Source organism: Pseudonaja textilis, chromosome Z, assembly GCF_049901715.1.
Source record: "Pseudonaja textilis isolate UNSWEBS1 chromosome Z, rPseTex1.2, whole genome shotgun sequence".
NCBI classification, from domain to species: Eukaryota; Metazoa; Chordata; class Lepidosauria; order Squamata; family Elapidae; genus Pseudonaja; species Pseudonaja textilis.
Window position 1 is genome coordinate 126,806,313 of NC_142008.1, and position 238,246 is coordinate 127,044,558.

General features: G+C 44.9%; 8 protein-coding genes across 12 annotated transcripts; 5 read left to right on the top strand and 3 right to left on the bottom strand.

The window, feature by feature from the left end:
* The first annotated feature begins 266 nt into the window (after nucleotides 1–266).
* Nucleotides 267–51,401, top strand: LOC113448734 (myosin-7). The gene is given in 42 exon segments (XM_087918188.1): nucleotides 267–444; nucleotides 1,803–1,859; nucleotides 2,712–2,917; nucleotides 5,268–5,411; nucleotides 5,998–6,154; nucleotides 7,014–7,041; nucleotides 8,677–8,791; nucleotides 11,497–11,589; nucleotides 11,701–11,764; nucleotides 11,880–11,978; nucleotides 15,365–15,468; nucleotides 16,711–16,849; nucleotides 18,009–18,127; nucleotides 19,199–19,348; nucleotides 20,922–21,092; nucleotides 22,865–23,174; nucleotides 24,960–25,033; nucleotides 26,227–26,314; nucleotides 28,055–28,153; nucleotides 28,156–28,171; nucleotides 29,591–29,714; nucleotides 32,044–32,180; nucleotides 33,418–33,673; nucleotides 33,906–34,148; nucleotides 35,381–35,557; nucleotides 35,744–35,889; nucleotides 35,989–36,079; nucleotides 36,821–37,210; nucleotides 39,869–39,995; nucleotides 41,136–41,254; nucleotides 41,354–41,550; nucleotides 42,293–42,476; nucleotides 43,556–43,721; nucleotides 43,801–43,925; nucleotides 44,955–45,170; nucleotides 45,172–45,264; nucleotides 45,934–46,137; nucleotides 46,824–46,949; nucleotides 48,293–48,568; nucleotides 49,224–49,319; nucleotides 50,334–50,468; nucleotides 51,213–51,401. Coding segments are annotated over 40 exon segments (5,820 nt in total). The 5' UTR covers nucleotides 267–444; nucleotides 1,803–1,859; nucleotides 2,712–2,719; the 3' UTR covers nucleotides 51,237–51,401.
* A 12,544-nt stretch (nucleotides 51,402–63,945) lies between these two features.
* LOC113448748 (myosin-6) lies at nucleotides 63,946–129,049 on the top strand. The gene is given in 45 exon segments (XM_087918189.1): nucleotides 63,946–63,977; nucleotides 65,623–65,672; nucleotides 69,648–69,849; nucleotides 72,198–72,341; nucleotides 73,070–73,226; nucleotides 74,719–74,746; nucleotides 74,907–74,996; nucleotides 75,039–75,045; nucleotides 76,647–76,739; nucleotides 79,785–79,848; nucleotides 82,026–82,043; nucleotides 82,046–82,123; nucleotides 84,193–84,296; nucleotides 84,405–84,543; nucleotides 85,419–85,537; nucleotides 90,872–91,021; nucleotides 91,131–91,301; nucleotides 93,572–93,790; nucleotides 93,792–93,882; nucleotides 94,952–95,025; nucleotides 96,217–96,304; nucleotides 97,752–97,869; nucleotides 100,342–100,465; nucleotides 101,532–101,614; nucleotides 101,616–101,666; nucleotides 103,224–103,350; nucleotides 104,573–104,701; nucleotides 106,058–106,300; nucleotides 106,739–106,915; nucleotides 108,341–108,486; nucleotides 110,652–110,742; nucleotides 113,023–113,412; nucleotides 114,510–114,636; nucleotides 115,286–115,404; nucleotides 115,508–115,704; nucleotides 117,891–118,074; nucleotides 118,873–119,038; nucleotides 119,201–119,325; nucleotides 120,380–120,688; nucleotides 120,784–120,987; nucleotides 121,941–122,066; nucleotides 122,442–122,717; nucleotides 124,077–124,172; nucleotides 127,337–127,471; nucleotides 128,952–129,049. Coding segments are annotated over 43 exon segments (5,799 nt in total). The 5' UTR covers nucleotides 63,946–63,977; nucleotides 65,623–65,672; nucleotide 69,648; the 3' UTR covers nucleotides 128,973–129,049.
* Nucleotides 129,050–132,410: 3,361 nt separating this feature from the next.
* CMTM5 (CKLF like MARVEL transmembrane domain containing 5) lies at nucleotides 132,411–138,094 on the bottom strand. Of its 2 annotated transcripts, none has more exons than XM_026719560.2 (5): nucleotides 137,850–138,094; nucleotides 135,411–135,563; nucleotides 135,116–135,211; nucleotides 133,889–133,967; nucleotides 132,411–132,697 (listed from the first exon to the last, which is right to left on the bottom strand). In XM_026719560.2, the coding sequence occupies exons 1-5, from the start codon at nucleotides 137,946–137,948 to the stop codon at nucleotides 132,681–132,683; spliced, it is 444 nt and encodes a 147-aa protein (XP_026575345.1). In that variant the 5' UTR covers nucleotides 137,949–138,094; the 3' UTR covers nucleotides 132,411–132,680. The 2 variants fall into 2 exon arrangements, with proteins under 2 accessions (XP_026575345.1, XP_087774207.1); XM_087918081.1 differs by lacking the exon at nucleotides 137,850–138,094 and adding an exon at nucleotides 136,512–136,687.
* A 5,347-nt stretch (nucleotides 138,095–143,441) lies between these two features.
* On the bottom strand, nucleotides 143,442–151,399 carry IL25 (interleukin 25). Its single transcript, XM_026719526.1, has 3 exons — nucleotides 151,382–151,399; nucleotides 146,836–147,059; nucleotides 143,442–143,727 (listed from the first exon to the last, which is right to left on the bottom strand). Exons 1-3 carry the CDS (start codon nucleotides 151,397–151,399, stop codon nucleotides 143,442–143,444), a joined length of 528 nt encoding a protein of 175 aa, XP_026575311.1.
* Nucleotides 151,400–164,272: 12,873 nt separating this feature from the next.
* EFS (embryonal Fyn-associated substrate) lies at nucleotides 164,273–179,611 on the top strand. Of its 4 annotated transcripts, none has more exons than XM_026719514.2 (7): nucleotides 164,273–164,386; nucleotides 165,694–167,182; nucleotides 170,433–170,750; nucleotides 171,325–171,423; nucleotides 174,620–175,303; nucleotides 177,676–177,765; nucleotides 178,784–179,611. In XM_026719514.2, exons 2-7 carry the CDS (start codon nucleotides 167,171–167,173, stop codon nucleotides 179,195–179,197), a joined length of 1,617 nt encoding a protein of 538 aa, XP_026575299.1. In that variant the 5' UTR covers nucleotides 164,273–164,386; nucleotides 165,694–167,170; the 3' UTR covers nucleotides 179,198–179,611. The 4 variants fall into 4 exon arrangements, with proteins under 4 accessions (XP_026575299.1, XP_026575300.1, XP_087774317.1 ...); XM_026719515.2 differs by having other exon boundaries at nucleotides 164,275–164,386; nucleotides 165,697–167,182; XM_087918191.1 differs by lacking the exon at nucleotides 164,273–164,386 and adding an exon at nucleotides 164,413–164,771.
* A 2,514-nt stretch (nucleotides 179,612–182,125) lies between these two features.
* On the top strand, nucleotides 182,126–205,081 carry SLC22A17 (solute carrier family 22 member 17). The gene is made up of 10 exons (XM_087918193.1): nucleotides 182,126–182,551; nucleotides 184,017–184,364; nucleotides 186,591–186,694; nucleotides 187,555–187,709; nucleotides 192,586–192,751; nucleotides 196,022–196,155; nucleotides 196,657–196,762; nucleotides 198,880–199,103; nucleotides 200,232–200,340; nucleotides 201,965–205,081. The coding sequence occupies exons 2-10, from the start codon at nucleotides 184,026–184,028 to the stop codon at nucleotides 202,281–202,283; spliced, it is 1,656 nt and encodes a 551-aa protein (XP_087774319.1). The 5' UTR covers nucleotides 182,126–182,551; nucleotides 184,017–184,025; the 3' UTR covers nucleotides 202,284–205,081.
* Nucleotides 205,082–207,263: 2,182 nt separating this feature from the next.
* PABPN1 (poly(A) binding protein nuclear 1) lies at nucleotides 207,264–219,134 on the bottom strand. Its single transcript, XM_026719496.2, has 7 exons — nucleotides 218,726–219,134; nucleotides 215,656–215,770; nucleotides 212,040–212,107; nucleotides 211,836–211,942; nucleotides 210,759–210,846; nucleotides 209,670–209,824; nucleotides 207,264–207,317 (listed from the first exon to the last, which is right to left on the bottom strand). The coding sequence occupies exons 1-7, from the start codon at nucleotides 219,095–219,097 to the stop codon at nucleotides 207,278–207,280; spliced, it is 945 nt and encodes a 314-aa protein (XP_026575281.2). The 5' UTR covers nucleotides 219,098–219,134; the 3' UTR covers nucleotides 207,264–207,277.
* A 6,556-nt stretch (nucleotides 219,135–225,690) lies between these two features.
* Nucleotides 225,691–237,222, top strand: PPP1R3E (protein phosphatase 1 regulatory subunit 3E). Its single transcript, XM_026719494.2, has 2 exons — nucleotides 225,691–227,016; nucleotides 235,504–237,222. Exons 1-2 carry the CDS (start codon nucleotides 226,564–226,566, stop codon nucleotides 235,984–235,986), a joined length of 936 nt encoding a protein of 311 aa, XP_026575279.1. The 5' UTR covers nucleotides 225,691–226,563; the 3' UTR covers nucleotides 235,987–237,222.
* The last annotated feature ends 1,024 nt before the right edge of the window (nucleotides 237,223–238,246 follow it).

The window sequence follows — 238,246 nt, forward strand, 5'->3', positions numbered from 1 at the left end:
TAATTTAACGCTTAATTTTAACGCTACAATTTTGCATCGAGGTGGCATGCAAGGAGAGGATTCTGCAGCGAAGCCAATGAGCCAATGAGGGGGTAGCCACTGCGCAAATTCTCTCCCACTATATCTCCTTCTTGGGACCCCCCCCCTCTCCTTCTCCCCCTCCCTCTGGAATCTCAGCCCTGTTGTTCCAAGATATTTTGAAGTCTCTCTTTCCCCCTCCTCCTCCCTGAACCTGTTCCTATTCTTCATGCCACAACAATGATGACACTTCCAATTGTTCGGGGCCAGGCTGGAGATGTGGGGAGGGAGAGTGTGGGGATGAGATGGGTCTGCCTGTCCATATGAGGCCGGCCAAGAGGAGGGGGCGGGGGGATTGGGGGTTTATAACCAGGGTCCCGGCTAGGCACCCTGCTTAGAACCCCACCCCTTCCGTGCTGGTTTCAGGTAAGACCTCCCCGCCTCCCCCGTGGTAGCCTTCCAGCCCCCCAAAATGTGGGGCGAGAGGGAGTTCCCCATAGCGAATGCGTGCTTCAGGTGGGAACGGTGAGAGGGGCTTTTTTTTTTTTGGCGTTCAGAAATGATCAACACGGATCTTGCTGGGGTTGTGGGAATGGGACGCGTGTCGTGGAGGCCAAGGAGGGGAGGGGGCAATGCGAGGTTTACGTGCATCGCCCCATCCTGAATTTTTTGGGGGGGATGCGGGTAGGAGAAGGAAAACGAGATTTTAGGGGGTGAGCTGGTAGTAGTTATGTCCATTGGGCATCACTGGCGCCTGCTAGTGGTGGTGGGGATATTGCCACCTACAAGCCAGCGGCCTCCTTCCTGGCTCCAGCTGAAGCTCTCCCCCAGTTGGGGAACATGGGAGATGTAGTCCAGCTCAGCTGGAGGAGCCAGGCAAGGGAAGGATGAGCTGGCATCACACCTTCTGTAAAGAGGAAAATTCTTCCCTTGAAATAGTCTCATGTTTGGCCAAGAATATTCTACATTTTCACGCCCTAGTCTAGCTTTTAATTCAGAAATGTCCTTATCTTTCCTTTCCTTTTTCTTATTGCAATCTCCTTCCTTCCTTCCTCCTTTCTTTCCTTCCTCCCTCCCTCCTTCCCTCCTCATCTTTTAATAGAATCGTCAGAAAAGGCACTCTGAGACCTCTAGCTTTTCCTTCCTTCCTTCCTTCCTTCCTTCCTTCCTTCCTTCCTTCCTTCCTTTCTTTCTTTCTTTCCCTTCCCTCCCTACCTTCTTTCCTTTTCCTTCCTTTCTTTCCTCCACCCTCCTTCCCTCCCCTTTCTTCCTTCCTTCCTTCCTTCCTTCCTTCCTTCCTTCCTTCCTTCCTTCCTTCCTTCCTTCTCTACCTTCCATCCCTCCTTTCCTTTTCCTTCCTTCTTCCTCCCTCCCTCCTCACCCCTTTAATAAAATCATCAGAAAAGGCACTCCGAGACCCCTTCTTTTGCTTTCAAAGTAGTTGGGACTACAACTCCCATCACTGGCTGAAAAACATGGATTTTGTAATCCTCGCTGCCTTGAGAACACTTGGTTGCCATTCTCAGCGCGTCCGACTGAAAGAAAAATAAAAACCAACTTTTTGAGGTTTAGTTCTTTCCTTAATCATACACTGCGGAAATTTACCTCAGAATCCAATCTTTCACAAAATATATAAAAATCTATATATTGCAGGTTCTCTCCTCCCGATACTTTTTTTCCTCCTTAAATATATATCTGAATAATCCTGGCAGAATGGATACCTGGGTGGCTGGAGGAAAGGATTGCAGTGTATATTGTACTAACAAGTCTCTTTTCCACAACAGGTGTCTGGCCTGAGGTGTCCCCGGTTCTTCTCTTGTGAAATCCTCTAAAATCAAAGGGTAACTATCATGAGTAGCTATTTCTGACCCAGAGAACGAACTATTCCTAGTAGTATATCTATTCACACTCCTGTCACAGCTGTTCAGGCTTCAGCCCTGCCTAAAGCTGATTTCTAAAGCAGTGCAATTCTGCTAACAGCCAGCAGGGGACAGCATATTTGCAGTGGAAGGAGAGGGATTAAATGAGGTGCAGTTCCAGTGTTGTACACCTGAGGGGGGGAAGCAGAACTATTCAAATCTTGGCCTAGCTCAGAGTGCCCTCTAGTGGTTCTCTTGTGGATGACATATTGCAGATTGCATCTCTTAAGCATTCATAGTCCTGATGATGTTACCTAGTTGGGTCATGAAACGTCTGCAAGAAAACCATCAAGCTAAGAGAGCACCAATCAGTCATCCTCCCCCTCCCCTCCTCCTCTTCCTCCCCACCCCCTCTGAGCACTGATGATGTTACCTAATTGGGTCATGAAACATCTGCAAGAAAACTACCAAGCTCAGAGAACACCCAGGACCCTTCAGTCCTCCTCCTCTTCTTCCTCCTCCTTCTCTTCCTCCTCCTCCCCCCTCCTCTTCCTCCTTCGACTACTGAAGATGTTAGTTTGGTCATGAAACGTCCGCAAGGAAACCACCAAGCTCAGAGAGCACCAAGGACCCTTCAGTCATTCTCTTTCTCCTCCTCCGAGCACTGATGACATTCCCTAGTTGGGTCATGAAATGTCACCCAGCTCAGGGCTGGCGCCCAAGGCCGCTCATTCAAACTTATCCCCAAGGCTGGCAGGTGCGGATCCTACCACCTGCCCACCACGAGAGCATCACGGCCTGTAGATCCCATGATCCACCTGTTTTTATTCGCAGCTCCCACCATGGATGCCGAGATGTCTGATTTCGGGCCCGCCGCCCCGTTCCTGCGCATGCCAGAAAAGCTTCGCATCGAAACTCAGACTCGGCCGTTCGACTTGAAGAAGGACGTCTTCGTGCCGGATGACAAAGAGGAATTTGTGAAGGCCAAGATCGTTTCCAAAGAAGGTGGCAAAGTCACTGCGGAAACAGAAAGCGGGAAGGTAATAATCTCATCCTGCTCGATTGCTTTCTGGACCAAGTGCGAACATTCCAAATCTTTAGAATAACAGAGTGGGAAAGGGGCCTTTGAGGTCCTCTAGTCTAGTGTAGTGGTCGCCAACCAGTGGGCCGGGGATCACTGGTAGTCTGAGAGAAAATGTTGGTGGCCCGCAGAGAAATGTCATCCCCAAAGCAATTAATCCAAGGCTGCACTGCCCACATAACCTGTGGGAACACAAGGCTTGCGTCGCTTGCATTGCGAACAACACAAGATAGTGAGGGGAGCGGGGAAAGGGGGGAGGGGGGACTGCCCCACTCGCCCCACGCGCCTGGCCTGGCCTGGCCACCGGGCTGCTTCTTTCTGCTTCTTTCTTCTTCTGCTTTTGGCTGCACACAAGGAAAGCAGCAAAAGTCTTTCTTTCTCTCCCCCAAACTCCGCCAGAAATGAGTCTTTGGGACCCTGCAAGGCTGTGCCGGCAAAGACTCATTTCTCTCATTGGGGGGAGAGAAAGAAAGACTTCTGCTGCTTCTGCTGTTTTTCTTGCATGAAGCCAAAAGTCTCTCTTTCTTTCTCCCCCTAAGAACGGAGCTGGAGACGGTATCCTACAATCCCAAATAAAGAATGATCGATCGGTAGGAAAACGGGGTGGGGGATTTTCCTGCAGACTTTTTTGAAGGTTTTCCCAGGGTCTCTGCTGCTTCCTGTAGAGACCCTGGGAAAACATCAGCAAGCCACCGTCAGTTAAAATTCATATTAGTGGTCCGTGGGATTTTACAATTACGAGTTTGGTGGTCCCGGAGGTCCGAAAGGTTGGTGACCCCTATTCTAGTCCAACCTCCTATACTATTTTAGACAAATGACTGTAAGCCTCTTAGCCATTCCTTTGAATCCGAAGGAGTTGAATGGATTCTCCTTAATTATTGGCGTCTTCCATCCAGGTCGGCAGTGGGATCCTACCAGGACCACTACCGGTTTGGTGATTGCGCACGCACCTAATGCACACACACCTAAGGCACATGCGCAGCTTCCCACACACCAGCTGAGGCCTGCAGCGCCATCAAGAGGAGAAAGAAGAGAAAAGCGCCAGGGGCAGGTGGCAGGGCCGTTCTTGCGGTTTTCTCTTCTTTTTCCTCTCAGTGGATTGTTTTAACTACCGGTTCGGCTGAACCGGTCCAAACCAGTAACATGCCACCACTGATCCGGGTGTGCTGTAAAACAGGTCTTTGTAGTGCTGGCTGAGGATGATGGGGCTTAACATCCAAGCTATCTGGACGGTACCCCTCGGAGAAGCGTAGATAAACCGAGAAGAAATAATAGTAGAGGGCACAGGGTGGCTGGGGAATTCTGGGAGTTGAAGTCCACGCCTCTTAAAATGGCCGTGGTTGAGAAACACAAAATGGCTTTATGGACAGCAGGAACAGTTGCTACCAAAACAATGGTCAGATAAGAGGGGCTTCAACCCTGACCAAGAAAACAATATAAGAAACTATTCCAGAGAAGCCCCTCCCCAATTTGTATGGGGAGAAAGGTGGGGAAGGGGACATGTTTTAAAGCTTGTGGGACCATCACCATAGCTATTACAATATTACATTCCTATTATAATATTGTAATGCCGACTTAACATGGTGTAGTCTTCTTAATCTGATCTATTGAGCTGACAGTAATAAATCTTCCAGGGGATCAAGCAACGTTGTTCCCTTTTGTGTGTGTTGTGTGCTTGTTTGTGGGTGTGCGCTTTTGAGCCGGCGTGGACTCCTGGCAGCTTCTTGCAAAGATTTTTGAAGGGATGTAGCATTGCTGCTTCCTAGGGCCGAGAGAGTAGGACTGGCCCAAAATCACCTAGCTGGCTTTCACGCCTGAAGCAGGACTAGAACTCCCACATCTCCTGGTGATTGGCCCCAAGTCACCCAATCAACTTTCATGCCTAAGACAGGACACGAACTCCCCATCTCCTGATGATTGACCCAAAGTCACCCAGTCAGGAATTCTAGTCCAAGGCAGGACTAGAACTCCCACATCTCCTGGTGATTGGCCCCAAGTCACCCAATCAACTTTCATGCCTAAGACAGGACACGAACTCCCCATCTCCTGATGATTGACCCAAAGTCACCCAGTCAGGAATTCTAGTCCAAGGCAGGACTAGAACTCCCACATCTCCTGGTGATTGGCCCCAAGTCACCCAATCAACTTTCATGCCTAAGACAGGACACAAACTCCCCATCTCCTGATGATTGGCCCAAAGTCACCCAGTCAGGAATTTTAGTCTAAGGAAGGACTAGAACTCCCACATCTCCTGGTGATTGGCCCAAGATAATCCAAAACCTCAAGATCCAATTCCTTCTCATCGGCAGACGGTGACGGTCAAAGAAGACCAAATCATGCAGCAGAACCCGCCCAAATTCGACAAGATCGAGGACATGGCCATGCTGACCTTTCTGCACGAACCAGCCGTGCTCTACAATCTGAAGGATCGCTATGCCTCCTGGATGATCTACGTAAGCCAAGGAACAGGGAGGGGTGACTTTGCGTGGTGGTCCTTCTTCTACCCCGAAGGGATCTAGGGATGGTGAGCAAAACCCAGTGTCAACTCGTAAAGCATTCCTGGCCTGCTCTTGAGTTGCCGTAGGCAGAGCGGGGGAGGAGCTCGGTTGCTATGACCAGAAGCACATTCCACGTATACCTTTCTCCAGGTTGTATCCCAGGTTATTACAGAGCCATGTTTTCTACAGCCAGAGAAAGTGCTCCATTGGAGAATGTGATTTATGACACATCCTGGGAGGAGGGAGGAAACAGGGTCATAGGTGGACAGTAAATTACGTGGGGCAGAGCCAACTGCACTTGGGAAAGTACCAACATGTTGCTCCTAATAAATAGTTGGATTTCTGTTGAAACTTGGCTCGAAGCTCATGAATTAATTAGGGCGTCCGTCGGAACCCTGACACCCAGGTGGGTTGTGTGTTTAGAGGTGATCCCAGTTACATCAACAATGCAGCTAGTCCTCAACTTCCAACTATGCTCGGTTGGGGAATTCTGGGAGTTGAAGTCCAGAACTTCACTTCTCTTCCTCCTCTTTTTCTCCAGACCTACTCGGGGCTCTTCTGTGTGACGGTCAACCCCTATAAGTGGTTGCCCGTCTACAACGCAGAAGTGGTGGCTGCTTATCGAGGGAAGAAGCGGAGTGAAGCTCCCCCCCACATCTTCTCCATCTCCGACAATGCCTATCAGTACATGTTGACAGGTAAAAGAGGACAAGGGCGCCACAAGGGACGACTTGTTTGTCATCAGAGGAGAACGAAGGTTTCAGGAAGTCAAATGTTGCTCCTCCTTTTCCTCTTCCTCTTTTCCTCCCCTTCCTCTTTATCTTCTCCTCCTCTTCCTCCTCTTCCTGACTATCTTCTCCTTTTCCTCGTCTATCTTCTCCTCCTTCTTCTCTGTCTCTCTTCCTCCTTGTTTACCTCCTCCTTTTCTCCTCCTCTTCCTACTCCTCTTCTTCCTCCTTGTCTATTTTTTCCCTTCTTTTCCTCCTTTTATCTTTTAATTCCTTTCCTCCACTTCCTTGCCTATCTTCTCCTTCTCGTCTTCCTCTTCCACCTCTTCCTTCTTGTCTATCTCCTCTCCTTCCTCTTCCTCTTATCCTCCTCTTCCTCCTCTCTCCTCCTTCTCTTCTTGTTCTCCCTCCTTGTACTCTTTCTCCTCTTCCTTATCGCTTCTCTTCCTCTTTGTCCTTCCTCTCCTTCTCCTTCCCTTCCTTGTCCATCTCTTCCTCTTCTTGTCAATCTTCTCCTTTTCCTCTTCTTCCTCTTTATCTACCTTTTTCCTTCTTCTTTTCCTCCTCTTTTTCTATGTCCTCCTTCTTCCCTTCTCCCTTGTCTATTTTCTCCTCCTCCTCCTCTTCCTCCTTGTCTCTCCTTCTCTACCTTCCCTTCCTCCTTGTCTATCTTCTTCTTCCCTTCCTCCCTTTCTTCCTTGTCAATCTTCTTCCTCCCTTCCTCATCCGTTTTCTCCTTCTCTTCCTCCTTGTCTATCTCCTTCTGCTCTTCCTTCCTTGCTTTCGTGTCCCTCCCTTTCTTTTTAACCCTTTTTCTTCTCTTCCCTAGATCGGGAGAACCAGTCCATTCTTATCACGTAAGTCCCATCTCCTGCCTTGAGATCTTTCACAATGCTCTTTGGTTGTCTTACCATCCCATGGAACTTGGTTTCCGTTTTGATGGTGGGTCTCCTCACAATGAAATTAAAGTGGTTTTCTTCGGTCCTTGACCCAAGCAGGAAGCTATGTGGACATAACATTTGTTTTCTCATTGGGATCGCTAGACATTTTGCAAGGGCTGGGTTGGAAAATGGTGCTGGATTATTTAGGATTAAGATGGAATGGAATGGAATAGAATATAGAAAGAATAGAATAGAATAGAACAGAATAGAATAGAATGGAATGGAATGGAATGGAATGGAATGGAATGGAAAGGAAAGGAAAGGAAAGGAAAGGAAAGGAAAGGAAAGGAAAGGAAAGGAAAGGAAAGGAAAGGAAAGGAAAGGAATGGAATGGAATGGAATGGAATATAGAATATATGAAACAGAATGGAATGGAATAGAATAGAATATAGAATTTATGAAATGGATTGGAATAGAATAGAAAATATGGAATGGAATGGAATGGAATAGAATAGAATATAGAATATATGGAATGGAATAGAATAAGAATAAGAATAGAATAGAATAGAATAGAATAGAATAGAATAGAATAGAATAGAATTTGGAATGGAATGGAATGGAATGGAATAGAATAGAATAGAATAGAATAGAATAGAATTCTTTATTGGCCAAGTGTGATTGGACACACAAGTCTTCGGTGCGTAAGCTCACATTGTACATAAAAGCTATAAGTGATAAATCATGATCATAGTCATCATAAAAATACATTCATCATAAATCATAGAATACAATAGAATATAATATTAATATGCAATATAAAAGACAATAATTGATACGATTAGAATGGTCTCCCATCCAATTACCGGTAGTCCTCAACTTACATCCACAATTGAGCCCAAAATTTCTGTTGCTAAACGAGACCGTTATTAAAGAGAATTTTGTCTCATTTTGCAACCTTTCTTGCCACGTTTGTTAAGAGAATCACTGCAGTCGTTAAGTTAGGAGCACAGTCGTTAAGGAAATCTGACTTCCCCATGGACTGTACTTTTCAGAAGGTCGTAAAAGAGGATCATGTGACCCCGGGACACTGCGACTATCATAAATATGAGTCAGTTGCCAAACATCCGAATGTAAATCGCATGACCCTGGGGACACTGCGACGGTCATAAATTCAAAAAATGATTGTGTCATTTTTTTTTCAGAGGTGTTGCGACTTCGAATGGTCACTAAATGAACTGTTATAAGTCAAGAACTACCTGTACTGATCAGATTTGACCTAGCCTAGCTTTCTGATATCTCCTGGGTTGAATTAAATATTGCTTATGTACAGATGGTCCTCGACTTACGACCGCAGTGGGTACTTTCCGTACCTGAGCGAGACAGTGGTTTCCTGAGCCAACTCTTATTTTGCAACTTGTTTGCCACGGTTGCTAAGCGAAAAGCTGTGGTTGTTAAGTGGGTCACACGGTCGTTAAGCGAATCCCGGCCTTCCCCCATTGAGCTTGCTTGTCGGAAGCCGGCCCCGCCTGGTGATCTTACTTACCGCTCACATAAACACTGTCCCGTGAATTGGGCCTTAATGAAATTAGTGTTGTTTTTTCCTACCTGTAGGGGAGAATCCGGTGCCGGGAAAACAGTGAACACCAAGCGGGTCATCCAATATTTTGCGGTCATTGCTGCCATTGGGGACCGTAGCAAGAAAGACCAAGCAGCTGCAACGGGGAAGGTGAGGGTCCAATCAGGTGGCGTTTCTTCACCTTGGGAACTTTAAGACAGAGGGTACTTCAATTCCCAGAATTCCCTGTGCTTGAGGCCTACCTATACTCCCGTTCGATGTTTCTCAACCTTGGGAACTGTTCTGACCCAGCTCTCGAAACACGGCAAACCCTCTGAAGTGAACTCAGAGATTCCTTTAACTAGGGGCACCGGCAGCCCCGGTAAAAAATTTCTCTCTCACCGCAGGCTAACAAGTCCGTCCGTCCGGAAGATGAATAGTTGTCTGCCACATCTATTAGTTTCTGCCCCCCAGGGTTTCGCTAGCAGCAGTGGATTTTCCGTCCTAAGGACCGGCCTATAGATTTCCACTGCTCTCCTCTCCTCTGCCTTCTGCGCATCTGTGCGTCAGGCACTGGACTCAGTTCCTCCCCTTCCTCATCAGCCACCTCCAGACCTGGGGCTGATGGACTGCCCAGGCTCTGCCTCTGCCTCTGTCTCTGTCTCTCTCTACTCTCTCTCTCTCTCTGCCAGCTCCATTCCCTCTTCCCCCTCAGAAGCTCCCAGGGTGCCCTGATGCTGATCCTGACTCCTATGCCTCCTCCTCCTCCTCCTCCTCCTCCTCCTCCGATTCAGTTGCTGCAAGGGCCAGTGCCAAAAAATCACAACAGGAACTTAGAGGAATGGACTTCAACTCCCAGAATTCCCTATGCTTGAGGACTACCTATACTCCAGTTCAATGTTTTTCAACCTTGGGAACTTTAGGTAGATAAATTAACAGACTTGGAATGGACCTTGTAGGTCATCTAGTCCAAACGCCCACCCCCACCGCCCAAGCAGGAGACCCCCACACCATTTCTGACAAATGGCTGTCCAGTCTTTTCTTGAAAGCCTCCGGGGATGAAGCTCCCACAACTTCCAAAGGCAACTTCTGTTCTATCCGTTGATGGTTCTCACTGTCAGAAAGTTTCTCCTTATTTCCAGGTTGAATCTCTCCTTGTTCAGTTTCCATACTTTATTCCTTGTCTGTCCTTCAGGTGCCTTGGAAAATAGCTTAACCCCTTCCTCCTCTCTGGGGCAGCCCCTCAAATATTGGAAGATGGCTATCCTGTCTCCCCTGGTCCTTCTCTTCACTAGACTAGCCATGCCCAGTTCCTGCAAATGTTCACTGTATGTTTTAGTCTCCAGTTCCCTAATCATCCTGGTTGCTCTTTTCTGCACTCTTTCTAAGTTTCAACATCTTTTTAATAGTGTGGGGATCAAAACTGGCTGCAGTACTCTAAGTGTGGCCTTACTAAGGCTTTATAGATTGGTATTAGTACCTCCCTTGATCTGGATTGTATCCCTCCATTAATACAATTTAGGATTGCATTGGCTTGTTTGGCTTATAAATGCTCCAACACTGGAAGATTTTAAGAAGAGATTGGACAACCATTTGGACAAAATTCAAAATGAATTTTTTTTTTTTGGTTAGGCATAGTAGTTCTTAATGGGTCTAAGTCTACATGGAGGGAAGTAAGCAATGAGGTGCCACAAGGTTCCGTCTTAGGCCCAGGACTCTTCTATATCTTAACGACTTAGATGAGGGAATAGAAGGGGAACTTACCAAATCTGCAGATGATACTAAGCTGGCAGGAATAGCTAACACCCAAGAAGATAGGCTCAAGATCCAGATGGATCTCGACAGACTAGAACACTGGGCCGTATCTAACAAAATGAAATTTAATGTAGAGAAAAGTAAAGTCCTACATTTAGGCAAGAAAAACCAAAAGTACACATATAGACTGGGTGAAACCAGGCTCAACAGCAGTAACTGGGAGAGGGATCTTGGAGCCTTAGTGGACAACCAGCTAAATATGAGCCAGCCATGTGCAGCAGCAGCCCAAAAAGCCAATGCAATCCTAAATTGCGTTTACACAGGGATACAATCGAGATCAAGGGGGTACTAATACCACTCTATAAAGTCTTAGTAAGACCATTCCTAGAGTACTGCATTCAGTTTTGTTTACCACATTATCAAAAAGATGTTGAGACTCTAGAAAAAGTACAGAGAAGAGCAATCAGGATGATTAGGGATTGGAGGCTAAAACATACAATGAACGGTTGCAGGAACTGGGCTTGGCTAGTCTAGTGAAGAGAAGGACCAGGGGAGACAGGATAGCAGTCTTCCAATATTTGAGGGGCTGCCACAGAGAGAAGGAAGGGGTCAAGCTATTTTCTAAAATGTCTGTAGGCCAGACAAGGAACAATGGACGGAAACTGAACAAGGAGAGATTTAACCTGGAAACAAGGAGAAACTTTCTGACAGTGAGAGCCATCAACCAATGGAACAGAAGTTGCCCTCGGAAGTTGTGGGAGCGCCATCACTTGAGACTTTCAAGAAGAGATTGGACTGCCATCTGTCAGAAATGGTGTGGGGTCTCTCGCTTGGGGTTGGACTAGATGACCTACAAGGTCCCTTCCAACTCTGATTATCTGGATGATGGGCTGCACCAGCGCTGGCTATTTAAACTGTTCAAAGAAGGGAAAACATGCTGGAACACGTTTAGTTGCCTTGCTGGGTCTCCCTGCATTGTGTGAATAGACTCAGAAAGTCGTTGGGGTGTATTAATTTTCCCCCCAATGCAAAACATCTCCATGTAATAAACTTGGGTCCATTTTCCCTGATTTAACTTTTTGATATATCCTGTTCCACCCCTCACCCACCCCCATCTATAGGGCACCTTGGAAGATCAAATCATCCAGGCCAACCCAGCTCTGGAGGCCTTCGGTAACGCCAAGACCTTGAGGAATGACAACTCCTCCCGATTTGTAAGTTGGGCTGAAAGAAAAAGGTTTGGCCTCTTTGGGTTACCAAGACCATCGTGCTTAATTTTTGCAAACTTCTATATGTTCTCAATCCATTTTTCCTTTCTTCTTTAGGGTAAATTCATCCGAATTCACTTTGGAGCAACCGGAAAGCTGGCATCAGCCGACATAGAAACCTGTGAGTGTTGGCGTTCCAAAATTCTCAAACGTTCGATTGATTCTTGGAAAGTTCTTCTGCACGTTCACCATCTCGGTATCTTTTGTCGTTCTCCCCTTTTCCATCTTCACCTTAGATCTCCTGGAAAAATCCAGAGTAATCTTCCAGCTGAAGGCTGAGAGGAATTATCACATCTATTACCAAATCTTGTCCAACAAGAAGCCAGAGCTGTTGGGTGAGTCCTTCGTTCTCCCCGAATTTATAAAACCCTAGTGAAGGCCACACCTGGAATGCTGCAGCCAATTTTGGTCACCGTGCTACAAAAAAGATGTTGAGGCTGTAGAAAATGTTCAGAGAAGAGCAACTGAGATGATCAAAAACATATGAAGGATTTGGGGTTGGCTAGTAGTCTAAAGAAAATAAGAATTAGGGGGTGACACGATGGCCATGTTCCGAGAGTGGCATGGTGGCCTAGAGGTGGAGCTTCCTCTTCACAATCAGGAGGCTGTGAGTTCGATCCTAGGTAGCGGCAGATATTTTTCTCTCTTTGGAGGCAACGAGAATTTAACTGCTGAGCGAAACTCCGTATGGGTGACAGGAAGGGCATCCGGCCAATAAACACGTTCAGACTCCACCCCGTAAGGATCCTTAAAAGAAGATGATAATAGCACTATTCCAGTACTTGAGGGACTGCCACAATGAAGAGAGAGCCAAGCTATTCTCCAAAGCACCTGAAGGCAGGACAAGAAACAACGGTTGGAAACTAATTAAATTAAGGAGAAACTTCCTAATAGTGAGGACAATTAACCAGTGGAACTACTTGCCACCAGAAGTTGTGGGTGCTCCGTCACTGGATGTTTTTAAGAAGAGACTGAAAGTCACTTATCTTCAAATGATATGGTTTAGCTCCTATTCTATTCTATTCTATTCTATTCTATTCTATTCTATTCTATTCTAATTTCTATTCTAATTTCTATTTCTATATCCTATTCCATTCCCATTCTATTCTTCTATTATTTCACTGAAATTTCCTTTCAGGTAATCCCAGACTTTGGTCCGTTGTTTTTGAGGATCAGACGATTCTGTCCAAACTAGTTCGATAAACTACATCTCTTCCATCTTGACCTTGTACAGATCTGATGAGTTCACATATTTTTGAAGTCGGGAAGGCTTCCTTCAGGCTAGGTTGATGAGCCTTCGTCTCGCTGAGTTGAACACTCTCTTCTAAATGTCCATGGAGATCCTCAGTCATCCAGGTCAAGGTTGTACCAAAGGTGCTTTTTTTTTCAAGAGGCAACTGGACTTTCTGGTTTTTCTTTGAAGACATTTCGCTTCTCCTCCAAGAAGCTTCTTCAGCTCTGATTGACTCATTCCCCACCATCCAGTCAGAGCTGAAGAAGCTTTTGGAGGAGAAGCGAAATGTCTTCGAAAAAAAGCAGAAAGTCCAGTTCTTTCTTGAAAAAGCACCTTTGGGATTAATCTCTTCTGGTTACTTCTTGACTTAGGAGGAGTTGAATCGAGTCTCTCTTCACCCGTTCAAATTAGTTGTGGTGGAACACTTCCTTTTTTAATAATAAAGTTTTTTATTTTTATAACCAAAACAAAAACAAAAAAAAAATAAACCATCTTTCTGTTCAACAGTGTGTCAGTTAGGTACATATATTTTGTGCACATAATAACATTATCATACATATCTTACTTGTTTATGCTTATAATCATTCTAATCAGTATTTTATATCACATTTGTCAATTATTATATTATCATTAACATTGTAGTTATTGTCTTTCAAGGGTATATTTCACATTCATTTTCTTACTCTATCTAACTCAATCATTTACCAGTTATGGTATATTATACTATACTTACATATTTCAATTTCTTACTCTTCTATCCAGCCATTCATAAAATAAATTCCAAATTTCATAATAATCTCTTTCTTCCTGTTCTCTAATTGCCACTGTCAATCTATTCATTTCTGCACATTCCATTATTATGGTGGAACTTCATTAAGAACAAGACTTGTCTGGGCTGTTTGGTGCCTTGAGATAAGCTGTCCTCACCTTAGTCTTAAGTTCCTCTGTCTCCATCATTACATACCCCGGTTGGTAAGGGAGATTATCCTCTATATCACATGAATTGCAAGGTACCTGATCTTGTGGAGTCTTGGATGCTCTCTGAGCTTGGTTGTTGGAGAGCAAGCCCCCACTCCCTTCTAGCACTGATGATGTTACCCAGTTGGGTCATGAAACGTCTGCAAGGAAACAACCAAGCTCAGAGGACTCCACAATCATCTCCTCCTCCTCCACCACCACCTCTTCCTCCTCCTTCTCTTCCTCCCACTCCTCTCTTTTTCTCCTTCACTCCACAAACCCCACTCCCTTCTAGCACTGATGATGTCACCTAGTTGGGTCATGAAACGTCTGCAAGAAAACAACCAAGTTCAGAGGACTCCACAGTCCTCCTCCTCCTCCCCTCTTACTTGTCCTTCTCTTCCTCCCACTCCTCTCTTTTTCTCGACTCCACAAATCCCACTGCTTTCTAGTACTGATGGTGTCACCTAGTTGGGTCATGAAACATCTGCAAGAAAACCACCAAGCTCAGAGAGCATCAAGGACCCCACTGCCCCCGTTTCCTCCTCCTCCCTCCTCCTCCTCCTCCTCCTCCTCCTCCTCCTCCTCCTCCTCCTCCTCCTCCTCCTCCTCCTCCTCCTCCTCCTCTTCTATCAATACCTTGTCTTCTCTTTGGGGACACTTGTCCTCTAGAATGGTGTCACCTGTGAAATGCAGGGGGTGGCTATGATTGTCGAAGATCATGCTCCTCACCCAGACCTTCTCTCTTAAGAACGAAGGGCAGCTTGGTTGACTTCTTAGTTTCCATCCTCCTTTCTGCATCCTTGAAGTGTATTGTTTGCACGACAGGGTTTTTTCATTGTTTCGTTGGGACCTGTTCTGAGATTTACAGCAGTGGTGAAGCCTCCTGTTGAGGTAATTCCCTGTTAGGAGAATGAGTGCATACAGGGAGATGTATAGAGAATAGTGTTGGAATAATAGACACAGAGCACACAGATACACTGTACAGTAAATATAGGTTTTTACTTCCAGAAAGGTTTAAGCAAAGTCCAAAATAAGAAGTCCAAAAGTCATTCACAGGTAAATCAGTTAGTTTTTCAATCCAGGGATAATCGAAATATCAAATTCCAGTGTCAAAAAACAGTTCAGTATCAGATTTACATCAAATCCAGTAATATCAGTCAATTAGGAAAAATGGAGCAACGGCGATACTTTCCAACAGAAGATACTCAGATACAACAGAGATACTCAGACATACTCTCTTTTGAGACTCAGACTAAGACTAAAACAACCCAGGTTTCTGGCTCCATCTTATGGCCAACCACACCTAATTGCAGTTTTTAGCATGCTCTTAAAGAGACAGTATTAAAATGTCTATCCTGGTTTATATATTTCTAACTCAAATACCTGTTAGGTGACTTATATTCCTAACACCTCCTTTCCATTTCAGAACGGCCCTTGTCCTCTTCTGGTGATGGAATAAACCATTTAGGAAGAGAAGGTTGGCCATGTTGTGTAACCGCCCGACTTCTCCCATCCTTCTCTTTCCAGATATGCTGTTGGTCACCAACAATCCTTACGACTACGCCTTCATCTCCCAAGGAGAGACTACGGTACCTTCCATTGATGATGCTGAGGAACTGTTAGCAACTGACGTGAGTAATATTCTAAGTGTTTCTCCAACTTGGCTTCTAAGTCAGAGGTGTCCTACCTAGACAACTTGAAGACCTATGGACTTCAGCTCCCAGAATTCTCCATCCAGGGTGGCTAGCTGGGGAATTCTGGGAGTTGAAGAACACTGGACTTCAGGTTGCTCAGGTTGGATACTCCTTGTTCAAGAAGTTTCAGACTATTGGACTTTGAACCTCAACAACTTGAAGACTTAAGATTTGTGGATTTCAACTCCCAGAATTCTCCATCCAGGGTGCCTAGCTGGGGAATTCTGGGAGTTGAAGTTCACAGGTCTTCATGTTGTCCAGGTAGGTAGTTCAAGATGTTTAAACTTCGGTATTGCACCCTGAACTTTCCCCAAGCTCATGGGACTTGTAGTCCAACCTATATCTGAGAAATCCAAGTTTAGAGATCTATTTGTTGGAATTTGAATAGCTGGTTGGTTTTGTTTAATTTTTTTTATTTATATTTATTTTATTTGTCAAGCAAGTATTAAATAACAGGTATAAGTATAAACATGATTATGAATACATGAAATGGATACTAATAAAAAGGAACATTAGAACAGGGATGGTAGGCACATTGGTGTGCTTATGCATGCCCCTTGAAGACCTCTTAGGAATGGGATGCGGTCAGCAGTAGACGGTCTGAGGTTAAAGTTTTTGGGGTTTAAGGATATAACAACAGAGTCACGTAGTGTATTCTGGACATTGACCACTCTGTTGCTGAAGTTGTATTTCCTGCAATCGAGTTTGGTGTGGTTTACCTTCAGGTTGTATCTATTGTGTGCTCTTGCATTGTTGTGGTTGAAGCTGAAGTATTCCTTGACGGGTAGGACATTGCAATAGATAATTTTATGTACTATACTTAGATTCAGATCGAAGGTGGCATAGTTCTAGGTTGTCTAAGCCTAAAATCTCAAGTCTGGTGGCATAAGGTATTCTGCTACGAATAGAGGAGCGGAGAACTCTTTTCGTGAAATATTTCTGGACTTTCTCAACTGTGTTAATATCTGATATGTCGTGCAGGTTCCAGACAGATGAGCTGTACGTTTTGTATGCTCTAGTTAGCAGCGCGATATTACCGGAGTAAAAGCTACGCAGGATTAGGTTAACAACTCTTAATGCCTGTTTTGTCTATGTAGTTACAGCGAGCTCCTTTGGTTGAGCTTGGAGAAAAAAAAACTCATTCCGTTTTTTTCTCCCCCCCCTGCCCCCCAAACCCAGAATGCCTTTGACATCTTAGGGTTCACCCAAGAGGAGAAAAATTCCATCTACAAGCTGACGGGGGCCATCATGCACTACGGGAACATGAAATTCAAGCAGAAGCAACGAGAGGAACAGGCTGAGCCTGATGGGACTGAAGGTGAGGGGAAGACATCATCCCGGCCCCCAAATTACAACGACGAGAAATAATATATCAAGGTTTATCAATGCACCGTTAATGATAAAATTATTGAAAGGATACGGGTAATCCTCCAATTTCAGGTCGAATAATGTGCCAGTTTCGTCACTTCCAGTATTACAGGTAGTGACGAAAAGGCGTATTATTCGACCTGAAAAGCCTTGCAGAGGCTTTTTTTCAAACCTCTGGCAAGCCGAAAAAGGCCTCAAACCAGCCAAAAAAAAAATCAGCTGCGAGGCGCGCGCATGCGCAGTGAGGCACGTTTGCCTGCAGTTTGCATGCCGGCAGAAGTGGCTCTGTGTGCCGCTTGTGGCACGTATGCCATAGGTGCCATCATGGACCTAGGAGAACAAACCCATGAGGACTAGATTCATCATTCCATCTGCATTTAAAAGGCAAAGGGTGACCTGGATGGTGAGAATCTCCATAGACATTAAGGCATGCAGCTTAATGTTTCGGTTCTCCAAAACATGTATAAAAAAACAATACTCTGTTTTCCCCAAAATACAACCTACCTTGAAAGGAAGTCCTAGCTTGATTTTTACATGTGCACCCAATATAAGCCCTACCCCCAAAATAAGCCCCAATTAAGATCCCGCCCACTCCAGAGTAGACGGGTAAAAATTAAGCTAGGGTGGGGATGGGAGGATGGAACTGCCCTACTACTCACCTTTGGACAGTTGTAGCCAGGCCTCGCACACCCCGACACCTGCCTTACTGGCCCGTTTCTTCTGGAGCTCTGTTATTGGCTGCAGAGGCCTTCAGGAAAGACTTGCCGGCCGTAGAAGAAAAAGCTGACAGCGAAAAGCAGGCCAGGGGCGATGCGCGCCAATGAGATTAATCAGTGGATGACATCCCCTGAAAATAAGACCTAGTGCCCTTTTTGGTAGCCAAGAAATATATAATACAGGGTCTTATTTGGGGGGAAACATGGTAATAATAATAATAATAATAATAATAATAATAATAATAATAATAATAATAATAATAATTCAGCCTGCCCACTTAAAAGCATGTTTTATGGACTGGGTCTTGAACTACATCAAGTTGGCGTCGACCACTTGAGTTCTTTCCAACTTGTCCACCCCATCTCCTAACCCAACTTCCATGGCTCTTGCAGAAGCTGACAAGTCGGCATATCTGATGGCCCTGAACTCTGCAGACCTGCTCAAGGGGCTTTGCCACCCGAGGGTCAAAGTGGGGAACGAGTACGTCACCAAAGGGCAAAATGTCCAACAGGTAAGAATCCCACCTGCCTAGAGAGAAAAACCGACCCACAAAAGAAAAAAGAAATGAGGAGGACCCAGTTTTCACATTCAAACTCAAGGTGCACATATAATTTCTTTCTTTTTTAATGGGGTGAGATGTTTTTATGGCCACCTACCCAAGCAGAACTCAAGATTGTCTCCTTGTGGGTCTAATTCAAATTCCTTGGGTGTCTAATCACACTCGGCCAATAAAGTATTCTATTCTATTCTCTATTCTATTCTCTATTCTATTTTCTATTCTATTTTCTATTCTATTCTATTCTATTCTATTTTCTATTCCATTCCATTCACTGTCCTCTTTTCCCTTCCATATTTTCTTTTCCCCCCCATTTACTGTCTTCCCTCTATTCTATTCTATTCTATTCTATTCTATTCTATTCTATTCTATTCTATTCTATTCTATTCTATTCTATTCTATTCTATTCTATTCTATTCTATTCTCTATTCTATTCTATTTTCTATTCTATTTTCTATTCCATTCCATTCACTGTCCTCTTTTCCCTTCCATATTTTCTTCCCCCCCATTTACTGTCTTCCCTCTATTCTATTCTATTCTATTCTATTCTATTCTATTCTACTCACTCTACTCTACTCTACTCTACTCTACTCTACTCTATTCTATTCTATTCTGTTGTCTGTTCCATTCTATTTTCTATTCTATGCTATATTTTCTATTCCATTCTGTTCTATATTTTTTATTCTGGTCTAGTCTATTCTAATTATTCTATTCTATATTTTCTTTTCTGTTCTGTTCTGTTTTATATTTTCTATTCTATTCTACTCCATATACTATTCTATATTTTCAATTCTGTTCTATATTTTTTACTCTGGTCTAATCTTTTCTAGTCTATATTTCCCAGTCTATTCTAGTTATTCTATTCTACATTGTCTATTCTGTTTTATATTGTCAAGTCTAGTCTATATTTTCTTTTCTAATCTTCTCTAGTCTACATTCCAGTTTAGTCTAGTTCTCTTGAACTTTATCAGAGAATTTAGGACAGAAGGAAGCTTCCTCTCCCCATAATGTCCTTTTCCTAAACAGGTGTACTATTCCACGGGGGCGCTGGCCAAGGCTGTCTATGAGAGGATGTTTACCTGGATGGTCATGAGAATCAACAGCACTCTGGAAACCAAACTGCCCCGACAGTATTTCATTGGGGTGTTGGATATTGCTGGCTTCGAGATCTTTGATGTGAGTAATTCCTTCTTGAGTCACGGTCTTGGTTTGTTTATTGGATAGATCAATCTCCCCCAAGTTGCTTCTCCAATGTTTTGGGACTGCAGTTCTCAGAATTTGCCAGGCTACAACCGGGTACACTTGAAATGGGTGGATGGATGGATGGACGGATGGATGGAGGGACCACCCACCCACCTGCCCACCCATCTCTCTCTCTCTCTCTCTTTCTCTTTCCCACCCTTCCTTCCTTCTTCCATCCTTTCCATCCTTTCTCTCTTCTTTCCTCCTTCTATTCCTTCCTTCCACCCACCTATCCATCAATCCATTTTCCTATCTTCCTTCCTTTCATCCACCCACCCACCCACCCATTTTCCATCCATCTACCCACCCACCCACCCATCCTCCCTCCCTATGTCCCTCACTTCTACCCATCCATTCACCCACCTACCCATCCATTTTCCATCCACCCACCCTCTATCCATCCATCCATCCACCCACACTTCCTTCCTTCCCTCCCTTCCTCCCTTCTTTTCTTCTACCATTCCTTCCTCCCACCCACCTATCCACCTATCAATTTTTCTATCTTCCTCCCTTTAATCCATCCATCCATCCACATACTCACCCATCCACTCCTCTATCCATCTACCCATTCATCCACCCTTCCTTCCTTCCTTCCTTCCTTCCTTCCTTCCTTCCTTCCTTCCTTCCTTCCTTCCTTCCTTCCTTCCTTCCTTTCCTTTGTCCCCTTTTCCTTCTACCATTCCTTCCTCCCACCCACCTATCCACCTATCAATTTTTCTATCTTCCTCCCTTTAATCCATCCATCCATCCACATACTCACCCATCCACTCCTCTATCCATCTACCCATTCATCCACCCTTCCTTCCTTCCTTCCTTCCTTCCTTCCTTCCTTCCTTCCTTCCTTCCTTCCTTCCTTCCTTCCTTCCTTCCTTCCTTCCCTTTTCCTTCTACCATTCCTTCCTTCCACCTACCTATACACCTATCAATTTTTCTATCTTCCTTCCTTCCTTCCTTCCTTCCTTCCTTCCTTCCTTCCTTCCTTCCTTCCTTCCTTCCTTCCTTCCATCCATCCATCCACCCACCCTCTATCCATCCATCCATCTATCCACCCATCCACCTACTCTTCCTTCCTCCCTCCTTTCCTTCTACCATTCCTTCCTTCCACCCACCTATCAATTTTTCTATCTTCCTTCCTTCCATTCGTCCATCCGCCCATCCGTTTTCAATTCAACGTCCCTCCCTTTCACCCATCCATTCACCTATCCACCCGCCCAACCAGCCACTCCCTCTTCCTCCCTCCCACTTATCTACACACACACATCCATTTTTCCACCCATCTACCTCTCCAGCCACCCACCCACCCTCCTCCCTTCCTTCCACATCCACTCATCCATCCATCCATCCATCCATTCATCCACGCCCTATAAAAAGGTCGAAGTAATTTTTTGGAGCTTTGACTTAACTGATGGTGGTCTGTGCTGAAAAAGGCTAATCTTCCAGAAATAGGTCACCTCCAGGAAGGCTGATTTCTCTCCCCCCACCCGCCCTCCCCCATTTCCCCTCCCAGTTCAACAGTTTCGAGCAGCTCTGCATCAACTTCACCAACGAGAAGCTGCAGCAGTTCTTTAACCATCACATGTTTGTGCTGGAACAAGAGGAGTACAAGAAGGAGGGCATCGAATGGGTGTTCATTGACTTCGGCATGGACCTCCAGGCCTGCATTGACCTCATTGAGAAGGTACCTCACTCTTCTCCATGCAACTTCTTCTTTAAACTATCTATGTCCATCTTTCCTGATTCCAGCCAGAGGGTGGTGGACCCCTCTGGAGACCCAGGAGGAAATCTTATATGAGGAATGAATGGTTCTATATTGGACTTATAAGATGGATCAGAGGTTGGGCTAGTAGAACTCAACTTTTGGAAGTCCTCAAATGCCTTTAGGGCCAACATCAGCACCCTTGAACAGGATAGCAGAGTTGGAAGGGGCTTCAGAGGCTTTCTAGTCCAGCAGGAAACCTCAGACCATTTCACCCAAAGGTTGTTCAATCTCTTCTTAAAAAACCACCCACGTCTTCTGGAGACAAGCTGTTCTACTGATGAATTGTTCTCACGGTTAGGAAGTTAGTTCTAGATTGGTTCTCTCCTTGATGAGTTTCCACCTGTTGCTTCTTGTCCTGCCTTCTGGTGCTTTGGAGACTAGGTGGACCCGCCCTCTTCTTTGTGGCAACCCCTCAAATATTGGAAGACCGCTTTCATGTCACCCCAATCCTTCTTTTCCTTAAACTAGACATACCCAATTCCCGCAGCCGTTCTTCATATGTTTTGGCCTCCGGCCTCCTTATCATCTTCGTTGCTCTTCTCTGCACTCTTTCCAAAGTCTCAACATCTTTTTTGCAGCGTAATGACCAAAGCTGGATGCCACATTCCAAGCGCGGTCTTATCAAAGCATTATAAAATGGTGCTAACACTTCCAGTGAAATGTCCTAATGGTGAGAACAATTTATTTATTTGATTTGATTTGTCAGTCGCTTACAGGATGTTAGGTATAAGTATAAACATGAGTAAGGATACAGGAATTAGGTACGAATAAATGGGGACAATAGAACAGAGACAGGAGGCACAATGGTGCACTTATGCACGCCCCCTTACAGACCTTTTAGGAATGGGGTGAGGTCAAAAGTGGATAGTTTGAGGTTAAAGGAGTTGGGGTTTGAGGATGTAACTACAGAGTCAGGTAGTGCATTCCTTTCACCAGTGGAACAGTTTGCTTCTAGAAATTGTGGGTGCTTCATCCCTGTAGGCTTTTTAAGAAGAGATTGGACAGCCATTTGTCTGATATGGTGTAAGGTAAGGGTCTTCAACCTTGGCAAATTTAAGACTTGAGGACTTCAACTCCCAGAATTCCTGAGCTAAGATGATTGGAGGAGGAATTCTGGGAGTTGAAGTCCACAAGTCTTAAACTTGCCAAGGTTGGAGACCCTGGCATAAAGGATTGTCCAGTGGAATTGAAGCTCTTAAGCAAGGATCTTCAGCCTTGGCAAGTTTAAGACTCGAGGACTTCAACTCCCAGAATTCCTGAGCTAAGATGATTGGAGGAGGAATTCTGGGAGTTGAAGTCCACAAGTCTTAAACTTGCCAAGGTTGGAGACCCCTGGCATAAAGGATTGTCCAGTGGAATTGAAGCTTTAAGCAAGGATCTTCAGTTTTGGCAAGTTTAAGATTCGAGGACTTTCAACTCCCAGAATTCCTGAGCTAAGATGACTGGAAGAGGAATTCTGGGAGTTGAAGTCCACAAGTCTTAAACTTGCCAAGGTTGGAGACCCCTGGTATAAAGTCTCCTGCTTGAGCAGGGGGTTGGACTAGAAGACCTCCAGTGTCCCTTCCCGCTCTATTACGACAGACGTGGTCTTGATTCTATCCCTCTGTTAACGCCATTCGTGTTAACCCTCGGCGAGATCCTGAAGGACAGAGCTTCTCAGGTTGTAATACCTTGGTCTTCTTCTTCTTCAGCCCATGGGCATCATGTCCATCCTGGAAGAAGAATGCATGTTCCCCAAGGCCACCGACATGACCTTCAAGGCCAAGCTCTACGACAACCACCTGGGCAAATCGGCCAACTTCGGCAAAGCGCGGGTCATCAAGGGCAAACCCGAGGCCCACTTTGCCCTGAACCACTACGCGGGCACCGTGGACTACAACATCAACGGGTGGCTCCAGAAGAACAAGGACCCTCTCAACGAAACGGTGGTCGGCCTCTACCAGAAGTCAGCGTTGAAGCTCCTTGCCAACCTGTTTGCCAACTACGCCGGAGCGGACGCACGTAAGGAAAATGGGCACGTGGGCGGGGTGGGTGGGGAGGAGGAGATAAGAGAGGAGGCCCTGATGCCTTCAAACAACCCGGTCTATGAGATTGAAGGCTGTGAGCAGAAGGAGCCATAGCTCCTCAGCCCTCAGAGTAGGGAGGGTGTGTGACCGGTACGGGACGTGGGATGGGCGTAGAGTGAAGAGAGAGAGATAGGTTCGTGTTCTTCATAAACCACACTCGGTGCCCTTAGGATAGCAGCGTGGCCTACCTCACAGGGTTCTTATGAAGGTTATGGGAAGAGACGACTTCCAAAAGTGGTTTTTTTTTTTTCCAAAAGGCAGCTGGACTTTTCTTATATTCCCCCCACCCCCCGTAGAACAAGAAGCAACGGGTGGAAACTAATCAAGGACAGAAGAAACCTGGAACCAAGGAGAAATTTCCTGACAGTTAGAACAATTAATTAGTAGAACAGCTTTTGCCTCCAGAAGTTTTGGGTGCTCTGCTCCAACACTGGAAGTTTTTAAGAAGAGATTGTCTGAAGTGGTATATAGGGTTTCCTACCCAAGAAGGGGTTGGACTAGAAGACCTCCAAGGTCCCTTCCAAATTCTATTCTATTCTATTCTATTCTATTCTATTCTATTCTATTCTTCTATTCTATTCTATTCTCCATCTCTCTATTTTATTTTATTTTATCTTCTATTCTATTCTAATCTAATTTTACATTTTATTATTCATTCTATTCTGATTCTATATTTTATTATTCATTCTATTCTATTCTAATTCTATATTTTATTATTTATTCTATTCTGTTTTAATTGTATATTTTATTATTCATTCTGTTCTATTCTAATTCTATATTTTATTATTCATTCTATTCTAATTCTATATTTTATTTTTTATTCTATTCTATTTTAATTGTATATTCATTCTGTTCTATTCTAATTCTATATTTTATTATTCATTCTATTCTATTCTAAATTTCATTATTCTATTCTATTCTATTCTAATCTAATCTAATTCTATCTTTTATTATTCATTCTCTTCTCTTCTCTTTTCTTCTCTTCTCTTCTCTTCTATCATCCTTTTAAGCGTCCTCAAAACTTTGAACCATCACTAAATGAATGGTCATATGTTGAAAACTATCTCTATGTTTAAGTAAGTAGGCAGTTAATCTGGCCTAATATCACATAGTTGCTTATGGTTTATGAGACTAAAACATACGATGGATGGTTGTGGGAACCAGGCATGGCTAGTTCAGTGAAGAGAAGGACCAGGGGAGACAGGATAGCAGCTTTCTCCCCAGAGAGGAGGAAGGGGGTCAAGCTATTTTCCAAAGCACCTGAAGTCAAGGAATAATGGATAGAAACTGATCCAGGAAAGATTCAACCTGGAAATAAGGAGACATTTTCTGACAGTGAGAACAATCAACCCATGGAACAGAAGTTGCCTTTGGAAGTTGTGGGAGCTTCATCCTTGGAGGCTTTCAAGAAGAGACCGGACTGTCATCTGTCAGAAATGGTGTAGGGTCTCCTGCTTGGTGGGGGGTTGGACTAGATGACCTACAAGGTCCCTTCCAACTCTGTTCATCTGTATCTGTCTTCTTGATGAATCGATGGCTTTGATTTGATTTATCCCTAAAAATATAACTCCGCCTTCCCTCTCTCCAGATGGGTGGAATAATTCCACCCCACATCCTCCCCAGCCTTGGGATAGGATGGGAATTGTAGTGCAAGATAAAGCCAGAATCCACTGGATTGCTTTTCACGTTGGTTCCTCTTCTGTCTTTCTCTCCTCTGCAGCATTGGAGTCCAAGGGGAAGGGTACTCATAAGAAGAAGGGGTCTTCCTTCCAGACCGTGTCGGCCTTGCACAGGGTAAGGGGAATCCAAAAATCGGTGGGACTTTCAGGGGCTTTCTTTGCAAGGGTCACCTCGCTTGTACCGTTCCCTGTGCGCTCTGGACCATCCGCTTCCGTCCGAGGCATCGTCGGATCCCCAGTTCTGGTGCCTTCACCAGCCCCTTGCACCCGAGGAGAAAACAAAAAGGGCTGGAAGAAGGAGGCCCACCCCTGGAGCCGAGCAAAATCTAGGTGGCCGTTTCCCTGAAGGCTTTTGCCAAGGCCGGTTTCTCCTAAGTCTTGAGTTTGCCTTCAGTGGAGATTTTTGGAAAGGGTCACGCAAGGATTCTTTGTGATGCCCAGCTCGCTTTCTTTCTTTCTTTCTTTCTTTCTTTCTTTCTTTCTTTCTTTCTTTCTTTCTTTCTTTCTTTCTTTCTTTCTTTCTTTCTTTCTTTCTTTCTTTCTTTCTCTTTTAAATCCATTGGTCTTCTTCTCTTCATTTTCCTTGCTTGCTTCCATGGTTCTTTCCTTCCCTACCTCCATATCTCTCTCCTTCCTTCCTTCCTTCCTCTCTCCCCTCCCCTCCCCTCCTTTTTTCCTCCCTCCCTCCCTCCTACTCTCCCCTCTTCTTCTTCCTTCCTGTCTACTTTTCTTCCTCCCCTCCTCCCTTCCTTTCTCTTCTCCCTCCACCCTCCCACTCTCCCCTTTTCTCCTTTCTTCCTATCTATTCTCCTTCTTCCCCCTCTTCCTTCCTTCCTTTCTTCCTCTCCTCTCTTCTTCTCCCTCCCTCCTCCTTTACTCCTCTCTCTTCTTCTTCCTTCCTGTCTTTCCTCCCTCCCTCCCTCCTTTCCTCTTCTCCTTCTTCCTTCCTCTCTTTTCCTCCCTCCCTCCTTTCTTCTCCTCCTCCTTTCCTCTTCTCCTTCCTTCTGTACTTTCCTCCCTCCTTCCTTCCTTCCTTCCTTCCTTCCTTCCTTCCTTCCTCCCTCCCTCCCTCCCTCCCTCTCTCCTTCCCTTCCCTTATCCATCCATCCATCCTCTCTGTTTATCTCCTTTCTCTCTTGCCTAAGTGAAATCCTCCCCACCAATCTCTGAATCCCATCGGTCCATTTTTGCATTTCTCCCCTTCCCCGCTTTCTCCCTTCCCCCGCCCCTTCCACAGTTTTCCCCACCAGCCCATTAATCCTCCTTTCCAGCCAAACTTAAAACTCCCCATTTCCTTCTCTCCCCTAGGAGAACCTCAACAAACTGATGACCAACCTGCGCTCCACCCATCCTCACTTTGTCCGTTGCATTATCCCCAACGAGACCAAAACCCCAGGTGAGACCTCACCCCTCATCCCACCCTGGAGGGGGCATTTATTTACTAGGTCTTCGTGGCGAGCCGTCCACAGCCACCCGTTTTCACCTAACAACTCTGGGTGGCTAATGATACATAAATATAAAGCGAGACACTATCAATAAAGGGAATCCTCAGCTTTCGGCCAGAATTGAGTCCAAGAATGTATGTTGCTAAGTGAGAAAATGCACAGATACCGTATTTCCCCATGTATAAGCCACCCCTTTTTTCCAAAATTTTCAAGCCCAAAAGTAGAGGGTGGCATATACAAAGCAGGTACACTTTTATACGTGAAAAATGCATAAAATAATAAAGTAGGAATAAACTGGTTTTCCAGCAGCATGCTATACTTTTTGTAAAAATTGTACGTGATGATACGAGTGCGAGTACGCGATAGAAATGCATACGCTAGGCATCGGCCTGAATGCTTCGTTCCTACTCTCGTTCCGATGCGTAGATTGCTAGCGTCGCCCGCACCGCTTTCGGCGTCATGACCGAAGTTGTAGATCTAGACGTCAAATTTTGTTTCTTTGTAAATTTTCTTTCTTCATAACTTGTTTCTCTAATAAAATATTTTTTTCAAAACTTCACAGTCCAAAAATTGGGGGGGTGGCTTATACAAAGGGGGTGCTTATACATGGGGAAATACGGTAATAAGTAGTGTGTGTGTGTGTGTGTGTGTTTGTGCTTATGTGTGCGTGTTTTTGCATGTGTGTTTTTGTACATGTGGGTTAGTAAGAAGGATAACTCTAATTTTGTAGCAGATCCTGTGACCTGTAGAAATGCTGTGTGAATCTGAGTTTCCAGTTTGAAGTAAATATGTAATAATATATCTGCTGAATAAAACTCCGCACCTGCAACAGGAAGGGCATCAGGCCAGTAAACACTCAGCTCCATTCAGTAGCCCAGATTCCACTGCACAAGGGATTTATGGGGTCATTAAAAGAAAGAAGCTGGTTGCAGGAATTGGATACGTCAGGGGCGGTCACTCAATTTCATTAAGGGGCGCATCTGGGCTGTGGTTGATCTCAGGAGAGGCGGCAGTCAGTCATGGATGACTCTATCCTGTAAGGGATCATGGGATCATTTTTAAAAAAGATGATGTAATAATAACTACATGTAGTCCTCGGTTTATGACTTCGATTGAGCCCAAAACTTCCTTCGCTCAGTGAGACAACTATTCAGTGAGTTTTGCCCCATGGAGTGGAATAGAATAGAGTATAGAATGTAGAACAGAATAATAATAGAATAGAATGGAATGGAATGGAATGGAATAGAATAGAATAGAATAGAATAGAATAGAATAGAATAGAATAGAATAGAATAGAATAGAATAGAATAGAATAGAAAATATGGAATGGAATAGAACAGAAGAATAGACTAGTCTAGTCTAGACTAGACTAGACTAGACTAGACTAGACTAGACTAGACTAGAATAATAACTTTGAATGTACACTAATTGGCATACATTAAATTGAAATTTCATTGCATTCAGCTCTCGTGTCATCACCTCCAATATACACTACATAATATAACAGAATAAATAAATAAATCCAGAAGTATGCATATCCCCACATATATTAAACGCTGGTTATACTGAACCGGTAATCCTTACGGATGACATCCCGTTAGGAGAGGTCACCTCATCGTCTTCCGATACTTCCTCAGTGAGGACTGGCTTCTTACTTTTGCACATGCCGGCTTTTTCTCCTTCTTCCCCAGGGATGATAGACAATCCTTTGGTCATGCACCAACTGCGTTGTAACGGCGTGTTGGAAGGGATCCGTATCTGCCGGAAAGGATTCCCTAACCGGATCCTCTACGGGATTTCCGGCAAAGGTAGGGCGGGACTTCAGGAGTTTGGTGGGGGGGCTTTGGGGAAGGATTAAAGGAAGAAAAAACAACAACATCCCTGCCATGACTTTCATTTCTACTTGGAAACCGTTTCTGGATTTTGTGCTCAAGGTGGAGAAAAAAATGAAACTTTGATTTGGGGGGGTTACCGATTAGACAGGTTTGCTGTTACAGAAATGGCTATAGGTAGTCCTCAACTTGCGACCACAGTTGATGTGTTGCAAAGTGAGACATTTGTCAAGTGAATTTTGCCCCATTTTACGACCTTCCATGCCACAGTTGTTAAGCAAATCCCTGCAGCTGTTAAAGTAGGAACACAGTTGTTAAGCGAATCTGGTTTCCCCCCATTGACTTGTCTTGTCCGAAGGTCGCAAAAAAGGGATCAGGTGGCCCAGGGACACTGCAACAGTCATAAATGTGAGTGACTTGAATTTTGATCCCATGACCGTGGGGATGCCGCAACGGTCAAAGTGTGAAGAATGGTCATAAGTCACTTTTTTCAGTGCCACAGGAATTTAAAATGGTCACTAAATGGACTGTTGTAAGTCGAGGACTAGCTGTACTACGTAAAAGTGAAAAGGGGCACATTTCTTATTTACGCTGGCAGAAGTGCTTATTTCTAAAGAGTGATGCGGTGGCGTAGAGATGGAGCCCTCACCTCACAATCAGGAGGCTGTGAGTTCGATCCTAGGTAGAGGCAGATATTTCTGTCTCTGGAAGCAATGAGAATATATCTGCTGAACAAAACTCCGCCTTGGTGACAGGAAGGGCATCTGGCCCGTAAACACTCAGCACCGTTTAATAGCCCAGACTCCATCCCGCAAGGGATTATGGGGTTGTTAAAAGAGCACGATGATGATAAAATGCTTATTTCTTTTAAAAAAAAGTGTTTTCTGAATGAAAAATTCAATATGTTGGTTTGCCAATTATTTAAAAGACTTAAGCTGTCAAATTCAATCAGATCTTCAAGTAGTCCTCTACATATGGAACCAAAACTGTGCCCCAAACTTCCACTGCTAAGCAAAGCAGTTGGTAAGTCAGTTTTGCTTCATTTCACGATATTTTCTGCCACCGTTGTTAAATGAATCATGTGGTCATTAAGCGAATCCGGCTGTCCCCATTGGCTTTACTTTTCAGAAGCCCGTGGGGAAGGTCGCAAACGGTGATCACATGACCATCATAAATATGAATCGGCGGCCAAGTGCACAAATTTTGATCACGTGACCATGTGGATTGTAAGTGCGACCACGGTTGTAAGTGGGAAAATCGGCAGTAAGTCACTTTTTTTCAGGGCCGACGTAACTTTGAATGGTCACTAAATAAATGTTTGTAAGTCGAGTACTCCCTGTATTGGGCACTGGATGAGAAGAGGGACTTACGGCCCTTCCTTGTTTTCCTTTTGAGGTACCGCATCCTAAACCCAGCGGCCATTCCGGAGGGTCAGTTCATCGACAGCCGGAAGGGGGCTGAGAAACTTCTAAGCTCGCTGGACATCGACCATAGCCAGTACAAATTTGGACACACCAAGGTGAGTGGACAATTGAAAGACTCTGCAGCTTGGAAAAGGAGGATGGGCTTCATTCCATGAGCTCCCGTTGGGTGCTAGGAGACAATGGCAGCCATCTTAAGCAGAATCTGAAGAAGAAAATAAGACTTTAGAAAGAATGCCGAGAAGAGCAGCAAAGATAATTCAGGGGCTAGAGGCTAAAATGTACGAAGAAGAATTGCAGGAATTGGGTGAGTGGTGCGGTTTCCTAGAGGTGGAGCTCTCACCTCAAAATCAGGAGCCTGTGAGTTCGATCCTAGGTAGATATTTCCCAGACATTTCTCCCTCTGGGCACAATGAGAATATATCTGCTGGAAAAACAACAACAAAAACCTCCGCACCTGCAACAGGAAGGGCATCCGGCCAGTAAATACTCAGCGTGTGTGTGTGTGTGTGTGTTTGTGCTTATGTGTGCGTGTTTTTGCATGTGTGTTTTTGCACATGTGGGTTAGTAAGAAGGATAACTCTAATTTTGTAGCAGATCCTGTGACCTGTAGAAATGCTGTGTGAATCTGAATTTCCAGTTTGAAGTAAATATGTAATAATATATCTGCTGAATAAAACTCCGCACCTGCAACAGGAAGGGCATCAGGCCAGTAAACACTCAGCTCCATTCGGTTACCCAGATGCCACCGTGCAAGGGATTTATGGGGTCATTAAAAGAAAGAAGATGGCTGCAGGAATTGGATACGTCAGGAGTGGTCACTCAATTTCATTGAGGGCTGCATCTGGGCAGTGCTTGACCTCGGGTGCGGGCAGGCAGGCTTGGCTGACCGTGCGGGTGTGACCAATGCGGTGGGCATGGCCATCTTGACCCCACTCCAAACTGCTGGCATGTTTGCTCTTTGCACTGGGTAGACTGGGCCGAAGCCACGCTGGCCCGAAGTTTCCTTGAGTTTGACACCCCTGGGGTGCACCTCATTTAAGGAAGATGACATGGTAGAGTTACAACATCTGAGGGGCTGCCCCAAAATAAGAAGAGGGGGGTCAACCTGTTCCTGGAAGCCACAGAAGGACAAGAAGCAATGGATGGAAACTCAACAAGGAGAGAAGCAACCTGGAATTAAAAAGAAACTCTCTAACAGTGAGGACAGTGGAACTGCTTGCCACCAGAGGTTGTGGGTGCTCCATCACTGGATGTTTTTGAGAAGAGATTAGACAGCCATTTGTCTGACATGGTATAGGGCTTCCTGCTTGAGCAGGGGGGTTGGACTAGATGATCTCCAAGGTCCCTTCCAACCCCGTTATTCTGTTATTTCTCCTGCTTGGGTGGGAGGTTGGACCGGAGAACCTCCAGCATCCCTTGATTATTCTATTCTGTTGTTCTGTTGTTCTTTTTATTTAGCCATCTCATCACACCAGAAGAAAGTCCGGAATCATATAGGATCTCCTTGCCCTGAGTAGCAGGTTGAACCAGTAATAGGGACCTTAGAGGGTCCCTCTAAGGTCCCTATTACTCAATAGATAAATATCTATGGAGATTCTTCATCATCCAGGTCATGGTTGTTGCAAAGGTGCTTCTTTCAAGAAGCAACTGGACTTTCTGGATTTTTCCTTGAAGATGTTTCGCTTCTTAGCCCAGAAGCTTCATAGGCTCTGACTGGATGGCAGGGAATGGAAGGATCCAGTCAGAGCCGAAGAAGCTTCTTGGATGCAGAGCGAAACGTCTTCAAAGAAAAAACAGAAAGTCCAGTTCTTTCCAGTTGCCCCTTGAAAAAAAAAAGCCTACTAGTCAATGTTGTAAGTTGTATGTTCTTTTTTTAAAACTAAACTTTATTAAACATTAAAAAATATATACATAATACAAAACCTTTCATAAAATACGAAACCAAAAAGTTATACATAACCAATAAACGTAAAAACACAAGCATTTCTAATTGCTTAGACGGTGTGTTTTTAATCAAACAGCTTTCCAATACTTAGTTCCTATATCTGGTATATATTCCTATCATGACCTCTTCTTATTTTTTCCCTTGCCTATCTGTTTACCGACAGATTTCTATCCTTTATCCAATTATATCCGTTTTCCCAAACTGTAAAATATTTTGAGTCTTCCTTATCTTTTAAATTTTGGGTGAGTTTATCCATTTCCGCGCAGTCGTAGATCTTCTGGATTATGAAATTATCTGTTGCCATCTGATCTCCCTTCCAGCACTGAGCAACATTCCAACATCCTTGCTGTGGTTATTCTATGTAAAATTAAATATTTGATTTCTTTTGCAATTTCACCTCTTATTATTCCCAACACACAAAAAATTTCAGCCTTAGGTTCTAGTTGAATGTTCTGTGTTTCTAATCTGCTTCCCTCCAGGTGTTCTTCAAAGCTGGTCTCCTGGGACTGTTGGAGGAAATGAGAGATGAACGTCTCTCCCGGATCATCACTCGCATCCAAGCCCAATCCCGTGGTGTGCTGGCCAGGATAGAATTCAGGAAGATCATGGAACGGAAGTAAGTCCATCGGTGGTCCTTCCTGGTGTGGTTCTTTCCTCTGAAGGAGGTCCTTTTTGGGCGGTTAACTCTCCGCAAAGACCTCCTGTGACTATCCCTGGGTCCCCTCACTCCTCTTGGTTCAAACACAGATCCACTTCTGCTGTTGTGGGCTGGGTTCAGGGGTGGACTTCAAAAATGTTAGCAATCACGCCCAGCTGCTGGGTGGGCATGGCCATAGTGGGTGTGGCCTAATCAGCCTCCTGCACCACGAGGGGGGCATTTTCGCTCTCCCTGAGCTCCGGATGTTTTCCTCGAGCCACTGGGAGGGCGAAAACGGCCTCCCCAGACTCCGGAGGCTTCTAGAACATCTGAGAGGCCTGTTTTTCACCCTTCCAGGCTCCTTTGTGTTTTCTTGAGCCTCCGGGAGGGTGCAAAATGGCCTCCCCAGACTCCTGAGGCTTTCTGGCGGCCAGGCTGGCCTTCTGGAACTTCTCCTGTTTTTCACCCTTCCCGTCTCCATAGTGTTTTCTTGAGCCTTCAGGAGGGTGCAAAATGGCCTCCCCGGGCCCCAGAGGCCCCCTGGAGACTGGAAATGCGGCCATTTCCAGCCTTCTTGAACTTCCAGGAGGCCTGTTTTTTGCCCTCCCGGAGCCTCCATGCAGGCCCTGTACTTACCTGGGATCCAAAATGCGCTGGAGAGGTAGCATGGGCAGGGCCAACCAGGGGTGGGATTTGTCAGTTCGCCGAACCGGCCATAAAATTAGCTACCGGTTTGCCACCAGTTCACTAGAACCAGGGTGAACCAAATAGCAGCCCAGCCCTGCCTTAGTTCCTCATTGTGGTGGCTTCATCATGATTTGGAGAACGTGAATGGATGAAGGGAGGGCTTGGTCCACCAATTTCTGGCTCTTCCCAACTGAGGAGACACAAGGATAAGGAAGCTACTCCGTATTTTGAAGTAGCTTCCAGATTTATCAGAAGAAAGAGGTATATCCCAGATCTGAATGTATGAAATAGATTCTTGTCTGCCTCAATCAGACTTCCGTAATGTTTATGGAACAGAGAAGTTCTCCGACTTGAGAAGATCTGCAGCTCAGCTTGAATGATTGGGTTCTTGAGGTTCTCCAAACTTGGTTGTTTTCTTGCAGACGTCTCGTTACCACACTAGGTAACATCATGAGAGCGCGGGAAAGCCTATGAAACCGAGGTCCGTGATCCTTTAGCCTGATGGTTCTCTCCTCTACTTATTTTGCAGGGAATCTCTGCTGGTGATCCAGTACAACATCCGGGCTTTCATGGTGGTGAAGAACTGGCCCTGGATGAAGCTGTACTTCAAGATCAAACCTTTGCTGAAGAGCGCGGAGACAGAGAAAGAGTTGGTGGCTATGAAGGACGAGTTGGCCAAGTTGAAAGAGGCCTTGGAGAAGTCGGAAGCCCGTCGGAAGGAGCTGGAGGAGAAGATGGTGTCCTTACTGCAGGAGAAGAATGACCTACAGTTGCAAGTTCAGGCAGTAAGTAACTCCTCATGCCTAGGTTGGTCATGTTCAGTTAAGAACAATGTTGACTCCACATGACCATCAAAGCACTAAGGCAACGTTTCTCAACTTTAGCCACTTTGGTGGACTTCAACTCCCAGGATTCTCCAGCCAGCATAGAATTCCGCTCGTCTTAAAGTGGCCAAGGTTGAGAAATTCCATACTCAGGTGTGAGTCAATTGTCCATCTCTCTTTCTTCCCTCTTTAGGAGCAAGACAATCTTGCAGATGCTGAGGAACGTTGCGACCAGTTGATCAAGAACAAGATCCAATTGGAAGCCAAGGTGAAAGAGATGACCGAACGTCTTGAAGACGAAGAGGAGATGAACGCCGAACTGACTGCCAAGAAGCGGAAGCTGGAAGATGAATGTTCTGAACTCAAGAAAGATATTGATGACCTGGAGTTGACTTTGGCCAAGGTGGAGAAGGAGAAGCATGCCACGGAGAACAAGGTAAGAATGGATTTGACGTGGCATGGAATCTGAAATCTGTTAGGTAGCCAAGGGATATCAGAAATATTGGTTGGGGCCATCATTCATGGAAATATTGATCTTGGTGGGGAAGATGTGGAAGAAGAAGGAGGAGAGGAAGAGGAGGAATGTGGGGTCCTCGGTGCTCTCTGAGCTTGGTTCTTTTCCTTGTAGACGCTTCATTACCCAACTAGACAATTTCATCAGTGCTAGAAGGGAATGGGTTTGTGGAGAGGAGGAAGAGCTTGGTTATTTTCCTAATATTTTCTAAGCTTGCTTATTTTCCTCCAGACATTTCATGACCCAATTAGAGAACATCATCAGTGGTAGAAGGGAGGTAGCTTGCTCTCTTTATAAAGAGAGCAAACCCACCTCCCTTCTAGTGCTGATGATGTTACCTAGTTGGATCATGAAATGTCTGTGGGGAAAACAACCAAGCTTAGAGAGCACCAAAGATCCCACAATTAGGAATATCTGCAAGCGTGTGTGCACACACGTGCACAAATAGCTGCCCTACATCATGTTCGTCCATTAGTTGCCTGACACAGTATTATTTATTCCAGCTGATGAACAAAAGACACTTAACCAACTTTAACGCCTTGGATTTAAGCAGCAAAGTAACAAGGTTTCCTTCTTCCTTAAAGAGTTGTGGATTGTGAGAAACACAATCCACTGATCTGAAACCTCCACTGTTAGATGTGACTTGGGTAACTAAGTCGCCAGATCTTCAGGGGTCCGCCAAGGTTTGAATTTTGATAGCTACAGGCAGCTGATGACAGCTTACTGTCAGGATTCCAGAGATCGCCCTAATTAAATCATGAACCTCGAGCCAAACTTCAAAAAACGTCAAAGGATTTATTAAGAGCAGCATACTGTTATGACCTGTATGAAGCCTACTCTGAGATATGTAATTTATAATCACCTTTGACCCTGTTTCCCCCCACCCCTCTGGATTTATCAAAATTCAGATTGTCCAACAGAAACGTTCATGGCTCGGTGTCATCAATCATGCTCTCCAATAGAGGATTTTTGGGCCCAGAATAGCCGGTAGCCACAGTTACAATCTTTGTGAGATAAGCTTGGAATGTGCTTCTGAGTTCATTTCCCGTATGCTCCTTCAGGGTTTTTCCTCACCCCTCTTCTTTCTTATGGCAACTTGGAAACCTGCATAGGAATGTTTTACAAGTTGACCCTATATTATGATGTGACCACAGGTGAAGAACCTCACCGAAGAAATGGCTGGTTTGGATGAGATCATCGTCAAGCTAACCAAAGAGAAGAAGGCTCTTCAAGAGGCCCACCAGCAAGCTCTGGATGACCTTCAAGCTGAAGAAGACAAGGTCAACACGTTGACCAAAGCCAAGGTCAAACTGGAACAACAGGTGGATGATGTAAGTACACCAGACATGGGGTGCCAGAAATTTTGCCTGTTTCATGTTTTCCTGGAGAAAATTTCCTGGTGAGAGGATGCTAGAACGTAGAACATAGAACCACGGGGCTGGAAGGCTCGTCAAAGTTCTTCTAGTCCAATCCCTACAGAATTGACCTAGCTGATTTGGTTTTTCTTTGCCTGACAGCTGGAAGGCTCCTTGGAACAGGAGAAGAAGATCCGCATGGACCTTGAGAGGGCCAAGAGGAAGCTGGAAGGAGACTTGAAGTTGGCCCAAGAAAGCATCATGGATTTGGAGAACGACAAGCAACAACTTGATGAAAAGCTGAAAAAGTAGGTGCCTCATCCTTCTAATACCTAGTTATGGAGGTGCACGCTGCTGTCCACCTCTTTACCGCTGGATCCAACCTGGTTCTCCTTCCTGATCCACAGGAAAGATTTTGAGTTGAGTGCCTTGAATGCTAGAATCGAAGATGAGCAATCCTTAGCTGCCCAGTTACAGAAGAAACTCAAAGAGTTACAGGTACAAAGTCCAATTCTACGTTGGTGTGGTTTCTCAAAAAAAACCAAAAAAAGATCCAGATCAAAACTAGAAAACAGCATTTGTTGGACATGGTCTAGAATGTCCAACATGGTGTCTTTCCACAAGTACCAACATTCTCCCTGGTACCACTCTTGGTTTCACTAATCAATAGCCATGATACAAAATCCATAATGTTCTCATGGACTGAAATAGTTGAGAACATCGAATCTAGTTGGGTTCTACCTAAATCATTGGTCCTCCCAAGACATTTTTTTTGTGTGTTTCCAATGTCTTTCTCTAGAAACTTTTAGGATCTTGGGGTTGTGTTTGGCCATCTGGAGATGTCAGATTAATTAGGAATCTAAATTAGTTCAGATTAAGTCCACTTTTCGACCCATTCATGGCAGTGGTGCTATTCAGTTTTTTTTACTACTGGTTCTGTGGGTGTGGCTTAGTGGGCGTGATTTGGTGGGCATGGCAGGGGAAGGATACTGCAAAGTCCATCCCTCTCCACCTGACTAACCTGCTTTCCAGCTCCGTTCTCCTGGGTAGGGCAACAAAAGAAGACCGAGCCGATCAGCTTGGATTCAGGAAGCGGAGAATAGATGGGGGCAGGGCCAGTTAGAGGTGGTATTTGCCAGTTCCCCAAACTACTCAAAATTTCCGCTACCGGTTCTCCAGAACCGGCCCAAACTGGCTGAATGCCACCTCTGATTCGTGGCCTTCTTCTCCCTGACACAGGCACGGATCGAGGAACTGGAGGAAGAATTAGAAGCGGAGCGCACAGCCCGCGCCAAGGTGGAAAAACAGCGCTCGGACCTTTCACGAGAGCTGGAAGAGATCAGCGAGCGCCTGGAGGAGGCTGGAGGGGCCACCTCGGTGCAGATTGAGCTGAACAAGAAGCGCGAGGCCGAGTTCCAGAAGATGCGACGCGACTTGGAAGAGGCCACGCTGCAGCACGAGGCCACGGCGGCCACCTTGCGCAAGAAGCACGCGGATTCCGTGGCGGAGCTGGGCGAGCAGATCGACAACCTGCAGCGGGTGAAGCAGAAGCTAGAGAAGGAGAAGAGCGAGCTGAAGCTAGAAGTAGACGACATGGCTTCCAACATGGAGCAGCTCTTGAAGGCCAAGGTCCGACCTTAATGAAGAGATGGTGGGACCCTCATTGGAGCCGCCCCTTAGAAGTGGGTGGGTGGGTGAAATCCAGATTTGTGGACGAGGTTGGGCTCCCCAAGTTTGGGATGGGTGGATCAGGACTCACAGTAACAATTAATTTGGAAAGGGGGAAGGGCCCAAAAGATGAGGAGAACATGAATTGTTCCTACATCTGAATGGGATCTTCTTCTCAATTTTTTGGTTCTTAACCATTTGAACTTTATTCAGCCTTCCTTCTGTTTTCTATTTCCTTGAATTTGTGATTTCATTGTACTTCATTTATTTTTTTATATGTCATGGCATGTCATGGTGGTAACTTCCATCATCCTCAACCAGCACACCATGTTTGCAATGACGATAGGATATGTCAAGACAAAAAGATTTGTTTTTCCATCCACCCGTCCATCCATCCATCCATCCATCCTTCTTTCCTTCCTTCCTTCCTTCCTTCCTTCCTTCCTTCCTTCCTTCCTTCCTTCCTTCCTTCCATCCATCCATCCATCCAACCAACCAACCATTCATCCATCCTCTCATATATCTTTCTATCTATCCATCCATCCTTTCTTTCTTCCTTCCTTCCACCCACCCACCCACCCTTCCATCCATCCATCCATCCATCCATCCATCCTTCCTTCTTTCCTTCCATCCATCCATCCATCCATCCATCCATCCATCCATCCATCCAACCAACCATTCATCCATCCTCTCATATATCTTTCTATCTATCCATCCATCCTTTCTTTGTTCCTTCCTTCCTTCTATCCACCCACCCACCCTTCCTTCCATCCATCCATCCATCCATCCATCCAACCAACCATTCATCCATCCTCTCATATATCTTTCTATCTATCCATCCATCCTTTCTTTGTTCCTTCCTTCCTTCTATCCACCCACCCACCCACCCTTCCTTCCATCCATCCATCCATCAACCCATTCATCCATCTTTCCATCCATCTATCCACCCATCCATCCTTCCTTCTTTCCTTCCATCCATCCATCCATCCAACCAACCATTCATCCATCTCTCATATATCTTTCTATCTATCCATCCATCCTTTCTTTGTTCCTTCCTTCCTTCTATCCACCCACCCACCCACCCTTCCTTCCATCCATCCATCCATCCATCCATCCATCAACCCATTCATCCATCTTTCCATCCATCCATCCACCCATCCATCCTTCCTTCTTTCCATCCATCCATCCATCCATCCATCCATCCATCCATCCATCCAACCAACCATTCATCCATCCTCTCATATATCTTTCTATCTATCCATCCATCCTTTCTTTGTTCCTTCCTTCCTTCTATCCACCCACCCACCCACCCTTCCATCCATCCATCCATCCATCCATCCATCCATCCATCAACCCATTCATCCATCTTTCCATCCATCCATCCATCCATCCATCCATCCATCCTTCTTTCCTTCCATCCATCCATCCATCCATCCATCCATCCATCCATCCATCCATCCAACCAACCAACCATTCATCCATCCTCTCATATATCTTTCTATCTATCCATCCATCCTTTCTTTGTTCCTTCCTTCCTTCTATCCACCCACCCACCCTTCCTTCCATCCATCCATCCATCCAACCAACCAACCATTCATCCATCCTCTCATATATCTTTCTATCTATCCATCCATCCTTTCTTTGTTCCTTCCTTCCTTCTATCCACCCACCCACCCTTCCTTCCATCCATCCATCCATCAACCCATTCATCCATCTTTCCATCCATCCATCCACCCATCCATCCTTCCTTCTTTCCTTCCATCCATCCATCCATCCAACCAACCATTCATCCATCTCTCATATATCTTTCTATCTATCCTTCCATCCTTTCTTTGTTCCTTCCTTCCTTCTATCCACCCACCCACCCACCCTTCCTTCCATCCATCCATCCATCCATCCATCCATCCATCCATCCATCCATCAACCCATTCATCCATCTTTCCATCCATCCATCCACCCATCCATCCTTCCTTCTTTCCTTCCATCCATCCATCCATCCATCCATCCATCCATCCATCCATCCATCCATCCAACCAACCAACCATTCATCCATCCTCTCATATATCTTTCTATCTATCCATCCATCCTTTCTTTGTTCCTTCCTTCCTTCTATCCACCCACCCACCCTTCCTTCCATCCATCCATCCATCCATCCATCCATCCATCAACCCATTCATCCATCTTTCCATCCATCCATCCACCCATCCATCCAATCAATCTACCTATCATCTACCCATCCATCCCTTCTTCCTTCCTTCCTTCCTTCCTTCCTTCCTTCCTTCCTTCCTTCCTTCCTTCCTTCCTTCCTTCCTTCCTTCCTTCCTTCCTTCCTTCCCTTATTTAAATCTGTTTCTGCGTGGCGCAGTGGTTAGGGTTGAGTACTGCAGGCTACTGTTGACTGCCGCTGCCTGCAATTTGGCAGATCGAATCTCACCAGGCTCAAGGTTGGCTCGCCTTCCATCCTTCCGAGGTTGTTAAAATGAGGACCCAGGTTATTGGGGGCAAGAGGCTGACTCTGTAAACCGCTTAGAGAGGACTGTAAAGCACTGTGAAGCGTTGTATAAGTCTATTGCTATTTCTCTAGTTTTTTCACCATGTCTTCTCCTTCTGGAAATCTAGGGCAACCTGGAGAAGATGTGCCGGACTTTTGAAGACCAAATGAACGAGTACCGGGCCAAGTCTGAAGAGTCTCAGCGTATGGTCCATGACCTCACCACGCAGCGAGCCAAGCTCCAAACTGAGAATGGTAAGCAACGGGAGAACTCTACACCCTTCTCCTTAAGAAGTCCAATTGTTCTCTTGGTCTTCTTTTTCCAAAATTATCTACTTTGACCAACACATTTTCACGATCTCTTTTGAAGATACTAAACCTGAGGAATAACTTGTCTGAATACAGCTAGTACAGTTGTTTGGCAACCATTCAACGTTCTGAAAGACACCACCAACCTGGGTTTGAAGTTCTAATGGTCACTTTCACCCCGGTGGTCACTCAACAACCATGATCCATTTGCGGTCATTTTCACCACCCCACAATCCTGTGGGCATGTTTTATAACAATTTCCACCCAAACTTGGCATTTGCTTTCAGATTTTGGCGAAACCGTCTCATACCAAGCCATTGATCCACTTAATGACCATGAGGTTCGCTTAATGCCACGGATTCACTTAACGACCAGTGTTTCTCTTAACAACCGCTGCAAAAAAAAATCAAGTCAGCGATGAGACCAACCTGTCTTGTGATCATTACAAGTTTCCACCATGATAGATTATAGATTACAGTGATAATCTGTAATCTAGTTGTAAGGGACCTTGTTAGGTCATCTAATCCAACCCCCCGCCCAAACAGGAGACCCTGCAGAATTTCTGACAGATGGCAGGCAGCCCAGTCTCTTCTTGAAAGCCTCCAGGGATGAGGCTCCCATAACTTCCGAAGGCAACTTCTGTTCCATGGGTTGATTGTTCTCACTTTCAGAAAATGTCTCCTTATTTCCAGGTTGAATCTCTCCTGGATCAGCGTCCATCCATTATTCCTTGTCTGGCCTTCAGGTCCTTTGGAAAATAGCTTGACCCCTTCCTTCTCTCTGGGGCAGCCCCTCAAATATTGGAAGACAGCTATCCTGTCTCCCCTGGTCCTTCTCTTCACTAGACTAGCCAGGCCCAGTTCCTGCAACCGTTCTTCATGTGCCTTAGTCTCCAATCCCCTCATCCTCCTAGTTGCTCTTCTTTGCACTCTTTGCAGAGTCTCAACATCTTTTTATAGAGCAGTGACCAATGATAGGCAGGCTCCCTTATGGGCCTAACATGAGGACTACCTACCTGTAACCAACTTCCACCACTGACCAAATCTTCTGGTGAGACCTTCGATCATCCTTGTTTTTTTATTCCAGGTGAATTGTCCCGCCAGTTGGATGAGAAGGAAGCTTTGATCAGCCAGCTGACTCGAGGGAAGTTGACATATACCCAACAGTTAGAAGATCTGAAGAGGCAACTTGAGGAAGAAGCGAAGGCAGGGGACACACGGAGGCTGAGGGTCACGAGGGAGATGGAGCTAGCTAGGCCAAGGACAGGACACTGACATTGCATGTCCATTTTTCTCCACCTCTAGGCCAAGAATGCTTTGGCCCACGCGCTGCAGTCCGCCCGCCACGACTGTGACCTTCTGAGGGAACAGTATGAGGAAGAAACAGAGGCCAAAGCTGAGCTCCAGCGTTCACTCTCCAAGGCCAACTCTGAGGTGGCCCAGTGGAGAACCAAGTATGAAACCGATGCTATCCAGAGAACGGAGGAGCTGGAGGAGGCCAAGTGAGTGCCTCTATCACCTTCATCCATGTCCCCTGAGAAGAACCCTCACCTGAGTGGTCTTCTCCTCATCCTGATTTTCCTCCTCGTCCCTCTCCAACTCATTTTGTCCCTCTACATCCAAGATGGCTTCCTTCCACCCCATCCTTCCTTCCTCACTTTCACTTTCCCTCAGAAGCTGGTTAGTTTTGAGTTGACCCATACATGCTAAAACGGTGGAATTTGAATCCCAAGGGCGGGATTCAAAAATCCCAACAACCAGTTCTCGCCCCAGTTACTGGGTGGGCGTGGCCATAGTGGGTGTGGCCTACCAGAACTTCCAGGAGGGCTGTTTTTTCGCCTTCCTCGGTGTGGAGGCTTCCCTCGGGCCTCTGGGAGGGTGAAAATGGGCTCCTCTGGGCTCCGGAACAAGCCCGTTTCTGGACTTCCAGAACTTCCAATTCGGCTGTTTTTCGCCCTCCCAGAGTGTCCACGCAGACCTTGCACTTACCTTCATCCAAAACAGGCCGCGTGGAGATTCCTGGGAGAGTTGAGGCGGGGTGGGTGGGGCCAGCCGGTCGGTTCAACTACCAGTTCAGCAAACCAGATGTAAATTTAACACCCGGTTCGTCCGAACCAGCCCGAACGAGCTGAATCCTACCCCTGAACTTACCTCCCAGTTTAACCTGGGTGTCCCATCCCGGATGACGTCTTCATAGCTTTGAGGGTGGGGCCGACTCATTGGGACGTCTTCTCACCTAATCAGGAAGAAGCTGGCTCAGCGGCTGCAGGAGGCGGAGGAAGCCGTGGAGGCGGTAAACGCCAAGTGTTCGTCGCTGGAGAAGACCAAACACCGCCTGCAGAACGAGATTGAAGATCTGATGGTGGATGTGGAGCGCTCGAACGCGGCCGCAGCTGCCCTGGACAAGAAGCAAAGGAACTTTGACAAAGTATGTTGGGGAGCATGGGAGAAAAAGAGCAGAGCATTCTGGGTGGGGGAATCTTATGATGTGGGAATTCTCCAACTCTTCGGGGAGGAGACGGGACCACAGGTTGTCCTCGATGTACGACCACAATTGAAAACCACTTGCCAAGCATCTGAATTTTGGTCAAGGGATGCCACAACGTGAAAAACGTTCATCAGTCAATTTTTTCAGAGCTCTTGTTACTTCAAATGGTCCCTAAATGAACTGTTGTAAATCAAGGACTACCTGTATTCAGATGGTCCTCAACTTACGAATGGTCATTTAACAACTATTCAAAGTTACAACCAACCCCAGAAAAAGGACTTGCGACCCAGATCCGATGTTCCAATGATCCCTCCTCCAACCCCACCGTCACATGACTTTGGATAGTCCACTCTGGAATTTTTCACATTCTAATTGCATCCAAGTGACCACATGTGTCTCCAAGGTGTTTAGAACCTACAAATCTAGGACCATGGCTAGCAACTCTTCCAGGTATCACAACGATCAACTTAACTTACTTCTTCTTGTCCTCCTCCTCCTCCTCCTCCTCCTCTTGCTTCCTCTTCCTCCTCCTCCTTCTTTTCATTCTTCTGATTCTACTTCTTCCTTCCTCCTCCTCTTCTTTCTCCTCCTCCTCATTCTTTTTATTCTTCTTGTCCTCCTCCTCCTCCTCTTCCTCCTCCTTCCTCCTCTTTCTCCTTCTTTTCATTCTTCTGATTCTACTTCTTCCTTCCTTCCTCCTCCTCTTCTTTCTCTTCCTCCTCATTCTTTTTATTCTTCTGATCCTTCTCCTTCCTCCTCCTCCTCTCCATTTCATCCTCCTCCTTCTTTTCATTCTTCTGATTCTTCTTCTTCCTTCCTTCCTTCCTTCCTCCTCCTCTTCTTTCTTCTCCTCCTCATTCTTTTTATTCTTCTTGTCCTCCTCCTCCTTCTCCTCCTCCTTCCTCCTCCTTCTCCTCTTCTTCTCCTCCTCCTCCTCCTCCTTTTCATTCTTCTGATTCTACTTCTTCCTTCCTTTCTTCCTCCTCCTCTTCCTCCTCCTCCTCTTCTCTCCTCCCCAGATCTTGTCAGAGTGGAAGCAGAAGTATGAGGAGTCCCAAACCGAGCTGGAGTCATCTCAGAAAGAAGCCAGGTCTCTCAGCACGGAGCTCTTCAAGCTGAAGAACGCCTATGAGGAATCTCTGGAACATCTGGAGACCATCAAGAGGGAGAACAAGAACTTGCAAGGTGGGTTGGCGTCCTTCACGTTCAGAGCCCCCTTATTTCTAGGTTCTGCTTCCAACATTTTCTTCTCTTTTTCATACAGAGGAGATTTCAGATCTCACCGAGCAGCTCGGAAGCACCGGCAAAACCATCCATGAACTTGAGAAGGCACGGAAGAGTCTGGAGGCTGAGAAGATGGAGCTGCAGTCCGCTCTTGAAGAAGCTGAGGTGAGAAGTCCTCTTGGCTGTGAAAAACCAGCGCCCTCAACTCAGGTTCTCCACCATTTTGTTTTCTGTTGAGTTCCTCCCAGGCTTCAGGAGGACCTTCAGAATGTGGGTAAAGAACTCAACATGGCGGCCAAAACAACATGGTGCTTTCTAGATGCCATTTCTTCTTGCCTTCAGAAATAGGAAGTGACCTCCAAGGTCCCTTCCAGCTCTATCCTGATTGATCGATAGTCAAGGACTGGAAACTTAACCAGGATTAAACAATGGTGTTTATGTTATTAAAAAAATTACCATACCATAGATAGCTCCATCTGTGTGGGGACTGAGTTCCATTCATAGGATACAGGCAGTCCTCAAGTTATGGCCAAAATTGAGCCCAAAATTTATGTTGCTAAGTGAGCCCGTTGTTAAGTGAGTTTGACCCCATTTTACAATCTTTCTTGCCACAGTTGTTAAGTGAATCGCTACAGGTTGTTAAGTTAGCCACAAATCGCGAAGTAAACCTGGCTTCCCCATTGACTTTGGTTTGTGGAAGGTCGCTAAAGGGAGATCAGTCACGTGACCCTGGGATATTGCAATTGTCATAAATACAACTTAGTTGCCGAGTGTCTGAATTTTGATCGCGTGAAGATGGGGACGTTGCAACAGTCGTAAGTGTGAAAAACGGTCACGCTTCATTTTTTCCAGTGCTGTTGTAATTTGGAATGGTCACTAAATGAAATGTTGTAAGTGGAGGACTACTTGAATTTTAGTTTCTTCATTGGAAATAGGGGTGGCAATATTTGGGGGCACTGGAAACTTCGAGAACTTGGTCGATGGAGATAGAATTGCCGCTGTGATAGAATTGCCTTCTCACAAAATGGCAGCCACGATGATCCGGAAGAGACGGAGCTTTCTGGAGGCGACACATTGCTATCCCGAGTTTCTGTCGGTATCACGGTCACCATGTTGGCTACCCAGGATCTAAGGATTCTCTCTGCTGTCTTCTTCTCTCTCTCTCTCCTGTCCAACCTTTCCTGAAACCTAAAGGCCTCTCTGGAACACGAGGAAGGCAAGATCCTCCGAGCTCAGCTGGAGTTCAACCAGATCAAGGCCGAAATCGAGCGCAAGCTGGCCGAGAAGGACGAGGAGATGGAGCAGGCCAAGCGGAATCACCTGAGGACGGTGGACTCGCTCCAAGCTTCCCTGGATGCCGAGACCCGCAGCCGCAACGAGGCCCTGAGGGTCAAGAAGAAGATGGAGGGCTTACCTCAACGAGATGGAGATCCAGCTCAGCCATGCCAACCGCATAGCAGCCGAAGCCCAGAAGCAAGTGAAATCTTTGCAAGGCTACCTGAAGGTACAGCCTGGATGTTGGTCTGGAGGAGGACCTTCCTTCCTTCCTTCCTTCCTTCCTTCCTTCCTTCCTTCCTTCCTTCCTTCCTTCCTCTCCTTTCCTCCCTCACTTCTTTCCCCCCTTCCTCCCTCCTTCCTTCCTTCCTTTCCTTCCCTCCCTCACTTCCTTCCTTCCATCTTCCTTCCTTTTTTCTTCCCTCCCTCCCTCCTCTTTCCATCCATCCCTTCTTTTCCTTCTTTCTTTCTTTCCTTCCTCCCTCCCTTCTTTACTTTCTCCCTTGCATCACACAATGATTCTTTGTGATTCGCAGCTTTCTTGCTTTCTTTCCTATCTTCTCAGTTACTTCCTTCCTTTCCTCTTCTCCTTCCTTCCTCCTTTCCTTTTTTCCTCTCTTTCTCTCTCCTCTTCTCCTTCCTTCCTTCCTCTCTACTTTCCTCCCTCCCTTCCACCCTCCCCTCCTCCCATCTCTCTCCCTTCTTTTTTTCCCTTCCTTCCTTCCTTCCATCCATTCATCCACCTTCCTTCCATCCTTCCTTCCTTCCTTCCTTCCTTCCTTCCTTCCTTCCTTCCTTCCTTCCTTCCTTCCTTCCTTCCTTCCATTCATCCATCTCCAGCATGACTCCATTTCAGCTTTTCCTTTGCTCACTCCACCTGTCCTTCTCCTTTTTCTAGGACACTCACATACAGCTGGACGACGCAGTCCGGGCCAATGAAGACCTGAAGGAAAACATTGCCATCGTAGAGCGAAGGAACAACCTGCTCCAGGCTGAGCTGGAGGAGTTGCGGGCCATGGTGGAGCAGACGGAGCGGGCCCGGAAACTGGCGGAACAGGAACTCATTGAAACCAGTGAAAGAGTCCAGCTCCTTCACACCCAGGTAAGGGGGAACCGAAAGCCAAGAAACAAACTCAGCCTCAGGGGCTGTGAGCAGCCAAGAGAGTCCTGCTTTCATGAAATTATTTCCACTATCTTACATTCCAGAAATTAAAAACATCTGTTGAATTCTTCTCTTTTCTTCTCTTAACTTCTTCCTTTCTTTTTTTCTCTTCTCTTCTCCTCTCCTTTCTTCTTAACTTCTCCCTTCCTTTCTCTCTCTTTTCTTTTCCTCCTCTCCCTTTTAACTTCTCCCTTTCTTTTTCTTTCTCTTCTCCTTTCCTTTTTAACTTCTTCCTTTCTTTTTATCTTCTCTTCTCTGCTCCTCCTCTCCTCTCCTCTCCCTTTTCTTCTCTTCTTCCTTTCTTTTTCTCTCTTCTCCTCTCCCCTTTTTCTCCCTTTCTTTTTCTCTCTCCCCTCTCCTCTCTTTTCTTCTCTTCCTTTCTTTTTCTCTCTTTCTCTCCTCTCCTCCGCCCTACTCTCCTACTTCTCCCTCTACTTCTCCTTCTTTCCTTTGTTTCTTTCCTTCTTTCCTTCTTTCCTCCCTCCCTCCCTCCTTTCTTTCTCTCTTTACTTCCTCCCTCCTTCTCTCCTCCCCTCCTTCCTTTCTTCCTTGTTTCCTTCCTTCTCCTTCCTTCTTTCCTTCTCTTCTTCTCTCTTTCCTTCCTTCTCCCTTCCTCCTCTCCGCAGAATACCAGCCTTATCAACCAGAAAAAGAAGATGGAGTCTGACCTTTCCCAGCTGCAAACAGAGGTGGAAGATGCCATTCAGGAGTGCAGAAATGCTGAAGAGAAGGCTAAGAAAGCCATCACAGATGTAAGTGAAACTTTCAGCACGTCTATCTTTCCAAGCAAGCACTAATTCCAACAAGAGGCTATTTAGAAAGCATTGTTTCTGGGCTGAAACTATCCAAGTGACCAGCAGATGGCAGCAAAAGGGAGATTTCTGTCTCTCTTTACTGCCATCTCCTGGTCACTTCAACGCTTGCAAACCCAACCTGGTATCAGATAACAGAAACAGGAGCGGTTGATTTGGAACAGATGTCTTCATTGTGCACAGGGATTTATTATTTCTAAATTAATGTCATGCTTTCTTTGATAGCTATTGTTAATTCAGGAAGGATTGTCGGTCCTGTCTTGAGATCAACTCCCAAGGCAGCCCTTCCTTTAATGTCCAAGAATAGTTTATGACCTTCAGATAAAATCTTTGCTTTCTTTGTGGAAAAACAAAAGCTAAAAAGATGGAATTCACTTCTACCACTGAGGAAAGGGGCTCTGCTGTCCCTCTTCCACACATTACCCTCCAGCCCACTTCTCTTCCTTACACCATAAAGCTGGTTTAGAAGATCCTGTGAGGAAGGAAGAGGACAAAAGTTATGTGTAAAAAAGAAAGCAAGGCTGACCATGGAGCGTCTTGTGAGGCAGGATCTCCCCTCTTCTCTGTAACAATCCGAAGTCCATGAATTGAGACACATCAATAGGTTCTCCTTTGGAGTGGTGCGGTGGCCTAGAGGTAAAACTCCCGTCTCACGATCAGGAGGCTGTGAGTTCGATCCTAGGTAGAGGCAGATTTTTCTGTCTCTGGGCACAATGAGAATATATCTGCTGAACAAAACTCCGCATTGGGGACAGGAAGGGCATCCGGCCAGTAAACACTCGGCTCCGTTCAGTTGCCCAGATTCCACCCCACAAGGGATTATGGGGGTCATTAAATGAAGATGAACAGGTTCTCCTTTGCTTGGGTCCACCATCCCACTGGAGGACAGAGCCATCCTGGGTCAAAAGGAGGACCCCAATCGTAATCTTCACATTAATAAGGAGGCTAGGATAAATTCTTGGAAGGAGTAAAGATATGAGAGGTCTTCCCAACCCAAAGTCTCCTCCTTCTATCTGGCGGACATGTTTCTCTATTGTCCTCTTGAATGGGGCAGGTGTCCATGATGACTGAGGAGCTTGATTCACTTAACCACAATGAGTAATAAGACTGAAATGAGACACATCTCCAGGTCGCCCTTTGCTCTGGTCCACCACGAGCATCAAAAGAGGACCTGTGATGTTGACATGAATAATTAGAATGTGTATTTAGGACTGATTTCCCAATTAACGCAAAGAGTGAAGCCTGGCGGACATCTTTTTCTCTCGTCCTCTTGAACGGGGCAGGCGGCCATGATGGCGGAGGAGCTGAAGAAGGAGCAGGACACCAGCGCCCACCTGGAGAGGATGAAGAAGAACATGGAGCAGACCATCAAGGACCTCCAGATGCGTCTGGACGAAGCGGAGCAGCTGGCCCTCAAGGGCGGCAAGAAGCAGCTTCAGAAACTGGAGGCCCGAGTGCGAGAACTGGAGAATGAGCTGGAAGGGGAGCAGAAACGCAGCGCGGAGAACGTCAAAGGGATGCGCAAGTGTGAGAGACGCATCAAGGAGCTCACCTACCAGGTGAGGAGATGCAGGTTAACCTGACCGGGACAACCCGGATTCGGAAGGTTTTGTGTGGCTGGATGGATCGATTGTGGTGACTTCAACAAAGCTTTTGAGGCACTCTTCTAAAATGGGTGGGATGAGGAATTTGGGGTTGGTTGGATGGATTGAACCCCATTTCCTCCCAAAATCTTATAAAACATAACCCTTTTGTACATCCGAAACAAATTCCATGAGGCAAAAAAAATACTCTAGAATTGAGTTTCCTCAACTTTGGGTACTTTAAGACGGGGGGACTTCAACTCCCAGAATTCCAGAATACTCTAGAATAGCGTTTCCTCAACCTTGGGTACTTTACAACGGGTGGACTTCAACTCCCAGAATTCCCCAGCCAATCAATTGAAGTCCACCCACCTTAAGGTACCCAACGGTGAGAAACAATACTGTAGATTCGGAACCTCATCTAGGCTAGAATGTAACCATGGTTTAGAGAAGGATTTCCTTTTTAAAAAAATGCCATTTTTTTTTCAATTTCGCAAATGCTTCCCAAATAATTAAGAGCTCGTGACGCGACCTAAGAGGTGATCTTACTTAAATTCGGTGATATAAACCAACTTTTTGCTGCAGTCAAACAAACCATCATCTCTCCATCTTGTTCTCTTCCGGTTCCTAGACCGAGGAGGATCGCAAGAATCTGATCCGTCTGCAAGACCTGGTTGACAAGCTCCAGTTGAAGGTGAAGGCTTACAAGAGGCAAGCCGAGGAGGCGGTAAGTAGCATCCATCTTTCTGTCCTTCTTCAGACTATCCTGGTTTATCACTCACCCTAGTTTATTTAGCCCATCTCAGGATGGAGAATTTCACCATCCTTTCCCATCTCTGAATATCAACGGTTACCTCAATCGTGGTGACCTATCAGGACCCTCACCCAAACCTTCTCTCTCAGCTCCTCAACATTAGTCCATTGTCCTCGACTTACGATCTCTTTGCGACAAGGTCATTAAGTGAGTCGCGCCGGATTTTTTTGATCTTTTAAGCCAACCACATGGTCATTAAGTGAGTCTGGCTTTCCCTGTTGATTAAATGATGATCACATTTGTAAATACCTGCCTATTTGCCAAATACCCAAATTGTGATCATGTGATACGGGGGACACCGAGGCAATACGAATCAGAACAGAGCTGGAAGGGACCTTGGAGGTCTTCTAGTCCAGCCCCCTGCTCAAGCAGGAGACCCTCTAACATTTCGGACAACGGACTGTCCAATTTCTCCTTAAAAACCTCCAAGTGATGAAGCCCCCGCAAGCTTTTTCAGATATTGTGGGTGCGACAATCACGTCCACAACGTGCAGAGTTGTAAATGGGAGAAAAGTCACTTTTTTTCAGCCCAGCTGTAACGTCGGTCATTAAACAAATGCTTGTACATCGAGGAATTTTTAACCCAAAATCATATTGGAAGCGCTTATATAGACAGCTGTAAATATGCTGTATGTCAATAGCCAAGGACCCGAATAAAAAAAAAATCAAAAAAAATCATGTGGTGGTCATAAGTGTGAGGACTGGTCGTAAGTGTGAGGACTGGTTGAAAATCGCTTTCCCCCCCCCCGGCACCTTTGTGACTTCAAACGGCTTTTAAGCAAACGGTCAAGGACTACCTGTCACGTGACAGACGTTTTGAATGGGGATTGGATCCCGATTTGTCTGGAGAAACACGTAGTAGCGGGAGCTCCTCGGAGGCGACAGTTCTCCGTAATTTTCAACGCATCCCTTCTCGGTTCTCCTCAGGAGGAGCAAGCCAACAGCAACTTGGGCAAATTCCGGAAGGTCCAGCATGAGTTGGACGAAGCCGAGGAGAGGGCGGACATCGCAGAGTCCCAGGTCAACAAGCTGAGGGCCAAAAGTCGTGACATTGGGGTGAAGGTAAGGACCTACCCTTAAGACTAACCCTAGCCCAAATTCTATCGCTACTCCTATTCCTAAGCCTAGCTTAACTCTACTCCTAACTCTACTCCTAAGCCTATCCCCAATCCCTACCTTTAACCCTACCCCTAATCCTACTCTTACTCCTACCCCTAACTTTGCCCCTACTTTAACCCTACTCCTACACCTAACCTTAACTCTATTTTTACTCCTACTCCTACCCCTAACTCTGTCCCTACCCCTTCCTTAACCCTACTACCTCTAACCTTAACTCTACTCCTACCCTACCCCTAAACTTAACCCTACTTGTACTCCTACCCCTAATTCTACCCCTACCCTTACCTTAATCCTACCCTTACCTCTAACTTTAACCCTACCCCTAACTTTAGCCCTGCTTTTACTTCTACTCCTACACCTGACTCTACACCTTCCTTAATCCTACTTCTGCCTCTAACCTTTACTCCTTACTCTACCTGTAGCCTTAACCCTAGTCTACTCCTACCCTAACTCTACCCTTACCCCTATCTTGCCCTATCTTACCTCTACCCCTACCCCTAACTTTAACCTTACCCCTAATCTTAGCCCTACTCCTAACTTTAGCCATAATCCTTCTCCTACCCCTACCCCTTCCCCTACCCCTACTCCAACTCTAACCCTAGCCCTTTCCACATTCCTGCCCACAACGCTAACCCAACTCAATCGTTTCCTTCCATCCTTTCTCACTTTTCTTCCTTTCTTCCCCAGCCGAAAGGTTTGTACGAGGAGTAACTCCTTCGAAGACCAGATGGCCAGCTCTCCAAGAGACACCCCCCCCCACGCACCCCCACCCCCCCCAGACCTAAAAGGCCCTGGGAAAACCTCTCCCCCATCTCCTGCGCTCTGTATATCAGCATTGCCCTCTTCTCCAAGGTAGAATAAAAATGATGAAACAGATGGTTTGTTTATTTATTTAATTTTGTATCTAAGGCGGGACTAGAACTCACCATCTCCTGGTGATTGGCCCCAAGTCACCCAGCTGGCTTTCAGGCCTAAGGTGGAACTAGAATTCACCATCTCCTGGAGTCAGGCGATATCCCCTTTTGCGACCTTCTGACAAGCAAAGTCAACAGGGAAGCCAGATTCACTTAACGACCGGATTACTGACTTAAGAACTGCAGAGATTCACTAAGCAATGGCAGCAAGAAAGGTCACACAATGGGGTAAAACGCCCGGGTAGAACCACATTCACTTCGCAACCATGTTATTAAGCTAACAACCGCGGCGATTCACTTAACAACAGCGGCAGGAAAAGCCGTCAAAAGGTGCAGAGCTCCCTTAACAAACATGTCGAGTTAGGCAGAGAAACTTTGGTCGTAGGTCGCAGTCATAAGGCGAGGACTGCCTGGATAAAAGCTGACCATGGCAGGATTTCTTCCTAGTACACTCTGAACAGACACGAAAAAAGAAACTTGCGATCTTTTTTGACTACTTTAAAGCGGGCTTAACCCCAAATTTCTTCCTAGCAAATTCTGAACAGACAAAAAGAAAGAAAGAAAGAAAGAGAGAGAGAGAGAGAGAGAGAGAGAGAGAGAGAGAGAGAGAGAGAGAGAGAGAAAGAAAGAAAGAAAGAAAGATGGATGCAACCTTTTTTGACAACATTAAACCCACATTTTTCAACCCTGGGCACTTTTATGAGGTGTGGACTTCAACTCCCAGAATTCCCCAGGAGCCATTCCTTCCCTGAGAGAAACACAGACTTTGCTTTTTCTTTCTTTTTAAATGTGTCCATTTTAGCCCTTCTTTAGGTCGGTGCCAGGTTGGGGGAATAAGGCCCTGGAAACTGGCTGCCAGGCCGCATTTGCAGATGGAGACAGGGGTGTGTTGCCTGCTAAGCAGAAAGCTGCTTAAAATATGCATATGTGCAAATGAGATAAGACCAAACCTGATTAGGGATCACAAAGCATTAAAGTCTCGATACACAAGGAGATTAGGAAAGATCAAAGCACACGCCAGGGTCCAGATTAGACTGTCTGAGGCTGGATTTCTAGATTAAGCTGATTTAATAGGTCGACACTATTAAAACGGGCTTTAGGAGGGGCAGGGTCGTGCGTGGCTATTGATAGATCTTTTTAATTAATTAAATGAAGGGGGGGAAAGAATATATCAAACGGGCTTTTTTCCGAACAGATCTACTGAATCCCCCTGACAGAGCCAAGAAATTCAGCCAGGGATATTTGGGGCTGGAAAAAAAAAATGACAGAAAAGTCCTTTTCTGAATTTTGCTACAATGCTGGGCTTTTCTGGTCCTGCATTAGGAGAAAGTGAGCCAAGAGATGCTCAGCTCGAGTAAGCGAGTCAAGCCGCAGCCTGCGAGAGAAGGCAAATGTAAAGTGATTTGCCTCATCTGCCTCCCTTTTTCCTCCTATGTCTCTTCCACCACATGGGAAATTAAACGTAATGCTTTCTTTTGTTTTATATATCCTCTCATTGATATCTTGATCTCAAAGCCCTCAAGTCGAGTTTTCAAGAGAGAACAGACAATTTCCTAAAAAACCTAAAATCATCATCTTTTAACGACTGCGGGGTGGAGTCTGGGCAATTGAATTGAGCTAGCAGAGTGTTTTAAGGGCAGGATGCCTTTCCTGTCACCAATGCGGAGTTTTGTTCCTGAAAATCCTATAATAACTGCACTAAAATGTTTCCGGTAGTTTTATATACTGCTGATCCAAAGGGAGAGAAAGGGTGATGTGGAGGAGATGTTTTTGAGCATACAGGGTGATCGTGTGCTGCAGATTTGTCAAAAGAAAACACAAAATGGCCACTTTGATGATGCTATAACCAAGTCTGTCTCTTTTTAAAAAATCTTTTTTTTACATCTTTTTAATATTTCTCCTGCTGTTGGAAGGGGGGCTTCAAACAATACCATGCATTTCCTGTGGCCTGGTTCTCACAACCTCCTCAGTGTAGAGAAAAGTCAAGATTTACACTTAGGCAAGAAAAACCAAAAGTACACATACAGACTGGGTGAAACCAGGCTTAATAGCAGTATCTGTGAGAGGGATTTTTCTGCCTAAGCAGGGAGTTCGACTAGAAGATCTCGAAGGTCCCTTTCAACTCTGTTATTTTATTCTACTCTACTCTATTTTAACAGATCGTGGAGTCTTAGTGCAAAACCAGCAAAATATGAGCCAGCAGTGTGCGGCAGCAGCAAAAAAAGCTAATGCAATCCTAAACTGCATTAATAGAGGGATACAATCAAGATCAATATGCTGTAAAGCCTTAGTAAGGCCACACCTAGAGTACTGCATCCAGTTTTGGTCACCACACTTATAAAAAGAGATGTTGAGACTCTAAAAAGAAGTGCATAGAAGAGCAACCAGGATGATGAGGGGACCAGAGGATAAAACATACAATGAATGGTTACAAGAACTGAGCCTGGCTAGTCTAGTGGAGCGAAGGACCAGGGGAGACAGGATAGCAGTCTTCCAATATTTGAGGGGCTGCCACAGAGAGGAGGGAGGGGGGTCAAGCTATTTTCCAAAGCACCCGAAGGCCAGACAAGAAACAATGGATGGAAACTGAATGAGGAGAGATTCACCCTGGAAATAAGGAGAAATTTTCTGATAGCGAGAACGATCAACTGATGGAGCAGAGGTTTCCTTCAGAAGTTGTGGGAGCTTCATCCCTGGAGGCTTTCAAGAAAAGACTGGACTGCCCATCTGTCAGAAATGGTGTAGGGTCTCCTGCTTGGGTGGGGGGTTGGACTAGATGACCTACAAGTTCCCTTCAGACTCTGTTCATCTGTTAATCTGCCCCTCCATGGGGCAGCTTCTGCCTATTTAATGGGAACTGTTAAAAGACGATGCCAGCAAAGTTTCCACAGAGGCAGAGACTCAACAGGGCACTTTCAGAAGCTCAGTTTTATCCGCCCACCTGTCTAAGCACTGAATTAACGATGGGACAAGAGGCTTTGGGTCCAGCAGGTGCACCAAATCTTTGGAGACTTTAAAGGGGTTTGGAGGGATGGAGAGGAAAATAACCCAGTTAAACTTGCAAGATTCGTTTTTCTCGCCACGTACGTGTATTGTATACATCCAAACTACGGTAGATTGTGTTGTTTCTCGGTGTCATATATGTGGGTATATACACATAATTTTGTATTTGTTTATTTATTTTGTCATGTTCACGTAGTGTATATTGCAGGTGGGTGACCCTTTGAGAACTGTAGGCAATGAAATTTTACTTTAATGTATGCCAATCAATGTACATTCAAAGTGACAATAAAGTTATTGTACTCTTTTATTCTGTTCTATTCTATTTCTATATTCTATATTTCTATATTCTAATTCTAATTCTATATTCTATTATATTCTATTTTATTCTACCCTACCCTACCCTATCCTATCCTATTATTCTTATTCTCTTCTATTTCTATTTCTATTTCTATTTCTATATTTCTATTTCTATATTTCTATTTCTATATTCTATTCTAATTCTATATTCTATTTTATTCTATCCTAACCTATCCTATCCTATTATTCTTATTCTCTTCAATTTCTATATTCTATTCTATTTCTATATTCTATTCTATTCTATTCTATTCTATTCTATTCTATTCTATTCTATTCTATTCTATTTTATTCTATTCTATTCTATTCTATTCTATTCTATTTTATTCTATCCTATCCTATTCTTATTCTCTTCGATTTCTATTTCTATATTCTACTCTATTTTATTGTATTCCATTTTACTATTCTATTCTATTTCTATATTCTATTCTATTCTATTCTATTCTATTCTATTCTATTCTATTCTATTCTATTCTATTTTTATTTCTATATTCTATTTTATTATTCCATTTCTATATTCTCTTCAAGATTGCATTCCTGTCTTGATTTTTTTGACCTCCTTGCAGAAGTCCCAGCGTGGATGGGCAAAGCTGAAGTGAAGTGTTAGCACTGCTTTATAAAGCCTTAGTAAGACCACACCTAGAGTACTGCATCCAGTTTTAGTTACCCCGCTATAAAAAAAGAGGTTGAGACTCTAGAAAAAATGCAGAGAAGAGGAACCAGGATTGATGAGGGGACTAGAGACTAAAACATACGATGAACGGTTGCAGGAACTGGGCCTGGCTAGTCTAGTGAAGAGAAGAGAAGGACCAGGGGAGACAGGAGAGCAATGTTCTAATATCTAAGGGCCTGCCCCAAAGAAGTGGGAGTCAAGCTATTCTATGAAGCCCCTGAAGGCAGGACAAGAAGCAACAGATGGAAACTAATCAAAGAGAAAAGCAACCTGGAATTAAGGAGAAACTTCCTAACAGTGAGGACAATTAATCAGTAGAACGACTTGCTTCCAGACACTATGGATGCTCCATCCCTGGAGGTTTTTAAGAAGACACTGGACAACCGCTTGTCTAAAATGGAATAGGATTCCTGCTTGAGGAGAGAGTTGAACCCTTCTTCCTTACGGCACCCCCTCAGATATTGGAAGACTGCTCTCGTGTCACCCCTAGTCTTTCTTTTCCTTAAGCTAGACTTATCCAATTCCTGCAACCATTTTTCATAAGTTTTAGCCTCCGGTCCCTTAATCATCTTTGTGGTTCTTCTCTGCACTCTTTCCAGAATCTCAATATCTTTTTTTCTTTCATGGCGACCAAAACTGGATGCAATACTCCAAGTATGCCAAGATATTATAAAGTGGTTCTAACGCTTTGCCTGATTTGATGCAGAATAGGTCACGTACCCCAAACATCCCACCACCCAAGAACACGGAATTCAAGTCAAACTGATTCAAGTCCAGTCTGATTCTATTGCATATCTATTCCCCTGAGCACCTGAAGGCAGGACAAGAACCAAAGGATGGAAACTCCTCAAGGAGAGAAGCCATCTAGAACTAAGGAGAAATTTCCTGACAGTGAGGACGAGGGAGGGAGAGAGAGAGAGAGAGAGAGAGAGAGAAAGAGAGAGGGAGAGAGGGAGGGAAGAAGGTTTGTAGAGGGGATGAAATTTGAAGAAGGAACATCAGCTACTGAGATGAAAGCAAAACAAGAAACAATGAAGGGAAACTCATCAGGGAGAGAAGCAACCTACAACTAAGGAGAAATTTCCTAACAGTGAGAACGCTGGGAGAATAAGGGAGAGAGGGAGGGAGAAAGGGAGAGAAGGAGAAGGAGAGAGAGAGAGAGAGAGAGAGAGAGAGAGAGAGAGAGAGAGAGACAGACAGACAGACAGACAGACCTGGAAACTATATCAACCAGTTGTAGATGCTGAGGTAAAAAAAAAATCACAGATGGGTGGCTGAGCAGAAGCTAGAGAGAAAGAGAGAGAGAGAGAGTTTGTAGAGGGGATGAAGCTTGAAGGAGAAACATCAGCAAGCAGGACAAGAAACAATGGATGGAAACTCTAGAACTAAGGAGAAATTTCCTAGAAGTAAGAGCAATTCATCAGTGGAACAACTTGCCTCCCGAAGGAAGTTTTGGGTGCTCCAACACTGGAAGTTTTAAAGAAAAAGTCTGAAATGATATAGAGTCTCCTGCTTGAGCAGTGGGTTGGACTAGAAGACCTCCAGGGTCCCTTCCAACTCTGTGATTCTGTTACTCTGTCACGTTGCGCAGGCTCATTTACACACACACACACACACACACACACACACACACACACACACACGTTTCCCCAAACCCACCAGAATGTCTCGCCTCTTTCAGGATAACAGTTGTTTCAGTATCCACTTTATACTGACTAAGTGGACTTTATGTTCAAGGAACCGAGCCAATTTCTCCCCCCCCAGCAGCGTCTCTACCCGGCCAGTTTCAGCCCGAACAAAAGACACCCAGCTGCCAGATCTTTAATTGCCACGACAACACACACACACACACACACACACAGCCACCCCCCACCCTGCTCCAGCTATTCCTTAATTCTTTTTGTCTCGATATAGAAAGGATGAGATTCCAGGACGGCAGCCAAAAGTGGAAAGCTGTCAGCAGCAGCTGAGTGTCTATTGAGATATTTCCCAGAGCGACAGAATGTCACATTCTCACATTCCGAGTTTGAGTGGGTTCCTCACCATTTCCCCCCACCCCGTCCCCACCAGTTCTTCCAACTCATCCTCTGGACCACAGACATTGTCCTGAGGAATTTAACAGCACGGCAAAGATACGGCTATCCTCCCCGTGTTGGATAAATTGAGAATAAGAATAATAACAAGAGTTGGAAGGGACCTTGTAGGTCATCTAGTCCAACCCCCTGCTCGAGCAGGAGACCGTATACCGTATCTGGCAGGTGGCACTCCGATCTCTTCTTGAAAGCTTCCAGTGACAAAGCTCCCACAACATCAGAACTCTCCTCACAAACAAGAAAGATGAAGACTAGACGTTCTTGAAACACACTCCTAAATCCCTCACATCAGAACTCTCTTCTCAAACAAGATGAAGTCTAGATATTCTCAAAATGTGCTCCTAAATTCCTCACAGAAGGAGAAAATCTAGATGTTCTCTGAAATTTGTCACATGAGAAGTATCTTCTCAAGAAGGAGAAAGTTTAGATGTTTTTCAAACATGTTCCTAAACTCCTCACATCAGAACTCTCTTCTCAAACAAGAAAGACAAAGACTGATGTTCTTCAAAAGTGCTCCAAAACCCTTCAAATTCAGAAGTATCTTCTAAAACAAGAAAGACAGAGTCTAGATGTCCTCCAAACATGCTCTTCAAACCCTCAACCAATGGCCGTGGATGATGGAAGTTGTGATGGAAGAGACTGGTCCCCCCACCCCCCAAAAAGGAGTTCAGGACAGCTATTTCTTCTCAACTCTTATTTGAGAAAGAATAACAGAATCAGAGTTGGAAAGGGTCATCTAGTCCAACCCCCCCTGCCCAAACAGCAGACCCTACACCATTTCTGACAGATGACTGTCCAGTCTCTTCTTGAAAGCTTCCAGAGATGAAGCTCCCACAACTTCAGAAGGCAACTTCTGTTCCATTACTTGATTATTTGCTTGATTGTTTGATTATTTCCATTGGTTGATTATTATTTGGGGGCTTGTAGAGTTGTAATTGCAGGAATGTTCTTATCTTGGATGGCAAACCTCAGATAAAGAATGTTTCCAAGCAAATACAACTCAGGCAAACAAAGTCACTAATCTAAAGGAGGATTAGAGAGAGGAAGTAAACATGTGTTAGACTTTAACTAGAGATAATTAATTGTATTAATTGCTATGCTAAACAGTAATGAAAGTTAAGCAATAACCAAAGTTAACCAATGTTGGAGGATTACTAAAAATGTGTATAAATGCAAGACTAGACTCCAATAAAGTTCATCATGATTCAGTTGATCATGATCAAGCAACTCAACTGCCTCGTCATTACAACAGGGGCTCCCAACTTGAGTTGTTCAACCAAGCTCTGTGGATACTCTTGCAAGGTGTAGAAGTAAATTTAGCCTATGTTCAGGGATACTCTTGTTTTCCTGTAGTAAGACTACATCCACTTTTGATCACCGTACTATAAAACAGATGTTGAGACACTAGAAAGAGTGTAGAGAAGAGCAACAAAGATGATAAGGGGAGTGGAGGATAAAACATACGAAGAACTGTTTTAGGAATTGGGTATGTCTAGTTTAATGAAGTGACATGGTAGCAGTCTTCCAATATCTGAGGGGCTGCCACAAAGAAGAAGAGGTCCACCTATTCTCCAAATGTCCTGAAGGCAGAACAAGAAGCAATGGACGGAAACTAACCAAGAAGAGAAGCAACCTAGAATGAAGGAGAAATTTCCTGACAGTGAGGACAATCAACCAATGGAACAACTTGCCTTCAGACGTTGTGGAGGCTTTTAAGAAGAGATTGAACAGCCACTTGCCTGGAAGGGTATAGGAGGTTTTCTCCAAATATTCCTCTGATATTCTCTTATTTTTTCTCAAGGAGAATTCCCTAAATGAGAAGTGAGATGGAATACCTGTCCTGGACTTCTTTTGGGGGGACCAACCTCTTCCATGAAAACCTCTTCCATCATCCATGGCATTCGTTGGGAGTTTGAAGAGCACGTTTGGAGAACATCCAATTTTTCCCCTTCTTGTTTGAGAAGATAGTTCTCATGTGAGGAATTTAGGACCCTATTGGGAGAATATCTAGTCTGCATCTTTCTTGTTTGAGAAGAGAGTGCTGGGGTGAGGATTTTAGAAACATCTTTGGAGCACATCTAAACTGTCCTCTTGTTTGAGAAGATAGTTCTGGTGTGAGGAATTTAGGAACATGTTTGAAGAACATCTAGACTTCTAGGAACTGGGCCTTGCTAGTCCAGTGAAGAGAAGGACCAGGGGAGACATGATAGCAGTGCTCCAGTACTTGAGGGGCTGCCACAGAGAGGAGGGAGTCAAGCTATTTTCCAAAGCACCTGAAGGCCAGACAAGGAACAATGGATGGAAACTGAACAAGGAGAGATTCAGCCTGGAAATAAGGAGACATTTTCTGACAGCGAGAACAATCAACCGATGGAGCAGAGGTTTCCTTCAGAAGTTGTGGGAGCTTCATCCCTGGAGGCTTTCAAGAAAAGACTGGACTGCCCATCTGTCAGAAATGGTGTAGGGTCTCCTGCTTGGGCAGAGGGTTGGACTAGATGACCTACAAGATCCCTTCCAACTCTGTTAAATCTATAATCTTCTTGTGTGAGAAGATGCTTCTGATGGTTCAGAAGGGCCACATATTGGACCAGGCAACGAACCACAATCTACCAACACATCTGAGTGCATGAGGCAGGAGAACACTGGAGCCATCAATCGTGGGTCTTGACCTAAAGCTATTGCCCAGGTTATCCTGCCTGAACAAAAGCTTTTTCCTCCTTTTTTCATGGACCAGAGTTTGGGCTCCAGTCACTTCAACAAGTATTTGGCAACCTTAAGTTATGTGGATTTGAATTCCCAGAATTCCCCAGCCAGTATGGGGAATGTTTTTAAAACATATTCTGGGTAGCAAAAATTTGCAATTTTTTTTCCTCTTAGTTTTGATGGTAACCACAAACAAGAACATACAATTACCACAAACGCAGCTCTTCTCCTTCTCTTTCCTTGGCTAACACATTAGCTGGATGCACCTGTCGACCTCGCTGTGCAATTCACCTTTTTGTGCATTTACAATAGATTTATATCTGGTCATTTCCACTGACCAGATTAGCGAAGGACGTGATGGGCAAAACCATGCAAGACATGCAAAAAAAAAATTTTTTTTTAACCCCAACGATTCTAACTGAACTAACTTAAATTTGAACCATGGAATGCAAATCCAACTCACCTGCATGGATCTCCTCCACAGTGAGGGCTAGAAACTTATCCTTTTGTACAAAGGACAGCGGCATCCTCAGGACTCGCGGCGACACAGGTTCACAACATGTGAAACACTGTTGCAGTGTGAATTTTCTCCTAAAAAACCCACCGCATCTCATTTTCTCCACCGATGCACGTGTTTTCTTTCCAAGTTGTTCCTACCACAAAAGGGAGAAAGTTTTAGAAAAAGACTGGCTTAGTGTAACAAACAAAGGAGGTGTTAATCTCTCAACGTTGCCAAAACTTCGGTCCTGCCCTTCCAACCACCATGTTAATTCCACCCCTGGGTTTATCCCAGCTCCCGACACCTGTCTCATTCTCCATTCCTCTCTCAGTGGTCAACAAGAGCAGCTGAGATCCAAAGACCACAGGAGGTGAGGTGCAGGGTTTCAAGGCCGAGCTAATTCCAGCTCCCCGTTACCAGCTCAGTCTGCCCTCGCGAGACCCTCTCCCCTCAAACAACCTGCTTAGTGTCACTTCTTTGCAACCTGCTGAGATGCCCAAGGTCAGGAGTAAGGCCTACCAGTTGACCACAGCCAACGGCAAATCTGGAGATGGGGAAGAAGGCCAAGCCAACAGGTTGACCACAGCCAACCCCAAGGTCAAAAATGGGGAAGGGGAGGTGTCATCTGATTGAGATATCTCATTCAGACCTAAGTTAAGAGGTGGGGAAGAAAGTGAAGTCAACTAGTTGATTATAGCTAGCTAAAAAATCAAAGATGGAGAATAGGTTGAACCCAACTGGTTGATCACAGCTGGTCCCAAGATCAAAGGTGAAAGTGAGACCAACTGGTTGACCACAGCCAGCCCCAATGTTAGAGATGGGGAATGGAGTGAGGTCAACTGGTTGATCCCAGCCAGCCCCAAAGTCAAAGATAGGAAGAGGGTGAAGTCAGTTGGTTGACCACAGCCAGTCCCAAGGTCAAAGATAGAGAAGGGGAGGTGACATCTGTTTGACTACAACAAGACTCAATGTTGGAGATGGGGAAGAGAGTGAGGTCAACTGGTTGATCCTAGTCAGTTCCAAGGTCAAAGATGGAAAGAGGGAGATATAATCTGATTGACCACAGCCAGACCCAAGGTCAGAGGTGGGGAAGAGAGTGAAGTCAACAGATTGACCATAGCCAGCTTCAAGGTCAAAGATGGGGAAGAAGCCAAAGATAGAAGAGGGTGGTTGACCCCAGCCAACCTCAAGGTTGAAGATGCAGAAGAGTGAGGCCAACAGGTAAGCCACAGCCAGCCCTGACATTAGAGATGGGGAAGAGGGTGAGTCAACTGGTTGACCCAGCCAGCCTCAAGGTCAGAAATGGGAAGAAGGTGAAGCCAGCTGGTTGAATACAGCCAGGCTCAAGGTCAAAGATGGGAAAGAGAATGAGGCCAACTGGTTGACCATAGCCATCCCCAAGGTCAAAGATGGAGAGGAGAGTGAGAGCAATTGGTTGACCACAGCCAGCCCCAATGTCAGTGATGGGAAGAGGGTAAGGGAATTGGTTGAGCACAACCAGCCTCAAGGTAAAAGATGGACATTAGAGTGATGTCATCTGGTTGACTATAGCCAGCCCCAAGTTTCTCACTTGTTTGGGGAGATGTGTGTGTGAAAAACCTGAAGGTGGAAAAATGTAACATAAATGCCTTGCCTAAGACCCCAATCCAACAAACCCTCTTTTATGAGGGTCAAACCACTCCTACTCCTGAGTAACTGAGTAGAAAGAAATTTGCTTAAGGAAATTGACTGGAAAAGCTACGAGTATAGTAAGTAGTGGTAGTTACTACTAGTAGTAAGTGGTTACTGCTAATAGTAAGTGGTTACTACTAATAGCAAGTAGTAGTATTTATATTTGCTCTGCATGTCCTCAGAGGCATGTTTTTTAAAAAGGTGCTGCAGGATGGCATGCTTCTTGCTGCCATTTTGACTTTTTTGACACACACACCCTGTTGGGACACCTCTGGATCTCTGCCTCTGCCGACAGAGCTGGATCTTTTCAAAATAGATTTTTCCAAACAAGGCAATAAATAAATGAATTCTAAATCCAAGCATCAGATTGTAAGATCATGTTTACTGACAAGAATATATCTGATCTACCCTGGGGGCACAAGGAGAATGAAAAGACAATTACAACCATAATTATCTACCACCCACTCTGTTCTTTCTCTGAAAGTCCAGCCTCTAACAAACAAGGGAAGGGAGGAATATCATTCTTATTTGATTATTTTTTTTTAATTTAGGAACTTTAAGAGGGCTGGACTTCAACTCCCAGAATTCCCTAGCCAGCTGTCTGGGGAATTCTAGGAGTTGAAGTTCAGCCCTCTTAAAGTTCCTAAATTGTGTTTAATAATTAGATTTTTTTTGACTGTTTACCTCACTGCCTTTCTTCGAATACTTCAAGGGGTACATAAGATTCAAAAACAGCAGAATATTAAGGATGTGGCAGCCGTCAAAACGACCCCACTTCAAACCACATTAACCAACTCAATAGATACTCAAACAAGCCTGTGAGTTTTGAATCCACCTAAATCAGTGATTCTCTGACAGGCCGAGACTAAGAGACATGGATTTCAAACTTCCAGAAAGAGGGGGGGGGCTGGCTGGGGAATTCTGGGAGTTGAAGTCCGCACCTCTTGTGTATTTATTTATTTATTTATTGGCCCCAAAGTCCTTTCACCCACCTTGATTTGCGCCCAAGACTCTTTAATACACCAGTATCCATCTGAGAACGTACAGGGGAAGTGAAATTTCGGTAATTTTATCATTATCCTCCTTGCAATCTCCCTTCCAGTTTGCCATCTGTGCAGACTCTCCAACAGAATCTTCTGTTCTCTTATCAGCTGCCACCTCCACCACCGGCGCCCTCCAAGTTGTGTGTGTGTGCGTATGTGTGTGTGTTTATGTGTGTGTCCCCGTCCATCACCCCATCCTCTGGAATGTATTTCTCTTCTGAGCATCAAAGGATGCAGGAAGGCGGAGGAGAAAGGCAGACGATGAAGTGCTGAAGAGCAGCACCATTCATGGTCAGAGATGGCCTTCTGTGTGGGACCATTCTCGCTGCTTCCTTGTCAACATGTCACTCACAGCTGAAACGGCCTGCAGAGAAGGGGGAGGCCGTAGGGGTGGGGAGCAGCTGATGCTATTTTGGAAGGAAGGATATAAAGAAAGAGGCCACCATCAAAGCCACAGATCTTACTGGGACACACCAGAGTGAGATACTTCCTCCAGGGCGTAAGTATGAAATCCTTTCGATTGGATGGTTGAGTTTTCCCAGGAAGATCTGGAAAGGAACGCCAGATCCAGACACTTGAACCCGTGTTCCACCCTGGAGTTATTTTCATACAACCCTACCCAAGTTGGGCTGGAACAAAGCTAAAGGTGGTAGGTTTTTATTCCATGCCTTCATCAGAGGACTTGATGGAAGCCGACCGTTGCGTGATGGACATCTTAGTGGAAGGAGGAAAACAGTGTGGAAAGTCTTCTGAGGGATATCTTGGGAGATGTGCATGGATGGAGGAGTTGGGATAGAGGGAGGGACACATGAATTATGAGGACGGGGCAAAGCATAGTTAGAAGAACTGAGTTGACCACAGACGGGCAGCATCTACTGAGCTTTTCGTCCAATGTAGGGTTATCACAAACAAGAAGAGCATGGATTAAAGATCTACATGGCTGTGCAGCATTTCTCAAGCTGTCCCAGTTTAAGATGTCTGGACTTCAACTTCCAGTGCAGCTGGCTGGTGAATTCTCGGAGCTGAAGTCCAAATATCTTAAATTGGGAAAGCTTGAGAAATACTGGTGGTGAAAGGAAACCAGAGAGGGCAGGACAATCTGTAGCAGGTGCTACCGCAAGAAATCTTGCTGTAATTAAGAAGAGATTGGACAACCATTTGTCCGGAACGGTATAGGATCTCCTGCTTGAGCAGAGGGCTGGACTAGAAGACCTCGGAGGTCCCTTTCAACCTTGTTCTTCTGAATCCACGGATTCAGCTCTGGAGGTTTGCACTGAATGAAAAAGGTTTGCAGAAGAGAAATAAAATTTAGCAGAAAATTTTAGGCTGAGTGGGAGCAATGGCCAGGAAGTTAAGAAGAAAGCAGAGACGATTAAATGAAGATTAACTGTAAGCGAGCAGGAGAGGAAAGGAAGGAAACCTGCAAACCATATCAGCCAGTTGAAGATGCTGAGGTAACAAAAATTCATAGATGGGTGGCTGAGCAGAAACTGGAGAGAGATTGAGAGAGAGAGAAAGAGAAAGAGAGAGAGAGAGAGAGAGAGAGAGATTTGAAGAAGAAATATTAGCTACCGAGATGCAAGCAGGAAAAGAAACAATGGATGGAAACTCATCAAGGAGAGAAGCAACCGAGAACTAAGGAGAGAAATTTCCTAACAGGGAGAAGAATTAATCAGTGGAACGATTTGCCTCCAGATTAGTTGTGGATGCTCCCAACACTGGAGGTTTTGAAGGAGAGATTGGACCACCATTTGTCTGAAATGGGATCGGGTCTCTCATTTGAGCGGGAGTGGTGGTGGACTAGATGGCCTCCAAGGCCCCTTCCAATTCTGCTCTTCTGTTCTTCCATTAAAAAAAAAATGTAATAAAAATAAGGATATAATTTTTTTCTCTGTAATTTCTTCTCCACTGGCGGGGTCCACCCCCCGCATAAACTATCTATCCAAGGTTTGCAATCTTCTTCCACCCCATATTACAGCTTTCCGAGGGCAGCTGTCTGACACCCCCTCTGACATCCAAGTCCAGCTGCTTTGTCCAACTGCACCGCGAAATGTCAACCTCAGACTCCCCAATGGGCCCCACCCTCAATGCTTCGAGCCTGACCCTCTTCGAGGCCTTCACTTTTTCTCTCATTCTTTTCCCAGCCTCGATTTCTCTTTTGTTCCGTCGTTCTCCCCCTGCAAGCTTCTTAAAGGTAAGTTTGTCTTCTTTTTAAAAAAAATAAATAAATCTTGGCCTTAGGATCTTCCTTTCTTTGGAAGGGGAGACACCACGGATGTGGTTGAAGGAGGCCCTCAAGCCACAGTATTAGTACCCCTTTAATAAAGACCTTATAAACACCTGGAATACTGCATCCAGTTTTGGTCACCACATTACAAAACAGATGTTGAGATTTTGAGGGAAAAGCGCGGAGAAGAACAACTAAGATGATCAAAGGCCTGGAGACTAAAACATACGAACGACAGTTGCAGGATTTGGGTTTGGCTTGTCTACGGAAAAGAAGGATCAGTATGATAGCAGCATTCCAGCCTTTGAGGGGCTGCCACAGAGAGGAGGGGGTCAAACTATTGTCCTAAGCACCAGAGGGCAGGACAAGAAACAATGGGTGGAAATTAATCAAGAGAAGCAACCTGGAATTAAGGAGAAACTCCCTAACAGGGAGGACAATTAACCAGTGGAACAGCTTGCCATCAGAAGTTGTGGGCCCTTCATCACTGGAGGTTTTTAAGAAGAGATCAGACTGTCACTTGCCAGAAATGGTATAGGGTCTCTAGCTTGAGCAAGGGGTTGGACTAGAAGACCTCAAAGGTCCCTTCCAGCTCTGTTCTGGTTGAAGTCTTGATACCTGGTGCATCTGAGCAGGTTTCTAGGAAGTGATGCAAAAGATGTAGTTGGCTGTGTTTTTCAGCAATGTGTTCTGGTTAAGCCACCAGCACAGCTAAAAATTCTCATATATGAATTTCATCTGTGCTGGTGGCTTAACCAGAACACTTTGCTGAAATAGTAATATTTGTAATATTTGTTTATTTTGTTTAATTGATTTTTATCCCGCCTTCATTATTTTTACAAATAACTCAAGGCAGTGAACATATTCGACACACCTCTTATTTTCCCCACAACAACAACCTTATGAGGTGGGTTGGGCTGAGGGAGAGAAGGACTGGCCCAAAGTCACCCAGCCGACCAATTATTTGGAGCCAATCACCAGGAGACTGTGAGTTCTAGTTCTGTCTTAGGCATGAATGATGGCTGGGTGACTTTGAACCAATCACCAGGAGATGGTGGGTTCTAGTCTCTCCTTAGGCATGAATGGCAGCTGGGTGACATTAGGCCAACCACCAGGTGACTGTGAGTTCTAGTCCCATTTTAGTCATGAATGACGGCTGGGTGAGCTTTTGGCCAACCCCTCTCTCTCATGTCCCTGCCTGCCTCACAGGGTTGTTGCTATTTTGGGTTAAAGAGGAGTAAGAAGATGTATTAGGTAAGTTCTCTACCTTAAGTTGTTTATAAATGTGGGATATAAATCTATCAATTTCTAGTCCCTCCCCCAAACTTAACCATGGGACAAATACCCTGTGTGTGTATATATATATATGGCATTCAGCTTTGTTGGGTATTTTCCCACGTCATTGTAGTTGTGCTTTTAAAGTTGTAGCAGCGTTTCGGCAGAATCTCATCTGCCATCATCAGGCGATGAACAGACGAACCCTATACAGAAGCCTGATGATGGCAGATGAGATTCTGCCGGCTGTTGCTACAACTTTAAAAGTACAACTACAATGACGTGAAAATACCCGAACAAAGCTGAATGCCATACATGTAAGTACCCGCGAAAACTTTAGAATATATATATATATATATATATATATATATATATATATATATATATATATATTCATTCATTCAATTATATACCTGCGTAATGGTCTCCTGCTTGAGCAGAAGGGGTTGGACTAAATGACCTCTGAGGTCCCTCCGAATCTTGTTATTCTGTGTTTTCTAATGATCTGCCAGCTCAGGGATGTGTGGAGAGCTCATTCCTTTCAAACGTGGAGAAATGAAAGGCATGAAAGGCAAACATTTGAAAATCTGGGGGCATTTTATCAGCTTTTGTGCAAGCATTTTGGTGGCGATGTTGGCATTTCCCTCTTATAAGAGAGCGCAAACACCTCACAATTATTTTTGAAAATGTTGGAGGGGCGTCAAGAGAATGGATTTTTTTTTTCCCCCAGAAACGGTGGGTAAAATGAAAAAGCGATGCCTTTCTGGGAGAAAATCTTCAAAGAAGCGAGGCTTAGATCTAAATTGGGCTCTGAAATTGGCATGATTTTATATTTTTGAGGTGATTAATGCCAAATTACCTCACAAGGAACTTATTTTGTTTTTATCACTGGCAGCTGAATTAATAATGGCTTGAACAGTGGAGATTTTTATATAATTTACCCTTTGAGAAAGCAGAACAGGCAGTCAATTGCTCTCCTTGAAAAACGTATTGATAAAATTCAAACATTACATTCACTGAGGGATAAATTGCATTATTGTTAAGCTGGAAAAGATAATAGAGACACTCAATCCCAGATTTCCAGGAGAGATAATAATCAGGATGATTGAAGCATTGATTTTAGAGAAATTCTGTGATTTATTCTCAGAAAAAATATAGCAAAAATAAGAATGTAGTTTCCCTAAGTGTAATTTTTAGCAACACTGCCTGGAAAAAATTCTGATATCCCCTCCCCACATTCTATGCATGGTCATGAAGAGCTAAATGGAGACCACATTTGAGCAAAAGTCTATGATTTTAATAAAGATTTGATTGACGGATTGGATTACACCATGATAGAAATGTTAAAAAAAAAATCTGTATTTTTCAAGCTTTACCACTTTAAGATGAGTGTGGACTTCAACTCCCAGAATTCCCCAGGCAGCAAAGCTGGCTGCGGGATTCTGGGAGTTGAAGTCCACCATCTTAAAGTACCCAACTTTGAGAAACACTTCTATTTTTTTGCCTCATGGAATTTGCTTTGGCTGGGGAATTCTGGGAGTTGGAGTCCACCCATCTTAAAGTCGCCAAGTTTGAGAAATACGTATACAGGAAGTCCTTGACTTACAACCATTCATTTAGTGCCTGTTCTAAGTTACAACAGCACTGGAAAAATTAAGTCATAAACATACAATTGTTTTTCACACTTACGACCGTTGCAACATCCCCAGGGTCACATGATCAAAATTCGGACGCTTGGCAACTGACTCGTATTTATGACAGTTGCAGCATTCCCAGGGTCTTGCTATCCCCTTTTTGAGACCTTCTGACCAGCAAATTCAATGTGTGTGTGTGTGGGGGGGAAACAGATTCAATTAACAACTGTGTTACTCATTTAACGACCTCAGTAATTCACTTAACAGCTGTGGCAAGTGAGGTCGTAAAAGGAGTCAAAGTTCACTTAACAACTCTCTTGCTCAGCAATGGAAGTTGGGGGTGGATTATGGTCGTAAGTCGAGGACTACTTGTATAAGCAAAGGCACAGGTAGCAAGGAGTGTGTATGTTTGTGTTTGCATGTGTGCAGAGGCGGGATTAAAAAAATCCCAGCAACTGATTTGCTGCCCGGTTTCTGGGTGGGTGTGGCCATGGTGGGCGTGGCCTACCGGAACTTCTGGGAGGGCCGTTTTTCGCCTTCCCAAGGGTCCAGAGGCTTTCCTTGGGCCTCTGGGGGAGCGAAAACAGCTACCCCCAGGCTATGGAGGCCTTCCAAAAGCCAGAAACAGGCCCGTTTCCGGATTTCCAGAAGGCCCATTGTCAGAAGGTCGCAAAAGGTGGTCACGTAACCCCAGGATCCTGCAACCGTCATAAATAGGAGTCAGTGGCCAAGTGTCTGAATTTTGATCACATGTCCCTGGGGAATACTGCAACAGTCGTAAGTGTGAAAAACAGTCATTAGTTACTTTTTCAGGGTCTTGTACCTTCCAATGGTCACTAAATGAACTGTTGTAAGTCGAAGACTACCTGCAGAGTAACTTTTTAAAAACCTCAGCCTAGGTCAAAGTTTAGCACCCCTAAGGTGCATGTGCCACCCTCCAACACTCACTCCAGGTTGTGTGTTTATGCGTCCCCTCGCTTTACATCTCTTTTTTCTTGCCTCCTTTTCTTCTTCCTTCCCGCCGGCGGCGCAGAATGGGTGACACACTCATGGCCGAATTCGGGGCCGCGGCTCCTTACCTCCGCAAGTCGGACAAGGAACGTCTCGAAGCCCAGACTCGGCCCTTCGACAGCCGGAACGAGTGTTTCGTGCCCGACGAGAAAGAGGAATTTGTTAAGGCCAAAGTGATAAGCCGAGAAGGAGCCATGGTCACCGTGCAGACGGAGAATGGCAAGGTGGGTGGACGTGGAAAAGCTGGGTTCCAGAAGGAAGGTGGCCACGCAGGGGAGATGGTTGGAAAGGTCTACAAGGTGGACCGGTGAGAATTTGTGGGGAAGGTGGGTTCCAGGAGGAAGGTGGCAATGGAGGAAACCTGGTTGAGATGTCCTCCAGGGGAACCACTGAGAATTTGTGGGAAGGTCGGTTCCAGGAGGAAGGTGGCAGTGGAGGAAACCTGGTTGAGATGTCCTCCAAGGTGGACCACTGAGAATTTGTGGGGAAGGTGGGTTCCAGGAGGAAGGTGGCAATGGAGGAAACCTGGTTGAGATGTCCTCCAAGGTGGACCACTGAGAATTTGTGGGGAAGGTGGGTTCCAGGAGGAAGGTGGCAATGGAGGAAACCTGGTTGAGATGTCCTCCAAGGTGGACCACTGAGAATTTGTGGGGAAGGTGGGTTCCAGGAGGAAGGTGGCAATGGAGGAAACCTGGTTGAGATGGTGTCCAAGGAGGGCTGGTGAGAAATTGTGAAACAGGTGAGTTCCAAACGGAAGGTGGCAATGAAGGAAATCTGTATGAAGAGGTGTCCAAGGTGGGTTGGCGAGAATTTGTGGGGAATGTGGGGTCCAGAAGGAAGGTGGCAACACAAGGGAGATGGTTGAGGTAGTGTCCATCATGGACAGGTGAGAATCTGTAGAGAAGGTGGGTTCCAGAAAGAAGGTGACAACGGAGGGGAGCTGCTTGTTGTGATTGTTCAAGATGGGCTGTAGAGAATTGTGAGTCAAAATATTTGAAAAGTTGCGGAGTCAAGAGCAGGGAAGGAGATCTTATGGTGAAATCTTGACCAAGAGCGAAGGACAGATATCAAGGCATCAAAATCTTCAGAAAAAATTGAGCGGAGCTGAAGTATCAATCCAGGAATCGCCAGATAGACAGTCCCACTCTCCAAAGTTTTCTTCCAGAGCCTTGAGAAGAAGTTAGGGGTCAACCCTTCAAGGTAGTCTATCTTAAGAAACACAAACCACGAGTACTGTGGTGGCACAGTGGTTAGAATGCAGTATTGCAGGCTAACTCTGCCGACAGCCAGCAGTTCGATTCTCACTGGCTCAAGATTGACTCAGATTTCCATCCTTCTGGAGGTCGGTAAAATGAGAGCCCAGATTGTTGGGGGCAGTATGCTGGCTTGTAAACTGCTTAGAGAGGGCTGTAAAGCATTGTGCAGTGGTATATAAGTCTATCGCTACTAATGATACTTCTACCTGGTATCTTTTCAAGTCTGAAAGCACTTCTTTCCTCCTGTTCTTGTATCGAAGGACTTGGGGTGACATAATAGCGATATTCCAGTATTGGAGGGGCCGCCACAAAGAAGGGGGGGGGGTCAACCTAGTCTCCACCAAAGCAGGACAAGAAGTTGGAATGGATGTCAAAGAGAGATGTTCTGACCCAGGTCTCCAAACACCACAAACCCACTGAAATTAACTCAAAGATTCCTTTATTAGGAGCACCGGCAAAAAGTTTTTCTCACACTGCAGGCTAACAAGTCCAGCTGGCCAGGCGATTAACAGTTGTCTGCCACATCTATTTGTCTCCACTCTCTGCCTTTTATTGCCAGAGTGTATAAAAGGCAGAGTGGGGCCTCACTAGCAGCAGTGATAGCTCTTCCATCCTAAGAACCGGCCCATAGATTTCCACTGCTCTCCTCTCCTCTGCCTTTTGCACATCCGTACGCCAGGCACTGGAACCGGCTATTCCTCCTCTTTCTCATCAGCTACCCCCAGACCTGGGGGCAGTTGACTCTCCACCTGAGGACTGACAGACGGCCCAGGCTCCTCCTCTTCCTCTCTTTCTCTCTCTCTGCCAGCTCCACTCCCTCTTCCCCCTTGGAGCTCCCAGGTTGCCCTGAGGCTGACCCTAATTCCCACGCCTCCTCTTCCTCCTCTGATTCAGCTGCTGGAGGGGACGGTGGCCGACAGGCCACAACGGAAGAAGTAACCTAGAACTAAAGAGAAATTTCCTGACAGTGAGAAGAATTAATCAGTGGAACAACTTGCCTCTAGAATTTGTGGGTGCTCCATTTCTGGAGATTTTGTAGATAAGATTAGACAAGCATTTGTCTGAAATGACATAGGGTCTCCTCCTTGAGCAGGGGTTTGGACTACAAGAGCTTTAAGATCCCTTTCAACTCTGTTATTTGTGTGACTTTGCAGAAAACTAGGGATGCTTCCCACACCCCTTTTCCTTCCGTGGGCTGAGATGTCTCTTATCTGATCACTGCCTCCTCTGCAGTGCTTCCTCCTGTCTGCCAAGGTCATTCTCATAGTCCAATTACATCCAGCCAACCCCTGTTCTCTCTTCCTGACCTTTTTCAGACCATGACAGTGAGGGAGGCCGACTTCCACCAGCAGAACCCACCCAAATTCGACAAGATCGAGGACATGGCCATGCTGACTTTTCTGCACGAACCAGCCGTGCTCTTCAACCTGAAGGAGCGCTACGCCTCCTGGATGATCTATGTGAGTAAAGACATGTCCGTCCTCATGGGCCACACTGGGAATAAGGGTTTATTTTCTCCCCAAAGCACTCCTCCCACAACCAATTATCTCTGTTGATGTCATCTTATGGGATCTATGGAGATTCTCCGTCATCCAGGCCATGGTTGTCCTAAAGGTGCTTTTTCAAAAGGCAACTGGACTTGAAGAGGTTTCACCCTTCATCCAAGAAGCTTTCTTCAGTTCTGACTGAATGGCAGAAGACGGAAGGATTTATATTCCTTTGCACTCCTCTGATCGTTCGTACTCTCTCTGAGAGCTGTTGAGGTTGCTTGGAGATTTATCTGTGCCCTCGGTGTCCCCTGAATAGTGCAAATAGGTTGTAAATGTTTACAACACGGTCCCTTCAGCGGTTCTGGGAAGGTTCCACAGCCATTGCTTAACAAACGTCTCACTGAACGACAGAAAAGTTGGCCTCGATTGTAGTGTTAACTCAAGGGCTCTTACAGTTTCCTGCATCAAATTAGCTGTACCAAACTTCTCCAGAGGTTGGGACTTCAACTCCCAGGATTCCTCAGTGGGCGGGGCCATGGCTGAGAATTCTGGGAGATGAAGTTCGCCCCATTTGGGGGATGTCAGGTTTGGAGGAAGCTAAGCAATGGCTTCTTGGAGAAGAGGCTCCAAATTTATGCAATTTGGGGTGACCTTTTTGTGTGGTTTTCTCTCTGTTTTTGTTCTTTTTCCCTTCCCAGACGTATTCCGGCCTCTTTTGCGTGACGGTCAACCCATACAAATGGCTCCCCGTCTACAACGCTGAAGTGGTGGCTGCCTACAGGGGGAAAAAAAGGAGCGAAGCCCCTCCCCATATTTTCTCAATCTCCGACAACGCGTATCAATACATGTTGACAGGTAGGAAGCCTTCAAGCAGAGGTTGTCAGGTTGTTTTTAAGCACCTGTCGAAGAGTTGTAACTCAAGGTTGAAATGAGGGGTCCTTGGTGCTCTCTGAGTTTGGTTGTTTTCTTACAGATGTCTCATTACCAAACTGGGGAACATCATCAGGGCTGGAAGGAAGTGAGGTTTGTGGAGAGGAGGAGGACTGTGGGGTCCTTGGTGCTCTGAACGTGGTTGTTTTCTTGCAGACATCTCATTACCAAACTAGGGAACATCATCAGTGCTAGAAGGGAGAGATGTTTGCAGAGATGAGGAGGAGGAGGAGGATTGTGGGGTCCTTGATGCTCTCTGAGCTTGCAGACGTCTCACTACCAAACTAGCTAACATCATCAGTGTTAGAAGGGAGTGAGGTTTGTAGAGCGGAGGAAAAGGAAGAGGGGAACTGTGGCATTCTTGGTGTTTTCTGAGCTTGGTTGTTTTCTTGCAGACGTTTCATGACTCAACTAGGAACATCATCAATGCTAGAAGGGAGAGGGGTTTTCAGAGAGGAGGAGGAGGAGGAGGAGGAGGTGGAGGAGGTGGAGGAGGAGGTCTGTGGTGTCCTATGAGCCTGGTTGTTTTCTTGCAGTCGTTTCATTATCAAACGAGCTAACATCATCAGTGCTAGAAGGGAGTAAGGTTTGTGGAGAGGAGGAGGAGGAGGAGGAGGAGGAGGAGGAAGAGGAGGAGGAGGAGGAGGAGGAGGAGGAGGAGAAAGGGGAGGAGGGAGAAAAGGAGAGGAGATGAGAGGGAGAGGAGGAGGAGGACTTGGGATCCTTGGTGCTCTCTGAGCTTGGTTGCTTTCTTGCAGACATTTCATGACCCAACCAGGGAATATCATCAGTACTAAAAGAAAGTGAGGTTTACTCTCTTTTTATACATTAGTCTCTTGGCCTGTCAGTGTCGTTGGGAGTGGTCTTGGCGGTTCCTTGATTACGCTGTTGATAATTTCTCAACACATGGATGGACTTAATCATAGTTTCAACAGGGTAAGGGTGAGCCTCCTAGACTAAGCCAAGTCCAAAAATGCCAGAGAATTCCCTGAAGCCTTGCACTCAGGCAAATCAGCCATCAACAGGCACGCCGAGATAAACAACAACTACATACCATTCAAAAGCGAGAATCAAAAAGATCTCACCATCAATTGACACCCAGATGAGCAGAGACTAGCACCAAGATCAACAATCAAGAAGTAAACAACACCCCAAGCAAGGAACTACCAATGCAGACAAACAAGCTAAGAATAAACAACAGCCTAATCTAGCAACTGTCACTAAAATGGCCCTAAAATCAGGCATGGCTCACTTAACAACCCCCTTGTTAGCAACAGAAATTCTCATCGCAGTTGTGGTCGTAAGTCGAAGTCTACCTCTGGAAGGTGTCAGCTACGCATTCGTTGCAAAGATGATTGAATGGGTTAAATTCGGCTCCACACTGACCCCAATCTTGATATTTGCTATTTTCTTTCAGATCGAGAAAACCAATCTATCCTCATCACGTGAGTATCAAATGCATCTTCTCATGAAAGTTTTAAAAGTTGGTAGGAGGGCCTTTTTTTAAAACGAAACAAAACTGGGATGGCTTAGAAGTCATAGATGAAAGCTACTCCCTTTTCCCACACACATCCCTTCCCCCACTTTATTCTGTCTCCTTTTCAGTGGAGAATCTGGCGCAGGGAAAACGGTCAACACTAAACGAGTCATCCAATACTTCGCCAGCATCGCTGCCATTGGGGACCGCAAAAAGAAGTCACCAACTCCCCCAAGGTAGTTCTTATTCTGGTTTTGGAGTTCAACAGTCAGATATGTTTTAACTATGGGTTATGGGACTAGTAATCTAACATCTGGAGAACATCAATTTGGGGAAGTTTCTCTTAAAGCCTGCTCCTGAGAAGATCTTCCTGACGTTTTTTTTGGAGAACATCAACTTGAGGAAGCTTATTTTATAGCATGTTCTTGAGAAGATGCCCCTAGCGTTTTCTTCCCTTGGGTTTTGGATTTAGCTGATAACATTTTGAGAAGGTCCAGATGATCCTTTTCTTCTGCTCCCTTAGATGAAAAGCAAGCCACGGTCTTCTGCAATGGAAGGTAGAACCAAAACTAAATTCAGATCCCCTCTGATAGATTATGGCACCTTCTAGAATCAGTCAACTATGGCCCTGTTGAAATAAGACAGAGAACAAGCTTCACATAAACAACAGGGATAGATGTGAGAAGATGGGATGAGTCACTAGCATGGAAATTACTCCTGGGTGTACATTCTGGGCTGGCATGACCCAAAACATCACCACGTTAACCAGAACCTCTCAAAGAATAAGATCTAAGCTCTACCATTGGTCAGGGTTGGAAAAAGGCAGCGTGGTATAGTTCTGGAAAACTCAATGAACCCTTGAAGGAACCCATATGCATGCCTTCAGGTTGAGATTTCTTTAGCCAAGGATTTGTTTAGCCAAGCTACCTCTTACTCATGGACTTGCCTGTAGAGTCACTACCCTTTCTATTTGGAAAGGACAAATGGAATTCAGAAGCGTGTGAACTTCCAAAGCTCCTTCAGATATCAACCCAAACAATTTCCTCTATGTGTGGTCATTCGGACAGTCTCTTGTGTTCACCCTTGATCCTCTTGTTCACGCATGGGAATCCAGAATAATGGTCCATGATTCAGGTTGTTATCAAGCAAACGACACGACAATGGGATGTTGCTGGAATTCATTGTTGGGACGTATTTTTATCCAACAACTACAGTAGTATTCAGCCAGGAGATGGCAGTGTTTACAAGTTTGAATCTATGGTACATACTTTATGCTCTAAGTAGAATTTCCTGTTACAGTTAAAAAAAGCAGTTGACCAGTAAAGCACATGGTGACTGTACTCTTTGGTTTGGTTTGTGGTGCTAGATATAAACAGAATTTCTAACAGATTTGTCTTAGCTGGGTATTGATATCCTGGCAGGACTGAGCACCCTTCCCCATACATCTCCTTCTCCGTGCCACCAGCCTTCTCCAAATTTCTAGAAATATTTGATGACAGGTCCATCTTCCTAAGCATAGTGTGATAGCAAGTTTCCATCAACTTGTTCATGGAAAACTAGGTTGACTATTTCAATATTCCTGTGATACTCCTTGTGTCTCTTGTGTCTTCTACTTCAGTGGGTCTCAACCTTGGCAACTTTAAGCTGGGTGGACTTCAACACCCAGAATTCCTCAGCCAGCAGGGGGAATTCTGGGAGTTGAAGTCCACCAGGCTTAAAATTGTCAAGATTGAGGAACACTGTTCTACGGTCTCATTCATGATGGTGGGTTTAGGAGCCGTTTCTATGGAGATGGGATGAAAAAACAAATGACCTTTCTTCTCATCTGGATTTTTTTCCCTTCTTTTGTCTGTTTGGTTTCTGCTTAGGGGACGTTGGAAGATCAAATTATCCAGGCCAACCCTGCCTTAGAAGCCTTCGGCAACGCCAAAACTTTGAGGAACGACAATTCTTCTCGTTTTGTGAGTGCTCCAAATCTAAAGTTAGGTTTGAGTAAGAAAGATCGCCGACGTTCATCTAGAATCACGGTGGAGGGTGATAAGAAGGAAGATGTCTCACCTGTCTTCCTGCTCTACTACAAAGTTATGTCGACCTTGAAAGAGCTGCCATCTTACAGAGGCCATCAGTCCATACAGGACATCCTCAACTTACAACAGTTCATTTGGTGACCATTCAAAGTTACATTGGCACTGAAAAAAAGGGACTTATGACCATTTTTCATACTTACAACAGCTGCAGTTTCCCCATGGTCATGTGATCCAACTTCAGAAGCTTGACAAACCGACTCACATTTATGACGGTCTCAGAGTCCCTTGGGGGGGTCACGTGATCTCCTTTTGCAACCTTCTCATAAGAAAAGTCAATGGAGAAGCCAGATTCATTTAACAACGGTGTTCCTAACTTAACAATGGCAGCGATTCACTTACCAACTGCAGGGAGAAAGGCTGTGAAATGGGCAAAACTCACTTAACAGCTGTCTCGCTTAGTGACAGAAATATTGGGCTCAAGTAATCCTTGATTTACAACCTCAATTCACACCACGATTCCCATTGCTCAGGAGGCGATTGTTAAGCAAGTCCTGCCCGATTTTATGTCCTTTTTGCCATTGTTAAGCAAAACCACTGTGGTCGTTAAGTGAATCACACAATCATTAAGCGAATCCGGCTTCTCCCATGGACTTCACTCATCGGAAGGTCATGAATGGTGATCATATGACAGTCGTAAATATGACCCAGTTGCAAGCATCCAAATTCAAGGACTGGTCGTAAGTCACTTTTTTCAGTGTTGTAACTTTGAATGGTTTCTCAATAAATGCTTGAAGATCGAGGTCCACTGGCCAAGTGGAAGATTTGATTTGATTCAAATCTAGATACTAAGCTGGCAGGAATAGCCAACCCCTAAGAAGACAGGCTCAAGATCCAGATGGATCTCGACAGACTTGAACCCTGGGCCTTCTCTAACAAAATCAAATTCAGCGTAGGGAAAAGTCAAGTCCTACACTTAGGCAAAAAAAGCCCACACATACAGACTGGGTGAAACCAGGCTTAATATGTAGCAATAACTGTAAGGGGCAATCTTTGAGCGATGAGTGAAGTCCATGGGAGAAGCCGGATCCGTTTAATGATTGTGTGTGTCACTTAACGACCAAAAAAGGCAACACAATCCTAAATTGCATTAACAGAAGGATACAATCGAGATCAAGGGAGGTAGTAATACCACTCTGTAAAGCCTTAGTAAGGCCACACCTAGAGTTCTGCATCCAGTTTTGGTAACCACACTATAAAAAAGATGTTGAGACTCTAGAAAAAGTACAGAGAAGAGCAACCAGGATGATTAGGGAACTGGAGGCTAAAACATACAACGAACGGTTGCAGGAACTGGGCTTGGCTAGTCTAGTGAAGAGAAGGACCAGGGGAGACAGGATAGCTGCCTTCCAGTATTTGAGGGGCTGCCCTAGAGAGGAGGGGGGGTCAATCTATTTTCCAAGGCACCCAAAGGTCAGACAAGGAATAATGGATGGAAACTGATCCAGGAGAGATTCAACCTGGAAGTCAGGAGGAATTTTCTGACAGTGAGAACCATCAACCGATGGAACAGAAGTTGCCTTCGGAAGTTGTGAGAACTTCATCACTGGAGGCTTTCAAGAAGAGATTGGATTGACATCTGTCAGAAATGATGTAAGGTCTCCTGCTTGGGCAGGGGGTTGATTGCCAACCACTGGGCCGGGGACCACTAGTGGTCCACGAGAAAATTTTGTTGGTCCGCAGAGAAATGTCACCCCCAAAGCAATTAATCCAGGCTGCATCTCTTGCATTGCAAACAACACGAGGTAGTGAGGGGAGGGGGGAAAGGGCGGAGGGGGGGAACTCGCCCCACTCGCCCCACGCGCCTGGCCTGGCCACCGGGCTGCTTCTTTCCGCTTCTTTCTTCTTCTGCTTTTGGCTGCACACAAGGAAAGCAGCAAAAGTCTTTCTTTCTCTCCCCCAAACTCCGCCAGAAACGAGTCTTTGGGACCCTGCAAGGCTGTGCCGGCAAAGACTCATTTCTCTCATTTGGGGGAGAGAAAGAAAGACTTCTGCTGCTTCTGCTGCTTTCCTTGCATGAAGCCAAAAGTCTCTCTTTCTCTCTCCCCCTAAGAACGGAGCTGGAGACGGTATCCTGTGATCCCAAATAAAGAATGATTGAACAGTAGGAAAACGGGATGGGGAATTTTTCTGCAGACTTTTGGGGGGATTTTCCCAGGCTCTCTGCTGCTTTCTGCAGAGACCCTGGGAAAACATCAGCAAGCCACCGTCAGTCAAAATTCATATTAGTAGTCCACGGGAATTAAAATTATGAGTTTGGTGGTCCCTGAGGTCCAAAAGGTTGGTGACCCCTGGACTAGATCAGGAGTCACTAACCTTTTGGACGTCAGGGACCACCAAACTCATAATTTTAAATCCCTCGGACCACTAATATGAATTTTGACTGACGGTGGCTTGCTGAGATGTTGGTGGGAAAGTCGGTCCCATATTCCAGAGCTGTAGTAGTTACAAGACTGGCCCTTTGGTCATCCTGGAGCAGCTGCTCCTCCACCTGGGTGCACCGACCTGCCATGGACTGGAGGAGCTACTCTGGGATGACCAAAGGGCCAGTCTTGTGACTACTGCAGCTCTGGAATATGGGACCGACTTTCCCACCCACGTCAGCAAACCACCCTGGGGCAGATTTCCCTCCCGCGAAATTGGTCTTACCTTCCAATTCCAGCTTGTGTGGCTCTACTCAAGGTAAGGTTTGCGCTTGGCTGAAGGCCGGGGGCCAGGAGGCCATGTGGGAGGCACCGCCTTGTGTTCCCACACAGCTTGGATTAATTGCTTGGGGAAGGTTGCTTTGGGCGAGATATTTCTCTACGGACCACCATAATTTTCTTGCGGACCACTGGACTAGATGATCTACAAGGTCCCTTCCATCTCTGTTCATCTGTTAGATCTTTTTTTTTATCTATTTACACTCATATTTCTACCTAGGGTAAATTCATCCGAATTCATTTTGGGGCAACAGGCAAGTTGGCCTCCGCTGATATCGAGACGTGTAAGTCACCCTGGTTAATAAAACTTGCATTTGTCCGTCTGTCCGTCTTCTTTCCCAGCCCAATGTCCAGCCCAATGGGCTCCTAATTTTAGCAGTTGCAAACGTGGTTTAGATATCTATGGAAATTCTCCATCATCCAAGTCACCTTTTCCCCAAAGTGCTTTTTTCCCCCTCCTTCCGAGAGGCAACCGGACTTTCTTTGAAGACTTTTCGCTTCTCATCCGAGAATCAAGATTACGTGAAGTATTAGCACTGCTTTATAAATCCCCAGTGTAGAAACCTCACTTGCTCCGTTTTTTGTTTTTTGTTTGCCTCCTGGGCCTCAGGGAAGCCACCTGGGGGGCCATTTTTGCCCCCAGGCCCAAGGAGGCAAAACTGGAGCACGGGTGTGTGTGCACAGCACACACACACACACACACACACACCTTTTTGCCTCCTGAGCCTCATGGAAGCTTCCTAGGTGAAGCAGTAAGACAACAAGGGGGATCCTGATCATCGGGACAGCTGATTGTCGGGAGGAAAAAGAAAGAAAGAAATACCTGTTTGGCCGAACAGTAGCATTTTTTATTACTGGTTCGTCTGAACCAGGCTGAACCAGTAGGATCCCATTACTGCATCAGCTCAAGTTTCAATCAAGCTTGACTCAGAAAACCTACAAATTTAGCTATGACCTCTGCATAGCCCCATGGTTCTCTGGCAGCAACCAATAGAATACACGTCCTTGCCACAGGAATAGGAAGCTCAAGGGCAAGGCCTAAAAGAGGGTATAAATAACATTCAGTCTCCACTCCATGTGATCAGCTGCCCAGGATCTCAAACCCTCTGTGGTCCTGTTCACCAATAAACCATCTTTCCAATCAGCCTCCACGTTTCCTGTGTCTTTCTCCCCACTTGGAAATGAACCAGATGGATATTTCTTCCAACACTAGTAAGACCACAGCTGGAACACTGCGACCAATTTTGGTCACCATACTAGGTAGGAAGAACAAAACACCCCAGAAGACAAACTCAGGATCCAAAAAGATCCGGACAAACTTGAACAATGAGCCCTATTCAACCAAATGAATTTCAATGTGGAGAAAAATAAAATTGTATATTTGGGCAGGAAAAATCAAATGTATAATTATAGATTAGCCAAGACCTGGCTCAAATGTAGTAACTATGAGAGGGACCTTGGAGTCCTAAGTGGATGATTATTTAAACAAGAGCAACAGCCAAAAATGCTAATATAATCCTGGGTTGCATAAACAGGGGCATAGAATCAAGATCGTGTGAAGTATTAGTGCTGCTTTATAAAATCATCATAAGACAACATCTGGAATGCTGTCTGCAACTAATTTTGGCCACCATACTACAAAAAGGATGTTGAGACTATTTCAAAAAGTTCAGAGAAGAGCAACTAAGAGAATTAAAGGCCTGGAGACAAAAAAAAAAAAACACGAAGAATAACTGCAGGATTGGGGTTTGGCTAGTCTAGAGAAATTAAAGACAAATTAGGGGCGACATGATAGCAGTATTCCAGTATTTGAGAGGCTGTCCCCAAAGAAGAGGGGGTCAAACTATTCTGCAAAGCACCAGAGGGCAGGACAAGCAATCATGGCTGGAAACTTAATAAGAGAGTAGCAACCTGGAATTAAGGAGAAACTTCCTAACAGTGAGGACAATTAACCAGTGGAACAGCTTGCCACCAGAAGTTGTGAATACTCCAACACTGGAGGTTTTTAAGAAGAGTCCAGACAGTCACTTATCTGATATGGTTTGGGTTTGACAAACCCAATCAGGCTGAGCAAAACTGACTTATATACTAGAAAATGGAAAGACTCAGAAGAAGAAGAAAGACAGAATAGAAGATGGATGAGGTCAACAAGGAAGGGCTATAAATGATTCCCAGGGACAATAAAGATGAGGAGCACCTGCTAGCAGGAATCCCCTTGTACTCAATAAACCCTAATTAATTGCTCACCTGTCTATCTTTCCATCCAATTTTTAACTTCCCTCTCCACATTTTTCATCCATTGCTTGAGGGCTTCTGTTGACATATGCTTTTTTTTTCTTTTTAATGAACCATTTCTTTGTATCTGATTCCAATCTTGTTCGTCTTTTAGGTTTTTTTCCTTCTTGTTCTCATGTTTACACAACCTCTGTTATATTTCTCTTTTCTGTCTCTCTTTTTTTAGATCTCTTAGAGAAGTCTCGGTGATTTTTCAGCTGAAATCTGAGAGGAATTACCACATCTTCTATCAGATTTTGTCCAACAAGAAGCCGGAACTTCTGGGCAAGTTTTATATAGTTCTTTTTTTGGGGGAATAGAAAGAGGGCGTATACAGATTTACAAACATCTGTTTTAGTGACCATTACAATGGCACTGAAAAAAGGGGCTCAAAATACCATTTTTCTACACTTATGACCGTTGCAGCGTTCCCATGGTCACTTGATCAAAATTTGGGCACTTGGAAAGGAAATACAAAAGGAAATAAGGAAAATCGATACAAGATGTTTTACAGGTGGCACCTCCCCACAGCAAAGCTTGCCAAAATGTACAAAAATTTATCCCCAAAATGTTGGAAGTGCAAGGATTTACCAGGTGTGTTCTGCCACATGTGGTGGATGTGTAACTAGGCAAGAAAATACTGGAGATTGATACAGACATGGGTGGGGCAAATGGTGGGATAGCACATTCCGTTTAAACCAGGAGTGGGATTCAAATTTTTTAGCAACCGGTTCTGTGGGTGTGGCTTAGGTGATAGGTGTGGCTTAGTGGTCATGTGACTGGGTGGACATGGCTTGGTGGTCATGTTATTGGCTGGGTGTGGCCAACTCAATATCACTCACATTGAGGCACGCATCTCCTCGCCTGGCCTCTCATGACTGTGGGGATGCTGCAACAGTTGTAAGTGGGAAAAATGGTCATAAGTCACTTTTTTCAGTGCCACTGTAACTTTGAATGGTCACTCCACACCAGCAAAGGAGGGAAAAAAAACTCCAAAGACGTTCCTGAGACAGAAAATCTAGTCCTGCCAAGAATGTAATAAGGGTTAGCGGAGAGGCAGTTTCTGTAAGCAACACCAGAATGTTTCCTTCCTGCCTTCCTTACAGGATTAGGCCAGTAATTTCTTGTAACAACCAGTTCTCTGAACCTCTTAGAATGTTTACAACCGGTTCTAGAGACTAGATGCGAACCGGTAGAATCCCACCCCTGGTTTAAACCAGAATTATTGCTCTTGGGGATAATGACAGAAGGTTATAGGAAAGTTGTAGCATGTTTAATTATACTTGTTTTGACAGTGGTGAGAATGATATATGCCCAATATTGGAAGAATGAAATCATACTACCAGGAAGAGAATAAGGAAAATAATGGCTTGTTCAGGATTGGACAAGCTAACCTTAGACTTGAAAAATAAGAGGGAAATCAGATTATTATTATAAAGCTTACAATAAGCTTTATCAGTGGGTTACAAAAAAGAAGGGAAGGTCGGAACAAAAATAGCCAGGATGAATAGAACCAAAAAGCAAATACGGTATCAATAATATGAATGTTATTGGTTTAGCAATATCTTTGTATGTATTGCAAATCTAACACCAAAATGGCTGCACTGTAGTTGTACACCTTCAGTTGTAAACAATAAAAAATATATTTTTTTAAAAAAAATTGGGCACTTGGTAACTGACTCAGAATTATGACGATCAGAGTGTCCCAGGGGTCATGGGATCCCCTTTTGTGGACCTTTTGATTAGCAAAGTCAATGGGGAAACCAGATTTACCTAACAACAGTGTGAGTAATTTAACAACAGTAATGTGTCACGGTTCTGATGGATGTCCTAATTAAACCATGAGCCTCGAGCCAAGTTTCAAAAGAAATCCAGTTATTTATTAGGAGCAACATGTCTGCACATATGCAAAGGAAGTCAGCTTTGCCTGACGTAATTTACAGCCCATCTATGACCCTGTTTCCCCCCTCCTCCCAAGGTGTGTCATAAATCACATTCTCCAACGGAGCACTTTCGTGGGCTATAGAAATCATGACTCCTCTCTGGTTAGTCCCGGTAGCCTGAGATACAGCCTTGAAGAAGATATGTGTGGAATGTGCTTCTGGTTGTGGCTGCTGGGCTGCTCCATCAGTTTCTCCCCCTCCTGCCTATGGCAACTTGAGAACAGGCTTTAGGAGTTGACACAGTGATTCACTTAACAGCTGCTGTAAGAAAGGTTGTAAAATTCACTTAACAAATGTCTCATTTAACAACCTAGATTTTTGGGGACCTGTTGTGGTCGAAAGTCGAGGACTGCCTGTGTTATGAATAAGCTCACCTCATAACTTTGCTTTTCCTCTGTTCTTACCTAACAGATCTCCTGTTGGTCACCAACAACCCTTACGACTACCACTACGTCTCCCAAGGAGAAGTAACAGTGGCCTCCATTGATGACTCTGAAGAGCTAATGGCTACCGATGTAAGTTGAGGTTCACCAACCTTTCAGGAATAGGGAGCAAACTCAAATGTTCTCTTCACGTTTCATGGACCTTGTGACTTTCTACTCACCTATCCCTTTTCCTCTCAGAGTGCCTTTGACGTCCTGGGCTTCACCCCTGAGGAAAAAGTGGGTGTCTACAAGCTGACGGGGGCCATCATGCACTACGGGAACATGAAGTTCAAGCAGAAGCAGCGAGAAGAACAGGCTGAGCCTGATGGGACTGAGGGTGAGTGTTGGAATTCATTGTTGGAATATATTTCTAGGCAACAACTGCAGTAATATTCAACCAGTAGATGGCAGTGTTTACAAGTTTGGATCTGTGGTACCTGCTCTTTTGTTCTAAGTAGAGTTTCCTGTTTCCTATTACAGTTACAGTTCAGCAGTAAAGCACATGATGACTGTTCTCTTTGTTTGCTCTATGGTGCCATATATAAACAGCATGTCTAACAGTGGGAAAACAATAGATCTTAGGACAAAGGAAAAAGGGCTGGAGAAGTTGTAGATGGAATGATAGGGTCTTTCTCAACATTATCCTCCAATTGTGTTGCTCTACTGGTTCCAGAATTCTATTGGTGGTTGGGAATTTCAGGGGTAGAGGGAAACATTTTGGGAAGAAGACTGATAGAGAAGGTCTCCACTGAGTGTCGTGGAAGAAGAAGGCTTCTATGGAAGGAAGAGAACATCAGAATAGGAATATCTCACAAGGCTGGAAATCTTTCTTGTTTACGTTCGCGTGAAATTTGCCAGAACCGTTTCTTCAGAGGTGGGATGCTGCCAGTATAACAACCGTTTCGGTGATCATGTGCTTTGTGCGCTCACGCACACTTCACACACATGCACGCCTGACGTGTGCTGCATGCACCTGAACACCGATGCAAAAATCCTTACCTGCTATGTTACTTTGGGGGAGTAACACAGCTGAGGAGCAGCAATCTGCTCTTCCATGCTGATCAACTGGGACGATCAACATCAGTACAGTGCACGAGCAGGCGGGCGGGCCCATGATTGTTAGAGCAAACCGATTCTCTCCCCGCTGATCCTCGGAGCTAGAGATTTGGCCAAACCGGTCTGAACCGGCCCTGCGTTTCTTTTACTCTCCAGATGCTGATAAATCTGCTTATTTGATGGGTCTCAACTCGGCCGACTTAGTCAAGGGGCTGTGTCACCCCCGAGTGAAGGTCGGCAACGAATACGTCACCAAAGGGCAAAATGTCCAACAGGTAAGGATGCTCCCTACTGCTAGGCTCGGTCGGAGATGGTCAACAGGGAAGGTCTTTGGACTTGGCCAAGCTTGTCCCAGAACTACACAAATTGGGATAACAGCACCTGTTGAACTTCGACCTTGCAATCCTTAAAAGGGGCGCATTTCCTCAGTACAAAAGAGGGCCCTGGGGAGAATTCAGTACAGGCGGTCCTTGACTTATGACCACCACAGAGCCCAAATTTTCCATTGTTAAGTGAGACATGTGTTAAGTGAGTTTCACCCCATTTAACGACTTTTCTTGCCACGGTCCTTAGGTCAATTCCCTGCAGTTGGTAAGTGAGTAACTTGGTTGTTTAGAGAATCTAGCTTCCCCTTTGACATTGCTCTTTAGAAAGTTGCGAAAGGGGTTGTGTGACGCCTCCCCCTCCGAGACACTGCGACCGTCATAAAGGTGAACCGGTTGCCAAGCACCTGATTTTTAATCACATGAGCACGGGAGCCGCTGCAAAGGTCGTCCCTATGAAAAAACGGCCGTAAGTTCAATTTTTCAGTGCTCTTGCAGCTTTGAATGGTCACTGAACAAACTGCTGTAAGTTGAGGACTACCTTTATTGGAAGATGCTATCAAAGCAGCTGAAGGCAGGACAAGAAGCAACGGGTGGAAACCAATCAAGGAGAGAAGCAACCTAGAACTAAGGAGGAATTTCCTGGCAGTCAGAACAATTAAGCAGTTGTACAATTTTTGCCTTCAGGTTTAAAGAAGAATGGATAACCATTTGTCTGAAGTGGTGCAGGGTTTCCTAGCTAAGTAGGGGGTTGGACTAGAAGACCTCCAAGGTCCCTCCAACTTCCTATTATATTTATTTTATTCTATTCTATTTGTTTTGTTTTATTCCATTTATTTCATTTCATTTCATTTCATTTTATTTTATTTTATTTTATTTTATTTTATTTTATTTTATTTTATTTTATTTTATTTTATTTTATTTCATTTTATTCCATTCCATTCCATTCCATTCCAGTCCTGTAATCTATTTTATTTTGTGACCTGTTCTATCCTATCCTGTCCTATCCAACCCTATCTTTCATTCTTCTCTTCTCCTACAGATTAACAGAGTTGGAAGGGACCTTGTAGGTCATCTAGTCCAACCCCACCGCCCAAGCAGGAGACCCTAGACCATTTGTGACAAATGGCAGTCCAGTCTCTTCTCGAAAGTGATGAAGCTCCCACAACCTCCGAAGGCAATTTCTGTTCCATGGGTTGATTGTTCTCTCTGTCAGAAAATTTCTCCTTATTTCTCTCCTTGATCAATTTCCATCCATTGTTCCTTGTCTGGACTTTTGGAAAATAGCCTGTCCCACTTCCTCCTCTCTGCGGCAGCCACTCAAATATTGGAAGACTGCTATCCTGTCTCCCTGGTCCTTCTCTTCCCTCGACTAGCCAGACCCGGTTCCTTCAACCATTCATCCTATGTTTTAGCCTCAAGTCCCCTTATCATCCTGGTTGCTCTTCTTCTCTGCACTCTTTCTAGAGTTTCAACATCTTTTTATAAGTGTGGTGACCAAAACTGGCTGCAGTACTCTAGGTGTGGCCTTACTAAGACTTTATAGATTGGTATTAGTACCTCCCTTGATCTGGATTGTATCCCTCCATTAATACGATTTAGGATTGCATTGGCTTGTTTGGCTGCCGCTGCACAATACTGGCTCATATTTAACTAGTTGTCCACTAAGACTCCAAAATCCCTCTCACAGCTACTACTATTGAGCCTGGTTTCACCCCAGTCCATGTGTACTTTTGGTTTTTCTTGCCTAAGTGTAAGACTCTTCTCTTCTCTTCTCTTCTCTTCTCTTCTCTTCTCTTCTCTTCTCTTCTCTTCTCTTCTCTTCTCTTCTCTTCTCTTCTCTTCTCTTCTCTTCTCTTCTCTCCTCTCCTCTCCTCTCCTCTCCTCTCTTGCCACAAAGAAGAGGGAGTCAAGCTATTCTCCAAAGCACCTGAGGGCAGGACAAGAAACAACGGGTGGAAACTAATCAGGGACAGGAGCAACTTAGAACTAAGGAGAAATTTCCTGAGAACAACTAATCAGTGGAACAACTTGCCTCAAGAAGTTGTGAATACTCCAACACTGGAAGGTTTTAAGAATAGCTTAGATAACCATTTGTCTGAAGTGCTGTAGGGGTTTCCTGTCTAACAGGGGGTTGGACTAGAAGACCTCCAGGGTCCCTTCCAACTCTGTTATTCTATTATGTTCCTATTTCTATTCTACTCTAGTCACCCCTAGTCCTTCTTTTCACTAGACTAGTCATCCCGAGTTCCTGCAGCCTCCAGCCCCCTCATCATCTTGGTTGCTCTTCTCTGCACTCTTTCCAGAGTCTCATCTTTTTTTATATATCATGGTGACCCAAACTGGATGCAAATTCCAAGAGTAGTCTTGCCAAGGCCTTAGCATTTTCCCTTTCACTTTGGAATCTGCAGATTTTGTAGTTGGGGATTCCCGGGGAGCCAGGCTCAGCAAACACCTGTCCCACCAACAGCGTTCAGCTATGTCCGTGACAGCTGGAACCCAAAACCCAAAGCAACCCACAAGTACACAACAGCTTCCAAATCCTGGCTGATAGCTTTGTCTCTTTCTAATAGCGTGGGTCAGCATTGTTCAGAAGCTGAAAAACAGGCGTTTTACTCAGATATTTCTTCTTTCAAACACTGGAAATTGAGGGCAGAGAAATGGCTATAAAATGATACCTGGGCTATTATAAGTAGTTCTCAACTAGCAAACCATCATTTTAATGACCAAAGTTATAACATCACTAAAACAAAGTGAGTTATAACCGTTTTTCACAGTTACGACCGTCCAAGCTTCCCCACACAATCAAAATTCAGACGCTTGGCCACTGACTCGTATTTATGACAGTCGCAGTAACCGGGGGTGGGGGCGGGGTTGTGTCACGCGATCTCCTTTTGCGACCTTCTGGCAAGCAAAGTCAGTGGGGAAGCCAAATTCATTTAACGACCGTGTGACTAACTTAAAAAATGGAAGCCATTCATTTAACAACTCCTAAGACGGGGCAACTTAACAGCTGTCTCGCTTAGCCACGGAAATTTTGGGGTCAATTGTGGTTGTAAAATTGGGGACTACCTGTATTGTTAATCATTCTCCAATTGTGTAAAATTACCAGTGTAAAAAAAAAGTTAGCCTTAGTTTCATGATCCCTTTGATTGCAGGTGATCCCAGATGAGATTTATTCTCTTTTTTTATCTATTTATATCCCCTCTTAAAATCCTGATAGGGGGTTTAGATCGACTTATCAATCAATTGAGGGATGCTCGCAGGATTAGGGGAAGTTTGCTGTTCTTAAACCCTGATTATTGGCTTTAGGGAGGCGACTGTCTGACTGGGGTGGAACAAAACCAACATTGGTTTGAGCCCATCTGGCTCTCGTGTTTCTTTCAGAAGATAAAGACAGGATCAAAATGCCAAGGGGAGGGACTTCTAAATGGGACCATTTAAGGACTGGAAAGGGCTCTTAACATAGATGGAGGTAGCCATTTTTGCATCCCACAATGCTCCTGGTAGAGGAGAATCCTGTGGCATTGTGGGAAGTTACAATTGGGGAGTGGTCCTTGGTGCTGTCTTGAACTTGGCTGTTATCTACAGATGTTTCATTACCCATTGAAACCTAATTAGCACTGATGATGTTCCCTAGTTGGGTGATGAAACGTCTGCAAGAAAACAACTAAGCTCAGAGATAGCACCAAGGTCCCCACAATCTTCCTCCCCCTCCTGGGTGGGTGTGACTGGGTGGGTGTGGCCAACTGGGTGGGCATGGTCTGCTTGGCACCACTCCCCAAACTGCTGGCGTGTCCTGTTTCCTGTTTGTGTTGGGTAGACCCGGCCGAAGCTTCACTGGCCTGATCTTTCCTCTTTGTATTGGGTAGACTGGGCCCATGTGACATGGGCCGCCCCCTTACATTTTCTAGGATGGCCCCATGGACTGGATCCAATCAATTGAGTTTGACACCCCTGTATTAGGTAGTCTCCAGAAGTTGTGGATGCCATCACTGGAGGCTTTCAAAAAGAGACTGGACAACTAACTGCAACTACATAGCCAAAAAGGCATTAAGAGTTGTTAACCTAATCCTACGTAGCTTTTTCTCTGGAAATATTTCACTATTAACTAGAGCATACAAAACATTTGCTAGACCAATACTTGAATACAGCTCATCAGTCTGGAACCCACATTCCGTATCTGATATTAGCACAGTTGAGAAAGTCCAGAAATATTTCACAAGAAGAGTTCTCCACTCATCTACTCGTTGCAGAATACCTTATGCCACCAGACTTGAAATTCTAGAACTAGAAAGCCTTGAATTACGCCGTCTTTGGTCTGATCTAAGCATGGTATATAAAATCATACATTGCAATGTCCTACCTGTCAATGAATACTTCAGCTTTAACCATAACAATACAAGAACAAACAATAGATACAAACTCAAGGTTAATCGCACCAAACTTGATTGCAGGAAATACGACTTCAGCAACAGAGTGATCAATGTCTGGAATTCTCTACCTGACTCTGTGGTTTCTTCCCCAAACCCCAAAAACTAACCTTAGACTGTCTACTATTGACCTCACCCCTTTCCTAAGAGGCCTGTAGGGGGCGTGCATAAGCGCACCAACGTGCCTACCGTCTCTGTCCTATTGTTTCTTTTTTATTTTTCTTATACGTACCCATTTCATGTATTCATAACTATGTATATACTTATACCTATTATCTTGTAAGCGATTGACAAATCAAATAAATAAATAAGTAAAAACTATTTATCTGAAAGGATATAGGTGTCAACTCATAAAACATTCCTGGGCCTGTTTTCAAGTTGCCGTAGACAAGCGGGTAGGGAATCTGACGGAGCAATACAGCAGTAAACCAGAAGTACATTCCACCCTTATCTTAAAAGATTTTAACCAGGCAACTGGGTCTTCTGGCATTGAAAATCCTTAATTGGAGAATGTGATTGATGACACCCGGCCCGTGAACGTGCTTCATTGGAGAATCTGATTTATGACACGGGAGTGGGGTGGGGGAGACAGGGTCACAGGTGACTGTGAATTACATATGCCAGAGTTGGTTTCATTTAGGTTAATGCTGGCATGTTGCTCCTAATAAATCTTTTGGATTCTTTCGAAGCTTGGCTGGAGGCTCATGATTTAATGAGGGCGATCGCCAGAACCCTAACAATAGGGTCTCCTGGTCGAGCAGGGAGTTCAACTAGAAGACCTCCAAGGTTCCTTTCCAAGTCTATTATTCTAAGGTTTCACTATGTAAATTCCTGGTCTCTCCATTCCACCCAGGTGTATTATTCCATCGGGGCCCTGGCCAAGTCCGTATATGAGAAAATGTTCAGCTGGATGGTAGTCAGAATCAACAACTCTTTGGAGACCAAGCAACCTCGGCAGTATTTCATCGGTGTGCTGGACATTGCTGGATTTGAGATTTTTGACGTAAGTCCGTCACTGCGAGATCTACAGGGAACAGGATGAGACCTGCGTGACCCACATTGATGGGTTGACTTTGGGTGGTCCATAATTTTGTTTTTTCCCCCCCTCCCAGTTCAACAGCTTCGAGCAGCTCTGCATCAACTTCACCAATGAGAAGCTGCAGCAGTTCTTTAACCATCACATGTTTGTGCTGGAACAAGAGGAGTACAAGAAGGAGGGCATCGAATGGGTGTTCATTGACTTCGGCATGGACCTCCAGGCCTGCATTGACCTCATTGAGAAGGTAAGCGGGGGGGATTGGGTGAACCTTCTATCGTTGGTTCTCCAAAACGTATCTCAGATGAGCTCCTCTGAACAACAGTTGGGTTATTTGGAGCGGGATAACAACCCCTCGATAACTTGAGAGTAAAAGATTCTAGGAAGATCTGATGATTGTTCTGGTTAAACCGGAATAATAGAGTTGGAAGGGATTTTGGAGGTCTTATAGTCCAACTCCCTTCTGAAATAGGAGACACCATACCTATATTTATTTCAGACAAATGGCTGTCTAATTTTTTCTTTAAAAAACCTCCAGTGTTGGAGAACTCACAACTGTCAACTCGTAAATCATTCCTGTGCCTGTTTTTGAGTTGCCGTAAGAAGGAGGGGCTCATGATTTAATTAGGGCAATCGTTGGAACACTGACAGCAATTTCTGGTTAGTCTGGGGATATCAGAATTGGACGATAATACGGTATTCCTGTATTATCAGCTCAATGCTTACCATGACTTACGACTTATGGTCATATCATGCTAGCCGTTAAGTCTGCAAGCATCTAAGTTTGATCACATGGCTGTGGGGATGCTGCAACAGTCGTAAGCAGGGGTGGGCTGCTACCAGTTCGCCCCAGTTCGGGCAAACCCTTAGCTAATTGGTAGCTAATTTTATAGCCAGTTTGGTGAACCAGCAAATCCCACCCCTAGCTGGACCCGCCCACCCCTCCCCTCCCTGGAGTCTCCATGTGGCCCATTTTGGATTGCAGATAAGGGCAGAAAATGGCCCCCCTTGGAGCCACCAGGTTTCCGGCCTCCTGAGGGCCTCTGGGGAGGCCATTTTTGCCCTCCCGGAGCCCAGGAAAGGCAAAAACATCCCCTCCGCCATGGTGCAGGAGGCTGACTGGGCCACGCCCACCATGGCCATGCCCACCCAGCAACTAGGCAGAGAACCAACTGCTAAAATTTTTGAAGCCCACCCCTGGTCGTAAGTGTGAAAAACGGTTATAAGTCACTTTCTTCAGTGCTGTTGTAACATTGAACAATCACTAAACAAAGAATGGTCATTCAAGAAATACTTGTATCTTGATCAAGGATCTCCAGTTAAAGTCCACAAGTCTTAAAATTCAGCTAACTTTAAGACTTGTGGACTTCAATTCCCAGAATTCCCCTCTCTGGTCACGTTAGCTCAGGAATTCTGGGAGTTGAAGTCCACAAGTCTTAAAGTTAGCCAAGTTTGAAGACCCTTGCTGTAGACAGATGTCTATGGAGATTCTCAGTCATCTGGGTCAGCGGTCACCAACTGGTGGCCTGTGAGAAAATGTTGGTGGTCCACAAAAGAATTATTTGCATAATTGTACTAAGTCAGGGCCAGATAAGTGCAATGGACATTCATATTGCAGAGAGTCTCCCCCTTTGGGGTCTTTTTGTGTGGGTCAGAGGGGGTCAGAAATTCCGGCTTGGGGTCTGCTTCAACCTCCTGGCACGGGGTTTTGGGCGAAGGCTGGAGGGAAGGGCCGCTGGTGCCGAAGAGCCTCGTTCCAGTGGTTGGACCATCTCAGCCCGCTGAGCCTCCCGGTGCCTGGCCTTGCACTCCCGCAGGCCTTCCCTCTGCTTGGAAAGCCTATGCTCCTAGTCCTCAGTGAGGTGCTTCTGCCGAGCCTTCTTCCTGGCCAGATCCAATTGGAACTGAGCCAGCTGTTTGGCCAACTCTTTCTCCTGGGGCCTGATTAGCTCCAACCACTGCTTCCTGTTGGGGGGCCCTGAGGAGTCCGGGGAGGGGCTGGGAGGGGAGGGACCAGTAAAGGCCGGCGAGGTGTCCCTCAACACGAGTGACATCGAATTGGCCACACACACCCCTCCAGTCACATGACTACCTAACCACGCCCACACAGCTGACCATTAGGCAGATCGTGTTAGTGGTCCGCGGGATTTAAAATCATGAATTTTGTGGCCCCTGAGGTCCAAAAGATTGGTGATCCCTGATCCAGGTCATGGTTATCCCAAAGGTGGTTTGTTTTCAAGAGGCAACTGGACTTTCCGGGTTTTATTTTTCTTTGAAGACATTTCGCTTCTCATCCAAGAAGGTTGATAGAGCCGAAGAAGCTTCTTGGATGAGGAGCGAAATGTCTTCAAAGAAAAATAAAACCCAGAAAGTCTGGTTGCCTCTTGGGGAAAATAAAAGCACCTTTGGGATATATATTGTGTAGAAAGGTTGCTTGACTTCCAGGAAGGTTAATTTTATTTCCCCGTTCTTTCTGTCCTCATTGTTGTCCCTTTCCTCTCCATCTTTCGGGGTCAGCCTCTGGGCATCATGTCCATCCTGGAAGAAGAATGCATGTTCCCCAAGGCCACCGACATGACCTTCAAGGCCAAGCTCTACGACAACCACCTGGGCAAATCGGCCAACTTCGGCAAAGCCCGCAACACCAAGGGGAAACCGGAGGCTCATTTTGCCCTGGTACACTACGCTGGCACCGTGGACTACAACATCAACGGGTGGTTGGAGAAGAATAAGGACCCCCCTCAATGAGACCGTGGTGGCCCTCTTCCAGAAGTCGGCCTTGAAGCTCTTGGCCACGCTGTTCTCCAGCTACGCTGGCAGTGAGGCGGGTGAGATTGGGAAGGGAAGCGGAAAGAGAGAATGATGTCATGGCTGGCTTGAAACCTTCTGCGTCTCCGGGCTGGTCTTGACCTGGAGATGCTGCGGAAAACGCCAACTGAGGACCTCTTGGAGAGTCGATATGAAGGCCTCTCGGGAATTATTGAGTGACCGGCATTCAGGGTTAACGAAGGTGGCTCTTTGCTCATCAGCTTCTGGTGTTGAGGTCCAGTGGGCCTTATCTTCTGCTGTTGAGGGTCCTCAACAGCTTGGGAATGTCCTGGAGAAGGCAAAGGGGATGATTGGAAGAGACACAAACCAGAAAGTGGTGGGGTCTAGTTTAGAAAGCTATAAATCAGGGATGAGAAAGGGAGGGAGGAGGAGAGGAGAGGAAAGGAAAGGAAAGGAAAGGAGGGAAGGGAAACGAAGGGAAGTGAAGGGAAGCAAAGGGAAAGGAAAAGAAAGAAGGGAAGGAGGGAAGGAAAGCGAAGGGAAAGGAAAGGAAAGGAAAGGAATGGAATGGAAAGGAAAATAGGAGAGGAGAGGAGAGGAAAGGAAAGGAAAAAAGGTACGGAAAGAAAGATAGAAAAAGTTAAGAAAGAAAAAGGAAAAGGAAAGGAAAAGGAAAGGAAAAGAAAAAGGAAAGAAAGAAAAAGGAAAGAAAAAGAAAGAAAGATAGAAAAAGAAAAACAAAAAAAGGAAAGGAAAAGAAAAGAAAAGGAAAGGAATAAAAGGAAAGGAAGATAGAAAAAGGAAAAGAAAGATAGAAAAAGGAAAAAGAAAGGAAGAGAGAAAAGAGGAAAGGAAGACAGAAAAAGGAAAAGAAAGATAGAAAAAGGAAAAGAAAGATAGAAAAAGGAAAGGAAGATAGAAAAAGGAAAGGAAAGGAACCAAAAAAAAGGAAAGGAAAGAAAAGGAAAGATCATTAGGGTGAGGACTAGCTATAAATCACTTTTTTCAGGGCCGCCTTAACTTTGGTCGCTAAACAAATTGTTGTAAGTCGAGGACTCCCTGTGCTTGTGCAGATGAGAGAGAGCCCTGCACCGGCCTCCCTCCGTCAGCCTTCTCTTCTTCCCCCAGGCGGAGATGGCGGGAAGGGCAAAGGATCCAAGAAGAAAGGCTCCTCCTTCCAGACCGTCTCAGCACTTCACCGGGCACGAGATGGGAACCTCGGCGCTGAGAAAGGGGTTCTGGGTCGCCTTACAACACGGTCTCCGCTTGGCAACTTTAAGCCTGGGCGGACTTCAACTCCCAGAATTCAGCTGGCTGGGGAATTCTGGGAGTTGAAGTCTGCCCAGGCTTAAAGTTTCAAGGGTGGAGACCCTATACAAGGAGGGGCTGGTGGGGGAACCCTGGGGCTGGGGGCAATCCTGTCAGTTGGGGGGAACCTTTCTCAGAGGTCTTCCTCTCCTTTCTGAGGAACACGGGGCATCCCCTCCGTGAGGGCAGAGGTCAGGGCTTCAGAGCGAACTGGAGGTTTCGGGGCCTTGTTTACAGCAGGGTTGTCCGAACGTGGCATGCTGACTGGGAATTCTGGGAGTTGAAGGCCATACAAGTAGATGCCAATTATTGGTTTATTGGGTTTGCAAGGAGAAACACAATGAACATTTCTCTCTCCCTGTCCCTGTCCTCCTCCTCTCTCCTTCCTTCCTCTCTCCTCCTTCCATTTCTCCTCTATCTTCCTTCCTTCTCCCTCTGTTCGTTCTCTCTCCTCCTTTCTCCTTCCATCCTTCCTTCCTCTCTTCTCCCTCCCACTGTTCCTTCTCTCTCTCCTCCTTTCTCCTTCCTTCCTTCCTCTCTTCTCCCTTTGTTCCTGTTCTCTCCCTCCTTTATCCTTCCTTCCTTCCTCTCTTCTCCCTCCCTCTGTTCCTTCTCTCTCTCCTCCTTTCTCCTTTCTTCCTTCCTTCCTTCCTTCCTTCCTTCCTTCCGACCTTCCTTCCTTCCTTCCTTCCTTCCTTCCTTCCTTCCTTCCTTCCTTCCTTCCTTCCTTCCTTCCTCTCTTCTCCCTTTGTTCCTGTTCTCTCTCCTCCTTTCTCCTTCCATCCTTCCTTCCTCTCTTCTCCCTCCCTGTTCCTTCTCTCTCTCCTCCTTCCTTCCTTCCTTCCTTCCTTCCTTCCTTCCTTCCTTCCTTCCTTCCTTCCTTCCTTCCTTCCTTCCTTCCTTCCTCTCTTCTCCCTTTGTTCCTGTTCTCTCTCCTCCTTTATCCTTCCTTCCTCTCTCCTCCCTCCCTCTGTTCCTTCTCTCTCTCCTCTTTTCCTTTCTCCTTCCCTCCTTCCTCCCTTCCTCCCTCTATCTCTGCTCTCCTCCTCTCTCCGCCTGATCTGTTCCATCTTTTCTTCTGGCAGGAGAACCTCAACAAGTTGATGGCCAACCTCAAGACCACCCACCCTCATTTCGTGCGGTGCCTCATCCCCAACGAGCGAAAGGCCCCCGGTAATCCCAGTGGGGGAACCAAAGGGATCCGCTGAGCGGGGTGGGGCAGCCAGGCGTTCAGCCTGGGAAGCTCTCGCACGCAAGATTCCTTCAGCCAGGAAGGAAACGGAAAAAAGGAAGTGCTTTCTTCTTTTCTTCCCGGAAGTTAAGGGGTCAAGGGTCAGAGCATGGACCCAAATTACACACACACACACACACACACACACACACACACACACACACACACACACACATGGCATCAACCTTGCTGCCAGAGATAGCAACTCCTTTGCAGACAAGCTGATGCCGTCGCTTTTCTCAGCCTTAGGAAGCAGCCGATCCTTCTGCAAAATTCAAGGCGGGAAAAAATGCACGTATCAGATGCATTTTACGGCAAGGGGGAAAGGCGACATCCGGCACGGAAATCACAGCCAGTCCTCAACTTACGACCCCAACTGAACCCACAACTTACGGTCCTAAGTCAGGCATCTGTTCAGTTGCCTCGTTTTGCGACCTTTCTTGCCGCTGTGATGAAGTGAATCACAGGTGTTAAGCGAGTCACATGGTCGTTAAGTGAATCTGGCTTCCCCGTTGACTTTTACTCATCAGAAGGTCGCAAAAGGGGAATCCCCTGATCCCCGGGGCAGTGCGACAGTCATAACTACGAGTCAGTTGCCAAGTGCATGAACTCGGATAACTAGACCAGGAGGATGGCGCCACGGTCGTAAGTGTGAAAAAATGGTCCTGTCACTTTTCTTTCAGCGCCATTGTCAGTTTGAACGATCACTAAGTGAACCAGTGTAAGCTGAGGACTAGCTGCATGAGATCTCTAGAGAGGGTGAACTGCAGAATTGCTCCCGGCTGGAGTACAGGTAGTCCTCAAATAGCAACCATTCATTTAGTGGCTGCTCAAAGTTACAGCAGCGCTGAAAAAAGCAACTTATGACCGTTCTTCACACTTACGGCCATGGCAGCATCTCACAATTCAGCCACTTGGCAACTGACTCATATTTGTGACGGGGTCATATGATCCCTTTTTGCGACGTTCTGACCAGCAAGCTCAATTGGGGGGGAGCCAGATTCACTTAACGACCATATCCCTAACTTAAGAATGGCAGTGATTCACTTAACGACCATGGCAAGAAAGGTCCTAAAATGGGCCGAAACTCAGTTAACAATGCCTCGCTTTAGCAACGGAAATCTTGGGCTCGGTTGTGGTGGTAAGTAGGAGGGCTACCTTTCCGTTACAACAGGTTGCATAATCCATATTCTTTCATTTCTTGAGCGTAAATCCACTTTCTGATACACAAACCCATCATTTGTGTGTGTGCGTGTGTGTGTGTGTTTATGCCCTGTAGGTTTAGTGCGGTTGTGTGAATCCAGAGAGTGGGCCTAGGATGCATTTTTCTGAGGGGAGGATAGTATTCTTACTTTTCATTTACTCTCTGCCTCTCGTTTTCTTCCTCAGGTGTGATGGACAACCCCTTGGTCATGCACCAGTTACGTTGCAACGGCGTTCTGGAGGGAATACGGATCTGCCGGAAAGGATTCCCCAACCGGATCCTCTACGGGGATTTCAGGCAAAGGTGATTCCCACTCCTTGAGCGTTGGGAGGGTCACTTCGCACTGCCAAACAGAGGCAGAGAATCAAGATTGCGTGAAGCGTTAATAATGCCGCTTTATTGGCCAGGCCGCACTTGGAATACGGCATCTGGTTTTTGGTCGCCACGGTGTGAAAAAAAGATGTTGAGACTCTGCAAAGAGTTCAGAGATACAGAAAATAATAATAACAGGTCAACAGAGTCAGAAGGAACCTTGTAGGTCATCTAGTCCAACCCGCCGCCCAAGCAGGAGACCCTACACCGTTTCTGACAGATGGCAGTCCAGGCTCTTCTCGAAAGAGGATGAAGCGCCCACAATTTCCGAAGGAAACTTCTGTTCCATTGGTTAATTGTCCTCGCTATCAAGAATTTCTCCTTATTTCCAGGCTGAATCTCTCCTTGTTCAGTTTCCATCCATTGCTCCTTATCTGGCCTTCGGTGCCTTGGAAAATAGTTTGACCCCCTCCAGGGGTGGGATTCTACCAGTTTGCACCTATTTGCTAGAACCGGTTATTAACATTCTAAGCAGTTCGGAGAACCTGTTGTTAGAAGAAATTACTGGCCTAATCCTGTAAGGAAGGCAAGAAGGAAACATTCTGGTGTTGCTTACACAAACTGCCTCTCCGTTAACCCTTATTACATTCTTGGCAGGACTGGACTTCCTGTCTCTGGAGATTTTTTTCCCCCTCCTTTGCTGGTACTTTGATGTGTGGAGTCACCATTCAAAGTTACAATGGCACTGAAAAAAGTGACTTATCACCATTTTTCACACTTACGACTGTTGCAGCATTCCCACAGTCATGAGAGGCCAGGCGAGGAGATGCGTGCCTCGATGTGAGTGATGTTGAGTTAGCCACACCCATCCAGTCACATGACTAACAAGCCATGCCCATCCAGTCACATGACCACCAAGCTATGCCCACCACCTAAGCCATGCCCACAGAACCGGTTGTTAAAAAATTTGAATCCCACCCCTGACCCCCTCCTTCCTCCCTGTGGCAGCCCCTCAAATATTGGAAGACTACTATCCTGTCTCCCCTGGTCCTTCTCTTCACTAGACTAGCCAGGTCCTGTAACCGTTCATTGTATGTTTTAGCCTCAAGTCCCCTTATCATCCTGGTTTCTCTTCTCTGTCCTCTTTCTAGAGTCTCAACCTCTTTTTTATAGTATGGTGACCAAAGCTGGATAATATAATTACAGGACTAAAACATACGGAGAACAGTTGCAGGAATTGGGTATGTCTAGTTTAATGAAAAGAAGGACCCAGGGGAGACAGGATAGCAGTCTTCCAATATCTAAGGCCTTGCCCCCAAAGAAGCAATTGGAGGGAAATTAAACAAGGAGAGAAGCAACTTAGAACGAAAGAGAAATTTCCTGACAATTAATCAGTGGGATGATTTGCCAACAGAAGTTGCAAAACGCTCCAACACTGGAAGGTTTTAAGAAGAGATTGGACAGCCATTTGTCCGAAATGGTATTAGGGTTTCCTGCCTGAGGGGGCTAGACTCTGTTATAACTCTGTTATTCTGTCTCTTACTGTAATGGTAGCAACAAATGGCAGCAGCCATTCTGTCCTTAGAAAGCAAGCAGGGCCAGGTTTGGATGGGAGACCACCAGGAGATGAAAACTTTATAGACTACAGAGTTGACAAACCCTCCCAGAGGTCAGCGGCAATCTATTCCTATATCGGTGGTCCTCAACTTACAACCGTTCCTTTCTTGAGTGTCTGAAGTTACAATGGGACTGGGGGGGAAGGGACTTACAACCAGTCCTCGCACTTATGACTGTGTCAGCATCCCCACGGGCACACAAACAGTATTCAGGGCTTGGCAACTGACATGTTTACAATGTCCCAGAAAAATGCCACTGCCATCTGCAACCTTTGCAACAAGCAAAGTCAGGGCGGTGGGAGTTTGATTCATTTAACAACCCCATGATTTGCTTAACAACCCCATGATTTGCTTAACAACCCCATGATTCGCTTATTAACTGTTAAGCATAAATAGGCATCATGAAATCAGGTTCATCTCGCTTAAGATGCCATAGTGGCAGAGTGGTCAGAATGCGGTATTGCAGGCTGACTCTGCCCACTGCCAGCAGTTTGATCCTGACCAGCTTAAAGTCAACTCGGCTTTCCGTCCTTCCGAGGTTGGTAAAACGAGGACCCAGACTGATGGGAGGCCAAGATGCTGAATCTGTAAACCACTCGGAGAGGTCTGGAAAGAAGGTTGATATAGGAGCCTAAAATCTATTGCTGTTATGATGGCTATTAACAAGTGCCTTGTTTAGTGTTGGTTGTAAGTCGAGGAGCAACTGTACGCTCTACCGGATGCTGAAATGGTTAAGCAGTAGGTTTTGGGGCGAGAACCCCGCAAGCATTTGGCTACTTCTCTTTCTGGTGAAATCTCAGTTAACCTTTAGCAAAAGAATACAGCCTAATTTTTCCTTTCTCGCCAGGTACCGGATCCTAAACCCAGCAGCCATTCCGGAGGGTCAGTTCATCGACAGCCGGAAGGGGGCTGAGAAACTTCTAAGCTCGCTGGACATTGACCACAACCAGTACAAATTTGGACACACCAAGGTGAGGCGAGCAAATCCCTTTTCCCATAGTCCTCAACTTACAACAGGAAAGGAGGGATGAGAAGTGGGGGAGAAAGGATGAAGGAAGGAAGGAAGGAAGGAAGGAAGGAAGGAAGGAAAGAGAGGGAGGAAGGGTGGGAGGAGATGGAGGGAGAATGGGGAGGGAGAGAGGAAGGGATGAAGGAGGGAGAGAGGGAGGAGAATGGGATGAAGAAAGGGAGGGAAGAAAGGAGAAGGGAGGGAGGGAAGAGGAGGGGAGAGATTGGGATGAAGGAAGAAAAGAGAGAGGGAGGGAAAGGAGGAAAGAGAGGGAAGAAAGGGGGAGCGAGGGTGGGTGGGAAGGAGGAGAAGGAGGGAAAATGGGGAGGGAGGGAGGAAGGAAGAAGGGAGGGAGGGAGGAAAGAAGAAGGGAGGGAGGGAAGAGAATGGGATGAAGAAAGGGAAGGAAGAAAGGAGAAGGAGGGAGGGAAGAGAATGGGATGGAGGGAGGGAGAGAAAGAAGGAGAGAGAGAGAGGGAAGGAGGAGAAGGAGAGAGAGGAAGAGGGAGGGAGATGGAATGAAGAAAGAGGAAGAAAAGGGAGGGCGGGAGGGAGGGAGGGAGGGAGGAAGGAAGGAAGGAAGGAAGGAAGGAGAGGGAGGAGAAGGAAGGGAGAATGGTATGAAGAAGAGAGAGAGAGGAGGGAGGGAAGGAAGGAAGGGAATCTGCAAGTGACTTTAAAGGAGACTTACCTTTTGGGGGACTTTAAGCTAAAACATTTTGTTTTTAGTTTAAAGTAGGGTTACTCAACCTTGGCAACTTGAAGCTCTGTGGACTTCGACTCCCAGAATTCTCCAGCCTGCATGAGAATCCTGGGACTTGAAGTCCACCACCTCCTCAAATGGCCAAGCTGGAGAAAAAAATCCTGTTTCAAAGTCACCGTCGCGCAAACGACCACCAAAACAGAAATCTGTTGGACAAGTGGATCTTGCAACCACGTTTTCCTTTTACATTGCTTATTTTATTTTATTTTTGTTCTAAATTTTGCGAATCGAACAAAACCCAAAGCCATCTCTTCCCATCCCACAGGTGTTTTTCAAGGCAGGGCTCCTGGGTCAACTGGAGGAGCTGCGTGATGAACGGCTGTCCAGGATTATCACCCGCATCCAAGCCGGGCGAGGGCCAACTCATGCGCATTGAGTTCCGGAAGATCATGGAGCGGAGGTGAGCCCGCGAGAAGAAGCCTGAGGTTACGGAGGGTGACCTCAACTGGAGAAGGACAAGGGTCAATAGATGAGGAAGACCCTCTTCTTAAACGCCGTCGGAATATCAAAGGACTCGCCTGTAGTGTCTCTGCTGGCCCAAATGGGGCACCGGGGGAGGCTCCCCCGTGGCCCGTTTTCGGCCAGCAGAGTGCTACAGGAGGCTGTTGAAGCCGGAAATGGGCCGCGGGGGAGCCTCGGCCTGTTTTTGGCCAGCAGTGTTGCAGGAGGCTGTGGAGGCCAAAAACGGGCCACGTGGAGGCTCTCATGCGGTACACCTGTGGCCCAATTTCAGCCAGAAGGGCGTTGCAGGAAGCGTCCGTACTATCTCCCCACCCTTCCCTGTCCCCCCAGCGGGCCTTCAGAGGAGAACTACAATGCTGAACTGACCATCGAAGAAATCCAGTTTGACACCCCTGGTCTATAGCAAAGGTTCTCGACCTCCGGGGCCGGGGCCCACTACCGGGCCGCAGCCTCTTCAAAACTGGGCTGCGGAAGAAATTAGCTGCATCCCGTGGTGGGATTTAAATGTTTTTACTACCAGTTCTGTGGGCGTGGCTTGGTGGGCGTGGCAGGGGAATGATACTGCAAAATCTCCAGTCAGAGGTGGCATTTGCCGGTTCCCCGAACTACTCAAAATTTCCGCTACCGGTTCTCCAGAACCGGTCAGAACCTGCTGAATACCACCTCTGAAACTGACTCACATGAGTGGCGGTGCAGGCCACACGCACATGCTGCATAGCTCCACTGGTTGAGCTGTGTACGCATACACGTACGTGCCAGCCCACTGCTCACACAAATTGGTTATAAGTGTAAGGACTGGTTGTAAGTCGCTGTTGTAACTTCAAATGGTCACTAAATGAATGGTTATAAGTCAAGGACCACCTGTTTCAGTCTCGCCTATGTCAAGAGTCCACTTCAGTGTGGCTTTAAGCTTCACCTGTGTGACTCCAGCCTTGACGGTTTATAAGGCATAGTCGAAATGCAAAGTGTGTTATTATCGCAACCAATTTCTTGTTGCGTTTAGAGGTTTACCTTCCGGAATGTTCCTTGATCGATTTATTTCTTGGGCTGATTCAATTTTAGAGGCTGCCCAACTTCCCACCACTTTGAGTAGCTTATAACCTATAAAGTATAAAGGAACAATTTCGGTAGTCCTCGTTTAGCAACAAGGACCAGCAATATGGTCGTTAAGCGAAGCAGCTATGGAGTGAAAATGACAATTATCTTTAGGACTTTTCTCCAGCTTTCTTTTGCTTTACAGATCTGTGAAGGGCGTAAATGTGAGGGTTGGGCAGGAAATTATTTTTTCGTCACCGTTGTAATCACGAATGGTCCCTAAATGAGTCCACTGCTGAAAAAAAAGGGGGTCTTTTTTTTCACATTCTGCTTTGAATTGCAACAATAGTCGAATGCTTTGAAATTCCGAGGGTTTTTGAGGCGTGAATTTTATGGGACGGGGGGAGAAAAGGGTTTTCTGAAAAGTTTTGGTGTGATTCTCCTTGGTCCCTTCCACCAGGGATGCTTTGCTCATTATCCAGTACAACATCCGAGCTTTTATGGGGGTAAAAAACTGGCCTTGGATGAAGCTGTTCTTCAAGATCAAACCTTTGCTGAAGAGCGCGGAAACTGAGAAAGAAATGCAGGTGACCGCTTTCATTCATTCATTCATTCATTCATTCATTCATTCATTCATTCTTTTTAATAGCTTTCCGTCTCCGTAGAATTGACTCTGGGCAGCAAACAATGTCCCCATAATGATACCTTAAAAATACAAAAGAGTTACATTTATATGTACATTTACACAGGGCATCCTCCACTTACAGCTGTAATTGAATCCGGAAATGTTGGAATTCATTGTTGGAATATATTTCCATGCAACAACTACAGTAGTTTACAGGTTTGGATCTATGATATATACTCTCTGCTCTTTTGTTCTAAGTAGAGTTTCCTGTTTCAGTTCAAAACTACAGTAGTTTACAAGTTTGGATCTATGATATATATACTCTCTGCTCTTTTGTTCTAAGTAGAGTTTCCTGTTTCCTGTTTCAGTTCCAAACAGTTGAGCAGCAAAGCACATGGTGATTGTGCTCCTTGTTTGCTCTGTAGTGCTATATATAAACAGGATTTCTAACAGGAAATATGGTTGTAACTCATGCTAGTTATTACGTGGGTGACTGTGGGACCCTTTTTATAACCTTGTTTGCAGTGGTTGCAGGTCGCAAAAGGGGAATCCCATGACCCCGGGACACTGAACCGTCATAAATAAGAAACAGTTACCAAGCATCTAAATTTTGATCGTGTGAATGCTGCAAAGCTCGTAACTTTGAAAAATGATCATAAGCCACATTTTTCAGTGCCATTCTAACTTTGCAGTCATTAAATGAACTATTGTAAGTCAAGGATTACCTGTAAGATAATTAAAGGCCTGCGTATAAAAATGATTGCAGGGACCGGATATGTCTAGTCTAATGAAAAGATAGGCTAGGGGGTGACATGATAGCAGTCTTCCAATATTTGAGGGGCTCCCAAAGAAAAGAGGGAGTCACGCTATTCTCCAAAGCACCTGTGGGTAGGATAAGAAGCAACAGATGGAAACTAATCAAGGAGAGAAGCAACCTGGAAGTAAGGAGAAATTTCCCGTTAGTGAGAAAATCAGCCAGTGGAACTGCTTGCCACCAGAAGTTGTAGGTGCTTCTTCACTGGAGGTTTTTAAGAAGAGACTGGACAGCTATTTGTCCGAAATGGTATAAAGTCTCCTGCTTGAGGAGGGGGTTGGACTTCTAGAAAGGACCTCCAATGTCCTTTCCATCTCTATTTTGATTGATTGATTGATTGATTGATTGGTGACTCTTGTATTCTTCACAGACGATGAAAGAGGAATTCGGGAGGTTGAAGGAAGCTCTGGAGAAGTCAGAAACCCGGAGAAAAGAGCTGGAGGAGAAGATGGTTTCATTGCTCCAGGAGAAGAATGACCTCCAGTTGCAAGTCCAAGCTGTGAGTATATTTAGGCTACTTTATTCTCCCTTTTAACTCGGAGATTTACATCTTTTCTCCTTGCTCTGAAGTTCTTCCTTTACATGGAAAAGTTGGAAATCTCTCAGGTTGGTTGCTTCCTCGCATGACCCAATGAGGTTATATCATTCGGTGCTAGAAGGGAGAGAGAGATTTGAGCAAACTTCTAGCACTGATGATGTTCCCTAGTTGGGCCATGAAACGTCTGCAAGGAAACCACCAAATTCAGAGAGCAGCAAGAACTCCACAGCCCTCCTCCTCCTCTCCCTTCTCCTCTCCCTTCTCCTCCTCCTCTTCCTTCTCCTCCTCCCCTTCCTCCTCCTCCGAGCACTGATGATGTTCCATGTTGGGCCATGAAAGGTCTGCAAGGAAACCACCAAATTCAGAGAGCAGCAAGAACTCCACAGCCCTCCTCCTCCTCTCCCTTCTCCTCTCCCTTCTCCTCCTCTTCTTCCTTCTCCTCCTCCCCTTCCTCCTCCTCCGAGCACTGATGATGTTCCATGTTGGGCCATGAAAGGTCTGCAAGGAAACCACCAAATTCAGAGAGCAGCAAGAACTCCACAGCCCTTCTCCTTCTCCTCCACTTCCTCCTCTTCCTTCTCCTCCTCTTTATCTACCTTTTCCTTCTTTTCCTCCTCTTCCTCTTCCTTCTCCTCCTCCTCTTCCTTCTCCTCCTCCCCTTCCTTCTCCTCCTCCTCCTCCTTCTTCCTTCCTCTTCCTCCTCTTCCTTCTCCTCCTCTTCCTTCTCCTCCTCTTCTTCCTTCTCCTCCTCTTCTTCCTTCTCCTCCTCCTTCTTCCTTCCTCTTCTTCCTCTTCCTTCTCCTCCTCTTCCTCTTCCTTCTCCTCCTCTTCCTTCTCCTCCTCTTCTTCCTTCTTCTCCTCCTTCCTTCCCTCCTCCTCCTCTTCCTCCTCTTCCTCCTCCTCCTCTTCCTCTTCCTTCTCCTCCTCTCCTCCTCTTCCTCTTCCTTCTCCTCCTCTTCTTCCTTTTCCTCCTCCTTCCTTCCTCCTTCCTTCCTCTTCCTCCTCTTCCTTCTCCTCCTCTTCCTCTTTCTTCTCATCCTCTTCTTCCTTCTCCTCCTCCTCCTTCCTTCCTCCTCTTCCTCTTTCTCCTCTTCCTTCTCCTCCTCTTCCTCTTCCTTCTACTCTTCTTCCTTCTCCTCCTCTCCTTCCTTCTCCTCCTCCTTCTTCCTTCCTCCTCCTCCGAGCACTGATGATATACCCTAGTTGGGTCATGAAACCTGTGCTAGAAAATCACCCAGCTCAGAAAGCACCACAGCTCAACCCTCGAGCTGCGAATCTGCTCTTCTATTGGCTCTTCTCTTCTTCCCTCCTCCCCAGGAACAAGACAATCTGAACGACGCGGAGGAACGTTGCGACCAGCTGATCAAGAACAAGATCCAGTTGGAAGCCAAGGTGAAAGAGATGACCGAAAGGATAGAAGACGAAGAGGAGATGAACGCCGAACTGACTGCCAAGAAGCGGAAGCTGGAAGATGAATGTTCGGAACTCAAGAAAGATATTGATGACTTGGAGTTGACTTTGGCCAAGGTGGAGAAGGAGAAGCATGCCACGGAGAACAAGGTACATTGAAAGCACAGGTAGTCCTCGACTTATGACCACAGTTGTGTTGCGGCCCGCCGGTGGCTAGCAGAGCCGGCAGCAGAGCCAGACAGTAGTGAGGAGGTTGGGGGGTGGGTGGGGGAGAACCTGGGCCAGTCCTGGAGGCTGAGGAAGGCTTGGTGGGCATGGCAAGGGAAGGTTATTGCAAAATCCCCATTCTCTCTCCACCCCTCTAACCTGCTTTCCAGTTCCGTTCTCCTGTGCAGGGCGACCAAAGAAGACCCAGCCAATCAGCTGGGATTGGGGAGGCGGAGAATAGATGGGGGCGGGGTCAGTCGGAGGTGGGATTTGCTGGCTCTCCAAACTCAAAATTTTACGCTACCGGCTCTCCAGAACCGGTCAGAACCTGCTGAATATACCACCTCCGGTACAGTACCTTCAGACTGGTTCTCTTTTCAGGTGAAAAACCTGACCGAAGAAATGGCCGGTCTGGATGAGATCATCGCCAAACTGACCAAGGAGAAGAAATCCCTCCAGGAGGCCCACCAACAAGCGTTGGACGACTTCCAGGTTGAAGAAGACAAAGTCAACAGCCTGAGCAAAGCCAAGATGAAGCTGGAACAACAAGTGGACGATGTGAGTGGGGCGAGGCAGGAGGTGTCTGTCCAGCCACCCGGGTTCTTGGTCCACCTGGATGGAGGTTTAACCAACCAACGGGGGCAGCTTTGTGGGAAGATTAGGACCCTTGCACTCCTTGGCTGGGGTGGGATGTCCATCCGTCCTTAATTGCCCTCGGCAACATCTAGAGAACATCTTCTGGAGGTTTGGGATAGGCCTGGCGTCTTCGTTTTATGCGCCAGTGAGTTAGAGAGGGGAAGTAAAAGCTACGGGATGTTTCGATATCGGCTCGTGCTGGTTGATGATGCATTGCTAGGGATATTAAATCTGGAGTATGCAGAAAGAGTCAGAGGGTGAAGGTGGCATGGTTTGTGGAGTGGCCCACCGTCCATGATTATACTTAGAGGGCAATTTGATGGCATTCGGTTTTGTATTCAAAATCTTCTTCTCTTTTCACCTCTCCTCTTCTTTTCTCTTCTCTTTTTCCTTCCTTCCTCTCTTTCCCTTCTCTACTTCTTTTCTTCCTTCCTTCTCTTTCTTTTCGTTCTTCTCTTCCCTTCTTTATTTCTTTCCTTTCCTTCCTTCCTCTCTCTTTTTTCCTTCTTTTCCTCCTTCCTTCCTTCTCTTGTTTCTTCCTTCCCTTCTTTGCTCCTTCCTTTCCTCGTCCCTCCCTCTTTCTTTCCTTCCTTCCTTCTCTCCCTCCCTCCTTTCTTACTTCCCTCCTTTCCCCTCCCTCCCTCCCTCTTTCTTTCTCTTTCTTTCTTTCTTTCTTTCTTCCTTCCTTCCCTTCTTTCCCGTCCTTCCTTCCCTCCCTCCCTACTTTCTTCCTTCTTCCTCTTCCTTCCCTCCTTTCCCCTCTCTCTCCTTCTTTCTTTCTTTCTTTCTTCCTTTCTTCCTTCTTCCCCTTCCTTCCTTCCCTCCCTTCTTTCTTCCTTCTTCCTTTCTTCCTTCCCTCCTTTCCCCTCCTTCCCTCCCTCTTTCTTTCTTTCTTTCTTTCTTTCTTTCTTTCTTTCTTTCTTTCTTTCTTTCTTTTTCTTTCCTTCTTCCCCTTCCTTCCTTCCCTCCCTCCTTTCTTCCTTCTTCCTTCCTTCCTTCCTTCCTTCCTTCCTTCCTTCCCTTCTTCCCCTTCCTTCCTTCCTCCCTCTTTCTTTCTTTCTTTCTTTCTTTCTTTCTTTCTTTCTTTCTTTCTTTCTTCCTTCCTTCCTTCCTCCCTCCCTCCTTTCTTCTTCCTTTCTTCCTTCCCTCCTCCCTCCCTCCTCTTTCTTTCTTTCTTTCTTTCTTTCTTTCTTTCTTTCTTTCTTTCTTTCTTTCTTTCCTCCCTCCCTCCCTCCCTCCTTTCTTCCTTCTTTCTTTCTTCCTTCCCTCCTTTCCCCCACCCTCCCTCACTGCCTCCCTTCCCTCCTCTCTCTCCCTCTCCTCTCTTCTCTCTCTTCCCCTCAACAGCTGGAAGGTTCTCTGGAACAGGAGAGGAAAATCCGGATGGATCTCGAACGGTCCAAAAGAAAACTTGAAGGAGACTTAAAGTTGGCACAGGAGAACATCATGGACTTGGAGAACGACAAACAACAGCTGGAAGAGAAAATTAAAAAGTAAGGAAGAGCCAGCTCTGTACTTTTGGGTTCTCCAGTCAAGAGTCTCAGGGAGTCCCCCCGCACACACAAAAATTACCAAGCGCAAAAGCTTTCATATTTTTCTCCAAAATAAGGATGAAAATAAAAGTGTTCTCATCATTCCACCAGAATTTGGGTCATCCTTAACTGGTTGGGAAGGCATTTGCTTCCTTGTCCAAACTGGAGAATGACTTAATTGTTCCTGGAATCCAGAAATCCCAGTTTATAGAGCTCTGTAGCCCAGTTTTATGGGGGGGGGGGGGAAATACAGATAGAGTCCAGAAGTTTAGGTAGTCCTTGACTTACGACCACAAAAGAACCTGGAAGTTCAGTTGTTAAGCAATGTGGTCATTAAGTGAGGCATCCCATGACTGTGCCTGATTTTACAACCTTTTTGCTGTGGCTGGTTTTTTAATATACATTTTTATTAGTTTATGAAAATATAAAATGTAAAGAGAAATTTTTTAAAAAATCAGAAAACTGGGGGAGAGGAGGAAGGAAGGAAGGAAGAGAGAGAGAAAGAAAGGAAAGAGAGAGAGAAAGGAAGGAAAGAAAAAAAAGAAAAAGGAAGGAAAGAAAGAAAGAGAGAAAGGAAGGAAGGAAAGAGAGAGAAAGGAAGGAAGGAAGGAAGGAAGGAAAGAAAGAAAGAAAGAAAGAAAGAAAGAAAGAAAGAAAGAAAGAAAGAAAGAAAGAAAGAAAGAAGAGAAAGAGAAGAAAAGAAAGAAAGAGAGAGAAAGGAAGGTAGGGAAGGAAGGAAGGAAGGAAGGAAGGAAGGAAGGAAGGAAGGAAGGAAGGAAGGAAGGAAAGAGAAAATATGGTGTAAAGAAGGAAAAGGTAAGAAAAAGGCATCGACTTCCCTCTTTAGTACAGTAAAAGATAACATCACAACTTCAACTTTTTACTTTTATACAACAGTATATACTAGCCATTTCTATAGCAACAAACTTATCTAAACAGCAAAAACAAATTTTTTATTTCTTTTTTTTTTCCCATCGCATGCCCCAAATCAGGAAGGCATTTCCCAATAGAAACAAAATGAAATTTATTCTCTTCTTTAGATAAAAGAGTCCATTTAACCACGCTGCGGAGAATAGTACCTTTTTTGCTGGCGCGTTGTTAAGGGAATCTCACAGTTGTTAAGCAAATGCAGCTTTTCCCATTAACTTTGCTTGCTGGAGGCCAGATAATTGCGAACTCAGGGACGTTGTAATGATCATGAGCCAGGACCTGTTGTAAGTCACTTTTTTCCAGTGCCGTCGTAACTCGAAACACCTGCTAAACTAATGGCCGTAAGTCAAGGATTACTTGCATAGTGGAGACTGCCAGGTGGGTTGAGAAGCTGGACACTCTGTGACACTTGGGCAACAGAGCAGAGCTGAAGAAGTTGCAGATCATGGGTGGTATTCTACCAGTCCGGCCCAGTTCGGTCGAACCAGTAGCTCCGAGGATCATCTATGAGCGAACCGGTTCGCTCCAACGATCAGCTACTGGGCCCGCCCACCTGCCCCGCCTCTATTCTGACCTTTATTTCCTGGTTTTCAAGCTCAGCTGCTTCGGGCAGCACAGTGAATTGCCGTGCGTCAGCTGTTTAACACAGAGTGCAGGATTGCAGGATCAGGCCAGTAGCAAACCTTCTGTGCATGTGCAAAGTGCACTTTTGGTGCAAACGCACGCTCACTAAACTGGTTGTTACACCAGTTGAACCACACCCTTGGATCGGATGGATAGAGACAGTCCTCAACATACGACCACAATTGAGCTCAGAATGTCTCTTGCTATGCGGGACATTTCTTAGGCGAATTATTTGTACCTTTTTATGACCTTTCTTGCCACATTGGTTAAGCGAATCCCCGTTAAACGAATCACCCGGTTGTTACGTGAATTTGGCTTCCCCATTGGTCACAAAAAGGGGACCAGCTAACCCCCTGGGACGCCACAACCATCGTAAGTATGAGTCTGTGGCCAAGCGACTGAGTTTCAACCACGGGTGAGACAACAGGGATGCTGCAAAGGTTGTAAGTCTGAGAAATTGTCACTTTTTTCAGTGCCGTGGTACTGGTCGCTAAATGAACTGCTTGTTATAAGACGAGGACTCCCCATATTTTACGGAGAAGGGTTTTACTTTCCGGAATTCTCTTTGGCAGGAAAGAGTTTGATATCAACCAGCAGAACAGCAGGATTGAAGACGAACAAGCTCTGGCCTCACAGCTGCAGAAGAAACTCAAGGAGCTCCAGGTAAAAACACTTTTTGCTTGATGCTCCGGTCAGAGAAAGGGAGAAATTCCCCCAAATTCTGCACCATCCATCTGTTTTGCCCCTTCCTAAATCACAGGAAGTGAAGCTTATTTATTTATTAATAAAAATTATATTGCCGCCTATTCACATATTCAAGGAAGCTTACAGGAATATAAAAAAAAACCATCTTCATCATCTTTTAATGACTCCAGAATCCCTTGCAGGGAAGAATCTGGGCGACTGAATGGAGCTGAGCGATTACTGGCCGGATGCCTTTCTTGTCACCAGTGCGGAGTCATATCCAGCAAATATAATCTCAATATAAAAACATCGTATATAAAAAAATGAAACCAATAAAAGAGCATAGTCAAAGAATAAATTAATAACATATATAATAACCCTCCACCCTGGTGACACCACATCACACGAGCCATTTAATGGGCTCCAACCCACTTTAGGTTTCTCAGGCCATCTGGCATAACTAGGTCTCCAGCGCTTTCCGGAAGAATAAGGGCCAGTTTAATGTTCCAGAGAGAGGGAGCCACCACAGAGAAGGTCCTTCTTCTGGGTCCCACCAGGTATATCTCTCTAGGCCTAGGGAATGGGACTCACAACATTCCTTGCCTCCTTGGTGGGTTGGGTAGATATGACCGGCAAGAGATGGTCCTTCAGATAACCTAGTCCAAAACCATGAAGGTGACAACCATCACCTTGAATTGCACCTTAAAGCAAATCGGCAATAAATGCAACTCCCACAGGGGATACCTGTGGACACACCAAGATCTGCACAAAACCACACGGACCGCTGCATTTTTGCACCGACTGGAGCAGCCCTAGGTAGAGCACGTTGCAATAGTCAAGGCAGGAAATGACTAGGGCAGGGGTGATAAACTCGCGGCTCGTGGGCCAGATACGCTATACGCATTGACCACACTCACCCCCGGTTTAGCGAAGGCGAAAAAGTCACAATATGTCATATGACGACGATGTGAGTTTGACACCCCTGGACTAGGGCATGAGTGACCGTGAGTAGGGATTGCTGGTCCAGGAAAGGGCGTAACTAGCGTACAACCTACAGTTGTGCAAAGGCCCTTCTGGCCACGACCGCCACCTGCTCTTCGAGCAGGAGTCATGAGTTCAGGAGAACCCCAAGATTATGCACAGGGTCTGTTATCAAGGATAGGGGGTGGTGCAGTGGTGGTATTCTACCGGTTTGACCCGGTTCAGGTGAACCGGTAGTAAAAAATGCTACTGGTTCTCCCGAACCAGTATTTCCAATGATCAGTTGTGCTGCGCGATTTAGATTAGCTAGAAAGTGTGGTTGTGTACAGAAGTTCAAAAATATTGGCAGAAAATCAGAAATTGGCTGGAGGAAATGACAAGAGAACATATCGAATTCAAACCAGAGTCCTTTCTATTAGGGAAAGTATATACCAAAAAAGTGAAATATATAATAGTAGATATTTTGATAGCAGCTATTGGCTTTTGTACAATGTTGGAAGCAGCCTCATGTTCCATCAGAGGAGATGATCATTCAAAAAATTTCAAGTTGTGCAGAAATGGACAAATTAACCTTGGCGTTAAAAAATAAAGACACTTCAACATACTACAACAGCTGGAACTGCTGGTACAAATGGATAGACCAAAGATAGACTTCACACTAAAAGGCAAAAGAGGATAGGATAGAACCGTAGTAGCGATATACGGATATATGTAAGGATTAACCGTGTATATGGCATAAAATAAGGATAAAAAGGAGGTCTCACAAACTGTTGAATATGAAAATGTTTTTGATTGTTTTCTATCTTTTTCTTTCTATTTTCTTCTTCCTTTCTTCTTTTCTTTTTCTCTGTTACATTTATGTATGTGTTGTTGGTCTGTTTTAATTGTAAAATCAATAAAATTTGTTTTTTTTTTAAAAAAAGATTAGTTAGAAAGCAAGAAATCTATGTGGAGGAAAAACCACCGCATAGCCACACCCACCTAATCACGTGACCACCTGGTCACACCCACCTGACCACACCCTCAGAACCAGTAGTAAAAAAAATTGAATCTCACCACTGGGGTGGTGGATGGTTTTGCATGCAAACTAGACCCTGTGCATGCACAGATGAAGCTGTTAGCCCCGCTTGCTCACCTGGCACTCACCTTCACCTGCGTCTACCGGTTCCTAACAGGCCACGGACCGGTATTGGTCTGCAGCTCGGGGGTGGGTGGGCTGGGGAGCCCTGATCTAGAAGATTGAAGAATCTAGCGATTTATCTTTTTCCCACTGTTCAGGCACGGATCGAGGAGCTGGAAGAGGAGATGGAGGCGGAACGCGCGGCTCGTGCCAAGGTGGAGAAACAGCGCTCGGACCTTTCACGAGAACTGGAAGAGATCAGCGAGCGCCTGGAGGAGGCCGGAGGAGCCAACTCGGTGCAGATCGAGCTGAACAAGAAGCGCGAGGCCGAGTTCCAGAAGATGCGACGCGACTTGGAAGAGGCCACGCTGCAGCACGAGGCCACGGCGGCCACCTTGCGCAAGAAGCACGCGGATTCCGTGGCGGAGCTGGGCGAGCAGATCGACAACCTGCAGCGGGTGAAACAGAAGCTGGAGAAGGAGAAGAGCGAGCTGAAGCTAGAACTCGACGACGTGGCCTCCAATATGGAGCAGATTCTGAAGGCCAAGGTGTTGTGTCAGTAGAGGGGAGGGTCCCAATGCCGGCCAAGTGGGGTGTGGATAACACAAACTCATTCTTGGGTAGATGGGTGTGACAGGGTCTACAGGTAGACGCTGGGAGGAAAATCTGGGGTCCCTGGTGCTCTCTGAGCTGGGTTGTTTTCTTGAAGACTAGGGAACATCATCAGTCATCAATATAGCACTGATGATGTTCCCTAGTTGTATTATGAAATGTCGGCAAGCAAGCAACCCAGCTCAGCGACCCCCCAAAACAGTTGTCTTTCTCTTCCTCCTCTCCCAAAACCCCACTCCTTTCTAGCACTGATGATGTCGCCTAGTTGGGTCATGATATTATCACCATCCTCTTTTAATGACCCCATGATCCTTTGCGGGGTAGAGTCTGGGACACTGAATGGAGCTAAGGCCGGATGCCCTTTCTGTCACCAATGCGGAGGTTTTTTTCCCAGCAGATATATTCTCATTGTGTCCAGAGAGAGAAATATCTGCCTCTACCCAGGATTGAACTCACAGCCTCCTGGATTGTGAGGCAAGAGCTCAATCTCTAGGCCACCACACCACTCTACATGGGTTATGAAATATTGACAAGAAAACAACCAAGTATCCCACGGTTGTCCTTTTCCTCCTCCTCCTCCTCCTCCTCCTCCTCCTCCTCCTCCTCCTCTCCACAAACCCCTTCTAGCACTGATGATGTTCTCTAGTTTAGTCATGAAACATCTACAACTCACAGTTGATCTCTGAGCTACGAATATTCTCTTCTCTGCTATTAGTAAGGAAAATAACTACTAGAAGCCAAGCTGGGCACCTTCTCCCAGACTGGCTTCAGGACCTTAAATGTCATAGATGCTACTACCATCAACTGATATAGGATTAGTAAGATGTCCCTCACGTAGGACCACCTCACAAGCCATAGGTTTGGTATCCTGCACAGGGAAACTCTACAACTCACCCTGAGATCCCCAAAACCAGCTTGTTCCAGTGGTTGAAGGTCCTTTCAAGTGAAGTTAACCACCATGTGGCTTTGTTGGAGGACGTGCTCTAGCTTCTGCCAGGCTTTCGTCGGGTTTAATTCTTCTATTTCCTGGCAGGCAAATTTGGAGAAGATGTGCCGTACCATCGAGGACCAGTCTACAGATCACCGCGCCAAGTTGGAGGAGACTCAACGGATCCTGAATGACACAAACACCCAGCGAGCGAAACTGCTCACCGAAAATGGTACCGGCTACCATATTTCTCCCTCTTGTTGTCTTTGTTGGTTCTCCTTCGTCCAGGTCATGGTTGTCCCAAAGGTAGTTCTCCAAAAGACAACTGGGCTTTCTTTTTCCTTGAAGATCTTTCACTTCTCATCCAAGAAGCTTCTTCAGTTCTGACTGAATGGTGGAGGATGGAAGGATTTATATTCGTTTGCAATCATCTGGTCATTAGTATTCCCTCTGAGAGTCATTGAGGCCACTTGGAGGTTTATCTGTGCCTTTAGGGCCTCCTGAATAGTGCAAATGGGTGTGGAACTTTCTTGGAACTGCTGAAAGGAGTGTATTGTAAACATTTACTATCCATTTGCACTACTCTGGAGACCCTGAGGGCACCGATAAATCTCCAAGTGGCCTCAATGATTCTCAGAGGGAATACTAATGACCAGATGACTGCAAGGAATATAAATCCTACCGTTCTCCACCATTCAGTCAGCACTGAAGAAGCTTCTTGGATCAGAAGAAAAAGGTCTTCAAGGAAAAATAAAGACAATCCAGCTGCCTCTTTGTGTCTCCCTCTTGTTTTTCTACACCTCTTTATGAGGTCCACCCAAGAAGAAACTTCTATCTCATGTGGCTCCTGGCAACCACCTTTCCTCCTTTCCCGCCCTCAGGAGAACTCGCCCGACAGCTTGAAGAGAAAGAGGCCCTTGTTTCCCAGCTGACCCGCGGGAAACAATCCTACACGCAACAGATGGAGGATCTCAAGAGACAACTGGAAGAGGAGACCAAGGTGAAGAAACATCACTCGGGAAATGTGGGTCTGGGTTTTTGAGATGGAGGTAGGAGGTGTGATGGGCCTCCTCCAAACTGACACGTGTTCCTCGCTGACGTAGGCCAAAAATGCTCTAGCGCACGCTTTGCAGTCGTCCCGCCACGACTGCGACCTTCTGAGGGAACAGTATGAGGAAGAGATGGAGGCCAAAGCTGAGCTCCAGCGTGTCCTCTCCAAGGCCAACTCGGAGGTGGCCCAGTGGAGAACCAAGTATGAAACGGACGCCATCCAGAGAACGGAGGAGCTGGAGGACGCCAAGTAAGTGAGGGAGATGAATTCAAGAGGCCATATTTTAACCTTCAGGATGGGCAAGGTAGATGGCCACCTTGGATCACCAACAAGCATGACTTTCGACGTGGTGTTCATGCTTGAAGATACCACTGCTTAAGGGAGTTGTGCTCAATTTTATGGCCACTTTTGCTGTGGTGGTTGGTCATGTCGTTAAGTGAATCCAGCTTCCCTTGTTGACTTTGCTTATGTCCAAAGCCAGCTGGGAAAGTTACAAATGGTGATCATGTGACCTCGTGTTGTGGTGTGGACGGTGGAGGAGAGCGAGGACTCGGATGAGGGGCTGGGACCATCAGGGAGTGGACTGTTGCCTTCAGGGATTGTGGGAGCTGGTAGCAGTGAGGAGGAGGTTCCTGAGGAGCCTGTGCCAAGTGTGTGTGAGCTCAGGATGATTTGTAGAAGAGAGCAGCTGGAGCAGCACAGGCAATTCAGGAGTAAGGATACAATGTAATGGCCGCTCCCTCCAGGGAATATAAGCCTGGTTTCAAAAGGTTTTTGCTTTTGCAGAAAGCAAAAACGTTCTGAGGACTCAGCATTATGTGTAGAGACTCTGGATTATCTGAAGAATTCTGTCAAGGCTTTTCTGGTTGGACTAATTGGCTTCAAGCCATCTTTTACCTACAAAGAAGTTATCTATAGATTAAAGCTATGAAGGTTTGAGTTGCTGCGTTTGTTTGAGATTTTCTTGCTGGTAACAGGGTTGGATCAGAACACGTTGGGACAGTACCACTGTCCTATATACATGCCAGTCGCCAAGCACCCGAAATTTGATCCTGGGATCTCAGGGACTCTGACAGTTGTAAGTGTGAAGACGAGTTTGTCGGTCTTTTTTTTTTTTTTTTTTCAACAAAGTCATCACTTCGAATGGTCATTAAATGAACAGTTGTAAGTCAAGGACTACCTGTATCCAAAATTGATTTTGGAAGGGCTTATAGATGGCAATATTTTCTACCTGGACTACTGTGTGTTTTGACAACCTCTCCAGGATGAGATTGAGCTACTGAGGAAGGACGTCGGAGTCTTGAAACCCTCGTTTGGGAACCGTTCATAACTTCTGGCCTCCATATCTTTGTGCCTCATAAACATGTGCCCCATATATGCGTTTGTCCTCCCTCCTCCCTTCCTGTGTCTTCTCCACCCCTCCTGTTGCGGCCTGTTGGCTTCTGGCCCCTCCAACAACTGAATCAGAGGAGCGGGAGGAAGAGGAGGTGTGGGAGTCAGGGTTAGCATCAGGACAACCTGAGATGCTCCAAGGGGGAAGAGGGAATAGACCTGGCAGAGAGAGAGGGGGGAGGAGGGGAGGGAGGGAGGGAGGGAGGGGGTGGAGCCTGGGCCATCCATCAACCCTCAGATGGAGAGTCAACATGTCTGGAAGTGGCTAATGAGGAAGAGGAGGAACAGCTGGATCCAGTGCCTGACGCACGGATGAGCAGAAGGCAGAGGAGAAGAGAGCAGTGGAAATCTATGGGCCGGTCCTTGGGACGGAAGAGCCACCGCTACTAGTGAGACCCCACCCTAGCTCTGGGGGTAAAAGGCAGGGGGCGGAGATGAATAGATGTGGCAGATAACTATTCATCTTCCGGACGGACGGACTTGTTAGCCTGCGAGAGAAACTTTTTACCGGGGCTGCCGGCACTCTGAATTAAAGGAATCTTTTAAATTCACATCAGAGGGTTTGTCGTGTTCTGGGAGCTGGGTCAGAACACCTCCCCTCAAGACCCCGGGCATCTCTTTTCACCGGTGCTTCCTCTAATGAAGAAGCTTTTGGCTCGGGTTATATTTGACCTCAACAGTGTATAAGACGAGCAAAAAGCTTGTTGGTTGGAGGAGATTTCCCCACTTAAAAACACCAAGGTAGGTGAGTAGGGATGGTTTTGCTGGTGGGATGTCCTGGTTTTGAGGACCAAAAACTTATCTTTGTCCTACGGGGCCAAAACGAGCAAGGGAGGACTATATATCTTCCAGACTCCAAATTTGTGATGTCCACCTTATTTACAAATCTATCGCAGAGCATGAGATGATCAGTTGGATTCGGCTGGCCACTCGTGGTGTTCTTCGTCCAGAGAAGAACGGGGGACTTGCTTTCCCCATCAGCTGTGGGAAGGAGAAGGCCTCCTCCACAGGTAAACCTTCTCTTGGTTGTCCTCATGTGACAGGAAGAAGCTGGCCCAGCGGCTGCAGGAGGCGGAGGAAGCCGTGGAGGCGGTGAACGCCAAGTGTTCATCGCTGGAAAAGACCAAACACCGCCTGCAGAACGAGATTGAAGATCTGATGGTGGATGTGGAGCGCTCGAACGCGGCTGCAGCTGCCCTGGACAAGAAGCAAAGGAACTTCGATAAGGTGAGGTTCACAGAGACCATCCGTCTCGGGTCCCATAGAGGACACTGCTTCAGTTCAGTTGGAAGCATTCACTTGCCTGCGTGTCTGGGACTTGGTAGTTCCTTCTGGCTTCCCCAGTGACTTTGGTTGTGGGAAGCCACCAGGAAATTGCCTTGCCTAATAACTGTGGGATTCAGTTAACAATGACAAGCAGGACTTCAGGGATTGCTGTCGCTAAGCAATGCAGTCACATGTCAGACTACATTGTTTATCAACAGAAATAGCTGTCGGGACTGCCTGTATTGGGGGGAAGAGGGAAAGGAAAGGAAAGGGAAACGGAAGAGGAGGAGGATGGAGGAGGAGGAAAAGAGGAGAAAGAGGAGGGGAAGTGGAAGGGGAGGAGGGGGAGGGGAAAGGAAAAGAGAAAGAGGAGGAAAGAAGGAAAGGAGGAGGAGGGAGAGGACAAATGAGGGTAAGTGGAAGAGGAGAAGGGAACGAAAAGGGAGGAGGGAAAGAAGGGGAAAGAGAAAGGGAAGAGGAGGAGGAGGATGAAAGGAGAAGGGGAGGAGCGGAAAAGGAGAAGGAGAAAAAGGAAAAAGAAGGGGAGGGGAGGAGAAGGGGAGAGGGAGGAGGGAAAGAGAAGGGGAAAGAGAAAGGGGAGAGGAGGAGAAGGGTGAAAGGGGAAGGGGAGAAGGAAGAGGAGGAAGGAGAAATGAAGGAGAAGGAGGAGATGGAGAAGGAGGAGGAGGAGAAGGAAATAGGATAAAAGAAAAAGAAGAAACCCGACTCTTTTGCCTCCCTCCTCCTCTTCCGCCTCAGATCCTCTCCGAATGGAAGCAGAAGAACGAAGAATCTCAGGCAGAACTAGAGGCGTCCCAGAAAGAGTCCCGTTCCCTCAGCACCGAGCTCTTCAAGCTAAAGAACGCCTATGAGGAGTCCCTGGAACTCCTGGAGACCTTAAGAAGAGAGAACAAGAACTTGCAAGGTGGGTTGAATTGGGTGGGCAGGAGGACGGGCAGAGGTGGCTCCTCAAAGCCTCCTTGCGTGGTGGTGCCAGATGTTGAGCGATATCCCTTCCCTCTCCTCCTCCTCCTCCTCCTCCTCCTCAGAGCGTGGCCCAAATCTCTTTCTTCTTCTTTATCCACAGAGGAGATTTCGGATCTCACCGAACAGCTGAGCCAAGGGGCCAAAAGTATGCATGAGCTGGAAAAAGTGAGGAAGCAGCTGGAGTCTGAAAAAGTGGACTTACAGGCCGCTCTGGAGGAGGCAGAGGTGAGGCGCCTTGCTTACCTTCCTTTAAAACATCACATTTTCCCCTCTCTTATGTCTCTCCTATTTCACTATAAAAGCAATTTAAAGCATCTGAAGCAGTAAGAGTCCCTTCCCAGGTGGTGAGGGAGACAAGGTGCTTTACTCACTGATTTCACCTATTCTCAAAGAGAGGCAATATTCTGGCACAGGGGGCATTTAATGAAAGGCACAAAAGAGCTAAAGAGAACAGGACAGAATCTGGAACAGGAAACATTTAATTAAAGGCACAAAATAGCTAAAGAAAACAGAGCAGAATCTGGAATAGGAAGCATTTAATTAAAAGCACAAGAGAGATAAACAGAATCTGGAACAGGAAGCATTTAATTAAAGGCACAAAAGAGCTAAAGAGAACAGCAAAATCTGGAATAATTTAATTAAAGGCACAGGAGAACTAAGAATTTTCACAGTGCTATCCCTATAAGATTTTCTGTTTCTATTGCCTTTTAAAAGAAAACAACACTGCAAATCCAGATTGTGTAAAAAAAAAAACCTTGCAGATATCACATTGATTCCACAGCCCAGATTCCATTAAAAAAAATAAGTGGAATTTTAGAAAAAAAAGGACAAGGAAGGAAGCTGCTAACTCATAAAGCCTTGGCCCGTTAGAAAGAAAGCGACTCTAATTTGAGGTGATTTTTAGAGTCACTTTTTTTCTAACGGGTCAATGCTTTATGAAAGGACCTTAGAGGTCTTCTAGTCCAACCCCTTGCTCAAGCAGGAGAATCTATACTAAATGGTTGTCCAATCCCTTCAAAAACCTTGGATTTTGGAATACCACAGCTTCTGGAAACAAGTCATTCCACTGGTTAATTGTTCCAGCTGTCAGGAAATTTCTCCTTAGTTCTAGATTGATTGTCTCCTTGAAAAAGCAATCTAGAACTAAGAAGGCTTCTAGATCTCAATACTATTCTTTTTTTTACTTTTTCCTTCACCATTTTACCCATAATTCTTTTGCTGACCTGTTGAGCGTAATAAAGATTGATTGATTGATTCCCGTAATTCCTTGATTCCTCAGGCCTCTCTGGAACACGAGGAAGGCAAGATCCTCCGAGCTCAGCTGGAGTTCAACCAGATCAAGGCCGAAATCGAACGCAAGCTGACCGAGAAGGATGAGGAGATGGAGCAGGCCAAGCGGAATCACCTGAGGATGGTGGATTCGCTCCAAGCTTCTCTGGATGCCGAGACCCGCAGCCGCAACGAGGCCCTGAGGATCAAGAAGAAGATGGAGGGCGACCTCAACGACATGGAGATCCAGCTCAGCCAAGCGAATCGGGTGGCCGCTGAAGTTCAGAAGCACCTCAAGATCGCTCATGCCCACCTCAAGGTAAGGAGATATGGAACCCTTCAGATCTTTCTCACTCATCCCTAGTTTTCGGGGTCGATAGGTTTGCTCCATGCTGTGTGTTTTTGGTGATCCAGGACAATCAGATCCAGCTGGATGATGCCCTTCGAGCCAACGAGGACCTGAAGGAGAACATCGCCATCGTGGAACGGCGGAATACGCTGCTGCAGGCTGAGCTGGAAGAGCTACGTAGTGTATTGGAGCAGACAGAGCGTGGGCGGAAACTGGCAGAACAGGAACTGACGGAGGCCAGTGAGAGAGTCCAGCTCCTCCATTCGCAGGTGAGGAGAAGTCAGCTGATCCTTCTCCATGTTTCTTTGAATTTGGTTCAGTGGAACCACAGAGATAAGCTTGGAGAAGCTATCCAGAGCCTGTTCAGACAACTATAGGTGCTGAAGGGTGGAAGTTTTAGAAAAAGACTCGCATCGGCTATGTTCCTCAACCGTGGCAACTTTAAGATGAGTGGACTTCAACTTCCAGAATTCCAAAAATAGTTTCTGGATGAAGATTAAGAGAATAAAGTAGGTTCTGGTTCTAAGGGAATAAAATAGATTCTGGACGTAGGATCTGAGAGGATAATATAGGTTCCGGATGTAGATTCTGAGGAAATAAAATATGTTCTGGATGAAGATTGAGAAGATACAGTAGGTTTGGGATGTAGGTTCTGAGGGAATAAAGTAGGTTGTAGAAGAAGGTTGAAAGAATATAGTAGATTCTGGATGTAGGTTCTGAGGGAATAAAACAGGTTCCGGATGTAAATTCTGAGGGAATAAAATAGGTTCCGGATGTAGGTTGTGAGGAGATGAAATAGGTTCTAGATGAAGGTTGGGGGAATAAAGTAGGTTCTGGATGTAAATTCTGAGGGAATAAAATAGGTTCCGGATGTAGGTTCTGAAGAGATGAAATAGGTTCTAGATGAAGGTTGAGGGAATAAAGTAGGTTCTGGATGTAAATTCTGAGGGAATAAGGTTCTGAATGTTCTGAGGGAATAAAATAGGTTCTGGATGTAGGTTCTGAGGAGATAAAATAAGTTATGGATGTAGATTCTGAGGGGAAAAAATAGGTTCTGGACGTAGATTGAGAGAATAAAGTAGGCTCTGGATGGTTTTACGCCATCTTTGACCTTCATAGGTTCCATGCTACATGAAGACACCAACCATTCAGACCTGTCAGTTGATCTTTCATTTCTCCTATTGTGGCTTGACTCACTAATTTGATTGCCCCTTTTCTCCAGAACACCAGCCTCATCAATCAAAAGAAGAAGATGGAGGTTGACCTGACCCAGCTTCAATCAGAAGTGGAAGAAGCTGTGCAGGAGTGCAGGAACGCTGAGGAGAAGGCCAAGAAAGCTATCACAGATGTACGTGAAAGTGAGATCATGGACGGAGGTTGACCACGAATGGTCCATAATGACCATTTGATTCTTTCTTCTTAAATCAGGGGGTCTCCAAACTTGACAACTTGTGGACTTATGGACTTCAGTTCTGGGTACTTCCATGCCTGGCTGGGGAATTCTGGGAGTTGAAGTCTACAAGTCTTAAACTTTGGAGACCCCTGATCTAAAAGGAGACACATCTCCAGGTCCTTCTTTGCTTTGATCCACGAGGAGCATCCAAAGAGGACTCGTAATATTGACGTGAATAGTTAGCCTGCAAGTTTAGGACTAATTTCCCAATTAATGCAAAGAGTGAAGCCTGGCGGACATCTTTCTCTCTCGTCCTCTTGAACGGGGCAGGCGGCCATGATGGCGGAGGAGCTGAAGAAGGAGCAGGACACCAGCGCCCACCTGGAGAGGATGAAGAAGAACATGGAGCAGACCATCAAGGACCTCCAAATGCGTCTGGACGAAGCGGAGCAGCTGGCCCTCAAGGGCGGCAAGAAGCAGCTTCAGAAACTGGAGGCCCGAGTGCGAGAGCTGGAGAACGAGCTGGAAGGGGAGCAGAAACGCAGCGCAGAGAACGTCAAAGGGATGCGCAAGTTTGAGAGACGCGTCAAGGAGCTCACCTACCAGGTGAGGAGCTCAGAAAGCACCAAGGAACCTATAGTCTCTTCCACTTCCTGCCCCTCCTTTCTTCCTCCCCTCCTCCTTCCCTTCAATTCCACAAACCCTACTTCCTTCTAGCACTGATGATGTTACCTACAGTGGTGGGATTCAAACAAATTTACTGATTCCATGGGCGTGGCTTGGTGGGCATGGCAGGGGAAGGATACAGCAAAATCTCCATTCCCTCCCCACCCCATTAACCTGCTTTCCAGCTCCGTTCTCCTGTGCAGGGCAACCAAAGAAGACCCAGCCAATCAGCTGGGACTTGGGAGGCGGAGAATAGATGTGGGCGGGGCCAGTCAGAGGCAGTATTGGCTGGTTCTCCAAACTATTCAAAATTTCCACTGCTGGTTCTCCAGAACTGGTCAGAACCTGCTGAATACCACCTCTTGTTACCTAGTTGGGTCATGAAAAATCTGCAAGAAAACAACCCAAGCTCAGAAACCACCAAGGATCCCAAGTCCTCCACTTCCTCTTCCTCCCCCTCCTCTTCCTCCCCCTTGTCTCCTCCTCCTCCTCCTCCTCCATCACCTTTTGCTCTTCCTCCTCTCCCCTTCTCCTCTGCTCCACAAGCCCTACTCCCTTCTAGCACTGATGATATTACCTAGTTGGGTCATGAAACGTCTGCAACAAAACCACCCAGCTCAGACAGCATCAAGGAACCCACGTTCTTCCTCCTCCTCCTTCCCTTCCCCTTCCTCTCCATAAACCCTACTGTCAGGACTCTGACACGCACCCCCATTCAAATCATAAGTCTCTAGCCGCACCTAAAAATGATTAATTTATTAGGAGCTGACATGTTGGCATCACCTGGATGTAGCCGACTCCGAGACACATCATTCCTTTCCCCCTTGACCCTGTTCTCCCCCACCCACCCCGATGTATATTCTCCAATGGGACACATCCATAGCCAAGAGTCGTCAATCAGGCTCTCCAGTAATAATCTTGCACGCCAGAAGCTTCGATTGCCCAAGCAATTATCCGAAGCATTTAAGGAATGCGCTGTTTTGCCCCCTCCCATTTGACTGACAACTACAAAAACCAAAGAAGTATTTTTTTTTAGTTGACACCTACCCTTCTAACGCTGATGCGGATACCTAGCTGGTTCGTGAGATACCTGCAAGGAAACAACTCCCCCCACCCACTCACCCCAAATTCATTTTTAGTTTTTGGCAAACCATTTTGACGGCCTTTTGAAACCACACCCATGGAGGATAGGATTCAGACATCCAGCCAAACCATTCTCTCAAAGAGAAGGAGAGGTACATGGATAATGATGGCTCTAACCTCCGGCTACCCCTTCTCCTTTTTTCCCTTCATCTGTAGACCGAAGAGGACAAGAAAAATCTGCTGAGACTTCAAGACCTGGTAGACAAATTGCAGACCAAAGTGAAGGCTTACAAGAGACAAGCTGAAGAAGCGGTGAGTTTCCCAGCGAAAGACAGTCCTCGTCTTACAGCAATTTGTTTAGTGACCCGTTCGAAGTTAAAATGGGACTGGAGAAAGTGTGACGTAGGGACGTTATTCAGGCTTACGACCACCATCCCATAACCGTGGGATCAAAATTCAGACTCTTGGCCACTGACTCGTATTTATGACAGTTTATATCCTGGGGGTGTCACGTGATCCCCTTTTGCAACTCTACTGATGAGCGAAATCAACGGGGAGGCCCGATTCATTTAACAACCCTATGGCTAACTCAACCACGGTGGAGATTCACTTAACAACGGCGACAAGAAAGATCGTGAAATGGGACAGTGCTTATTTCACAACTGTCTTGCACAGCGACAGAAATTTTGGGCTCCCTTGTGGTCGTAAGTCTAGGCTAAGAGGAGGAAAGGCAGAATTAGCAAATGGTTGATAATGGCCTCTTTCCTGGACGTATTTTATCTTTTGACTTACTCTCTACTTATTCCTATCAGGTAGATAGAGATTGAGGGGGTGGATGATAGGGGAGAGAGAGAGAGAGAGAAAGGGAGAGAAAGAGAGAAAGGGGGAGAGAGATAAAGAAAGGGGGAGAGAGGGAAAGGGAGAGAGAGAGATAAAGAAAGGGAGAGAGATAGAAAAATGAAGAGATTGAGAAAGAGAGAAAATGGAAGAGGGAGAAAGATAGAGAGAGATATAGAGAAAGGGAAAGAAATATAGAGAAAGGGAGAGATTGAGAAAGAGAGATATAGAGAAAGGAAGAGATATAGAAAAAGGGAGAGAGAGAAAGAGAAAGGGAGAGAGATAGGGAGAGACGGAATGGACAAATGGATGATAGGACAGGCAGGCAGACAGCAGTGATAGGTGATAGATTTTCCTATTTGCAAAAGAGTTTCTCCACTTAGTAAAACTGCTTAGCTTAAGTTCACCTGATGCTTTGATTATTATTATTTTTTTCCGATCAGCCAAGCCGGCAATTTTCAAAGTCAGCAGGTAGCCGAGAGATTTTGTCAATCTTAAAGCTTTTACAAGACTTTAAATGGCTTGGCATGATCCCTTTAAGCCCTGGATAACCTTGGATTGAAACCGCGCAGGATCAGGCAAAGTAAACGAGAAAAGAATGGTTCCTTTTAACAGGCAGTCCTTGACTGACGACGGTTCGCTCTGTGAGTGTTTGAAGACGCAGCGGCCCTGGAAAAAAAAAGGGGGACTTGTGTCCATTTTTCATGCTTACGACCGTTGCATTATCTCCATGCACGGTCCCACGATCCAAATTCAGATGCTTGGCAACTGACTCGTACTTACGACGGTTGCAGGATCCCTGGAGCTGTATGATTTCCCTTTTGTGATCTTCTGACAAGCAGAGTCAACAGGGAAGCCAGATTCACTTAATGACGGTGGCAAGAAAGGTCATAAAATGGAGGGAAATTCACTTAACAACTGCCCTGCTTAACAGTAGACATTTCTGGCTCAGACATTTGTGGTTCTAATGCGAGGATTATCTGTATTTATGGTTCCATCTCATTTGTGGGAGGTATTCTTTGAAGTTGGAGGAAAGCCGTGTTCATATCTGGAAAGGAGTCCAATAGCATCTTTTCCGGCTAACTGATTTTATTTTTAAATCATGGCGGGGAACCATTAAGAAATACCTAATCTTTACGACTAAAGATAGGCCATCAAATCAGGTTGAGGATGGAACCAACCTGATTTGCAAGGATAGGATAGGATAGGATAGGATAGGATAGGATAGGATAGGATAGGATAGGATAGGATAGGATAAGGCAGAAGTTTCCAAATTTGGCAACTTTAAGACTTGTGGACCAACTCTCAGAACTCTCCAGCCAGCATAGCTTGCTGAGGAATTCTGGGAGTTAAAGTCCACAAGACTTAAAATTGCCAAGTTTGGGGACCTGTGGGATAAGGGAAGGGAAGCGAAGGGAAGAGAAGAGAAGAGAAGAGAAGAGAAGAGAAGAGAAGAGAAGAGAAGAGAAGAGAAGAGAAAAAAATATAGAATAGAATAAGAATAGAATAGAATTAGAATAGAATTAGAATTAGAATTAGAATAGAATAGAATAGAATAGAATAGAACAGAATAGAATTGGAATAGAATAGGAATAGAATTAGAATAGAATAGAATAGAATAGAATAGAATAGAATAGAATAGAATAGAATAGAATAGAATAGAATAGAGTAGAGTAGAGTAGAGTAGAGTAGAGTAGAGTAGAAGATTGGAATAAGAATAGAATAGAATAGAATAGAATAGAATAGAATAGAATAGAATAGAATAGAATAGAATAGAATAGGAATAGGAATAGAATAGGAATAGAATTAGAATTGAATAAGCTGGAAGGGAATTTGGAGGTCTTCTAATCCAGCCTCTTGCTCAGGCAGGAGACCCTCTACCATCCCAGAGACAAACTGGTTGTCCAACCTCTTCTTAAAAACCTCCAGGGATGAAGTACCCACAACTTCTGAAGTCAAGCTGTAAATGCCATCATGGTCATAACAAAAACGATGAGGGGGGCCTAGAAGCTAAAACATACAAAGAACGATTGTAGGAACTGGATCAGTCTAGTGAAAAGAAGGACCAGGGATGACTTGACGGCAGTCTTCCAATATTTGGGGGTCTGCCCCAAAGAAGAGGGGGGTCCGCCTATTCTCCAAAGCACCTCAAGGCAGGACAAGAAGAAAAAGGTGGACATGAATCAAGAAGAGAAGCAACTTAGAACTAAGGAGAAGTTCTAAGTTAGAGCAATTAATCTGTGGAACAACTTCCTTCCAGAAGTTGCGGCTGCTCCATCACTGGAAGTTCTTAGGAAGAGATTAGACAGTCATTTATCAGAAATTGTGCATAGAGAGGAGGGGGTTGGACTAGTTAACCTCTGAGGTGCCTTCCAACTCTGTTACTATTATTTGACAACTGCTCTTCTGTCTCTTCTCGTCATATCGAGACCCTTCAACCGATCCTTCACGGGACTTCAGTTTCCACACCACGTGGCGAGAACTTGGTCTCTCTCCCGTCCCTTCTGCAGTGTCGTGTCCACAACTGGACAGTGGATTCCAAACGAAGAGATGGGAGGGTAGCATTCACACAAGAACAATGATGGGAGGGCTTTGCAATCCACGAGCGTTCCTCAATTCCTGTTCTACTCCCTTCCCAGGAGGAGCAGGCGAACACCAACCTGGCCAAATTCCGGAAGGTCCAGCATGAGTTGGACGAAGCCGAGGAGAGGGCGGACATCGCAGAGTCCCAGATCAACAAGCTGAAGGCCAAAAGTCGTGACGTGGGAGGAAAGGTGAGTTCTTATTTTGGGAGCTCAGAAGGGGAACGACAGGACTGGCAAATGCTTGAAAACAGGCTCTTTCTGGGCCTTATTTGGGTTTTGACGTAAGTCAAAACTGCTCCTCCTAATCAGGTAGATAGAGATGGGGGGAGTGGGGAGAGATAAAGAAAGAGAGAGATGGAATGGACAAATGGATGATGCACAGGGCGGACAGAAAGAGATGATAGATAGATGATAGATACAGATAATAGATATTTGTAGAGAAAGACAGAAACAGAGAGACAGGGAGGGATAATAGACTAGGTAGATATAGATAGATAGATAGATAGATAGATAGATAGATAGATAGATAGATAGATAGATAGATAGATAGATAGATAGATAGATAGATCAGATAGAGAGAGAGAGAGAGAGAGAGAGATTAAATAGGTTAGATAGATAGATTAGATAGAATAGACAGACAGATAGATAGATAGATAGATAGATAGATAGATAGATAGATAGATAGATAGATAGATAGATAGATAGATCAGATAGATAGATGGATGGATAGAGAGAGATAGAAAGATATGATTGATAGATGGATAGATGTATGGATGGATAGACGGATAGATATAGAAAGATAGATATGATATGATAGATAGATAGATAGATAGATAGATAGATAGATAGATAGATAGGTAGATAGATAGATAGATAGATAGACAGATATAGAAAGATATGATATAGATATAGAAAGAGATAGGATTAGTAGAAATATAGAAAGAAAAAATATATGATAGCTTGATAGATTACATATATAGATATTTATAGAGAAAAAAACAGAGACAGAGAGATGGGGAGGGATAGATAGATAGATAGAAATAGATAAATATAAATATAAAGATATAGGTAGATAGAGAGATATGGGAGACAGAGAGATAGAGCTTTTAGCTTTTTTGTGAAATTAGTTTCCTGGTTTGGTCCACAATGTGGGACAGATAGCAACCCAAGGCAATATTGATTAATATTCCGCTCTCACCAAAATTAAATTTTCTTTAACGTACTGGAACTGAATCGAAGAGAAGGGAAGAAAAGAGGATAGAATAGAATAGAATAGAATAGAATAGAATAGAGCAGAGCAGAGCAGAGCAGAGCAGAGCAGAGCAGAGCAGAGCAGAGCAGAACAGAACAGAATAGAATAAAAAATATGGAATAGGAATAGAAATAGAATAATAAAAAAGAAAAGAATAAGGAACGGAAGAGAATATTATTTATTGCCCATATGATTAGACACACAAGGAATTTGTCTCCAGTGCAGAAGCTCTTAGTCTACGTGCAAAACAACAAAGTAATAATAATCATAATAACAAAAGCTCCTTCACCACTCCCAGGGGATCCTGCAACAGAAAAAAATATGTATGTGTATTTCATAGTCATAAAGAATTGTGATTGATTTCTGCTTTCTTGGTTTGTTTTTTTCACGCTTTTCCTTTCTGCTTCTCTCTTCCAGAAACTTCTCGATGAAGAGTGAGGATGCCAGGAAAAACTCATTTTAGCCAAAGTAGCCATTTAGTGACAACCCTTTGCCTCAAGAGGCCCTAATGTGAAATAAATCTAGCAAATAGCAAAAAAAAAAAAAATCTCGTTTCCTACACATTTCTGTTGCTCAAACCTGAAATGTATGTTAAGAGCCAACCAACAAGTGGCATCATATAATTTTCCCACCCCGTTAAAATAAAATCACGTCAGAATCATGTTCACAGGAAAAACAATTTCCAAGACTCATACGGGTCGTCCTCAACTTACGATAGTTCGCTTAGTGACTGTTCAAAGTTACAACGGCATTGAAAAAAGTGATTTACAACCATTTTTCACTCTTATGATTGTTGCAACATTTACATTTGGATGCTTGACGGCTGACTCACATTTATGACAATTGCAATGTCCCAGGGTCACATGATCCCCATTTTACAATCTTCTGACAAGCAACAACAACAGCAACAGTTAACAACACTTAACAACCGTGTTAGTAATTTAACAACTGCAGTGATTCACTGAACAAATGTGGCAAGAAAATGGGACAAAACTCCCTTAACCAATTTCTCACTTAGCAACATTAATTTTGGGCTCCATTGTGGTCATAAGTTGAGGACTACTTGTATTTAGATCATGTATTGCAGCTTTTGTAAACAAGTGTTCCTTTGAGTTACGTTAACCAGGTACAATATTAGTGATAGAGGGGAATATTTTCCTAATATCTTATTAAAAATTGTTTTTTCTAGCTCTTAATTCTAAAATTTCAATGATCAATGGTGCCCCCTGGTGTTCAGAGTTGGCATCTGCAGGCAAAATTAGATTCCCTACCAAGGACTTATTTCTTGTGGGTTGGCTCCGTCTGGTGGCAATGTTAAGTATTACAGCCAGTTTTTATAAATGGGAAGGAAGGAATTGGACTGGAATGAATTTACACATAATTCAACAGTAAAAACAAACTAACATCTAATTTGGTAATATTATTAATTTAGATGAGAAATTCAGAGTGGATTCAGTGGCCTAAGTTATTTTCTGAGGCAGGTGGGCGGTTCAAAAATGTGAAAAATAAATATTAAATAAATAAATAAACTACAGGTAGTCCTCGACTTACAGTAGTTCGTTTAGTGACCATTCAAAGTTGCAATGGCCCTGAAAAAAGTGACTTATGGCCATTTTTCACACTTAACGACCGTTGTGGCATTCCTTTGGTCAGGGGATCAAAATTCAAACCCTCAGCAACTGACTCATATTTATAACGATTTGCAGTGTCCGGAGGTCATGTGATCCTATTCTGCAATCTTCTCACGAGCCAAGTCTATGGGGAAACCAGACTCAGTTAACAACCATGTTATTCATTTAACAACTGCAGTGATTCATTTAACAACTGCAGTGATTCTTGGCAAGAAAAGTCGTAAAATGGGGCGAACTCACTTAGCAATGGTAACCCATTTTAAAACTTTCACCATTTATGAGACCATAATTGCCAGGTTCAACTTGACTAGCTGTACAGTTTCCCTTTTTACATCTAGTCCTCGACTTAACGACCACAATTGGGCCCAAGATTTCCGTTGCTAAGAAAGACAGTTGTTACATGAGTTTTGCCTTCTTTTAAACCTTTCTGGGCAAGGTCGTTCAGTGAACACTGCAACCGACATAAATGCAAGCTGGTTGCCAAGCATCCGAAATTTGAACATGTGACCATGCACTCGTAGTGAGTGGTGTGTTGGCCTAGAGGTGGAGCTCTTGCCTCACAATCAGGATGCTGTGAGTTCGATCCTAGGTAGAGACAGATATTTCTCTCTCTGGGCACACAATGAGAATATATCTGCTGGAAAAAAACCTCTGCATTGGCAACAGGAAGGGCATCCGGCCATTAAAACACTCAGATCCATTCAGTTGCCTAGATTCCACCCCACAAGGGATTACAGGGTCATTAAACGACCATGCACATGTAGTGTAAAAAATAAGTCACTTCTTTCACTGGGTGTTGTAACTTCGAACAGTCACTAAATGAGAGATTGTAAGTCAAGGACTATCTCTACGTGTTGTGCCTGGCGTCACCCTGGGCAGCTCATCAAATCTAGCTCTCTAGACCAGCTTTTCACCACCTTAGTAATTGTGTGAATTGGACTCTTGATGAGATTTCTTGGAGAAATGAAAGAGAAGTTCAAAAATTCACTCCAACCCATCCAATTTCATCTCTTCATCAGGGGAAATTTCTTCGGGCTCGTTTTTAAGTGATTGCACTGCTTGCCAAAGTTTGAAAACCTCTTTTTTGCATGTACAAAAATGCACACACACACACAATTCGCACACATTGTGCAGGCCGATGTTCTGCCAAGCCCAGGCCTCACACCCACTGCTTCACACAGAGGCCATTCACTCTATATCACGTGCCTTTCAATATGAATAATATACAAATTTACATCCATGCTCCACTGTAGCTTCGAACTATCTCATGCTCTTGGAATTCCTTAATATTAATGCAAAATATTATACAACCAGAGGTGAATTTTGCTCAACTCTTCCGCTTTATCTGATTTGCACGAGGGTCCCTTGAATCTTCAATTTGGGCACACTTCCACGCCCAGTTTTGAAAGGTGCATACTCATAGTTTCTGTACGTGAGGAGACAGTACAAAGTTTCTCAGCCTTAGCTCCTTTAAGATGCGTGGACTTCAATTCCCAGAATTCTGGCTGATTGGTGGCATTCTGGGAGTTGAAGCTTGAAGTTGCTACACTGAGGTAAACCCTAGAAATCAGGAGGAATTTACTAAGGTTGTGAGCCATCAGCTAAGGCAAGAGTCTCCAACCTTGGCTCCTTTAAGACGTGTAAACTCTGACTCCCAGAATTCCTTAGTCAACATAGCTGGCTGAGGGATTCTGGGAGTTGAAGTCTACAAGCCTTAATTGGAGACCCCTGAGCTAGAGGAACAAGTAGCCACACAGAGTGATGAGTTTTCCTTCACTGAAGTTCTTCAAACAGAAACTAGATAGGACTTGTTAACAATGTTCCCAAGCATCCTACTTTGCAGGGGTTGGATTGGATGACCTCTAAGATAACCTCCTGATTCAGGGAGTCTAGGGTTCTACGAGACAACCCATGACCGATGGAGTCATTGTTTCAGATAGATTTCCTTCCCTAAACAGAGAAACAAGCAAGAAAACAAAAAAAAACAATTGGAAGTAATAGCGACTCATTTTCCTTCAGGCTTCCCCAATGACTGTTTTTTTGGGAAACTGGGAGGCCTGTTGGAAATCATGAATGCAGCAAGTAGCCACGGCTTTGCCAAAATTCAACCCCACAAAAGTCCTGGGTCCCAGATTTTGGACACAATCTTTAAATCAGCCCCTTTGAAATATATGAATTCAAAAATTGTTGCTTGACAATGCATTGTTTCACCCAATTGAAGGTTACAAACTGACAGACACAAGGATTTTAGTAGTATAGATATGTTTAGTAGTAAAAGACATCTATGTTCACTTTTTCCTGCATGTATATTCAGTCGCTGGAAATGTGAAGCCTATTGTATCGCATCCAAAACCATTTTAATTTTGTCTTTCCAGTAAATTAAATCTAGAAATAATCTAAAATCACAGATCCAGATTCTCCAGGAAAGATGGATTCAGCTCTGAGAGCACACGCCGATATAGAGGCTGGAGACCTGAGGTGGGATTTTCACCACTGGACATGTGAGCGTGCAAATTCACCGACGCTCCGGGTCTGTAAGGGAAGAGGAAAAGCAATTTGGTAGAAAAGGAGGCCAGTGGGTTTTGACCTCAGAACAACCACAGGAGTGTCAAAAAAAAGTCAAAATCCAAATTAGGCAGGTGAACAAGGGATGTGTCTTCCGGTGTAGGGACGGGGCCAGCATTTTGATTATTTTATACGCCTTTCTAACATATGTCCTTCGATAGTGTGTTGCCTCACAATCAGGAAAATGTGAGTTCGATCCTAAATAGAGGCAGATATTTCTCCCTCTGGGCACAATGAGAATATATCTGCTGAACAAAACTCCGCATTGGTGACAGGAAGGGCATCCGGCCATTAAACACTCAGCTAGCTTCTTTCAGTTGCCCAAATTCCAACCCACAAGGGATAATGGTGTTGTTAAAAGAAGATGATGATGGACATCAACTCCCAGAATTCCCCAGCCAGCGCAGCTGGTTGAATTCACAGCTGGGGAATTCTGGGAGTTGAAGTCCACAGATCTTAAAGTTGCAGAGATCGAGTAACGATGGTAGAGATGACAGAGTATCCATTTTTATTTATAATTATACCTACTAAATATCAATCAAGACATCTGCATCGTCTCCAAACACTTCCCTCTCATTCTTTCCCCGGCTTGAAGCCAGGATTAAATCATTGTTCCAACCTTTCAGGAAAATCTGTCATCAGATTTCATTCCATATTTGGAGATTACAAGGACGTCTCTTGTGGCTCCGGACATCGCTTGGTGCAGTGGTGGTATTCTACCGGTTTGGCCTGGTTCTGCTGAGCTGATAGCGCCAATGAGCAGCGCAGACTGAACCTGTTCTCTCTGATGCTCTGCTGTTGGGCCCACCTGCCCTCCTGGCCTTCCATAATAACTTTTACTCCCTGCTTTCAAAGCGCAGCTGTTTTGCGCGGCACGACAAATTGCTGCACGTCAGCTGCTGAAGCCACAGGGAGAGTGCAGGATGGCAGGAGGTGAGTCATTTAACACGCACGCAAAATGTGTGCATGTGCGCAAAGCACGCCTACCAAGCCACACCCACCGAACCTGTGGTAAAAAAATTTTTTTTGAAACGCACCACTAGCTTGGTGGTCTCCCATCTGGTTTTGGCTTTTTTTCATGCCAGGTCTGTCCCACTTGCTCAGCACAGCCGCAGCAAAAACAAGCACAAATTCTACAAATTCATTTGATCTGCTCACCTTCTTCTGATCTCATCTCCGCTTGGTAGGTTTTGTAGGCATCCAAGCAGAAAATTCCAATTAGAATAAGACTGAAAACCTGCCATGAAACAAAGCAGCAAAGCTTGTGAGTTTAAAGAGCTCTCCAATTTGGAAAAAAAATCACATTTCCCCCTTGGAGTTAAGCCCAAAGTTAGCATTTCACGGGTGCTTAACTTGTATTGCATGGAATTTTCTTAGATTTATCTCCGTTTTTTTTTTTATAGGGGAATTTGCAACCTAGAATGGAAGGGGCTAAAAAATCAAGATGGCCGCCCTTTGACCCAAGCTCTTTTCTTTTAGGTATTAAATATGATAAATAAATATTCATAACTTTACTTATTAAATGTATACGCTGCCCAGAATCACTTGAAAATGGACTGGGTGACATATAAATAACCTTTCTCTCAGCCCAGCCAACGTCACAGCATTGTTGTGGGAAAAATAAGAGGAGGCTATTGTTTTGAATATTGAGTTACCTTGAGTTATTTGTAAAAATAATGAAGATTAAAATAAAATAATAAATAAAATGAAATTAAAATGAAATAAACTAATAAAATATAAAAGAACAAATATAAAATAAAATAAAAGCAACATATTAAACTAAATTGAAATAAAATATAATAAATAAAATAAAAACAACATTAATAAAATAAACTAATAAAATAAAAACATAACATTAATAAAATAAAATAAACTAATAAAATATAAAATAAAGTAAAAACAATAATAAAATAAACTGAGTTAATAAAAACCTAACATAAATAAAATAAGCTAACAAAATAAATTGAAACAAAATAAAATAATGAATTAAAGTAAAATAAAAATAAAAATAAATAAAAACCTCATATAACATAAATAAAATAAACTGAAATAAACTATAATAAAATAAAAAATAAAATAAAAAGCATAAAAAATAAAAACCTAACGTAACATAAATAAAATAAACTCAAATAAACTAAACTAAAATATAATAAAAATAATAAATAAATAAATGAAACAATAAAAGACTTGTGTAAAAAGGGTTTGGTTGTAAATAGCTTTGGTTCAATAAGTACAGCAGCCCCCCAAATGTAAATTTTCCACCCTCCCCTCTGGGTCAGAGATCTGGAATACGATCTCCCAGAATTCCCCAGAGGCTGACTGGAGAATTCTGGGAATCCGACTCCCAATGCAAGGAGCCAATCAGGAGAAATGGCGGTCACTCACAAAGGCTGATACGGCCGATCCCCCGTGGTTGGTGGCAATGACAGCAAAGCCCACCACGATGAAGATGATGGCCGCACTGATGCACCGAAGGAAATCCTGCAAGCGGAAAAAAGCCACCGAATCAGTGCAGAAGTCATTCCCAAGACCCTAAAACCCCTTCAAATGCTAAAAGAGAAGGCAGGAGATTAGGGACCACGTCCTTCAATGCACTGTTTAATTAACTCCAATGCAACTTGCTAAAGGAGGAGGCCACAGTGGGGGACTTCGCTGACCCTAACCCCAAAGGTTTACCCACCAGGCAGGGCCAGTTGACTCGGGTCAGCCGCTCATGGTAGTAGGTGGCTCGCAAACCCAGGAAAGTCAGGGTAACCAATATCTCTAGCAAGGCAGCGCCCATGTAGGCCGAAACAGAAGCCGTGAGCAGCAAGAAAACCAGGAAACAAAGACCCTGAAAGAAGGTAAAACGTCATGTATGAATGGTGCAACTTTTCTCCCCAAGTCTAGATTTGCAGATTTTTGATACAATGGGGGGAACCCACCCAGTGGTGATATGCTACCGGTTCGGTAAAAAAATCCCGAGGGTGCTTGTGATCACCCGCTGAACTGGTAGCGACTAAGATAGGATCCCACTATTGCACTCACCATTAAAAAAAGCTTATAGCCATATTTATTAACCTTGGATGCTTGAAGATATGAGGACTTCAACTCCCAGAATTCCCCAGCCTGGAATTTGTCTGTAATTTACCATCTTTCATTTAATGAAGCATTACAACAGCACGGAAAAAAGATGACTTAGGATCGTTTTTCACAGTTACGACCGTTATCCCATCCCCACAATCATAAATAATCATTTAAGACTTGTGGACTTCAACTCCCAGAATTCCCCAGGAAGCATAGCTGCCTGACTGAGGAAGCATCATAGCGCTGGCTGAGGAAGTTGAAGTCCATGCATTTTTAAAGTGGCCAAGATTGGTCATCCACCCGTGCTTTAGAGCTTCAGGACAGGCAGATGTTCAACAGGAGCAGCTTTCTCCAGCTGAACGTAGCTGGTTTTGTTCTGGATGGGGAATTCTGGGAATTGAAGTCCAGACATCTTCTCAAGCAACCAGCGTTAAGAAATATTGGTTGATAATTTGCAAATATTCACCTGAATCAAGAGATTTTTCTACCTCACCCTCCCACCCACCCCCCAAAATGATGCTTTCTGCGGCAAACTGCACCCAGCCCCATCAAGATATCAATATTTTGCATGATGGGAACTGTAGTACAGCATTATGGAAAACTACTCACTGATCTCTGGATGTTTTTTTCCCCAATAATCCCAACACAGATCTTTTTCTGTAACCCCCACCCCAAATTTGGGCTACAGGTTTGCAAGAAAAAAAAATCTACTCACTCCCCAGCTATCTGGGGCCGAGCTCCTCATGGGAGGGAACGATGGGAAGCGGAGTTAGAAAACCGCCAAATTGGGGAAGTGCGAAGGGGCGGAGGAGGGAGGAAGGCAATAAGAATGGATTAATTCAAAAAACCAGAATCAGCCATTGCAGAGAGGTGAAAATGGTGGAGAGGAAGGAAAACCGGAAGGAAAACCAAAGAAGGAGGAAAGGAAAATGAAAGAAAGAAAAAAAAAGAAATGAAAATGAAAATGAAAGAAGGGAAAAGGAAGAAAGAAAACAAATGGAAAGAAAAGAGAGAAAAGGAGAAAAGGAAGAAACTGAAGACAAAATGAAGAAAACGGAAGCAGAGGAAGGAAGGAAGGAAGTAAGTAAGTAAGGAAGGAAGGAAGGAAGGAAGGAAGGAAGGAAGAGGAGGAGAGGAGTGGGAGGAAGGAAGGAGGAAGAGGAGTAAATGAAGGAAGGAGGAAAGAAGGAAGAGGAGGAGAGGAGTGGGAGGGAGGAGGAAGAAAGGGGAGGAGAGAGAGGAAGGAAGGAAGGGGAGGTGAGGGAGGGAGGAGGAAGGAAGGGAAGGAGAGAGGAAGGAAGGAAGGAAGGAAGGAAGGAAGGAAGGAAGGAAGGAAGAGGAGTAAATGAAGGAAGGAGGAAAGAAGGAAGAGGAGGAGAGGAGTGGGAGGGAGGAGGAAGAAAGGGGAGGAGAGAGAGGAAGGAAGGAAGGGGAGGTGAGGGAGGGAGGAGGAAGGAAGGGAAGGAGAGAGGAAGGAAGGAAGGAAGGAAGAGGAGGAGAGGAGTGGGAGGAAGGAAGGAGGAAGAGGAGTAAATGAAGGAAGGAGGAAAGAAGGAAGAGGAGGAGAGGAGGGAGGAAGGAGGAAGGAAGGGGAGGAGAGAGAGAGGAAGGAAGAAAGGAAGGGGAGGAGAGGGAGGGAGGAAGGAGGAAGAGGAGAGGGAGGGAGAAACAACAAACAAGCGAAGGAAGGGGAGGAAGGAAAATTGGAAGGAGAAGGAAGAAAGGGAAAGGAAAGGCGAAGAAGGAAGAAAGGAAAAACCAAAGAAGGAAAAACAACAACAAGAAAGGAACGACCAAAGAAGGAGCAAAAGGACATCAGGGAGACCAGAAATTGGGGGCGGGGGGAATAAAGGAAGAACAAAGGAAAACGAAATAAACAATCAGAAAGAGAAAGAAAAGAGAGAAGGGGGGAAAGGAAGAAAGGAGAAAGAAAGGAGAAAGGATAAATCCAAAGGAGGGGAAGGATGCTCTTGATAAGCGGAGGGATGAAGGCAAAGTTAGGGAAAGAGGAGGAGAAGGTTTTTGTGGGAGGGGGCTTCTCTTCGGGGATTACCAGCTCGACCCCCATCACGATCCCTTTGGGGGACCGCAGGAACTCCTTGTCCAGAGCGAAGCCCCCGACCTCGCCGTCCGCCGGCTCCTGCTCGCCCATCCTGCCGCCTCGGGGGGCTTCGAGCTGGCCGGGGGTCCTCGGAGGAGAAGGAAAGAAGCCTCCGGCTCCAGCCCGCCCCCCGAAGCAGCCCCGCCGGCCTCGCCCCCCACGCCCTTCTGCCCTGGCATCCCGAGACTACGGACAAAGAAGGATTGTCCGGCCGGGCCAGGAGGCGACCAGCGCCGGAGAACAAGCGCCTGATTGTCCCGCCGCTACTCGAGGAACGGCCAAAGGACGCAAGGAGCGGGACGGAGAGGCGGCCGTCAGCCGGCAGGGGGCGCCCGAGGGCAACGGGGACTCAGCTGCAGCGCCTGCGCTTTACCTCGCTTCCAATAGGGGACGCCGCTATTTTTAATGTTATTTTTATCTATCTATACTTAATCTATATCTAATTTCTCTATCTCTGTCTAATAGCTATCATGTATCTGTATCTATGTCTAACATTCATCATTTACCTAGCATCAACCTCTATCTATCATCCGTCTGTCTGTCTGCCATCTATCATCAATCTACAAAGATGGAGATTGATGATAGATGGCAGACAGACAGACGGATGATAGATCCATCTGTCTATCCATCTATCTATCAATCATCTATCATCTTTGCGTATTGGGTTATTGTATCTGTTTGTCTATTTGTCTATCATCTATCTGTATCTATCTATCATCATCTATCATCTGTGTCTAGCTATCTGGCTATCTATCTACTTATCAATATTTATTTAATCTATCTATTTAATCTATATCTCTATCATCTATCTGTATCTATGTCTATCATCTATCATCTGTCTGTCTAACTAGCTAGCTATTTATATATCATTATCTAGCCTATCAATTATCTATCTATCATCTATCATTTGGTTATTCTATCTGTCTGTCTGTCTGACTATCTATCTATCTATCTATCTATCTATCTATCTATCTATCTATCTATCTATCTATCTATCTATCTATCAATTATCTATCTATCTATATCCTCTATCTATCATCTATTATCCTTGGTTATTCGGTTATTCTATCTTATTATCTATCATCTCTCTCTCTCTCTCTCTCTCTCTCTTTCTCTCTCTCTCTCTCTCTAGCATATGGCATATCATAAATGCAAGGCCTGCCGATTCTGGAAGTACATTCAGTAACGATAATCATTATAACAAGTCATCTGACCAGACCTGATTTCAGAACCATTTTTGCAGTGGTTGTTAAGCAAACCCAATGTTTCCTATGGGTGTTTTCCCCAAAACCTGAAAATAAACATTGGGGGGGAAACTGCCATAAATCGGTCACACATGACTGTAGGAAACCAGAAGCGCAGGGGTGGGATTCAAAATTTTTAACAACCAGTTCTGTGGGTGTGGCTTAGATGGTGGGCGTGGCTTGGTGGTCATGTGACTGGGTGGACATGGCTTGGTGGTCATGTTATTGGCTGGGTGTGGCCAACTCAATATCACTCACATCGAGGCACACATCTTCTCGCCTGGCCTCTCATGGCTATGGGGATGCCGCAACAGTCGTAAGTGTGAAAAATGGTCATAAGTCGCTTTTTTCAGTGCCATTGTAACTTTTAATGGTCACTCCACACAAGCAAAGTACCAGCAAAGGAGGGGAAATAAACTCCAGAGAGGTTCCTGAGACAGGAAGTCTAGTCCTGCCAAGAATATAATAAGGGTTAATGAAGAGGCAGTTTCTGTAAGCAATACCAGAATGTTTCCTTCCCGCCTTCCTTACAGGATTAGCCCAGAAATTTCTTCTAACATCCGTTTCTCCAAACTGCTTAGAATGTTAACAACTGTTCCCAGCGAATAGGTGCGAACTGGTAGAATCCCACCCCTGCACAAGCATCCATAAATGCAGACCAATAGCCAAGTTCCCAAAATATGGCCATGCATATTTCCAAGGGGGTGGGTTTTCATAACTTCAGAACCGGTCCTAAGTATGAAGACTAGATTTGGGGAGACAGGTGATTATTGACTGAGAGAGGAAACTTTGCACTTGATCAGAGACATCTTTTACAATACGATAGCAATGGGGACCAGAATTTCTGTTGCTAAGTGAGACATGCCCAATTTTACAATCTTTTTTCCCACGGTTGTTAAAAAATGCTTCTCGGAGAACTGTCAGATAATCAATAAACAATCAGAATAGAGCTGAAAGGGACCTTGGAGGTCTTCTAGTCCAGCTCCCTGCTTTGGCAGGAGACTCTACACCATTTCACACAAATAGTTGCCCAATCTCTACTTAAACAACCTCCAGTGATGCAGCACCCACGATTTCCGGAGACAAGTTGTTCCATTGATTAATGGTTCTAACTGTCAGGAAAATTATCCTTAGTTCTAAGTTGCTTCTCTCCTTGATTAGTTTCCATCCATTGCTTCTTGTCCTGCCTTCAGGTGCTTTGGAGAATAGAGGGGTCCTCTTCTTTGGGGCAGCCCCCCAAATATTAGGAGGCTGCTATCATGTGACCCCTAAGTCCTTATTTTCAAACCCAATTCTTACAACCATTCTTCATATGTTTTAGTCTCCAGGCCTTTGATCATCTTAGTTGCTTCTTCTTTGAACTTTTTCCAAATGTCAACATATTTTTTGTAGTATCGTCCTAAGTTATAACTGTGACACAATCAGAATAGAACTGGAAGGGACCTTGGAGGTCTTCTAGTCCAGCCCCTTGCTCAAGCAGGAGACCCTCTACCATTTCAGAGGCAAACTGGTTGTCCAATCTCGTCTTAAAAACCTACAGGGATGAAGTACCCACAACTGCGGAAGTCAAGCTGTAAACGCCATCATGGTCATAACAAAAATGATGAGGGGGCCTAGAAGTTAAAACCTACGAAAAACGATTGCAGTAACCGGATCTACCCAGCCTATTGAAAAGAAGAACCAGGGTGACATGATGGCAATCTTCCAATATTTGAGGGTCTGCCACAAAAAACGAGGGGATCAATCTATTCTCCAAAACACCTGAAGGGAAGACTGGCCAAACCCAAATCCTGCAATTGTTCTTCCTATGTTTTAGTCTCCAGGCCTTTAATCCTCTTAGTTGCTTTTCTTTGCAAATAAGATAAGAGTCAGCATAGTCCAGAACTGCCTAATAACATGTTCGGAAAGAACTTTTCAGGCCATAAAAAGGGAGATTTGTACTTCGAGACTTGCAAAAAAAATTATGTTAATTTACCCTTATAATAAGATTCTGCAACCCAACGGGACAGACGCAGACTCCAGAGATTAATTAGGACTGCAGAAAAAAACAATTACTACCAACCTGCCTTCCATTGATATGCTTCCTGTATACTGCATGAGTCAAAAAGAGGGATGTGAAAATATTTACAGACCCCTCACATCCTGGACATAAACTGCTTCAACTCCTACCCTCAAAACGATGCTATAAAGCACTGCACACCAGAACAACTAGACACAAGGACAGTTTTTCCCTGAACGCCATCGCTCTGCTAAACAAATAATTCCCACAACACTGTCCAACTATTTACAAAGTCTGCACTACTATTACCGTTAATCTTCTCATCACTCCTTATCACCCGTCCCCTCCCACTTGTGATGTATGACTGTAACTTTGTCGCTTGTATTCTTACAATGTATATTGACTATTTCCTAGTATGATTTGATTTGACTATTATTAACAAGGTACATTTAATATTGTACCTTATGATTCTTGACTCTTGATGAATGTATCTTTTCTTTTATGCACACTGAGAGCATTTGCACCAAGATAAATTCCTTGTGTGTCCAATCACACTTGGCCAATAAAGCATTCTATTCTATTCTATTCTATTCTATTCTATTCTATTCTATTCTATTCTATTCTATTCTATTCTATTGATTTAGAGTTAGCTAACTTGGTCTCGTTTCCTATCTGGTCTGTCTAAGAAGGCTGCCAAGGAAGGAACAGCTGCTTTTTAAATTTTATTTAATTATATTTTATTGTTTTTCATTCATAACAAAAACGTGGGGGCGGGGAAGGAGCAATATGCAAGGGGAATAACATTGGAGATACATTGACAAAGAGAAGAAGGGAAAAAAAGGAATATATTAAAAGGAAGGAATCCTTGGTGCTCTCTGAGCTTGTTTTCTTGCAAATATTTCATTACCCAAAGGGTAAAATCTCATTAACATAAAAATTCATTTCATATAAATTGAAAGAAAGAAAAAATACAAATCATGATAACACTAAAGTTATCTAGCACAAACATTATTCAAATGCACAGATGTTTCTAATACATTTAAACCACTATCTCCTTTCTGATCATACTGCATTCTGTATGAGTCCTGTATTTTATTACATATAAAATTAAAATTTAGCCATGCCTGCAGTCCTTGACTTATGACCAGAATTGAGGCAAGAATTTTAGTCTCTAAGCAAGACGGTTTAGGAGTCAGATGGGCCTGATTTTCCGACCCCCTTTTTTGCCATTGTTACATGAATCCTTACAGTCGTTAAGTGAATCATGTGGTTGTTAAGTGAATCTGGCTTCCCCCCATTGGACTCACCAGCTGGGACGGTTGCAAACGGCAATCACATGACTCCATTGTAAATATACAATACATATACAAGTAGTCCTCAACTTACGACAGTTCATTTTAGTGACTGCTAAAGTTGCAACAGCCCTGAAAAAAAGTTGGGTTTTTTCCCCCCACCATACTTACAATCGTTTCCACACCCCTATGGGCCTGCGATCGAAATTCAAATGCTGGGCAACCGACTCACCTTTATGACCGCCCTGAAGTCACGGAATTCCCCTTTTGCAACCTATTTGACCAGCAAAACCAACCAGATTCACTTAACGAACGGGTTACTCACTTAACAAACTGCAGTGATTCGCTGAGCCGCGGAGGGCAAGGAAGTTTATAAAAACAGGGCGAAAACTCACTCAGCTTCCTAAAGGTTGGGCTCAATTGTGGTCGTACGTTGAGGACGACCTATGGCGTTGGGGATGCTGCCATGGACGTAAATTTCTGGTGCCATTGTTAATTTGGAGAGTCGCTAACGGTGGACGCTAAGCAATCTGTTCATGAGCGCCAGGCGGTGGTGGGATTCAACCGGTTCGCACCTGTTTGGGAGAACCGGTTGTTGATGAACTGCAGAGGTGATATTCAGCCGGTTCTTACCGGTTCCCGAGAACTGGTAGCGTAAAATTTTGACTAGTTCGGAGAACTGGCAAATCCCGCCTCTGACTGGCCCCGCCCCCATCTATTTTCCACCTTTCGAGTCCCAGCTGATTGGCTGGGTCTTCTTTGATTGCCCTGCCCAGGAGAACGGAGCTGGAAAGTAGGTTAGTGGGATGGGGAGGAATGATTTTGCAGTATCCTTCCCCTGCCATGCCCACCAAACCACAACCACAGAACCGTTAGTAAAAAAAAAATTGAATCCCACTTCTGGTGGAACTGGTTGTTGGAAAAAATCATTAGGCAGAGAAGCGGTTGTTAAATTATTTGAATCCCACCACTGGCGCTGGGTGCTATATATATTATTTAAAGATCTTAACTATTTCCTGCCCTTGCTTGAGTACCTGGGAACCACACAAGCGCAAGACACGTTAAGCTCATAATTGTGGGGTTGTAGGTAAAACCATCCTTTTCTGTCGGGACACTCTTTCCGATAGAAGACCAGAATGCTGCTTCGCACAGTGACCGAATTGCCCCTCTTTTCCAAGCTGTTGTAGGTGCTGAGGGTGTCGTGCCGAGGGCTCGAGTGGAAGGACAGACAATGGTCGCAAGAGCAGGACGCTTGCCAGAGGTTCTGCGGGTAACGGGTGGCGTTGAAATCCTTCCTGGGGGAGACAAGGAGAGTCAGGTAAGAATCGCACCCGGCACCAGAAGCCCACCCAAAGTTGTGGGGAAGGAGAAGGTCTCATTTTCAAGATCTGTAGAAATTCACAAGTCATCCAGGTCATCGTCCGAAAGGTGCCTTTTTTTTTTTCCCCAAGAGAAAACTGGACTTTCTAGTTTTTTTTTTCCTTTGAAGACATTTTGCTTCTTCTCTATGAAGCTTCTTCAGTTCTCCTTCTTCAGAGCTGAAGAAGCTTCTTGGATGAGAAGCAAAACATCTTCGAAAGAAAAACCAGAAACTTTTGTCTCTTGAAAAAAAGCATAATATAATATATAAAAGATAATATAATCAAAAAAATTCTGGAATGTGCAGAAACAGGTTAACTCTAAAAGGTTAACTCTAAAAAATTAAAGAAAAAGATTTGGAATATTTTATAACATGGGAACTTTTTCTACAAATGATTAGTAGATAGATACAGATGAGTGGATTTATGTGAAAATATAGACTACACAGGAAAAAAAAACTGACTAGCAAATATTCTGATGATTATATAACTGATGTCAATTTGGAAAATAGTGTACTTTTTTTTAATAACGATTGATATTATCATATATGATTTTATGTACATGATTATAATGATAGTGACACCTTTGGACACCTAGAAAACATACTGTTCAATATAGAAATGGAATTTGTGATACAAAACAATAAAAATATTTATTAAAAAAAGAAAAAAAGCATCTTTGGGATTTCAAGATGGATGCCGTTTGTCTTTGCAGGATGGATAAGAATTTAGGTTTAGGAACTGTTTTTATTAGGGATGATATCAGAAAAAAATTGATAAGAGAAGTACTATGTATTTAGTACTACATGTTTTAACAGCTGCAAGGATTATCTCCACCCAATATTGGAAAGATGAAGAAACACCTCGAGGTGAAGTGATAAGTAAGAAGATATTAGACTGCACAGAAACGGATAGACTTCCATTGAAAAATCAAACAGAAAGAAGACACAGAATATTATCAAACTTGGAATTTATTTTACCAGTGGTTTGAAAAAAAAGGGGGTGAAGAATAAGAATGGCATTTGTACTGCTAAGCAAAATTAAATACCCAGACAACACGATGTTTATTAAGTACTGAGGAATGTAATTAATAGAAAATCAATAAAAATCATTTTTAAAAATAATAATTTAAAATAACAGAATGACAAACTTGGAGGGAACTTTGGAGGTCTTCTAGTCCAAGCCAGGAGATCATAGAGTGGGGACAGAGAAGAAATAAGCAAGGGGTGACTCCATAAGAGATGGCACCAGTTCAATTCAGTTAATGTTTTTCAAATGTGGCCCCTTTAAGAGGGGGTGAACTACAACTCCCAGAATTCATGCTGGTTGGGGAATTCTGGGAGTTGAAGTCCACCCATCTTAAACGGGCCACGTTTGAAAAAAACAACAGGCAGCTAGATTTAGTAGAAAATGAGATTTTAGCAGCAGCCTTGAGCGAGGGGTTGTGCTGAAATCAAACCTGCTGTGTCAAAAGGCTGTCTTAGAAAAATGAACGGAGTTTTAGCGATTTAATTTACGATTGCAAGGAATTTATCAGTTAGCAATTGTGGTCATAAACCTAGGACTTCCCTTAAATTGAAGTGAAGCAGGTTGCGGAAGGCCCAATATGTTAAGCAGATGCAATTTATCAATTGCTAATCGCCCTCAGCTTAAGACCACAACTACTGATCAATAAATTATTTGCAATCATGAATTAAATTGCTAAAACTCCATTTGTGCATGATGGCAAGCAATTTATCAATTTATCAATTTTTTGCAATTGTGTATAAATTGCATCGGCTTAACCCACCTGTTTCCCTTCAATTTAGGTGTAGACCTCGGCTTACAACCACAACTGGAATGACAGGCAGAATTTCTCTTGCTCAATCAGTGACTTGTGGCCGATTTTATGACTTTTTTTGCCGTGGTTGTTAAGCGAATCACTGCAGTTGCTAAGTGAATCACACCATCATTAAATGAATCTGACTTCCTCCATTTTGGCTTGTGGAAAGCTGTCTGAAACGGTCGCAAATGGAGATCACATGACCCTGGAACATAGCAACCATTGTAAATACATGCCGGTTGCCCAGAGACCAAATTTTGATCACGTGACTGTGGGGAACGCTGGGATGGTCATAAGTGCGAGGACCTGTCTAATTGTGCCATGTGTCCCACAGAAGTGATCTGCAATTCCTGAAAGCTTCTACCTGTTTTTCTTTTTAAATCTTGGTTTAATGAAAATAACTTTAAATAAAATTTAAAATCATAATAAAATCTTTTCTTTCTTTTGCCACTGTCATTCTAAAGGTAGTCTTCGACCTACGACCGTCCATTTAGTGATTGTTCAAAGTTACAACAGCACTGGGAAAAAGTCCCCTGCAACTGTTTTTCACACTTAACAACCCATTACAACATCCTCCTGGTGGTCATGTGATCAGAATTCAAAGGCTTGGCAACTGACTGGTATTTATGACGGTGGCAGTGTCCCAGGGTCACGCGATTTGCCCTTTTGCAAACTTCTGACCAGCACAGTCAATGGGGAAGCTAGATTCACTTAACAACCATGTTCCTCACTTAATAACTGCAGCGGTTCACTTAACAACGGTGACAAGTAAAGGTCATAAAACAGGGCAAAACTCACTGAACAACCTTTCTTTCTTAGCAAGACAAAAGTTTGTCAGAGCATTTGCAGCGTGACTGTTATTGTGAGACGACCCAGGAACAAAACACAGCACACAGAGGCTTAGATATTTAACAGTGGTTTATCTATAAGACATATACAGGGTAGGCAAATACCTGACAAGCAATCAATCTTCTTAACTCTACATGGAGAACTCTGCAATGAAGACAGGACACAAGGAGAGAAAAACACATCTCTAATGGCTACCTTTATATAGATACCTCTTAAAGGGGTAAAGACTTCTGTGGACCCATACGTAGTCTTAAAAAGGTAATAGCCATGCCATGCTAATTCATCATTGCATCAGCCTTACAGCAACTGGTCAACTCTTAAACTCAATACCTTAACAACATTTGAGGCTCAATTTGGTCGATGTTTTTTCTTACCAGTAACTCCAAGGAGAGATGGATCGTTGGGCCACGGTGCCTTTGGACAATGCTTGGCAATCTGTGGCTGAAACCGGGGCAGAGGGAGAGGTAAAGATTGGGTCGCTCACTTGGAGGTCTTTTCCCAAAGTGTCGATCTTGTTGTCCGTGCAGCAATCATACTTTGAAAAGCACCCGTGGGTTTGGTGTAGAAAGGAAGCTAAGAACAGGACACTGATGACGGCCTGGAAGAAGAAGAGAGGATTGGAGGGGTGGGGGTGGAGGGGAATCTGGCAATGGGGCAGGGGTCCCAAGGAGTAAATTGGGATCTTCCAGAGGTTTGGGGGCTTCCCACCCTTCTCTGACCATGCAAAGGTGCTGCTTACTTTTAAGACTCCTGGACTTCAACTCCCAGAATTCCCCAGCCAGCTCTTTTTTTCCCTTGCTTTGCTGAAGTCAAGATATATTACATCGACCGTGTTCCCACTATCTATTATTAAAGTTACCCTATCAAAAAATAGAATAGTCTAGCCACGTTTCTTCTTAGCCGATCCATGTTGAATTCTGGTAAAATCTTGTTGGCTATGGGAACTCTGGGAGTTGAAGTCCACAAGTCTTAAAGTGGCCAAGTTGGACAACTTAAGGTAAGGAAGATCGTGGCTAAACATCCCTTTCACCGAATGAAATCTTGGCAGGAGTTTACAAACGATACTGCCTCACTGTGTTAGCGTTGGCTTACGTTCACTCACCGACACACAACCCTGGTCAACAGCCACACTTGGATCTGTTTCTGCAGAACACTTAAGGCACAAGGCTTTGGGGCTGTCCCACCTTGACTGCTTGAAAATACAGGTGTTAAAGTGCCCAAGATTGGATACCCCCAATCTAAAGTAATCACGAAACCTGACTTGGTAACAATGCACATAGGCTGTTTGTCACAAACACACACCACCCACACTGAGATTTTGAACTGAGGAATAGAATAGAATAGAATAACAAGAGTTGGAAGGGACCTTGGAGGTTAAGACCAGGGGTGGGATTCTACCAGTTTGCACCTATTCGCCAGAACCGGTTGTTAACATTCTAAGCAGTTCAGAGAACCGGATGTTAGAAGAAATTAGTGGCCTAATCCTGTAAGGAAGGCAGGAAGGAAACATTCTGGTGTTGCTTACAGAAACTGCCTCTCTGTTAACCCTTATTACATTCTTGGCAGGACTAGACTTCCTGTCTCAGGAACTTCTCTGGAATTTTTTCCCCCTCCTTTGCTGGTACTTTGCTTGTGTGGAATGACCATTCAAAGTTACAATGGCACTGAAAAAAGCGACTTATGACCATTTTTCACACTTATAACTGTTGCAGCATCCCCACAGTCATGAGAGGCCAGGCGAGGAGATGCATGCCTTGATGTGAGTGATATTGCATTGGCCACGCCCACCAACTAAGCCACGCCCACAGAACCGGTTGTTAAAAAATTTGAATCCCACCCCTGGTTAAGAGGCAAGGAAAATGGGGAGGGGAGTTCTAGTTCTGAGTCAGAAAGCCATCTGGGTGGGTTTCAGCTAGTTGGATCACAAATTCATCCCCCAAAACCTCCTGGGATTAACTGGGAGTTGCTGGGTATCAAAACTGACTTGGGAAAGGAAAGAAAAGGAAGGGAAGGAGAAAGGAAAGACGTGTGAATGGGAAGGGAGGGAAGGAGATGAGAATGTGGAGAAGAAAGGAAGACGATGGAAAGGAGAAAGAGAAGGAGGGAAAGAAGAAAAGAGGGAGAAGTGGGGGAAGGGATGGAGGGAGATGAGAATGAGAAGAAGGCAGGAAGGAAGGAAGGAGATGGGAAAGGAGAAGGAAGGAGAGACAGAAGAAAGAAGATGGATGGGTGGATAGATGGATGGAAGGAAGGAAGGAAGGAAGGAAGGAAGGAAGGAAGGAAGGAAGGAAGGAAGGAAGGAAGGAAGGAAGGAGATGGGAAAGGAGAAGGAAGGAGAGACAGAAGAAAGGAGATGGATGGGTGGATAGATGGAAGGAAGGAAGGAAGGAAGGAAGGAAGGAAGGAAGGAAGGAAGGAAGGAAGGAAGGAAGGAGATGGGAAAGGAGAAGGAAGGAGAGACAGAAGAAAGAAGATGGATGGGTGGATAGATGGAAGGAAGGAAGGAAGGAAGGAAGGAAGGAAGGAAGGAGATGGGAAAGGAGAAGGAAGGAGAGACAGAAGAAAGGAGATGGATGGGTAGATAGATGGAAGGAAGGAAGGAAGGAAGGAAGGAAGGAAGGAAGGAAGGAGATGGGAAAGGAGAAGGAAGGAGAGACAGAAGAAAGGAGATGGATGGGTGGATAGATGGAAGGAAGGAAGGAAGGAAGGAAGGAAGGAAGGAAGGAAGGAGATGGGAAAGGAGAGGAAGGAGAGACAGAAGAAAGGAGATGGATGGGTGGATAGATGGATGGAAGGAAGGAAGGAAGGAAGGAAGGAAGGAAGGAAGGAAGGAAGGAAGGAAGGAAGGAGATGGGAAAGGAGAAGGAAGGAGAGACAGAAGAAAGGAGATGGATGGGTGGATAGATGGATGGAAGGAAGGAAGGAAGGAAGGAAGGAAGGAAGGAAGGAAGGAAGGAAGGAGATGGGAAAGGAGAAGGAAGGAGAGACAGAAGAAAGGAGATGGATGGGTGGATAGATGGATGGATGGATGGAAGGAAGGAAGGAAGGAAGGAAGGAGATGGGAAAGGAGAAGGAAGGAGAGACAGAAGAAAGGAGATGGATGGGTGGATAGATGGATGGAAGGAAGGAAGGAAGGAAGGAAGGAAGGAAGGAAGGAAGGAAGGAAGGAAGGAAGGAAGGAAGGAGATGGGAAAGGAGAAGGAAGGAGAGACAGAAGAAAGGAGATGGATGGGTGGATAGATGGATGGAAGGAAGGAAGGAAGGAAGGAAGGAAGGAAGGAAGGAGATGGGAAAGGAGAAGGAAGGAGAGACAGAAGAAAGGAGATGGATGGGTGGATAGATAGATGGATGGATGGAAGGAAGGAAGGAAGGAAGGAAGGAGATGGGAAAGGAGAAGGAAGGAGAGACAGAAGAAAGAAGATGGATGGGTGGATAGATGGATGGAAGGAAGGAAGGAAGGAAGGAAGGAAAGAAGGAAGGAAGGAGATGGGAAAGGAGAAGGAAGGAGAGACAGAAGAAAGAAGATGGATGGGTGGATAGATAGATGGAAGGAAGGAAGGAAGAAGGAAGGAAGGAAGGAACGAAGGAAGGAGATGGGAAAGGAGAAGGAAGGAGAGACAGAAGAAAGGAGATGGATGATGGGTGGATAGATGGATGGAAGGAAGGAAGGAAGGAAGGAAGGAAGGAAGGAAGGAAGGAAGGAAGGAAGGAAGGAAGGAAGGAGATGGGAAAGGAGAAGGAAGGAGAGACAGAAGAAAGGAGAGATGGATGGGTGGATAGATGGATGGAAGGAAGGAAGGAAGGAAGGAAGGAAGGAAGGAAGGAAGGAAGGAAGGAAGGAAGGAAGGAGATGGGAAAGGAGAAGGAAGGAGAGACAGAAGAAAGGAGATGGATGGGTGGATAGATGGATGGATGGATGGAAGGAAGGAAGGAAGGAAGGAAGGAGATGGGAAAGGAGAAGGAAGGAGAGACAGAAGAAAGGAGATGGATGGGTGGATAGATGGATGGAAGGAAGGAAGGAAGGAAGGAAGGAAGGAAGGAAGGAAGGAAGGAAGGAAGGAAGATGGGAAAGGAGAAGGAAGGAGAGACAGAAGAAAGGAGATGGATGGGTGGATAGATGGATGGATGGATGGAAGGAAGGAAGGAAGGAAGGAAGGAGATGGGAAAGGAGAAGGAAGGAGAGACAGAAGAAAGGAGATGGATGGGTGGATAGATGGATGGAAGGAAGGAAGGAAGGAAGGAAGGAAGGAAGGAGATGGGAAAGGAGAAGGAAGGAGAGACAGAAGAAAGGAGATGGATGGGTGGATAGATGGATGGATGAAAGGAAGGAAGGAAGGAAGGAAGGAAGGAAGGAAGGAAGGAGATGGGAAAGGAGAAGGAAGGAGAGACAGAAGAAAGGAGATGGATGGGTGGATAGATGGATGGGTGGATGGATGGATGGAAGGAAGGAAGGAAGGAAGGAGAGATTTTTAAAAAGGAAGTATTAAGTAAGTAGGGAGGGAGGCAGGAAGGAAGGGAGAATTTAAAAAAGAAAAATTAAAGAAGGAGAGGGGGAGGGAGGAAGGAGATGTGAATGAGGAGAAGGAAGGAGGGAAAGAGGAAAGGAAATGGAAGGAAGGAAGGAAATGAAAGAGATGGGGATGTGGAGAAGGAAGGAGTGGAGGAAGAAAGGAGATAGCAATGGGGGAGGAAGGAAGGAAGGGAGGAAGGAAGGAAGGAAGGAAGGAAGGAAGGAAGGAAGGAAGGAAGGAAGGAAAAGATAGAGAGGACATAAGCAAGCCCGGTTTCCTGATCCTAGCCAGGACCATTCCCCACCCACCAGGGGCCGCTGAAACCTTATGCCAGGCCCATCCCGCCATCCCTTCTGCTGCCCCTCCCCACCAGGTGCCCCATCCAGCAACCCCCTCAGCTGGGACGTACCATCCACAGGTTGTCCATGGTGTGGAATCTCCTGTGTGCCTCCCAGGTCAGTCAGGTGAGTCCTTTCAGCTCCGCGCTGGGAATCCTTATTTTATGGTCAGAACAACTTTCCATTCGTGGTAAGCTGATTTGCAAATGAGGCGGGATAGCCCTTCCTGGGTAAAAGCGTATTAAAAGGTGTGGGGGGTTTTCCTCCCCCCACAATCCAAACCTGGATGGAATTTGAAATGGGGGAGTGGGGGTGGGAGGGGAGTCCCCCTTGTGTTCGGGACGGGGAGGGGGAGATCTACATTTTGTTTTGCAAATGAAAGAATTTGCTTTTTAAAAAACAAATGGAAGGATTTTTCTCCACCTGAGGGCGGCCCAGTCTTTGAACTTCTCGGCTGCTTTCCAACAGTACAGGTGACCCCACTCACCTTCCCAGAGACTCACGGGGGGGCCCCAAATTCCTGACCCCCGGCAGATGACCTTTGTAGGCCCCATTTTTCAGCTCCCCAACTATTGTGGGCGTAACGGATTCCAATTTCTGAGGGCGATCGTCAGGTTTGGTGCATAATGGGAGCATTTGAACTCGGATCCCACCTGGGTAGGTGGATGGGTATATGTGTGTGTGTGAGAGAAAGAGATCTCTGGGGAATCCACTGGGTCGGGATCAATTCATTCCATGGGATCTAGTCTCAGGTGCTAGATGGAAAAGACGGTAAATCTGTGACTAGACTTTTTTACAGATAGACTGCCACTAGATGGGGGAGGCTCTTTGGCACATCTCAGCTCACTGGGTGAGAGAAAATAACAGGGAGGCCTCGATGTAGGACTGCAATGGAGCCCACTGTGCCTGTGGACTGTGAGACCGCTGTTAAGGGCATTTTTGCTCCATTTTACGACCTTTCTTTCTTGCCCTGGTTAAGTGAATCGCTGCCGCGGTTAAGTTAGGAACACGGCCGTTAAATGAATCCGGCTTCCCTGTGGACTTTGCTGGTTAGAAGGTTGCAAAAGGAGGTTTACGTGACACCCCCACCCCGGGACACTGCAACTGTCGTAAATACAAGTCAGTCGCCAAGTATCCGAATCAGGTGACCGTGGGGATGCTGCTGCAATAGTCATAAGTATGAAAAGCTGGTCATAAGTTTTTTTTTTCTTTTCAGTGCCATTGTAACTTCAAACAGTCACTAATTAAATGAATGGCTATAAGGCGAGGTCTTACAAAATGTGAAACAAAATGGCGCCTCTTTTCTTTGTGCAGAATCTTGGGTTGCTCATTGTTAGACAGTGTTGAGGAGGCTACAGAAAGGATAAGCCACCATTTGGGGTTAATGGGAAGCTCTTTCCGTTCCCAAGATGGCTGGGGAAATATGCCATTGGTCCATTCACAAAGTGTACCCTCCCTTTGAAGAGGGGGTGGAGCCCGCTCATTTGCATAAGGGCTGCCCCATCCGTCCATTCACAAAATACGCCAGGTAGGTGGGCATGGCTACCATTGCGAGGGTGGGGAGGCGCACTCACAAAATGGCTGTTCCCTCCCTCAGGAGTCTTTCTGCTGCTTTTCACATGTGTCCCCTCCCTATCATATTAACCCCTGGCAGCAAGAAACTTCCTTTTTACAGATAGTCCTCAACTTACGACTGCGATGGAGCCCCAAGTTTCCGTTGCTAAGCGAGACACATCTTAAGTGATTCCCCCACCCCATTTTATGACCTTTCTTTCCACCACTGTTAAGTGAATCACAGCTGTTGTTAAATTATTTGCACGGTTGTTTGGTGAATCTGGCTCGCCCCATTGAGTTTGCTCGTTGGAAGGTCGCAAAAGGGCAAGCAAGATAGTCGTTAAGTGAGCCTTGACCCATTTTGCGACCTTCCCACCGTTGTTAAGTGAATCCCTGCAGTTGTTAAGTTAGTCACATGGTTGTTTAGTGAATCTGGCTTCCCCCATTGGTCAGAAGGTCACAAAAGGGCAAGCAAGATAGTTGTTAAGTGAGTCTTGACCCATTTTATGACCTTCCAACCGTTGTTAAGTGAATCCCTGCAGTTGTTAAGTTAGTCACATGGTTGTTCAGTGGATCTGGCTTCCCCCATTGGTCAGAAGGTCGCAAAAGGGCAGGCAAGATAGACATTAAGTGAGTTTTGTCCCATTTTGCAACATTGTTTACGACAGTCGTTAAGTGAATAACGGCAGAGATTAAGTGAGTCACGCAGTTGTTAAGCGAATCTGCCCTCTCTATTGACTTTGCTTGTCAGAAGGTCGCAAAAGGGGATCACATGACACTGCATAAATATGTCGTAAACCGAGTCAGTTGCCAAAAAGAGCATGCAAGATGGTCATTAAGTGTATTTTGCCCCATTTGGAGACAATTGCTTACCACTTGTTAAGTGAATCAATGCAGTGATTGAGTCACACGGCTGTTAAGCGGCTTCCCCATGGACTGAAGTTCGCAAAAGGGGATCATGTGACCCCAGGGGACACTGCGACTCTCATAAAATATGAGTCACTTGCCAGCCGTCCACATTTTGATCCCATGGGATGCCACAACGGTCATGTGTGAAAAACGATCACAAGTCACTTTTTTCAGGGATGTTGTAACGTCGAACGGTCACTAAACGAACTGTTGCAAGTCAAGGACTCACCTGTATATGTTCTGCACATTTGCCATTCCATGCCAGCCTGCATAAATAGAAATATTTTGGGGGGGAAAGTTACAATTGCAACCATAGGGGCCCTGACAATTGTGGTTGGAAAAGAATAGTCCTCTGTTTAACAACTGTATCACTTAGTATCAGACATTTTAGGCTCAATTCTGTTCGCAAGTTGAGAACTTCCTGTATCTGCGGCTCAAATGTGTATTTCTCCTGACAGAGAAATTGTATGAAAAGTTGGTGATAAGACCTGGAAAATGCCTCATCTGATCAGAAATTTCATTTCCATTTCTTTTTTGGCTTCCGGTATAGGAAGTCCTCGACTTACGACCCACAATTGTGCCCAAAATTTATGTGATACGGTTGTTAAGTGAGTGTTGACCCATTTTACAACCTTTCTTGCCTCAGTTGTTAAGTGAATCACTGCCATTGACACATTAGTCACCTGGTTGTTAAGTGAATCTGGCTTCCCCATTGACTTTGCTTGTCAGAACGTCATAAAAGCAGATCAGGTGACCTGGGGACACTGCAACTGAACCATCTGAATTTGGATCATGTGATCACAGGGATGCTGGAACAGTCATAACTGTGAAAAACAGTCATAAGTCACTTTTTTCAGGTCTGTTGTAACTTTGAGCGGTCACTAAATGAACTGTTGTAAGTTGAGGACTACCTGTATTGGTAGATCCCACCGCAATCCTCTTCCTTGCCAGTTGAACCACCATGGCTCAGCACAAACTACAGAGAGTCCTCCACTTATGACCACAATTGAGCCTAAAACCTCTGTTGCTAATCGAGACGGTCATTAAGGGAGTTTTGCCCCATTTTTCTACTTTCTTGCTGCGGTTGTTCAGGGAATTGCTGCCATTGTTAAGTGAGTCACACTGTTATTAAGTGAATCTGGCTTCCCCTTTGACTTCGCTCGTCGGAAGGTCGCAAAAGGGGATTATGTGACTCTGAGATACAGAAACTGTCATAAATATGAGTCAGTTGCCAAGATAATCCACTTTGGTCACTAAACGAACAATTGTAAGTCGTGGATTATCTTTATCTGCAACATAAAAAGCAGGCAGACTGGCAGGGTTCTGCTTATCATAGCCTCTGCCTTTTCGAACTCTACACATGCCTCTGGACAGCCTTTCCCAGACAGCTGACCCTCTAGCACTGAAGGAAGAATCCCAATATATATCCAGTTAATCCTCCTCTTATCACTACAATTGAGAACACAACTTCTGTTGCTAAGTAAGGCGGGTCATGTTATGACTCTTTTTTTGCCATGGTTGTTCAGTGAATCACTGCAGTTGTTAAATGTGTCATGCAGTCGTTAACTGAATCCAGATTCTCCCAGTGACTTTGCTTACTGGAAGCCTGGCCAGTTGATCACATGACCCCCCCAGGACGCTGATAGCTGCCAAAGACTCAAATTTTGATCACGCCATGCTGAAACGGTCATAAGTGCGAGGATCGGTTGCATATTGCTTTTTAAAGTCATTCCATCGATGGTTGTAAATGGAGGATTACTTTGGATTCCAAAGGGGTTATTATTTCACTAAAAAAAATGGTTTTAGACTATTCTAAAGCCTCATTCACAGTATATAGACAGTCCTCAAATTACAATTCCTTTAATGACTATTCGAAGATATGACAGCACTGGGAAAAAAGTGCCACTATGTCTTTTTGTCACACTTACGACCGTTGCAGCATTCCCTGCGGTCATGTGATCAAAATTCAGAAGCTTGCCAACTGACTCACAGTAACGACGGGTGCAGCGACGAGCGAAATCAACAGGGAACCAAGATTCACTTAACAACCAGGTGATAAACTTGACCGGTGACAACTTTGAAGAACTGTGACAAGAAATTTCATACAATGGGGCCAAAAAAACCCAAAACCTCCCTTCAAAACTGTCGCACTTAACGATGAAACTTTGGGGCTTCGTTATGGTTCATAACTCAAGGACTCCCTGTAAACTCTAGATCCCTGTGAGTCTCCATTTGTGGTTTTTATGAATAAAAATGCGACAAAGAAAGGACCGACAACTACTGTGAAAGAATAATAGAGTCAAATGGGACCTTGGAGGTCCTCTAGTCCAACCCCCTGCTCAGGCGGGAAACCCAACACAAACACATCAGGGTTGCTCGGGGGAACAAAATGGAACCTACGGTCCATTTGCAGGTGTCCAAGCGACAGCATTCACACCTGACAACAGGCAGAGTGGAGAATCTTGGCAATGCCCCATAGAAAGGGATTTCCTTGTGGTTTTGGGAAAACAAAACAAACTTCAGTCCCCTCATTATTTTATAATCTTTCCAGGACTTCCCCCTTGTTCCTCCTCCACCAGGACTGCCTGAACACTGACTCACCTGGAGGACAATAGGTGCCTTTGAGAGGCAGCAGAGAACAAGGTACAGGTGAGTCAGCAAACATTCCCCCACTGTGTTTATCAGATGCTCCAGCCTGACCTTGAGAGAACCACACAGACCATGATTTGACTGGGTTAGAACTGGAACTGGAATTAGAATTAGAATTCTTTGTTGGCCACGCTCTCAGTGTACATACAACAATAGTCACAGATCATGATCATATTCATTGCAAAAATACATTCATCATAAAACATATATTCTATGGAGATTCTCAGCCATCTAAGTCATGGTTGTCCCAAAGGTGCTTTTTTCAAGAGGCAACTGGACTTACTGGTTTTTCTTTTGAAGACGTTTCACTTCTCATCCAAGAAGCTTCTTCAGCTCTGGGGAATGGAAAGATTTATACTCCTTGCAGAAGCTGGTCATTTGCATTTTTTTAGAGAGCCTTTGAGGCCACCTGGAGCTTTATTTGTGTCATCAGGGTCACCTGAGTGGTGCAAATGGGTACGGAGCCTTCCTGGAGCTGTTGAAAGGACTGTGTTTTAGACCAGAGATAGATGACTTCGTATCCCCACCCCCTCTGTGGAGAGAGGGACATTCAAGTTGGACAAAGATGGTCTCTTTGACCCCTCTTTCAACCCAGCAGCCCTCTCCGTCCAAAATGTGGACTTTTTGTCTTCGAAAGAATGGCCTCTGTCTTTCAAATGCAGGTGGACTGCTGAATCTTGTCCTGATGGGTTGGTTCTTCTTTGTTGTGACATGTGTTTAGGAAGTGGCTGTTTTGTTTCCCAATATCCAGATCTTCACATGGCTCGCTACAGTGGCCTGCAAAGACCAGGTGGCCTCAATGACTTTCTTAAAAAGGATGCAAATCACCAGCTGGCTGCAAAGAGTATAAATCCTTCTGTCCTCCTTCCGTTCTGTTGGAGGGTAGACTTGAAGGACAGACAATGATCTCAAGAACACGACACTTGCCAGAGGTTCTGTGGGTGACGTCCGACGCTGAAATCTTTCCTGAGGGAGACAAGGATAGTCGGGTAAGAACCGCACCCAACACCAGAAGCCCACCGGAAGTTGTGGGAAGGGGTGGTCTCCTTTTCAAGATGGATGTCTGTGAGAGATTCTCAAGTCGTCCAGGTCTGGTGTAGGTAGTCTCAAAGGTGCTTTTTCAAGAGGCAACTGGACTTTCTCGTTTTTTTCTTTTGAAGAGGTTTCGCTCCTCATCCAAGAAGCTGAAAAAGCTTCTTGGATGAGAAGGAAACATCTTCAAAGAAAAACACAGAAAGTCCAGTTGCCTCTTGAAAAAAGCACCTTTGGGACATAAAACATTAGATACAACACTTAGTGATAGTCATGGAATATTAAATAAGCAATCAACATAAATCATACTAGGATACTAAATCAAACAAAATGCTCTTATGATGTAAAGAGACAAGCAACAAAGTTATAGGACCTGAGAGCATTTTGCCGCCATCTTGAATTCCGTTATTCCGTCACAAGCGGGAAAATATGTAAGGTTTGCACAGTCACGTTTCCAAAGTAAGTTTCAAGAGTTTTACTAAGCCGCAGAGAGAAATCACCTCTATGCTCTAAGAAAAAGAAGGGGAAAAAAGGCAGTCGTCAACTTACGACTACAATGGAACCCAACATTTCCATTGCTAAGCGAGATGGTTATTAAGTGAGCTTTTGCCCATTTGACACCTTTCTTGCCACAGTTGGTAAGGAAACCACCGCTGTTGTTAATTTAGGAACATGGTTGTTAAGTGAATCACTGGACTTGTTAAGCTAGCAGAAGAGTTGTTAAGTGGGTTTTGCTCCATTTTACACCCTTTTTAGCTACAGTTGCTAAGTGAATCCCTAAGTTGGTAAGCAGGAGAGTTGTTAAGTGGTTTTGCCCCATTTTATGAACTTTCTCGCTGTGGATGTTAAGTGAATCACTGCAGTTGTTCAGAACACAGTTGTTAAGTGAATCGGCCTCCCCGCTTGACTCTGCTTGTCAGAAGGTCACAAAAAGAGGATCATGGGACACACACACCCCTGGGATGCTGCAACTGTCGTAAAAATGAGTCAGTTGCAGCATCTGAATTTTGAACATGTGACCACAGGGACGCTGTAATGGTCGCAAGTGTGAAGAGCAGTCATAAGTCTGAACGTTTATCACGTAATCATAGAGATGGCATGATAGTACAGTCGTTAGTCACTTTGTTTCAGGGCCACTGGAACTTCGAACAGTCACTAAATGAGGAACCAAATGTCCATAGCTGAACTGAATGAATGAATGAAAGAACGAACGAACGAATGAATGAATGGATGGATGGATTAGGACAATCAGAAGGCTGGTTTGGCATGGCTGACTGGGGAATTCTGGGAGTTGAAGTCACCCCATCTTCAAATGGCCCTGGTTGAGAAACACTGCATTAGAGTATCTTATATAAATCATCCCAAAAGCTTTAAAACTCCAATTTTTGCCTATTTTTAAATGTTCTGCATCTCGGGGCTTCAGTGTTGTGAAGGACAAGAGAGGAAATATTTATACAATTAGGCCGTTTGGCTGGGGAATTCTGGGAATTGAATCCACCCCTCTTAAAGTGGTTCTGGTTGAGAAACATACATTAGAGTATAAGTCAACCCCAAAACTTTAAAGCTCCAATTTCTGCGTATTCTTAACATTTCTGCATCTCGGAGCTTCAGTGTTGTGACGACAAGGGAGGAAATATTTGTGCAATTAGGCCGTTCCTCCCTGCCCCCCCCACACAAATGACCCAGAGTTGAAGATAATTTCCTTCGGTCGCTGATCTGCACGTATGCAGAATTACACCTGTTAGCGACGTCCTGCTGCATTTGTTGTGTTGTGGAGAGAAGCAAAGGAGATTTTCTAGGGGGAATTGTAAAATATTTGCATCTCTCCGGGCGGTAGCCAGGTAAAAAGCCAAGTGTGAATCAAGGAAAATGCCAGCGTGGTTAGTTGCAAATAGAATGGGTCACCATAGCAAAATATAGTAAATAGAGCAATCGACAGCAGGAAAATCCGGAAATAGAAAACAATGGTCAAATTTAATTTAATTTTTATCTTGTTTTATTGCTTAATTTTCTTTTTTCTAGGCCTGGGCTGTTTCCCAATCAATTGTGCCCTCCCACAAACCTTCCCTCACAATCTGCTTCCAAGGCAGAATTCTGCACCTCCAAGATATCTAGGGGTAACCTACGCTGAATCCTTTGACCATGTGCAGAGTGCAAAGTCTTTGTTTTTTCATAGCACCGTTTACGTGGTGCCCTTTCAGTTTGATGAGGATTAGCAGACAACACTGCCAGCTTCAAAGCATGGACTCAAAGTCAGCCAGCTGGCTTCCCTGCCTTAGACAGGACTAGAACTCCCCGTTTCCTGGTGATGGGCCCAAGGTCCCCCAGCTGGCTTCCCTGCCTTAGACAGGACTAGAACTCCCCGTTTCCTGGTGATGGGCCCAAGGTCCCCCAGCTGGCTTTCCTGCCTAAGGCAGGACTAGAACTCCCCGTTTCCTGGTGATGGGCCCAAAGTCCCCCAGCTGGCTTCCCTGCCTCAGACAGGACTAGAACTCCCCATCTCCTAGTTTCTACCTTGGTGCCTAAATCCAGAGACTGACTCTCATTACTTGCCCCCAGGTACAACAGCAGGGAGATCACAGCCAGATGTGTGAAACTACCATCTTGAAGTTTTTTACTCCATGACGCTTTAAACCTTGATTTGTTTTAAACAATCATCGTTCCACATAATCCCTCTAATAGAGGGGTCTGCCACAATCTCTAATAATTCTGATTTTTTTTCCTGTCCTTTTTCCTCTTCCTGATTTTTGATACATGTGGATTTTTGAAATATTTCCCCTATAGCTTTTCCCCCCATTGGCCACATTTAAAAACCCTTTGCTCTTTTTTTTCTGTTTTATCTTTCAAGAGACAGCTTTATAAAATTTAGGACAACTTTATGTCCCAAAACAAGGTGGTTATGTTATTCTAACCCAACTTTACAGAATTGTAAAGATTTGTAAACCCTGTCTGTTTAAAAATGAATTCCATTTAACTGTTTTTGTTTTACATTTCAATACAGGCTTCAAGGTGCCTCTGGTTTCTATTCAGCGTTAAATTCACATCTTTTGTGCTTTTTGCATCTTCTGCATAATGTGCACAGAAGTGTTGTAATGTGTAAAAATATCAATGGTGTCATAACACAAATGAGATCATCGGAACAGATAATCTTTAGACAACAAATTTTTTGCCAGCGATTTTTCCTGTTGCATCCAGACCCCAATAAATTTATTTGTAGATGAACTAACTTTGAATTATAATTGATTTATTTGTGGTCTCAGGAGATGCAATGCAGAGGCATGATTTAATTTAGTTTTAAATTTAGTAATTTAATTACCAACTTAACTCACTTTCTGGATTTACGGAACGGTGAATCAAACAGACTGGTTATGCCCAGCACCCCAAATCTCAAAAAAACAAAACCACCAAGTTTAAAATTAAACCATATTTGTATGTGTGACTGTAACAACTGTGCCTCCCTTTACTCTTAAAATGTGTCTGAAAAAGTCCTGAAATAATGAAAAATTAAAGACTTTGTATATTTAGTTGTAATTGAGAGGCCGTCTACTTCAGCGGATCTCACTGATAGTTAATTAAATCCATGCAGATCTGCAGATAAATACAAACCTGACCCTTTAAAATAATTTACGAATTATAAATAAAATTAGAATTTAGAACTAAGAAGAAATTTCCTGACAGAACAATTAATCAGTGGAACAACTTGCCTCCGGAAGTTGTGGATGCTCCATCACTGACAGTTTTTAAGAAGAGATTAGACAGCCATTTGTCTGAAATGATATCAGGTTTCCTGTCTAAGCAGTGGGTTGGACTAGAAGACCTCCAAGGTCCCTTCCAACTCTTTTACTTTGTTTTGTTCCATGTCGTGCCATTCCATTCCATTCCTTTCTGTTCTGTTCTAAATTCTATTCTATTATGTAAATATTCAAAATTTTATCCTTTAAAATCAGAGGCTCCTATGCAGTGGTAGGATTCAAAAAATGTTACTACCGGTTCTGTGGGCATGGCTTGGTGGGCATGGCAGGGGAAGGATACTGTAAAATCTCCATTCTCTCCCCATCCCACTAACCTGCTTTCCAGCCCCATTCTCCTGTGCAGGGCAACAAGACCCAGCCAATCAACTGGGACTCGAGAGGCAGAGAATAGATGGGAGCAGGACCAGTCAGAGATGGTTCTCCAGAACTGGTCAGAACCTGCTGAATACCACCTCTGCTCCTATGACATTTGCACAAACCATAAAAACGCAGTAAGCATCACGTTAAATTCTCTCTGTTAAGACTGTGGTTCACTAATTTAAAGTTAGGAGCTAAATTTAAAATGATTATATGTTGGAGATTCCAAAAAAAAAAATCGGTTCAGCATAAATAAATCAAGACTAGTTTAAAGTTGAATAAAGACTGGATAATGCAATAAATGAAATAAATGGCGGGGTTTAAGAACCAAAGCTACTTTGTCGAAATACACAGAATAACAGAATTGGAGGGCACCTTAGAGGTCTTCTAGTCCAACCCCATGTTCAAGCAGGATTGTTAGCTGGTATAGTTCTTTAGTTTGTAACTGCAGTCCTTTTCATTTAATAGTTGTCTTTCTGTGATCCAGCTGTTTTATTGGGAATAGATCAGGCTGGGATAATAATACTGTGATAATAATGATAATAACAATAACAACTTAGTTGACTGAGTTTCATGTTTAATGAATAAAATAAATAATAATAATAATATAATCATAATCTTAGGCAGTTATGCAAAGAAGCAGAAGAAACAGTAGATTTTATACATAGTCCTCGACTTACAACCACAATTGAGCCCAAAATTTCTGTTGCTAAGTGAGGCACTTGATAGGTGAGTTTTATGTCATTTTACAACTTTCCTTGCCACGGTTGTTAGGTGAATCATTGCGCTTGTTAAGTTAGTGACATGGTTGTTAAGTGAATCTGGGCTTCCCCATTGACTTTGCTTGTCAGAAGGTCGCCAGAGGATCACATGACCCTGGGACACCGCAACTGTCATAAGTATGAGTCAGTTGCCAAGCATCTGAATTCTGATCATGTAACCATGGGGATGCTGCGACGGTCGTAAGTGTGAGAAACTGCCATAAGTCACTTTTTTCATTGCTGTTTGTCACTAAACGAACATTTGTAATTTGAGGACTATCTGGATTCAGGTCATGCAGAAGATCACACAAACAATTACACAACACAGCTGACAAAATGATTTCTTATAAAAATAATTGTCTGCCAGTAATGAAAAATTAAGTGGGAACGTAGTGTTGAAAAAATAATTGAAAATGGACAGGTTAAAAATACTGTGGGATATTCTTGGTCCAAACAAACCAGGTTTAATCGTGGTTGAATAAAAGAGAAGTGTGGATCGTTGGTGTGGCGCTACCAGATGATGTAGAATAGAAGACAAAAATTACGAGAAATTACGAAGTGACAACATCTGAAAATTGAAATTGAAGGATTGAGGTAAACCTGGCTGGGGCGGGGTTTCCAGGGTTATTGGCACATGGGGTATCCTATCAAAAGGAAAATCTGGACATTGGCAAGTTTTTCATTGGTCAATTCAAAAGGCCACACTGCGTGCATCTGCAGGACAGGGTGTCCAACCTTGGCCACTTTAAGATCTGTGGACTTCAAGAATTCTTTCTTTCTTTCTTTCCTTTCTTTCTTTCCATACTCATCTCCTTCCTTCCTTCTCCTCATTCCCATCTCCTTCCTTCCTTCTTCTCATTCCCACTTCCTTCTTTCCTTCCTTCTTCCCATTCCCATCTCCCTTCCTTCCTTCTCATTCCCATTTCCCTTCTTCCTTCCTTCTCCTCATTTCCATCTTCTTTGTTCCTTCCTTCTTCTCATTCCCACTTCCTTCCTTCTCATTCCTATCTCCCTTCCTTCCTTCCCCTCATTCCCATCTCCCTTCTTCCTTCCTTCTCGTTCCCACTTCCTTCCTTCCTTCTCCTCATTCCCATCTCCCTTCTCCTCATTCCCAGTTCCTTCCTTCCTTCTTCATTCCCATATCTTCTTCCTTCCTTCTCCTCATTCCCACTTCCTTCCTTCTTCTCATTTCCATCTCCTCCCTCTTTCCTTCCTTCCTTCTCCTCATTCCCATCTCCCTTCTCCTCATTCCCACTTCCTTCCTTCCTTCCTTCCCTTCCTTCCTTCTCCTCATTCCCATCTCCCTTCTTCCTTCCTTCTCCTCATTCCCATCTCCCTCCCTCCCTTGTCCTTATGCCCTCTGCCCGCCATTTGAGACCCCGAGGAGGAATCCCCCTGTCCAGAAGACCCTCCCGGACCCCTTGAATCATAGCCCACGCGGGAGGAACCCTGCCTTCCCGCCGGATGGAGCAAGCTTCTCCTGGGGCTTCCCGTGGCGCTAGTCCTCAAGACCCTCAGTCTAGCTAGCCCGCTTCGGGCGTCGGGCGGGTAGGGGGCATTTGGGCTTTCTCCCCTACCCCTTTCCCCAAACCCTGGATGGCAAGAGAGGCTGTTTAGGACCCGGGAGCTGGAAGACAGGCAGGCGACAAGCAGGGACGTGTGTGTCGGGGGCGGGGGGCTGAGAAGAGGCGGGGGCGAACTTGTGGGAGACGGAGGGGGGCTTAGGGCGCCGGCCAGCCCCACCGCCTGCCCCCCCTTTCACCCCTGGGCGCTATAGTGCCGGAGGGCTCTTGGAGAAGCAGAGAAAGGGGGGAAGGTCTTGGCTTGGGGACCCCAAGGTGGGCAGGAGGCGGGGACCAGGATCCGGGGGCGTGGGGTGGGGGGAGAAGAAGAGGGGAACGGGGGAGATCGCGAAGGGCAAAGCCCCCTCCCACCCTCCGAGGAGGAGGAGGAGGAGGAGGAGGCGCCGGCGCAGAAGAGGCTGAGCTGCCGACTTGGCAGCCGGGCGGAGGCGAGGAGGGCGCCGGCGGGGGCGCGGGGGCGCGTCTGCAGGGCGAGCCAAGTAAGCATCCCTCCCCCGCCTGGATTGTGGGGAGGGAAGGGAAGAGCAGCAGGGAGGTTTGGGGTCCCCTCCCAGCCCCGACCCCCCTTTTCACCTTTCTCCCCGAGCGCATCTCTCTTCTCCGTCCGCATCCCTCGATGATGCTGGGGAGGGGGTTCCCCTCTTTTAAGCGCGGTTTTATTTGGGGGGGGCTGCCTGCTCCCCCTTTTCTGCCCGGCAGTACCCCACCCGGCGATCGCGGCCGCTTTCCCCCACCCGGGAGCCGGCCAGCCAGCCAGCCAGCCAGCCACGCGTCGGAGCCCGGCTGGGGGAAATTGCTGAGTCGGGGATGCGGCTCTGATGGCTGCTGGGCTTGGGCCGGCTGGCCGGGAGAGGAGAAAGGCAGGTGGGATGGGGGGCGGCGGTCGAGGAATGGGGTGAGGGGGGCTGCTTGGCGGAAGGGCGCCCCTCTTCCGAGAAGGGGAGGGGGCCCCTCTCTGCTGGGGAAGGAGGGGGAGGAAATAACAACTTTGAGAAACAGCTCTGAAAGTATCCGAGGGAGGGAGGGAAGGGAGAGAAAAGAAAGAAGAGATTAAAAAAAGAAAATAAAGAGGGAGAAAGAGAGCAAGAAAGAAGAAAAAGAAGAAAGAAACAAAATAAACGAGGAAGGAAGGAAGGAAAATAGACAAGAGGAAGGAAGGAGGGAAAAGAAGGAAAGAATGAAGGAAAGATAAGGAAGGAGAGAAAGAGGAAGGAAGGGAAAAGAAGAAGGAATTAGGAAGGACAAAAGAACCAGAGAAGGAAGGAGAAAAAGGAAAGGAGGGATAAAGGAGGAAGGGGATAGGAATGAAAGGAAGGAAGGAAGGAAGAAAAAGGGAAGAATGAGGTGAAGGATGAAGAAAAGATAAGGGAAGGAAAACTGAAGGAAAGAAGGAAGTAGGAACGCCAAAAGAAGAAAAGGAAAGAAAAAGGAAGAGGGGGAAAAGAAGGAAGGAGACGGGAATGAGAGGAAGGAAGGAAAAGAGAGAGGAAGAAAGGGTGGTAGGAAAGGACAAGGAAAGAAGTGGAGGAAGGAAGGAAGAAAAAAGGAAAGGGAAGGAAGGAAAAAGAGGAAGGGAGAAGGGACGATGGAAGGGAGGGAAGGAAAGAAATGGGTGGGGGAAACCAATACTTTTTATTAACCTTCCTCCAGTTTGCAAGAAATCTCCCTTTAGGTTTTGACTTAAAGGAGGAAAGAGAGCAGCCTGCTGGGGTTTTGGGAAAGTCACTTTCTTTAAATTAAAGATGGAATCGATTCCTTACAATGACTTTTTGTATTTTGTTCTCAGCAGGTGACCGAGTGGGACACAGCAGGGGACATAACTGGTTTGAATGGAATTGGATGCTGCCACCTTTGGCCTGGGAAATAACTTTTTAAGAAATTGGGGGAAATTGGTATGAAACCTCAACCCTTGCCTCTGCCTGTCATTCTGAAATAAATATTTGGGCCAACAAAAGAAGCCTGTCTGCATTTTCGCAATGTCTCCCTGCTGACTCGGACATTCCCGCCTACCTGCGGTTCAATTGGAAGAATGAAAACAAGATTATCTGGTCATCCTCGAAGTTTGCCGAAGATTTGGGGGAAGATTCGAGGAGGTGGAAACCTCCCTTGAAATCAGAATTAATCTGAACCAAACCTCGCCCTTTTTTAAGCCTTGAAGGGAGCAAGAAGTTGGCTTCTCTGGAAGGATTACGTTTATTTGGAAATGCTTCCAAATTCCTGGAGTTACTTTCGCCCATGCTCGTTTGAGATACGTGTCGGATCTGTGGGAGATTTGGAAATTTTGGGGGGACTGGATCGATGCCAGGCCTTTTCGGCATTGGGTGAAAGTTTGACTCGATATTTAACAAAGCAGAGGAGCGGAGAAAAAAATGGCAAAATATTAAAGATAACGCTGATCGATCTTGCTTATTCTCAGGAAAAAACAATAAAACTTGCTCACTGAATATTTTTGAAGGAACATCTGAACTGGTTGTTTTTTTTAAAAAAATCTGGATTCGAGAGGAAAAGTTTGATTCCATGAGCTGTTGACAATTTGGGCCTGTTCATTGCCAAAAGGAAATTTTTGATTTCTTTCATTGGATTCCATGACATTGCAAAAATCTGGCTGTTCTCCTTATTCCAGTTTTTAAACAAGTGTTGGAAAGAAGTCCCTTAAATGTCTCTGGGCTGCTTTTTCACTTTCTGCTCGCCTCACAGATCTGCGTTCCAGCTTGTTGCATTCTTGTCTCCTTTTGCTCAACCCTTTCGGTCTGGAAGCAATCAGAGTTGCTCAAATCGCTTTTCTGGCCTAATTTTGCTGACCCAGAAATTTGGAAAACCTCAGAAAAACTACTGGGGGAATAATCATAGGGAATTGCAAATCGCAGCTGGCCGAACTTCTAAGGAACCACATTCACTGCACACACAGAAAAATATATAGGAACCCCTGTTTTTATTTAAAGAAACAAAAAATAATTCCCCTTTTTGCATTGGAATATTCATCAGGAACCATCTTGCCAAGAATTCTTTGGAAAGTTATAGCTTCTATGTTTGTGGTTTTTTTGGGGTTTGTTTTAAGATGAGGAAAAATCAATTTTAAATTTCTCAGGAATCTTTTTTCTGTTGTTGTTCTCCCTCCGGGCACAACGTACAAAGCAAAAGAGAAGAATGCTTCTAAAGACTGGCTTTGTTTTTTCAAGAGTCTTAATATATTAAGGTGTCATTCTGGTTCTCGGAGGCTGTTCAGGTTTTCTGGTTCCTTTGTTTGAGGTTGGAGGCCCAACATGTCTGCAAGTGTAAGTAGCAGAGAAAGAAAAGGAGGGTGGGGAGAAAGAGAAAGAAAGAAAAAAGTGAAAGAAAAGAAAGAGAGAGGGAGGGAGAAAGGGAAGAGGAAAGCAAAAGAAAGGGAAAAATGAGAGAAAGAAAAAGACAAAAAGAAAAAGGAAGAATGAGTAAAGAAAGGGAAAAAAAGAAAAAAGAATGAATAAATGAAAGAAAGAGTAAGGAAGGGAAGGAAGGAAGGAGTGAGTCAAGAAAGAAAGAAAAAGAGGTAAGAGAAAGAAAAAAAGGAAAGAGACAGAAGGAGAGAGGGAGAAAGGACGAAAAAGAAAAGAGGAATGAATGAATGAGTCAAGAAAGGAAGGGAAAAAGGCACAAGAAAGAAAAAGGAAAGAGAAAAGGAGGGAGGGAGAAAGGAAGAATGAGAAAGAAAGAAAAAAGAAAGAAAGAAGGAAAAAGGTTACCTGACCACAGTTTGTAAGAAAATAGGATTGAGAACAATGTTGACCTTAGTGAAAAGATTTGTGTTCCAAGGTTATTTGGGCCTCCCTGTTATCTGGAAAACCGATAAGTGGCGGTGAAAGCTTTGATGTATTGTTGACTTGGGTTGAGAAAGAGGGGTGCAAAAAAGGAATTGGGGCGGTGGGGTGGGGTAGGGTGGGAGAGAGGGAGGAACTCAACGCTCTCCTGAATTACTTTTGCAAACCAAAATACTTTTCATTTCGCCTCCAAATCAGTACTTGCTTTGCAGCTCCTGTTCTACCTGAGTGGTTTTTACTCCAGGTAAAAAATTTTGAGGCTCGCTTTTTCAATCTGTATCTTGGGAAAGCCCTTTTGGGGTGTTGTATAAGTCCTTGACTTACAACAATTTGATTAGTGACCGTTCAAAGTCACAACGGCACTGAAAAAAGTCCGTTTTTCCCACTTGCGAGCCTTGTGGTACGCCTATGGTCAAACATTCAGAGGCTTTCCAACTGATTATTATTTATGACGGTCGCAGTGTCCCGGGAGTCAGGCAATTCGCTTTTGCGACCAGTGAAGTCCACGGGGAAGCTCGATTCGCTTAACAACCAGGTGATGAACTTATCAACAGCAGTGATTCACTTAACAACGGTGGCAAGAAAGTCGTAAAACAGGTAAAACTTCACAAATATCTCGCTTAACAACAGAAATGGTGGGCTCCATTGTGGTTGTAAGACGAGGCGTGCCTCTAAAGGGAAATGGAGTGGCTTATGGGTTTAGGAATCCCTTTGTCACGCTTACAGAGGGCTCCCCTCTCCAGTCTGAAAAATATGGCAGCTTTTCTTGAGGCACAAAGTTAGGCCTCACTTTGATTTTCTGTGGATGATTAAATATTTCCCATAAATAATGTACAATTTTGGCTGAAATTTGTCAACCTTCTGCTTTCTGATTTAAGGGCTGTGTCTTAAACTCCCCCAAATGAGATCATTTCTAGCTAAATGTTATTTGTCAACACCCAGATAGCATTTTTTCCTTTTTTTCCTTGCCGCCAAGTTACCGTCAACAGCTTATCCACCATCACCTCATCAAAAAAATTATTGTTGCTCGAGATGTATATTATATTTTAACCTGATTATTGTAGACTTTGCAGGACGCTGGGATGGCTTAAGCAGAAGCAGGGGAGAAAGAATAGGAAATTACAGCTAGTCCTCAACTTATGACCACAATTGAGCTCAGAATTTCTGCTGCTAAGTGAGACGCTGGTGAGGTGAGCTTTGCTTCCGTTTATAACCTTTCTTGCCACGGTTGTTACATGAATCACTGCCATTGTTAAGTAAGTGACACGGTTGTTAAGTGAATCCGGCTTACCCATGGACGTTGTTTGTCAGACGGCCGCAAAAAAGGATCACCTGACACCGGGACCCTGCAACCGTTGTAAATAAGAGTCAGTTGCCCAAGTGTCTGAATGCTTATTACACAACCGTGGGGATGCTGCAATGGTCGTAAGTATGAAAAACAGTCATAAGTCACTTTTTTTTAGTGCTGTTGTAACTTCAAACCGTCACTAAGCGAATTGTAAGTCGAGGACTATCTGTATTGCTGATTAGTCCAGGAAATGTTTAGCAACTGGTTTTTGGTAAAAAAAAAAAAAAATCCCCAAGTTTTTGTTGCAAAACTCAGCGATTGTTTATAAAAGGGGGCTCCAAACAATGTCAGAACTTGTCTTGGTTCATCCTGTTCCCAATTTTTGGGCAGATTTCCCAGCCAGAAGTCTTTTGCCTCTATTTTTCGGAGGAATTCAAGCATGGATTTAAAAAGGCAGCTTATCAGTGCCGTCTTAAAAGAAGGCCAGGGCCCATCCCTAGTGGGTAGAGCCCATTCAGAATATCGGAAGGGAAAATGGCTGGATTAATTAAGACCTGTTCGAAACTCCCTGCTAACATAGTTCCTGAGGCGCTAGTTTTCTACATGAGGGGAGAGCAAATTTGCAGTCCTTTGGCCTCAGGCTTCCCCAACCAGATGTTTGCAATGTTGTTTCAGCCAACAGCTTTTAGGTTACTTACAGAACAGGATGATGGAATGGAAAAAGAAAAAAAAATTGCTGGGCGTGATGGGAGCTGTAGTTGTAAGAAATATTTCTGTAACTTTGTCCTGTGTGGTATAATAATCTTTCTCATACATATATGTTTTTAAATGTTACCCCCTATGTAGAGATCTAGCACAGAAGCCTGGAGCGTTTTTAATACACAGGCAGTCCTTGTTTAGCAACCATAACTGGGCAACTTGATTGTCGGTCGCAAAGTGAAACACGGTCTGGTAATCTCAGTTCCGCTTTCCTTCGCTTTACAGATCTGCAGGGGTCATAAATGCAAGAACTGGTCGCGAAGTTCTGTTTTCATCACCATTGTGACCGCAAACAGTCGCTAAGTGAGGCAGTCGCTAAGCAAGGACTACCTGTTATAGAAGGGGAGATTAACTCCCGACTTGTATTGCAAAAACAAAAAAAGCCATTTTTTTTTGCAAAAAAAACCATCATGGTTGTGGATAAATAACCAGCCATGTGAGCTGGGAACTCTGGGAGTTGTAGTCTGGGAATTCTGGGAATTGTAGAATGACAATTCTGATAGTTGTGGTCTTGGAATTCTGGGAGTTGTAGTCTTGGAATTCTGGGAGTTGTAGTCTTGGAATTCTGGGAGTTGTAGTCTTAAGAATTCTGGGTATCATAGTCTGGAGAGCATGACTTAAGGCCAAGCTTTGGAAAGTGTAACTTGAACCTTGAATATCTACCTTGTTTTTCATCCACAGGCCCAGTTGTGTCGCGCTCTGTACGACAACACAGCCGAGTGTCCGGACGAACTCTCGTTCCACAAAGGGGACCTCATGGTCCTTCTCCAGCCAGAAGGGGCTGGCCTGGAGGGCTGGCATTTATGTTCCTTGCATGGCCAGCAAGGAATTGTGCCCGCCAACAGAGTTAAGATCCTCCCTGAGTCTGGATCTCACTCAAATCCCACCCTAGCAGAGGTCTACCAGATCCCGAAGAAAGAAGTTCTTCTGATGGGAAGGATCTCAGATGAATCAATGGAGGAACGGAGAAGAAGAGATCAAAGGAAAGAAGAACAGGAGGTGAGAGTGGGGTCTGGAGGTCTTCTCCTGCTTGTTTCTCTCCACGGTGTCTCCTTTAAGAGTGGACACAAAACAGCCCCAGGGACTTGTCTACCATCTTCTCAAACTTCTACCCAAGACCAAGAACCTTCAACATCTTCTCTTCCACCAGAGCAGCGTCTAACATCCTGCCGAGGTCCAGATGCATTGAGAGGTTTCCCCCACCCGCCACCATTTTAGCTGTGTTGGGGATGATGAGTATTGTGCTCCACCATATCTACAAAGTCCTAAGGGGGAGAAGGATGCCTGCTTGAAGAGACGCTGAGAAGGAACCCTTGGATCTTCTAAACCCCCTAAGACGTTTACCCCAAATCTTCCTTGCTTTTGAGGTCCAATGGGGTGGGGTGGGGTGGGTCACCCAACCAACCATGATGAAAGCTGGTTTCCTCTACACCAAACTATGGATTCCCCATCCTGTTTTACCCCAGCAGTGTTGGGCGAACCTATCTGAGATGTGGTTTGAAGCTCCAGGAATCTGCTTCTTCTCTCAGAACCCTGATTTCTGGCTTCTCCTTGTCTTTTTCTTTTACCTCAGGTGTATGAGATACCCCCACCCGCGAGGCCATGCCCGCTGCCCCCAGAAGGGATCTACAGGGTGCCCCGGGGGACCAGAAGAGAAGAAGATTCTGTGGAGGTACTTTGAGAGAACAAGCCCAAGGGGAAGATGGCCATGGGTCTGTTTTGGCCCTGTCTCATTTATAGTTGTTAAGTGAATCACTGCAGTTGTTAAGATAGTAATCCGGTTGTTAAGTGAGTCTGTCTCCTCCATTGACTTTGCTCGTCAGAAGGTCCCTAAAGGGGAATCACATGACCCTGGGACACTACAACTGTCGTAAGTATGAGTCAGTTGTCAAGAGTTTGATGGGTTTTAAGTCAAGAATTCCCTGTATCGCCAACCCAGATGGCACAGCCAGCATCGTCATTATTTTATTTTATATTTTATTTTATTTATTATTATTTGTTTTGTATTATTATTTCAGTTTTTATTTTAGTTTATTATAATTTGTTTTATTTTAGCTTGCTATTGTACCTGGTTATTTTATTTTACTTTACTATTTCATTTTATTATTTCATTCATTTATTTATTTTATTATTCTATTCTCTTATTTTATTTTATTATTCTATACTCCATTATTTTATTTTATTTTACTAATTTGTTTTATTTATTTTATTATTTTGTTATCCTATTGTATTTTACTTTACTATTTCATTTTATTTATTTTATTATTCTATTCTCTTATTTTATTTTTATCTTATTTATTTTTTATTTTATTATTCTGCTATTTGGTTTGATTATTCTACGCTGTTACTTTATTTTACCTATTTTTTATTGTATTATTCCAAATCTATTTTATTTTATTTACTATTTTATTTTATTTTCATTCATCTTGTTTTGTTATTTTATTTTATTTTTTTATTACATTATTTATGTTATTGCCACCTGACAGCTGGCAACTGCTTTCTATTCTAAATCTGATCTGGGCGTCGAAACCTCAGCTGGGTTGGGGGGCACATTTGATCTCTGCACCAGTTGCCATCAGCCGGTGTGCCCGGCAAAGCCTCCAGGACAGGAGAACAGGAGGGGTAGCGGGACAACTGGCCGCGCCTGTTGGATTAAATTTTACGCCTGTCCTGCCACTGAGAGTAATTGTATCTGAGCCCTTTATAAAGGGGACAGCTGCCTGCAAAGGGGCCCCTTTTTTCCCCTTCCCCAGCCAAACCAACATTTGCCTTAGATGGAGAAACATTTGGGTGGGAAGGACAGGGGAGAATGCGGAGCTGGGTAAGTTTAAAAAGCAAGGCTAGACTGTAATTTTTGGAGCGTCCCCCAGTGCCTTTTGAAGCTGGAGGTATCGGTCAATGCCAGAGAGGTATCTGCCACCCCGAATTAGAGAGAAACCATGTCTGGTTCAACAGGGATTCATTAACAGAAGGATACAATCCAGATCAAGAGAGGTACTAATACCACTCTATAAAGCCTTAGTAAGACCACACCTAGAGGACTGCATCCAATTTTGGTCACCACACTTATAAAAAGAAATGTTGAGACTCTAGAAAAAGTGCATAGAAGAGAAACCAGGATGATGAGGGGACTGGAGGCTAAAACATATGATGAACGGTTGCAGGAACTGGGCTTGGCTAGTCTAGTGAAGAGAAGGACCAGGGGAGACAAGATAGCAGTCTTCTAATATTTGAGGGGCTGCCCCAGAGAGGAGCAGGGGTCAAGCTATTTTCCAAAGCACCTGGAGGTCAGACAAGGAACAAGGAGAGATTCAACCTGGAAATAAGGGGAAATTTTCGGACAGTGAGAACCATTAACCCATGGAATTGAAGTTGCCTTCCGAAGTTGTTGGAGCTTCATCCCTGGAAGCTTTCAAGAAGAGACTGGACTGCCATATGTCAAAAATGGTGTAGGGTCTCCTTCTTGGGTGGGGGGGTTGGACTAGATGACCTACAAGGTCCCTTCCAACTCAGTTAATCTGTATCTGTCTGGAAGGGTGTAGGGTCTCCTGCTTGGGCGGGGGGTTGGACTAGACGACCTACAAGGTCCCTTCCAACTCTTGTTAAATCTGTAAACCAAGATGGTCATTGGTCCAAGTGGCTGCAATAGATCCAGCAACGAGCACTGAAAAAAGTGATTTGTGACCATTTTTCACGCTTATAACCATTGCAGCCTCCCTGGGTCACGTGAACAAAATTAGAATGTTTGGAAACTGGCATGTACTTCTGATGGTTGCAGCGTCCCAGGGTTACGTGATCCACTGTTGCGACCATCTGAAAAGTGAAGTCAATGGGGGAGGCCAGGTTCTCTTAATAGCCGTGTGACTGACTTAATCAGTAATTCACTTAACAACTGTGGCAAGAAAGGTCATAAAACGAGACAAAACTCGCTTAACAACCACAGAAACGTTGGCTCAATTGTGCTCGTAAGCCAAGGAGAGACGCTCGAAATGTCTTTAAAAAGTCTTATAGATAGAAATCTAGTGGGATGAAGGTTAAATAAAAGAGGCTCCAATCTTTATTTCTAATTTTTCCAGGGGAAAGAGATGGAACGTAGGAAAATCAAAATATATGCAGATCTTTCATTGAAATGCTGACTAAAAATATGAGAATAGAGGAAAGTGATTTAGTTGAATGTAACAATTAAGGTTTTTTCCCTCTTAGTGTTTCTCAACCTCACTACTGGACTTCAATTTCCAGGATTCCCCAGCCAGACACATCATCAAGTGGCCAAGATTGAAAAACACTGTCCCTGAAGGCCCCCAAAACAGCCATGGGAATTCTGGGAGTTGAAGTCCACCCATCTTCAAGGGGCCAAGATTGAAAAACACTGTCTTAAAGGCCCCAAAGCCAGACATGGGAATTCTGGGAGCTGAAGTCCACCCATCTTCAAATGGCCATGGCTGAAAATTACTATCCTTAAAGGCCTCAAATTTCCCAGCCATGGGAATTCTGGGAATTGAAGTCCATACATCTTCAAGAGCCATAGTTTGGGCAGGGGGGAAGCATTATCTTGACATACAATGTAAGCCATGGTTCATTTTAATAATGGTACATGGATTAAACCATCATAGCAGAACATTAGGTTAAGCCATAAACTGCAATTTATAATTAAAGTGACTATGTTTATCACCCATGCCGAGCTCTCCACTCCTGATCTAGCCAGGTTGTGTGGCTCAAACGCACTGAGCCGTAAACAATGGTTCATAGCTGGATTCACCCAACATGTGGGCCCCGAAGCAACCAAACTGGTTTATGGCTTAGCGGGATGCCTGAGCCAAAAGAGGCTTTCATTTGGGAACTTCTTCTTCCTCTTTTTCCATTCATAGATTTACGATGTACCCTCATCTTTGCTCCGCGATATGGTTTTGGACATGTACGATTCGCCGCCCCCACGGGTCAAAAAAGTCGCCCGGGTAGCCCCGCAGCCCAGTGCTCCTCCAAATGCAGACGAGGCTTATGATGTGCCCCTCGCCTTCAAGAAAGCCCTGGCGCAAGAGGAGGCAGAGGAGGAGGAGGAAGAAAACTGTGAAGGGCCGCTGATCTACGCCATCCCGTCCAATTTACGACGCGCTTCTGCCTTGCTTAACTTGTACGAATCTCCAGAAGACATCCGGGCTGCAGGAAAGGACGAAGAAGACGAAGAGGAAGACGGGGCCATTTATGACGTTCCTTTGCTGACGCCCAGCACCCCGACCCTGGAGGGAGCCCTCCAAGGACTCAACATAAGGGATCCGGGACCCCCCACTCGTCCCCGGCTGCCATCCGCGGAGAGCCTGTCCCGCCGTCCACTGCCCGCTCTTCCCAGCGAGGAGCGGCTTTCGGGTGAGCTACCACCCCCGTCGCCCAACATCGTGCGGAAGGGCAGCATCCAGGACCGCCCGCTGCCTCCCCCTCCGCCCCGGCTTGGGGGTCTCGGGGTGGGGGACCACCTGGACCAAGCCAGGGATGATGTCCACAACGAATACGAAGGGATCCGTCTGGCCGATGAGTACGATTATGTCCATCTGAAGGTAAGGATGACCACAACACCACGATAATCATTATCCTATTCTTGACGTTGGGACGTCATCTAACGGCCATGATGCTTTTGCAGGTAGTCCTTGACTTATGACATCATCGAGACTGGGAATTATGGTCCTAAAGCAGGTCACCACGTGACCAAACGCAGCAAACTTACCGGTTTGCTAGAATCGCTCCGAACCGTCAGCAACTGGAATTTTGCCTCCATTTTACCATCTTTCTTGCCACAGTTGTTAAGTGAATCATTGCAGGGGGTAAGTTAGTGGCACGGTTGTTAAATGAGCCTGCCTTCCCCATTGATTTTGCTCGTCAGAAGGTCGCAGAAGGGGATCACGTGAACCCAGGACATGACAATGGTCGTAAGTATAAATCGGTTGCCAAGTATCTGAATTGTGATCACCTGATCGTAGTTTGAAAAACGGTCACAAGTCACTTTTTTTCAGTGCCGTTGTAACTTCGAATGGTCATTAAATGAACTGTTGTAAGTCAAGGGCTACCCATATTGTGTGCACTGTTCTATGGATAGTCCTCGACTTATAACAGTTCATTTAGTGACCGTTTGAAGCTACAACGGCACTGAAAAAAGTGACTTACAGCTGTTTTTCACTCTTATGACTGTTGCTGCATCCCCGTGGTCACGTGATCAAAAGTCAGGCGCTTGGCAATTCACTCATATTTACGACGGTTTATGTCCCTGGGGTCATGTGATTCCCCCTTTTGTGACCGTCTGATGAGCAAACCAGATTCACTTAACAATCATGTGATTAACTTAAACACTGCAGCGGTTTCACTTAACAACTGTGGCAAGGCAGGTCATTGAAATGGAGGCGAAACTCACTTAACGACTGTCTCGCTTGGCAACAGAAACATTGAGCTTGATGGCAATCGTAAGTCGAGGACTTCCTGTATTGCGCCAATCCCTCTCTTGTCTTTATTCAAATATTGCATTTTTAAGTGAAATCCAGCATGTTCTGAATGTCCAGCATGCGCTTCTACGGCAGGAGAGAGAAATGATGAAAACGCTGCCGTTAAAACACAAAGGATCCGTTTTTGCTTGTTCTAGCTAGCCGAAATATTTGGCGGGTGAAAGAACTGCATACCAAACATTCAAATTAGGGTCAGAGGAGTTGATGATGGCCTGAGGGGCAAATTTCAAAATCTCAAATCCTCAATAGAAACGGTCCTCTTGTGTACACACACAATTTTGCTGAACTAAACACACCAGACAGAGTTTGGGGGTTGCAATGGGCGAAGAGAGCCGTTGGCGACATGTCCCACGGAAATCGCTGAAGATCCGATCGGATTCACTGATCCGAGCGGCGAGGCAGAAAATAATGGGCTTTCCTGCCCTGATCTCTGTTCATTGTGGTTGTTCGTTGGTTGCGTTTTTCAGAAGAGTTTCTTAATTGTGTTCTGGCATTTGCCTTTCTCTGTCTCTTTTATCCTAAATAAGGCTCAGCAAATAAAATGCGCTCTTCTTGTTCTTCTTTTTTATTTTTGTCTTTTCCTTTTTTTCTTTACTCCACTTTCCTTCCTTCTTGTCCTTCCTTCTTTCCTTTTTATCTTCCTTTTCTTTTCCCTTTATTTTTAAATTTCCTTTCTTCCTTCTTTTCTATCTTCCTTTCCTTTTCTTCACCTTTATTTTTAAATTTTCTTCTTCCCACTCCCTCTCTATTCCTTTTTTCTTCTCCTTCCCTCCTTCCATCTTTTCTTTCCTTTTCTTCACCTTTATTTTTAAATTTCCTTCCTTCCCTCCCTTCCTTCCTGTTACCCTTCTTTGCTTCTCCTCTCCTCTCCTTTTCACTCCATCTTTTGTTCACCTTCTTCCTTCATCCTTCCTTCCTTTTTATCTTCCTTTTCTTTTCCCTTTATTTTTAAAATTCCTTCCTTTCTTCCTTCTTTTCAATCTTCCTTTCCTTTTTCCTCACTTTTATTTTTAAATTTTCTTCCTTCCCATCCCCTCTCTATTCCTTTTTCTTCTCCTTCCTTCCTTCCATCCATCCATCTTTTCTATGTTCCTTTCCTTTTCCTTTTATTTTTAAATTTCCTCTTTCCCTCCCTCCCTTCCTCACTGTTACCCTTCTTTGCGTCTCCTCTCTTCTCCTCTCTACTCCATCTTCTGTTCATCTCCTTCCTTTCCTTTCCTTTCCTTTCCTTTCCTTCCTTTTCCTTCCCTTCCCTTCTTCCCTTCCCTTTCCTTTCCTTTCCTTTCCTTTCCTTTCCTTTCCTTTCCTTTCCTTTCCTTTCCTTTCCTTTCCTTCCTTCCCTTCCCTTCCTTCCCTCTCCTCTCCTTTCCTTTCCTTTCCTTCTCTCTGTCCCTTCTTTCCTCTTCTTTCTTTTGCTCCTTCTCTCCTCTCTTCAGGGGGCTGATAAAATCCAGCAGAAAGCAACCACACCCGAAGCCAGCCCCACATTTTCGGTCTCAGGGGAGGCAACTCCAACGGAAGAAATGGTATCTCTTCTTTTAACTTTATAGCCCGTTGCCCTCATTGTGTCCCACCCAAATTTATGACCTCAGGGTCTCAGCACTTAAAAAGCAGAGGCCGAGACATCTGTGGAAAGCCATGTTTGCAGAAATCAGAGGCCGACCTTTGGCTCCTGCCCACCCCTTGCAGAAGTCCTGTTAAAATGCACCCCAGGTGGAATTTGGACCCACCGATTGGAACCATTATGTATCTGACCACAACACGTTGTGTAAACAGAAGGGTGGGGAGGGGGGTTGGTGGAAAAAATAAAAGTGGAATAGAATGGAACAAAAGAGAATTTAGAGCAGAATTTAGAATAGAACAGAAAGGAATGGAATGGAATAGAATAGAAATAGAACAGAAATGGATAGAATAGAATAGAAAATAGGAATCAAATTGAATAGAAAATAGGAACAGAACTAGAACAGAACAGAAAGGAATAAAACAGAAAGGAATAGAATAGAATTAGAATAGAGTAGAATAGAATAGAATAGAATAGAATAGAATAGAATAGAATAGAATAGAATAGAATAGAATAGAGGAATCAAATTGAATAGAAAATGGAAATAGTACAGAACAGAATAGAATTCTTTATTGGCTAAGTGTGATTGGACACACAAGGAATTTGTCTCCGGTGCATCTCAGTGCTTGGTGCTCTCAGTGTACCTATGCACAACAAGTGATAAACTATGATCGTAATCATAAAATACAGTCATCATATGTCAAAATACCAACAGCAACTCTGCCATCCAAACTGATCTTCTGTTTTTGATGTCTAAAAAAACCTACCGAGCTCAGATCACACTGTCATTGACAGCCATCTTGGCTTTTTTGACCCCACCCCGTGGATCCCGTGATGTTGAAATATATTTTGGCTAAACCCTTTTAGATCCCCGGGAAAAATTCCACTTCCAGAGGGTGGCGTGTGGCAAGAAATGCCCATTTCCAGTGGCAAGGAGTTCCTAAGGTCATAAATGTCCTAACCACCTTTTCTCTCCTCGCCAGGTGCCGCCATCCCCAGAGGACAGCCAGCTGCTGCAGTTCTACATGGGGCAGTGCCAGACGCACTACCGCACCCTCCTGTCAGCCATCGAGGTCCTCTTGGCCAGTGCCGGGGCCCACCAGCCGCCCCGCGTCTTCGTGCCCCACGGCAAATTTGTCATTGTCACGGCGCACAAGCTAGTGTTCGTGGGTGACACCGTCTCCCGCCTGGCATCTTCAGCGGTTGTGCGGGCGAGGGTGGGGGCCGCCAGCACGGCTCTGTGCCAAGCCCTGAAGGAAGCAGTCCTCTCGGTCAAGAGCGCTGCTTTGAGCTACCCGTCACTGCCTGCCGCTCGCGAGATGCAGGGTTGCGTGGCGGAGTTGTCCCGCCAAGCACTGGCTTTCACCACCTTGCTGGGCACCCTGGCACCCTCTTGATCCGGGACTCCGCATGGCTGCCACTCCACCTTATGGTGGACGATGGGACGATAGGTCTCTCTTTCTGTGGAGGGTACCCGGCGGGGCCCATCCTGGCCAGTGACAGTTGTGGAATCGGTACCGATGTTCCCGCCTCAGCCCAGCTCGTTCATCCACCACCACGGCCGACGCATGTGCCAAAAAAAAAAAAAAAGCACCCTGTTGTATCTCAAGGACCTGATCTTGGCCTCCTTCCTTACACCCTGCCCATTTTCCTTAGCCAAAGAACGTCCCTGGTTTTTGGAGCCCCTCGACGGCGTCTCTCAAACTCGTAGCCTCCTCCGCAACTGGGTTTCAGCAGCACGGGCTCTTAATCTGGAAGGGCAACCCCATCATCCCCGGAGATGAATGGATTTGCGGGAGGGTTGAGGTGGGGAAGAAAAGGGAGCCTTCGCTGCTTTCTGGATGCCCCTGATGGTCGAAACTCTGGAGGCGTAATAAGAAACGAGGAAGAAGAAAATGGCTGCCAAACAGGATGTCTCATTGCCAGACACCTCCCCTCTTCCCACCCCTCGATTAGCTGCAATAAAAGATAGTATGTCAAGGATTGGAAGGACAAAAATATGAAAGTTTATTAACTGAATTGACGAAGCAATGACAACGGTCTGACCGTGGTCACTTTAAGAGGGGGATGGACTTCAATTCCCAGAATTCCCTAGCCAGCCATGGGGAATTCTGGGAGTTGAAGTCCACCCCTCTTAAAGTAACCACGGTTGAAAAGACCGAATTAGCAGAAACTCCTTCAAAATATCAGTATTTTGACAGAGACAAAATATTTCCCCTCCCCCTCAGAAAATATTTCTCAGAATCTCTAGGTTTGAGGATAATAAAATAGATGGAAAAAAAGGCTGTTTGTTTTTTTTTTTAACATTTTTTGACACGTTCCTTCTTCATACGACGGTACTGGTAGTCCTCGACTTACAACCAACCTTCTTAGCAACGGAAATTCTGCTCTCAATTGTGGTCGTAAGTCGAGAACGACCTGTCTGATCCACACTTCTGACATTCTTCTTGGGAGATCTTTAATATTATTTTCAATTATTGGAAGGGAGATAATCCTTGATTTACAACCTCATGCAGTGATCATTCAGGAGTGGTGCAGTGGCCTAGAGGTAGAGCTCTTGCCTCACAATCAGGAGGCTGTGAGTTTGATCCTACGTAGACAGATATTTCTCTCTGGCCACAATGAGAATATATCTGCTGAATAAAACTCTGCACTGTCAATAGGAAGGCCACTAATAGGCATCCGGCCACTAAACACTCAGCTCCATTCAGTTTGCACCAACTTCACCCTGCAAGGGATTATACGGTCATTAAAAGAAGAAGATGTAGTGAACATTCAAAGTTGGGGGAAAAATGACTTTTGACAATATTCTTCACACTTATAACTGTCGCAACATCCCTTGATCACATGACCAAAGTTCGAATGCTTGGCAACTGGCATGTACTTATGACGGTAGCAGTGCTCCGGGGTCATGTGATTCTCCTTTTGTGACCTGACAAGCAAAGCCAGTGGGGAATCCCTTAACGGTTACAAGCTTAACAATTGCAATGATTCAATTACAAACGGTGGCAAGAAAGGGGCAAAATTCACTTAGCAACTCTCCTGCTTAGCCACAGAAATTTTAGGCTCAATGGTGGCCATAAGTCAAGGACTAACTATATTAGGACCTTTTTAAAAACAGATTTTACAGGCAATGAAAACAATTGCATAGAGAGGTCGCTGCTTGTAGAGACCCCAGCATGATGTTTCAAACCTCAGCCCCTTTTAAGATTGGTGGACTTTAACTCCCAGAATTCCCCAGCTACCAAGACTTCTGGGAGTTGGAGTCTACACCTCTTAAAGGACCAGAGTTTAAAAAGAGACCCCCGAGGGGGATTTTAAGTCATGAACCCATCTCAGTCATGTGTGAATAGAATAGAATAATAATGTGATGTGATTTAATGTTAAGAAAGATAGAATAGAAAATAGAATATAGAGTAGAATACAATAATGTGATGAAATAATAGAATAGAAAATAGAATATAGAATAGAATAATGTGATGTATGAATAGAATATAGCAGGGGTGGGATTTTACCAGTTCGCACCTATTCACTAGAACCGGTTGTTATTCTAAGCAGTTCGGAGAACTGGGTGTTAGAAGAAATGACTGGCCTAATCCTGTAAGGAAAGCAGGAAGGAAACATTCTGGTGTTGCTTATAGAAACTGCCTCTCCGTTAATCCTTATTACATTCTTGGCAGGACTGAACTTCCTGTCTCAGGAACTTCTCTAGAGTTTTTTCCCCTCCTTTGTTGGTACTTTGCTTGTGTGGAGTGACCATTCAAAGTTACAATGGCACTGAAAAAAGTGACTTATGACTATTTTTCACACTTACGACTGTTCCCCACAGTCTGAAAGGCCAGGCGAGGAGATGCGTGCCTCTATGTGAGTGATGTTGAGTTGGCCACACCCAGCCAATAATATGACCACCAAGCCATGCCCATCAACTAAGCCACGCCCATAGAACCGATTGTTAAAAATTTGAATCCCACCTGTGGAATATAGAATAGAAAAATGTGATGTAATATAATAAGAATAGAATAGAATAATAACTTTATTGTCATTTTGAATGTACACTGATCGGCCTACATTAAAATGAAATTTTGTGGCATCCAGCTTTCAAAGGGTCGCCGCCTTATAATACACCTTACACGGACATGACAAACTAAATAAATAATCACCATGGATAAAATCGAATCGGGGAAAAAAAAATCCATGCCCAAAAAAGGTTTAAATTTCCGCCTTCGGCTACGATTGGACGAGACGACTGGCCGGATCTCCTGAACTACATCTCCCGGCATGCCTCCTTAATTTCCCCTCTTCCCCCAAAAAAAAAAAAAATGATTGCGGAAGCCTCCTCCGACGAGCGACCCGGACAGCAGCGCCAGCCCCTGCGCCCGATCCGAGAAGCTTCCCTTCTCCTCCGCGCAAAAGCTTAGGATCGCCCGCCCGGGGCTCCTTCCCAGCCTTATCATCCAGCCCTGCCCGGAGGGGCTGCTGCCGACGCCCCGTCCCCAAATCCGAAATAAAAACCCTGCCCGAATTGAGCTGGAGAATTGCAGCGGGCGCCAGGTTGCAGATCCCAGGGGGCTAAAGGAAGCCGAGGAGGCCGCTGCGTCGGGCCGGGGGGCGGTGGCGGCTGCTCTGGGTGGAGGTGGAGGAGGCGGCCTCGGGGCGGGGATTGCCGGCTTCCTCGGCCTGAGCCTCCGGGGCGGTGGCGGCTCGGCTTCGGGGAGTCTTGCAGCCGTAGGTGGGCGCCCTACCGGTCTTTGGTGAGCATCCCCAGTCTGGCTTCTCCCCACACGCCCCCCACCCTCGGCCTTTCCTTGCATCCTGCGCCGCTCCCCCCTTTGCTTTGCGCCCCCTTTGCCCCCTCCCCTTAAATGCAGAGCCTGCCCGGGAAAGGGGTCGTGTGAACACCTTTGGACACCGGCTTGCCTCCTTGTCTGCTTTGTCTCTTTCCCCCTTCTCCATCCTTTCTTCCTCAGCCTGGGCAGTACAAAGCCCATCTTCCTCTCCGGGCCCTCCCTTGCCAGCTTCCGGATGGATTGCAAGGCGTAACATCCCCAGCCAGCATGCCCAGATGCATCCCCCAGAAGGATTACAATGCCTAGTATCCCCAACCAGAATTCCCAGATGGATTGCAAGGCCTAGCATCCCCAGCCAGCATTCCCCAGTTGCAAGGCCTGGCGTCCCCCAGATGGGTTACAATGCCTAGCGTCCCCAGCCAAGAATTCCCAGATGGATTGCAAGGCCTAGCATCCCCAGCCAGCCCCGGGACCTTTCCTCCAAATGCATTGTGTGGGTGCCAGGGTGGTTTACCATTTGAGGGAGGGGCAATGGTTTGGGGCCAAATGGTTGTCAGCAGCCTAACCTGTTGAATTCCTGACACTCTGGCCATACAGCTGTGGGGTTGGGACCCCTTGACCCAAGGGAAATGGCGCCCCCATGCTGCTGCTTGTGGGAATTGCAGGCCAACCTACTTGTCTGGACTCCCATAATCTGCTTTCTCTCCTCATATGCCAAGATTCTTGGTTTATTTTAATCTGGGTTAGTAATTTCTGTTACCTGGTACAGGTAGTCCTCGACTTACGACCAATGGAGCCCCAAATTTATATGGCTGAGTGAGACTGTGAAGTGAGTTTTGCCCCTTTTTATGACTTGTCATATTTGTTAAGTGAATCCTACAGTTGTTAAGTGAGTCACACAGTTATTAAGTGGCACGGTTATTAATCTGGCTTGCCCATTGATTTTGCTCGTCCGATGGGGATCACGCCATCCCGAGGATATTGCGACCGTCAAATATGAACCACTTGTCAAGCATCCGAGCATAAATCATGTGACTATGGGGATGCTGCAATGGTCATGAGTCAGAAGTCACTTTTTTCAACGCCGTCGCGCCTTTGAATGGTCATTAAATGAACTGTTGGAAGTCGAGGACTACATGTATTGGGCATAGTGCTATATCACATCATCTGTGAAGATTGCTGGGGTTCAAAAATCAAGGCAAGGTTGTTCAGAGATGCAGCCGTTCATTTAAAGCAGTGCTGGCCCCTTTAAGATGGGTGGACTTCAACTCCCAGAATTCCCCAGCCCTGGGGAATCCTGGGAGTTGAAGTCTGCCTGTCTTAAAGGGGCCACGGTTCAAAAACATTTAAACACTCATTTCTTTCTTCCCTCTCGGTTTTCTCTTTTGTACTTATTGCTTTATTCATTTCATTTTCCCCTGTTCTGCAGAGACTTCCCATGGATACCAGCCCCCCGATCCCAGATCCGGGTGGTCCCCGAAGGGATTTTACCACCTCAGCTTCGGAGGTGGGTCCTCCCTCCTTCGAATGGCTGCTGGGGCGCCTGGGGGCCTGGGGCCAACGTCGACAGCGCCTTCTGCTGGCGCTCAGCTGTCTTCCCTGCGTCCTCGTGGGTTTGGCCTTGGGTTCAGATGCCCTCTTTGCTCTCACCCCTCTGCATCACTGCGGGGACCCCAACAGCACCAAGATGCCCGATAATGCCAGCTGTCATGGCCCCCACGGTCAAAGTGGGGAGACTGGGGTTCTCCCTATCCTCACCAGCAACCCAGTGACAGAGGTAAGTACCTCCACTTCGTTTTCCTGATGTAATCATCTTTTAATGACCCCCGTAATCCCTTGTGAGTGGAGTCTGGCAACTGAATGGAGCTGAGTATTTACTGGCCGGATGCCCTTCTGGTTTCCAGTGTGGAGTTTTATTCAGCAGATATATCCTCACTGTAATGATTTAGACAAAAGACCCCACAGCTGCCCAATGGGTGGAGGGTGAGAAAGAAGAACCTTCAGGCTGTAAAATAAACGGTGGGAGAGTGAAACAGGTAGTCCTGGACTTACAGCCGTTCATTTTAACAACCGAAATAACAACAGTGGTGCAGAAAAATGGATTTATGAGCGTTTTTTACAATTACAACTATCACAGCCTTCCTAAGATCACGTGATTAAAATTGAGCCGCTGGGCAACTGACTCATATTTATGATGGTTGCAATGTCCCCTTTTGCGACCTTTTGAGAAGGAAAGTCAAGGGGGAAGCCAAATTCACTTAGCAACCATGTGACTATCTTTAAGTGCTACAGTGATCCACTTAACAACGGTGGCAGGAAAGGTGGCAAAAATGGGGCAAAACTCACTTGGCGGCTGTCTTGCTTAGCAACAGATTTTTTTCCCCCCCAGCTGAATTGTGGTCGTAAACCGAGGACTAACCTGTATTGCAAAGGTCTGTTAATGTCGCCTTATGATAAAGTTGAATTGTGAACTGATGTGGAATTATTAAGTATAAGTTAATAAAAGTGAATAAAAGATTCGTAACCTATTTATTTCCCTTTAAGGGTTTTATGCGGCTCCAAGTCATGGAGATTGGAGGCCACCAAGGAAAAACAAAAGACAAAAAATGTTGAAAATGCTACAAGAATGTTAAAAATGTTATTTGCCTCGAGAATGTTAAAAATGTTATTTGTGCAACTGGACATATGTTAAAACACAGATTGTGGATTCTTTGTGAAGTTGTTTAAACTGCACATTGAGGCTGCTTCTGGGCCTAACAATGGGAAAACGGGTCATTGTTTTTCCCACTGTATTATAAGTTTTATTTGTACATTTTTCTTTACATCAGTGCTTAATAAACAGTGTAATTTGCGGGTCAATTTACCTATGCATAATATTGATAATAATAACAATTTTTACTTGTATATACCGTTTCCTCATTTTTCCAGTCTTGTGCAAATACAATTCCAGTCATTATTTTTCTCTACAAAGAAAAGGAAAAAGGAACAGCGATTTCTAAATGTGATCAGCAAGAGATTTTCCTTTGATTTTATTCAAGACGTGGCCACAAAGCCCTTTTTGCCAGTCGCGAAGCGATGAGATCAGATTTTTGATCTTCGGAAAGAGAAATTTTATTGCATGCTTCTAACTTTAAAAAAAAAACACTTAAAATGAATAGACTCAAGTTACAGACAGTTTTGTATAACAAGAAACCTGAAATTTGATTTCTAAACATGGCAAAAGAAAGATAGGATGAAAATAAAACGTGTGAGAATAAATGTGAATTTGGATATTCCTCGACAAACGACCACAGTGGAGCCCCAAATTTACTAAGCTGAGTGGCTGAGTGAGTTTTGCCCTATTTTACAACTTTTCTCTCACCACGTTATTAAGTGAATCGCTGCCATGGTTACGTTAGTCTTACAGTTGTTGAGTGAATCTCCTTTCCCCCTTGCCTTGACGTTGCTCGCCCGAAAGTCACAGAATCACTCTTGACCGTTATAACTATGAGTCAGTTGCAATCATATGAGCATAAGGGCTGCTACGATGACCGAAAGTGTGAAAAATGGTTGAAAGTCACTTTTTCAGTGCCTTTATGACTTTGAACCGTCACTAAATGGACTGTTGTAAGACGAGGACCATGGTAGTTCAATGCTAAGCCAGGAATGTGAGCCAGCCGTGTGCTCCAGCTGCCCAAAAAGCCAGTACAATCTTAGGCTGCATTAACAGAGGGATAGCATCAAGCCATAGAAATTTTCGGCTACATTGTGGCTGTAAATCAAGGACTACCTGCAATGCCAGGGGTTGGAAACGCAAGGACTGTTCATAAGTCGTTTTTTCCAGCACTGTCGTAACTTCAAATAGGTCGTAAGCCAAGGACTGCAAAGATGCAGTAGTCTGGAAAGATACAATCAGATTCGTACCAATATCAGATTTAAGTTACGCATTCATTCCTTCTCAGGCGTGAATGAAGGAATTAAAAAAAATAAAATTAAACAATTCCTTATCCTTTTTTCTCCACAGTGGTCCCTGGATCATTCCGGCAGCTGGGTGATCCCTCTGGAACAGATCTGTTTCCTCCTGGGCTTCGCTGCAGGGGCCGTTTTCCTTGGTCACCTGGCAGACAGGTAAGTGGGAAGGCTCGGACGGGAGTTTTTAGTTTTAAACTAAATGGGGTTGCTATGTATGGTTTACATGTTTTTTATTGGTTATTTTTTTTTATGGATTGCAAGCCATCTAGGGACCCATCCAGATGCGTGGCATATACATCGATTGATTGATTGAGTCATGCCCCTGTCGGAGTCTGAAAGAAGACGGACAGCTGAGAGGGAGTGGGAGTATGGCTCCCTTGGCTATGGAGGAAATTGGGGAAAGGCCAAGTCCGGCTGGGCAGAGCAGGAGAGAGGCAGAACAAGGGAAAGGCAGTTCGGAGGAAGACCCAGGCCCACCCCCTCTTCATCCTAGGGCACGCAGGGAGGAATGGAGAAGGGAGCAACGTGGGTTGCATGGCTTACGGGGTAGGAAAGGGCCCTGATTCCCTTTATTAGCCACACCTGGGAATGAGAGTTTAAAAGAGATACAAGCTGAGTGCAATGTCTACCGTGAACAAACATGAATTTATCTTGTGTTGACTTTGGTTATCTGTGTTCCTGGCATCCTCCCAACCAGGTTGAATTACTACTCCTGACCTGCCAGACTAATTACCCCATCTTGCCTTGACTGGACTTATAGTTACAGTTTTTGTTGACCATGTTTTGGACTTGATTCAACCAAAGGCTCTTCCTGGAAGGGTTTTTCTTCAGCCCAGAAGGTAACCTGGACATTGGAGACAAAGTTGAAGTTAATAAAGGAACTCCTACTGATTATTTGACTGTGTTGCCTTTGTGCCATGCCCCGGGTCATCACAGAATGAGTGAGCGAGTGAGTGCATTTTGGTCGTAAGTCAAGGACTGCCCTGTAATCTTTCAATTTCTGTTGCTCTCCGCAGTGTAGGGAGACGGAGTACCTTCCTCTTCACTTTGGCTCTCGGCTGCCCCGCAGGCCTCCTGGCAGCCTTCGCATCCTCTCCCTCCATCTTCATACTGGGCCGGTGTCTGTGGGGCACGATGCTGGGTGCCATGCAACTCACCCTCTACATTACTCGTAAGTCCCACGTTGGAGCGGCTTTAAGTGGGTGCTATCTAACAAAATGAGACTCAGCGGTGAAAAAACTTAAGGATCTACATTTAGGCAAGAAAAAGCAAAATGATTTTTTGTTTTTAAAATGAGTTTTAAAACAACAGCCCAAAAGGGAAGGAACAAAATGCAATTAGGACAGGAATACATATATCAAAGAATAACAGAGTTGGGAGGGACCTTGGAGGTCTTCTAGTCTAGCCCCCTGCTCCAGCCAGAGACCGTATATCATTTCAGAGAAACGGTTGTCCAATCTCTTCTAAAAAAATCTCCAGCAAAAAGCAAGAAAAATGATTGGGGGCTGGAAGCTAAAACATGTGAAAAAAACACATCTAAATTGGGTAACCGAATAACAGAGTTGGAAGGGACCTTGGAGGTCTTCTAGTCCAACCCCTTGCTCAGGCAGGAAACCCTATACCATTTAAGAAAAATGGCTCTCCAATCTCTTCTTAAAAACTTCCAATGCTGGAGGATTCACAACTTCTGGAGGCAAATTGTTCCATTGATTAATTGTTCTAACTGTCAGGAAATTTCTCTTCAGTTCTAGGTTGCTTCTCTCGTTGACTAGTTTCCACCCATTGCTTCTTGTCTTTCCTTCAGGTGCTTTGGAGAATAGCTTGACTCCCTCTTCTTTGTGGCAGCCCCTGAGATACTGGAACACTGCTATCATGTCTCCCCTAGACCTTCTTTTTATTAGACTAGACGTACCCAGTTCCTGCAGTTGTTCTCTATATAGCCTCCAGTCCCCTAATCATCTTTGTCAAATCTAGTATGACAAATCTAGTATGTCAAATCTAGTGAAAAGAAGGACTAGGGAAGACATGATAGCAGTATTCTAGTATTTGAGGGGCTGCCCCAAAGAAGAGGAAGTCAAGCTACTCTCCATAAGCCCTTGAAGTCAAGACAAGAAACAATGAATGGAAACTAATCAAGGAGAGAAGCAACCTGGAATTAAGGAGAAACTTCATCATCATTTTATTTTTCAAAATACGTGTGTATTTACATTTTAACAGTTCTGTGTCAAGCATTACAATATTAAAAATAAAATACATTTTATTTGCAATTCTATTCCATATCAAATCTTATTTCTTTTTTCTAACCATATATATAACATTTCCCAAGCTTCATAAAACTCCGACTCCTCTTTTCCTTTTAGTTTTCTTGTAAGCCTATCCCATCTCAGCACAGTCAAGTATTAATTACCATAGTTTCAGAAGGTATATCATTTACTTTCCAGTTTTGGGCATAGGTGATTCTTGCTGCTGTTATTACATGTTGAATGACGTGTTGGATAAGTTTCTCCAAATTTCCTTTAATCATTCCCAGTAAAAAGTTTTCTGGCTTAAATTCAATATTGTACCCTGTAATTTCTCTTCTCCATCTCCTCATTTTTTCCCAGTACCTTTTGACTTTGAGGCATTGCCACCACATATGGTAGTATGTTCCATCTACTAGCTTACATTTCCAGCTGTGTGGGTTCATATTCAGATATATCCTGCCAATCTCGCCGGTGTCAAATGCCATCTATAAATGATCTAGATAATAATCTCTTTGTATGCTGTTGATAACGTTAATTTCCAGTTCTTGGTCCACATTTTCTTCCAATCTTCTAACTGTATGTTGTGACCTACATTTTGTTCCCGAGCACAAGGAGAAACTTCCTAACAGTGAGGACAATTCACCAGTGGAACTCCTTGCCACCAGAAGTTGTGGGTGCTCCATCACTGGAGGTTCTGTAGAATAGATCAGTCAACTATTTGTCCAGGGTGATATAGGGTCTTCTTGAGCAAGGGGGTTGGACTAGAAGACCTCCAAAGTCCCTTCCAACTCTTATTCTGGATAAGCACTGTCCCATCTTGACGCAGGCATAGGTCCAATCTTAAAACAGAGCAATTCCAAAATTAATCCAAGCTTGGAACATGGATGTTTTACAAGCCATACATTCAGGGAGGTTTGAGACATGGATTATAAATCACATCATCTCCTGCCCTTGTTCTTAAGCTTGGGGAAGCACTTAACCGCTTGTTGCCTTTGTTAAAATTTGCAACCTGAACTTCAAGCTAATTTTCCCAAGGGCTGTGTGTGTGGTTTTTTTCCCGTTTGCTTAATAATTTACATAATTAGGTTAATGTTTGTTCCTTTTCATTAGGACGGATAATATTGTATGGCCTTGGGTGTCCTGCAGCCTGCCTTTAAAATAACTGAAATTGAATAACAGACAAAATAGAAAAAAAAAATAGGTAGTCTTCCACTTAGGACCATAATGGGGTCCAGAAGTATGGTCATAAGTCACACCAGTCATTAAATGAGTCATCACATGATCAACTTGGTTTTATGACTTTTGTTTGCAGTGCTCATTAAGCGTATCATTGTATATGTTTTATTTGTAGTTTTCCTTTAACAACCAATATGTTTTGTGGACAGTGTAATGAGTGGGTTAATATATTTTTCACACAATGCTGACAGTGATAATACAATTACATATACAGGGCTTTTTATCTTCCAATTTCTAATTTTGGTATGCTCATTATAATTATAATATATTATTTTATGTATCAGTATATATTATACTATTTTCCCAATACTTATTTCTTTATTTTTCCCTTTTGTTGGGGTATTTCTATTTTCATCTCGTTATCTTTCAACAAAACTATTCTCTCTTTATGATTTTTCATCACATCAAAAATATATGTAAATATCAATAACATTTCTTCATACAATATACTTAGTAACTCCTGTTAAATCACTAATCTATATATACATAAATGCAAAATACTACTCGGGCATCATCAAATCTCCAGAACTGTAAGGCCTACAAACTTGACATTTAGCACATATGTTCTTCTTGGCTTCTAGGGCCTCACTAAGAAAGGATTTTTTGAAATGACCGTCGGAGCATTTAGAGTATTTCCTATATTATTATTATTAACATGCTCTGACGCTAAGGAGTTCTAGTCCCCCTCCCACCTGAAAATAAATCTTCCAAATGCAAAACACAAGCAGAGGAGAGGAGTTTCAATTTCACAGCACCAAGCAGCTTTAGTATAGAACAGTTGAGCTAAGCCCTGCCCAGGCTCCTTGCTGTCTCCTTGCTCACATAACAAATACTGCTTCAGTTTCCTCAACTCTCTCACACACTGACAGAACGCTAGCCAGATGAATACCGATGGATGCTGATAGGCAGAGGCAGAATTTTTTTCTCCTTATTTTCCTCCCCAAAAACTAAGCCCGACCACATAGTTTTGTAGGGAAGCACTGCTAGTTGATTAATATTATAAATATCACCCAGTGTTCCATCACATTTTCACTATCTCAGTTTTCTATAAACACCAATAAAACCATTTGTTGATAAGATTTAATCAGTCCTGATTAAATCATGATTCTCAAGTGAACATTATAATTAAGTGAGCCCGTTGCTCATAACTTTTTTTTTGTAGAAAATGCCCAGGGAATTCTGGGATGAAGTCCACACATCTTTAAATTGCTAACTTTGGAGAATGTTGCTCTAAACTTTCAGGTATAATTTGGATTAGAAATAGTCCTTGACTATTCCACTTAGTGACCGTTCAAAGTTACAGCGGTCCTGAAATAAGTGACTTAGGACCATTTTTCACACTGATGACCGTTGCAGTACCCCATGGTTATATGATTTACATTTGGAGGCTTTGACAGCAAACTCACCTTTGTGACGGTTGCAATTGTCCCGGAGTGAAATGATCCTCTTTTGCGACCTTCTGACAAGCAAAATTAATGGGGAAGACAGATTCACTTAACAATTGTGTTACTAATTTATGAACTGCAGCGATTCCCTTAACAAAGGTGGTAGGAAAAGGCGTAAAATTAGGCAAAACTGACTTTTTAAATTTCCCAATTAGCAACAGAACAGAACAGAACAGAACAGAACAGAACAGAATAGAATAGAATAGAATAGAATAGAATAGAAAATATGGAATGAAATGGAATGGCATGGAATAGAAAATATGGAATGAAATGGAATGGCATGGAATAGAAAATATGGAATGTAATAGAATAGAAAATATGGAATGGAATGGAATAAAAAATATGGAATGGAATAGAATAGAAAATATGGAATGGAATAGAATAGAAAATATGGAATGGAATAGAATAGAATGGAATAGAAAATATGGAATGGAATAGAAAATATGGAATGGAATAGAATAGAATAGAATAGAATAGAATAGAATAGAATAGAATAGAATAGAAAATATGGAATGGAATGGAATAGAATAGAAAATATGGAATGGAATAGAATAGAATAGAATAGAATAGAATAGAATAGAATAGAATAGAATAGAATAGAATAGAATAGAATAGAAAATATGGAATGGAATGGAATATAGAATAGAATAGGAGAAATAGAATAGAAAAGAAGAATAGAATAGTACAGAATGCAGAAATAGAATAAAATGTAGAAATAGAATAGAATAATATATAGAATAGAATATAGAAATAATAGTATAGAAATAATAGAATAGAATATAGAAATAGAATATGGAAATAGAATAGAATATGGAATAGAATGGAATAGGAATAGAATAGAATAACAACTTTATTGCCACTTTGAATGTACACTAATCGGCATAAATTAAAAAGAAATTTCATTGCATGCAACTCTCAAAGGATCACTACCTCCAATATACATTATGTGAACATGACAAAATAAATAAATACAACTTTAGGTACACACCCACATACGTTGTAATATATAAAAACGTAAATATGTATAAATTTTGTGCTCCATTCTGGTTGTAAGGTGAGGACTTGTCCCTGTATTCTGCCTCTTTAAGTTACAATGCCCTGCCTGCCTTCTGTCCTTCCCTAGGTTTGGAGCTGTGTTGTCCTTCGCAACGGCTACCGGTAGCCATGGCAGGAGACCTCATCCAGGTGGGGGGACGGTTCCTCCTCCTGGGTCTGGCATGGGTCTGCGGCAGTTGGCGGGTTCTGCAAGGGGTGATGTCGGCCGGAATGGGGGTCTGCCTGCTGTATAGGTAAGTTGGCTTCCCTTTTTCCAAACTGGGTCAAACAAGGTTGAGGAAGGGATGCCAGAACCATTAAAAGAAGGGAAATGGCCACTGAGCCCAAGGAAAGAGGAAAGGGTGAGAAGTAAAATCAATATCACACCATCTTGATGCTCTTCCCTACAAGAGGCTGGGAACCCAAAGACAAAAAAAAAAGTGGACAAAATACACACATGGTTAGAGAAAATGATAAAGCAACATATATTTAAAGCCACAAATACTTTTACTAGGTATATTGCCAGAAAAATATGACAGAGGGAACATATATTTAATACTACATTTCTTGACCGCAGCGAGAATTGTATTTGTACAAATGCTTCAACAATGAGGAAACTCCTACAGATTAAAAAATAAATTTTAAAAATACTAGATAGAAATAGATAGGTTAACATTAAAGATAAAGGATAAAGAATATACAGAATATCTTTCAACATGGGACTTGTTCTATTAATGGTTAGATAATAGAAGTGGAAATTAGAAGTTGAAAGATTATTGCTATGTATAAGTAATTAATATTATTTTAGTATTTTTTTAATAAAGTTTTATTTGGGTTTTCACACACAAAATACAAGTAAAACATCTTTTTTGAAAATAGCATGGTCCCGGGTTGAACTTCTTTATACAGACGCAAAACTCAATTTCATGCTCCTTTTTGTATTCTGTTCCATATCTTATACTATTTTACATTTTCTATATAGTTTTTCCCCTCTTTTAATTTTCTCAATTTTATTTTGATTATCTCATCTCAATTCAAATCATTATATTTATATTTTTGTCTGTTCTGTTTCAATTTCATATTATCTTTTCTCATTAAACAAATTTTCTCCTGTAGTTACTAATTGGAGTATGACACCTTTATATCTTTTAATTACATCCATTCAACTTATTTAAACTTCAATATATTCCTTAAGTTTATGACCTTCAATATAATACATAATACATAACTTCCAATCGAATTGTGCTTGGCACATTCTTATAATATACACTATATTCTTTTTTTTAAAAAAAGAAAGTTTGTAAATATATGTAATTATAAACCCTCATTCCATTCCAGTTCAGTTCTATCATTAATAATCATTAAAATCTTAACATTATTTCAGTATTATTATGTATAAGTAAATTGACCCAGACAATACACTGTTTACTAAGCACTTATGCATGTTAAAGAAAAATGTATAAATTATATGTGTGTGTGTGATAGAAAATACCCGAACAAAGCTGAATGCTTTATATATATGTTTTCTTAAGTTTTCACGGGTACTTACACGTATGGCATTCAGCTTTGTTCGGGTATTTTCCCACATCATTGTAGTTGTGCTTTTAAAGTTGCTGAAACGTTGCTACAACTTTAAAAGCACAACTACAATGACATGGGAAAATACCTGAACAAAGCTGAATGCTATACATACATACATACATACATACATACATACATACATACATACATACATACATACATGAGTGAATGAATGAATGAATGAATGAGACCGGGAATCCAGCATGATGCAATTCAGTGGTGAGAATTATAGCAGTTCGCTTACTGACCATCCAAAGTGACGACAGCACTGAAAAAAGTGACTTATGACCGTTTTTCACACTGAATGCCTGTTGCAGCAACCCTGTGGTCATGCGATTTACATTCAGATTTGAGCCTTAAGTGTGATCATAAGCAGTGATGGGATTCAAATAATTTAACAACCGGTTCTCTCGTAATGACTGGGTGGGTGGGCGTGGCCATGGTGGGTGTGGCCAGGGGTGTGACAGGCAGCGCTCGGCCTGCACTCCCCGGGGAGCAAAAATGGGTCGTGCGGGGGGGGGGCGATGCCTCACCCACCACGCCCCGTTTTTGGGCCTAGTGAGCCTTCCTGCAGTCCCCTGGGCGCAAAAATGGGCCCTGGGGTGGGAGCAGCACCACACACAAACCCCGCACCCTGTTTTGGCCTAGTAGGCCTCCCCGCGCTTACCTGGGAGCCAAAATGGGGTGTGAGGGGACTTCTGGAAGGGGAAGGGAGGGGAGGGGAAGGGCCAGACAGCAATTTAACAACTGGTTCGGCCGAAGTGGTACGAACCAGTTAAATCCCACCGCTGGTCATAAGTCCGAGGACACACGGTTGAGAGGAATGCTGCCTTATAAACCAAGGGGATATCTATGCATTTCAGGAAGGCAAGGCAAAATTATGCACACATAAATCTGCATAAATCGTAGACCTCGGGTTACTTCCTGCCCTCCTGCCCGCTTCCAGAGGACAATTGGCTTAGTGAGAAGTCAGATGAACGTCTTCAAAATTCAGCAATTGCCATGGAAATGTCTGAATAAGACCTTCCCGCGGGCTGCTGGGAGCCGAGCGAGGCGCGTGAGGCCGTATTCCTTGGGTTTCCGTCTGTCTAAGATTGTGCCGTTCATCGGAAGGCCCGTTTAGGCCACACGTTAAAGAGAGAAATTTGGGAGAATTTTTGCAGCCCTTCCAAATAGATCCTGTCAGGAAATGCTGGTTTATTGTTATCGAACCAGGGAAACTTGAAATCTTGGCAAGGAAGCCCCTTGCCCTGCCAGGCTTAATCCTTGTTTGTTTGTCTTCACTGGGTGAGACTTGTTTCTCCCTTTTATCAGGCAGAATTTATTTGTTTGGAAGATGGGTTTCCTTCCCATTTTGGCTTTTTTTTCTTTTTATTAAACATTAATTAGAAAAACCTTCCTTCCTTCCTTCCTTCCCTCTCTCCCCTCCCTCCCTCTTTTTAAATTCTCTCCTCCCTCCCTCTCTTAATATTTCCTTTTTAAAATTATCTCCTTTTCTTTCTCCCTCCCTCCCTAATTTTTCTTTTTTTAAATTCTCTCCCCCCCCCCTTAATTTTTTTCTTTTTAAATTCTCTCCTTCCTTCCTCCCTCCCTAAATATTTCCTTTTTAAAATTCCCTTTCTTTCTTCCTTTCTCCCTTCCTCCTAATTCTTTTTAAAATTCTCTCCTTCCTTCCTTCTTTTCCTCCTTTCCACCCTCCCTCCTTACTTTTTCTTTTTAAAATTCTCTCCTTCCTTTCTCCCTTCCTCCCTCCCTTCCTTATTTTTCTTTTTAAATTTTCTCCTTCCTTCCTTCCTTCCTTCCTTCCTTCCTTCCTTCCTTCCTTCCTTCCTTCCTTCCTTCCTTCCTTCCTTCCTTCCTTCCTTCCTTCTTTCCCCCCTTTCCTCCCTCCCCCTCTCTTTAATCTTTCCTCTTTTTTAAATTCTCCTTCCATTTCTTCCTAGCTGCCCAGGGTTGTACCCTGAATCTCCCCGTTGGCTCTTGGCCACCCGTCGAACAGCTCAGGCCAAGGATGTCCTGTTAGCCCTGTGCCAAAATGGCAACGCCCAGGAACTCGAGGCCCGGGAGGCCCTGAATGGTGAGTATTGCAGCTTGCCCCAAAAAAACCCCGTCATTCCAGTTGGTTCACTTGGCAGTACAGCATTGCCACAGCACAGCGTGTTGAGTTTTAAACTGGGATCCTTTTAGCACACTCGGGATAAGGGAACACTTTGTAATTGCTCGTTTGTGAGTCAAGATAAGACGTGTGGACTTCAACTCCCAGAATTCCCATAGCGGGTTTTGGGGCCTTCAGGACAGTGTTTTCCAGCTGTGGCCCCTTTTAAGATGGGTGGACTTCAACTCCCAGAATTCCCCAGCCAAATGGCTGGGGAATTCTGGGAATTGAAGTCCACACATCTTTAAACTGCTGAAATTGAGAAACCCTGCTGTATAGGTCCTCTCTGTCATTGTGCATCCTGACACAAGGTTGTGTCAAGTATGGTGTGATAACATCTCCACTCTTTGCCCTCCCTCCCTCCCTTCCTTCCTTCCTCCCTCCCTCCACAATCTGATCCGGTCTCTCCCACCAACCCTGCAGAGCTGGACAACGCTTGTCATCTGCCTGCAGCTGCCCAGATCTCACTCCGCAGCCTCCTGTCCTGCAGGAACATCTGGAAAAACATTCTGATCCTTGGTTTTACCACGTAAGTTGAACTTCGTATGTTACTAGATCTTATGGAGGTCCATGAATAGTGGGCAGGGGTAGGATTCTACTGGTTCTGCCTGGCTCTATAGAACCAGTAGCTCCGAAGAAACAGCAGACATAGAACCGGTTCCATGTCTGCTGCTGTTTTGGCCCACCCGCCCGCCCGGGCTCTTACCTGATCTTTATTTCCTGCTTTTTCAACCTCAGCTGCTTTTGAAAAAAGCAGGAAAACGGGGCTTTTTCAAATGCTACACATCCGTCCGTGTAACTCAGCAGTTTGTTAATTGCATGCGTGCAGTTACACTTAATTAATTAATTAATTGCACTTCGTGCACATGCGCGCATGACACATAACCACCAAACCGATAGTTACACCGGTCGGATTCCACCCTGATAGAGGAGTGGGATTGCAGGCGGCTGGGAGGTGTATAAGAATGGGGGCGTGGAAACTCAGTGAAAATCAAAGTAAGGAGAACTTCGTAAAGGAGGTGAGGTGCTAGCACCAATTTTTAGCAAGCTCTTTTTTCAAATTTTTTTGTTTCATTTGTATCCTGCCTTTAATTTTTTTTTTTTTTACAAATAATTCAAGGTTAGGGACGTACCTAATATACCTTCCTCCTCCTATTTTCCCCCACAACAACAACCCTGTGATGTGGGCTGGACTGAGAGAGACGTCACCCAGCCACCTTTCATTCCCAAGATGGGACTAGAATTCCCCATCTCCTGGTGATTGGATCAAAGTCACCCAGTTGTCTTTCGTGCGTAAGACAGGACTAAAACTCACCGTCTCCTGGTGATTGGCTCAAAGTCACCCGATCAGTTTTTAGGCCTAAGGCAGGACTACCGTATTTCTCACAAAATAAGGCCGGGCCTTTTGGGGGGGGGGGACCCCGAAAAAACGGCTAGGCTGTCTTTTCGGGGGTGACTTAATTTCCTCCCCCACCTAGAGCGGCCTATATGCACATACCTCTCCACGAGGCCGTTTTTATCGGCTGACGAAAGCTCCCCGAAGGCAGAGTCCCCAGCCGCTTCGGGGCGAGGCGTGGCTGCCCGTGTCCCCTTGCCATTAGGCAGTCTCTTTCGGGCGATGGAAGCTCCCCAAGTGTAGTCACCAGCCACTTTGATCGGCTGGTAGAAGCGGCCTCGGGTCAAGCGCACACACACACTCCCCTTGCCGTGAGGCCGCTTCTACTGGCCGATCGAAGTGGCTGGTGACTACACTTGGGGAGCTTCCATCGCCCGAAAGAGACCGCCTAAAGGGGAGGGGACACGGGCAGCCACTCCTCGCCCCGAAGTGGCTGGTGACTCAGCCTTCAGGGAGCTTCTATCGGCTATCGGGGTATTCTAGCCTAGGCTACCTGCAGGGCACTCCTAAAGGCAAGTTTTCTCCCCACCCGCTGCCCTTCCCCCCCATGTCTCTTCACCTTGTATAGTTCCAACAAATGATGTGAGAAATGGCCAGGAAATGCATGGTTTAAATAGGCCTAAATTTTTGGGATGGGACTTAATTTCACCTCATGCCTAGAAATCATGCTGGGCCTTCCTATTAGTGGAGGCCGTATTGTTGGAGAAACATGGTAGAACTCCCCGTCTCCTAGTGATTGGCCCAAAGACACCCAGTTGGCTTTCATGTCTAAAGGGCAGGACTAGAACTCAGCATCTCCTGGTGATTGGCCCCAAGTCACCCAGCTGGCTTTCATATCTAAGGCAGGACTAGAACTCAGCATCTCCTGGTGATTGGCCCCAAGTCACCCAGCTGGCTTTCATATCTAAGACAGGACTAGAACTCTCCGTCTCCTGGTGATTGGCCCCAAGTCACCCAGCTGGCTTTCATATCTAAGAAAGGACTAGAACTCTCCGTCTCCTAGTGATTGGCCCAAAGTCACCCAGCTGCTTTCATGCGTAAGGCAGGACTAGAACTCACACTTTCTTGCTTTCTAGTCTGGTGCCTTAACCATTAGACAAAACTAACTTTCTTATTTGCCTCTTATGGTCCTTTTTAAATGTCGATGAGATTCTTCCTTCCATCCTAATCGTGTCTGGAGTATCCTGGTTTGTTCTCGTGCTGTCAAGACCCTGAGCCCGTAAGCTTAAACCAAGTTTAATCTCCTCCAGATTCATTGCCCACGCAATCTGCCACTGTTACCAGCAGGCCTGGGAGTCCATGGAGGACCCACGGGCCAAGTTCTACTTCCCTTTCCTGTTGTCAGCTGGCAGCGCCGGTCTCGGGTGCCTCTTTCTGTGCCTCACCGTACACCGGTATGGACGTCGTGGGATTTTGCTCCTCACCACCACCCTGACCGGCATCGCCTCTCTGATCCTGCTGGGGCTGGGAGAATGTAAGAACCCCAGGCTCGATTTCCAGGGAAAATCTTTTTGCAGCCTAAGACCTCCGGCTGGAGTGGAGTGGAGAGGAGAGGAGAGGAGAGGAGTAGAGAGGAGAAAAGTGGAGAGAAGAGAAGACGGAGAGGAGAGGGAGAAGGAGTGGAGAGGAAAAGAGAGAGGAGAAGAGTGGAGAGGAGAGGAAAACAGTGGAGAGAAGAGAGGAGAGGAGAGAGAGGGAGAGGAGGGGAGAGGGAGGAGAAGAGGGGAGGGGAGAGTAGAGTAGAGTGGAGAGGAGAGGAGTGGAGAGGAGAGGAGGACAGGAAATATGGGGTGGAATGGAATTGGAATTGGAAAAGAATACAATAGAATAGAAATATGGAATGAAATGAATAGAATAGAATAGAATGGAATGGGATGGAATGGAATGGAATGGAATAGAGAATAGGAATAGGAATAGAATAGAATAGAATAGTTGGAAGGGACTTTGAAGGTCTTCTAGTCCAACCCCATAGAGTAGAGTAAAGCAGAGCAGACTAGAACAGAACAGAACAAGAGAGCTGAAAGGGATCTTAGAGGTCTTCTAGTCCAACGTGGGGACTTCAACTCCCAGAATTCTGAGGGTCGAAGTCCACAGGTCCTCAAGTTATCAAGGTTGAGAAACAGGTTATCAAAGGGGGAGTAGGCTATAAATTGGTCTATAAATAGAATAAATCAGTTTATTTCAAAGATCTTGCACGTATTAATTGTCTGCAGGTGTCAAGCCATGAAACTCGCTGTTCTGCCTAAACACGTCTGTTGTAGGACAAAAAAGAGAGACAATATGCCTTTCTCCTATAAAAAAAAGATTACTAAAATCACCTTTCAATTTCAGGAGAATTTAAAAAAATAAAATCTATTTTAAGCTTCCCTGGGTAATAGAAAAAAAAATAGGAAGAACGATCCAAGCAAAAAAGTTTTAACTTTATCGAATGCCTTTTGTCTCTCTGGTGGGATAACAATAAATGGATGCTGGGAGCTGTTATCCTGGCTTTGGCTGTCCAGATGTTGGACTACAATTCCCAGCAGCCCCAGCCTCTTCGACCTCCCCTTCTCACCCCTTTGGGTGTCATTTTCACACCTTCCGTTTTTGTCTTCCGTTGCAGATCTCAACAGTGCAGCCCGAAGAACATTTTCCATTCTCGGACTCTTCACTTCCCATGCAGCCGGTTCCCTCAGTATCTTCTTCGCTGCTGAAGTCATCCCCACCGTGATCAAGGTCAGGTGGAAAAGCCCCCCACCCCCCACGCCCCCCAGAGAATAGGGAGGGGGTCCTGGGGTAGAAAAATAGTTAAAAGCAGGGCTCCCCAACTTGTGGGCCGCGGCCCATTCCCGGGCTGTGGCCTATTCACAAACCGGGCCACGGGTGTGGCAGGCGTGCAGCCCGACATGCACGAGCGTTGGGCAGATGTGCCCGCTGCTGTCACAAATGAAGCGGTGTGCTCACACCCGCCCCTTGCACAAAACTGTTCCCCGTTTCCTTCCCTCCCCATCTCACTGAGCCACCAACCTGGAGAGGTTGGGAGGGATGCTGACAGAAAAACAGCTTTCGGGGAGGTGGGGGGGAAGGAATCTCCAGTGTAAATTCACACCCTTCTTACCTTTCCGTCTGCTCATTTTGCCTTCAAGTGTCTAGTCCTCGTGATTATAGCTTTTGCCCCTTTCTTCCTCTCTTCCTTCCATCCATCCATCCTTTTCATTTCTCTTTCCTAACTCCTTCCTTCCCTTACTGTTTCTCTTTTCTTTCTCCTTCCTTACTTCCTCCCATCCTGTTCTGACCTAGGCTTCTCTCAACAACACGAAGCTGGGTTCTCATTCCAGTAAACCCCTTTTATTTGACTTACAATGAATTTCCTCTCCAGCAAAATCCCGGCCAACAGTCTTAGTTCTCAATTACAAACTTTTAACTGGCTTGGAGAGTGGCCAAGCCGATATCTTTCAAACACCGCACTACTTGGCAAGCATGCCGGAATGAACTAATTGTCTCCTGCAAAGCCCTCTCTCCTTTCGCTCCTCTTTTATAGTCTAGGTGAGGGGCCATTCACTGTCCACCTGTGCCTTTACTTCCAAGTTGACCCTTGTTCCTCAGCTGTTCCCTTCTTCTAGCAGCTCTGCGCATGTGCATGCTGAGAACAGGCTCCAGCTGTTCTTCTGCCTTACTGATCTCTGACTCTGAAGGCAGCTGATAATTGTCAGACGGCCCTGGCCCCATCTCTGCCTCCAACACAGAGCCCTCATCAGAGCCTTCCCCAGACTCCATGTTCCTCCCCAAAATCCTCACTGTCTGGCTCTGCTCTGCTGGCTACTGTTGGACCACAACACATCCATCCATCCATCCATCCATCTTTTCCTTTCTTCCTTTCTTTCTCTGTACTTGTTCCTTCCTTCTTCCTCTCTCTTCCCTCCTGCCTCCCTCTTTCTTTCTTTCTTTCTTTCTTTCTTTCTTTCTTTCTTTCTTTCTTTCTTTCTTTCTTTCTTTCTTTCTTTCTTTCTTTCTTTCTTTCTTTCTTTCTTTCCTCCCTCCCTTCTTTTTTCCTTGTCTCCTTCCTTCCTCTTTTCCTTTCTTCTTCCTACCTTCCTTCCTATTTATCTTTTCCTTCCTTCCTATTTACCTTTTCCTTCCTTCCTTCTTTTCCTCTTCCTTCCTCTTTTCCTTCCTTTTCTTCCCTCCCGTCTTCCTCCCTCCCTTCCTCCCTTTCTTCTCTTCCCTCTTTTCTATCACTTGTCCTTTCTTCCTCCCTCCCTCTTTCTTTCCTTCCTCTCTTCCTCCTTCCTGCATTCTTTCCTCCCACCGGAAAACTGGAGACTCCTGCTAATCCAACCAATCAATTTTCTTCCGCAGAGGGAAGGGTCTCGGCATCACGCTGGCTTTGGCCTCTCTTGGAGGGCTGAGCGCCCCGCTGTTGCGGGTACGAGAACAGCATGGCTCCTTCCTCGAACACATCGTCCTTGCCTCCCTCAACATCCTGGCCTTGCTTTGCCTGCTCTTGTTGCCCGAGACCAAACGCAAACCCTTGCCCGAAAGCCTGCATGACGGAGAACTTTATCGGAGGCCTTCGCTGCTCCGGCGGGCTGGCGAGACCGGGGGCCGGGACTCCGATAGTGTGACACGGCGAGACGATGTACCCTTGCTCTCTACCCCCAATCCCTCCAGCTGATGCCATGGTGGGCTTGGTTCTGGCCTCGACGGGTGGGCTCATCCAACGAACTCAAAGGCCGGTGGAGGGGGGGGAGGGCAGGAGGGGGCTTTTTCTGCTTTGGATGTTGCACGAAAGGAATCATTTCGGCTGCACCAGCGGCAAAAACTCATTTATTTAAACGGGCGGACTAAATTGGAAACTAGGATTCATAGCTAGTTGCCCCAGAATTAGCTAAAACAGTCTTTCTCAACTTCGGACACTTGAAGATCTGCAGACTTCAACTCTTAACTGCCTGTTGCCTTGTTTAAAAATTTGCATTGCAAACTTCAGGGTAGTTGTGTAGCGTTCCCCCCCACCCCCACTTCCTTAATAATTAATGTAATTATGTTAATTTTCATTTTTTTCTTCATTAAGATAGATACCATGTTTCCCTGAAAATAAGACCTATCCGAAAAAATAAGCCCTAGCGTGATTTTTACACATGCACCCAATGTAAGTCCTATCCCCAAACGAAGCCCTAGTTAAGACCCTGCCCACTCAGTTGACCCTGGTTGTCCTGCGCCAGCTTACCTTAGGGCAGTTACAGCCGGGCCTCCCATGCCCCAACACTTGTCTCACCTTGCCAGCCAACTTTGCCACTTGCACGTTTTGCTATTAGAGGCCTCCATTTCGCTGTCGGAGGTCTTTGTGAGGGCCTCTGCAACCAAGAAACGAGCCCCAGGTTGACAGCGAAAGGCCTCTGATAGCGAAACTGAGGCCAGGCGGGTGCCATACGCAAGCAGCTGCAGAAGAAGTGTTCACACGGGCTCCTGCTGGGCGGGGCTATTAATGCCACCACCGTGAGGTGAGAAAATGGAAAATACATCTCTGAAAATAAGACCTAACGCCTCTTTTGGAGGCTAAAAAATTAAGACCAGGTCTTATTTTCGGGGAAACACGGTTATTATATGCCCTTGGGGGTCCTGCGGCTTGCCTTGAAAATAACAGAAATCAAATAATAGACATAAAAGGATAGACTTAGGAACCATAACGGAGCCTGGAATTATGGTCGTAAGTTGTGACAGTCATTAAATGAGTCATCACATGATTGACTTGATTTTATGACATTTTTGCAGTGCTCATTAAGCAAATCATGGTTAAGGGAACCACCACGGTGGTTTAGAGAATCTCTGGTCATTAAGTGAACCGTCACGATTGTGAAGCAAGCCAATTGTCCAACCATTTTTTTTCCAGAAAATGACCAGGGAATTCTTGGAGTTGAAGTCTGTACATCTTCAAGTGCTTCTGGTCAAGAAACACTGACTTTGGAAGCAGCAAGACTTTTGATGTACCCACTACCCGCTTTATTCCAGAGACGAATTGAAAATTTAAATTTAAGGCCGAATCAAACCGGCAGACGAATCTCCACGGACTTTCAAGGAGAAAGAGAAAAATCTGAAAAATTTTCTCCCCAGAAGAGAATTTTCATACCCTTTCTGCTTTCAGCAACAGAAAGATTTTGGGGGCTTACGCGCTGAAAGTTCCTTGGTGAAGGGCTGTGTGCAGGGGTGCGATTCAGCCGGTGTAACAACCGGTTCACCCAAACCGGGCTGAACCGGTAGAATCCCACCCCTGGCTGCGTGTCGAAATGCTAGGAGGTCGGGCTGAATCTCCGGTTTTTCTCCATCTCGGATTTTTTTTTTCCTTCAAGGGACGATTTGGGTTTGGTGCGGGACCGTTTGTTTTTATTTCCATTTTACCAATGTGAGACAGGGGAATTAGGGCCCGGGGGGGGTTCTGCGGACTGATGTCTAAGACGGGATCCAAGGGCTTGACCTATGCATTCATCTCGTTTTTAATCTAATTGTGTCCATGACACAGTTATTGCAAAGGGCTCACGTTGGGACGTTGGACCAGAGGTGACCAAATCCCAAAGACTTAATCTTAAAGACTTATTTTCAAATGCACAATTTTTCTTCCCTCCCCGAAAGAAATCGGCGGCTAGATCAGAAGAGCAATGTTCTTCGTTGCTTTTCTTGACGGACAGCGAGCTTGATCTGGGCTCCCAAAATGTCTGATCAGCCCATTTGGCTGATAAATTCTTCGTTTAAGCTCGCAGCAAAGAGAAATGGGACTAGGAATCTTCACTGTATACACAGAGATGACTTCAGCGGTCGGTGCCTCACCACCAAACCTGGAACATACAGGTAGTCCTCGACTTAATGACCAAATGTCTGCAGCTAAGTGGGAGTTCACTGAGTTCTGCCCCATTTTTCAACCTTTCTCGCCACGGTTAAGTGAATCCTGTGTCAGGGTTTCAACAGATGCCCTAATTAAACAGTGGTTCAGTCGGTAACACGGCTGTTCAGTGAATCTGGCTTCCCCCTTGACGCTGCAACCGTCGTAACTATGAGTCAGTAAGCTCATAGTGAATTTTGATCACCATGACCATGGAGAGGCTGTCACAGTCGTAAGTGAGGAAAATGTCGCTTAGTCGGAACTTTGGTCACTAAACCCACTTGTAAATCGAGAGCTTCCTATATGTACGTTTTTTAATCGGCTGCAAATCATTTTGCGGGGGGAAGTGGAATTAATAGCGGGTTTTACTATCAATAGACATGAGGGCTGAAGTAATGACACCGCATCACACCCAGGGAAGGACCACTCAGGCCGACGCGCACACACGTGTGCAAACACTACCCCTTTTGCTCCCCTGGGAGTTAAAACATGCAAATCTAATAGGCTCAAAAAATTTTGGACTGCTTTGTAATCTTAAAAGGGAAATAAAACACTGTTAATAAGCTCAATAAAAGGAAATATGTAATCCATGTGGAAAACCCTGGCTGATCTTTGGAATTTCTGTTAGAGCAGTACCAGATAAAGACTACATTATATTGCATCCGATTTTGGTTGCCAAGATATAAAAAAAAATGTTAAGACTCTGGAAAGCATGCAGGGGACCGGAGGTTAAAACTACAAAGAACAGTTGTAGGAATTGGGTATGGCTATTCTAGAGAAAGGATGGATTTGGGGGTGACATAGTATTTCAGTATTTGGGAGGCTGCTCCAAAGAAGGGGGGGGTCCACCTCCAGATGGCAGGATAATAAACAATGGATGGAAACTAATCAAGGAAACAAGAAACTTAGTACTAAGGAGAAATACCCTCACAGAACAATTTAACCAGTGGAACTGCTGGCCACCAGAAGTTGTGGGAGCTCCAACACTGGAGGTTTTAAAGAGGAGATTGAACAACCATTTGTGTGAAATGGTATAGGGTCTCCTGCTTGAGTAGGGGGTTGGACTAGAAGACCTCCAAGGTCCCTTCCAGCTTTGTTCTGTTATTTCGGGCCTTGCACTCTTTGGGGTGTCCTTTTGGGGAAGGTTTTTTTCCTGGGTGGGGGTGTGTGAGAAAGGAATTGGGTCTTCCCAAGAGCAAGGAAGGGAGCAATGAGCCCTTGGCTGAAGATTCCTGATCCCGAGTTCGAGGTTCCTTCCGTTGCCAGCCTCGACTCTCTTAAGGACCTGTGGGTGGGTCTTTCTTCTCTCGGGCAACAGGGACCCACCGGAGCAGGTCCTCCAAACTTGGCAACTAACACTTGTGGGCTTCAACTCCCAGAATTCAGCCAGCCAGCATAGCCCCCCCCCCCAAGTGCCACTATAACTTCAAACTGTCGTTAAAAGAGATGTTAAGTCACACACACACACCCATCCCCACCTTTTGGCATCGGCCAACAAAAGCCACACTCACGCCGGTTTCTTCCAAAAACATCTTTATTTTTTTTTTTTTAATTTTTTTTCCGCCCTTTAACATTCTCTGCTTCTTCCTCTGTTTTATCCTCCTTCAACCTTGGAATATTTTTTTCCCCTCTTTTTTTTTTTTTCTCTCCCCCTTTTTTAATATTTTTTTTAAAAAAAGTCATCCTGGCAATTCCTAACAGCCAGCGACCTCCTTCCCAAAAAAAAACCCTCTGGGTTGGTGGTTTTTTCACCCCACACCCCCTGGCCCCTGGTTCTCTACAGCGTCAGGTTTCGGTGTGTATTTCTTCAGGCTAAAAAATAAAGGAATCTGTAAAGATAAAGACACTCAAACAAGGCATATAACAACCCCACCCCAAGAAGAGACACACACATGGAGGAAGAACGAGGGGTGGCGGGAACGCCTACGACCTGTATATGGCGGGAGGAAGGAAGGAAAGGAGGGAACCCGTTTTTTTTTAAACAGGAATCAGTCCTTTTTTTTTCCTTTTCATTTTTTTGGAGAACGATGTGTTTGGGTGCAGGACAAAATTCCGTGATTGGAGCGAAAGGGTAAATCGGGAGAGTAAGCGGCAGGGATTTTTGCAACCTCCGGCCAGAAACGGGATGTCCCCAGGGGTGGAAACAATAGATCGGGCGAGGGGCGTCTGGAAAATTAAAAAAAAAAAAAGCATCGACGAAGCCGTGAATGCCAGCTTCTTCCTGGCTAGTCTGGGTTGGAGGAAGGAAAGGAAAGGGAAGGAGAGCAGGGCAAAGCAACGAAAAGGCAACGGGAACCAAGCGGGGAAATAAACGCACAGACGCACGGAGACACAATGAAGCGAGGCTGCAGCGGGAGAGAAACGAGAGAAATCACAGAATTTCATAGGGGATGGGGACACCCTCCCCAGCATGGCGCTCTCTCTTCCCCCCACGTAAAAACACAGAGGAAGAATACCCCCACCCGCACCCACACCCAAATCTGCAAAAGGGAAGGCAGGGTGCAGAGGGAAACTCAACAATACTACCAGGTGTTTGTTTGAACAACAGCTTGGCTGTCCCACAATATTTTTTTTTTCTTTCTTTTTTTTCTTTCTTTCTCTCTTCCCTCCCTCCGGTATAGGTCAACCCTCTTTTCTCTGCACAGCGTACAAAACATCCTCCTCCCACCAACAGTATATATATATATGTATATATATATATAATATATATCTTTTTTTTCCCATCATGGTAACAATCTTCATTTTTTTTCTTTTTTTTTCCTCCTTCCTAAAAAAACACTGTTTTTGTTTCGCTTTTAGTAAGGGGAATACCATGAGGTCGCTCGGGCCCGGCCCCTGTGAAGAGAAGAAGGAAACAGGTTAATGAAAGAGGTAGTTTTTCCTAAAACGCATTAAAAAAAATGAAATAAAAATAAGCAGCTTTTAAAAACTACAGAAAAGGGTTTATTTTTTTTCCCCCCAAATGTGAAAAACTGAGGACTTCAGCGATTTTGGCGATCTCCGTCCCTGTGGCTTTTCCACACTTTTTAAAACTATTCGACTTTCCATTCGAGAACCCGATGAAGTCAAAACAGGGCGTTTTGGCTCTCCCGGGTTTCTGAAAAAATTGATCCAAGGATGTTTCTCAGGTAGCCAAGCAGTCCTCGACGAGCGGCTGCAAAGGGAGCCCAAAATTTCTGTTGTTAAGTCAGATGTTGGTTAAGAGAGCGTTGCCCCATTTTATGACTTTTCTTGCCACGGCTGTTAAGTGGATCGCTGCGGTTCTTAAGCTAGTAACAAAGTTTTAATGACGACTTCCCCACGGATTCTACTTATCAAAAGATCGAGATTGTGTGACCCCAGGATGCTGCAATGTTCGTAAACGTGAGTCATTTGCCAAGCGTCTGAATTTTGATGGTGTGACCATGGAGATGCTGCTATGGTCGTAAGTATGAAAAAGGGTCAGATGTGTGAGAACTGTCCTAAGTGGCTTTTTTTCAGTGCCATTTTAACTTTTGAAGTCGTTAAATGAACTGTTGTTGAGGACTACCTGAACCTGACAATAGGGGTAATCCTCGACTTACAACAGTTCACTTCAAAGTTACAGCAGCACTGAAAAAAGCCATTTAGGACCATTTTTCACACTTTTGACCACTGCAGCATCCCCAGGATCACTTGATCAAAATTCAGATGTTTGGCAACAGATTCTGTTGTGGCCCACGAGATGGGGAAGGAAGTTGGGCCAGTCCTGGAGTCTGGGGAGGGCTCTGATGGATGCTCTGTGTCGGAAGCAGAGATAGGGCTGTGTGACATTTCTCAGCTGCCTTCAGAGTGGAGATCAGTGGGGAAGAAGAACAGCTGGAGCCTGTTCCAGATGCGCGTATGCGCAGAGCTGTCAGGAGAGGAGAACAATTAAGGAACAGGGGCCAACTCAGAAGGGAAGGCACACATGGACGCTGAATGGCCCCTCCCTAGGGAATAAATAGAAGCAAAGGGGGAGTGGTGGGTGCAGGAGACAATTAGTTCGCTTATTATTATGAAGATTTGCTTCCGCTTTGGAGGCTCCTTTTCCAGGGGAAGCTCTTTCGGCCTGGCAACTATCCAAGGACTGATAAGGTCTGTTCTTGCACTTAACGGGACTTTTGTGTGTGTGAATGCCACTAAATAAATTAAATAAAGAGGGGTTAGTTAGACAAGGAGTCTTGTTTCTTGTTTCTGCTAAGCCCGGGTCAGTGTCCCACGGGATCACTTTTGCGACCTTCAGACGAGCAAAGTCAACGGGGAAGCCAGTTTCACTTAATAACTGTACGACTAACTTTACAACTGCAGTGATTCACTTAATAACTGTGGCAAGAAAGGTTGTAAAATGGGGCAACACTTAACAAAGGTCTCGTTTAGCAATAGACATTTTGGGACTCAAATGAGGCAGGACTCACTTAACGCTCATCTCACATAGCAACATAAATTTTGGGCTTGACTGTAATCACACATTGAGGAGTGCCTGTCAATATGAAAGCCAATAGTTTGGAAAATGTTGGCATTTTTTTAGAGCTTTCTTAACAGCCAAGGCTCAGCAAAATGTACAAATTCTCGGATGGCGGGATCTTTGTTCAATCGGCTTTCAAACTCTCTCTTTTTTTATCCCATATCTACTAATCTGGCTTGCAGGAGCCCTTTCAGTGAAGAGAACTCTTTTTACCCAAAATCAACTAACCTGGCCTGCAAGCAGGGTTTGATAAAAATTGTTTTTAAAAAGATTAAAAAAGGATTTAAAAAAATCAATTGGATTTTTTTTTTATTTTTATCTAATTTATTTTAATAAAATGCTTTTGGAATAAAAAAAAATCTATCTGAAGAGTTTTCTGTTTGGGATACATTCTGAATTTAGTTTATTCAGCATGAAATGGAGCTTAGTTATGTAGCAGAAGGCTGTATATATTCTGCAATACTGGGACTGTTGGTGAGTCTACAGTGGGTTAAAGGCAGAGATGACACTTGCTTTAAATCAACTCAGTCGAGTTGATTTAAACCAAACCCACCCTGCTTGTAGGAACCCTTTCACTGGCCTGTTTCACGTGATCCATGAAGGGATGCCAGGTGTTTTAAGCCTGAGATTGCTACCTAGCCGTCTGCAAGCATGAACTTATGGTAAATTGATGCACACATACACCCTTTTCCCCAACCTGTGGATCACTTTAAGGGTCAGACCTGTAAGCACGCCCTCGGGGCGGCCTGCTGCTGAAGCCACTGTAGAAACGGGCCCTGGAACTGCTGTAGCCGGATCCTCGCCCTCGGTACCGAGTCCTGGGAAAGCCTCTGTCTGTGGAGCTGATGCCTGGCCGGTTGGTCCGTTTGGGAATCACCTAAAAAGGAAGATAATTGTGCAGGTCATGCTCGTAGGACGTGTGTGTGTGTGTTGGTTATTAAGGAAAGGATGAAGGGGTGTGAGAATGCCTGATCTTTTCTGCTTGCAACTCTAGGAAAATGCCTTTCCTGAATTCAAGTAGAAGAGACTAATTTGTAGCGTGAAGCCCAAACTAGGCAACATCACTGGTGTTAGAAGGGAGTGGGGTTTGCAAGGAGGAGGACGACTATGGGGTCCTTGGTGCCCTCTGAGCATGGTGGTTTTCTGGCAGACGTTTCATGACCCAACTAGGTGACATCATCAGGGGTTGAAGAGAGTGGGGTTTGTGGAGTTGAGAACAGGAGAAAAGAAAAAAAGCGGAGGACGACGACTATGGTTTCTTGCAGATGTTTCATGACCCAACTAAGGAACGTCATTAGTAGCAGACAGGAGTAGAGTTTGTGAAGGGAAGCAGGAGGAAAGGAAGAGAAGGAAAAGGAGAAACAGAAGAAGAAAGAGAAGGAGAACGACTGAGGGTTCTTTGAGCTGGGTGTGGGGTTTTTTGCAGACATTTCATTACCCAGCTAAGGAATATCATCAGTATTATGAAGGAGTGGGATTTATGGAGTGAAGCAGGAAGAAATGAGAGAGAGGAGGAGGAGGAGGAAGAGGATTGAGGAGTCCTTGGTGCTCTGAGCTTGGTAATTTTCTTGAAGTTTCATTATCAAACTTGGCAATATCATCAGTGCGTTGAACGTCTCAGTGTCCTTCCTCCTTCTCTCTTCACTCCCCAAACCCCACTGCCTGCCAGCATTGATGATGTTCCCTAGCTGGGTCACAAAACTTCTGTGAGAAAACCCATCAGAAAGTGTTATTCAGGAGCTGGGCACGTGTGTGTATATGTGTGTGTGTGTGTGTGTGTGTGTGTGTGTGTCTGAAAAGGGCATACCCACCTTGATCTGTCTCCCCCTGAAGAGGGACTCGTCTAGCGCTAAGGAAGTCCGTACTGACTCCTTGTCGGAAAATTCAATGTAGGCGAACCTTGAGAAAATGGGCAGAAGCACAACGATCAGAGAGTTCACAGCATTTAGCAGGAGGTTCACTAACAGGTAGTCCTCGATTTACTACCATACTGGGCCCCAGATGCCTGTTGCTAAGCGAGGCAGGTGCTCAGCAAGTTTTGCCCCATTTTACAACCTTACCACCGTTAAGTTGGCACTATGGCTGTGAAGCGAATCTGATCCCCCATTACCTCCCGTTTGTCAGAAGGTTGCAAAAGAGGATCACAGGAGAACCCCCCACACACCCCAGTCATAAGTCCCCTTTTTTCCGTGCTGTTTGTAACTTTGGTCACCAAACGAAAGAGTGGAGGCCTATCTGTATTTTACTGCATCAACTGTGGGAAGCACACCCCAAAGGACTGTGCCAGGAACCACTAAAGCGGTGCCAAAAGACTTAAGCCAGCCCTTCCCCCTTTAAGACCAAGAAATATCAGCTGAAAGGAAAACTCAAGAGCAGCCTCCTAAAGGCTGTTACAAAAGTAACGTAAGTTGACCGCAGAAACACTTAAATAGAGCCATTACGATAAAGGGAACCAGGCTAAAAATGAACTCTCCAAGGTAAACCAAAACTCCCCTTTTTTCCTGCCCTGACAGGATTAAACCCGAAGGACAGGAAAAATAAAAGACTTGGGACCAAGATTAACCCAGTAAAACAAAACCCAGGACAATCAGAAACACATCAAACCCCATCAAGCTGCAGGAGCTTCAAAGGGGAATTAAGCATAAAAGGCTCAGATTCACGCTCCAGGAATGCTGGAGCTGTGTTTTGCTTCTTGCTTTCCTACATTAAAAAGAATTCCACTTTCTGGCAGCTGGCTTCTGCATCCATTTCTTCTCAGCGTCTGTGGGTGTGTGCCAGCTGGGAACAAACCATGGACATTTCTTCCAACACAACTCTTGAGTTTTAAGGAAGCTTTCAAGCCATAAGACAAATTCCACACACAAACACACAAGAAAAACTCAACTCACCCCTTGGGATGGCCCGTGTATTTGTCACACAGGATGGTCACACGGTTGACAGAACCACAGCCGTGGAAATGGGCTTCCAACTCTTCTGCCGTGGCCCCGTAATCTACCTGAAATGGAAGATGGGTCCAGTTCAGTGGGAAGGATGCTGGTTTTGTCCTCACCTGAAGAAAACTAGGATGGAGGGCGGGGGGAACACACACTCACATTTCCTACATATATAGATCTTGTGTCGGCTTCCATCTTTTCTTCTAAAGACATGATGACTGGGCCAGCTAGAGAGACAGAGAGAGAGAGAGAGAGAAAAGAGAGGCAGAATTATGAAATAATGTGGAAGGGAAATGGTCTATGGAGATTCTGTCATCCAGGTCATACCCAAAGATACTTCTTCCAAGAGGCAGCTGGGCTTTCTGGCTTTTTTTCAAAGACGTTTCGCTCCTCCTCCAAGAAACCTCTTCAGCTCTCACTGGATGGTGGGGCAGGAGGATTTATACTCCTTGCAGGCAGCTGGACATTTGCATCCTTTTAGCGGGTACTTAAAGTCACCTGGAGGCTTATCTGTGTCCTCAGGGTCGCCTAAGTGGTGCAAATGGGCGTGGAGCCTTTTTTGGAACTGCTGAAAGGACTGTGTTGCAGATGAGATAGACGATGTCGTAACCCTCCCGCTCTGTTGAGAGGGCTGTCCAATTTTGACCTAGAATCATAGATGGCGTCTTTGATCCCTCTTTCAAACCAGTGGTTCTCTTTATCCAAAGTGGAGACTTTGCTATCTCCCAAACAGCAGTCTTTGTCTTCTAAACTCAGGTAGATTGTTGAATCTATACCTGATGGGTTTTTGTTCTCCTAGGTTGTGCCATGCGGTTAGGAACAGTTTCCCCAATGTCCAGATCTGCACATGGCTCGCTGCATGGTACTGCATAGACCACATTGCTGAGTTTGTGTCTGGGTATTTTATTCTTGGGGTGAGACAAGCTTCTGATGACTCCCATTATGTGCTCCAGTGGGTGGTGGGAATCCAAATATATTGATCTGTGCGCGAGTGGGTTTTCTGTAAACTTGGAACGTTAAGCCTTCTGTCTTCCTTAAAATGTACTGGACAATCCAGGAAGGACAGGCTATTTTCCTTAGCATCTTCCCGTGTGAATTTGATGAAAGTGAGCAATGCAGTATATGCAGGGAACCATGTGCAGATCTGGACATTGGGGAAACAAAACAGCCACTTCATAACCGCATGGCACAACCTAAGAGAACAAACCTAGCAGGTCTAGATTCAGCAGTCCAGCTGAGTTTAAAAGAAAAAGGCCACTCTTTTGAAGACAGCGAAGTCTCCATTTTGGGCAAAGAAAACCACTGCTTTGAAAGAGGGGTCAAAGAGGCCATCTAAGTCAAAATTGGACATTCCTCTCTCAACAGAGGGGGAGGGATAGGACATCACCTATCTCCAATCTCCAACACAATCCTTTCAAGAAGGATCCACTCATTTGCACCACTCAGGTGACTGATAAACATAGATAAACCTCCAGGTAGCTTTAAGGACTTGCTAAAAGGATGCAAATGAAAATTAGCAGCTGTCTGCAAAAAGTGTAAATCTTTCAATTCTCCATCATCCAATCAGAGCTGAAGAAGCTTCTTGGAGGAGAAAGGAAGGATAAGTCATAAAAAAAAACACCATGAGGCCCAGTTGCCTCTTTGGAAAAACATTTTTGGGACAACCATGACCTGGATAACTGAGGAATTGCCACAGACGTTCAGGTCATAGTTTTCTCAAAGGTGCTTTTTCAAAAAACAACTGGAGTGGTTTTTTTTCCTTGAGAAAGAAATTGCCAAAAAAGCCCAAGCAGTTCCAGCCTGCATGAACAGAGGGATAGAATCAAGATCACGTGAAGTGTTAGTACCACTTTATAAGGCCTTGGCAAGGCCACCCTTGGAATACTGCATCCAGCTTCGGTCACCATGATATAAAAAAGATGCTGAGACTCCGGAAAGAGTGCAGAGAAGACCAACCAAGAGGGTTAGGGGGCTGGAGGCTGAAACATATGAAGAACAGTTGCTGGAATTGGGTGTGTCTGGTTTAGTGGAAAGGAGGACTAGCGGTGACATGATAGCAGTCTTCCAATATCTCAGGGGCTGCCCCAAAGAAGAGGGAGTCAAGCTGTTTTTCAAAGCACCTGAAGGCAGGACAAGAAGCAATGGGGTAGAAACTAACCAAGGAGAGAAGCAACCTGGAACTAAGGATAATTTTTCTGACAGTTAGAACAATTAATCAGTGGCACAGCTTGCCTCCTGAAGTTGTGGAGGCTCCAACACTGGAAGTTTTTAAGAGGAGATTGGACAACGATTTGCCTGAAATGGAATAGGATTTCCTACCTGTGCAGGTGGTTGGACTAGAAGACCTCCAAGGTCCCTTCCAACTCTGCTATTCTGTAAGAAGGCATTTTGCTTCTCATCCCAGAAGTTTCATCAATGAATCTTCTTGGATGAGAAGCAGAATGTTTTCTTCTTAAGAAAAAGCAGCCCACTTGCCTTTTTAAAAAAGGAACTCTGATTGTTGGAAGGGAGAATTTTTCCTGCCTCCTGGTACTCGGGAACAGCCTTAGATAAAGGATGACAGTTAGGGTTTTTAGGGTTATCTATCTATCCTGACTCCAAAGGTAGCAATTCTACCGAATATCCAAGTCAACAGAAGAATGAATTTTCCACCGTTTCAAGGTCCGGATTTCCTAGTCAATTTAAGACAATTTTCGACTCCTTTTCAATACAGTGCGTGTTTCTACTTTACAGGAATTAAACAAACACGTGATAATCACAAGGAAATTGGTCTTTCCGTGTTCCCAGCAGGCAAAATGTTATTTAACATCACCCTGCCAGTCTGTTCTCCGAGCTTAAGAGAGCAAAGATATGACTCAGTTAACTCAGAGAGGGACAATCTAGCTTTTCTAGAGATTTGGAGGGAGGAGGGCTCGTAAGTGTATATACAGAAACACACAAGCACAGACCCACTCATAGATATGCACAGGGTGTACCAGAACTAAGGCCCCGTTATTTGACTATGTGCTTATATTAGGTATTTGAAAGTGGAAGCCACTTCCTTCTAAACACTTCCTTAATGCTTTGTCCAATTTATGGTCTGTGAACCTTTCTAAGTACAATTACCTTTTCTCTGAGAATTTTTTAAAAAAAACCCTATTGTGATTGGCCTATGGGACCTGAGTTTCCATATACCCTGTGCACAGAGACACGTATATTTTATTTATCTGTATCCTGCTTTTAATATTTTTTACAAATAACTCAAGGAGGTGAACATATTCAACATATCTTCCTCCTATTTTCCCCATAACATCCACCCTGTGAGGTGGGTTTGGGCTGAGAGACAGGGACAGACCAGCCAGCCTGCTTTCGTGCCTGAGATGGGACTAGAACTCACCATCACCTGGTGACTGGCCCCAAATCACCCAGTCTTTTGTGCCTGAGGCAAACTAGAACTCACCATCTCCTGATGATTGGCCCAGACACCCAGCCATCTTTTATGCTGAGATAGGACTAGAACTTACCATCTCCTGGTGATTGGGTCAAAGTTACAGCCGGCTTTCATGACTAAGATAGGACTATAACTCAGTTTCCCACTTTTTCACCTAATGCCTTAACCAGTAGACCAAGAGGCTGTTGTCATATATACTCATGGATACAAACACAAACCCATATATGACATTGTGTGTGAATACATGTGTCTACAATCCTTAATAGTTAAACGGCTCTCCTGAGTGAGAAGATGGCTGAAATTCAGAAAGCAAGAGATTTCTAAGAAGGGGGGGCGGTGTCTCACCGTTGCCAGGTGGGGGGCTCATGTTCATCTGTTTCTCAACTTCATTTTGCAACTCTTTCAACTTCTCAGCTTCTTCCTCCATCTCTCGTACCCTGGCTTTAATGGCTTCCAGCTCCTGGGGAGGAATGAGCAAGAAGCCATGAGGAAAAAATAAAAATGTACTTTTTGAGTGGTTCCCACCCAAAGGTTCCTTCTGAAAAAGTATAGGAGCCCTTGACTTATGACAACGAAGCCAAAATTTATTGTTGCTGAGCGAGATATTGGTTCGAGTTTGGTCCCAGGTTACGACCTTCCTTGCCACCATTGTTAAGTGAATCTGTGCAGTTATTTTGTGGGTCACACGGTTGTTTGGTGAATCTGGTTTTCCCCATTGACTTGGCTCTTCAGAAAGTCACAAGGGGGGTCGCGCGAGATGTCACATCTGTCATAAATGTGAATCAATTGCCAAGGGTCTGAATTTTGATCACGTGACCACGAGGATGCTGGAATGCTCCGTTAAGTGTGAAACATGGTCCCAGATCACTTTTTTCAGTGCCTTTGTGACTTTGAATAGTCACTAAATGAACCGCTCTAAGTCAAAGGCCACCTGTACCCATTCTACAATGAAATCACAGGTAGTCCTCGACATACAATGATTCCTTTAGTGACATTTGATATAACACCACTGAGGGAAAAATGAACTACAACCGGTTCTCACGCTTATGGCACTAGCAAAATCAACCGGAGGGGAGAAGCTGGATTTGTTTAACAACCCTATGATTCCCTTAACAACCACGGCAAGGTCAGTTGTAAAATCAGGCAAACAACTGTCTCACTTAACAATGGAAATTCTGGACCTCAATTGTGGTTGTAATTCAAGGACCAACTGCCCTGCCAACTAGGATCCCATCATGGATAATACAGGTAACCCCTCACATTACAACAGTCTGTTCAATGACCATTCAAAGTTACGGCAGCACTGAAGTGACATGACCATTTTTCACACTTACTACCCCACAGTCACGTGATCAAAATTCAGGTGCTTGGCAACTGACTCCTATTTATGGCTGTCGCTGCGTCCCGGGGTCACACGGTGGTCCCTCTTTTGCGACCTTCGGATAAGCCAAGTCAACAGGGGAAGCCAGACTCGCTCAGCGACTGTTTTACTCACTCAAAAACTGCAGTGATTCCCTTAACCCCGCTGTGGCAAGAAAGGTGTTAACAGGAGGCAAAATTCACTTCACCGGCATCTCGCTTAGCAACCAAGTTTCGGGGTTTAATTGGGGACATAAATCAAGGATTACTTGTACACCACTCCAAACAACTGCCCATCATCCTTGCTCTGCCTCCTGATTTTTCCCTCTTGGATCCCATTGTTTTTCTTTAGCATCAGAACATGTTAATAATAATATACGGAATACTAATGCTCTGACGGTCATCTCGAAAAATCCATTCTTAGGGAGCCCCTAGAAGCCAAGAGGAACACAGGTGCCAAATGTCAACTTTGTAGGTTTTATGGTTCTGGAGATTTTGTGATGATGCATGAGAGATCTTTTGCTTTTATATATATAGATATCTTACAACCCCCTACAAACGCCCGGCTCCATCTGGGCTGCCCACCCCCCCCAGCCGTTGTTCCAGATGGTGGAAGCCCCTTCGGCCTTTAAAGAAAGGAGGGTCTTTTTCTCCAGACTGGCCCAAATAGTGGGAGGCTCCCATCCTCCGCTAAACGCTCTTTGTTCCCACGCTGAAAAGTAATGGAGGCTCTTCCTGCTCTGAAGCTCTACTGTCCTATCAAAGCATCCCGCTTAGGGACCTTTTCCAAGCAGCCACGTGTCTCCCAGACCCCTCCCAATCCCTCCAGGATCTGCCTTGACTTCCCTGCGGAGAAGCCCCCCACCTCTTTTCAATCCTCTCTCCCCACCCAATCTCTCATTAAGCCCCATGGCTCAATCTCGTATTTCTTCCTCCCTAGCAAAGAGACGCCCTTCCCTTCCTATCCCTTCTTTCTTTTTTTCAAAATGCGCCAAAAAAAAAATGCTCTTCCTCCTGATCAGCTTCTCTGACTATGAAGCAACTGGGCTCTAGTCCGTCCCCCCCCGCCGCCCAAAAATGCATTTTTTTTAAAAAAAAGGGGCACTTCCATCTCTCTTATTGTTCTCCAGCCAGGCATGCAGGGTGAAGAGACAGACAGATCCGGGTCAAAGAGAGGAGGAAGAGGATTTTTAAAAATTCTCCCCTTCCTTTCCTTCCTCTTATTCCCATCTCCTTCCTTCCTCTTTCATTTTTCCTCTTTTTAAAAATTCCCTTTCATTCCTCTCCTTTAATTTTTCCTCTTATTCCCATCTCCCTCCTTAAGAATTCTCTTCCTCTTTAATTTTACCTTTTTTAAATTCTTCCTTTTTTTATTCTCATCTCCTTCCTTCCTATTTCATTTTTCCTTTTTAAAATTCTTTCCTTCCTTCCATTCCCATGTACATCCTTTCCTTCTTCCCAACCTCCCAAATTTTTTCCTTTTTAAGAATTCTCTCCTTTCTTTCCTCTTTCATTTTTCCTATCTCCTTTCTTCCCCCCACTCTTTATTTTTCCTTTTTAAAAATTTTCTTCTTTCTTACCATTTTCCCTTTTGAATTCTTTGCTTCCTCCCTTCTTATCCCCATCTTTTCTTCCTTCCACTCTGATTTTCCTTTTTAAAAAATTCTTTCCTTCCTCCCTTCTTATTCTCATCTTTCCTTCCTTCCACTAATTTTCTTTTTAATCCTTTCCTTCCTCCTGCTTATTCCATCTCCTTCCTTCCTTTTATATTTCCTCTTTTTAATTTTTTTTCCTTCCTCCCTTCCACTTATCCCGATGTCCTTCCTCCAGATCTCCCTCTTTAATTTTTCCGCTGTTTAAAAATTATTCCGTCCTCTCCTTCATCCATCCATCCACCCTCCCTCCCCTCCTCTTTCCCTTCCTCCACCCACCCACAAAGCCCCGACCCATCTCCCCCACGGCCGCGCGCTGTGTGTGTGTGTGTGTGTGTGTGTGTGTGTGTGTGTGTGTGTGTGTGTGTCAGAGAGAGAGGGGGTGGGAGAGAGAAAATGCTCACCGGGTCCTCGATGGCGGAGTCGCCGGGGTCGCCCTCGCCCAGGCCGGCCTCCTCCTCCAGCTCCTCGGGGTGAGGGTGGTGGTGGGGGGCGCCCACGCCGGCCTGGCCGACCCGGGAAGGCAACGAGGAGGAGGAGGACGAGAGGGCGCCCCTGGGTCCGCCGCCGCCGCCCGCCTCCTCGATCAGCATCTCCTCTTCCTCTTCCACGCGGAGTTCCCCGCCCTGTTCCCCCCCGGGGCCGTTTCCCCCCAGCCCGTTCCCGTACTGCGACGGCAGGCCCCCGCCCGGGCCCCCGCCCGGCTCCCCGTCGCCCCCCAAGGCCGCGATGGCGCCTCTCCCGCCGCTGCCGCTCGTGCCCTTCACGGACGCCATAGAGCCCGCCGCTGCCGTCGCCGCTACCGCCGCCGCCGCCGCCACCACTGCCTGCCCGCCTTCGCAGCCGCGCTCGGATTGGCTACCCCGTCTGGCGCCCGCTCCTATTGGCTCGCTCCGACGCTCTCTATTGGCCCTCTGCCTCGCGCCCTCAGCCCGGGCTCCTCGTGTGGCCCAGCGTAGTCGTCAATCAAGAGGCGTCCGTCGGCGATTGGAAAAAAAAGGTTGGCCTGTTTGACCCGCCTTCAAAATGGTGGCTGGGAGCCGAAGGGCTTTTTCTTTTCCTTTGAGACCCCGCCCCCAAAGCGTTGCTGCTTGCTGATTGGGACGGCGGGAAGGTTTCCACCACCACCACCACCTTTCTTTGCTCCGGGTGCGGAGCTGAGTGGAGGAGGTCGGTGTCAGTCTGTTAGGCCCCAGTGGGAAAGGATTGACGAGCACAAAAAGAAAGGAGGGGGAGGTTGAAGCAAGGGAGGTGGACTTTGCCCGCCTTTTCTTCGCCAATCTTAATCCTCGATGCGTGATTGGTCGCTTGACATGGGTTTTTTTTTTTAAACGTAAATCAGCCGTTTATTGGCGGAAAAGTAATGTGTCAATCCTATCCGCTTATTGGGCTTCCTAGCCCGTCTTTAGCCAATCAGCCAAAAAATCTCGTTGCATAAGTGGGTGACGTTATGCAAATCTGCCACACGGTTTTATCCATTGGGAGGAACGGCATTCCTTTTTTTCTATCTTAATAGGTTGATTTTTTTTTTTGTTCCGCCCTTCGTTTTCCATACCAAGATGGGGAAGCTGATATTTCTGATTGGCTCCTAAAGGTTTAACGGCTCTTTTGGCCCCACCCTGCGCGTTGCTCAAAGGGCTACAGTGTTAATAGCCGCCTCAGTACAACTTCCGGTATCTTTTCGGAGGTTGGCGGGGGAGAAATAGGCTTTAATAGCAATAGCAGTTAGATTTATATATTTAAGTGAAGAGAAACTTGAAAGAAATATGAAAAAATTATGGAAATATTATAAGTGTTCCTAAGGAAGTATGATATTCAAATGAAAAGAAATGTTAAAGATGTTAAAGATTGTAATTAACATCAATGATAGAGCTGAATTGGAATAGAATAAGTATTTTATTTACTATCGTTATATATATTTTTTCTCTTTAAGAATATGTACCAAGCAGAATTCGATTGGAAGTTATGTATTATATTGAATGTTATAATTGTAAAGGCATAAATTGAAGTTTAAATAAGAGTTGAATGGACAAAATTAAAAGATACAAAGGTGTCATACTCCAATCAGGATCTACAGGGGAAAATTTGTTTAATGAGAAAAGAAAACATGAAATTGAAACAGGACAGAAAAAAGTATAAATACAATGATTAGAAAGAGATTGAAACTTAGAAAAAGATGTATCATTGAATTTAGATAGATAGGAGATAATTAAAAACAAGGTTGAGAAAACCAAGGGAGGGGAAAAGTTACGGAGAAAATGTTAAAATAGTAATAAGATATGGAATAGAACACAAAGACGAATATGAAATTGAGTTTGTGTCTGTATAGAGAAGTGATAACCTGGAATTGTGCTATTCTCAAAAAAAAAGATATTGTATTTGTATTATGTTTTGTGAAAACCCAAATTAATTTTTTACAAAAAAAAAACACCTCTAGGAAGAATCGTAAGAAGAACCGTCGATCATAAGAAGAACCCTCTTGATTTCCATGCCACCCAGAGAAGGCAAAGAAAAAACACCCACAGAGAAGAAGCTAAAGCAATCCCTGCCTCCCAGCCTGGATGGCCTCAAGTAACCCCAATTTGAAGACTGGAAGAAAAAGCTGAATTGACAGGATTAAGGATTTGAGTCAGAAAAATACAAAGACTCAAAGAATCTCCATTTCCCCAAGGCTAGCCTTGACCCTGCACCGCCACCCAGGAAAGGGGTGGGTAATACAGATTAGACTAGGTTAGAACACAGCATCTAATCTGTGGGAGTTTATTGCTTTGATAGAATTGTAAGAAGACATGCATGTTGGCCTGGGAAGAAACTACATTGTATGTATTTCTAATCTCATGAGCTAGGCTGAAGCTTGGGAATTGTGTGTAGGAAGGCCTCTGCTATGCTAAAAACCGGCCTTAACCAGAATTTGCTGATATGATAGTTACTCTAGAGGGCAACCCTTAGGAAATAGGACCATAAAAGGTAACGTGTAAATAGAATTGGTGATAGAATTAGAGTGGTGGGAGATGTAATCAGTAAGGGCAGGGAGGTGATAGAATTAGGAGATAATTTATTTTTTTATTTATTTAGTTTAGTTTCTCAAGCATGTATGAGGAAACAAGTATAGGTGTGAACATAACATATAAACGCATATTCATTTTATATACATATAAAATGTATTCATTTTAGACACTTTGGATAGGCAGTGGTGTCATGAATACTGAGCCAATAAAGAAAAGGTGGGATGTAAATTTGTAATATTTATTTGTAAATTTTATAAAATATGCAAGAGAATATAAGGCATACATATTGATGATTAGGTGTGCCCAGTGTGTGTGTGTGAGAGAGAGAAGTAAATAAAAGTACCACCTTTTTCTATTGGAAGTTTTGGCTGGTGATTGTTTACTTTGAAACTAGATCACGAATCCCACATAATCTAATCAAAACAATCTGATCAAATAACCCCACCTCAATTTCAAAGTTCTAAAAGGGTATAAAAATTCCTCTATACTCCCCATGCCAGCCTCTTGGCTGTCCCAGAAGCCATGCTGAGTCACTTCGCGTCCGATTCCTAAACATAGGTAGTCCTTGACTTACAACAGTTCATTTAGTGACCATTCAAACTTACAACGGCACAGAAAATGTTCTCTCTGTGCCAACTCAGAAAGCTCAAACTGCCCAAGGAGTTGCTGGTCCAGTTCTACAGAGGAATTATTGAGTCTGTCATCTGCACTTCTATAACTGTCTGGTTCTGCAACCCAACAAGACAGACACAGATTTCAAACAGTAATTAGGACTGCAGAAAAAAACAATTACTACCAACCTGCTTCCATTGAGGACCTGTATACTGGACGAGTCAAAAAGAGGGCTGTGAAAATATCTACAGACCCTTCACTGTTTCAACTCCTACTCCTCAAAACGACGCTATAGGGCATTGCACACCAGCACAACTAGACACAAGGACGGTTTCCCCCCAAACGCCATCACTCTGCTAAACAAATAATTCCCTCAACAGTCCAACTATTTACAAAGTCTGCACTATTATTACTATTAATCCTTCCATCACTCCTTATCACTCATCCCCTCCCACTTGTGACTGTAACTTTGTCTTGTATCCTTACAATTTATATTGTTTCCTAGTATGATTTGATTGCTTATTGTACCCTACGACTATCATTAAGTGTTGTACCTGATGATTCTTGACTCTTGATGAATGTATCTTTTCTTTTATGCCCACTGAGAGCATTTGTACCAAGACAAATTCCTTGTGTGTCCTATTACACTTGTCCAATAAAGAATTCTATTCTATTCTATTCTATTCTATTCTATTCTTAAAAAGTGACTTAATTCCGTTTTTCACAGATTTAAGACTTTATATTTAGAATAACTTCATTGTCACTTTAAATGTACACTAACCAGCATATGTTAAAATGAAATTTCATTGCCTACAGCTCTCAAAAGGTCACCACCTCCAATATACACTACATAATAAATATATAAGCACAAAATTATGCACATACCCGCATAACCACATATGTGACACAGAGAAACAACACAGTCCAGTTCGGATGTATAGTTACAACCTTTGAAGCATCCCCATGCTCGTATGATCAAAATTCAGAGGCTTGGTAATTGGTTCATACTTATGACCATTGCTGTTTTCCTGGGGTCACATGATCCTCTTTTGCGACCATATGACCAGCCAAGTCCATGGGGGAAGCCAGATTCACTTAACAACGGTGTGGCAAGGTCGTACCATGGGGCAAAACTCACTTAATAAATGTCTCACTTAACAATGGAAATTTGGGGCTCCGTTGTGGTTCCTAAGTCGAGGACTAGCTGTAAACGGAAACCTCCTTTCCTGCAGCTTGCCTCCAAATTCACCAGCTCCTGCATTTTTCTCCTGCCTCGGAATCGACCTGATTTTACTTCCAACACATCAGTTTAAATAACCTTATGCAAGTGGCAGATTAACTTAGGTCAGCCTCCATCCCAGTCACGTTTATATGCAAATATTCCTTGATTTATAACCATTGACTTAGTGACCATTTGAAGCTACTACGGCCTGAAAAGGTGACTCACAGCCGTTTTTTACACTTACGACCGTTGCAATATCCCCTTCATCACGTGATCAAAATTCAGATGCTTGGCAATTCACTCATATTTATGACGGTTGCAACATCCGTGGGTCATGTTGATCCCCTCACTTGCGACCTTCTGACAAGCAAAAACCCTGGGGAAGCCAGGTTCACTTAACAAAGGTGTTACTAACTTAACATCTGCAGTGATGTTAAGTAACGTGCCAAGAAAGGTCATAAAATGGGACAAAGCTCACTTAGCAACTAGCTTGCTTAGCAAATGGAAATTTCGGGCTCTGTTGTAGTCGTAAGTTGAGGACTACCTGTATTTTTTAATATTTCAGTGTGTACTCCAGGACTTCCAGAATAATATTTCCAGTGTTGAGTTCCTCAATAAGCTATTTTTTGCCAAAAAGGGCTTTCCTGATCTTCAAAAAGTCACTAAACAGATAGTTGTAAATCAAGGACTATTCAAATGGAAAAACTCAGGCTTGGCTGAATTATGGGTACATAAGGACTTGCTTAAGATGTCAAATGTCGCATCTTTTAAGATTGGGAACACATGCACATACAGGACCTTGGTTCCTCAGCCCACATGGGGAATTCTGGGAATTGAAGTCCACCCATCTTGAAGCTGGTTCCCCAATGTGGGAAGCCCCCCCTTTCCTAGAGAATGAAATATTTTGGGTAATATTAAAAGAGACAGAATATTTTATTTCCAAAAGAGAAATGGAGATAAGTGTTCTTAAAGGCAGAAAGCAGCTCCAGATTTCCATCCACAGGAAAACAGCCTCAAGCAGAAACTTGAAGAGAGTAGTCTTTAAGGGTGGAGATTTTTGTATCCATTCAGAAAGATTGGGCCAATCTATTCATAAGCAAATAGATTCCAAATAAGCAACACAACTAGGCAAGCCAAAGCTGACGAGATTAGCCCAAACACCTAGGATTTGCATTTCCCCTTTTGTCTGTAGAGCCAGCCATGACCCTTACATGACCTCATAGGAATCTGGCAATAGCCATTAAAATATTAAAGGACACATTCCTGCGTAGGAACAGGCATCTCAATCACAAAGCCTCAAAGAATGTACCAAAGCCAACCTACCCCAACTCCATTTGATCAGCCACCTCAGAAACATGCTGAAGTTTCTGGCATCCAAATAAACAGAGACCTTCTTTCCTGGAATCTGTAAAGCCAGACTCCATTTTATTTCCAGCGTCTTTCTCCCAGCTTGGGACTGGACCAATTTTTTCTTCTAACACCAGCCAGCATGGGGAATTCTGGGAGTTAAAGTCCACCCGTCTTAAAGCTGCTACTACCATAGATTGTAGAACAGCCAAGGAACTCTGTACATCTCTCCAGAATTTAACAGACAGAACAAAGTAGCTGGATACAATTATCTTTCTGAAGTTGCTCTAAAGTTTCTTCTCCTGGTTTCATCGAGGGGACTTGGTGCACTGGAAGTAGTTGGTCAATTTGCATCAGAAGAGAAGAGACCCCCCCACCCTTTTTTAAAAAAATTGCATAGCTCAACCCTTTTTATGCTGCATGACAAAGAGCTCAAGGGAATTTCAGCAGATCCAAGTTGGAGTTTCATTATTCATGACTGGACAAGTAAACCTCTGATGATTCAGATGTCTACAGAAATTTCCTAGTTGAAAATCCCACCAAACCAACCTAACGCCTCTTCTTGACATCCAAGGTTACAAGATGTCTTGGGGAGACCAGGAAGTGTGTCTGCTTTACCGCGGAGGCCAACGCGGAGGCCACCCATTCCAGCATTCCATTTCTGACCTCCTCTTTCCAAACTGATTCATGTCAATGACCCCCATTCTCGGTCCACTCCCTTCCTCGGTGAGTGTGAGGTTTTTCTCCTTTCGATATCTCTGACAGTGCATTAACTCCATTTGGTCTTCTGAATTATTCATCTCCGTGTGGAAGCATTTCTGGGCAGGGATCTCTTTTTAAAGAGACATTTTGTCCCTGGCACTTGGACTTCTCTTTTCCAGAAGTAATAAAACCTTTTGGAGTCTCGTCATAAAGGCATTTCTTTCTCTGCTCTTCCAAAACTCTTTTGGGTGCGATTCTGGGATTTTTCGCGAGGATTCCTTGCTCGAGCATCAATCTGGTCAGAAAGTAGATGTCCGGCTTTCTAAGTCAGCGGTGAAAGTAATTTTGAAGGCACCTTTTGGCTGGACTGAACCCAAAAAAACCTCATAAGCTTGCAAGCTCTCAAGGAAAAGACGTCGTTGCATGATAAGGCAGGCTTTGGTAGAGATATAAAAGGATTGAGACAGAGAGACAGAGAGAGAGAGAGAGAGAGGCAGTCGGATGGAGTGGGTGACAGCTGGAAGGCGGAAAGGAATGATGGAGCCCTTGAAAGAGGCCCCCCCGCCCCATTGGATCAATAGCCTAAGGGAAGCGGTGTTTGGAAACTCAGGATCTGCCTAAGATTTCAGCAAGCTGAGGAGACGTAGATAATCAAAAAGGACAGAGGACAGCTTAGACAATTGGTGCGATAGGACCGAAAGCAGAGATGAGGCAGATATACAACATTCTCACTGAAGGAGAGGTCCTAACGTTACGAGTAACAAATCGTGGGCAGACAATTCCCTTTTTTCTCCTCCTAGGAAAGAACCAGGCAGAAGATTCAATGGAGGAAACGGAGATCCCCGATGGCAGAGAATGGAGCGTTTATTCCTACCCACCCACTTCGCGTAAATTCCTGTGAAGAAGCAGCACGATTGCAGAGCGGCAAGAAGACGCAGGAATCTGCGATCCGGAAGAGGTCAGGGGATACGAGGAGATCTTGGTGCTCCAAAGATTGGGAAGCGGGCAAGAGAATGATGAAGAGTCAAGTCTCCCCCACCCACCCAAGAAGAAATAAGATGGGACCCCCTCAAGCACTGTGAGAGAAGGACGAGTCTCGTGGAAGGGTTCATCAAGGACTGTGATCCCTGAAGGTAACCACAACTAAAAATTGGAGGGGGCAAGCGGTGGGGGCTATAAGCAGCGGTACGATTCAGCCAGTTCACACCACTTCGAGAGAACCAGTTGTTAACTTTCTGAGCAGTTTGGCGAACTGGTAGTTGGAAGAACTCATTAGGGCAGAGAACCAGTTGTTAAATTATTTGAATCCCACCATTGGCCGTGAGGAAGAGGGGTCGGAAACTTCGCTCCTATGGCCCACGCTCCGCCTTCCCCGTTGACCCCCAGCAACATTCCCCGCAACTTAAGCTACATCGCCGGCTTGTATGAGAGGGCCTATTATCGCACGGCCCGTCCAAGCATCACAGAGGATTCGGGAACCGAAGGATCCGAATCCGAGTCCGAGGGCAGGCCGCGCGGCAGGACCCAGAGACGTCGCCATCTCTTCAGGGGACCCAAAAGTAGGGGAAGGCGTCGAACTCGCTCTGCCCCGGCTCAGGGTAGGATACGAGGAGCATCACGCAGCCATAGCCCGAGGACTCGCAAGCGGGTGCGCTTCGCCGACTCCTTGGGCCTGGAGCTGATCAGCGTTCGGCAATTCTGGCCCAACGACCTTCCACAGGTGCCAGAGAGGGTCCACAACCAGCTGAGGCGTGACTCTCTCAGCCACTTTGCGCCGTGTCTGCCATTCTGCCCGCCGGTAAAGGTAACAAAAGTCGATCCTGCCCGGAAGCACCTCGTGGTGGGTTTGGGTGAGCCTAAAAAAAAAGTTAGAACCATGCACTCGATTCAAAGTTTTCTTTTCCCCAGCAAAGGAAAAGAACAGGGTGTTCATGTCCTTGAGAAAAAAAAACAGGACCATTTTCTAACCAGATCTCGGAAGATCAAAAATGTCTTCCTTGCAACAGAAATAGTGCTACCTCCAGTGGCCACATGGGGGTGCTGTTGTAAGCCAGTTTTAACCAAGATACCATTTTTAGAATAGACTATTTTATTGAGAGAATAGAATAGAATAGAATAGAATAGAATAGAATAGAATAGAAGCTGGAAGGGACTCTTCTAGTCCAGCCCCCTGCTCAAACAAGTAAACCTATACCATTTCAGACAAGTGACTATCCAGTCTCTTCTTAAAAATCCCCAGTGGTGAAGTACCCATGACTTCTGGTGGCAAGCTGTTCCACTAGTTAATAGTCCTCATTGTTAAGAAGTTTCTCCTTCATTTCAGGTTGCTTCTCTCTTTGGTTAGTTTCCAACCATTGTTGGATAGACAACAAGGGTTTTAAAAGGTGAATTAATATGTGCCCTGTCTCTCCAGATCTAGAATTTGAGCCATTTTAAATTTCTGTCTAGATAAAATAATCTTACAGGGGTGCCCACGGGTCAAAAAAGTCAAGTTGGAAGTTACAGGTTAAAGCTCCGTGGAATGTTTTTTATCTTCATCGCACATAAAAAGCAGGTTAGCTTTGACCACACCAACCTGACCTTCATTCTCCATCCTTTTGACCATGCCTTCCAGATACCCATGTAAAATCTTACAGATTTAAGTTTCCTTGTGCTAATGACAACTTTCCTTAATGTAGACAAGAAAGTGTCTACAAAAATCTAGCCATCCGTGAGATGGCCAGTTTTCTGTATCGCTTTGCTCATCCCGTATTTTGCAGAACCCTGTACGGTGGCCATGCTGGAAGAGTCTACCTTAGTCCATTAGAGGGAAAACAACAAAGTTATGACCACAGGGCTATCAAATTTAAACCTGCTGAATAATGCATAATCCAGAAGTTATGGCTATGTCAGGTGCTTTATCCAAGGACAGTGGCTTCCATTACTTCTAATTAAAAATAATAACCATGCGAGTGCATTACAGCATTGAAAACCTGGCCTTGAACCGTTGCAAAAGATCTGAATGGAGAAGAAAAGCCGCAGAAAAGCATTTCTAGGAATAGGATACGCAAAGAACAATTCAGGCTACAAGGAAAAGCCATTATCGGAAACTGTGGTTAGTTCCATAGTTTCAGCTGCCAAAAGTCTGGGTTTAACAATTCAATATTTTTTTCTGCTGATTTCTTTTTAACAATGCTTTGGGCTTTTAGAGATTATTGAGCTGTGCCGGTGGGTAGGGAGCAATCCCTTAAGGTTCCTAACACCCTGGAGATGTTCCTGTATCTTCAAAGTCCAAAGAAGGAAAGTAAGAAGTGTTATCGACTGGTCTGTGTGGATGGGTATTCTATCATACGAGCTTAAAAATGTCATTTTCTCAGCTTCTTGGTCCTGAAAATCTGCCCCCAATTGAAATATGTAATTAATTTCTTCATTTCAACTAATTAGAGCTTTAGGGGAAAATTCTTGCAATCATATTCTGTCTCTCTCTCTCTCTCTCTGTCTCTCATTCCCATTTTCCCTTTTCTCTCTCTCTGCCTATTTTCTATCTCATAGCTCCCCCATCTTCCTTGGTTTTCCACCTTTCCCTCCCCTTTTCTCTCCCTTGACCTGCCTCCCTTTCTGGTCTCCTTTTTTTGGTTTGCACCATCTCTTCATCCTTTTCTCTACAAGCGCACCAGCTGAAAGGCTTGGTTGTCAGCTCAGTTTCATCCCCATTCTGCTCAAGGATTGTCTGATTCCCCTTATTCCAGCTTTCCCACTTATATCTATATTCTCTTATGGTCCCCATCATCTCATATATTTTTTTAAATTCCATTACATTTCCTTGTTTCTTCTTCTTCTTTCCTTGCGATTCCTTTTGGTTCTCCCTGTTTCTCTTATTCCCTTTCTAGACAAATTATCAAAATCTAGGATTTTGATAATTTGCTCTCTTTTGGTCCCTTTTGCTTTGTGCTTCCTTCCTTTCCCTTCAATCTCTCATATAGTACTCGTTTTCATCATTTCAGTTTGGTGCATCTATAATCCTACACGTTTTCCTTATCTTTCTGCATTGTTTTTCTTCCAATTAACCCGATTTCCATCTAATCCAGTGGTTCTTAAGATGTTTGACCCAATTACCCCAAACCTGATATCCAAAATTTTTTATTACACCTAGAATCTTCTTTTACAAGCACCTCAGCAACCACGGCCCTAAACTGGATCCCCGAGTCACAAATGAGCAATTACAAATTTGTTATGACTCCCCTTCGAAATTCAAACGAACAAAACAGAAAGCAGCCGTTTCACAATTAAATCAAACGGAAAGAAGTCTTATTAGATAACAGCATAAATCTTACTCTGTCCGGCAAACTGTTGCAATATCACCCAATGATCCAATGATACCATACCTGCCAGGTAACACGTGTAAAGCTATGATTGGTCAACATAGTGAGGCAGGTAACAAAACAACCAACAACACGTGTAAAAGCTATGATTGGTCAACATAGGTATTACCTTATATGGTCAGTATGCCTTATATGGTCAGTTTCATATATGGTCAAATATGCAAATACATAGCCTTATATGGTCAAATGTACCCAAAGGAATGTTTCCTCACACCCTAAACCCCCCACCTAAACTTGCACAATAAAAGAGAGGGGAAAAGTTTGCTCTGGGCTTCCTCCCCCAAGAACATGCCTTTGTGTCCTTGTCTTCATTGCCTCTGCGGCGAGCCCGTCTGGGCAGTCAGTCAGGCGTGGGCTACCAGCTGACTCCTCATCCCTGCAGTGGGACCAGCAACTCATCAACTGGTGGCTACCAGCTGACTCCTCATCCCGGCACTGGGACCAGCAACTCATCAACTGGTGGCTACCAGCTGACTCCTCATCGGCACTGGGACCAGCAACTCATCAACTGGTGACCCCGCGTGATGAGTTGCTGGTCCCAGTGCCGGGATGAGGAGTCAGCTGGTAGCTACCAGTTGATGAGTTGCTGGTCCCAGTGCCGGGATGAGGAGTCAGCTGGTAGCCACCAGTTGATGAGTTGCTGGTCCCACTGCAGGGATGAGGAGTCAGCTGTAGCCCACGCCTGAACTGACTGCCCAGACGGGCTTCTCTGCAGAGGCAATGAAGACAAGGACACAAAGGCATGTTCTTGGGGAGGAAGCCCAGAGCAAACTTTTCCCTCTCTTTATTGTGCAAGTTTAGGGTTTAGGGTGTGAGGAAACATTCCTTTTGGGTACATTTGACCATATAAGGCTATGTATTTGCATATTTGACCATATAAGGAAACTGACCATATAAGGCATACTGACCATATAAGGTAATACCTATGTTGACCAATCATAGCTTTACACGTGTTGTTGGTTGTTTTGTTACCTGCCTCTACTATGTTGACCAATCATAGCTTTGCACGTGTTACCTGGCAGGTATGGTATCATTGGATCATTGGGTGATATTGCAACATCTCCCTGTTTTTATTTTGTTTTTAGGGCTATTTACTCACTATCCTCACTGTTATGTCCAGTCTAGGTCCTCCCGACTCATCCTGTCATAGGTTCATGAGAATTCGTGGTTCCCCTTTGGCAGCATCTTTGGTGAACTCGTTATCAGAGTCATCGGAATCTGAGGAGAATTGCAAGAGGGCCTTTTTCTCTATTAGCGCATTAATTTGTTTTTGTTTTGAGTATAAATCTGAATCAATTTGGCCAAATTTTCTTTTAAGGATTTCTAAGAATTTACCTATCACACATGGTCCAATGGTACATGCCAACAAGAGAAGGATAAGTGGACCAGCTATAGCAGATAATAATGTTGTTAACCATGGGGAAAGGTTAAATAGTCCTTGATACCAAGTATGTTGTGAAGCTCGTTCCCTTTCTCTTAATTTTAATCTGGTGTCTAGTTCTTTCATGGAATCTAGGACAACTCCTGAGAGCTATCAGCATAGAAACAACACTCTTCTTTAAGAGCAGCACATAGTCCCCCTTGTTTCAAAAACAAGAGGTCTAGGCCTCTGCGGTTTTGTAAGACCACCTCAGATAAAGAGGTAAGAGAAGTTTGCAAGGCAAGAATGGATTTTTCGACCCTTCTAAGATCTTCATCTATGGTGGCACTTAACTGGCGAAGATGCTGATCAGAAGTAACAAGGCCAGCTATACCTGTGGCTGTCCCAGAAGCCCCCAATCCCAGCAGTACAGTTAGCATCAAAGCAGTTACTACTTCTCTTTTTGCCCTAAGGTTATATTGTCTAGGTTCTAGTAAAGAAACAAAATCTTCTGAATTATATACATCAATTTTGGGAAACAATTGTACCTGAATACAAAATGATTTTTTTGTCAATAATACATAATCATTTCAGCAAAGTCAAAATGTAATTTGGGGAAATAGGAAGAAATCATGGTGTGATTAGTTGTAGAGTTGAGTATTTGTCCATAAGCGTCCTTGATGACCCATGTGATGTTGTGTGGTTTGTGGGTGTTAAGGCTGGTGGATGTCCCATCAGTCCAGCGAAACGAACAGCCAAGCAGGAAGAAGAGGAGTGCTGTCATCTTTTTCGGATGATGGCTCCGCTGGTTGTGGGCGGTGATATGGGCGGACACACCTTGCAGGAACCCAAAGAGTTCTGTCAGGAAGCTGGACTGCTGCGTAGCCTTGACCCCAGGTGATCAATTCAGCAGGTCCTTTCCACGCAGGATCAGGTAACTGTCTATAATAGACAGGTGGTCTCGAAGTGGGAACAGGTGGTTTAGTAAAGTGTCGAGATGCAGCAGACAGGGGGGGGGGGGTGCCAGTGAGATTGAGGAAGTTAAGCGTATACAGACAAACATTTAACACATTTTGTAATACTGGGAGGCTAGGGGGGCCTTTAAGGCCATTTGACCCCATGTATGGTTGCAATGCCAATTTTAAGGTTTGATGAGCCCTTTCAACAATAGCTTGCCCCTGGCTATTGTAGGCAATCCCAAACTTGTGGATAATGGACCAGTGATAGCAGAACTCAGAGAATTGAGAGCTGATATAGGCTGGTGCATTATCTGTTTTTAGATTTTTTGGCAGTCCCAGTACTACGAAGGTCCGAATACAATGATTGATAACGTGCTTTGACGTTTCTCCCCTTTGAGGGGTGGCTATGATGAAACCTGAATAGGTGTCAATAGACACATGAAGGTATTTCCAAGGGGCAAAAGGTGAGAATTGAGTGACATCCATTTGCCATGTCTCACAAGCCTCTATGCCCCTGGGATTAATCCCTTGAGGAAGCATTTTTGCTTGCAAACTGCAGAGAAATGCCAAATTGTTTAACCAGAGCCTTTTTGTTTTGATGAAAATAACTATGACTTTCCCCTGCTAATAGAGGGGAAGGTTGAGGCATCTTAATTGTCAGTTGCTTGTGCCAGTTCATACCAGACACAAGCACCATGAGTTTTAGAGCCATCAGTTAAAACTGTGATGGCTAGGAGTGTGAGGGAGGTGAAGCCATTCGATGATGCACAGCTTCTTTGTTTTGGGGGCTGTTTGGAAGAGAATAGCTGTGGGCAAGATAGCCAAAGATAGCAGACAGTTGGGGATGATGCGATCAAGCCCTTGAGGGCATGGAATAGAGGGGAGAGGGTTGCAATAACAAGAGTGGCTACTGTAGTGTTAGCAGGCAATGAGAAAGGTCTATCACCTACTGCTGTAAGAGAGAGGCAATTAAGAGTGGATGAGTCATAAAGAAAGGGGGCAGCGACCACCCCTTCCATGATCAAAGAGGAGTTTGGGATGATAGAAGTTGAAAGCTGAAGAGAAAAAGCTGTTTGTGTGGAGCGGGCAAGTTGGGGAGATGTCAGGAGCATTGAAGCCATCGTTTGCCATTCAGAAAAGAGAATATTATGGTTGTTAGAGATATTCTCCAGCATGGCACGCACATAGGGTGACTTTAGACCATAGTTGGTGGTGGCAGATTTAAGATCTTTCATAAGATTCCATTCCATGGGGGCATACTGAGCAACTGGATTGCCTCCTGCCACTGGGGCTTGAAGGATCATGGGGAAGCAAGAAAGATCTTCTGCATTAATCTTCCCATTAGCTAAAGCTTCCTGAAAGGTGTTACGAAGCAAGGGGGGAGGGGTATTAGAGGGAAGGAGTCAGGTTTTGTAAAGGAAGATTTTGAGGCTGAAATGCTGTAGGGAGGGGAGGGGGAAGGGGGAGAGGAATGCGAGGAATGTAAGGCTTTTGTTGAAAGGGAAGAGGGAGGGGGGAGCGGGGGGGCGTTTGGAGACAAAGAGGAGATGGGTGAAGTTTCTGCTGGAAGGGCAGGGGGAATTAGACAAAGGAGCTGCTGAAAGAGCAGGGGGAATTAGGCAAAGGAGCTGCCGAAAGAGCAGTGGGGGATTTGAAGAAGGAGGGAGGGAATCTTGTTGATTCAAAGTTGAATCAGGAGAAGGATAAAAAATATCAATCGCAGCCATGAGCGCTCTCCAGGTACAGAGAATATGTGGCGCTGCCCGAGGAGGTTGATGGATCCATTTCCCAATTTTCTCCCATGTGGAGCGTTTAAGAGTGCCATCCTCGGAATAAGCTGGGCAATGTTTTTGAAGATAGAGGAGAAAAGAGATTATAGCTTTCCTTGAAAGAGGAAAGACTGTCATGCCATTAGTTCTTTGCAGAGCATTGGCCTTCCTGACTAAAAAAATGAAGTTCATCCACATGCTTGGACAGAACTTTGGAAAGTGGGGAGCCCATACTTACGAATGCGCTTTGCTGTTGCCCAGTGGGTAGTACGGGAGTCAGGGCGACGTCTCCCTAGAAAAGGAGCACGTTGTGAAGTGGAGTCACGTCGGGGTCACCAGTTGATGAGTTGCTGGTCCCAGTGCCGGGATGAGGAGTCAGCTGGTAGCCACCAGTTGATGAGTTGCTGGTCCCAGTGCCGGGATGAGGAGTCAGCTGGTAGCCACCAGTTGATGAGTTGCTGGTCCCACTGCAGGGATGAGGAGTCAGCTGGTAGCCCACGCCTGGACTGACTGCCCAGACGGGCTTCTCTCGCAGAGGCAATGAAGACAAGGACACAAAGGCATGTTCTTGGGGGAGGAAGCCCAGAGCAAACTTTCCCCTCTCTTTTATTGTGCAAGTTTAGGGTGGGGTTTAGGGTGTGTGAGGAAACATTCCTTTTGGGTACATTTGACCATATAAGGCTATGTATTTGCATATTTGACCATATAAGGAAACTGACCATATAAGGCATACTGACCATATAAGGTAATACCTATGTTGACCAATCATAGCTTTACACGTGTTGTTGGTTGTTTTGTTACCTGCCTCACTATGTTGACCAATCATAGCTTTACACGTGTTACCTGGCAGGTATGGTATCATTGGATCATTGGGTGATATTGCAACAGCAAACCAGTCCTGGCAATAAATCCTCAGCCTCAGAGGTCTTTGCTGTAACCTCCTCACTCAAATAGTCATTTGTTTCTGGGGAAATGCACCAGCCCAGCTGTGTCCTTTTATACTCATTAAGGCAACGTGCTAATTTACTGACTTGCTCTTCTCATTTGCTCCAGCTGATTTTGCCTTTTCAACCGTCTTCTATTTTTTACATTTAACCACAAATTTTCCAAGTTCTCATCTCCACTAGAAGACTCTCTCAAAACTTCCCTGTCAGCCATTCCCGGCTGTTCATCAGATAAAGAACCAGAGGAGATCAAAGGTCCTGACAATTCTAATACATCAGGTCTGTCGTCCTTTGTCACGTCCATCTCCTCATCCTGGTTTTCAGTCCAATCAGTAAGCCAGGCTGGTTCAAATTGTTCTGACGTAACCTCTTCACTTGAACTCATATCAATCACAGGAGCTGAATCCAAGCCCAGAGCCACAACACAAATTTATCCATCATCCCTCAGAATGTGCCACAGTTAGCCCTGTTTAAGAGCCACTGTTCTAATCTTTAAGACAGCGCTGTGATTGCATGCTTATGGCTGCCATTTTGAGTTTTTTTTTTAAACTTTCCACGGCACTCCCCCCACCCCCGCTTCTTATATTGCAACAAAGCTACAATTTCTCAATTTATTAATAATCCTTGCGGAATGGTGCAGTGGCATAGAAGTGGAGCTCTCGCCTCACAATCATGGAGGTGTTGTGAGTTCAATTCTAGGTAGAGGCAGATATTTATCTCTCTGGGCACCGTGAGAACATATCTGCTGAACAAAACTCCACCTTGGCAACAGGAAGGGCATCCGGCCATTAAAACCCTGCTAGCTCCATTCAGTTGGCCAGATTCCACCCCGCAAGGGATTATGGGGTTGTTAAAATAAGATTATTAATCCTTGCTCTCCCATCGTTTACATCCTCAGGAATCTTGGAATCTGCAGACTCGGCTGCTGGAGCCAATGTTCCCAGATCCTCTGAGCATGCCTGATTTTCTGTCCCGTCTTCTGGCTCAGTGCGTGCTTTTGGAGGGCGTCCGGGCCGAGGGATCCTGTGTTTCTGGCACCATCCGTGTGCTCAACCTGGCCTATGAGAAAAGGGTCTCCGTGCGATACACCTGGGACTTTTGGGCTACCGAGCACGAAGCTCGTGCCTCCTACGCCGCCCCTGCAGGGCGGGACCAGGACCATGCTGACCGCTTTGCCTTCCGTCTGCCTCTGCTAGTCCCACTCTCCGCAGGGGCGGTGCTCGAGTTTGCCCTCTGCTACCTGGTGGGGGGAAAGGAATTCTGGGACAACAACCAGGGACGTAACTACTCTCTGCGGCCTCCTCCTTGCGTAGCCGAGGAAGATGAATTCCCCAGCCCCATTCAAGATTGCTGTGAAACTGGCTGGATACACTTTCTGTAGGCAAAGCTCTGTCCCCAGAAGAAAAGACGGAAAGGCTTGTTGAACCTTAAGTTTGATAGGAAAAGTAGAAGATCAAGGTTGAAACCTAGAGGTACACAGGCATTTGGGCACACCCACCCACAAACACACCAGAATTGACTCGGACAATTGGATTTGCTTCCTGTTCCCCAGTAGGCTTATCACTAAAACAAAATCCACTGCTTGTAGCTTTTGCGATCCCCAACAGAGCATTCACACAACCCCTGACATTGGGCCATCGCTCCGCAAGGAGGACCATTCTTTGTTTAGACTTGCTTGCAATCGAAATCCAGTGTCCATGTTGAGTGGGGAAGTCACTGAATGGAGGTGCCCTCCAAAGCAGATGTGAGCAGAGATGTCCACGAGAAAAGGATTTAAAAAAACCCTCAACATATTAGCCACAATGTCATCAAAGCTAAGTTCTACTCTCCCCTCCTATAAACTAAGCTTGGTACCTTGGAGGTTTTGGAGAGAAAGGGATCGGAGTAAAAGAGAATAAGAGTAGAGCAACAAAGATGATTGGGGACTGGAAGCTAAAACATATGAAGAATGTTGCAGGAATTGGGTATGTCTAGTTTAATGAAAAGAAGGACTGGGGTGACATGATAGAAGTCTTCCAATATTTGAGGGTCTGTCACAGAGAAGACGAAGTCAACCTATTCTCCAAAGCCCTGAAGGCAGGAGAAGAAGCAACGGATGGAAACTCATCAAGGACAGAAGCAACCTAGAACTAGACAGAAATTTCCTGATAGTGAATACAATAAACCAGTAGAACAGCTTGCTTTCAGAAGTTGTGGGTGCTCCGTCACTGGAGGTTGTTTAAGAAGAGATTGGACAGCCATTTGTTGGAAATGGTGTAGGGTTTCCTGCTAGAGCATGGGGTTGGACTAGAAGACCTCCAAGGCCCCTTCCAACGCTGCTATTCTGTTCTGTTCTGTATGGTTCTCTTCTGTTGAAATGCCCATCTTGTACCTTGTACACTGGGGGAAAAACACATCTGCATGTACGTGGATGAAGATCAGAGATTGTCTTCGATTTCCTGTTTTCCTTACTTTGGGGAAAACATTCTGGATCTCCGTTCCAAGGGACTCATTTGCACGTGCTGTTTCTTCGTTTTTCTGCATGAATGAATGTATTAACACTTCTCTTTGCAATCCTATTTTACTTCTATGCTGGCTGGTTAAAGAGAAAAAAAAAAATCATCCTTGTTATTCCTGATGAGGTGTTTCTTATTATTTTCATCTATGCGTCATGGACCCTGATCCATCTAATGTTTTTTTAAACCCACCAAAAACCCCAGAAAAGTTATTTTAGAAATGGCAGGCCATCTTTTAGCATAAGCTGCAGATCAGTGCCTTTATGGGGCGGGACACGGGACACCCTAACATTTCAATTACTTCTATGGTTGATGGGTTTCTAAATTGTTTTCTAGCACAAAACTAAAAGAACTCAACAATGTCTGAATGACACTCACACAATAGCGGATAGCGGTACAAGAACTTTGAGCAATTGAGTTTCCAGAATTCTCAGCAATAGCAGAAGTGAGGACCTATGTTCCCGTTATGATTGTGGACTTCAACTCCCAGAATTCCTGTGCCCAATCATGATCATGAAAGGGTCATAATTTCCCACACCTGGGCTAGAGGATTCTGGGAAAATCCCAAGTGCCATTTCTGGAATAAGTAGTTTGATCCAATGGGCCTGGGAAGAACCTTAATAATTACAGATTTTGTAACACTTTCTCCAGATCAGTGTCTCTGAAACTCAGTAATTTTAAGATGTGTGGACTTCAGTTCCCAGAATTCCTCAGCCAGCAGCAGACTGAGGAATTCTGTGAGTTGAAGTCCACACATCTTAAAGTTGCGGAAATTGAGAAATGCTGTTCCAGATTCTATTGCATTTTATCTCTGAGCTGACCTGCTTTGCTCTATATAACTTAAAAAGTTAGGTGTAAGATGGGGGTCCTTTCCTAGGGGGGCACTGTTGGGAATTCTAGGGCACTATTATGGGCCCTGCCACCCAACTATCTCCATGCCCACCAGAGACCCAATGACAGAAAATGTCCGGAGTAATTATCAGGCTATACGAAACTGATAACCAGTTCAATCATTTAATTATTCATGTATTTGTGCGTCTCATTGACTGGTGAATTTAAGGGGGAGAGGGGGATGCATCTGTTTCTGCTAGATATCAAAAGAAATTCATTCATTCCTCTTAATAACTGGAAGGGGGCGGGATGAAT

Coding starts and splice junctions, on each gene's coding strand:
- CMTM5 (XM_026719560.2), bottom strand. CDS start 137,948: ATGGGCGAGCAGGAGCCGGCGGACGGCGAGGTCGGGGGCTTCGCTCTG. Junction 135,564..137,849: donor TCGTGATGGGGGTCGAGCTG/GTAATCCCCGAA, acceptor ACCTTCTTTCAG/GGTCTTTGTTTCCTGGTTTT. Junction 133,968..135,115: donor GATCGGCCGTATCAGCCTTT/GTGAGTGACCGC, acceptor GTTTCATGGCAG/GTTTTCAGTCTTATTCTAAT.
- IL25 (XM_026719526.1), bottom strand. Junction 143,728..146,835: donor ATCTCTCCTTGGAGTTACTG/GTAAGAAAAAAC, acceptor TGTCTCCCCCAG/GAAGGATTTCAACGCCACCC.
- EFS (XM_026719514.2), top strand. Junction 170,751..171,324: donor AAAGGAAAGAAGAACAGGAG/GTGAGAGTGGGG, acceptor CTTTTACCTCAG/GTGTATGAGATACCCCCACC. Junction 175,304..177,675: donor ACGATTATGTCCATCTGAAG/GTAAGGATGACC, acceptor TCCTCTCTTCAG/GGGGCTGATAAAATCCAGCA.
- SLC22A17 (XM_087918193.1), top strand. CDS start 184,026: ATGGATACCAGCCCCCCGATCCCAGATCCGGGTGGTCCCCGAAGGGAT. Junction 192,752..196,021: donor GGGGTCTGCCTGCTGTATAG/GTAAGTTGGCTT, acceptor ATTTCTTCCTAG/CTGCCCAGGGTTGTACCCTG. Junction 199,104..200,231: donor CCTGCTGGGGCTGGGAGAAT/GTAAGAACCCCA, acceptor CTTCCGTTGCAG/ATCTCAACAGTGCAGCCCGA.
- PABPN1 (XM_026719496.2), bottom strand. CDS start 219,097: ATGGCGTCCGTGAAGGGCACGAGCGGCAGCGGCGGGAGAGGCGCCATC. Junction 210,847..211,835: donor TACACGGGCCATCCCAAGGG/GTGAGTTGAGTT, acceptor CATTTTCTCAAG/GTTCGCCTACATTGAATTTT. Junction 207,318..209,669: donor CCCCGAGGGCGTGCTTACAG/GTCTGACCCTTA, acceptor TTCTCTTCACAG/GGGCCGGGCCCGAGCGACCT.
- PPP1R3E (XM_026719494.2), top strand. CDS start 226,564: ATGGCCCACGCTCCGCCTTCCCCGTTGACCCCCAGCAACATTCCCCGC. Junction 227,017..235,503: donor CATTCTGCCCGCCGGTAAAG/GTAACAAAAGTC, acceptor TTACATCCTCAG/GAATCTTGGAATCTGCAGAC.